At 40.7% G+C, this 288,358-nt stretch overlaps 5 protein-coding genes across 8 annotated transcripts; 1 reads left to right on the top strand and 4 right to left on the bottom strand.

The window, feature by feature from the left end:
- Positions 1-73,170: 73,170 nt before the first annotated feature.
- LOC119746242 (zinc finger protein Pegasus-like) lies at positions 73,171-80,590 on the bottom strand. The gene is made up of 4 exons (XM_038223076.1): positions 80,031-80,590; positions 79,135-79,337; positions 77,496-77,583; positions 73,171-76,253 (listed from the first exon to the last, which is right to left on the bottom strand). Exons 1-4 carry the CDS (start codon positions 80,034-80,036, stop codon positions 74,829-74,831), a joined length of 1,722 nt encoding a protein of 573 aa, XP_038079004.1. The 5' UTR covers positions 80,037-80,590; the 3' UTR covers positions 73,171-74,828.
- Positions 80,591-80,672: 82 nt separating this feature from the next.
- Positions 80,673-124,300, top strand: LOC119746224 (flocculation protein FLO11-like). Of its 3 annotated transcripts, none has more exons than XM_038223055.1 (7): positions 80,673-81,340; positions 107,599-107,845; positions 112,876-113,013; positions 117,695-118,342; positions 119,235-121,034; positions 121,442-123,281; positions 123,548-124,300. In XM_038223055.1, exons 1-6 carry the CDS (start codon positions 81,234-81,236, stop codon positions 123,254-123,256), a joined length of 4,755 nt encoding a protein of 1,584 aa, XP_038078983.1. In that variant the 5' UTR covers positions 80,673-81,233; the 3' UTR covers positions 123,257-123,281; positions 123,548-124,300. The 3 variants fall into 3 exon arrangements, with proteins under 3 accessions (XP_038078983.1, XP_038078974.1, XP_038078992.1); XM_038223046.1 differs by having other exon boundaries at positions 123,540-124,300; XM_038223064.1 differs by lacking the exon at positions 80,673-81,340 and adding an exon at positions 98,393-98,593 and having other exon boundaries at positions 123,540-124,300.
- Positions 124,301-137,537: 13,237 nt separating this feature from the next.
- LOC119746215 (epidermal growth factor receptor-like) lies at positions 137,538-182,093 on the bottom strand. Its single transcript, XM_038223035.1, has 28 exons — positions 181,835-182,093; positions 181,294-181,422; positions 180,438-180,503; positions 178,903-179,021; positions 178,674-178,815; positions 178,090-178,203; positions 176,601-176,712; positions 175,307-175,471; positions 173,194-173,408; positions 163,508-163,640; positions 163,237-163,321; positions 162,509-162,642; positions 162,165-162,249; positions 156,206-156,298; positions 154,950-155,192; positions 153,931-154,220; positions 153,693-153,819; positions 153,023-153,061; positions 152,174-152,386; positions 150,656-150,841; positions 149,909-150,064; positions 149,341-149,416; positions 148,287-148,433; positions 146,828-146,925; positions 146,454-146,642; positions 145,076-145,250; positions 143,687-143,773; positions 137,538-142,399 (listed from the first exon to the last, which is right to left on the bottom strand). The coding sequence occupies exons 1-28, from the start codon at positions 181,971-181,973 to the stop codon at positions 141,927-141,929; spliced, it is 4,230 nt and encodes a 1,409-aa protein (XP_038078963.1). The 5' UTR covers positions 181,974-182,093; the 3' UTR covers positions 137,538-141,926.
- A 92,861-nt stretch (positions 182,094-274,954) lies between these two features.
- LOC119746202 (40S ribosomal protein S26-like) lies at positions 274,955-278,687 on the bottom strand. 2 transcript variants are annotated; one of them, XM_038223022.1, is made up of 4 exons: positions 278,666-278,687; positions 277,494-277,671; positions 276,127-276,260; positions 274,955-275,234 (listed from the first exon to the last, which is right to left on the bottom strand). In XM_038223022.1, the coding sequence occupies exons 1-4, from the start codon at positions 278,666-278,668 to the stop codon at positions 275,190-275,192; spliced, it is 360 nt and encodes a 119-aa protein (XP_038078950.1). In that variant the 5' UTR covers positions 278,669-278,687; the 3' UTR covers positions 274,955-275,189. The 2 variants fall into 2 exon arrangements, with proteins under 2 accessions (XP_038078950.1, XP_038078942.1); XM_038223014.1 differs by lacking the exon at positions 278,666-278,687 and having other exon boundaries at positions 277,494-277,713.
- Positions 278,688-282,348: 3,661 nt separating this feature from the next.
- On the bottom strand, positions 282,349-287,513 carry LOC119743845 (monocarboxylate transporter 13-like). Its single transcript, XM_038220061.1, has 4 exons — positions 287,300-287,513; positions 285,899-286,042; positions 284,503-285,354; positions 282,349-282,479 (listed from the first exon to the last, which is right to left on the bottom strand). The coding sequence occupies exons 1-4, from the start codon at positions 287,511-287,513 to the stop codon at positions 282,349-282,351; spliced, it is 1,341 nt and encodes a 446-aa protein (XP_038075989.1).
- Positions 287,514-288,358: the final 845 nt, after the last annotated feature.

Here is a 288,358-nt window from a genome sequence, read left to right as displayed (position 1 = left end):
ATCGAGTCTCGACCGCGCAACGCCCCGAGCGACTCTTGGGTAATACAAGCCGATTGCCCCGTCGCAGCTCCGCCGTGTCTCCCAGCACCCTCCCGCCGGATTTGTCGAAATAATCGCCGAACCAACAGTAGGAGAAAAAAAATAACCCTACTTCTTGATCACAAAAAAAAGCACTAGTCCCCAAAAAGACTCAAATGAAAAAAAATCTCAAATTTTACAAACAAACAATAAAGCTCAGCAGTGCAGAAAACCCATGGTCCCCCCACCTTCTTTCGCTTTCTCTTTTCGTGAGTGGCAATCGCGCTGCTCTGCCACTTGCAAGAGACACATTCGCAAGAATAGACGAGAAAAAAAGGGCCCGCGGGCATGATTCGAATAAAAATTGTAACTATACAGAAAAACCCCGTGCGGCATTGGCGGAGCTATTGGAACAGAAACAGGGCCCTAATACACAACCACGATGTGTTCCTCCAATACTTGCCAGGTTTTTTTTGTATGTATCTGCCATTGATGTGCGGTGTGTGGGGGTGTTTGTGACAATGCACCGGCGGGCCGCAACTTGCAGCCTGCGTGTGGAGGGGGAAGTTGCGCCCGGAGCAAAAGTCGCATCGACAGAAGAGACGGAGACAGACGTAGAAGTACAATCCTAGGAACGGGAGACTGAAAATGGAAGCACGGGTGGAAAAAGCCAAGAAACACACACGGGGTCTTTGACCAGTCGGGGCCCCCGTGCATCGCGCCCGCTAATGAAGATAACCCATTGCTACGGGATTCATTTCCAAATGTTCGTCATATTGCTGTCATCCTCCTTCGCGGGTTACGGGGACCGGGGAGTGATTCGCCTCCTAATTGCGCCGCACAGCATTATTGCAAACAAAATACAACGTGTGACCAGTTCACTGCTGTATCATTACAAAGCTGGACAAAAAAAGCCACGGCAACATATGGGGACTTTTCCATCACCCATTATGACTTCACTGACTATTGCACTCACACTGAAAATCGAATTCCCTTTATAATTATACGGTATAGTCATCGGACCACGTGTTATCTGACAATCAACTTGAAGGTGCAATATTCATTACTTATTCTTTGCCGAAAACGTACGTCTTCAAAATTCAATACCGTTATCTGCAAACGACAAACTTTCCTACCTAAAAGATTAATTAATCCAACATTTAAAACATTCAAAAGAGTGTGGATTGATGAGATAAACCACTGTGTCGTACATGGTTTGGTTAGTCATAAGCTTTAAACGTTAACGATTAGCGCTTGATACCACAGTCTGTGTTCAAAAAATCATCGACATTGGAGACCAAAATTGGAGACATTTTAACCCAAATCCGCAAGTTTCCGCTTTTCTAGTGGTGATATTCAAATTACCAACACATAAAGGCACACCAACACTGATCGAAACAATCATCCAAAAGAAGTTGCACACTGACTGCCTAACACGTTTTTGTTGTTGAAAATTGGCATCACATAATTCAAACTCTCTAGAGACTTTGTGGAAATCAGAACAGATTCACAAACTAATTCACAAATAACCATTACAAACGTTTTCAAAATAACCTACATCATTTTATTTATAGCGATGCAAAAAGAGGAGTTTGCTTTCACTAAACTTGTGCACGAACTGTTCGCAATCATAAGAGCGCGGTCTTTCTGAAACAAAATACCTTTCAGAAAAAAAGCTCCTATGAAGTGAGCGAACTCAAGACAAAGAAGAACAACAACAAATCGTTGATGAAATCGTGAACTTTTTTTCTTCTTCTTTTAAATGCGAAATAAAAATGTTATATAAGTGATATGAGGGGGAAATATATAGTATACCTGCTGTGATGCCGATCATGTGTAGAATGAGTAATACGCGAGGCAGGATCCGAACCCACTCTTGTGACTTGTATGTAAGCCGACACCGACCGAGCATAAGGCGCCTCCAATTCCAAACACGCCGCGCTAAAACACCCAACCTCCTCTCAAGACTAAGGGTTCATAAAGTGTGAGGATTGGAGGCCCTTAATTTCAGCTCTGCCCTCCTCCCCCTTCAAGGCTGTGTTAGAGGGGTTTGTGATTCATTGTGTTGGGATCAATAAAAGCCCCGTCTATTGTGCTTCATTACGACCCGTCACTCATTCGGCACGGCCCATACAAGGCCCCACATCTATGCAAATTCCAATTTGATATATATTTATTATCGCCCGTGCAAGACCCGCAGATATACTGCGTGTGTGTGTTTAAATATAAGAAAAGACAATCATCAGTTTCCCACAATGCCTTTGGAGAGGTGGTTATAGGGAGAGGAGGAAACAAGTCCAGTAATGTACGAGGTCGGAATTATTGCCGCGCCCATTGGCGGCTTTGTGCCCTATGGTGCTGCTGTTTGCCGCAATCGGCGGGTTCCGATTTTACCAACGAGTCATCGCAGACGGCCTTTTGTCATTGCTCACGAAATCACACACAAAAAAGTGGGGAATTATGTAAATTATGCAAGTATGTCTCCGGCAGGTTGGACTCATCCCAAGGTCTTTTCCTGTGACTAGGTTTCTCCTGGCCATTGACCCTAACGATCAGGCCGCCGACTGCTTGCTGAGCCGGCCCCTCAGTCTGTCATTTCTCTCTCTCATTCTCTCTTCTATTCTTTTATTCAGGCGTTGGGTATTATTACGCTATAGCTGTACCGGCTAAAGCGCTCAACCTTGGGAGTTTGGTTGCATCGGAGTGGAAAAAAAGTGCAGCGGGTTCTCCCGTCCGACAATCGATACGGCAACCTTGGCGCGCCGGCTCTGGTCCGGCCTGCCGGCCAGTCAGCGCTGCGGACCGGCCCGTACTGTCCACACACGCACGCCCCCGCGTGCGGCCGGCCCCGTATATCCTGAACGGATTTTTTTGTCTCTTGTTTTGTATAGGCCTATACGGTTAACCACAATCTCTAAATTGGTGGAAATGATTACGGGAATGAGAAGTGTCCACAAATAAATCAGATTGAGTTGTGATGTCTGTAAGGCCAAACCCCAGTTTATTTTATTGATGAATGTTATGAATGATTAAAAAAGACACTGGCTAAAAAAAAAAATTCCGATGGGAAAAAAAAACATGATTGTGATTTGCCGTTCAGTCAAAACGCTCTAGACTACAGATATGACTGTCGTTCATATCCCTATAAATCAATTAACGATACAAATTTCAATTTAGAAAAGTGGACGAGCAGAAAAAAAGGTAATAAAATATCTCAAACAAGAAGCAAATGATACACTAGTGAATGTGTACATGCCTTAAGGCAACATGGGCAACATTTTGTCTTCTCGCACATGAATTTCTCTTTCGCCTTTTCATCGGGTAATATATTCATTTCGGGGGAAAGTTGTCTCTAACTTTGTCTTCACAGTTAAATTTACAACAAAAAGAACTTCCTTGAGAGTGATTGACAGTTGAAGATGCGGCACTTGTCCCGATTTGAGGACAAGGGTATTTTGACTGGCCGGAGAATTGTCAGAGATACTTGATGGACACCTCTCCGTACCAACACAACTCGGCAGACCGCACAATGGGGTGTGGTTTTATAACGGAACTTAAGGACCCACTGACCAAGGCTTAGTGGTCAACGAAGTGAAGAAAGAGAGAGAAGAGAAGACAGTCCGTGACAAGTCAAGAAAACAGTCAATACTGATGATGACTGAAGATACAGAAGTGGGCCTGGTGGGGGCTGGCAGGGCACCGCGGGGTGCGATCAGGGGGGAAGTTTGGGGGGACATGGTCTAGGGCTTGCTATAGACACGGACAAAAGAAATAGTCTTGTTGGACAATACTTGAAAACGTCATCATCGAAGGATTATCACATTTGATTCGATCGTTTTCCTCTTTTCCCCCTTTTTTTTGGAAATCTAATACAAAATGTTAATTGTTGATGCCGTCCATCAACAACAAAAATGACAAGTTTATCATCATTTTGATTGACAAATGTTAAATGGTGGGGGGTTTTTTGTTGGTATTTCTGTAAATTATTCTCAGATAACAAAAATGGACGTCGTGGAAAAAGTGAACAACGCGGTTAGATGTGTATAATGCCAAATGTTAGCACCGTATACAAAAAAAAGAAAATGGCGGACACAACATATTCCACACGGAGAGATTAACTAGTCAGCGGCACCGTCACAAAAATGCATGATGTATGAAAAAGATGTTGACTGTCTGTTTTCTTGATATGGGAAGGCTATATAGAGTTAATCGGGAAAGCGACGCGCGAAGGCGGGAGGCGGGTTTACCGCGGTTATTGGCACAAATTTCATGACCTATCAGAATTATTACGAGGCCGGGACGAAAATAGCGCTGAAACTAAAACCATATGTCGGTGTGCACTGCCCTCACCACCCCACAATATTAGCAGACCAGAAGACCTATTTATACATATACTGGGAGTTTGTTATTTGGGATGCAGAGGATGGAAGGGGATACGGAGGGGGGAAATATGCATGACAAGTCGGCATGATTGTATGATTCATTCGAGGAACGTTATGTCAGGGGTACAGACTACTCCTAGTTGGGCCGCGTTGCATTGGGCGGATAACGGCCCAGACTTAAATACCGCTGTTTCAATATACAGGGTGAGTAAAAACAAAATGGCGCCCAATTAATAAGCTTTCTTTTAGTGAAAGAATCATTCAAATCGCTTAAGTACTTTTCCAGTCATGGCATTTTGAACACAAACACCGTTTTTTCAACCTTGTCCACGGATCACATTTTAGGTACTTGATATTTAAGTAAAAAAGCAAAACATGTCGTTTCCTGAAAATGATATCAGAATAATCCAATAAGTCTTCGGGGTAGCCAAGTAGAAGGCAAGGCAAGACTATAAACTCTTGACATTATAAAGCATGTTATTTAAACATTGGAAGCAGCAGGTTTTTCAATAAATGTTATGATACGTGCCAGTTATCATGGTTACTGTTCTGATGTGTTTTTTGGATATGTAAATAGTTTTTCGTTTTGCTGAAATATCACCTACCTTCATTGTGATCCGTGGACAAGGTTAAAAAACGGTGTTTGTGTTCAAAATTCCATAACTGGAAATTAAAGTACGTGAGCGATTTGAATGATTCTTGTACTAAAAGAAGCTTATTAATCGGGCTTTCATACCGTAGATCAGGAAAGCGCTACATGCGGAACTTCTTTGAATAAATGGGGGCACAATTTTGGTTTCCTTTTTTTTCTCAAAAAAAAATGCATTTTCACAGTTTTCTCAAAAAGTATATCTACTAGGCTAATATTTCGACAGGTTCGTTTATAATAACCTGATTGAGATTTATTGTCTTGTTTTCCTTTAAAAAAAAACCGCTTTTTTGTTGCAAACGATGTCCATTAAAATAAACGAAAGCGAAACCTGGGCGTCGAAAACACATTAATGCGGTCGCTCGGGCTGCGGTGGCAAAACCTAGTTATTCCCCAGGTTCAACTTTTGCGTTAAAGTGTGATGAAAAGGGATCATTCCCGCACATCAACTATGAATAAATTAAACTTAATAAGATAAGTTGAAAAGGTTGCTCTCTGTTAGCACATTCCGAATTTTAATAGGACGATAAAGGGATTCTTCTCTCTCATAGTGACTTTTCGTATTAAACATATAAAAAAGTATAAAAAAGCATTTGGTTTTGGGTATACAAAAACCTACGTCACTGTCCTGAACTGTCATGAACTTGACATAATGTTCAAGTATATTTGGTTTTTGTTTTCCATAGTCTTTTTACCATGGAATTTGTTTCCAACTTGGGTCGGGCCTCCCTTTAAAAATTTTGAATTTTAAAGTGCCGCTTGAGGGCGACCTGTCCATCGACATCATTAACAAAACATACATCGTTCACAAAAGTGCGTAATACACGTCCGGTAATAAAAACAAAACAAAAATCATCACATATATAGACGGTCCTGGATGCCGGGGGAAGAAAGACCAAAATAAACACCTTCATTTGTCAAGCCAGGCACGGAGAAATTAACGCTTCCCCCTCCGTCCTTAGAACGTTTGAGTCACCGCTATATGTTTTGGTACGCCGGCAGAAGATACAAAACGCCGATGTTGTTTTTCGGCATCTTTCCGATGAAGCGAGCGGCACATCAACAAACTGAAGAGGACAAATTGAGAAGGTGACTCGATCAAGGCCGCGCCTTTGAACGTCCTCCTTAGAATTGTCCTCCTTCAAGTCGAGGAGGAGGATGCGGCATGGAGCTATAGCTTTCCCCGAGGGGGTCAAGATGATGAATAACAAACATCATCATCATCATCTTAATCATCATGTGCCTCGTCACCAGCGTCATGTTTTCGCCGGATGGAAAGTATAATGACCACCATTGTATAATGGGACAGTGTTTTGATACCACGCCGGCAGTTCAAAACGCTTCTATCTCGCCTTAATTCAATCCATTCATGAGTTGGACCCTTCTGTCAAATTGCTGCTATTGTTTATGTACGATGACGATTTGAAACTAGTCATTCAAATATGGCAAATGGAGTCGGTATCGTTAGAATGAAAGCGTTTTTATATTTTGCATGGATAGATTAAAGTCTATGGGGTTTTTTTTTACATGTAATCCAGTGGATTCCTTAATGCGTATTCTAACTTTTGAAATGGATGTCGTCAACCTATCTTCAGGAAAACATATCTTCAATAGTGGAAATACTTTTTATAAAAATCAATTAAATATATATATAATTTCAATCAAATATTAATTGGCGAAATTTGAGTATTTTTCTTGGTACTAAGTTAAATGAAGCTGACCACGTGATTGGGAAGAGAGTTCGTGCAGGTAGAGTTGGTGAAGAAACGAGGTGCTAAAAATGCATCCGACTAAGCGGCCTGATATCGTCAACTCATGTTGATATTACATGCGAGAAGCTGCGAACCCAGACCCCTTATATCACCTTCCCACACGTGCACACGCTATCAGCGCAAGACATGGTTATCACATAACCAACGGATATTGCCGCTTACTGAAGGTCAAACTCTTGCCACCTTGCCGAGTAGTGAGACCGGAGAAAGAGAGATTCTCGCCGACACACAGACAGAAAGAGAAATGTCAAGGTTGATGATGATAATTGGAGGACTTTCAAACACTGTCAGTGAGATGACGAGGTTCGCACCGTTCGGGACTCGGGGAGACAACATCAATAAAGGTAGCGGCGGAAGAGAGCTAGTGTTGAGCAAACAAGCTCCGCGAAAGGGGCTCAAACCTCGCCGCCCGATGGCTTGAAAAGATGAGGACAAATAAAAAAAGAAGAAAAACACCGCCTTCCATACGGGTTTGAAAACCCTTTCCCCGGCGTGGGTGCTGCAGAGAGCAGGCGGACACGCAAAAAAGGGCCCCGGTCCAATTCAGTTCTGTAGCCGCTTTCCGAGGACAATAGGATGCAGGTGAAAGACTAGCCAGGCACCGGGTGGTCGGGCGGCACTTCACGAGACCAGAGGATTCACGCCTGGCCAATGGCGGTATCCGGCGTCTGAGGGCATCTACATCCTCCTCCCCTCGTCTCTAATTACTGGTATCTTGCCTCGTTACTTCAGCAGTCACACCTTTCGGATCGCATCAACCTGGGAGTCTGAATGTCTGCCCGAGTTTGCTGGGGCCTGCTGCCTAAAGAGTTCGACTTTCAACACGTCATTCTGCGCCGTATAATGGAAAGCAATTATGTATGTTTCCATGCACACCAGACATGACTTACTTCAATACTTTGCATTTAAAAGTACTTTTTGTAATGACTTTTTAAGACCATCCGTTGGAGGAAATAATATCATGGGTTAAAAGATTGGCCCACGTCTACACATGCACTGGCATTTTTTTTTCAGAAAACATTCGCGATGAATCTTGCTTAATTTTCAAATTGTCATAACAACAAGATTGAACAAGCCTAATGCAGCTAAACCCAGACAAAATAATGTGGTCCAACGAGGCTTAAGTCAAATGTACCTTAACGTATCTTACCCTTGTTTGTCCTCATCTTGACCATGCTACGGCATCTTGACTATGCTACGGCGGAATGATACCTAACACTTCCAAGAACATAAAGATCTGGAACAAGTCTAGAAGAGAGCGGCAAGGTTCATTTCAAACACCAATGGACGTGACACTAGCATATCTGTTATCATGAAAGATCTTGATTGGACACACTTGGAAGTAAGAAGAAAACAGTAACGCACCTTTTGCTTTTTACAAATCCTGAATGTAGCCTACTACAATGAACATTGACCATACCAAATACATCACCCCAAAAACTGGAAGATCACGACGAGCACACAATAGACAGTTCCAACTCCACCAGGCCAGGCCCGACACATCCGACACATATGCTTCCTTATTTTTTCCCACGAACACTGAAAAATTGGAATGGCCTCCCGGACTCAACAGTGGCGCTTACCAACCAAGACTCCTGTAAGGATGCCCTTTGTGACAAAACCTAAGTTTCGACCACTCTCAACAAACCTCCAGATTAAATTCCCCAGATGGAATGTTGTGGAGGACACCCAACCAAGTACCAAGTATAAACCAGTTATGCTGAGGTGACCATGAGTCAGTCTTGGAGTCAGTCACTCAGTGAAGAAGCTAGGCTAGCCCTCTGGGACCAGCAAATCGAAGATCAGAAACACAACTTCTTGGGAAGCTCGAGGAATCTCATATATACCTCAGTTTATGCGTATCGCAGCCATGCTATATATGACGCTGCATCCGCAAACCTCCTTTTTTCTGAATCAAGAGATATCTCATGTTCCTGAAAATATGTCACTGACCCGCTATGAGTGGGCCATTTATCTAAATATTTATCTACTCCGAATGTCATCACAGTTCAATTGCATGTGTTTCGTGAGAATTTTTTTTATATCGCCTGGTCGAGCCATTAAAAAACCCCGGGACAAAAATTCTCAACATTCGCCGACCGGGCGAACAACCCCTAGACCCGCCGCCCAATGATGCCATACATGGCATGATTGATGCGATATGTATTTATGATAAATGCATTTCAGGGGTTTTAAATCCAAGTGTGATGGAGTGGAATGTGATTTACAAATATCGGAGGGATGCATCTTCTCGCAGATTGGGATCTGTGCATTAACCCAAATTTCACGTGAGGAGGGTGATGGAAGGCCTCTTCTCTTTGATTCATTTATTTTGAAGTGTATCACAGACCAAAATTAGTCAGCAATGATGGAAAACTCAGTCTTAAGGTAATAGCGGGGCAGATAGGGGAACTATTTAGGGAATTGTGCCTTTGATGATACAAACATGGCATTTGGCACACAGTCAAAGTATGTCTTAAGAAAGCTGTTTGGCTATCGGGCCATCGCAGATTTGTCCTTTGAACAAAATATAGGTAGAATAACAAGCAATGGCAGCCGTTTGGAAAATTTTGAAAATTGTTTGTTAATATTCTACCTATTTTATTCAAAGGACAAATCTTTAAAGAACAAGCATGTTCTTCCACTCATCTGAAAAGATAAAAAAAAATACTGACATTGATCCAGGGTATTTTTTTATATGCACATTTTACTTAAAGAATCTAATTGTATAGCTGTCCATGGAATATCACGGAGCTATTGAGTAGAGTGAGAATTACAGGCATTCAAAATACAAATGAGATTTTCATCATATAATTGAGTCCAGACTGAAACATTATTTTCTCTGTCAGATTTAGTGGTTTGAATACGAGGAACAAGTCAACTCTTTTTTTCCTGAAATATTGATACGATTTTTTGTCTGTTTTCCTTTGCAAATTTTCGTTCACCCATGAAGGTGGGAAAACGTCCGTGTTTCATTGCATTTTACTTGTATTCATCAGCTTTGTATTCGTGCAGAACGGCAAATGATCATTCGGACAGCTGTATTCTGTGATTTTTTTTTATTAAAATAGGCATAACTTGAGAATAGAGTATGCAAATTACGTGACTTTTCTAGTCAAGAACATATACTTTATCGCTATGTTACTTTTATGAAATGTAGTGAGACACGTATTTTTTAAAATATATTTTTGTAATTCGGTAACTTTCCTTTTGACTCGCTCTGTATATAGTCCACTGAAGTTGGTTAACTTATATTCTCAGAGTATCGTATTTGTTGATATGACATTTAAACAGGTGACTTTTAAAACACCCAGAGCTCTGCTCTTGAGTATTCTAAGAGAAGAAAAATACATGAAATGCGAGAAGTCTGAATCAGATTTAACGTATTATCTTTAGGTATTGTTTTGACTGAGGTGACTTTTCAGCAGGTTCAGTTTAATCCAAGTTGAATCTTACGTTAAAAGCGTATTTCCATGGAATTTGAAAACAAAAAGTTTGAATCAACTTGTTTTCTCAAAAAGCCGTCTCTGCTGCGTTCAATTTTCCCCTTGTTACTTAAAAAAGTGCCTCAATATAGATTCTTCTCACCCTACAAATTTGAGAAATAAAGTCTAATTTAATTCAGGCTTAAAGCTCACCAAAATGCCCACATCAAGATGTACCGATATGTTCTGGCTGGCACATAACATTCTTTAAACAGAGGTCATATTTTGAAAAAAAAACAACTATAAAGCCAAATTTCAGAAGGTATATATGCAGTCAGTCGGGTGCAACCGAAAATCAGTCAAAACTTTATTTCTTTAGTCTGGTTTACTGACTGGAAAACCTACGGTGAATTGAAGGAAACCGAAGACGACCGACTGGTGGTTTCTGATTCTCAGTCGGTTCTCAAAAGATAAACAAACCAGTCACACTTTTTGAGCATGTCTCAAAAGCGAAACACGGAATCGACTCTGTTTATTAGTTTTTGACAATTTTGGCAAGATGAATCAAACACACAAGCGACTCCTCTGTCCATAACAAATCTGAGGTTTCCTCGCCTTTCAAACTTTTGAGACAACAAAGCAATGGTCTCTTATATGAGCACCCTGTCTGCAGACATTTCAAATAAGAACAGATTATTATTTTTCTTTTATCGGCCCGGTAACAGGGCCTGTGCCAATAATCAACCTCGTTTGTTGTCCACACAATCATCACCCTCCAATCGCACCGCATTGACGTGGAGCCGTGGGGGAGGGAATGAGCCACGGCTTGAGAATGTCATTGGTTGTAATCAAGGACTGGATAATACTTCTTTGTTTCCGATCCCCTCACTTGTCAGAAGCAATAAAGTCCGGCCCATCACTCTCCCGATTGCAACGGAACAGGCACAGTCCAATTACCAGACTTCCCCGCAGTGCCGGAGACAGGGGCGAGTGAGGGACTAGGACGGCACCCGGGTGCTGAGGTCGTTTCACCCGGGCACTGCAGACGGTCCCCGCTCCGCTCACCCAACAACAAAAAAACACGGGCCAAAGACCGCTCTGCTCGCTCATCCAGACAATAATTCACCGAGAATTATAAAAAAGAAATGAGAAAGAAAAAATCCAAGCCCGTTTGGGCTGAATGGGGCTTTACATATATATAAAAAGAGATATGGCGAGGGGGTGACAATAGGAGGGGCCGCCAACCCTATAAACCAACAACTTCTCAAATAATCGCACAAAAGCCAGGCAATTTCAAAAAGCTGGCCCGGCCTCTATGATTTTTTTCAAGTAATTGCGACACTCATTTTCAGCCTGAGCAGGCGCGGGGTCTGACATAACCGACAACTAACTATAACACACAGCGGGCATGGGTGCCGCTTCCACCGCAAGACTAAAGCCCCAAGATTACTTCCTTTTCAATGACTTTCCCCCGTGTTCCCTTCCACCATGAAACATGAACTTCGGGCAATCGTCCTGGTCTTTTATTTTCTTCTTCTTCTTCACAAGAGGAAACCTGTTCAGATTTTGCTGGTGGAGCCAGGGTGGAATGACACCAAGTAACCCCAATGGGACGCGTGCAGAATGTTACAATGCCATCTATTTGTATTATGGGAATAATGAAGGACTGGGGCTACACAAAAATATTTTAAGCTGCATAAAATTCCCAGCGGGGAGGTTGAGCAGGGTGGGGCGAGGACCTCTGACGTCATTTCTCAATACCAAACCTCTCGCTGTACGCCATACCCACACAAAAGCCTCTTTTGCGAACAAACAAGTAACGTAAGTGTAGTTTTCAACAACAACAAAAAGATAAAAACCGGCAGAAAAACCAAACTAAAACCAGCAGGAAAACCAAAATAATCAAACAAATAAAACCCCTCAACCTATATACCTAAATTAGAGCAAACTTATATCATGTTGTAATCACATTAAAAACTCTTACGCAACTTCAACTTGTCTTATCATTATTCTAAGGATAGGCCTACAGTGTTAAGAATTAGTCAATAGAAGGTAGAACTGTCTAATTTATCAACAGCTTTGCAATGCAGCAGCAGGAACGCCGTTTAATAGCAGCCGCCATTTTAGAATCAATCAATCAGGAACCACCTGCTTGGTGCGAAGTATTTTGTCCGGTGGTCGATACCGGCGGGAATCGATTCCACTTCACGGATTTTCAGAGTCAGCATAATCAGCAGGTAGTATTCGATTATTCTAGGGGTATCGTACAGGCCTTTTTGTATCGGTGTAGCATGAATTTAGGTTTTATGAAATACGGACTCATTGGTGGTATTGCGCATGCTCATGCATAGATAATTTGAAGAGGGACCGGTCACGTGAGAGGGTTTAACCAATAAAGGGAAAAGAGTCCGATTTTGATAGAGTCCGATTTTCATATGACATTGGCTCATTATTTTTGTTTGCAACGGATACAGCATTGTCTTCACATTATCTAATGGAAGAATGGGGTATATCCTTGTTTGTAAGCAGATCGAAGGCCACTGTTTGAAAAGCTTCCCTTAAACTTTCCTTTGACTTTTTAAACAAAAATGTAGTTTTTAAAAAGGGCACATTTTTGTCCACTGAAGAGTGTAATCATATACGCGACTCACTGATATCCACAGAAAATGTAAGCCTTTAAATTCAGTTTTAAACACAGTATGGCTTGTATTTCAGAAAAACCATTAGCACTCAAAAATTAGCGCAAAATTGTCGATGCTTGTACTGAAGCGAGAGTGACGATACTGTGCGAGAGTCCACGAGACCATGCGAGAGTTCACGAGACCACGCCAACGATGGGAGGCAACACTGGTATCGGTTGTAAAAAAAAAAATCTGCAATGATGTAACGTGGGGTCAGGGTTCCAGACCGCGGGGATATTTGCTAAAAGCATCGCTTTTTTGTGGAATATAGATGTTGAAAGTGTCGTCATAATGTTAGTATAGCGGTTGCACAGATAATGTCTTAATCGGTCACTTCATTTTTATTGTTCCTCCGTACGATTCACATAACCAATCCCAAAAGTGATGGATAATAATACTAATGAAAAAAGATATGCCTTTGACACCATATATAGACGTATTACACCCGTAATGAACCGGCTACAAGCCGGCATCTGTTGTGTCAAAGGGACGGCACACCATGTCCAACACCAACAAACCTGCTAAGAAAAGAAAACATGTTACAAGGCGAACCCTATCGCTTTATTGCGTGTGTGTACACGAACGGTGTTCCGAGTGAGCATAAGGTGACAGAGTCAGCCCTTCAATAGTCGACGGCGATATTATTTTTTGTTGTCCTTTTCTCTTTTTTTCCGTCGGGCTTGTAGCGGCCAACGAGCTAGCGGTCATGCACCTCTGAGTTTATCCGGGCCCCCGGTCCTATCCCCGGCTGTCGGTCAACGCCATCTTTCTATGTAACGACCACTCATTGAGATAGCACGGGAACAAGAGAGAAAGAAAGAAAAGGTAGACCGGGGCCCTCGTGCACTTGGCCCGATTCTTCATTCTGATCGGGCCGGGGCTGGCGGGCGCTGCGCAGTCGTCTCTCCGTCTTTTCTCCCCACAATTTCCCCTCGAGCGATTCTCATTGTACACCTCCAACGTTATGGGATATTATTTCTTCCCCCCCTGTCTCCCCAGCTCCCTCTCTGTTTTTTTTCTGTCCACATTGGTCGTCGATTTTTTTTAATACACATTTTTTTTTTCGAGAAAGTGAGAGCCGTGTGTTTTTTGCTTGGAGTTGTAGGCCTATATTTACGCAATCATTGTAGCGGACTTGCCGTGATATATCGCCTGGGTTATCGTGGGTCCAGCCCTTGGAGCAACCATGCGTTTGACACCCCCGTGTGGCATGGCCGGTGTTGATGGTCAAACCCAACGGCCCTTCGACAGCCCGGAACGGTATCGCTCCCCTTCGTCCCCTCTCCCTCTCCCCTCTAGTCGGTGATTACCACAGCAACGAAATTATCCACCCTCGGTAACAAATAGCCACCATTTAAGGAATTGCCATCCCCCCGGGTCACTATTCATCTGTTTTAATCAGGAGAAGGTTCAGAAATGAACCGGATCGGTCCGTTGATCTGCGCGGCTGAACGCGGGACATGGTCATTCATGGGTTATATTTCACTTACAAATTAAAATACAGATAATGCGTGCCATGAAATGAGTTACACGCGGTTTTTTTTAATCTGCTATATGAGTTTTCTGTTTACATATTAGGCCTATCGAATGTATTAGTGCACGTTTAAAGATTGACACCACGCAATATTTTGAATCCCACATGTTCATTTTTTTTCGGAAAGTACACCGTGCTTGTGAAATTATGTCGGTACAGCCTACAGGCCAAAACAAAATATTTTAATGTCACTAAACTAATTCAGTTACCGATTCTTCGATACAACAAACCTCATAACCGATCGAGCCACAGAAAGACATGTATCGCTTGTAAGTCCTCCTGATAACATGGAAACACTAACTTGGACTGTTCGCTCTAGAAGATATTAAACAATGGAATTATGAAGAACGGAAAATCCCTATAAAGCAAAGCAATGAACGTAGCACGGAAGCAATAGGAAAATCTGCTATTCGTTTTTCTTCTTTTTTTTAACAGTGGGTGTGATTTAAAAGTGGGCGTGATTTAAATTACAGAGGGCGTGATTTAAAAGTGGGCGTGATTTAAAATTGTATGTCTTCCCCTTTGTTACACTGAAAAAAGGCGTTAATGAGGCATTACAAAGCATGTACAAGGGAGCATTCCTATTGCACGTGTTTTATTCTGTTAATAAGTCTGCTCCATATACTTCTAAACCAAGTGCATGCCAAACCATGCGAAGCTTAAATCGAATATCTGAGTGCATTGTGGAAATACCCGACTTCGCTCCGAAGATCACTGATGGTAGCCGAGGCTTTCCGAGTTCAACAACATCTAACCACCCGAGTGTCGCGATGACGTGACGGCATACACGGTGGGTCAATCCCCCGTAACAAACAATTAGCGGTAGTGCCAGCCCCAAGACTACAAATGCCCACAACAATTCATGAAATTGCCTGATGGAATAAGAAAAATAAAATAAAACCCACACGAGCCGCTCAATACAAAAGCGGCCCAAATAAGCTTGATCGGCGCCAAGATGTGCCTTGGGGCCTTTGGGGCTTGACTTGGCAGACGAGGAGGCTGCAGGAGGAACGGCCCATTTGTGCTGAGCTGGTGCGAGGAAAACGCGCATTACTTCCGCCGATTGTTGACCTTGGCAATGACTCCTACAACCAATGAAAGATCAACTCCTGCAGCTGCAGGTCAAAAGTCGGAGGTTACAGCTTCACTATGATGTGCCTCAATGTCTATTCTGATGGGATGCAGATTATGATCTCGCATGCATGTATGTATAAGATAAAACGACCTTTAATACAAAGCCAAGTCGAATGCCTATAGACCTTTATCATGCTTCCACCATTTTAGTCATGTTCCCTGTGTCCCATAAAAGTACTGAATGATAATGCTTTCTGTGCAAAAAGGAACCAGACTATTTTTCCTTCCAGCCTCACTTTGGTTACGTGGATTTGAATGGGGAAAAATCAAGATGGCCGCAATATGATAATGGTCTATTACTGTCGTCTTTGTCTTCAGTGGCACCTTTACCATCTTATACTTGCCTTCTATATCACGTTCATCATCCTTGTTGTTGCGATAAAGACAAAATCAAAAACTACCAAAACTGCTACATAAGTCATGTAGTCGGGGCAAATTTTAATAGGAATTTTAGCACTAACGAGACGGAGGACACTTAACAATCCAAATGGTGGCAGTGCGTGACAACAGGATACCAATTAGGAAAGATGCAGCATCTCCAGCATCTTGTTCCTCTTATTAACAGTGAGTAATTCTCGGTGAAGACCAACTCGGGAAAAGTCCACTGATACCACTTTGGAGCTAACCGCGTCTCCTCTATCTACTAAAGGTTTATCCAACAAACCTATCTGGGCGTGCTAATAGACCCACTCCCACTTGCGCTGATACAATCGATCCTAGAAGCACTGTGAACCGGCCTGCCAGCTCAGGCCATCGAACCCTTATTCCTCCCCCCCCCCCCCCCTCTTTCCAATCGGCCCCTCAAATGGGAAGGTTTTGTTGTCTGTACGCGTCGGCGGTATCCTAACCACAGAAGGCATGAGACCCATTGTCAAGCGGCTTGTTTAGAGAAGGGGGGTGCCAGTATTTCCACACTTGGGCATTCATCGTTAACGCCCTCCTGATATCGACCTGGGCAGCGAGACACAATGGGGGTGTACGGGAGTAAACCCGGCTCGTAGACGGGGTCCTATCAAGGTGCATTAACCCGCCCATGTATGTGTGGTTCACTGCCTACTCTGTTACTTGGTTGGTTGGTTCTGACGCTACTAGCAATGCTTCACGGCTCTTTAGAAAGCCAGACAGTTATTTTTAAATGGCTTTTTTTTTACAATAAAATGTATACAGTGTTAGATGATTTACGGTATGAAGAATGTGTAATGCAGGTGCTATACGGCTAACACGTTCCGGGTGATAATCGGAGGACAGACACACCCTCTTCTCAAAATTCTGTTTCATTCTGATATGATGAGTCAAAATGTCCAGTATGTGAGACATAAAATATTAATCAGGTAGTAACAGTGATCGCGAGTGTTGAGATGGCGGCCTTGGTGACGAAAGTGACAATTATAAGAAGGAAAATGATAGTGAACATTTACGACGACAATGATGATAAATGTACCAAGACAATAATGACAATACAGACATGATGCTTGAGTGACAATGACGACGAAACGGCATTGCCGACGACGGCGATGTCCAAAGTGACAAAGACAACAGACGACAACAATATTGACAAAAAGTCAAATGGCAATGATGAAGAATATGACAATGATAGACTGGGACAGTGACAGACAACAAAATGACGACAGTGACACATGACGACGAAAATGATGACAAATGACGGTGACAACGACAGACGACGACAACGATGACGATATTATTAATTAGGGATTGTGACAATAAAAAAGACGGTAATTATTTACTGATTGTCGATGATTTCCATAATGATAAAATGATGGAAAATAGGAGGTAATTGATTGACAGGTGGTCAGATAAACAAAAAAAGATTTATGTCGGTTGGTTAGGAAAAGACGTTGACTATTATTATAGGGATTAACATTATGTACAAAAATTCAGCAGAGTAATTGCGACTCAATAATAGATAGATCATACTCACCCAAATGAAAACTTGCTTAAATACATCTGTTAAACTGCTGTTCGAGTTTGATTCAAGGTTGGGGATTCAATGGCCGATCCAGAAACACATTTAGCGGACTACTGTGTACCACGAGTTACGCTTGGTATCTTTGCCTAATGAGTCGGTCACATCCACCAAGAAGTGTGAAGGAAAGACTGATGGAAATTTGGCGAGCATAGGGTTGAGACTTTTGCTCCTCGTCCTAATCTTCTCTGGGCGCAATGTGCCGTGGCTGATCAGTCTGAGTACCACACGGTATCACGAGCTAATCATGCGAGCGATTCCCCTCAAGGTATGCCTGCGCCGAGCTCGATCGCTCCCTTCGCCGAGTCACGGTCAACACGGTTCTCGCCGGGCTCTCCGCCGTCCGTACAGACACAAGTGGAATGCTCTATCTCTCTCGGATGAATGACTGATTCGTTTGAAATCACAGCAACAGACTGCCGCCTTTTACTTTCTTTTAACTATCAGCAGGGTTGGAGCGAACAGTAACCGTACGACGCGCGCGCGATGCCGTACGGCCCACTACGCCGGGTCCCAAAAGACAGTTCTTTATTATTATTTTTTCGGCCTGGCTACGTTTGCGCGCATTCCCGCGAGGGTGTGGCCTGTTTAAGGGGCTCATGATGTCGATCGATCGCATCTTGGGGGTCATCGCCGGGCGAGAAGTGGGGGACGGTACAGGAGAGACAGCAGCTCGGCTGGGGCAAGGTTTCATAGACTGCCTCGCCTCATTGATTCCAGATCGTTATTTGTCAATTTAGATGCGGCCGAGTCTTGGCTAAACACGGGATCGGGTGCAGTCGGTAGTATCATGTGATTAGTGTATGTTGCACGATAGCTATGACTCGTCGTAAATCAAACACAGTGCATGGTAGGATTTATCTCAATCGAGCGTTACAAATGTATCGTATGCAACGTCTTACGTCTCCAATAATTGTCTGAAGATGAGAGGATGCACTCGTACACATGTTTGAGCATTACACACCCAACCGGCCAAAAACTGGCATCATCCACCTTATATACAATATAATACATGCATATCGATGCAGTATATCAATTCTGGCCTTGGACCTTCAATATACAGGTTGGTCAATAAAGAAAAGACAAATTAATGAAGACATATGCTGAATGTCTAGATATGCTACGCTTTACAAGTCAGCACACCCCTCCCGTCTGGAACCGCCCCTTTATCATCATCCCTAATAATATCATTGCCATCAAAGTCACCTTCGTCACCACAGTCTACAGACCATCACCATCTCGACCTTCATCTTCTTCACCATACCACCAGGAGACCAACATCATCGCCAGCATCACCTTCATAATATGCTAATCACATGCCAGTGACGTCACTGAGCTACCTAAAGACGTCGGTGGCGTTCCCTCCGGCGTGTGGGCGGAGGAAACTTGTCCTCAAAATGCATAATTCACTGAAGGAAAGTGGGGACAAGAGCATACTAACCTAACCTATAGGAAAATGTCAATAGAGACCACCCTCCTTTTATGGTGGTACATCTTATTAGTAGGAATCCCATTGAGTTAACCCTAAAAGATAGTTTGTTACATTCTCGCATGCACTAGGGCGCATCCAAACCCCGAACTCGTCACTCGCATCTCACCCGTAAAATGTCTACTGTTATTGCAATTTGGTACAACCATCCGTGCTCAGTTCAACTTAACAGGTTTAGCCCAATCAGACAAAGCATTTTGTACGTGGGTCCGCCTTATTATCTGTCAAACAAAACCTAAATATTGCCCAATTGCAGAATAAGGTGTATGCAATTTGCTGGCGCAGGGCCAAAGCACATGCATCAAAATAGTACCATTATTCTACGCACAAACACATGTAAAAGACCAGTATGCATTTTATATATAATCAAATGCAATCGTTTGGTGCTTCATACTTTAAGGGTACTCAAGATTTAAAATCCTTCAAACGTTCTTTACTCAAGGATGCAAAGAGTTGGCCAACTTCTTAATTACAGTGGCCGCTACTATTCAGAATTGGGACAGCCCGACCACAAGAGATCATGCCATTCCACGGATCAAGTCAAAGAAAGATCAGTCGTTCTCAGATGTCGGCCGGCATGAGTCACCCTGAGAAAGCATCACCGGGACATCTTGAACTGCCGACCTGGCCCTAACACGCTCCCAAACTCTCCCAGTATATCACTCCAAAGAAACTCAGTAGCCTATAATCGCAGTAGATCCCCTCCACTGATGACCATTTCTTGAGAACTGATGCATTTTCTCTCACGAAATTACTGTCTTTCGCCCTTTCTTTCTTTTTATGGTAAGAGGTAAGGTGATCCCACCCCGCCACGGAGTGAGTTCTTACCGTGAGGCTCCGACCCCAGACATCCAGGCGCTGCAAGGGCGAGGACCGTAGAAAGCAGACACCAGCACGGACCGAAGCCATCTTACCGAGGGCTTAAGCCGAGCAACATGGGGACCTTTACCTTTTTCTGCGACTAATTTTGGTATGGGGGAAATATCGAGCAAATTAAAGCGGTACGAACAAGATCAAAAAGGTTGGATTTGACTGATCTCAACCGCTGTACCAGGGCGCCGTGTTTAAAGTCGATAGGAACAGGTGGTATAATGGAAGGGTAAGGGTGATGAACGATCCAGGTTAGATTTCACCTAGACCCTCGTTCACCAATCGAAACATTCGGGGTTTTATCCAATGAGCAGTTTTACCCAAAATAAAGGCATGACATGAACCTTCTTTAACTGCAGTAAATTGCTCATTTGTAACTTTTTCTATCCAGTGTCTTTCTCGTTACAAACCGTCCAAAGATGATCCGAGGGGACGATCAAGGACCTCAAAAACCTACTCTCTTTAAGGCAAGAAGACGGCAATTGCTACAATCCCACACAGTTATATCGAATGCTGGTTGACCAGTTTAGGTGTTCATTCTGGCCCCAATGATAAACCAGGTCGTGGGAGTATAAATTTGGCCAAAATACCTTAGCTCATAACTTGAATCACAGTGGCACCACATAGTTGCGTCCGTATAGAGAATATATATATTTTTTTTTTATATATCGTCATTGATATCATGATATTACTGACGCCAAACCTAATTATTCGCCCCTCGTTTTACCTATATTCACTCTCGATTATCGGTATCGCATGCTAACAAACAATTTGTTTAAAGCGATTTCATACTGAGTTTGTTTGATTCTATAGCTACATGAAGACATTGAAACTCCAAAAAGCGATTATCAAACAATGAGCGTATTATCCTCCAAAGGAAAATGTTTTTTTGCTTCCTAGGAGCGATTTTGACGAAGGTAGATTTTAGCGTGTTTTTTTTTTTTTCGATTCAGACGTTCGTCACTTTGACGCTGTTAATCCCATTTGCCCAATGACATTTCTCCACTTCATGAGACTGAGTTTTGGACCTCTCTTCCTTGGATTCCAGGGTTAACTAAGTGTTAATGAAATCTCAACACGAGCGCCAGCTCTTGATATCCGCCACGCTATACATTGATTTCCAATCCGGTCTGAAGCGAGATCTGAATAGATCTCTAATACATTCGCGCTGCTCGCACACGAGGAGCTAGCTGGGCGTATGTCGCGCAGAATGGATTTGCCTGTGCTGAATTTGTCCACCAGGTGAAACACGCATGCGCGGTTTGGAACTGATTAATCCAGAAACACAATCCTTCTGCACATTCTGAGATTACATATATAACTCAACCGCACAATAACTCAACCGCATATGCGCATTAACTACTGAGGTAAAAAAATGGTTGATGTATTTTGACAGCCTTAAACGGGTTGAAAGTGTCAGCTCGAACGTAACAAAAACATTAATGAATAGCAAAAGACAAAATAGCAAAAGACAATACTACGAGTAAGTGACATGTAGACAAATTCCTGGTGCTGCTAAGCATATAGAAATAGATTACTAAGCATGAAAATATTGCTGAGTGATATCTGCGATGTTACTTTGCGATTGGTTTTCGGCAGGTTGTTGCTATTTCCCATGCACGACACCAAACGCAACATAATTGTTGGTTCTTCAATTCACAATTGTACTTTATGTAAAAGCACCCAAGTATAGGTTTTTTTCCGTATAAAATATTGAGCATCAGGGCGGATCTATAGCTTCCAGAGAAGGGGGGGGGGTGATTAAAGGGGGAGGGGCCCGGGGTTAAAAGCGTGCCGAATACACGCCCTGCTATGGGGATCCAGGGGGTGTGTCCCCCGTAATGATTTTCCTGCATTCTATGGCAATTCAAGAACAAATTTGGGATCTTTAGCATTCCATCCATTATTTTTGGCCCAATTTACTAGTCAGCGACTGAATGGGGAGGAGGTTGTAAGCCCCCCATCCCCTCTAGATCCGCTACTGGGCATGCTCTCTTACTTCCAAAAAAGTGAATATTTAATCTGTTCGAGTGACACATTATTTATTCCCACCGTCTGGAACTTAGGAACAGACGTTATATAGAGTAAAATTCATTCCATCGAATAGATCGAATTTTCACTCGAGTTTCCACTGTAGGCCTATTGATTGTTCTTCAGAGTATTTCAATCTTAAATTGGACTGATTTTCAATATAAATCGTTTAGTAGCTAGTTTCACTCTTTAGAATTTAGAGAGTATATAGTCATTGCCATAGTTACGTCAACTTCCAGTAATTACCGTGCTTCGGTGTGAAGAGGGATTTGCAAGACAAACTTGGGATTCGAGAAGTGTATTGAATTACAGCATGGCCAGATTCGCGATCCCCAAATCGAAAGCCCCCCGATTCCCCCATCTCCCACTCTTTCTCTATTTATGGCTCCTGTTTCTCGTGTTGTTTCCAACAGTTTGTGGCATTGGATGTGAGCAGTTGCTTGAGCTGCTCCATCCACGCATTGAGCCAGGGCCCGTTCCTACCCCCGGGCCGCACACAAAAAAAACCACCCTTCCTCATCAACACACCGAAGCTTTGCAACAGGAATCGTGGGGTTGGAAACGCAAAACCGCGGATGAGCCTCCCGCCTCTTCTCACAGATTTCGGAAACGCCGCGCGGATGCGTCAAACGAACACAACCTTGAGGGTCCTGCTGCTTTTTTTTAACACCCCCCCCCCTCTCTTTTTCTAGTTCCCGTGTTTCTGTCTCAGAGTTTGGCAGTGTGTGTGTCTGTGTGTTGGGAGCTGACGGATTGTGAAGGGGAGCGTATTAGAAGTTCTGTACCGTGCTAATCCCGCCAATCCTTATGCCCCGGGATGATGGTTATGGATGGTATACGGAGCCAGAGGGGATAATTCCGCCTGCTGTGTACGAGATAGAGGAGGCATCGACCGCGAGCTAGCTCTATACCAGCCGAACAACACAACTACTGCTGATGTTCAAAATGCCACATACTGGATTCTCCACTTTCAATTACTGACCAACAATATCGGTGGTATAGAGTTTTACCTTATATAGATCAGCGAAGGTGTTTATATAACACTAGCCATGTTACGAGTTTGCATTCTTTCTGGTGTTGAAATCGTGGTAGTGATTTAATACTTAGGCCTAACTCTTAAATCAGATGGGTTTGGCACCCGAGATTATACAGGTTACTACTATTAAGAAGAAAAAAAAGCCTGTTGTTCCATGCATTTTTGCAATGTAAAAGAATGGTCTAATGAGTTGAACTGTGTAGCAATTTAATGGCCTGAGTAAATGAGGACCAATTAAACTTGAGCAGTTACCCTTATCGCCATAATGGTTATTCAAAACAAAATTGTTCCTAGGAAGCCCTCTCGTGTCCAGTTACCGGTCTTCCCATTTATCATCGAAATGCAAACCCATTTCGTATATGTTTGCGTATACCAGTTACAATCAGCGCAACGATATATACCGGTATGCACAAATACCCAGGTTCTCTAACGTACTTGAAATATTAAAGTGAAAACTGCTTTTTAATTTCCATTGTCAACAATAACAAAATTCCCGATTAGCAAAATCTCATTGCAAATCTACAAGTTCACGTCCTCATGATGTAAAATCTTTATTTTTAGAACCATCCTTTTGCATCAGAGATCGTTTTCAAAGCGCATGTCGTACAAATATTCTAGTTTCGGCTTTATTCTTTTTTTTTCAAAAACTACTCGACATAGTTTTCTCTACAATTGTCCCTTTCCTTCCTAAAAATAGCAGTCCCTGTCTCTCAGTAATTATTCCTGGGAGGTGAGGGTTTACAACCCTTCCCGCGGCGCCCCCGCAAGAAACCCAGAAAAGGTTCCCAGTCGGAAGTTCTCCTGGGAAAAAAAACTTAGCAGACTTGATCTACGGAAGACAATTTGTTGTCACGGTGGTGAAAACACTGCCAGGAGTGCATCCTGAAGACTTTTCCAGAAAAACCGATCGCAATGAGGAGTTGCCCCTTCCGAGCTAAATGGTCCCGACCTCGGGGGAACAATCTCTCCCCGAAAACGAATATACGGAGAAAGTGCCAAGATAAGGGGGGGGGGATTGCACCGCCTCAGACAAACAAGGGAAATTTCTACCCCAGCTACGGGGGGCAAGATGGCAAGTTGATTTGCATACAGATGAGCAGACGACATCCATTTAACCCGCTTTAGCTTTTGGCGGGTTATATGAAGAGCGGGGAAAAAGGCCAGTGCAAAACAAGATGGTGGACTTAATTTAAACTGAAATCAATCACGTTTCTTTGTGTGTTCTTTGAGGGAAAACAACTTTTAAAAAGTAAACTCAGTAAGCCTAGTGATTACATTAAATGTTTGCTTTCTCAGTAAACCTGAATGAAGCGAACACTTGAATGTTAATTCCTTCTCGGAACTTAAATTTTTCATTTCAAGTTTGCTCCCAAACGAAGGACTTTTTCCCTGCAATTTGACAGAAGTACAAAAGGAAACGAAACGCGCCAAACGACTGTAATGACCGTAATGATAATTCGCATTAAGCTGGTGTGTGAAAAACATCCGTGATGTTGCACATTTACACAGTGGTGAAACTGTCCAATCGTATCCATAATTATGGACTGCCTCGCGCCGAGGCACACTGTAAACACTCACAATGGAGGGCTTTTAATTTTTCACTTCTTGTAACAATATCAATCCGTTCTGACCGACTGACTGTCGGGTCGGGTACACGTAGCCCAAGTTATGCAAAACTTCCGTCATCATTTGCCTCGTGCGCCATCAGCGAGGCCGTCGGGGCTCTCCCGGTCGTTCACCCCGGCACGCCATGAATTATTCATGAGCCATCTTTGCATTGATGAGCCTTTTAACGCCGCTTGCCTTTCTGGCCGGACCCCCAAAGTTAAACGACATGAAAAATGATCGATTGTATAATGTTATGCCGTATATCTCTGTTTTGCTTTGCCCTCAGCAGTCGGGGCCGCGTGTAATGTTATTGCAATGACTAATCCGAATAAAACAGGGCTTTCGCCAAAAAAAAAAAAAAATCATCAAAAGTCTGCACGACCGAAATGAGTTGCCATGGGCACGCAGCAGCCAAACTAACCCTCCCAACAAATCGGCTGCAAAATCCCGCCAAAAAAAAAAGGCAAAAACGCTAAAATATGCATGAGAAGTACAGTATATGCGGGAAAGGTCCTTTTAATCAAAATCACATCGATATTCCAGAAATGATGGGTCTTGGATCCAGACCCAGATCCGGATCACTTCCAAAATCTTACCGATTTGTACTTGTACCAAGGACCAACCCCTACAAAAAAATGACATGAACATCCGTCCATAACATTCTGAGTAAACAGACAAACCAACCAACCAAACATGAAACAAACAAACTAACTAAATCCGATGAAACTATAACCTTCTGGGCGAAGGTAATAAGGCTGATAGTAGTCAGGATCACTCTCATTTTGCAGTACATGTTCATGGCCATCATGATGTCCATAAGTGATAAATGTTCTATTCTTAGATTCAGACTTTGTGTCAATGTTATTTTTTTTCAGTTTTTCATATGCTCATCACCTATACTACGCCCATTAAAAACACTCTGTCACAGCAAAAACGATATCTTAAATCACACTGAAATCATCTTTTTTATATTTTCAAGTTTCTTATGAGAATAAAGGCAAGCGCGAGCTTCGTACTCGCTCATATCGCTCAAACCAGCTTTTTATAAATCCACCCCAATCGCTAAATTAACTCCCATCAAATTAAAACAGGCACCTCTGGCAAAAAAAAGTCCTGTAAGGAATGGTGGTTCCGGGGAAATGTAATAATCTTGGATTAGTGGCTCGGGTTTGATGGGAGGCCGGCCCGTGCCTAGCCCCAGCCAACGCCCGCTTCCTTGCTCGGGGTACGATACGGCGTCGTTACTGAAATCACTGAAGTCAGATGCAACTACAGTTTGCTATAACCTAGCGAGTTTAAAAGTCTATGGATTTGATTTATTTGTATGAAGTGTTTTCATATAACTGACCAGTTTGCTAAGATCTAACTCCACCTCAATTGGCAAAATAAAAAAAAAGAAATAATGTACATCGACAGAAAAGTTGTACACGTATACTTATCAAATTTAAGCACGTAAAATTATTCATCATTCAACTTAATGATACAAATAATGAACTGGATCCTCTGTCATCATATTATTTACATGACTGTTCACATCTTTTTAGCGAACATATGACTATGCAAACGTTTGTTTCTAAATTAATTGACTCTTTAACATGCAGGTCAACTTGAGAGAATGATGCACCGACTAATCCCTTAATACATGTCTACGTAAGCTTGAACGGGTTTGAAATCTAGTGTCGTATGAAAAATTAGACCCGGGGTAAAACGGACCCATGACCGTAATGCGCATGTCTCTATAACACAAAACAACAAGGGAATACGTGTATAAGTCTGACGTCGCGGCAAAAGTCACAATGTGAACGGATTTCCATTTTGCTGTAAAGAAAGAGTCCAAAAAATACCATAAGACGCCGGTCTCATGATGTAAGTCTTTCACGCGCCGAGAGCTAGCGAGGCAGGTGCCGCAGGATCGTGAGCACATTGTGCGTTTAATCAACACAGCTCTCACTGGTGTCATAATAGCCATTCATCTCACGCTATTTGTAGCTGAAATGGAATTAAATAAATTACAGTTAATTCGATCTAGCCAGTGCAGCGCGTTTAATGGTGGCGATATCGGGCACGTTAGCGCTGGCGCGAACACTACAAGCTGCCGGGTTGCGGAAACACACAGGCAGCGTGCTTAAGTTGTGCATCATGAATGACGCCTCACGCGCGGAGTCGTGAAAGCGTCATTAATTTCAACCGTAATTATATTACGGGGCAAAGTCAAATAAAGCACTCCGGTCCTATCCCGTATCAATTGCACTCAAACATACTAATAAAACAAAATCAACAACACGGGTTTGGGGCTGGTTATAAAAAGCCTTCCTTGTTGCCACAACAACAAAAACGTCGGGGTAGGGTGAAAAACGGATATTAATTGGATCTTATAAAGCTACGCCTTACCGGGACTCCTCAAAACCAATAAAGACAGGCCTATAATTTGCTCCATGTCCGATGGTTGGTACCAACACAGATCCTGCTTTAATTGGCAACCGAATGGACTTTAATCACTGAAATTACGGACCAAGCGTGAAGTGAAGCTTGTATTTCGGACGGGAAGGTTTTTTTTCTTCTTCTTTTATTACGAGCTGAAGTGCCGCTTTAATAAAGAGAGCTTCTTTCCGAGAAGGGATTAAGAAGTCAGTGTACTTTGCCAATCACAGAAACAAACACGAGTTGACGAGATAGTGGCCAAAAGGATTAAAGTAAAATAAATGTGTGTACTGCGCTAATTGGATAAGTAGTGCCGTCAAACAGTATTAGAATGGACCGGTCAGTAGAAACGCAAATAGATAATGGCAAATAAATACGGACTGACACCGGGAAGCGTCCAGCCGTCAATCTAGACAAAATACTTCCGGATTTTTTTTGCGGTCAGTTAATCCGACCGCTATTGTCCTGGATTCCGCCAACTATATCTCGCAGTATATACGCCTCGCAAACCGGTCATTTATTTTGACAAAAACCTCAATCATGATTAGATTATTGACAAAAGCACACATTCCTACCAATTGGAAAAAATTGAAACAAAACAAAAAACCAAAACAACCAAAACAACACAAACAAACAAAAAGTTCATATGGGAGAATCGAACTAAACGTTTACTTATGTACAAGGTGGTTATGTCCATTCCTGAAAGATTTTTCCTGTCTTAACAGATAATTTCTTTTAAATGGGTTCCATCTTTGGAATTGGATGAGTTACGGCCTTTCCAATGAGACAATATGTAATGGGTTGTTTTCCAATTTGAAACTTTGAAGGCGGCCCTCATGTGCATGAATTTACGCTCCGAAGGACCGACAAGTACAAAAGACCTTAGACTAATAAAAAGAAAAGACAAGGTTATAACAATCAGAGATTAGATGTCTGGGAGTTTCAAGGATGCTTCTTTCAAAAAGAAACCGAGTATGATATACACGCACTGTTTTTCAATCAAACCAAGCATTTTCACATTAGGTCAATAGGTGGCGCTATTGTCATTTCACTGGAAACATATCGACAGCAAGAGAGTTAGAAATGAAATTGCAGTATTGAACCGCCGACTATAGAAAAGAACAGCCGGAATTCTCTGTTACAAATTATTGCAGGTTTCCCTCGTTCATATCAGAGGTTTTGACAAGCCGCAGCACTTGAGTAAACACCCTGATCTAACGGTGCAGGGCATTTGTCAAGATGTGAGAGCAGGCGAGAGTGTTAGTCTGTCATGAGCCTTCCCGATGCTCAACGTTTTAGATCCAGCCTCCGTTCTCTCTCTTTTTTGCCCGGTGTGTATACAGGCGACTTACGGCCTTCGGCTTGCGACTGGTAAATCCTATTGTTCCGTAACCATCTTTGTTGATCTAGCTCTGCGTCCCATATTCTCCCTCCAGTTCTGTCTTCCCTGTGTCCCCCCCCCCCCCCCCCCCCCCCTCAATTCTTGCTTCGTCTCCCACGGGTGCAATCTGCGATAACTATCAAATGAAATCCTCGGGTTTAAACGTATATACGTACGTGCACCGGGAAAGCAAACTGCAGGGAAACACCGAGAGAGCTCTGGCACACGGGGTCGACGCTCTACCGGGACAAGCTCGGGATACGACCGTAGGGTTGACGGGGGCCGGGTCCCGCGGATTTGGGGTAACCGTGGCACCGTTTTGGCGTGACCTCAAAGTTTACCCTCTCATGTTGATTTTTCCGCGATGACAAAATAGAAGGGGGATTTGTCGCAGTACCGACCCCAGGGGCAGTCGATGTACAGTACACTGTAGGGTTGTTTTTTAACTCCGCAGACGAGGTTTAAGGACGCGGCCATGAGTGATAGAAACAGCCATAATTTTTTTTTTCTCCAGTCAAGTTGGTTGTTGTTTGGAGATCAGTGCAATAATCGCGTGAAGGTTAAAGTGATGTTTTTCTGCGATTCATGACGTCATTATGTGCGAAATACAATCCAATTCCAAGGATGGTTGAACATAGTTCATTTTAAAATGGTATCTCTCTTAATATTTTCAAAAATAATTTTGTTGAAAATATTTGGCTGAAGGAACCATGCACGAATCTGTAATGAGCCGAACTTTGACACGATTTCGACAACATCGAAATTATAAAAACAAAAGTGTCAAAAACGTGTCAATCAGGTTTTTTTTTTTTTTTTTTTTTTTTACAGTTTTGGAGTTGACCTAGCCACTAATTAATAATTACTCCAACAGAGCAAAGTGATTCCTACCAAAACCAAACAAACTAACAAACCACGAATCCGCGCGCCACTAACACCAAGCACAGTAAAAGGTCTCTGAAGAACACCACAGCACCACATGCACTGTTTTGAAAGATTCAAGTCTTATATCATTGCAAATACCGCGGTTTTCAATTATCAATTTATCTAATGAAACATGCGGTGTTCATTAATAACACGATTTGTACAGTGAATGAAAAGCAGACAGACGCAAAATGAATAGGCTGACTGTTTTCCTTTCATTGTACAGATTTACAATTCAGAAGACAAGAACTAAGACATTAAAACAATTGCACCCTTGGCACTTGATTCATGTCGGACGTGATGACGCGAGTTGGGGATCAATTTTAATGGCGTGTAGACACTAAACGCTGGATTCCATGGGGATGAGACATGATGACCCAACCATGGTTCAGGAAGTAAGATTCTCATGACGTCATGCATGTTTACAGCGAAAGCGCCCTCGTTTGACTCCAAACAAAACTACTTCTTTTTTTTGTGCGATGTGGGAAAAATGATGAAGTAAAACTTGTCGAAACATCAATACATATGTCAAATCACAAGTTGGGCCTCAATGGTGTATAGGCCCACACAGACTGTCACACGCAGGGCTCTAACTAGGAGGGACTCAGGCTAAATAGTGGATTCATATTCGTTCTGCTTAAGGAATATCAAATGATATAATCTAGGGTCGCATGCAGTTGAACATAATCCATTTTGGTTAGGATCTCGAGGGTGATGACGGAGCCGAATCCAAAGACAAATTCATAGTTTCTGAAATATCCAAATGAAAAAAAAAAGTGTATTCCAAATATCAATGGAGGGTTCACTTCTGATGTTCGTTGCCCATCAGTGCACTGCCTAATGATACCCAGCACCTCCTGACGTCAACAATGCACACTCAACTGCCCAACTGTCACACGGCCGACGTATAGGTTGACACGATCAATAATTGGGTAGACTTGTCGGTTCGTATTACTCTCGCTTACAGAGGGAGGGTAATGCCGAACGCCCTTCATTGTAATCAACCACTCTGGGCCCAATTTCCTTGAGCTCCTAAGCACAGAAATTGGCGAAGCACAGATAGTGAGCATTTTTATAAATGGCGCGATTGAATATTCATGAAGCAGCAGCCAATCGGAAACCAGGTTTGATAGAGATCGGTTGCTACTGCACCGTGACCTCTGACACGCGTGACACATTCAGGTGCCACATCATAAAACATGATCTTATGTCTAATGATAAAAAGACACTAACACTTGACTATGGGGAAATGTAAATAGGGTGAACTGTGCACCATGCGTAATATGAGTTAGGTTAACTTGCAGTATAGTAAGTGCATAATTTATCAATGACAGGATAATAATAGGATGATTGTTTGAGTGTGGGGGGGGGGGGAAGTTGCGTCTTGATTTCGTGATAATTACGCAGCATTTTGTGCTATATTTTCCGATAAGCGTCACAATAATTATTTTATATCCTTTTAGTAAGGTTATATAGTTGGAGATAAGACTTATGACGTAATTATGTAAATATAATGCATAGAAAAGGCCGGCATTTTTACCTTCCATTTCAACATTTTCACTGATTTCATATCTAGGCCTACTTCTCCAGATAGATATTTTATATTAGAGCTCTTTTATCCCATGGAAAAGGCAGTAGAGGTGGGCGATACATTTAGGGGCTGGTACTTATTGCTTTCACTTCTTGTTTTGTTTATTACAAGAAAAAGTCTAAAGTGTGGTCAAAAGATTTTGTCGGAGGAACAACCAAAAAGGGCTTGATTGTTTTTGATTGGTAGGGTAAGATTGTTAGAGGTTAACGACTCCATGCGGATCGGTGCCAACGGCCTTGCTGCTAGACGCGACTTCCATTTCTGTTGATCAGAATGATGGTGATTATGATGATGTCACTGCCGTATCACCATCTCCAAGGAAAACCCATCTCATTGACTCCCAAATGCGTTCATATGACACCCATACCTGCCCGCTCCAGTCCCCAACCAAAACACATTCTCGAGAGCCGATAGGACTCTTAATTTCCCCGATTAGCATAAAAAACTCAACCACTTCCATGCCGAGGTTTTAAAAAAAAAAGTGGGGGAGCTGACAGTAGGTAGACGGTTTAAGCACAGGAAAACATTCAGGCCGAGTGCTCGGTGCCGCAGACTCGAGTCCCGTCCCGGTCTCTAACGGCTTGTGTGCGTGTGTGTTGTGTGGCGTGTGAGGGGAGTGATTATTTCAGGATTGGCTAGTCAGTTTGATGGCCGAAGCTGATCAATTTGAGCGAGGCAGCGTAGTTATAATGATGCCTAAGGCGTTATCGTTGGTCCATACAAGTAGTTCTCGGCCATTTTTTTCCTCTCCAATCGACGGGATTTTTTTTCTTCTTCTTCTATTTCTCCGGTAGGCTAGGACAGGCGATTCACGGCGACACTAGCGTTGTGGACGGGGGAGACACAAGCCCGGGTTCAGTGAACGACTGGTCACGACAGGCTCGGTGTGGGTGTATTTCAAGCAGGGCCAGCGGCCTCATTACAAACGATGCTGGGGAGCGGGCCTGGCGCCCCTCGTCAATGCTCGCCTACAGTCACTTCGCCCTGGAGTACCAAGCAAAATTACGCAGACAGAGGGGGAAAAGCAGCTATACTACTGGTGCCTTTATTTAATATGTTTACAAGACGAAAGGCCTTGCAGGGGTGTTGGGGGACCCGCAATAAAGACTTATTTTTCCACCCCTCTTTTTTTTTTCTTCCTGCAATTTATGGGAAAAAAATCGGCAGATCGGGTGCCCTTGAGGCAGTAATGTAAACGATCACATGACCTGTTCCTCATGCTATAAGTAAGAGGTGCACCATTGGGCAAAAACAAATGGCACATTTGGACCTCAGGCCTAACGAATGATTCGGGTTGGAAATATCTTGTCTCTAATTCCCATTAGTTTGCTTTCTTAACTATAGTTTCGATAGATTGTTTGTTTTTAAATAAAGAAGAAATGGAAAATGCAATTCAGATGCTCTATAACCATGTAGATCATCGCATGGTGTTGATTACAACATGTGAGCAATTATCATTTGTCTGTCTGACTGTGATGATGTACACTGCTCCGGATCCTGCACCTTCTTTCATTCAGTGAATGCTCTATTCCACATAATCTATTCCAGCTTGCGGCGAATATTATGCTACGTGTGCAAGGAAAAGCGCATACAGCATCGCATGCGTGCATATAGATTATTCATGTCACAAACATAACTCCATCAGCAGCAGGTTGAATGACACGCGACCTGGTCAAGTTGTCTATCCCCCTTTTTTCTCTGTCAGGCGCCCAAAATTATGAAAGCATCGGTTATTTTGGGCATGGTGGAGAGATTAAAGTCCTCAACAAACAAAACCAAAGCGGCATTACACATCGAGATGGGATTGTGTATGCAGGGTTTGTAAAAATGACACCAGCCTACATCACACGCGGGCAGATCATAATCAGTGATACGGTCTTCTGTCAAAAAAAAAGCCCCTCAACAAAAACGGTTTACGGATTCTGCCCGCGTTTTTTCTCCTCGTCGCCGATCGAAAATCCGTCTCCTCCGGTCGTCGGATTTATTTGCTCAGGAAAGAATGATGTCACCTCTAATGGTCCGCGCGGCCTTTTGGGACGCAACAGGCAGGGTGTGAAGTATTGACGAGAAATGGGGGAGAAAACTCGGCGAGTAAAAAAAAAAAAGAGGGAGACAGAAACACCAGCCCCGTCCCACCGCCACCAACTTGTCCCCGACTACCTCTCCATTAAAATTGACTGATTAGAGGCCAAGTGTTGATTTTGTAATCTACAGCTGTTTATATACTGCCGAGTGTGCTTTTGTAATTAAATCATTGTCGACAAGAGGGTTTTTTTCTTTTTAAGCGAAATTGTGCACACAGATAATAAGACCCGTGTTGCGAGGAGGAGTAGTGAGGGGATACCGTGTCTGTGCCGTACCACCGGGGCCTCGCACGCGCCTGCAGACGGGCCAGGATCAATATTGGCCTGGTATTGATATGGCGCACTCCAACCACTCACTACTGTCTGGCGGAGTGTCGATGGGCTATACAAGATCAGCCAACGTGGGGGGAGAGCCACCATATTCCCCGTCAAGTGTTTTATCTACGACTACTCCTCTCTTGCGTTTAACAATGAGTGTCCACATCACAAGAAAGCCCCCACTTTACCCCCCTTTTCAACATCGGTGGGATGATAACACAGAGACGACAACTGTGCAAACACTGCAACAACACAGTTGTCATTTTATTCTTCGTGACAACTTTTTTTTTCTTTGGGCAAGAGGGAGTTGACGCGTGCATGCATCGAGCGTTATCACGATCAAAAATTGAGGCTCAGAGATGAGGAGGACTTGGCTAGGGTACTGACGGACCGAGTTTAGCCCGGTATAGAATTATGAGCAGGGGGTTGGGTTGTAATGAACAGGACAGGGATCCCAACTTAGCTGCGAATGGCAACACTTGGGCACAAGTTAGCGGGCGGCTCTCACTGATCGCCAGCCATTCAATCGCGATCGCCGGCGTTTATCCCGATCAAGTCAGGCATAAACAGGGGGACTGATTGGGTCCTTTGATGGGGGTGAGGGGCGAAGAATGGGACCCGAAACAAAAACACACACACACACACGTCTGCACGTCAGAAGGTCCTTAACCTATCACCAATAACAAAACAAGAGAGAGAGATACATCACTCAGAGCCAGACGACATCGACAGAAAGAAGTCTCCCAATCCTTCTTTCATTTCCGCGTGACTGCTCGCGTAAAAGCATCATCCTCGCTGCCAACAAAGCACAATGAGTGTTCTAACCTCCCCCTGTGGACCACAAAAAACATGCCGTGATACGCCGCTCTGTCCCCCGTTACTCACGCCTGTTCATCACGGCAAGAAAAGCCTAAAGAAAAAAATCGGGTCTCCCTCCTCCAAATCCTTATTGAGCAAGAAGAGAACCAAAACTCTTCACGCTTTGAGTGGCACTTCAGGACAGTAATCCAACAGCAGCACCGCCTTAGTCCCGAGTAAGACAACGGATAGACGGGAAGCTGGGACAAAAAAAAACCGCCCCTGTCTGACATGCAGACAAAACCATCCCGCGGAGATGCATTGCCTCATGCTCATACGAGGGGGGAAATCACACGGGTCACAGACGGACATAAACCCCCGGATCAAAACGGGAGTAACCATGTAGGGGCTAAACATAACTCGGTCGCGTGTTCGCTGCAGCAGAACAAATGCTATTGTCAGCTGGTCTGAGGTTTTAAACTAGACATGACTGGGGATTATGGGCTGCTTCTGCGCCGTCTCGGTAAATGTTAATATGTTGACCCCGATATGAAACTGTGTTTTAAGCACAAAATCGTTTGACGAGGACGACAGATAAAGAAACTGGGTGTCTGGCACAAGAGTGCACAGACCGACACAAAAAGAAAGGGACGAGTAGTCCCAAGTATATGCATGGCATGAATTATCCATTATAAAATCGGAAAATAATTCTATCCATTCAATGTCTCCAAGCCTCCACACCCATATGTCCATTTCACACGTCAATTCACTCAACTCAGAGAACGCTTCCTGAATCCTGGGGATTAAATTAATCATCATTCTGTATGTGTACGGGCGTCAGTCAGGGTTTTTTTTTAGCTTAAACGTTTTGAATTGAATTAAATCTGTCTTTTCTCCGGCATCCTTGTGAATTTTATGAAATTCACAAGTCACATTGACATATACATAAAAAATGATCTATATCATTCTTCCGCGGTTTTTCCAAATACATGCATGTGACTCACACCCCCACATTTTTTTTCTATTTAGTAACAAGAAAATTTAAGTCGGTCGGGTTCAGAATGTTTGAAATATTGCTTTAAAAACCCAACACTGACTCGATTCAAGGTCACTTTCTCATTTTGAATAAAAACGCCTTCCTTGTAGAATTTAGGTTGGAATTCTGTCTATGAATCATACACCTTTTTTTTTCAAAGTTAAAGGCAAAATTACATTTATTGATCGACTGTTAATTTTTAAGCCTAATCTTTCCAAGTCATTAAGCTGGTTTCCCTTCGTTGCATTATTTGGTTATTTTTTATTTTTTATTTTATTCAAGTGTTTATATCACCCTTTTTGTATTTTTAATTCGGTGATAAAAAGACGCCTGAAAAACAGTCTAGATATTAGCCTGGTTTCATCTTGTTGTACTGAGATTATGCATGAAGTCTTTGGTCTGAAACTTGTCTTGAGGTATCAAAACAAACTGTGTAGTCTTGTTTCTAATGTGCAGAAGAAACTTTAACTGATCAATAGCTGTGAGAAAAGTGCTACATTAACGGCGTATTATTATAAGCCGCGTTTATTTCAACTAGTGATTTCACACGTTCTGCTTTGTTCACACGTGAATGTTTTATATCCCTCGTATCCTAACCCAACCAAAAAGGTCACACGTGCCTTCATTAATGAGTTATGCAATTGCTGGTGATGGGATAGTATTAAAACACAGTCAATCTGCATTGCCATTCCTCCGGCTGTGCTGTAGTGTTTTAGATCTCACGATTTAGCTGTGTTTCATTTCAAACAAAATGATCTGAATTTCATTTCCAAACCCAAGATCGCACTGTATGAATGAAAACTAAGGAAACATAAATTGTTCTAATCATATTTGTCCAAAAATCCCAACAAAAGTGGACAACGATGAACAAAACATTTGTCGAAAAGGGTGGTGATTAACAGATAGGGGAAATATTTGGGGGGGGGAGGTGTTCACTTTGATGATACAAGCATGGCATTTGGCACACAGTCAGAGTATGTCATGAGAAAGATATTTGGCTATAGGGCCATCGCAGATTTGTAATTTGAAAAAAAATATAGGTAGAATAACAAGCAATTTTCAAACTTTTAAAAATGGCTGCCATTGCTTGTTATTCTACCTATAGTTTTTCAAAGGACAAATCCGCGATGGCCCTATAGCCAAATATCTTTTTCATAGTCATGTACTCTGACTGTGTGCCAAATTCCATGCTTTTATCATCAAATGAACAATCCCATCACCAATCTGCTTTACTATCGGGGTTATTTAAGCACAAGAATCGATTCCGATTGTCAATTAATAATCGCTTTTCACGTGTTCATGTTTTGCTAAGACTAAGTTCCATGATGATAATTCACAGAGCGACTAGACACCACAGTGCATGCACCCTAAGAGTTTGCCCTTTGTTCGGTCCACAACTCGTAAACCTTCTTCTCATAGCTTAATATTTTGAAAGATGATGTCTTCCACCGCTTATAAGACCATTTTCCTTCTGTAAAAAAAATATCGTTCTTACATCAACAAGCACCAACATCTGAAATTCATATTCAGACCAAAAATCGTATCCGTATGGATCAGTATACGTCTTCAGACGAAAAAAACACAGGCAAGTTCAAGGAGGAAAGCTATCATGGCCGCCGGCTTGCCAGCAAGTGCTTGTACGAGGTGTGTCGGACATCACGCGCAAGGGGTTATGACACAGCCGAGAATACACAGGCGAGTTCGGCGTAATATTGGCGCCTAAATCCGGAACCGACAACTTGTGCGTAATGAAATACGGCCAACTTGGCAATCTTGAATCTATAGCTGCAGCTTTTTTTATTCACCGTGCTAAATCAATAACAGAGAGTAAAGGTGACATGAAAGTTTTATGTGTTACCGACAGGGATTTAAATTATTAGGAATTAAGACGGAAAATTTCAGTCACTGGATAATGTAAACTAATTCGCTGAATCCTTTTGGCACTGTTTTGGTTGCCTCCACAAGAACGAAAGCAATACTTACAATACGTGGTTGATTACAACAAAATCCGAATAGGCCTACACATTTGCTAAATCATCAGAGTATTTTATCAATTTTTTTCAGTAAAGGAATATGAAGTTCAGGGAAGATTGGAAAATTGACATATCTTTAAAATGTCCTTCAAAGTTTTGGTCCCATTCTTTAGCAAATCCAGTCGCTCTACACATCACGTCTTATCCAATAATAATCGAGATTCGATTTCTCCGATTTGAAATATCGATTTTCAAAGCAACAAAAATGAAACAGCCACAACTAATAATAGCCGAGACGCGTATGATTCGTTTTTTCTCGGAGACGTTCCACCCAGATCGAGATTGTCGGGTCAATCCCCACCTGCTCAAAATGTCTTCACATGCCTAAAATATATATACGGTACGTGAGGAGAATACTGCCCGAGGTTTTTTACCATCTTTTGACAGAAGTCTCGTATATACGTTGCTGGGCTGTCCAACGGCCCCAAAATCTAAAACCGTTCATTACAAACATAAATGTTACAGTTTTGTCGCAATGAATGTTCCCCAGACGATGAAATATTTTCATGTCCGTATATAGGCCTAGTAGATGAGGCCATTGCGTGCAGACAGCAGTAGATCTGGCACGTTCTGTTTTTGGAATCAAAATAAATCCGGGCAGACTTGGTCCTAGAGTCAGTTTTACACAAAGAGCACTTGTTTTTTCTTTTAAAAGGGAGTCTTATGGATATAGATTTCCGATAAAAGGTTTCGTAGTTTTTGTATTCGATGCTTGCCTGTTCTCGGGGAGAATGTCGCTTTGTAGGCCTATACACCTAAATACCACACCACGATAATAAGACTTTCATATGCAGATAATGTTGGGCATACTACACGTCTTTCCGCATTATTTTTCTTCGAGGAGTTATTTTCTCAACGGTCTTCAATTGACCAAGAAATACTTTGCGAGCTTTTAAAACACAAACAACTGCGAAAGTTTTGTTATTCCTTGAGTGAGTTGATCGGCTTTTCGGAGGACTTGGCGAGGCTGTGCTGACGTTCACCATGCAGTTTGGCCAGAAGAACAATGTAATCCTTGTTAAATAAGTGGCTAGCAAGAAGTCGGCAAGTTATGACATGTTCTCTAGCCCTATTAATACCGCTATCCCAACAATAATGACAAGTGCCTCCATATCTCTATAGCCCTATTTGATATTTTGCCAAGGCCCGATCCAGCACAGACAAGGGGTACAGACCCAGGGTGTTAGGGCGGGGAGACCGTGGCCAAATGTCGGTTGCAATAGTTCTCAAAAATTGGCGAGGGGGTTGAAGAAGACTTGTTAGACATGCTTAATGTAATTAGAATAGACACACGTCTGGCTATGAGTGTCGACTTTGATAGTGGCCAGCGTAGATCAAGGATCCTGATTCGGGTATAACATCGAGTTTTCTGGAGGGTTATTTTACCAAGTGTCCCGATTTGTTACTGATTTTTTAGTTAACCTCAACAAACTGCTTCAAAATGCTCAGTGAAAAAATTGACGATCTAGCATCATGCGAATTTGACGTTAGGGGCGGTGTTTTTCAACATCAAGGCATTTGGGGAAATATTTACAGAGGATTGACCAGATTAATCCAATTTCTTTAATTACGGATCGTGATATGATAGAATTGAATGAATTCCGCGTTTGTTTCAGTGTTCCACGCCGCAGGGTTGATTCTCTTTGAAGCCGCCGCGGGGAAAATAATTTGATTTTCGAAAAACATGTCTGTAACAAGTTCACCTTCTGTGTATCCTACAAAACAAAGCCACGGTAAACAAAGAGTGAAAATGGAATCGAAATTTATGGGCTGTTCAAATTATGAAGAACATCTCGACAACATCTGTTTAAGAGCTTCAAAGCGGAATATCAAAACTGCCGCGCGAGTTCAATGTGTTGGTTCATGGCCGGCGTGGAGGCGGCTGTGCCGCCGTGGAACGCGGCGCGGAGACGGTTGCCTTGCCTGGCTGTCACCGCTCCAAATTGACATCAAAGACGACGAGTCGGTGCAAGCGGCTGCTTGGTTTAGGTAGCGTGCGATCTCAACCTTGTGATCAAGGCTACCGAATAAATCGGAATCGCGTATGAATTCAGCATTTCCCTTCTCCTTTTCAATATGGGGAAAATTGAACCTGTGATGGAACCGAATCTCAGGGCAAAAAAAAACTGCTGGAAAAAGAAAAAAACGGGTTGCAACAGTGTGAAAAGTATTGCGCCCGTAGCGTGCGAAGAGACACCCGAAATGTACGCGCGTCTACCGGCTTATAGCATGGTTCGCGCCCCCGGCTATGCTCGGTGAAAATACGCTTGAAGACGGTGGGCAGGGATGCCCATTCGCCGTGTTAAATCGGGCGAAAAGTTAGCCACAATGCGGAACGCCTGAATTGAAAAATTGAAATATAGATGAGCAAATATAATGGACTTACCCCAAACAGAGAAGAGGTCATGTCCAGGAGAAACAAATCAAGATTGTCTCCGAAGCAGTCTCCAAGATTGTCCCTTGTCTCACGATGAGATTTTGACCTTCGTCTATTGTTAGGTCTGCGGTAGTAGTAAGTGTCCGATATGGCACAGAAAAATAGGCTAATGTGTCGCTGCCTGAAGTGTGCAGGCTGATGGAGGCGTGAAGAAGAGACGGTGCACTGGTGTGGTACATGTACACGGTGGAAACAGCGTGCTCAGCGTAAACGGTGAAGTAAACAGTGCACCCTCACTGGGCAGGCTAGCGAGAGGGTCCTCGTGCCTACCGACCGACACACGAACGGGACGATGGGCTAAACCCGCAACGGAACACCGCCGGAGCCAGGAGGCAGTCTACCGTGACAGCAAGCGTCAATGGACGGGTGCACCTTTACCGCCTACCTTGGCTCACCTACAAACCCCGAGAAAAAGTAGTCAAGCACCTGGCAAGAAATAAATTCACCGGGTGATTGCTGGGAGCGGAGACATTGGAATGACTAGCTCCTCCCACTAGTGCGTATAATTACAGTCCTTTGTGCTTTGAAACGCCGCTCAACGGCAGATCTATCAACGGGCTCACCACCCTCCGGTAAACCCGGTCTAAAAAAAAAAATCTTTGACAAGTCGCAGATCGTGAAAAGCCCAGACCGAGGCAACTATGAAGACACATTCCCCACACAAATATAGGTCCGGTGAATAATATCTGGACATGTTTATTGCACCGGGGAAAAAAATACAGCTCAATGTATTGAACCCATAGCTATAAGACTACACCTCGAGATCACAGACAAGAGAAAAAAATGAGTCAGTACTTCTCACAAGCTTCCAGATGATTCTATGTGTTTTGTAACAGTAAAATCTAAAGGTGTGTTTATTGCAATAACGCCAGGAGATGATAATACCTTGAAAGATTTGAGGTCGTTTCTAAAGTATGCCAATGTGGAATCTATCCATCCCTTGGTTTCTGAGCTGAGCATAAAAAATACGCCAGCACGAGAGGGCGGGCTTTAACAATTGCGTGGTTAAAATCGGAATTCTAGTTGATGAAACCTCAGCGCAGGGAGCTCTGACATATGGGGTTGAATTCTTAACAACGAAACGTTTTCCTCGCAGGTATCAGTCTTGTTGAAAGTCGTCTATTTCTTTAATTGCACATTGAATTTACAGGTGAACATTTATCGATTTTCGTTGTGAAAAAAAACTGTACAGAAATCGAATTGAAAACGTAAATTAGCTGCTTACAAATATTGCAGGTAATGTACCAGTGATACAAACGTGACTACACGTATGTGATTTTATGACTGTATCACAAAACACTATGTTGAAAAGTTATAATCCATTCCCTTACAAGCAATTTACATGGTCTTTAAATGGTTGTTATTATACATTTAGTTTCAGACAAAAATAATTACCCGTTTCACATTTAATTGCATATCGTTTTTAGTAAGAGTGGTTGTTTTTTTTGGTAAAAATGCTGGTACCTTTTGGCGGGCGTGAGTCGATTGAATTATGGGGCTGAGGAGAAGGTTAATTGTGCGTGCATGTAATTCGCTTTTCAAGGCCAGGGTGGATTGTACCACGCGCAACCGGCAACTGCAACATCTGAAAAGTAGGTCAGTTCCCTATACCACGCCCCCTCACCGATCGCTCCATGCCCCGCCCCCAACCGATCCATAATTCCCCTTTTGGTCAACCTAACCGACAAACAAGCACGGTATAATTTTTGATGGATGTATGGCCTACTCCCGTTTGGCCTTAACTTCAATTTGGGACAGACCTGTTTAGATTGAAACTGATGATGTTTTTTCTTCCAAACTACGTACATACTCTATCAACAACAAAATTAATCGTCCGTTTGGGACCCGTTTGATACCCCGACCACTTTGATGTGTAAACCCGACGCGCCCTTGGAAACACCGACTAATGATCACACTCCTGGACCACAATAATCGGGGCTCCACAATTATACCAAGTCCAATAACAATTCTAACACATTTTCTACCAGCAAAATGTCACTCAGACCGAATGTATAAGCAACAAATTGTAAGAATATCAGACAATACACTGACATTTCCGGGGCGAAATTGGCTTAATTTTAGCACACAGCGATGGATATTTCTTTTGCTAATTACTGCCTTTCTTTTTACCAACCATGTACCAGCAACTCGCAAACTTTTTGCTGCCGTTAAAGGCACGTAGGATCAGGAGTATTGGTAGGCCCTAATTTACCCAGAAAACGAACCCACCGATTTGAGGAAAATCGCTGCTTGATGTAGGGATGATTCCAAATATCGAATATGCCTGAAAGAATATCCTTTCAGTTTAGTTCAGTTCATTTATTTTCCACTTATTCGGTTCACATTTGACACAAAAATACATTACCAAAGTCTTATATAATAAGTGGTGTAGATTTCCAATAATCAACCAGTGAACTCCATAACTTGTGTTCGTTGGTCATTCCATAAATGAGGGGTCCAAAGTGTGACATTGTTATGCATGTCTGGATCCAAAAATATTATCTTTAATCTTTGCAGTTTAAATTTGTAGGACTGGTTGATCTTAGTACTTTAAACATATATTTTTCATTTTCCGACTTACATGACGAAAAACATGGTTTCGCGTGTAACATGAACACTGTTCATGTTACGCGTGAAACTGGTGACTTATTTGTGCCATATTTCTGTTGGTTTTCATCGAAAATGTATAAAATTCATATGAATTAGTAAAGATACTTGTGTCTGTTATGAACATTCGCATTTTCAATGACAGGCTTAAGAAATATAGCGCAAATAAGTTGCTAGTTTCACGTGTAGAGGACATCATGGTGTCCCCCAAATGTCCGTTACAGAGTGAAGCGAAACTATCTGTTCTATGTGCCATAATATCTGTTAGCTTTCTTTGAAAATTTCTGAATTCTATAAATTTCATAAGCTGATAAAATGACACTTATTATTCTATAAAATTCAGACATTTTCAGATTGATATATTGCAGTAAATAATGATTAATTCCATGTTTAGAGGTGGTTGTCCCCATCACACGTGAAACCAGTGATTTTTATGCACCATTCATTCATTCAAAACATCTCAATTTCTTTTAGTATGTAATCATACCAATTACTTTATGAAATAAATGATTTTCAAACCTTTTTAGTGTAATCATGCAGATATTTATGACCAAAATGACAGTGATTTCACGTGTTGTCCCCGTTACACGTGAAACAATGTTTTTCATGTATGAAGAAGATAAATTTGAATTGTACGATTCATGTTTTGAGTGACAAGGACAAAACATATACCACATACTGAAACTGTAAAAAGTGCAGAAAAAAAACATTATGCACAAAGTTATGCATAAAAATGTGCATTGGCACCCTTATTTATAGAAACAGTAAACAAGGGCGGATCCAGAACACAAATTTTTTTTGGGGGGGGGGGCCAAAAAATTTTGGTCCCCACAAAGTGTGGCCCAAAAAATTACGACGTGGGATTCGGGGCCTGCTTAAGGGCCCCGACATTTTTTGGATTCTAGATGCTCTGTGGTGCGATCTGAGGCAATTTCTGATCACTTTTACCAATGTTATTTTTGGAAAAGATGGTGGTGTACTCATTGCCTGCCTTTATTGCGAAGTCACTAAAAAAAAAAAAAAAAAAGAATTGGCTTCGGTGGGGTTTTTTTTTTGGGGGGGGGGGCATGGCCCCCTTTGGCCCCCCGGATCCGCCCTTGGGAAACATCTGCACGTACACATATTGAAACTACTTTTACAGATGCACAGGCGATTTATCGTACACAGTTTAGATTAATATAAATTAAGCGTTACACACAGAGGGACATCGGACAAACACAAGACGACACGAAGAGGCTGACAGTACGACAATAAGAAATGAAAAGGGTGATTACAAATGTATACAAAATTAATTATTTACCAAAATGTATAAATCAATCTTGACAACATTTTCAAACATTCTTGACAACTTTGAAAACAATCATTATTTGAAGGTGGTGTAAATGTACAGATTTTAAGCAATGTTGTTGCTTCAAGCGAAAAGTGCACAAAAACAATTGATCAAACGTACCTTAAAAGTAAACCACAGTATAATAAAGTTTTTTTAATTGTTGTTTTGCATACAACTGATACATTGTATACAATCAAAACAACACTCCCAAGTATTAAATGAAGACGTCTCCTTCGCATGTTATACTGAGGGTGTCAATGTGCCATTTAGGGCAAACTCTATCGCAATCATACGGTTGAAATTAATGCAACTGATGGCCGCCAATACAAATACAAAATGGCGTCCAATGTTAATGAACTAGGAAAGGTTACGGAAATCGCCATTTTAATCACAAGACTTTTGGCGTGCAAGAGACAGCACAGCTTCATATTTTGTTCATTGGTCTTTTTCTTTATTCAGTTTTGTTTAGTTTTTTCTGTCCATCACCAAGAAATTGGGATCGTGGGTTAATTTCATGCATAAAAATACTTAACACGGAAGATATATATCCCAGCAAATGCAGCTTACCAGCGAAAATATCACGTGTTTGTATATTGCTCGTGACTGGTCCCCATCTCATCGTTGCTTGGCTCATTAATAACGTCCATTGTCAATATTTTCCGCTGGGTCCAGGATTTTCTTTCAATTCGAATGTGTTTCACACTCGTTAAGGTTAGTTGATCGTAAAAGTATCGCCGAAAAATAGACATGAACCCTTTTGCAAAATAAATATGGGATGATTCTTGTGTATATAGATAGATAGTCTCGTTCCACAGATTGCAAGAGATAAAATGTACAGTGCTGCTCTTGTTTTAGACCCAAAGGCTTTTCATTGTGAAAAACTCCTCTCATTGCATGCAGAATCAATTTCTGTTTCAATTAAAAAACAATTAACCTAGAGCCGGTGAAGAAAAAGAAGATTTTTCGAAGTTTGAAGAAAACGAAGATTAGGCCTAGTTGTTGTTTTTTCAGATAGTTCTCGAGTTACAATATTTTCCCTTCAACTTCAGCAAGGTATGTATACTAGTCGGTGCTGAATGTGTTACTTTAATTAATAGTGTCACTCTAATTAATATTTTTATGAATAAGTTGCCCATAAAAAATGCCACTGAATAAAAATAGTTACAAGAATCCGTATTTACGAGCATAAATAAGGAATATGCACACTCAAAAAATTCATGCCTGCAAGTTTGTTCTTTGCCCTGCACTTTCTTCCGTTAAAAATTATTGAGGGGGAACCCTGTTCCATTTAATTAACATTTAAGATTCACATAGATCAAACATCGGAAATAATTTCTCCATAGTTACGTAATAGGCCTATGGGTTGTTAACAATTTCAATTCGTTTTATAACACTTAAAATCTTAAACGTATGAAACTTTGAGAGCGTGCGAAGCTTATTATGGATACCGTCTGTTTTGTAAGGCCTAGAATGACTTATACAAGATTTGTTTACATTTTTTATAATTATACAAGAACCCAAAGGACATGAATGATTTTAATTTGCAAATAAAATATGTATGCAAAAGGGAAAAAAGCCATTTAACTAAACTTTGATGGTGCCATGTGAATACAAGTTTTATTATTATGAGAGTTATTATACAAAAAGCGCAAAAAAAAAACCATTTCAAACTGAAAGGTCAATGCAGATGAACCGCATTGCCGTATAGGGTTGCCAATACAAGGGGAAAAATACGGCAAATGTCACGCAGAACCGTGTTTTCTTTCCCGTTCAAAAATCTTATACTTCATGGAGTTATCACGAAATTATTGTATATATTTTACAAAGGTAAATAACTTATCAGCATTACTCCTTAAAAATGGGGATTACAGGCTGATTCGCTTTCTATGAACTAAAAAAAAAAAGATTTCTTTTCATGTTATGTGATAAGGAAGAAACCACTTTAGGCCTACATGATGAAGAAAAAAACCCAATATCGATCTTCAATCAGGAAACACGATTGGATTTTTACTTGCCAGGAATCTTTCCCCTCGTTGTGTAGCAAATTGTGTCTTTCTTTTGAGTTGGGGTTGAATAACCTCCGCGTCGGAAAACGCCTCGGGCGGAATCCCAAGACTCAGGCCCGCCGGCCAGACGTGGTTTCAACCCCCACAAACCCAACACCCGACAATACGGTGGGTCTCGAGTATCGCCGGTATAACAGTCGGGCACCATGGAGAACACGACCGGCTATCCATTGAACGAACGAGGTTTATGTATTTTGTACCGCGAAGAGAGAACGTGGAGGGATTAGAGGAATAATGTATGATTTCTGGGGTTGGAAGTGAGTGGGTTTTCCCCGTCAAAAATCTGTGTAATACTGATTGACAGACGGTATACGCGGGGATCAAAAAAATAATTCTGCGTTCGTCTTCTGACACTCAAAATCACAGCTCTAATCGCTGACAAATATATATTCTTTGAGATTAATGAATATTTCAACAATGAGTGGTTGGACATGAGAATAAGACACGAAGCAAGTCATGCCGATATTGATAAAAACTCAGAGCGGGAGATACGGCAAGAATTAAGTCCACGTTCGTTAATCCCAAGACACTTTTAAAGGCTGATCATACTGATCATTTGCATTTATCCCAAAAGTGTAACCCACCGAATTATTATGAAAAGAAACTTACTTGAATTAACGATTGTACTGGTATATACTAAACACCCCGTGAAATTAGTCCGTCTGGCTTGCTGTCATTTATTAGAAGAAATCAAGAAATGTAGGTGATTTCCAACGATTAGTCAATCGACTGATTTGTGGAAATCAAGAGTGCTATAGACAAAATCGTGCTTCATGATCAAAGGCATGCGAATGATTTTTCACTGTTTTCTCGAAAAGTGTAATAAATACTGCCTGAAACTTCAACAGGTTTGATTTTAAACGGTCTCCTTTGAGTTAGATTTATTATTGGAAACGAACAAAATGTATGAAATGCAAAAATCCCCCCTTTAATATTCGAGCGTGTAACTTCGAAATGACTGATCGTTGGAAATCACCTATCCTTGATTTCTCCTAAATGACGTCAAGCCAGACGGAATAATTTACGATTTGTAATCCTAGTGAGCTTTTTTTGATAATAATACGGAATGTTACTTTTGGGATAAATGCAAATGATCCCATATACCTTCAAATTTGCTCTCCCTGAGCTATTTTCGAGTTTCCGAAAAAAAAACGATTTTGTTTTTTAAATTGCTATTTTTCTAGCAACCCATAATGTATTCACATTTGAATGAAACAACGAACAAAACAATCCGCCCAAATTTAATTATGGAATTTAGTTACAAATTTCGATCTTTTCTTTCTTCCCAATCAATAGTTCAGGAGAATCTTTTTGTTCGTTTCGGGCACATAAGCAATTCAAGCTAAAACGTCAAAATAGACCCCAAAACATATCCTTTTCCGTTTAAAATTAAATATACAACTTTAAATTTCGTTCGGAGACAACAAAAAATCGAATAAGTCCAAGAGCTCGGCTGAGCAACTTGAAGCTATGATCAACGTGGCGAGATCCGAACTGGTGTTTTGGTAATTTGAAAACAAGGTATAGGCCTACAATGAACGAAGCACTCGTGCACTGAAGAGAAGTCCCGGTATATCATTTGAACTCTATACACACAGTGCAACAAGATCCCGTAGGTCTATAGTCCTGATGGCATGTCCATCATTGACAATTTAGGCGTTACATTTGTCTCTTGTTCGACATGCGACATGAGAGAGTCTGACTTGTTTTGTGAATTACGCTCCATACACTTGAAGACGAAACGACGCACAAGGGATCCACGTTTTTACAGCGCGTGATAACGGGACGGGTGGGCCTGGAGCGACGGGGACTGCCCGATCATGTAACACCCATCGGAGGCAACCTACTGTATCAGTTTACCCGCCTATCTCTCTATATATCTGCACGAAACCCTACGTTTCAAAATTACTCATAATCATCGTTTGTCTCAATTTTCAGATACGATTTGACCAGTAACCCAGCCATACGTTTCGATGGCTGATTCGTGCACACGTGGCTTTGCGAGTGTGTCGGTTTTGCGTAGAGAAAATGGCGTATTACTAGGCTAAATAATGGTTGTTTTCACCTAGTTATTTATGATGCCTATTCCTGGAAAATTCATATCAGACAAACTGAAGAAAAGCACATAACAATTTCCACGATTCCGAGTCTCTGGAATAATTTTGACAGTCATTAATTATAACACAATGTCAAGTTCTGATGTAAAATTACGCATAATCTTTCAAATCGATTAGTCAGAAGAGTACGTATACATAACCCGTTTTGTTCACCTAGAAATAATACAAAAATATGATTATATCATTGAAAAAATGTGTATACGCCACAAGTTCCTGCTGAATTTGGACACATTCTTCATTCACTTGATTTATACAAACGAAACTTCAACAACGAGCACCAAAAAAAGTCTCAAACGACCAAAATTATTACACGAAAAACGCTGGAGATAACCAAAAAAAATGTTTAAATTGTCCGGACGCAAACGTATTCATCTGGAAAACAGTGACAGGAATTCTACCAAATTATACGGCTTTTCACTCCAGCATTTCACGGTCCGCTGCGGTTGCATCAGCATGATCCATGCGCACCCGTTCCTGCCGAGACATAGACCATTACTATACCCCTACGGGTAAACCTGTTGCAATCCTCGGAAGAAGAAGACAACATTATGAATGAATTGATCTTCATCTAATCAAAAGCTCTAAACTGTTCTAGAATTTATCTAAACTGTTCTACAAAGCAACTGTTTTACTGACGCATAAATATCTAAATGGCAAACAACACCATCATGAAATAGGATGAAACATAACTGACACCTCTACTGGACTAGAGACCTGTATCTCTGCGCGTCAGCAATTTAAGTACGGGTTTGGGAATTCGTGTCAGGCATATCAGGGACGGTGTTGCACAATATAATGCTTTTGTGCCGTTTTGCAAAGTTTCAAAGTGGTTATATAAAATAACTACAACTAAACATGTATTTTGGTGACTCGTACCACTGTTTTGGTCGATATTCGTTTCTCCCCTTATAAGGAGGATGCTGGATTCAACAAACAACTTACGTTTAATACATCCAGTTGATCTTGCACAGTATTATGTCTCTTCAAAAACGACTGAGGCAATTATTTAATTTTGTGAAAGAAATGGAAAAGAATTCGAGGGAGCAACACTCAAACAGAACAAACAGTAAGGCCTATATGCAGACGAACGATTGTCTGTGAAATTTTTAATTAGCGATGTGACTTTCTATGCATGATTTGAAATTGACAACCGTGTCCTTGGACATGTGTAACTTTACGCTTCATTGCAGATTGCATGCCGTTAACATCAGGAAAGCAGACGGGTTATTAGATGGGTATTGCGACACAGATTGGCTGTGAAAAGCTTCGTTCGTCGCTGATTAGTCAGCCATGCATCTCCAAGTCGCTATTACCAATCCAATGTTTTATGCTCCGGAGGATTAACACGGAAGGAATAAATACGAGAATTACATTTGTATAGATATTATATTTATCGCAAAATTTGATTATTAAAAATCAAGAAAGCGAAGGTATAGAACAAACCAACGCGTGGAGTATAGTTCATTAAGCATTGAAACATGGACGACGGCGCATTTCTGATCAATATTGCTTTAATCTTAAAATCACACCGTTTTACCAGTCTATAATGACATCATGAATCGAAATGTCTGTCACACGCATCCATTCACCTGAACCACCTTCATCCCTGTTCCCAAACGTCGAGATTTTAACACAAGGCGGTGTCGGAATGAAATAGGTCTTGCAAAAATTGACAACAAAATCCCTCATCATCCTTAACTGACAGATGCACATCTTCACTCACTTATGACAAATCTCGGATTTGTTTCTCAATAATCCACTCCTAATTCAGAGATGGTGTCGAATTAACACGCAATCCCCCTGACTCTACCCATCACAGACGTCTATACGATGATCGGCCGCGAAAGGGAGCAGTCGATTTGAATTTTTAATGGCACTTCTGGCGACATGCTCTAAAAAGGCGCCTCAAACCCAGCAACAAATTTATCACAGTGAAGTCTGTATAAAGGCAAAGAATATCTCAATCACAGGACGAATTTTTCTTAAATTTAAAACCAATCAAGTTACAGTTTTAAAACTCCCTCTTAACTTTCCAAAAGTCTTCGAGAAAAAAATATCCCTGTAGAGATTTTGTTACCCTTCCGAAGTTCCGAAGGTCTAGGGCAAGATCATGGCGCACGTATCCGCGGTACAACGGGGCAAGAGACGCGTCGGCCCCCATCGGAGTCCTGGGGCATGTCGCACGGGCTATCCACCCTTCGGCGAACCGAAGATTTCCAGTCAACATTATGGTTTTGTTCTCACAGTTGACATGCTTTCATTGCTTTGCTAGTATATTCAATACTTTTAAGTGGATAGAGAATGCTGTATTTTATGCTTTCGAGTTTGTGTGAAGATTCCCACGTAAACATAATTGCTATTTATGTTTGGGATTTCGAGTATTTGTTTACCAAAAAAGTCGCATTTTTGTCATGGCGCTTTTTACCGGAATAGAGCGAATGCAAAGGTGTAAACAAAAGGGTAAGTCTTAGAAAAGGTCCCAATTTGTGTTCCTTGCGGGTATTCTCCTTGCAGATGCCCAACAGTAGAATAAAATACACCGAAATCCATGAATATCTTCAAAAACGTTAAACTTTCTTTACGTATGGGACATAGCGTGCACGAATTCTTCGACTTTGCCCAAAACAAAATACATGTACAACACATGTAAACACTGTTTCCAAACATTTCAAGTGTTTTCAATTACCATCAAATGCAAATCACATGACTGATATTTTTCAGTCATCATCATGTCAGTCAAATATGTATACGCATAAAACCCATCAATCATATCATCTAAATCTAGGAGGAATGAGGAATTTATGAATTTGCCATCTAGTTATTGGCCATAAGTGCACTCGACAGTTTTCAGCGCATAACTTTTTTTATTCATACCATGGCTGGATTGCGGAACAAAATTGCTCGAATATTACCTCTGGGAAAAAGCTTGAGATGGCAAACACTTGGTTATTTTCCCGGCACTGGGGCTGAATGTAGGATTAAGGCGATGATCAGATAGCATTCTAAATACATATCAACATGCGGTTCTTGGAAACAGTACAATTCTATAATCAGACTGCGAAGCAAAAGAGGTTTGAAGTGTCACCAATAATGCCGAATTTCGTTGTTACCAACTGACGCGTCAGAGTCTAGCATTGTCGATCAAGAACCAACCACAGTCAATAAACCTTCGACATCACTAGAGAATTGAGGAGAAAATATGTCAACAAATTTGAAATTTGTCAAATGATTTCAACTTTAGGAAAAAAGTTTGCATATTCCCATGCAATATGTACAAATTATTGACTACAAGAATCTGGTCGCTGCGGGAATTTTGCACCGATTATGCCAACATTCGATTGCGTTGCGATTCTTTAGTCAATCGCCCTCACTAAAATTATTTGCGTGATGATCGGTTGCACCTGATGACCCGTAAATTCAAAAACAAGTTTGACTGATCTCCGATCAAATCTTGTTGCATTTCACCAAGAGTTCACACAAAATTTTACTCGCTAAATTGCTCATCTCTGTTTAAAAAAAAAAAAATTAAAAAAAGAATGGCTGTACATCACACTTATTGACTAGTTTTCCTGAATTGTTGGTATGATTGTTTCAGTAACTCTTGAACACATTCTCTGAAACGTAAAGTATACATTGTTTATACTCAATAGTATTGAATATACTATTCTCATAGCAAATAAAAATGTCGTATTTTTTGGCAAACAGCCAGGCCTTTGAAAAAAGATACACTTTCATCATTTCTTTAAGTCAGAGTTCAATAATAATTCCGAGAAATTATGTGGCAAAAGTTTGACCGTTACTCTCACACATTTCAAATTGTTGGACAAACATAAGCCTCGTTTGGTAATGCCGGTATCGCATTTTGTGCAGAATGTACTATACATGAAAGCATGTTTATGGCTCGTAAAGTTCACGGGAGGTTAATAAATGTACAGTTTTTCGTTGGCGTAACAGACAAAGTAGTATAAAAGAACTATAGGGCCTATACCTCCACTCCAGACGCTCAACTCTTAACCCTCGACTTTATGCTCATATGGCACGAACGATTCCATGCAGTCTTGACACAACGTGGTCAAAATATTGACTTGTTTCTTTAGTTCTTGCAAACCCCTTGCAAACTAACTTGAAATCAAGTTGGGCTCGGAAAACACGCTTATTTTATCTTCGTCTAGATTTCCATTCACGTAAATTTTCTGTTCAACCATCCCGACTTAAGATATTTTTTACCGAATTCGGCAGTATACCAAGATGACTCTAAAAAATGTCTTGTCTAGTTGGAATGGTTTCTATGTCAGGCTATGAATAAACAATATTAATCCAATATCCAGGTTATTACACAAATATTGACAATTTCTTTGCAGTATAATGAACCGACTGGGTTTTATTGTTTTAGTTATTTTTACGCATGATTTGTAGTTTATACGGTTGAATGAATTGACATCATTCCCGCGAAGCTGTTCCGAAATGTACGCAGAGACCATATCCGTCTTTTGGCCACATTTCGATTTCTCCACAGACTTTGGTTTACGAAAAAAGTGTTTATAAAGATATTGATATGCCTCCATAAAGTTATAATTATATTCCAAAGACGTGTTGGTATTAATACTCAAAGCGTTGATGTTAAGCGTTGAAAATTCTCTTGCGAATTGTCATTTTTCCTCTACAAATGATTATGTCCTTGACGTTGAACGAAATATGCATAAACGTTCTAAGCTCACACTGAGAAACCGTATATAGTCTTTTTGCGGCCAATAGCGATTGGAAAAGGATACTTAGATACATATAATAAAAACTTCAACAAAAATTGGCCCAGCAAGAACGTTAATTAAAAAAAAACAATTGTCGATTTCAGAATTTTAAACGCGACTGCATTCGGGTGGATTTGATTAGTTAAACTATAAAATACATTATACCTGGCATGTACTTTTCAAATGAGCTTTTCGAGGCTCAAGTTCAATGTATAAGGTCAAGTGGAAAGAATATATACCTGCCTTTTTTCGACCATGCAAATATTTTTTTTTCATGAGAGTTTGCCGCAGGGTATATAGAGACATTTAATATTGTTGCCTTGCTTCTCTGTAAATTAATTATTTTCTTTCTCTTGAGGGGATTGCTTCGGCTTCATGAATCGAGACGATTTGTGAAAAGGGATTAAAATAGGGATCATCCTGTCAAGGGGGATTAATTGTCCTTTATCCCGATAAACCGATCTGGGAGACATAAGTACTTGCTTGGCAGTCACAGAATGATCACTTTTTGACCAAAATCCTCGCGTTTTTGGTGTTTTTTTTTTGTCTGTTGAAATGTTATCATACAGGGATTATCTGGATGGGAATGCAAGCAATCTTCCATTGTCCTCGAAGAAAGAAAGACATCTATGACTTCTTAAGGCTCTTAGATGTTCGAGGCAAAAATGTCCTCAATCCAAGAGATGAAAGATAAAAATGCGAAGACAAGAATTATGTGTTTCGACGTTACGCTAAAACTTCACAGTGATTCCTTGAACATATTGTGAACACACCTAATTCTTCGCACACAAACTCCTTATACAGCTTCTCTACAGTCAACATAGGCGTAGGCCCCCTATGCGATTTTTTTTTTCTTCTCTTATCACGATTTCCCAATGAATATGTTTTGTTTAACGGGAAAGTACTTTTTTTTCATTTAAGACGTGTTCAAGCCTCAGAAAATATGCTTTTATTTAGGGTTCCTTTTGCGCACAACTCACAAAAGGACACGCCTGACTTTTTGGCGGGCCGGGCCGCAAATAATTCGAAAGTTGTATAATATTCCATAGCAAAAACGTGAGTGGAGCTTTAGTTCTATGTCTCATTCAAAAGTGGATAACTTTTGTATTGCTAGAGAAATAGCAATTTAAAACCAGAATCTATTTTTCGGGGTGAAACTCAAACATGGCAAATGGAGTGCATTTTTAAGGCTTGTTTCAGCACCATCCGTGGGAAATTAAAAAAGTACATTTACTGTTCTAATAAGTTGATTCTAACATAAACATTAGCTTGTACCGTTGGGTTGCGATTGATAAAACGCCACATCGAAATTTTGCGGGCAAACTCGAGGCGTGTTGCTTATACTTAAAAATTCGCGTCAGATGCCCGAATTTCCAATTTCATATTGAAGTTTATATAAATTGTTTGAAACTGTTTTACATTATTTAGTTACATTGAGCCTGACAAGACTGTTGGAAGAATTTAGAAAGTTGATGGATGATGAACAACATTTGGACGAAAAACTCGTGCGTTCAAGTGTTCAAAACTTTCGTTTATTTTTAAGGTTTACTTTGATTTCTCCCCACCTCAGCACTACTATTCTCCACGTTTCTGTCTCTGATCTTTTACTTTCACCAGCTCACTTGGACATGCTGAGTGTTTCATTATTGTCAATGTATGAGCTGTTAAATTTATTAATGTATAATGCAACACGTTGAAGCTAGCATGCATGGACCCTTTTGAAACTATCGGATAGAAACCAGCCACTCACCTGCCCCGCTCACTCTAGCTTCTCTCTCTCGTCCCGCGATGCCGAGCTGATTACCACCAAGATGTCCCCCGTGGATCTTCAGTCTTCCACGGCCAACTTTAAAGACATCCCCTCGGTGTTATCTCCACCGTTTAGTGGTCCGTGCCAGGCAGCTCCCGCGGGTGGAGGGGGAAAAAAGAGGAAACGGTCCACGGTGAGTTTTTCTGCCCCTCTGTGCCAATTACCAGCGTGCATTGATATGATAATTACGGGCTGGGGATGTGTGGGCACACTAGCGTATCTTGCCCCGCTTGCCCCCTGTCTTTTCCCCCCTCTCCGCTACTTGCTGGTGGTTGGGGGATGCCTTGTATCCTCGGGGGCGTATTCAGCTCCGTAGAGGCACCGTGTGGCTGATGCCTCGAAGGAAAGAATAACACAGACTCTGATGGATACATCCACGGAGGACAAAAGCCACAACATCAACCACCCACATGGGCCCGGGGCCGTTACGTCGCCATCCTGTAGAACCCCCCGGTTTTGTGTACGTAACACCAAGCATTGCCGGGGTCTTCAACTTGAATTCAAAAGATACAGCTACTCGCGCTAGTGGCCCCCCATCCTTATAGCTAAACGATCAAAGCGCGCATATAACCTCCAGTTCGTTCACCTTCTTCATGTTTTCATTTTCGACGTTAGACTAAACAAGGAAAGGGGGAGTACAGAAAAAAATATAAGTCTCGTTTCTTGTGTGATTTGTTCTCTCTGCTTGGGTTTAGGTTCTGAGCGAGCGTTCACTCACATCACATCGAACGAACGCAGCGCGGTCAGTGACTTTGCAACGGTTACACGGGGCCGTGGCGCGGGGGCCGGGCCGGCGCAGAGTTGACCGTGGGGCTCGGTGAGCGAGCTGGACGGGGGAGAAAGAGCGCTCGCCACGCGCAAGAATAGCCGGCTTTTTATCGCGCCTGGGGCAGCTCCACCAAGTTGAATTGCAACAGTTTATACCTCGGTCGCATGTCTCCGATCGTAGAAAGGGAGGAAAGAAAAGGCCGTGGCTGGCCCTCCGGTAGAGGAGGGAAGGATGTTTTGTTGGTTTGGGTCTGTCCCCTTCCTTTGATGGAGGGTAGTAGAGAGTGCGGAGGAACAGGTTGCACCGGGGACTGTACATTACAGACGACTGCATGGAATGGTTGGCGCCGATCCACAGGTCCCTTGGGGCAGACACCAAAAATACATCAGAGTAACATTCGATAATCACATTGACACAACATACTGCAAAGTTCACTGTTCCCTATCAGGACAGGAAGTAGCATTTTCAAGTGCGAGAGAGGAGAATAACACTATAAAGTTTTGCACTAAACGTAGCCTCTATAGTTCTGTACATTTAGGTTTGGGGTTTCGAAAAAGTGGTAATGTTTATAAGCGTATCGGCACGACCACACCCCTTCAAACATGAAAGTCCTCAACTTGAAATAACACGCATATATAGGCACGCATATAAGTACTGTCTATATTAAGTTGCTGATTTTAAAGGAATATATGACCATTTGCGTTTCATGCATTGTATTCAATTCCAATAATAACACCATTCAAAATCCAAAAGGAGAATGTTCAGAACCTAACCTGTTGAAATTTCAGCTCAGTGGATATTACACTTTTCGAGAAAACATGGGCAGTGAAAGATCATGCACAACTTTTTTTACAACGAAACACGATTTTGTTTAGGCCTATAGGCCTATGACTCTTTATTTCCAGAAAAATCAGTCAATTGACTGATCGTTGGAAATCACCTACATGTCTTGATTTCTTCGAAAATGACAGCAAGCCAGACAGAATAATTTCACGGGATGTTTAGTACCATTTCGATCTTCAATCCAAGTAAGCATTTGGATAATAATTCGGTAGGTTACTTTTGGGATAAATGCAAGTGATCCTGTATATATGCCTTTAAACTTTCAGACATGTCAAACACCATACGATTACAATTTCTGAATATTAATACCTTGTCTGTTTGCGTTTGATTCCATCTGTCCGTTTGTGCTTGTTTCGCCACAGTGACAGTTTTTGTTATGACGTATTAGGATAATCCTAATTTCAAAGTTTTATCACGACGACAATTTTGATATTCGATCGGCCGTTTCTTTGAACCACTTTGCTTTGCACTTATACCAATAATTAGTAAAAACACACAATTTGTGTCTTTTGTATGAGGTCATCATTTTATGCTTATTCAACTCGCAAACAATTAGGGTTTTAAAGTTGTTTTCCCATGCTCTTTAACAAATTTGATTTTGTTTTACCCTTGATTAATGTTCAGCTTGTGTGTTTTATTCCAACCTTAATTTCTTTTCTGTCCCTTGCATATTTTGGGCGTCTGTTACCCTCCGAAAAGGTGTTTTCATTTTTGGGCACACAGATCCACCTTGCGAGCAGACTGGCAAACTGATTGTGGGGCGGGTACCAGCCTGCCCCACGAAACCGGATTTATTGCCAGGACCGTAAGTAATTCGAAATTCGAAAGGTAATACATGTGTATTACCCAATATGTGTATTATTCAATAATTACTAAACGTCTCATTCAAACGTGAAGAACTTTTGTATTGCTAGGAATAATAACAAGTTAACAGGAATCTATTTTTCGGGATGAAATTCGAAAAAAGCACGGGAATTCAACTTTAATATCAATAGAAAAGCCAGTGTATTATGATCTGTATCACCTACACGACGTCCACAGTATAATAAGCCTGGTTGTGTCGTTTTCTATTTACCAGTACAAAATGTTCATGAATAAAAAAAGTTTTCTCAAAATTTCTTGAAAATCGGTTATAGGCAGAGACCAGGGGAACGTGTAGTGGCAGAAAGCTCATACGTTCCACAAGCGGGTTTGCATTGACAGTCAATGTAAAGAAAAGAACACTTGATTTAGCATGTGTCCTTTACAGTTTAAGCCCAAGGTTTTAACAAGCGCTAATCCAATACAATGAGATGATTGATGAAGGATCAAGTGATCCCGTACCGCTGATCCATTCCATCTTCACTAATCCCACGAGTCAGTTAGTTACCTTGGATGATGAAGAAGAAGTCAAAAAGAAAGAAAGAAAAAGGCATCTTATCAAGTGACAGTTCTCCGCGGCGGGACATCCTTGGTTGCTTTAATTGGGAGCTGTAAAGAGTTAATGAGGACGGTTATTCTGTTCCCCTTTTTAAACCGGTCAAAGGACCGTTTGGCTTGCGCCGTTGTGCCGGCGCAAGGAAATCAGCGGACTTTGGGTCAATTATGAGGACACCAAATCGTCCATTGTTGGAGGAGGATACCTTGGGGGCGTTTACTTCCCGCCCTCGTAATGCCGGGTGTGTGTGGGTTTTTTTCCAGCGATCTAATGCCACTCTTTCTCTGAGCATTGTTGTTGGGTTTGTTTAGGTCTATAATAAGGACGTTTTTAGCATGCGGGATATAGTGTGGCCATGGCGGAAATCGACCCCGCTTGTTCTTCCATTGTCCAAATCGCGGTGTTAGTTTTTGCCCCTGTAATTAAGTGTTTTGTGCCTCTGAGTGAGATTTTGAAAGAAGGTCCGTGGAGAGAGGCACTTTATTTCTTAACTATCATGTTAATTTAGAAACTCATGAGATCAAACGCGGAAAAACCGAATGATTGGACCACGCGTTAACTCAACCACCCCTCCCCTCATATCACTCAAACACCCCCCCCCCCCCTTCATATCACACTCCCATCCCCCTTCCCCGTTTCCAGAAAGCTAGATCCGCCCCTGGAAGGCAATAAACATCATGGTTCAACGACACCGAGGAATGGAATGGACTGGTTTGCTTTGCAGCCATATCAGACAGAAAAACGTGACAAAAATCAACTAGTGCCAAGTTTCTACGAGAAATAAAGCCCTATAGGCCTACAATCCCGGCCAAAACGGTTGGGACACTTGGAAATAACCTTAGCCTCCAACAGTTACAAACTCCCCCGCTCCCCCTGTCAATGTTGTTCTCTTCAGGGGATGAAGCACACACCGCGCAATGAGAGACAACATTGACCGGGGGCTGGGGGGTTGGGGGCCCAACGAGATTTGGCCAGGATTGTAGATCGAGCTGCCGACTTGAACGACATTCGGCTTTAGTGTGTTACTGAAAACTTCAACTCTCAGCCTCCCAATCCGTATACCCTGATATTCAGAACAAAAATGTGGGAGGCGTCAGTGGCGCACCGAGGATTTGGCTAGGGGGCTCACTTTTTTTTTTTTCTTTTTTTTTTAGAATTTAAATTTTTTTTTCAAAAAATGATGCCCAAATTGTTTGGCCGCAGAAAAAAAAAGGTTTTTTGGGGGGTAAAGAAATGTAATAAAAATCCCAAATAAATAAACTAAATCCCAAACTTTACCGAATTCCCATATTTTCAACAGGTATCGTCAGAGATAATGCGCTGTTACATTCTTTGGTAAATTAATGAGGTGGTTATTAACTTGGTTTAGGCATTTTGGGCCTTTGGGAAGAGGAAGATGATTTCATCCTCCCCCCCCCCCCCCATCTTCAATAACGCACAGAAACAACGTTTAATTTTCTAACTAAATCCTTTCTTTTGTTCGCCCAATTTCGCAGCTTTAATTACAGAAACTTTGTCCAGTTTAATTTAATCAACCCAAGAGTTCATTCATTTCCAAGACTCTCTGATCCGCGCCCTGAGGGCGCCGATTCCTTTAATCCTTTTTTAAAACTAATGTTTGGGAACCACTTGAATCTCAGAGCAAGAAGAAACAGAATCACCGCATCTTCGACTCCCAATAATGTCTGAAACCGATATAATACACCGTCTCCAATCCTCTGAGGAATCCAGGCAAGACAGGAATCTTCTTAAGCGAGAGGCTGGACTCCTTTGTCAAAAAGTCAAAAGAGGGGAATAGATTGCCGATACGGAGCTTTGCGCCCTGATGTCCGAGTGAAAAGAAAAATCGAAGACCGCTCCATTCAGGCGATTCAGCCATGCGGACAGCGCTGGGCGGACCGGCCCAATTTGCAATACACAACAGCCTCCAGATCGCCTAAATTGCCTTCCTCCGATGACGACGGGGATAATGGCGGGCTTAAAGTGACACAAACGAATTGGTTTCTGTTCACCACAACAAAAGTGATTTCATTTACAAGGATATATCAGCGATACTGTCACGTTAACCGCCTCCTTTTGTGTGGTTTGTTTGAGTGTCCCGTTTTTTTAACAAGCCACGCTGTCGTAAAACGGTGTCCATTTAAGCTGTCACCGATTTTCTGACGGTTATTTCTTCCTATACAAGCAAACCCCGTCTTCCTTATGGAAACCATTTTTTTTTTAAGTTTCAACAGACAATATTTAGGAGAATGGTAAAATATAAATGTTACAACCAACACCATGTAAATCATAGAACGCTACAACTACGTCGAGACTCCTACAATGCTATCGCTATGGTTGCTTTGGCGGTTTATCAAACCTCGGCACCGTCTCCAGGTTAGGCTTCGCCGCATACTTCGTAATCAGAACCGTGATCCGAACTTCGTATTCTGCTCCAGGAACATTCGAGATGAAGCCGAAGCCGAGACGATGCCGCGATTCGTGAAACCCTGTCTTATCGATACTTCCTACAGTGAAACAACAACGATTCCCCCAAATCAATAGTTGCCTTTCGTTCTAATATCTTGATCCACTTTTTTAACCCACACACCATTTGCACTTATGCGGTTCATTATCCGTTTGTCACGGTCCAATAAAGTCTGATGACGGATACCACTCCTTACCCCGTCAGACAATTTACAAAACGAGGAAATTGCCTGCAGTACTTGAAAAAGACACTACCCACTTCAAACCAAGGTCAGACCAAACCAGTTGGACTGGGGACGTGTTTAACCATAGGTTTAACAACGGTCTCACCCACCCTCAACTTTACAAAGCTAATTACGCCGGGCACAACTCCTACAGTATGAAGAGGGGGACACGTGTAGCGAGTGTTAAGAAAAATACCGGTAGGGACCTTCCAATACAGGTACCGGTCTCCGATCGCAAAGGAGAACCAAGGACGAAAAAATAATTGGAATAAGACTTAAGCACACCCATTAACTCTGCTTATAATTTGATTTTCCAGCTGGTATTTTTGTTCAAGGCATAGAGTTCTGTCAATCACGTTCAGTTTTGTTTAATGGTATATTTTGTCACAAGTCAATTTCCTTTTGTTATTCGGGATCTTTGTAACGGGTAATTAGCCCACGTTTATCGTGCGTGCGGGTATGGGCTGGGGACTAGCATCGTCCCAAAACACAACATTTTAAAAGCAGGAGATTACACCCAAAACAAGTCGTAAGAACTATACAAAGCAAAATTATCCCTGTTCGTACTTTCACGTTCTTACATCTTTTTTATATTTTATTTTTTTTGATGTGGGACTAACATCATGTATTGAAAGGTCAGGCCCAGAGTGTGCATGTCTCATCTTATAAAGTGCATGCAATGTTGAAGATTTGATTTTAATTAAGGGATAACCATGATGTATTTTACATTCACTTTTATAATGGGACTACCTTCATGTATTGATAGTCAAGCACAGAGTGAGCCTGTTTCATCTTGTGCATTTTTTTGGTATTTTTTTTAATAATTTAATGTCTTGATTCTTATGCAAAGTTGCTAATTTTTACTTTTTTTAATGTAAATTAATCAATTAATCCATCCGTCTTTGGCGCTTGCGCTGTAGGATGATGTATGATAAATAAATAAATAAAATAAATTTGATAACATTTCCGTTTTAATGCATGTCTAGATCAAAAAGCAATGTAGACCTAATAATTGCCGCTTCTGGAATCCTGCTAAAATTCTGTGTCCATCTTAAACTTGTGGATGTCGTTATTTTGTTTATTTGTACGGTGCAACTGCGTAAAATACCAAAATACCAGCAAGCGATTCTTGAAGTGCGAACCTCCAGAAAGCTTTCACATTGGAAAATCCCGTGTTTCCAAGCAAGCATTTAGGACAATTTTCACTTCATAATCCAGAAGATGGCCTATCGCTTTTTTCGAACACGACTCTCAACATGGTTTAATGGGACTGAAGTGAAGCTGACGATAATGAGGCATAGAGCTGCCGTACAATGCCTTGTGGGGTTTGTTGTAACGGAGGTTCGACCGTGCATTAAAGCAGAGTCGGACTCTTAAAAGCTCTCTAGCCTAACACACCCTAAATTCGAGGATGGACGGAGCACTTTCCATCCACTATCTCCCCCCCCCCCCCCGAAGGTGAAACCGATTACCATCATCTTGCTGGCGTCCCCCCCCCCCCCCCCCCCTCCCCATACACCGAACATGACACCGTGGACGGAAGATCCCGGTCTTTGAAAAAGTTGCAACCTTCGCCGTGGCTAATGTCCGGAAATTGGCCCGGTTATAAAACGTCGTTTACGGGGGGAAGGGAAGTAAGGCTTCCTCCGTGGTTGGTTCGGGCCGTCGAGGCGTGAGAGTGGGCCGTGGGTTTAGCGCCAAGCGCTCACGGGCAGATAATAGACGCGCGAGAGCCGCGGACGCGCTGGCAATTTGGGCGCGAACGATCGTTTCAGCAACCTTCAAAATGAAGAGAAAGCTGTAGGTGGGAGTTTGAGTGAAAAATCTACTTTATATACCACTCAATTACCGCGAAAGACGAGGTGAAGATGTATTAAAACGCTGCTTGAATAGCTTTTAAGTTAAATTGTGGTTGGAGGCAAAAGCAGCATCAATGGGAGAAGTATCTTCTAGGCTTAGAAGTCGACAGAAAAATATATCTTACAGTCGTCGGACAAAGACAGAACTTCAAGTCTCTTTCTGTTAAATTTAGCCTGAGCGCGTGGCCTTTTTAGCAGAACTATTTTAACTAATTTCGATCAGCTCTCACGCGCTCTAAATGAGCTGTATTTAGGGTTATTTTAAAATTCACCTATCAAAGGCCCCTCTTCCGAAACTCACTGAAAAGTAGCGTGCATAATTTTGTTCTGTTTATTGCTTTCAATTCAAAATTGACATTGACGAAAAAACTTACAGGCCATGAAGCAAAATTACCAAGAGATCACCACCTAGTACAAACACAGAAGCAGATCTGTGTGTGTAGGGGATGTCTGCTACAGCTCCGTTCAGCCGCTGACCAATGTTATAAAACTATATGCTGAAAATGGGCCTAAAACAACAAATGGAATGCTAAAGTTCCTAAATTTATTCTTGAATTGCCTAGAATGCAGGAGAAATCACCGTAGATTTAAAAAAAAAAACCGTGGGGCATGCCTCGGACCTCCCTAGCAGGGCGTGCCTTCGGCTCGCCTGAGACTCAACCTCCCCTCCTTTATATCAACTCCCCACCCCGGTTTCACGAAAGTTAGATCCGCCCCTGAAGCCATGAGCTTTTTATCATGGTGTCAATTTCGAGAAGCTTCTACTCAGAAATATTAATAAAAAGCACATTGCTAAAAAGGGTTACATTGGTTTTTGGTTTCTTCATATCAGCATTTTCTAAAAATTACCATTATTGATATATTAAGATGTATGATGATGATATTTGAGCGTTAAACCAACGAAACGCATAGCACAGAAAGTGATATCAGGTCGGGGTTTGTAATTCTAATTTGCCTGAACACCTCACAACCATCATGTGCCCATCACAAGACTCGTCAGAGCCCTCCGTAACAGTGAAATCGACTTACAACCGGCGGCCATCCCCCCCTTCCGCCCCCCCCCCCAAGAAAAAATCAAGCCCCGTCCTGTGACGAAAATCAAAATGGATGTTTCGATGATTCTAAACTTTCCCGTGGCATTAGAGATCACACACACACACACACCCACCCATACTTGTTTCACATGACTAGTGTGGACTTTCCATTGCTTTCGTGTAGTTAAGAAAAACCAGTGAAAAAACTCATTTTTCTCAAACTGTGAAAACTCTTTCAACCCAATTTTTTTTCTATGATTCCCTTTAGTGTTTCTCTTCATTCTGCTACAGATAAACCTAACCCAAAAATGCCTCTAAACCTGTTTTCCAGAAATGGGGAAACACTGTGTGGACGTGGGGTAAGTCCACACAACGTCGGTGCTACCTACATTATGTGGACGTCTTTTGTTCGGAAGTCCACACTGCGTATGTAAGACAAACTCAGACGAGTCGGTAATTACAACTGGCACGAGATGTCGACAAATAGAAGGCGCGCCTGAAGGGAAAAATTCAATGAGAAGATTTCTTTTAAAAGGAGGAGTGCTTTTTACACCTTTTATTAATATCGTGGTGCAAGTCGGTGTTAGGCCTAATGGTAAAAGGGTTTTGGTTGGAAGTCTTGAAAATCGCTCGGCCCCGACATTTTCAGGCTATACTCGTTGAGGCATCGCGATCACTATTTTTTAAATGGATTTGGTTCAAACCTTAATGTTTGCCCTGTCTTCGATGTCAAGTTAACTCATTTGGATTGCATTTACTTGTATGAAGTGTACTTCTCTTTGCCAAAAGAGGGCCGCACTATATTATGTTTATGACAAGCGGCGTTAATTTATTACGAATACACTCAAGTTTAAAGGGAATATACAACATTTGCAAACATCAAAAAACAAAACTACCAAAATGTCACGAAATACTGGACTGTTAGTGAATGACAGTCTAAATCATCCTGTACAATCATGGCACCTGGTGTGCTGACATTTTCAAGACAAGTGGTATTTTTTGTAGCGCTGGTCGGCCCACCAGCGTTGAAAAAAAACTGGCTTTTGTACTGCTCCCAATTTATCATATTTAGTTAGTCCGCATATTGTTCACAATCGATTACACGCCTATGAACGTGTACAAGCCAGCTAGACTGATTCCCTGAACTTACAATTCCCGAAGTCTATAAATTGATATGTTTCATCTGAAGTGGGGTTAGGGAACCAGACTACAAGAACAGCATTGTTTTTTTGGTTTTTCGAACAACTAAGCCCCCAAATCCATCAATTTCTGAAACTTACAGAAAAAGCAAATGTTGTATCTTCTCTTTAAGCATACTAAAATAAAGTAATCAATTTGCAAGGAAATAATAACAATAACGGAACTATTTGTGTTCTGGATTTGTCTGCATCAGGAAGATTAAACAAAATTGGTGCGTGGATTTTGGTTGTGTGGGATCAAATCACAGCTAAGTATAATCGCGCAACCATTCAAATGGCACTGAATGCTTTGTACAGTTACGTGCGTATAAAAAGGATGAAACCAAAATCATACAGAACATACAATAAATTATTCGTGATACTTTGTGGTTGAGACAAGCGTTCAAACATGATTGATGTTTTGCGGAGAACGGGCGAGCGAAGAGTCAAAATATACGGGTTACAAAGGGGTGATTTTAGCCCCCAAAAGAGAAGCTTTCCCGCAAACTGTACTGATCGAATAACTCGTGATTTTTGAATAGCAGCTTCGTCAGCGATGTATACGTAATTATGTATGATAGATTTGGACATGAAAATTCAGGCATTGTTTTTATGACGCGCCTGTGAATGTTTTTGTTTCAGATTAAATTTGCCTTATAAGTTCTCTGCTTTATTATCATTTCATTAGCATCGTTGTTGTTCTTCGCAATATTCACCCTTGCTATGCTTAACATCACAGCCGCTATTCGCACACTGTATGGAGGACATTTCACAGCGACTATCGGGTAATTAGCGCGTGGTGGATGCGCGTTGTTTGTATTGCATTGCAAATTGCGCACATAAGGGCATGCAGGTTGCTCGTGTATTTTTCTTATATTAAAGGGAGAAAGTCGTCGATTGTGGTGACATTTTAACTAACGGCAAAATATAATTAACTGGCAATAAAAGTAAAGGGACTATAATGATCAACGTTGTCCTGGGGGAGCAATAATTATATTGACGATGCACATGTTAGTTACCGAAGATGTGGAAAAATCTGTTCTGAAAACGTCTTGAATGATGCAAGGGTACTACTCAAGCAGCAGGAAACATTATTTAACGCAAGGAGTCAGAGAAATGCATTCGATGATGCTCTTTGAGATAAAACCTTAAATCAAGCTAGGCGAAAAAAAAATTGTTATATAGCCCCTTTTCAAAGACATCTTCAAGGAAAATTTTAAGGAAAGGGAAGAGGTTGCAATGAGTGAAGACGTGCCGAAGGAACGCCCAGCAGGGGGGGGGGGCAGGGGAATGTCTCTTAAGATAATGAAATCTAAGTTCTCCTTCATTCTAAGACAATTTGAGAATGAATTTAGGAACTTTATCATTCCATTTATTACTGTTTACCCCATTTTACTAGTATTATAGTCAGCGGCTGAACGAGGGCAACCCCACCCCACCCACCCCCACCCCGCCATATAGACCCAACACTGGTTTTATGGAGAAACATGCACTTTGTACATTTTAATTTTACATGAAGGAGACACTTGTCATTAGTGTGGGGAGGCATTAGTGTCTCCCTATTCAAATGCTTTTACTACCATTTCTTGACCGAATTTTCTTGTCGCAAAATGCTTAAAACGATTTCGTAGGATTAGCAGAAATTAAACAGAGAGTTTTTTTCATATTGGGTTATGGGAGGGTTATTGTTGTCTTTTTTCTTTGTGTACAAGTCTTGGTTATTTATGATACTCCCTATAAAAAGCCGAAACTGACTTATGAAGCATTTCCAGTTGAAGAAAACCGTGAAGAGGTGCAAAAGTACCCTGTGAGCAAGAATCATTCCCACGGACATTAACAAAGAAGAGAGACAGGAACAAACAACTAAATCTTGCATCTTCCAAGGATCCTTAATTGCCGTGTAAAATCCCCTCTAAAATAATTTATCAGTTTTTTTGTTTTTTAGCTGTGCGCGGCAAGACCACTCGACGTGACATCAATTACAATATATAGTGAGACAATTCTGCCGCGCTATATACTATAGGCTAGTGTTTTGTAAATCGTAATCACGCGGCATGAGCCTTGATGAACCGACGTACAATCACATCCATGAAAGAAAGAAAAAAAGAAAAGAATCATTTTTTAAGTGTGGCCAATTATCAAATCTACCACTCTTGCTGGAGTTATACAGGCTCAGGTTCGCAGGCTCAAACACTTTTGCTTCCTCCATTTATTACTTTAATTCAAACCTCGCTGCAATTATGGCTTAACAAATTGCCGGCAATTTAGCTCAAACGCGCGGCGGGGGTCAGTTTTTGTTAACCTGCAAGGTTTAAAATGAAAGGAAAAAAGCTGGGATGCGGCTCAAAATTATTGTACAGGTAATGATGTATTACAAGCGCGCGGAAGAGAAAGATAATCCTTCAGTCGGAACCATTTCCGCTAATTTCGTGAGAGGCCGAGGCGCTAAAATGATTTCGAACAATTCATAAGTCGATACCAAGTTTCAAAATGGATTTAGACCTTTAATTGCACTCTTGAATCCAAGAGCAATTTTGTTTTGTTATTCCGATTTTCATTATGCAATACGGAGATTGAAGATTTCTGTCGAGTTTCAAGATGCTGCGATGGAAAACAAGCGTGCTCTTATACGGTGTGCGTGCATTTCAAGCGGTGGGTTAACTCAGATCCAATTGTATGCAGCAGTGGCGCACCCAAGGGGGGGGGGGGGCTCCCCCAAGAGGTTGTCAATTTTCTTTTTTAGTCCCACGATTTGACCATGGTGATATGTAATGTGTGGCCTATTTTCGAGTGGTATAATAGGGGTGTAATAGGGTTTTATAATAAATGGCGCCACCAACGTCAAAATAGTCCGTCCCCCCCCCCCCCAAAAAAAAAAAACCACCAATTTTTTTCTGCGGCCAAAAGTTTTGGGTAAACATTTTTTGAAAAAAAATATGTTAAGCCCCCTCCCCAAGCCAAATCCTGGGTGCGCCACTGGTATGCAGAGAGGAGCTTGTGGTTTCTGGTGAGCCATCAATAGGTTTGATCATTTAAAAATATATACAAAGTGCTATGATTGCTATTGGTAAGTTCGCCATGATCTGAGAGGAAGGGACCCCCAGCTGCCCCCTCGTCCGTGCCCCTCCCTAATATACCACGACTTCCAGGGGTGGATCTAGCTTTCAGAAAAACAAGGGGGGGGGGTTGAATCTAAGGCGTGCGTGCTAGGGGGGTCCGGAGGTACCTTGCTAGGGGCCCGGAGGTATGCCCCCAGAAAATGTTATAAATCCACCGATAATTTCTCTTGCCTTCTAAGGTAATTCCAGAATAAGTTTAGGAACTTAAGCATTCCGTGTATTATTGTTAGCCCCTTTTTTTAGTATAACATTAGTCAGCGACTGAACGGGTGGGGGCGCTCCCCTCTAGATCCGCTTCTGATTTCAAGCATTTATCAGTGCCATGAGTTCTAAACGACAGAGTCACGCTATAATGGCCCAAACATCGGAAACGTCATCATTGCTACCCCCGCTAGCAGCGATAGAATATAGGATTTTGCTGGGGGGGGGGGGGGGAGGTAGCAAGAATGTTTCGTTGTCAGCTTGCCGTTGCCAAATCGAAAAGGGGGGGGGGTAGAGGGAGCCGTCTGACTATTAGAGGCGCTGTTCAAAGTAGACGATATTTGACACAATCGGATAATAGGTGGCAGTCTTTGTTGCAGCAAGTAAGCAAACGTGACATGTGGAATACCATGACAATACTCCTCCGCGGGGAACATTGCGGAAGACAAACAACCGAACAGGCAAATGTTACAATCTGGCCCGCCAACATGCAGTATCACATTTCATATTAATATGAGCAAACTGGAAAGGAAAGAAGTATTTTTGAGAAGGCGTGGACGTTATAATTACAATAATCGTGAAAACACGTAATGCACGTTGGAAATAACAACACCAACTGCACGATATAAATCCATTACCAGCAAATTGCGGTATCGAATCAGGAAGAAAGTTTGCTATGAGGGCTTACTATTGGAAACGAGGTTGGAAATAAGTAAGCACTGGGGACGAGGTTGCTTAAGTCCTGACCAAGCTTGTAATTGTTCGTAAAAAAGCAGTCTGACGAAAACACCTCGTAATCATTGTGAAGGGGATTACAGATTGTAATAAAGCAAGGCAAGCGGGCATTTAAAAAAAAAATCAAGATTAAGGACAAAAGAGGGCGCCAGAACCTAATAAGGATGCTGGTGATGATGACCTCTTTCCTTTCTTAGAGACATACATTTCGTTGAAAATAACAATAGGTGATCCTGAGTTCTTCTGCTTTGCGAGCATGGACCAGAATACTCGCGTTGCCCCAACAAAATATGTGATGGTACGAGCACAGGCATTGCTAGCGCTAGAGGATGTGTGGGAGGTCACGCCGCCTCCCAAATGAATCGTTTTTGTCGGCAAAATCGTCGTCCTGTCGGCAAACGTTTCGCCAGGAATAGCGCCATTTATTGTCCTCTAGTGTCCAAGATCGCGCGCTTTGTTCGTCCTTTTTTTTTACAGGAGAAAATATTTGGGAGATCGGTGCGTATTTGTAATCATGAACAGCGCTTAATGCGGCGAATGACGCTTCTTTTTTTTTTAAGGAATAGTTTGCAGCCTACCGAAAAACAACAACAGGGGAATCTTTGCCCCACCCACTAACTTTGTCTTGGCCCTTTATATACCCCTCCCCCACCCACCTAAACCCGTTGATTCCGCGGTATACCCACACTGCTGCCTGCATATTTGAGCACCCAGCATTCCGTTCTTACCACAGTTGATAAAAATAGCCCGAAAAAAGACCAATTTTTTGGTTGGAAGTTATAGATTTAATCCCGGTTTACCCAATTATTATGTTTATGACTTCGCTCCACGTACCGCGCGCTGTTGGTTTGACTGAACTCGAATCCTTACTGCGTCAAACTGGACTAGCATTTTTTGCAATAGCGCCCTCTCTTTTGACATATTGTGTTTGCTTCAAGGATTATTAGAAACTAATCTGAATATTTTCACCTTTCAACGAGACAAATCAGACTTGCTTTGACGTGTAAGGTAGCCCATTCTCTGCTGAAAAAAATCACCTGAAATACTTCTCGTCATATCAGGCGGTGCAAGTTATCGACACGGAAACTATTTGTTTGCGTTTCCTGGAATCAGTCATAAAATCAAGGACATATTTCAAGGATACCTTTTCTTTCTACTTTCAGTGGAAAAACAATTATCGTTTCCGATGTCGGCCAACATCCTGAATCCGGCCAGATGACCGGGGATGAATTCTTCCGTGTCCGTCTTCGCATTTACTACAGTCCTAATATCCTAGTCATACCCCCCCCCCCCCCATAAACTGCCGAAAATCTCTGTTGTCTCGTCAGGAAGCCAACGAGTTTCAAAACATTTTCTTGAAATTAGCAGTTTGCATCTCACCCCTCCTCAAAGAAGTAGTACAATTTCCATAATTTCCCAAAAGTTGAAAGTTCAAAAGATCTCTTTGTACCCCAAATCTTTCCAAAAGAAAATCCAGACTATTATTACGGAGCAAAAAAAATGTCAGCAGTGAGGGCGCTCTTTACACAACAAAGGGTGTCTTTTATTTATAGAATTTTTATCAGCCCAGGCTTTCTAAATTCCGGGGGAAGGGGAGTGAACCTAACTCTACAGGTTCATACACCACCTTTTTTTAAGAGAACAAACTCAAAAAACAGCTTTAAAATTTCAGGTAATCTTTTTTTTTTTTGGTAAAAAATACTGGAACATGCAAACATGTCTAGTAAGTAAAATATGCAAACATTTCTACACTCGACTCACTTAGTTTATCAAGATTTTAAAAGTGGCATGCAAAAGACTCACAATCCTGCCGCCATTGACACTCACATACAAAATGTTATGTTAAAATATACAAAATGTAGGATAACTAAATGTAGAATGTAGATTAAGTATGGAAAAGTGCACAGCTTGTTGGTTACTCACGCATTCATACCCTTTTTCAATGTGCTTACATATTCCCTTAAAGGTACAGTCCATCATTTGTAAGCTGTGAATTTTGTTCGTTTGAAGCAACAAATGTGCTCACAATCTAAAGCAGGGTGCTGAACAACTAACCTGATGAAATTTCAGCTCGGCTTCAGCTGTATATTTCGAGAAAAACAACATTCCAGGATCTCGATTTCAAATAGTCGATTGCAGCTATGCAATGTCGAGCACTGAACCAACGAATTAAAACAACCGTGCATGCGTGTGCGTCGTGTCAACGCTTGCGCGCTTCGCCGAATAAAAAAAATACGAATTTGTAACCGAAATTTTCAACGGTGCGTCTATAGACACACCGTTGGAAAGGATTTCTTTCGTTGATTCCTTCAAAATGACAGCATGCCAGAAAGAATAATTTCACAGGGAGTTTAGCCCCCTTACTATCTTTCAACAAGTATGTTTTTCAACAATAATTACGTCAGATACTTTTTGGATAGCTGCAAATGATGGACTGTAACTTTAAATCTCACGGAAATAACAGAACTTTCGCTCAACACACATCATGCACTTATGGCCATAAGAATGCAGATCTAAGCACTGTTTGTGCATCACTGGAAATAATGAGACACTAATACTGTCAGTTCACAAATTATGTACATGTATACTAGACAAAAAAATATATGAGAACACACTGCATGGAATACAATAAATATGGGGTCCACTTTTGTCCCTGTCCCTGTTACATCCGACATGTATTTTGAACGAGTACAAGCCAGCTAGACTGGTTCCCTGACCCTATAGTCCGACGTCTATAAATTGCTGTTTCATCTTAAGTGAGTTCAGGGAACCAGACTACAGGAACTTGATAGTTTTTCTTAGTTTTTTCCAGCATCTACGAACACAGAACTTCAAACAAGTCAGTGACACTATATTTGCTATAAAATACTAACCCCCAAATCCATCCTTTTTCTGAAAATTACAGCAAAAGCAAATGTTGTATATTCCCTTTAATGATACCTAAAAAGTGCAAATTACAAAGCTCAGAGGTACATGTAAGTGTAACAGAGACAGGAAAATGTCAGAATTTGGATCCTAAATTTCTAGAATGACCCATTTACAAGTTACATCTGTCCAATAAGTTACATCCATTGAGGCGAGAATTTTGGCACATACTGAAACATTTTATGCCTTCTGGTTCATAAAGAAAAACAACACAACAACACAACAAGAAACCACAAAGGAGGTCTACGGGCAATTCCACGGTTACTCACGTTACATTTTTGATGTACTTTTGAGTTTCCTTGGGCTGTAATTACCTTACTGAAAAGGTTTAATAACTGTTATCCCCATGGTAGAAAGAGTAGACCTAAACCTTGGTCTTTTATTCATTTGAAAGAAATTTCCACAGGTTGCCTGTATGAGGACACTTTTTGATCAAAGCATGTTTGCTTTTTATGCACGTCCGAAAATGTAACGTGAGTAACCGATTTTGTGCGTCTTGTTTATCATACATAACACATTTTTCTGGATGTCATCTTTGGTGCTTAGGTAGGTCTAGGTCTACTCTATCTACCATGGGGATAACAGTTATTAAACCTTTTCAGTAAGGTGATTGCAGCCCAAGGAAACTCAAAAGTACATATACATCAAAAATGTAACGTGAGTAACCGTGGAATCGCCCCTACGGTTTAGACACTCTAATCCTTGTTCTGATGATTTTGGTAAATAAACCAAAACAGTTCAATCAACAATGGTACTCGGAAACACAAATTTAACTGTACTGTCTTAAAGTTCAGGTTGAAGCAAATAACGGAACAACAACTTCGGAGAAGTTCATGAATAATAAACATGTTAATTGAAACCAACTCTAAACGATTTCCGAAAAACAGTCAGAGGTATTCACTTGACATTTTGGTCCGTTTGTTCTGGGATTATCGGGGGAAACCAGTAAAATAAACGTTTCGCTAATATGAAATTAATTCATACAAACCAAACAAACAACCTGGCAAGCTGCTGACATTTACTAACGAAAGTTTTGTGGTTTGGCAATTGCGACCAATTTGTTAATTTGCATTTCATGGTTTTTAAAATGATTCAAAGAACAGGTTTTTTTTATAACAGGAAGTTATAAATGCTTATCTGTAGAGGATACGTTGGTAGATTATAGATACTGTGTTTTCCTAGAAAACAAATCTGTAAACTCCCACATGGATAATTTCTACCCGTGTTCAGTGCTGGACCACATTTAGTTTCACATTCATACAACGGAGGAGTCACACGTCAAAGTCAGGTTGCCGCAGGGAGTCAGGTTCGTGCAGTAGTTTCTTTCCTCGCCTTCCACCTCTATGGCCCAGGTTCGATTCCTGCCCTGGGCCACATGTGGATTGGGTTTTCAGTCCCTGCCTGATTCTGTAGGGTTCCGCCCAGAATATTCTTCTGGGGTTTTCCTCCCACCTCTAAAACTGTCATTTCTTTTCATTTTCTTCACTTTACGGGTTTTTTTTCAGGCCTGTGAGCTACAGTGCATAGGGCGCTTTCGAGGAATCTTTGGTTTCATTACCAGAAAATAATTTACAATAATTATATAACTGTGGTCCCAGTTTAAATTTGGTGTATCTGAAGGAGGACAAAGTTGAGTTTGTCTTCTAGAGACTGTCAAAATACACGTACAGGGTTGTGCAAGAAGATGGAAACCCACTTTTGACCCTACTTACTTAACTCATTTGAACTAATTTCCTTTTATAATGCAGTGAAGTATAGCTCTTCAAACGTGGTGAAAAAAAAAAACTGTGAAAAAAAAATCTTCAAAAAATCTATTTAATCGCAAGAATAGCATTATTATGCTAATTTGAATACAAGTCACCAAAATCACTGTTGTCCACGTGTAAGTCTAGTATAGTGTTTTTTGTCTTCAAATCAAGCTCCGGAGCTCAGTCAAGTGGATGGAATAAAGCCGTCCGTGGACAAACAGGTTTGGAACATGAAATTTTTAAACTACCATATCTCAGAGACAAAATATGCATTTACAATCAGTTTTTCGTCACTTATGTTTAAAGATCAATATTTTAATACCATTAAAAAATTAAATTTTGAAATATGCCCAACAAGAAGGTGAAAATTGCTGTCAAAAGTGGGTTCCCTTCCTTTTGCACCACCTTGTACTTGGAGTACAATATTTAAAATTCCTATATTTACTGTTTTCTGTTTTATGACAATTATTCTTAAAAGCTTTTGCTAGCCATGCACAGAGTCATGCACAGAAAAGAATGCAATTTAAAAATCTCCACACAATACCTATAGATCACATCTTACTGTATGTATCTCAGCATATGACAAAGGTTATGTTATAAAGCTAAAAAAAAGAGTTGTCATGTTTCAATCCAACAATTTGTAAAGCAGCCTGATTTAAAAAAAGTCTTATTTTACATTTGTACAATGTACACGTTGTGCTTTACGGAATTGATATTGTCAATGAAAATGAGCATACTTCGGTGCACTTCTCATCAAGAGGTTTGCGTATTTCATGATGCACAAGGGTACATGGCAAGCTTGTTCACCTGCATGTAAAAATTATTCACAGAATTGATAAGCTGTGTACATGTACATCTATGTGTATGTGTACATTTTTTGTGTGACTGCTACACCTGGGCGAGTAACTTGATTACCCGAGTACTCGTGAGTAGTTTATGCTTCTCATTGTTCTACTAGTGGTTTTTCATATCTACTCCAGTACTTGCCTTACATGAGTAGAAGCAGGTACTTGCAAGTAGCAATTTAGGGTTGAGGGTTCAAGGCTTAATACATCCCCTGCAAACAGGGAATCACTCCCTCCACCGCTCTCTCCCTAGGATTCCATTCGTCAAAACAAAAATTCAAGTAAATGACTCAAAACGACACACAGTAAGGATATTTTAGTGCTGAAGGATGTGGGGTGAATTGCACGCTATTTGCTTGAACAATGTAGTTACTTCCCGTCATATCATTTTTCTGCTTTTATGGAAGTTCAGTTAACTACTCACGAGTACTCGACTACTCACGAGTAATTTCTTCGCGAGTACTCGTGTAGAAAAATCCACTACTCGCCCAGGCCTAGTGCCTGCACATGCACTCCCTGTGTATAAACACTGGGGGACATCCCAAGTCCACCAAAATCCATCACTCTTGAGTTGTGCATAGAAATGCTTCAGTACCAAATCCCTTCAAATCAATCAAAATCATCCCTGAACAAAACGTTTAAGTACCAAATCGGCCAAAATCAACCAGTGACAGCGCTGCCAGATATTGATGGAGGATCAGGTAGAGCAAGGGTACAGCCATTTTGTTTTCAGCAAATGAAAGTGCTGCAACAACTTTCTGGGTACTAGCCCCAACCCCTTGAGTGATTTACTAGGATCCTTCCTCACGCTTGCAAAATCTAATACCCTACGGTAACTCAACAGCCAAACTGTTGGACTCTCTGATTATAGTGGTATGCCTACATGACCCCATGTAAAGCATAATCAGTTTACTAGTGCAGTTCTCACTCAAACAGATTCCAACAAAATATGCAGTTGGCTTTTGAAGGGTTGGGGTGGCTGGGTTATGGAAGCAATTTCGCAGCTTTACTTCAATCTTCACATTGAAGATTCTATTAAAAGTGAATTTTTTTAATTGGAAGCAACATGTTAACCTGCATCAACTGTTACCCCGAAAAAATGAAGTTGTTGCACACATTTGCTCACAGATACAATGTATGTCCCTTTTGGTACATCAAGAGCAGTTTTGCAGATGGGATGCAAATTCATGCTTGTTGGCACAATCCTTGCCACAGAAGTTGCATTCGAAAGGAGAATGGAACCCATGGGCCCCTCTGTGAATGGTGAAGAGCACATTATCGGGAAAGATGATGTTGCAATGAACACAGCAATATTTGGTCTGGTTTACATTGGCGCCACCCCTCTCTGTTGAGGATGGAACAGTCTGGGTTGACACCGTGACCCTATTGCTATGTGTGGTTGTGGGCGATGGCATACTGAGCAGAGGGGTGCCCTCCCTTGCCGACACTGGCTGGCTGAAGTTGCTGTCATGACTTGATCTACTTGCGCTCCTCTGGATCTGAACGTTAACAAAGGCACTCTCAGGAAGTGTCTCCGAGCTGTGCCTTTCTCTGCGGTGCATCCCGGCATCACTCGCAACCTTGTCATCCACGGAAGACCAAATTTCCTGGCCAACTTGGGAACTTGCTCCATCTTCTTGCTTCACGACGGGTGGTACCACAAAGTCATCCTGTGAAATGGATACAGGCGTGGGGGACATCTCCATCGCTGAAGATTGGTTTGCGGGAAAGAACACGAAACTGCTGGAACTCGTAATGCTGTCTTGGTGTGTGACATCTTGTTGGTGTGGGCTCTCCTCTGCCGTTTCGCAGTGTTGGAGAGTCGTGGTATCAGGGTGGACACTCAAGACGTGGCTCAAAAGGCTATCCTCGTCAGGGAATGTCGAGAGGCAGTGGTTGCAAACATAGATGCCGCTACTGCTTTGCATCTCCTGCTGTGCGGTCACGCCACCCTCATCCTCATTTTCAATGATTTCTATGACCTCGGGGCCATCATCCAGTGGTGCAATCAGGGAGCTGCTAGCCAGCAGACTGTGCTCTGACAGGTCATTCAGGCTGGCCTGTCGCGTAGTTTGCTGCTGTCGCCGATACTGAGCCCCGGCTGAACTTCTCCTGCCCGTTGCCCACATGCTGGCACTTGGCACGTTGGACTTCGTTGCCTCCTGGACGTGGAATGACTGTGACATCCTTGGTGACACTGTGGGGACGACAGCACTGCTGCTGGAGAAACTGTTGGCGGGGGCTCTGAGGAGCTTACAAGGCGTCGGATTAATCTGCAGCACAGCCTTCTGCGGCGCTGAGCTGTACCGTCGGTTCTGGCGTAGCTTGGCCTGTGAGGGTCGCTGCGGGACCGTGCTATTGCCGACAGCCATTCTCCCGTCGTCAGCCGGCTTTGGGTTCATTTCGCCCATGCTGGGCAGGTAATCCGGAAGGTAATTGGGGTTGAGGTACGGGGAGATCTCCGCGACGGTGGTCTTCTGGTGGACTTTGAGGAGATGATACATGAGTTGGCTTTCCCGCTGGCAGTGGAAGTTGCGACACTGGAAACAACGGTACTGACATCGGTCCCTGTGTTTTATCTGTGATATACAAACAATAGAATGGAACAGAGGAAATTCATCGTAATTTAATCAGTGAATTTTTTCCCCCACATGTTCTCTTCACTGGATGTTAAATTAAAATGAGGTCTTTCAGAGAAGCACAAGTTTAAATAAGTTTTGTTGCCATTGTTTTATTCTCCCCACATTTGACAGCGGAATTTTACACCTACTTGTAACAGTAATCTAAAATGTCCATCTCCGACACTTTGTTCGTGTCATACAAAGTTTGTCTTCGAGAGGAGGTCACAGAACATAACAATGCAATTAATATCCTCACAAGAGACCGTGTTATGGATGGATACCGCCCTCTTTGTGATCACGTGGTGATCTCGGGGGGCATTTCATTGAAAAATACGCTCCATCATGCTCAGAATGCAATGGCACGACGGGACACATTTTCAATGAAATTCGCTTTTAAGATTACCAAAGATTGTGGTATCCGTGAAACAGTTACTGTATGAGTGTTAAAGTCACTAAGATAGCTACTTCAAATGTCTGGATCTAATGGTTAACACTATAAAGTTACACACTACAATTCAATTCAACCTTAACCCCCCTCAATCCTCCAAAATCCTCAAAGCATTTTTTTGAGGATTTTGGAGGATTGAGGCTGACTGGCAAAAAAGGGTCGGTTGATTATGGAGGATGCATTGTGTCGAGTTCGTAGGCTGTACTCTGCATTGTTTATGTTCAGCCATGCATCATTGAGCCCTGCATTATGCTCGATATCATCCACACTGCTTCTGAATGTCATCGGCACTGCCTCGACCCACTAATAGTGATTGTTGGAGGATTTTGAAGGATAAGGCAATGGTCACCAATCCACTAAAGAAAGTCAAGAAACAACGGATGATTTTGGAGGATTGAAGCTGAATCCAATTTTTTACATGGTGGCAATTGGAGGATTTTTGCAAGATTGAGGATGGTTCCTAGCCGAGAGGGCCTAGGGGGTTAGGGTTAACGCCCAAGGAATTCCCGCAAGGAACGTACCTTCCTACTAAAGCCTCCAAAATCATCCACTGTGCATGAACCATGACACAATCCCTGTACAAAGGGAATCAAGTCATATGTACAGTAATCATTGCTGGGCTCCTCAATCCCACAAAAGCCCACAAAAGCCTAGATAACAGATCTGGGTGGGCTAGGATTGTTATGGCTCCTTGTCTGTTTCAGTGCCTTCTTCCTTGTTGCCAAGTTCATGCCAGATGAACGAGGTCTCACCTGTATATGCTGTCGAAGCGTCGTGCTCTGAACGCAGGAGTATGTGCAGTAGTGGCACTTGTGGGGTCTTTGGAGTGTGTGCATACGCCTGTAATTTTAAATAACAACAAAATATAACTGAAAGATAAGGTTGGTGTCAATAAGCCAGTTTGTTATTTCAACTGCACAATAACCCTTACTCTCTGAGGGTAGTTTACTGCATGTCAGTTGGTTATGCCAATGCCCTCCAGCTGAAGTTAATTGGAGGATAAACTATCTTGACTGTGAAGGCTCCAATTGGCAGGAGTTGGAGGCCCTGGAGGGTGCCTGATACTGACCAGCTGGGGGCACTCACTTTGTTATCAGAGGACTCTCATTGTTCTCTGTGGCATGTATTGGAGTGCCTGTCCAGTTACCCTTGAAATGACATGGCAGATATTGGAGGGCAAAAAACATAGGAGATTTTCTTGAGGCACATATTGGCATGCGTTGGAGGGTCTAGTAGGGTAAGGGTTAATATGGGTCACGGGTGGCAGTTCCTGTAACGTGTAGCAATTTTATCCCAAATGACATGTGACCTGGACTACTTCATCGAGATACTGAACTGGCTTATTATGTTACTGCTCCTTTAAAAATGAACCCTTTAAAGACTATTCGCTCCTGGCTCATTTTCCAAGTCCCATTTTTGTATCCAGCTCCAGATTTATCTCAAACACACAAAAATGATTTAAAGGAACAGTTTTGAGAGAAAGTGTCCATTTTGGCTCGAAAACACATTTATCAAAATGAAGATAGTTGGAAAGGTTGTAAACCTTAAGAAGGATGATGGGGTTGTGTTCTTGGGCATGACACTAAGCAACAGTTGCACTCTCTCCATCTAGGGGACTAAACAGGTACTAGTACCCTCAAAGGTATCCACTTGCACTCCTGGGCGGAGACTACACGTAGGTAGCACTGATCGTGAACTGCTGCATTAAACGCGATTTCATGGCCAGATGATCAGGGGTAATAATTAGGACTATTCACAAGATGGAATATACGTCAGGGTAATGTAAATCAATATCAGGCTTTGCCCTTCACCGACGTGTAAACACTGTATACTCAGTGTGTTACCTCCCCAGTGAAAGTTGGAAAAAATCACTCGGGTGGGACTCGAATCCACGACCTCCTGCTTTCTAGTGCAGACGTCTTACCACTCGACCACCGAGCTTGCGTGATCGGTTGGCTGGTACGAATCTGATGTACATGTAGCAGCCAACCGATCCCGCAAGCTCGGTGGTCGAGTGGTAAGACGTCTGCACTAGAAAGCAGGTCATGGGTTCGAGTCCCACCCGAGTGACTTTTCCCAACTTTCACTCGGTGAAGGGCAAAGCCGAATATTGAATAATTAGGACATCTGTAATAAGTGCTAAAATGAGCACCATATGATTATTAGTATGGACCCTTCCTGACTGTCAATCAGAAAGTGTTTACTGACCAATAAAATCACGACTTTTGATCATGCGACCAAGGAGCCTTAGTCAGACTTCGTCACAAGCACAGTGAGAAGTGTACACAAACCAAAGGTGGGTGGGGCTTGTGGGTGGGGTTTATGGGTGGGGCTTATGGGCGGGGCTTATAGCCACACCCAGAACGGTCTACTACTGTCAGATATACATACTGCTCATGGACTTTGCAGTTGCTGCGCGACTCGGAGCTGTAGCTGCAGTAGTGGCACTTGAATGGTTTCTCTTGGTTGTGGTTTCTCACGTGGTTCTTGAGCAGGGCCAGGCGCTTGGCCGTGAAGGAGCAGTTGGGCCAGCTGCACCTGAACTTGGGAAATGCGGTCGGCGTGCTGGAACTGGGCCTGTTTCTGAACTTGGTCTGCAAGAAAACAATCAATGGACAAGTTGGTAACAAGATCAAGGATCAAATAACAATGGCAATTAGGAAGCAAAAACAGGGGCACATGTAATAATTTCTTTTTAAGACAACAGGGTACAGGGTGAATTTACAATTTCATAACCAATTGAAGGTGGCTAAGAAAGAAACCTACATTGTGTACATTGTACATGTATCTTTTCAACATGAAAGACCTCCACTTGTTATGTAGTGGCTGATCAGACGTGCCAGTGCTATGTTTACAGAAGTCGACCACTGCTCACATGTATCCCTTGTCAACCAATGGTTCTTGGACTTCAAAATCCTCAACAGCCGTGACTCAGAAAGATTCAAGAAGGATTTTATTTAATTTACAATGATAAAAGTTAGAAAATATATTTTAACAAACTGAAAAAATACTTGTCATCGAGAATGGGCAATCCAACATACATGTACATCCTAAAATGATTGCGCAAGTTGCGGACTTACGCACTATCCGACTTAGGTGAAATGTGTCATAAGTATAATGTTGCGCAGGGTGAAATGTTGCGCACCTTACGCAATAAATTTTTGAGCAAGCATTGTTGCGCCATTGCGTAAGGTTTCGTGAAATCGGCTGCAGATGATTAGGCATGCAATCATGTAACGGGACTGGCTTGGTACAAAACAACTAAGAAAATACCAAATCAAACATACTGCCATGATTTTGGCCCGGATAGATCCTAGCTGCACATGGTGAAATTTGCACAATTAAGCCCACAGGCACAGCCTGTCATGTCACTGGTCACTTGTTCCTGTAGCCACTACTGCTTGTTGTTAATGTTATGATCATGGAGGAAGGAATTCCTCCATGTTGTGATGATCCTAGACAAAGGAACGTCTGGTGTCAAATTGCACTGCCGTCTCGATGAAGTTGCACTGTAGTTTTCACGACAAAGACAAAGTTGCGAACATGCTTGCAAGCAGAATTAGAACCAGCAAAACAACACGAGACTAAGGGAAATTGCGGAAAAGAGCCAGACTAGACTAGCTCAGTAGGCCGAGCGTAATTACACCGTGTTTGTTTATGCGCCGCGGCATGCGCGCACTCAGCTTTTCAATGTTGTGGCTAAAAGCGCCCAATCAGGCTTCAATCACGCCCAATGTGCAACGACCTGGCAAGTCTAATGGTACCAAAATCATCTTGTAGTGATGTCAAGGTTTATTCTCTTCCATGAAATAGATCTCGAAGAAACGAATATAACTCATTATTACACAGCTTGGGTTTGATAGGTCAAAACAAGTGAACGATTCTTTGCCAAAATCATGTTGTGTGTGAGGAACATGCAACTTTCAATGAGCTATGAGAGACTTGTGGCAAATCTACTAACAAGAAAGGCTGCGACCTTTTGCCTTGACCTCGGCCTAAATAATTAGTATTGGTACCCGGCAGTACGTCATCGCGTACTAACGTATACAAAGTCGCTGTTGGAGACCCGTGTCGTGCATGGCAATGCTTCAATGTTGCAATCTTAGTCTAGAAGTCGCTCAATTTCTTCTCGTTTCCGGCCTGTTTTGCTCACACTAACCATGACTGTGGGTCAGATTTCCGACTGATTACGGTGCACCGGGTTATCCAGAAATAGCCGCCCAGTGGAGCTGTATTTTCCGGGAAGAGATTCTGGCTGTACATAGAGCTGTTTGGAGTGGTCGGTGAATCACCGTGAATCGGCGACGTGGGCAACCGACGGCTAGCCGCGGCGCACTGCTGTTTTTTTTGCGTCCAATTGATCCATCAAAATTGAAGGGTAGATGCCCGAGAACTAGGCCTAGCGGCACTAGTAATACAATTTTTGCCTCGGTCTAACTCCCAAATGGCATCCCTTGCGACGTTTGCTAACACTGAACTTGTGATGGAAAATGGCTGCTGCCGAAAGGGTGTTTCTTAAGCAATCCGATTCGAGAGAACAAGCGGAGGAACGGACAGATTATATGAGTGCAGACGAAATAGAGAGAAAAGCATTGTGGTAAGTTCATCTGTTGAGTGTTGGGAGTCTAACGTTAGTCATGAACAAATTTACTTCGGATTTTTCCCCAACAATGCAAGGCAACCAGCCGTGCAAGACAAAGCCTGTCTGTGGTTTGTTTTTCAAAGTTAGTGTATTAATTTGTTTGATACAATATTGTTTTTGTTTTAAAGTTTTTAACCATGTTATTCACTTGTTTATTACTTAACATGATTAAGTTATAGGGCCTAGACTTGTAATTACATGTAGTTATTCAGTCAATCATGTCAATACAAACCTTGACATGTTTGAAGTGTGTTATGTTGGGTACCTATCAAGTTTCAAAGAAAGAAAGAAGGTTACTTGAAAACATTGCAGAATATGAACAGTGAAAGGTATTCACATACTTCACATTAACAATAACATGCTTTCCAAAACACTTTAGAACTGTTTTGGACCAAATTGTCATTGTAAACTTGAACCGAAGGGGGCTTTTGAAACAAGAACATCCCTGCAACTCTTGTACACGTAATTGTGTTCATTTTTTGTTACTCAGAATTAAAACCACACACAAACACAAGTTTCTAAATAAGTTACACAAACATGTATGCTAGCAGGAGTGTACGAGCTTGGCATACCAAGCTTGGCAATCGAAGATCCAATGGCCATTTGATTTACTCCATTGTTTAATCATAGTCAATGAAAGGAACATGTTCAGGCTTTCCAAGGGTACTATGAAAGCCAGATTACATGTTTTTTCCCAAAGTGGAAATGCCTTAAGCAGCCCTCAAGTCGATCTTGTGACGAAACAGAAGACTCAGCGACTGACTTTCCAGAAACTTTGAACAACTTCTGCGCTGCGATGGAATGTGTTGTGTTTCCAACAGGCAGGAATCAATCGCAGTTGACCTGTGTGAAGTTACAACATCGTGCTCGCATCCGGATCATCTGATTTTATTGTGTAGCCAATCAGGGTGTGGAAGAGTTATGTAAGTCAACCATGTGCGCGGCCATTTTGAACAAGTCACGTGATCACATCTATGCCGTGGAATTGTCGTCGGGTCGTGCGCGACATGATAATGGTTGTCGTTATTCTGTGTTGAGATGTCACTTGTACCACGATAATCACACAATTTCTCAGCTTTGTGACCTGAGCATGGCTTTTCCTCTTGATGCCGATGGTTCCATTACGGCGCAAGCAAATCGCAGGGCCACCTGAGGATGGCCTTATGGAGATTATCACTGAAAATCTTGTGGAATTGACTTTCATAGAACTAGAAGTTTGGTAACTCATGAGAGTTAGAATTTAGAAATCAATTGTATTCTGTTGCTGAGTTTATTTGAAAAAAAAATAAACACAAGATATTTTTTTTCAAATAAAACCTGTTTCTTTACATGGCTGCATTTCTTTAGGCAAAAACTAAGAAACTTGCACCAAAAATTCATATTATGTAAGTGACAGTGCATTATATTTGGTACTGAGCTTGTTTCAGACTACAGGTTGGGACCCTAGCTCATACATGTACAATGTACACGTTTGAACTTTGAAGCAATTTTTTAAAAGAAAAACAAAGTTGTGACACAGGAAGTACATTGTTTAGGCAGCTGGATTTTTGAGGATCAATATTTTGAAACCCGAAATTCACAATTACACGGAAACAGTAAGTTTTCAGGTACCGGTATACATGTGTGAATGTTTATATTCTACTGTTATTTTAAGCAAACTTTCCAAACATTATCATTGTGAGAGAAATGCATTTAAGAGCCCAAAAGGGTGCATATCATCAGGCAAAAGTGTCCCTTTAATTAACCCAACCTTCCCAAATCCTCCAAAATCTTCTTTCCATTGAGTGCCAGATTTCTAGGGATTCAAGCTGTATGGCCAAAAATGTGTCAGTTGATTTTGGAGGACGCATTGCATCAAGGTCTCAGGCTGCACCTTGTTAGACCCATGAACGAAAGTGGGCTTGGATGATGAAATCATCCACATTGCTTCTGGATATCATCGGTACTGCCTGGCAGTGCGTGAAATTACAGTCGGACATCGGACATTTTCCGACCACTTTCATGGTTTGTCCGACCAAATGCAGATGTGCTCGGACAAAATGTCCGAGCGATTTACCTCTATTTATTATATTGGTTTTTGGAGGTTTTTGGAGGTTTTTGAAGGATTGAGGCAGTGGTCATCCCCTCTGGTGAAGAAATTCAAGAACCAACCCTCCTAGTCCTACTATTTGAGAGGTCACCAATGGTCAAAATGTTTGTATCACACCTCCTGGCATACTGTGTACAAACCAATGGGGGTCTTGACCAATATTGACCCAAGTAATAACCAGGCTGTCAATGCATGCTTCCATAAAAGGATTCTAATGGATGCTTTTGGAGGACATACACCGCGTTCCCACTTGAATTGAAAAAAGGTGGATCAAGATCCGGCATTTTGGTGTGATCGTTATCTTACCGCAACGAAACCGCAAGTCGCGTTCCCACTTATGCTTGATCCACCTTTTCGTACGGAAATGTTGGGTCCGAAAGGTCACTGAGTTCGGGATTACGCGCGCTCTGTGGGAGTGCCATTGTTGCATGGTTGCATGCTAGGCCAGGATGGGTCAGTTTTCAAACAGCACTATCAGAATTCACCGACAAAAATTACCCGAATTCACCAACATAAATCACGGATCCGTAGAGGATCCGTGCGTGCATAAATTAACAGGTGAAATCCAACACAGCCGCTCATTGTGTGACATCACGGCAGAAACCAATGCATCGATAAGGGATTCCCTGGTTCTGAAGCTTCTCATTGGTTAGAAACGGTCACATGATGTACTACGACATCATTTTCCAATTTTCTATAATCAATACTTCAGATTTGTCACCTCCGTACGTACCGCGTTATCGGCACTATTCTCATCGCATACTCGTAAGCTTTTCCATGATTCTGTGCCAAAGTGAAGTCTTTTGGTGAGTGCGGACTCAGAGTCATTTATGGATGGAAAAATAAGTAAAATTTCAGGAATGAAAAAGGTTTAGTAATGGACGAACACGCAACAAAAATAAGGCCTATATAGTGTAGTTTTAGGATACCACGTGCGCTTTTGCATGCGCGGTGCTAGCCCGTAGTTCAGCGGTTGTTTATTGTGCATGTTGTATACGCTGGAAATGTTCACATGAGCTACACGCCTGAAAACGTGTTTCTTCGTTCATGAGACCGCAACATTTTCGCGCCACTCGTGCACCGGGCGGATGTTAACAGGTCAAATTGCCGGATCAGATCCACCTTTTGCGTTCCCATCTGATCGTGATCCGGCAATTGCCGGATCTGATCCACCAATTGGGGGATCTCTATCCTGGTCCAGAGGTGGATCAGAAAAGGTGGATCTGATCCTGATCCACCTTATAACGGTTAGCGTTCCCACTACACACAATTGCCGGATCTGATCCACCAATTGGGGGATCTGATCCGGCAATTTGGCAAAAGGTGGATCAGATCCCCCAATTGGTGGATCAAGTGGGAACGGGGTCTGAGGCTCAGGTATCTAATTTTAACATTGCAGCAGTTGGAGGATATTTCAGGGTTGAGGACGTATCCTAGCAAAAAGACGTACAACTGCATCAAATGTCACAGCATGCAAACTGCATGAACATGTAATCGTCATGGGTACAAATGTACATGTACGATATAAGTCACCCTAAATCAGTTGAGCTATCATATTCCTGAACAAGATGGATGGATGAGATGATGATGAAGAGAAGTTGTGGGGAGGAGCCCCCCAGGATTGGAGCGGAAATTAGTTCAGGCAGACTAGCCTATAAATGTTTTAGCATTTTGTGCACGTCCATGGCCGAAACTCAATTAACGATACAAGTGTCTCCGTTCAGCATTTACAGTATCTACAGTATCTACAGTATTTACGGTATGCGGTAAACTCTACGGTAATGTTACTATTTCATAGCAAATGCCTATTTCCTGTTTTTGAAGATCTCTGTAAAGTCTGCTTCCTGGCTTTGTATTTGGCCCAGTTTCGCTGTGTGCCGGCCCCCAAATCTTGTTTAAGCCCTTTCTGTGTACCAGTTGACCCGTGCACCAGTGTACCATCAGTAAGTTTTAGGTGGGTGCTTTTAAACCATATACATGTACATTTGTACATTGTATCGGTATGTCTTGGATACCGTTATTTTCTTGATCATAGATACATGTATGTCAGGTGTCGATTTTTGAAAATGTGCACAAAATGTAATACAGCGTATTTACTGTACAACTGAATGTCACACTTTTCAATGTGACCTTCGTACACGTATGATAGCAGGAGGATTAGTACTGCATTTGTTGATACACATGAACACATTTCCATTGATTGGTTTCTCGCCATGATTTCTATACCAAGCCCCATTTTAAAACTGCCAATTTTGCTGGGATTCTTGATAGTGAACTGGGGATGTAATGTTTTGCGCCCTCTGTTGATGTAAATGTGACAGTGGCAGGATGGAACTGTAGCAGGCATACATTCATGTGTACATGTAGTTGCTGTAAACTGAGACTTGGCTTGGATGCCAGCTTGTCTTTGGCGAGGCCAGTAGCAACAGAAATTTGTCTTGAGTCATTCTTTAAGTAATGACTGCAAGTTGCAACAATCAACGTTATGATGCATTATTCTCCTTACTGTTTCAGGACTACAATGTACCTGTACGTGTAACTGTTCCAAACATTTAACTTTTCGTGAAACTTAAGATCTCAGAAATGGGTATTTCCACACTAACGGGGTACATTTGACTGCAAATTTGGGATTTGAGAGGGGGACACTGGCGGGTACAGCAAAGCAAGATAATTTCCTTGAAATTGGTTGAGTTTGTTTTCGACATGCCTGAATTTGAACAAGTATGTTCTCTTTTAAATATCAAACCAATACTCACCAGGGATAAAGTTCAGATTCCAAGCTTTAAAATGGTATAAAAGTAATGCCGGTACGTGTTTCCGTGCCGACGCTAGAGCCTCGCAAACAAAACGTTGTGGGTATTTGGGACGCGCCGTACATGTGTACATGTACATGTACAATATGCTGGTACATGTACAGTACAGTGTGCATAACATGTACAGGTACATGTACATGTACCCGGTAATGTACGAGTGATAAACGTGACATGTTGTACCTCTTGCAATACATTCAAAGTGAAGATGTAAGATTGTAATTTCCAAATTCCAAGAAGTAACAAGACATGACAAGCATCAAGTATCTTGTCCATTCCTTATAAATACTTGTAGGCCATATCCTTTTCTATCTTTTTTCTTCCACGCCCGACTGAGAAATTGAAACGAATTCCCAGCGGCGGGTTGGCGGATTGTTTGTGGGCCAGTTGCTGATGACGTGCCAGGCTTGCATGTATGACGTCTATGGAGCCCTGTGACTGGCTTCCTGTTTTGCCACTGTGACCCTAATGTCCCACTGGGATCGCATACATCTACACACACTGATATATCGTCAGTGCATGGCACTTGGTATTACTGGTGTGCTAATAGTGCACGGCTGTGCTGTGAGATCCATTAACTTTTAGCAAATTGAACTGAATTGTTTGTCTGTAGACACAACAAATTGCTGTGATTCCTCGACCATACTTCACTGACATCATGTATTAGATGAGGGCATCCTAATGTACACAGTGACATTTGTAAACATACCGGTACAAATGTATTTTGTGTACAGTAATGAAATAGAAATTGCACTTACCGGTACACTGTACATGTACGTATCCATACATTTATTGTGTACACGAAAACAGTGTACATTGTACATAAAAGTACATACTTGCATGAAAGGTTTTAGTAAACAGAATCTTCAATGTACACATGTACATGTACAGTGTATGTAAAATTATGTACTTTTATTGGAGTGCATACGTACAATGTACATACTTGTACATCATGTGTATGTATACATCATGTAGATTCCCACAAAATTTCATGTAAATACGGGTACATGTAATGTACATGTGCAAGGTACATGTACGTATACATGTACGTAGTGAAACATGTACAGTGTGTATGCTGTAAAAACTACATACATTTTGTAATCAATGTGGTTCATTTGTGTGCATGTGTACACTGAAACATTCCTAAATCTGTACCATTAAATTATGAATGCTTTAATACAAATGTACAATATACATGTATACACACATTACATACATGTACAGTAGGTACATGTATGTATACATTTGTAGTACAAGTACATGTTTACACATGGGGAGGAATTAGAACCCCATATGCTGCCTGTGCTTTAAATAGCCGTTTCTAAGAATTCTGTCTGATATATGGACTGTATTGACCTGCTGTCATACATGACATTTGCCTTGTAATAAAAAGCTTCAATGCAAACAGTCCATGCGGCACTGTTTCTGTTGGTTGAAATGGCATAAAAGCGCCTCATAAAGATTTGTAGGTCTTTTCATAAATTCAGTTTGAGCCCAAGATATTTGAACCGTAACAAAATAAACATGTACCGGTACAGGTAGGCGGGTCAGTCCATTGGTGTGGGGTCCAAAAGAGTGACATTTTGAACCCCTGTTAAACCGGACCTGTGTAACTTCCCATGCAAATGGTACCTGAATTCATCAAAATCCACACCCCTTGTTTCGGGGCATTTCGGCGGATTCAGGATACCTCCGTATTGCACAAACTGGGGGATTTTGATGGATTCAGGATTGTAAGCCTAGCGGAACTGCAGGATTTTGATGGATTCAGGATACTTCTATAACCCTAACTCCCTAGGGGGTGTGCAAAAAATATTGAGCTGTTGGAGGACTTTTGCAGATTCAGGATCTCAACAGATTTTCTCCTGGCTAACTGGTGGATTCTGATAGACTCACTGGCCACCAACATTTTTTTGCATGGCAAAATTGATGGAGTTTGGCGGATTCAGGATACGTTCTAGTAAAAGAGCCCAAAGGGATAGGGTTGAAATTGACTTCTACATGTAACTACGGCATTTTTATTGGTTTGTCAGGTACGGTACTTTGCTTTACATAATCAGTCTTGGAGATACGGGTAGAAGGCATTAACTATAAATACATGTATCAGATGTTTATACATGGACACAAAACCATGTACATGTACATGTACTGTACATGTAATTTTCAGAAGCCCCAGGTGAATATTGCTGAGTGCCGACATGGTAGAAATGAATACAACATTTTACTTATAGGCAGTACCATGGTTGCTCAAGTACATTTTGGAGTTATTTTCCTTCTTCTAACAATTAGAAAAGTTTCCACATCACTATTTCCACTATTTCTATGTAACTTAGAATTGCAATGAAGAAAGGCATTATTATGGAGGTACGAAAAAATGTCATGTTTTTGGATTGTTTACTTATCCTATTTAAATTAAGGTCTGGTTGAAAGGAAACAAACCATTCCCCAAAAAAGACGAAAAACCTGGTTGTTTACATCGGAAGCGACAGACATTTTGTGACATACCCATACGTATTTTAAATCGTGTCTATAGATTCAATACAACGTACACGTTGTGTGTTTGGTACATAATACACACATTACCAATATTTATGTTGTTTTTGTATGTATGTATGTACATCTGTAGTTGCGAACCACTGTACGGTAGGATTCACAACTAGCACTCACAGCTTGATTTTTCGGGGACAAAATTGTGATCCCCGAAATTTGTTCTCGCATGGTTCTTGCAAGAATAACCCCAAAATGCCCAGTTTTAAAGGATGGTTGTGTGGACGATTATATTCTACGTTTAAATGCTCTTTCTATTTGATGTCATTTTCATTTAAACGCTTTTTGCAGCCCAATTAGTAGCTGTAATGTCCCTTTAACCCTTACTCCCTGTACTGTCTTTTACTAAGTACTGGTCCAAGTCCGCCAAAATCCATTAATCCACCTTACTCCATCAATATTTAGTCAAACCAGGCCTGCTGGACCAAGTCCCCTAAAATCCTCCAAAATTTGGGGATGGATTTTGATGGAGTTGGGAGGTTAGGGTTAAGTTACAACTGTAATTGAGAAATGCCTCGACAGAAAGTAAACAAAAATGTCGTACTTTAACTAAAACGTAAAGACAGACTACCAGTCAGACAAACATGAGTATCGTATATCACACAAGTGATGAATCTAGAACATGGGTGGATTAATTAATTGAAAGAGAAATACATTGTACCATTTACATGTACAATGTATTATTATTATTTTTATGGGACAAAATAATGGGAGTTTTTTCGGCATTGCAAAACTGCCATGTTTATCCCAAAATTCTGCTTTCAGGAGTTTGTTGTCAAGGAAGCATGTTCTTTTTTTTCCCTCCCCTACATGTGGTCATAAGCGGATCTATCTTTTCCCCTTTATTATATCCGAACGGACTGAATTACAGATTTCCTAAGAACTCTTTTACGGCCCAATAAAAATAGAAGCCTATCATTTTTCAGCGCCGGTATGAATCTGTCCAAGCCCCGGCCCCAAGACGGGGGTTTTGACAATAGAAATTCCCTGGGAAGATAGTGCCTTGCACACTTGTACTTTGACTCCCTATCTGATTGTGCAGGTCCCGGATAACTGTGTTGCAAGTGTGCTTTCTGAGAACTGCACCGGGACAGTGGAACAGCTGAATAGTGTTGCACAATTGATGTAGCATTTACGCACAGGAACAGGAAATTGTGTGTGTCGTAAACCGTCTCGTCAGCGTCAGACTCAGTTGACTTTGGATTGTTCTGGGTGCTTTTTGTAAAACCTCAACGGGTTTCAATTTTTCTTTTGCTGCAATTTTTTTTTTTTTTTTTCTAGATAAAAGGATTTTTTTTCCACCCCTCGCTTTCAACGAAAAGAGCTTACGTGAGTGTGTGCACGTAAGGGGAACTCCAGCTTTATTTTAGGTTCAGTGTGCATTTGAGCTGTTTGCCTTGAATGCAGTACGTATATTTTGTGGGTTTGGAACATGTCGTACATGTGTGTACATTAGCTCGCTGCAACACATGCATTGGTCAGCAGACTGCTTTGTGCTCGGAAGTTTCTCTAAGAGGGCTAGGCTAGTCCTCTGTTGGCAGAATAAGACTTCAGAAAACGCTTCACTTGAGCTCTTGTGGCTGAAGGTATGTTCTTTGTATGCATGAAACCTTACAAAAGTACATGTGCATGTTGGTACCTTGTTTTTTATGTAGAAATGCGTGCATTCTCAGTATTGCAGGTAAAGGTTATTTGAAAATGTTCTCTTGTGCTTTATGAATGGATTTCATATTCGAAAGAACCTTTTACACATGTATACAAGCTTTTATGAAATCCGGGTTATTGAAAAATTGGTATGGTGGATCACTGGATGCAGTCCAATGTGTGTACATGTACATGTACATGTACACGTATACATGTACATGTTCTAAAGAAAGACCTTTTTGTGCCCTATCGAGCGACTTACCATTGCGAGGGAGTTAATTTTGGACACAAGGCCGCCTCTTTTAAATAAGCCGGTCACTAATCCATTTCATCAATGCATTCTAGTCATGTGACCCGGCCCCTATTGACTTCTCGGAACAAAGTGGCCGGGATGTTTTTAAAAGCAGTTTCTGTATATAAGCCGAATGTCTGTGGATGCGAGAGTGAGACAATACTGGCTGCACGGGGCTATTTATGTTATTTCCCCCTACTTGTATTGTGTTTTCGAGGACGTGGATTGGCCCAGTTTATCCTTCCTTGTCCTTTGGTTTGTTTATCGGCGGTGCAGTGTGCTGGCTTGCCGATGTTCGTACCGGTAGCTGCCATTGTTGTAGAAAGTGGCCGGTGTTTGAGGATTACTAATACTGTGCTTTGGCAGGCCGTTACGGGTGATCTGCAAGTTCTGGTAAACTGACTGATACTGTGAATGGATTGCATCATAGGAATATAACTGACTGGACTGATGCTGTGTGTATGTCTAAAACTCTGATGTTTTCACACTTCGCAGGTAAAGTCTTCACGGTTTGTTTAACAACGAACTGCTTCATTTTGTTTTAATGCGAATGCACTGTCAATCCACCTCAGAAAATTCAGTTGCAGAGCAGGCTACTTGATTTTCATGGAGTACTTCAAGTACATGAATAGAAATTTCAGCTAAATGCCAGGTCAATGCGCTGTACATGTACGTGAATGCGTACCGGTACCTGTATATTTAGGGCCAAGTCATTCGGCGATTCGCTCTTCACAGTTAATTGAATGTGTGTAATTGCAAGCAAGAGGAATCCTCATGTACATTGTACACGTATATTAAAAAAAAAAAAAATCATTTTTTTTTCGTGGAGTTTGTAAAAAACAAAAGTTTGCCTGTTGGTTTTTTTTTTTTAGATTGCCCTGAATTGGTCACGTGTATACAATCTTGCAATCAAGCAATGGCTCCATAACCCCCTAGTAGTTCCACAGGACTACCCTTAAAATCCAACAGAGTCCCACACAACCCAACTTGCCAAGTTGTTGACTGGCATGCTCAATCCAACAAAATCCAACAAAATCCAACTGTGCCCTATTTTTCTGTTGTCTGCTGGATCCAGCAGAGTCCAACTTGGCGTAGTTTACCAGTATCCAACAGAATCAGACTCTTGAGTGTTTTCAGTTGCCTGCTGAATCCAACAGATTCTAACAGGAATATACAAGGGGGTGTACTGCTCAATCCAACAGGACCCAGCGGGTTGTAAAATAGTTGGATCCTGTTGGATTGAGCAGGGTTAGGGTTCAATTTAATTAAAATGCCTCCCAGTTATAAAGTAGTTCTACAACAAATTGTAAGCAGGTTGTCCAGAACTGTAACTTGGCATCAGAGAATGGATATTTCAGTTTTGTACAATGTTACAAACAAGCTTTGGATGAGTCATGCTTGTGTGGCCAGGACTGAGGATGTATTTTGTGGTCTGTCCAGTTCTTGTGTTGGACCATTTCTAAGACGTACAAAATACCACAGAGTGTACATGTATAGTACATGTGTGTATGTATTATTTAGTGGGATTTTTGTGTCTAGACTGCACACCCACACACCGCGCACTGCACCACAATCAGGTAGAATTAAAGATGGATGTGTTGAGGTGCTGTTTCGTCCTTAATCAGAGATGCTTTTGTGATATCTCTCCCATGGTTACACGGCTGCCATTGTCCATTGCTGCCATTGCCTGGAGGATATATGGCAAGGGTCTTGAACTGTTGGAGTTTTGACATTTTGAAATGACACTGTGTACCGTGTGTTAATATTTTGTACAATAAATACATGTGTACTGTACTGTACAATACATGTTATTATTAGCCTAAAAGCTAAGCAAGCACTGATATCAGTACATGAAATTATACCTGAGGCATTTCAATTTGTTTTCTCGATGTAATGAAGTCCTTGAAGTAGAATTCAGGTACATGTATAAGGACCTGATTTATTTATTCTTTTTTTTGAAATACCAGATAGAGAGGAAAAACTAACAAAATCTCATCCTGGATGAAAAATATATAATCAGATTGTTTGGAAAAGGTTTTATCTTGAAATAAATTATCTGTTCAAGCTAAAATCTGAGCGAGGAGTTTTCAGTGGAAAATCACTTGATTGATGTCATTACTTTTTGCATTGAATAAAAAGATTTTATGTTAAAGACTGCGTTTACAATGACATTCAGGTTGAGTATTCTAAGGCATTTTAAACTAAAGCCAAATGAATTTAGTTAATTTCTTTCTATAGATGTCTTTGATGATTGATGTTATTCTGCATGTTGAATCATATATCATGATGATACTGTGTGTGCACGCGCTGCACGGAACGCACTGCGAAAGGCGTCTTGGAACTAAGACTACAATTTGCATTTTGACACGAACTCAGCTGGTTCCCAATGATGTACATGTACAAGTCCCTGCAGTACTGCCGTGGTACCAGTGATGCTGATGATGCAGCACGTTGTGCATTATGCTCATGCGTGCATTTGGTAATTGGCCCGCCATTGATCACTTCACTATCCAGTACGGTACGATGCGCACACATTGTGTATTTGGTAAGAAAGAAATGAAGAGGACACTACTAAAAACTTTTTATTTAATAGGTTCATATTCAAGTTTTCATGCATCTTCTTGGTAGTTAATATGGAATTCCATGTTTATTTTCCGTGAAATTCCATCTGTTTTCCGTATCGCGGAGGACTTCGGACTTGACCCATGACCTGTGCTTAAAATGTACGGTACTTCAACAAGATACCAAACTGGCTTATTACATGACTGTGTGTTTAAGTGATATAGTAGTTGTTCAATTTTAAACAAAAATGTAATTTAACCCTCCAACACAAAACCAGTCACTTGGACCATGTTTTGAAAAATGAGATTGTGGGCTCATTGGAAAGAACTTGAATAGGTTTTCCAGATAGAGAATGGGAATTGGACAAAATCTGACAGAGTTTATGTATCATAGGTATTTTCAATTGCCAATTTTCGGGAACTTTAAAAAAAAATTGAGAAATTTGTCATTAAAGTTTCCCAAATGATATCCTTAGAAACTTTACAAATTAACTTCACTGAAAGTGAAATATATTCATTGTTCAACGCCTACGTCTGAATTTTGATAAATTTTGCCTGTACAGTGTATTTTACACTGTATCTCAAAATACGTGTGACTTAGCCTGGTTTTGTACCGGAGGCTCACAAAAAATTGTAACATGCAAATTTTATAGTAAAAAAACCTGAGCTGACAAACCGAGGGGTCTTAATTTGCCATATTATTAATTGTACATGTACATTTCCTTGTCTGTTTCAGTTGTACATTCAAATCTTTCTGGGATATCTCCTGGGATTGGAGTTAGCGTTTCACTTCAGTACCTTCCTGTTTGTGTGGTTTTTTCCCCCCAGATTTTCCCATCAACTTTCTTACATTTCTGATGTTTCCTTCCTTGTTTGCAGTTCTCTTGGCAGAACCGTGGCAGTCGTGCAATTTGGCATTGTGCCACCATTTGCACGAAATAGTTTATCAAAGGACCAAAAATAGTTACTTTTTAAAGATGCATCTAGGATCATTTGTTTTTTGTGCATTTCTTTTGATTTTGTTTGTTTGAAGCAATAAAATTGCTCACAATCGTACGGTACAACATTTGGTGTACGGTACAACATTTGCTTTTGCTGTAATTTTCAAAAAATGGATGGATTTGGGGATTACCAGTAATATTTTGTAGCAAATATTGTAATAACAAAGTAACTTCTTGAAGTTTCAGCTCAGTGGGTACTATTCATTTTGAGAAAACGGAGAAAAGATGTGCACAACTTTGGGGTCTCGTCAGCTGGATTCCATTGCTAATGCAGGAAAAAAATTACTGTGCCCATGGACACACTATCTTAAAGCACCTTCAATGATTTCCTTTTTTGTGTGTGGAATGATACCATTTCAGGCAGAATAGTTTCACAAGGTACAATATTTGGTATCAGTCTTACCAGTACATGTACGGCACATGATGTATTTTCACTTTGAGCAAGGATTTTCTCGTTATAAAAGGGAATACACTGGTACAACAGTTGCTTTTTCTGTAATTTTTAGAAATGGATGGATTTGGGGATTACCAATAGTATTTTGTAGCAAATATTGTTACACTGACTTGTTTGAAGTTTTGGGTTGGCACATGTACATGTAGATGCTGGAAAAACCAAGAAAAACCAGTTATGTTCTTGTAGTCTGGTTCCCTGACCCCACTTCAAATGAAACGGAGCAATTTATGGACGTCGAGGATCAGGGAATCAGTCTACCGGTAGCTGGCTTGTACCTGTTCATAGGCGTGTAATCGATTGCAAACAAAATGCGGACTAACTAAATATGATAAATTGGAAGCAGTATAAAAAGCCGCTGGTCGGACGACCAGCATTGACATTTTGAAATGACACTGTATACCGTGTGTGAATATTTTGTACAATAAATGTGATGTGACCAAGCTACATGAGTCGTTTGTCGACCCTGGTCAAGAAAAATTGTTATAACAGATTTGAAAAGAGTGCCACTATAAGACATTGCCACGAAGAGTTCATTTTTTCCAGTGCATTGTTGGAGATGGTCGACAAATTCACAGCGCGGGACATTTGAAATTGTTCGTTTTTCCAGTCAGTAGTTTCGTAAAGGTATGCTTTGAGTATCTGTTTGCCCTTTTGTTTTCTTTTTATCAATGTGGTGTTTTTTGTGAGGCGGCAGAACGCTATGCCCCAATCTATAACAAGTTAGTTCAAGTTGTCTACTGACACTCATTCAAATGGGCCATGTTTTGTCGACCGTAAACTAGAAAAAAAATGGACTCTCCATGGCAAACTCTTGGTGGCGCACTTATTGTGAATTGCCCGAATTGTAAACATGCCGTTTAAGGATGTTAGTTTGTAATAACAATATTTTACCATAGAGAAAGGACACATTCTACTGTCATTTTTTTGGTAAAGGTTAGTTTTTGTTTTTTATCCACCTTGATTCTGAGCCAATTTGAGGACGTACAAAGTGCTGTGTCAGAGACCCTATCATTAGTCATGACCTTTTGTTAGCATTGGGGTTTCCCAATGTAGACCAAGAAAAGTACCATGGAAAATCCCTACATTTACTAATTACCTGTATGACGCATGGAAGTAAACAAGCGTATTTCCGAGCATTGGTTACTTGATCGGAGCAACAAATGTTTACACAAGACTTAAAAAGGGGAATTTCTGAAATATAAGAGTGATGACTTTACAAACTATTGACACCGAATGTAATCATGTGAGTACTGCAGTAAGAACTGTGCCTATTTTTAGGCATAGCGTTGCAATCTAAACAACGTACAGCCTCATCTAGTTTTGTTACTAATTCGAATTCAGAAAGTGATCGGTAAATGTAGCCGTTTCCAGTTTCAATATCCACCACATGAAGCTGACCAATATTTTTAAAACCGTTCGGGTGACTGAGACAGAATTTTAGGATTTCAAAAAGTAGAAACGAAAACTCACATGTTTGCATGAACTGAGGTTCACAGCGTACATGTTTGATGCTGGATCTACATGTACAGTGCAGCTTATGCATACTAAAGAAAACACACAAATTTCAAAATTTTCAACTCTTTTTATTTAAACAGTTACCAAGCAGGAGATGTTGTCAGACATTGAAAAAATAATAAGAATGGGCCAAAAGTGTATTGAGGACATACCTATGATGTATGCCTTTACCTAATTTTTGTATCTAGCCTGGAATCTGACTGGGACCTTGAATTGAATGCAGAAAAACATGCAAAACAAATTCAGGCCAACTTACTCACTCTTTAGCCGACAAAATTCTCCAAAAGTTTTTAATGACGCAAAGACAAGGTCCTCAGTATTTCGCCAGCCAAGTTTGAAGTCTCAATTCAATTTTTAAAGGAGTCTCTTCTTCAATATTTTGCACCTGAGAGTGAAGCCAAGTGATTTCAGTTTGAAGCCTAAGACTAGACTGGTACCGGTACATTATTTAAAAAGACTGACCTCCTCATTACCATAGTCTGGTGGCAGGCTGTGGAGAGGTAGAAATAGAGACCAGTACCAGATGGTTGCAGACCAGTAAATCGGTCCGAAATTGCCTACGCCGGCCAAATCATGATTTGCATGCCCTCAAAATCTTCAGTATTTGAGCATGCTGTGGGCCATGAACTTGAGGGTTTGTAAAAAAATATGGGTGGAAGCCGTGCACAGGACTGTGAGCTTGTAGTTCCGTTCAAGTTGGATGAAATTGGGGCCCTTAAAGCGCTCTATTTTGCAATGGAGTGTAGGCATCGTTTTTCAAAATGGCGATGGGCTTCAGGACTATTTTCAGGGGTGATCATCTTCGGATGGAAATTTCTCCTAAAAGTCATCAGTTGACCCCCCAAAAATTGAAAAGAAAATGAAAGATGATGAAATAAGCTTTAATTTGATGTGTGTCTCGAACACCTTGGAGAGTTGTGAGTATTTTTCCCGAATTTCAGAAGTGGGAGCATTTACCATTGGGGTCTCTGGAAGTTTATTTAGTAATTTACTGGTCTGCAACCAGATGTTTCTTTTGACACAGTTGATTGATCAGTGCAGTACTATAAAGGAATATTGGACAGGTTGTTTCATGTGCCAGTCTATTTTGCTGTGTTGCGTGTAAACTTTCAATACCGTAAGTTTTGGGACTCTCATCCGCAGTATTAATTGAGAGTCCCAAATTTTTGGACTAGCCTGGAATATACCGTATCACATGTGTCATGCAAGTCCTCCTGACATGCCTGAATAATTCACAGTAAACATTAACCAAAGTTGAAATGTGATCCACTATCACTGTACTATTGACGTCATAAACTTGCTTCTTACGTCATGTACAGTATACGATATGTACTATGTATGCACATTCATGTGACGCATGACTGTGGACTGTTTCCATGTGAAATTCAGACTTGTACGAAACAATCATTCTTTTAAGTCAAAGAGCAGTATTCAAATAATTTCAATATTTCTGATTTTGTTTTTTAATTAATCAACAGTATGGTTGTATTGTAATACAGTGTATCTCTTGTTTAAACACTGTACACTATGTACAAATGTTTTGTTTCTACATGTACGTGGATAGTCCATTTTGAAAATTATTCATGTCACAAAAAGCAAACCAAAACATTCTTGCCGATGCCAAAGGGGCATTGTGAATGTGGCACATTATTCCAGTTACATGCCGTTCATAAGGTATTAAATTCCATGTTAATGATTTGTTATTCTGCATCTGCTGTTTCAGCCACATGTGTTCAAGCAATGCCCACAATGTTCACTCTTGCAATGTTGTATGCATGCATGGCTCAAGAGTAGAGAGTTCCTTTTTAAAAGTGTAATTGTACAAGCAAGCATGTATTTGTATACTGAAGAACAGTTTCAAAAACTATTTTAAACAATTTTTTTTTTTTTAATGTGCCCGATGCCAACACATTCATTTCTTTAAAAAAAAAACACTAAGGAGACCAATTCATGCAGTTAGCAGACATGTTTCTCCTTGGAAGCTCAGATAACAGCCCTGGTAAACCACACTGAAGTGGGACAATAATACCAGGAAACGCAGATAAGCAGTTGGCTCGCTGCCAAAGGGACTTGGCCTGTGAAGTAGGAACATGTACGTACATTGGCTGTACAGTGCCTTGGCCTTTTTCCTCCCCCTGGGCGAGCGGCTGAATACCAGGAAATTGTCCCAGTTGGAATGCAGTCTGCAGCCCTTGATGGTCGTACCGGGCTTGTGTCTCTGTGTTGCCGAGGATGACACATGTACAGGCACATCAGCATGCAGAGCTACACAGCACAGTTCATGGCCGTACACTTGTAAGGCAGTATGGTTTGATGATTAAGATGATTATATGGCAAGCAATGTCAAGTAAGAATTGGATCAGCATTCAGTTGTAGACCTTCAACAACAAAAAAGTCTACGGCTAAATCCAGATGCTCTGAGGAATGTTTTAAAGCTTAAATTGAGATTTTTTTTTTCTGTCTGGATTTCTGTAAAGGTCAGGGTGAGAATTGGAAAGCTGCTTTACATATTTACATGTACACTGTTAGTTATCCCGCGAGCACGAGTAGAACACGGAATAATGTAGTGCGTCTGTGTCCCACATGCCACGAGGCTGAAGGCCGAGTGGTATGTGGTACGCACTACATTTTCCGTGTTCCACAAGCACGAGCGAGATAACAAATTTATCGTCAAGCAAACTTGATGCACAGTAAAGTTGGAACAAGCACGCTTTACACAAACCTTTAGTTTTAGCAGTTATGCGCGCATGCAGCTGGAATGGTGCTCACATCTTGGAATAGCGCGATATGCGGAGTGCGATATGGACCGTGGTATTAGGTATAATATAGCACGGTATGTTGCTATGGATCGACCAATCAGAATCGAGGATTGAATTTAGCTTGAAGATAAATGTAATTGTTATACCTCTGTCTTGAATACTGTATTTTGATTGGCATAGAACGATCACGTGTATTGACTGTCCGAATTATTTGCCTGAAGTAGTGCTATTTATAGAAACTTGTGTGTATTTATTGCGCCAGCATTGTTCGATCTTGTATTACATGTATGTCATATTTAGGAGGATAAACTTGGATGCAAATGTCCTTGAATTGTTGAGGCTGTGTCATTTTGAAGAGGAATTTTGTATCAAAATAACAATGGTTAGGACCTGCATCGTAACTATCACTGACATCGCTGAGAACAAACGGTTTTCTTAAATACTATATTCTCAAATGCTATTGACTACATGTACATGCGTATGCTCGGGTATGCTAGGTAGTTATACATGTATAACTTTCCCACGTAAGAGCAGGCACTCCCTGTGACCTATGGGTTCTAAGCACGACAGATTCCGCGAGTTGTACTTTGACGGTTGAAAATGATTGGCCTTTTTTGTGTGTTTTTCCAGCACCAATGGACACAAAACATTGAACAGCTCAGTGGTGGAACGATGTCTGCTGTAAACTTTCTTAATTCGGGCCATTTCATGAAAATATGACAAACGAACACCTCCTTGTTCCATAGTTGTGGGGACTACACACGAGTGGAACTGAGGGGAACGAAGACGCTGTGGGGACAGCAGAAAGTCCCCACAACTCGGTACAAATTTGCCTAACAATAAAAAACTTCACCATAACACGGTGACGGCCCGCCCAAATGATCCTACATACGCAAATGTACCTTTAGCATTATAACGGTCTACTCTTTTCTCAAAATCTCACTGGTCTACTCTTTTCTCAAAATCTCACTTTTCCATGTTGACACTAAAAATGAGGAAGTGAATGGACAAGGACAATCGTTGTACAGCTGTTGTAATTCAAGACACACAAGGACATTGTTTCTTTTTTCTTTACATATTTTCTAGGGGTTGCTGTTCTGCAAATCCGTATACGTAAACCATTCCGAGTTTCCTTCCTCATTTATATTGTATGACATTTTACCAGGAAGTGCCATTGCTACATGTAATTGCATGTGCTTGCGTGCATCCTGTTTTTCCTCTGTTCGAGGTTTTTTTAAGTTCTTAACTTTCTGTGATTTGGGGAGGGGTTTTTTTTTGGGGGGGGGGGGAGTGGTGAGGTGTCTTGGTTTTGACCTCTGACCTGTGATTGACGTTTTAACTATAGTTTGACGCGTTTACTACCAGTATGTAGTTTTGTGTTGTCCACAGGAGCGGCAGTTTCTTGTCAACGTTGGGGAGGGGAATTGGGGACCAACAGCTTTAGACGTTCAAAAGGGAGGGGGGCTGGACACCACCCAGCTCTAGAGGGCGCTGTTCAAACATGTACATGTATGTATGATGCGTACATGTGTACAAATATGTACACAATTTACATACACCCTGAGGACAGACAGACAGAGGGAGAATTCTTTGTTCTCCTTGAGAGTTCATCTTCTGTTGAAAATGATCCTCATTTGTGAGTTATGGGAGAGTGTTATATTAACTCTAACTGCCCCAACTCCATCAAAGTCCATCCCACCCATTTTGGGGGACTTGGTCCAGAAGGCCTGGTGTGACTAAATATTGATGGAGTATGATGGACTTGGGCCTAATGGCCTGAAACAGTGCTTGAGGTCTCCGATTGATTTTGCCTAGCTTCCTGTACTGCTATTGTGATAAAAGCCATGTGTAGCAAGTCCACGAATGTCAACCAGTGTGTCAGTGGTGGATTCCATTATGCCATGTGCAGTTTTGTATTGGACGCACAGTGATTGATGGATTTTGATGGAATTGGTCCAGTTCCAAGTAAAAGACGCTAGGGACAAAGGGAAAGACAATGCTTTGTCCTTGAAGTTACACCACTGTGTCTGCATTTTATGGGAATGGTGTGTCATTGTCCATTAGTGGGTTATCTGTTTGCAGAATCTACCGGTACACATGCATGTGTCAGAGTAGTGATGCACTAAATGTATCCATTTGATGCATTTAGCAATAACAGATTCATTGTGACTTGAAGCAGCCCTGTGTCGCAGCCATGAAGAACATGACGCACTCTTGACGCACCTGGTGGGGGGGGGGGGGGGCATGTCATGGGTGCATTAGGGTGAACTTCATCTCTGTTTTTGCTTCTGCTAGTGTGATTAAAACTGCGGAAGCCCTTGCCAAGAAAAGTTGATTACAAGTGACGTTTGTTAATGTCAAGTTAGAAGGTAGGGAAACTGACTTGGTTTGCAATCAGTCAATCAAAAACCTGGCTGGGCTGGGATTTGAACCTGTGACCTCTTCATGATTGTACTAGTGCTCTACCAACTGAAGCTATCGAACCCCACACATGTACCCGGTATGTAAGATGTAGCTGAAAGGTATAAGGGTACTGGTAGTGGACCATTTGAAGCTATCCAAAAAGTAACTGACCAAATTATTGGTTTTAAGATAGTAATCACACTAAACTCCCTGTGATATCATTCCTTCTGGCATGCTGTCATTTTGAAGAAAACAATAATAGGTCATTTCCAAGGATGTGTCAAATGACACATTTTTGGAAATTTCCATTTGTACGTGTATTTGGTTTTGTAATGTGGTGAATCCTTGAATGGATGCAAGCGTTGACAAGGCGCAAGCATGCACGTGGTGAGACATCACGCAGCTACATGTACAATTGGCTGAATGAGAATCATGTCACAAGAGGGAAAAATTCAAAATATGACTCTGCAACTTTTAAACTGAAATCAAGATTCAGAATATTGTTGGGTTTTCCCTAAGTGTAGGTCTACAGCATTTACGGAGCTAAAACTTCATCAGGTTTTGAGGTACCCATCTGTACATTTTGATCACTTACGTTGCTCTAAAACAAAAAACTGCACACAAAAAACCAAATTGTACCTTTAATCTGTTTACTCATGAAAACCACAGTTTAGTGTCAGCTTTTCCCATCCTGTTGCTGCTGTCAAATGGGTTTTATGTGTTTAGGAAATGAGCTTGTCAAAGTATAAACTTTGTAAGGTAAACACGGTGTGCTACACACCGTTTTATGAGTGTTATGGTTTGGCCATGTGTAAATTTTTATGTGTACATGTGGTGTCATGTTAGTCGTCTTCTGTGAATCGTCCTCTGTTCAAAATTCCTCGAAGCCTGTCGCAACTACCGGTATACTTGACATTGTTGACTGTTGTAACAAAGGGGGTGGCTAACCCTCTTTTTTACCCACAATCGCGTGAAGTATTTTCCTCAGAAATCCGTTTGTGTGGTAGGCCACAGAAATCAAATGTGTTTGATTAAATACATTCAAAAGACACAATAGATGTGTAGTGAATGGAAAGGAATGCCAGTAGCGTGGCTGAAGTCCTACATGTACATATTGTGATCCTGTACATGTACATGTGTACATTTGTGCTGTCAAGTTCACAGAAGTGTGACATCCGTGTACCGGTACATGTCCATGTATGAAAACTAGTTTGTACATGTTGGAGTTTGGTACTTAAAGGGAATGTACAACGTTTGCTTTTGCTGCAATTTTCAGAAATACATGGATTTGGATGATTAGTACATGTATGTTACAGCAAATATTGTTAAAATGACTTGATTCATGATTTGGGCTTGTGGATGCTGAAAACAACAACAAAACTAATCATGTTCTTGTAGTCTGGTTCCCTGACCCACTTACAAATGTAAAATGAAACGGAGCAATTTATAGACTTTGGGGAATTGTAAGGTCCGAGGGTCAGTCTAGCAGGCTTGTACCCCTTCACAGGTGTATATAATCAATTGCAAAGAAAACGCAGAATAACTAATTATGAAAAATTAGGAGCAGTTTTTGAAAAAAAGCCAGTTTTCTCCAACACTAGTCAGCCGACCAGCGTTGGAAAAATACAATTTTTCTTGAAAATGACAGCACACCAGTAGCCACGATTTTACAGGATGCTTTGAGACTGTCATTCCCTAACAGTCCAGTAAGGTATTTCGTGATAATTTGATCATTTTGTTTTGTGATGTTTGCAAATGTTGTATCTTCCCTTTAATCCTTGTTACTTGTCATCTAAGTACATTGTACATGTACACGCTCCAAGCATCCATGCATTTGCATTGTACATGTATGTAGCGGTATGTATACTGCAAATGAGCCCAATGAATATCATTTAATCAGCAAATGGACAGTTGTTAAAAACATTTTAAAATAAGTTAAAAGAACAGAACATAGGCTTAGCCCTCCACACTGTTTACTGAGTATCGTACGTCGGTGAAGGGCAAAACCTAATATTGAATAATTGACATCACCCCGACGCAAATTCCATCTTGTGAATATTTTATATTTTGTCAAAATGTCCAGACTGACTACTTCGTATGTGACATTGAATAGCTGACGTTGAATAACTGAAAATTTAAATTACATTTTTATAATGTAGAACAAATCATGCTCGCTTCATTACGTATTCACATCAACAACCTGTAACACGGCCCCCGTTGGGAATTCCGAACAAAAAAAACAACTTTGGGAGTTTGGGGGGGAGTTCAAACAAGTAGGACACTATCATCATTGCCGGAGTGCAGGGGAGATGTTTCATTATTGTCCCAGACTCGGCCTGGCCTGGGAAATCTATCCCCTAGCTCACTGAACCCCCCTGATGAGAACGCGAACGTCAGGATATTAGCGGACTTGTTTGTCTGCCGTCCGGTGTGCTAAAAATGGCTCCTGGGTTTCCACGAAGCTGCAGAGTGTAATCGGATCGCTAGGGGCTTGTTGCTTGTCTGCTCCCAGCCCTAGGGACTTATAGGGCACTCGTGACACATGGGAGGGGACAGCGTAAGACTAAGAATGAGCTACATGTACATGCAGGACGGGGTTGAAGAGAACAGAACCTGTTGAGGCCCATCTGCTGCAGGACCTGAATGCGTTATTGGGTAAGCAGGCAACTGAAGTATCACGTGAATGCCCAATTGTGGTAAACATGTACTTTGGAGGATTTGGGTTTAGCACATGTGTGTGTAGAGTTTGCCGTCTTAATCCAGGAGTGAAATTTGACATAAAAACTGCTTGGGTCAAAACGGACCAGCTCAATCAATTTTGAGCTGTCACGCAAAAAAAAAGTCAAATTCTTTCACTTCCTTGAAATGCGTTTACGGTGCAAAATTTGACTGAGCACATCTTAAGGATTTTACAATGCACGTTCCAGAAAAATGCACTTTCGTGATCTAGGTGGATGGTTTGGCGCAAGATGTCGGAACGTTATTGTTCCCTTATACACACCTGTGAATTGGCGCAAGATTTTTTTTTTAAATGAATGTTCTGCGTGCATTGCATTCATCGGAAGCAATGCTGTTATTTTGATGTGAATTATGACCAGTGAGGACAGGATTCAGTTTAAGAAGAAAAACCAAACGGTTATCGTTTCTGAGCTCTACATATTGCAAGTTTATAACTACAGTACAAATTGCAATTGAAAGTTAACACTGCGAATGGGAATGGGAAATTTTGTGAAAAAAAATTCGCATTCGGATTTCCCATTTCGTGAAAATGTTTAACCACTTGTGTGAAATCAGTTAGGTTTTGCCCTTCACCGACGTATAAACACTATGTACATGTACTCAGTGTGTTGCCTTCCGAGTGAAAGTTGGAAAAATTACTTGGGTGGGACTCGAACCCATGACCTCGTGCTTTCTAGTGCAGACGTCTTACCACTCGACCACCAAGCTTGCGAGTTCGGTTGGCTGGTTCGAATCTAATTTAGTGTGAAAAGGCGTGAAATGTTTTCCCACTTGTGTGAAAAGGCGTGAAAATGTCTTCCCACTTGTGTGAAAAGGTGTGAAAATGTTTTCCCATTTGTGTGAAAAGGCATGAAAATGTTTTCCCACTTGTACGAAAAGGTGTGAAAATGTTTTCCCATGTGGGAAAAGTTTTTTGCACTTTGTGAAATGAAAATGAATTCCTTGGGAAGAGAAAAAGTGTGAAGAGAAATTCCCAGGTTAACTTTCAATTGCAATGTACACTGTATGGTTGTAAAACATCACTTTATAGCAGTGTGCATTTCTCCAATGTGCTTGTCTAGATGCATGATAAGCACACATGAATGTTCATCGTGCCCGATGTGTTTAGTCAGAGAGATTCATCTTGTTGTTCCAGCCCCATTAGCGTAAAGGCTGGCCTATGATTAGACGCGAGTGTTTGTCGGCTTGCTAGGAGCTGAGTTCCAGGAAGTGAGACTGTAAGACGATCGGCTTGTTTTCCGTTTTCTCCCCAGGGATCTGCCAGTGCTCTTTGATCAGAATCCCAGAATACCTGTGGAAGTTGCCGTAGATCGACATTCACGTACATCTTGATACGTGCATTGATCCTGTTTTTAAGGGGGGTGGGGTTGGAAAAAGTGTTGTCATATTAGCTTTTGAGATAATCTGTATTCGGCGTGTTTGCCTCCATTAGAACGGTGTCAAGGCTACGAACCTGTTTCACATTTCATGTGTGTGCCATGCAGTGTATAGTATGCAATTAGGAAATGGCATGTGCTGGTACACAATGTACACATACCGACCTACGTACACTCTTGTACCTTCACTTGTCAAGAACAATAATAAGAATGTAATGTTTTTCCTGATTGAAAAAAAAAAACATTGGCTTTTTTCTGTGTTCAATGTACATGTACATGTACATGTAGCTGGCGAGGAATTATTTAGTTGGCTATAAAATTCGCTTAACGACATTGTAATGTTTATTCTAACCTCTGTATTTTATTGATGTGAATTTTAATCCTTAATCGTCAACCTTTTTTAAATCTTTGTGTAAATCATGTAATATACCCTGTGGGCTGCGACATTAATTTTATTTCTTAAAACAAAAATTGTTGGCCAAAATTTAGAAGAAATCCATCACTAGTCTCTGATGCACATGTATTCACTGACCAACTTCAACATGCTTCAGTTAGTACATGTACTATTAATGTGAATTGATCGTGCATGTACGGTGTCTTGCTACATGTACCGGTAGTTTATAAAACATGTGCATATGTATGAGTTGTAGCGTGTACATGTATGTGTATCAAGTTGAACAACCTTTTTCGATAAACCCATAACTGGCCATAAGGCCAGGTGGTCTGTGCTCGAGTTGAGTGACTACCAGGCAGATGTCACAAATGAGTGATTGTATTTTGTGCCTGAGGACAATGAGAAATTGTAACGATATTAAAGGAGAGAGGCCTGTAATTAACACCCCCACAGAATGGCAGGTCGATATTGACAGCATATTCTGTTGAAAATACACTGTAACGTGCATATATTGAACAATTTCTTTCAACAGACAGGATTTCAGATCTATCAAACGGTAAACACAGTAGGCCTATACATGTATAAATTATACACCAAAGTCCCAGAGTGCTGCCGGTACATAGGGTAGTGAACGTACCGGTACATTTACATGTTCATGTACATCTTAATGTACTGTACAATGTACATTTACATGTACATGTACATGTAGTTCCATGCGTAGACTTTGAATGTGTAAGACGCACATCAATCACTTTCCTTCTGAATGTACGTTTCATGGTCACGTAATTCTCACCATGGGCAATTTGTGCATGCACCGCCCACACACGTGTGATTCAGAGACATTCTTGGAGCATGAATGGCTTGTTTAAAGTACACATGTGACATACGGTACATGGTACATACATTGTATGTGTACCGGGTACTTGTGTTATTTACAAGAAATCTCAGTCACACCTCATACGTGTATACTGTATGTTTACAGTTGTCAGTGTTCTGAGGACTCCAACTTAAGGAGCTGGCGTTTTGTAGCACTCACTAAAAAATGGTTGTGTGATCTTGAGGAATCAGTTTGGTACTTGACTATTCTTTCCAAATACATACACATTTTTCAATGCCAGCTGTTAAATTGTGTATGTTTGTTATGTCGCACTGGCTGGGTAAAGACACTTCTGATCTTACAAATTAATGTCAGTAGTCTGAAGTTGACTCTCTGAACACATGTTCATTTACACACTGAGTATATACAGTGTTTATACGTCAACAAACGGCAAAACCTAGTATTGATTCTTATCACCCCGACGCAATTTCCACCTTATGAATAGTTTCATTGCGGTATCAGCTGCTACATCAGATTCGAACCAGCCAACCGATCCTGTAAGCTCGATGGTCGAGTGGTAAGACGTCTGCACTAGAAAGCAGGAGGTCGTGGGTTCGAGTCCCACCCGACAGATTTTTTCCAACTTTCACTCAGGGGTAACACACTGAGTATACAGTGTAAATACGTCAGTGAAGGGCAAAACCTAATATTGATTTTACATCACCCCGATGCAAATTAAATGAATACGTTCATTTCACTTATAAAAAGACAGAGAAATAATTGTCAAAATGGTGTTTGTTCTCTACCACCAGGCTCAAGACTAAGCTAAAAGAAGGTCCCATTGATGGCCCATCCAGCTTGAAGACCTACCGTGAGGACATTCGTCAGATCCTCTTCAAGGAATTCAACAGCCCCATCAGCGACTTGGAGATTGGCGTGGTGCTGCGTAGGGCCTTCCCCAAGCACAGCCGCAAGGGCAAGTACTTCTTGGGGATCGGGTCTTGCGGCGTCAAGAATGCCGATGAGAGTAGCCGGAAGATTACAACAGACAACCCAAAGGTGTGTGTAAAGAAGTACAGTGGCGCCCTCTCTTGAATCAAAGGAGGAGTGGCAGGCAAATTGAACAGGATATTCAGTGACGTCAATGTGCTGGCGGAGAACAAATTAAAGCAAGTCAGCATTCAAAGACTTGTCAAACTGAAACAAAGAAGTGCTATATACTGCAATAGATTTCTTGCCTGCCGCCCTCACGTGCGCATCAAGAGAGGGCTTTCTTTGAGTTAATTTCCCTGGTTGAGAACAGGCTGAATCCCAATTTTTCTCAGTTAACACATTTTTTTTCCAGTGCCAAGGTTCAAGAAGCTCCCAGTCAGATCTCATCTAGATAGTGCCATCCATTTAATAAATTCATTAATTGTGAGGATGCAAATGCTCACATTGACTGCTTTTCAAACAAGGTATTTTTTAAAAATTTTGTAACATTGAAAAGTTTGGCCATTCGTCATCTGTTTTTGTCCCTTTGTGCCTCAAGGAAGGCCTGGGCATGGTTTAGTTTCATGTGTGTGGGCGTTTTTTCATTGACCCTGACTCCCAGGTCATTCTATATAATGTTTTTGCTTAGTGGATCAAGATATGAAATACCTTGAATATCCATCATTCTACATGCAAGTACTCCAAGCACAAAAACCAAACAACAAGTTATCAACAACAAAAAACTTGCGTCGCAAATGCTTCTCATATGACTTCAAATTGAAAGAAAAAACAACATCTGAGAATGCAAATTTATACATGCATCTAAATTATCACCCTGGTCACCACGTTTACTCCTTTATTACCCGTGCTTTTCAGGCCTAGGGTCTCTTTGAACAATTACCCCCTCAACGGTAAGGAAGTGCAAGTTGGGGGAGACCACTTGGAGTGACATTCGAACGCATTGACGATGATGCTGACACTCACGCAAAGACACTAAGCTTTGTGCAAGTTCAAGATTGTCGTGTGTACTTTCTGCGATACGCGCGCGAAATCAGTACGCGCACCCAGTGTACCCCGTCCACCGGGCTCCCGAAAGTGGTAAAAAAAGCGCCCTCTATGTACCTCATAGACCATCTCAGCTTCCAACTCAAAAGTCATTTCCAAAAGTACATATTTATGACTGCTTGAAAATATCGGTCTCGTTCAAATGACGTCATTTCCTACAGACCATCCACACGTGCATTGGCATTTTGAGCGTCAACCTGCAAAACGCACATCGGCTGTGTCGTATCTCGAACACATTTCAAGCAACAAGCGTGTGTATATGGAACATTTTCAACACTGCGCAATGCGTGCTTGATTGCGTAAAATACGCAGTTGCAGTTCTCCTACAGAGATGGCCGTCATTGTTACATCGTACAATCCCCTTCGTTTTCTCAATTTCGATAGATTCAGTGAGGTTTCTGGCAATAAGCCTCTGTACTGATGACGTCACACTTTGTTTACATGTGTGCTTTCTTATGGGAGCCTGGTGGGGATGATGGTTTCGTAGCCCCATAGAAAAGCGCATGAGTAACTAAAGCATGACGTCATCAGTTCAGAGGGTTATTAAAAAAGTTACATTCATGTACATTTACGTACATGTGTATAATGTGCCATCGTATACAGGTGTATCTCGTGCACATAACTTCCCAGAAAAGAATTCACAGGGTGACTGACATCCAGAATGCAAATTTCTTCTGATGAAAGCTCTCTGTCATGTCTCCCAATTCGAGATACATACCCGGTACATTGCATATTGCTGAATCAGAAGTGATTTCTGACCGAGCGAGCATTCCTGATTAATTGCTGATGAATTCCACAGCCAACTTCAATACGAGGATGAAAGGTTGATTTGAGAAAAAAATCCCTGTGCTTGCCAGTTGAAATTGAACTGGAGGCCAGTGTGTCCAGTGGTAGTCTGGCATCCTGACTGCAGTCATGTAAAATAAATCCATGAGCATGGTTCCAGTGTTTCCTTTTATAGCTAAACGTGAGGACCTGTAATCTTATAAATTCAAATTTACATGTATACGGTACATGTATTTTCAAAGTTGTAGTAAATGATTTATAACTAAACACATTTAATATACAATTATATGTACCGGTACATTTAGTTGTGTTTTACTATACTCTCGAGGACAATGCTTTGTGTTTTCTTTGTCCCTGTAGTATAACACTCTCCCATAGCCTAAGCACATAACGATACAATAGAGGACCATTTTCAACAAAAGACCAAACGCCCGAGGACTGAAAGGATCTGTTGTTCTCCTTTTGTGTGTCGGTCCTCAGGGTTATGTAGAACACATACACGCGTGCTATTAAAAAAAAAAGGTAATTTCGAAAAATTCAGAGGATTGTACAGTGATAGTACATGTTCTATCGTTAGTATGCGAATACAGTTTGACTTTGATGTCACAACAGACCTTTTGCAGTGCAGGTTTCTCATAGTGACAATGAATGCACGAAAGGTTAACCCATGCCTACCCTTGTGATGCAAAGCCATTGCCCCCTGACTCCACCTTAACGTAATAGCTCTATACTTTCATGACAACATTTGCTGCGAAAATTTGATAGTTTTATTTTTACGTTTCTACATCCAGGGCAGCCTTTAATCAGTGCGCTAATACAGGTTTGAAGGATGGTCAAACTGTAGAACTTGAGAAGGGACAAGGAAGGAAGTGTTATTTATAAATGTGCATGTGTAGAAGGGAAAAACCCACCGGAGAATACGGTACATGTGACTACCTGGGGAAAACCCACAGAATCCGACAAAAAGTTACATTATTGCACTTGTACATTGATGAGGATCAAACCAGGAACACATGAGTTGTATTTCTGCTTCCGATTACATGGCATTTGAAAATGGGGTAGGTGGGTAGGGAATTTTTTTTGGGGGGGGGGTTCAATTATTTGTGTGTACGTTCATATGGAGGCGTCTGCATGTAGTCAAGGGTAAAAGGTAGAAATTGATGGTTTTGGGTGTTTTTTCCCTCATTTTTCCCATAAAAAAATTAGGGTGGGGCTGTCAGAATAGGGTAGGTAGGGAAACCGGAAGCAGAACTATTTTATTTTTGGCCTAGTCATCTCATTAGTCAAAGACAATTGAGAGTCAAAGCTAGATTTATCAAGTCAAGTCCAATGCTTGTAAGATGTCGTGGCCAAATCGCTTTCACCCTAACCCTCCAAAATCTACCACGTTTTGCAGGATTTTATTGGATTGAGAAAGGCTACTTGGGGTTTTATGCCCCTTAAAAAGTAAAAGCACAAAGGAATGTGCTGTTTTCTACACACTCGTGAATTTTTTGAGGATTCAGGCAGATACCTTTTAAACTATGCATTCAGCGTTAGGGCCGAGTTGGGAAACAAATAATTACAGACCATCGATATTGGCTGTTAATATCAAGGTTTTCCTTCCATGGATGTAGTCAAGTCCATCTCAAGTTCATCCACAAGTAAATCACAAGTCCAGTCACAAGTCACAAGATGAACAATAACAAAGGCATTATGCTTTTGTCAAAGTTCATTTGAATAGCTTGTGAGTTGAATTGGGACTGGAGGACTTGTGATGGACTTGCAGGGACTTGTGATGGACTCGTGATGGTTTCGACTACATCCCTTTTTGCCTTTCCCCATTTTTCCCCCCACTTCTCTTCATTAGTGAAACAAGAAAGTGAATGTGATGACATGAAAGTGAGCACATTGCTGCCACTTGTGTAAAAAAACCACCAACTGGAGGGTAGACAAGGAAGGAAGTTTCAGTTATTTTTTAGATGTGTGTGTAGGAGGGATAACCCTGGATTCTTGGGTCTCGGGGAAACCCACGCTCTCCAGAAAAAAAAGAAGTAAAAACTTAAAAATTGGTCTGCAACACATGGCAAAGATTAGAAAGCTGCATCTCACCTTGACATCTAATCATGCCATTGAATCTTGGCTATAATGCACAGTACGCTGGTTGGAACAGCTGCTTGGGAACTTGGAAGTTCTGAGAAGAAACTTGGGTCATGAAACTTTTGGTTATCAATTTTGTGTTCTCCGATTTTAGCTATTCAGAGAGTAAATTGTTTAGGCCAAAAAAAATAAGTTTCCAGTTTCTGGTATGCGCGCGCGTCGCCGTAGCCATGCGCGTCGGCAAAATGAAGCAGTTTTTTTTTTCAATGAAAGATGATGTCTCAAAACTGCCAAACTCACTGGTTTGACTGGAATCCTGCTGCTGCACAATTTTAACGTTTTTTTAGATGGGGATATGATCGAGAATAAGCTTTATGTGGCCTCTCTGGACTCCCATATATTTTCACTATTTACACTCCAGTGCACACCTCGGAGGTGTTTTGTTGATCGTTATCGTTGAAAATTGATAAATTTTGACTTGTTCTGACTTTTGGACCGAATGTTCAGATTTTTTTTTACCGTAAAGATGTTTATGAATGGGAATATATATGTGTTTGGTCTGTATAAAACACTGTGTTTGACCGGTTGGAGTTGGATGCTGACCCGCTCGGGTAATTATCAATATCCAGACTCCAGCTGGGCCCAATTTCATAGCACTGCTTAACAGCCAACTTTGTGCTTACCGAGCCTCCATCTATTTCATAGGGACCGTTAAGCAGTAAGCACAGTAAAAACACGCTTAACCCCAGAAGAAAACTTTGCTTCAATCAGTGACATAACAATAGAAATCACCATGCGCGTGCAACCGTTAGCATGAAATAGTGCTTAAGCAGCAGCATGATTTTCTGCTATAGTAAGCACAACTTTTCTGCTTACTGTTAAGCAGTGCTATGAAATTGGGCCCTGGTCTTAAACAGAGTGTTTAACACCTCCCAAGCACACATTTATTCCATTAGTAATTATTTTAGTAATTTGACAGTTGTATCAAGTCATGTGTTTGCTGTTGATGATGTTTTAAATTCAATCCGAAACTACGGATTCAGAAGATGTGAATAAGTCACTTTGAGGTTGCTTCTCGAGTATCCCTGCCAAGAACATAAGTAGAGAAGCACCTGTAAACATCGTAACTAACCTTTGGTGATTTTTTTCTTCTCTTTTTTTTCTCGTGTCTGTGTCTGTCCATGCAGTCATTGATGACCGTACAATCAGACGGCGATAGTAGAGAGCCCTCCCCAGTGATGCTGAAACCAGTCAAGAAACGGGCCATCCAGGAATGGAGGGAGACGGAGAACGGGCAAGCGTTCGCCGCTGACCAGGTCAAAAATGTAAGTGTCAGAGACAGCGGAAGATTGCTTGGGACCTTGTGCCAATTGTAACGAGTTGTAACGAGTGGAGTGTCATGGCCTAGCGGTTAAGAACACCGGACTCATGTTCTGGTGTTTCAGAGGCAACAGTGACGTGGGTTCGAGCCCGGGTGCGGACACTTGTGCCCTTAAGCAAGGCACTTAACCATTATTGCTTGGTCCTTGGGATGGGACGTGAAGCCGTAGGTCCCGTGTGTTGTATAATGTCTAATGCACGTTAAAGAACCCAGTACACTTATCGCTAAGAGAAGGGGTTCGCCCCGGTGTTTCTGGCAGTGCGATTATCTTCAGCCATGAAGTCTGCACTTGTAAGGAAGAAGAGTCACTGATTTTTGTGACTCGAGTCGAGTCGAGCCATTTTAAAGAAGTGACTCGAGTTGAGTGGAGTCATTAGGTCAAGAAGGTCGAGTCGAGTCACAGTGTGTAGTCGAGTCGAGTCATAGTGTGTAGTTGAGTCGAGTCGAGTCAAGTATTTAGCTCGAGTCAATTCGAGTCACAAATATTTCAACACTATACAATAAATAAACACAAGAGAGAAAGTCATTTTTTAGCTTTTGTAATTTTACATTCAGGCTACTACATGTAGTGACACCACATTTTGACTCTTAATCAAACTAAAAAGGGGGTGCCAGCTGATCGCCGTTCAACTAATGGGGACACTGATTAAACCACGTATGTACCGGTATATGTACATTATTCACAAACATTCTAACGTGACGTAAACAAAAACTGGCACCGGCGTAAGTCATTGCAAATATTTTTCGCAAAGTTTTGCTTTTATTTTTGGGACTCAAGTCTTATTAGCCTTTCTCGAGTCGAGTCGCATCATTCTGATGAGGGACTCAACTCGCGTCGAGTCATTTGCTTGCAGTGACTCGAGTCGAGTCGAGTCATTTGCCCCTTTTTTTTTACACTTTGTTTTCCTTCAAATGTCGGCTGATGACTGCAAATGGTGCCCGACTTAATTTAGTGCAAATACTTGATCATAACCCCTCTAAAAACACGTTAAAATTGTGCAGCAGCAGGATTCCAGTCAAACCAGTGAGTTTGGCAGTTTTGAAACATCATCTTACATTGAAAAAAAAACTTTTTAATTTTGCTGACGCACATGGCTAGGGCGACGTGCGCGCATACTAGAAACCGGGGCCTTTTTTTTTTGGCCTAATGGACACTCTGACGTAAATTTAGTTGATTTCTCTCATGTAAATCATGTGTGTCCATAGTTTCACTTTAATGTGTTAGACTTTTGAAAACTTGAAACCATCCTAAATGTCAGGAAACATAAAGATCTTTATCTGCAAAGATTAGGTGTAATGACACGTACTTTCGAAATGTATGCATGACTAAAATACAAACTGCAACTGTCTGGTACAAGATAAAATTTCCCATTTTGTTTGGTCTCAGTCAATCTTGGCGTACCGCTGAACAGAGGTTTGAGTAAAGTCAACATAACTTTTGGACCTACTTGTGATGGAGAGATCTATTTATATATATTTCTCCAAATCATGATTTACTGAATGCCAAGCACGTACAGTACTGCGTTAATGTACATTTCAGTACTGCAGCATAGCACTTTAGAAACTTTGGAGCGCTGGTTGTTTGTGGACAAATTTTGGCGTTGAGAGGAAAGTTCTGCGAAAAGAGAACAAAGCCGAATGGGATCGGTTGGTTGGAGTTATTGACAGCTTGGGTCTGTATTGGACTTGGATTTCTAAGAAAACACAATGGATGGATTGATGAGGCTGGCTCGAATGCATCAGGTTTGTGTGGAAATAGGAACACTGTTTTTTGTGAAAAAGTCGTTTGGGTCCAAAGTGTGCATTGTTACATTGTAGTATGAATGGGCTTTATGTACAACCATACCGTTGCGTGTACATTTGTACAGCACACAGAAGACTCAGCATCAAATTATTATGATAATGTCTGCACATGATTGTGATTGATTTAGCGCCGTAATAGAAACTTAGGAACATACTTTAATGCAACTTTCTACTCTTCTTTAATAACCCTAACCACCCCAACTCCATCAAAATCCACCCCCTCCCCCCCCCCCCCCCCCCCTATTTTAGTGGATTTTGGGGAACTTGGTCCAGGAGGCCTGGCGTGACTAAATATTGATGGAGCATGATGGACTTGGGCCTAATGGCCTGAAGCAGTGCTGGGGGTATTCGGTTGGTTTTGCCTAGCTTCCTGTACTGCTATTGTGATAAAAGCCATGTGTAGCAAGTCCATGAATGTCAACCAGTACGTCAGTGGTGGATTCCATTATGTCATGTTCAGTTTTGTATTGGAGGCACAGTGATTGATGGATTTTGATGGACTTGGTCCAGTTCCTAATAAAAGACGCTAGGGAGTTAATGTTAATGTATGAAAATGATTTGACATCTCTTTTTGGTTAATATTTATTGAAATGTGTACCTTTTTAATTATTTAAAAATGTTCGTGCTTTTCCTGGAAAAAAAAAGGGCCCTGTTGCTGTGATGTCTCTCCAGGAAGACGCTAGGTTCAGTTTAGGACTTGTCTGTTCAAGTTGTGAACCCCAAATTTGCTCACTGAAAACAGTTGTGAGAAAGCTTTGCTCACTGGCTTACCGGTACTGTCATCTACTGAAACATCATCGCATCGCCAAAGAAAAGAACATTTACAACAGCAGAATATCCAAAATTCTGGCTTTTTTTAGGCTTGCTGAAACAGCTGTAACATTGAGGTTTCTGTCTGAAATGACATCACACTTTTGCTTATGAATATGGAAACTAAAATGCCCTAAAGAAAAATGGCAAAATGAAAATTGAAACTAAAGTTAAATTGGACAGAAAGGTGCATTTTTCAAGGATTGCATTAAAAATAAATTACATTACATGTACTGTATATGAGCCCTTTAATAAACATGTGTACATGTACTTGTTCAAAACCAGCCAAGCACATTTTTATTTCTATTCCAAAAAGGGGAAGAAACACAGTGGGGGAAATATAAATCAAAACTAGGCCACTTTATTCAGTTATTTTTAAACCATTATTTTCTTCATTGATTAGAACATGTCCTTTTCAATCGTGATTTCAACAAAGGTACAAAATTTACACATAATATGAAAATGGACAAGTGTATGACTAGTGGCATACAACTGTTTGTCTGATGATGTGTCCCGAACCAGTCCCAAATCAAATCCCAATTTGCAGGAAATGAGATTAGTCGCACCGCCCACGGATGAATTTCCCTCCAAGCTGAGACATTCATCAACTTTTGTGCTCCGCGAAGCTATACAGCAGAATACACGTCACAATTTATGAACAACGGGTATCGTCTTGTGCCTACGTGTGCATATGCACATTATACAGTTTACCTAAACCTGATATATTTTGTAAAAAATGATACATATAATACCAATATTTTACATACATCATGAGCCGGATGTAAATCACTCCTGATTTTTCCAAACCATGTACACTGTAGGCCTACCGTACATGTATCGGTACACTGTTTATGACCTTTTGTCAATTTGGTTGGATTTTTACTTTATGAACAATCTGAGAAAGTTGACCTTCCTTTTCTTTAAACTTTTTTCTCTGCCCAATATTTTTATTGTTACAACTAATCCTGTGTGGATGACGGTCTGAATATATATTTTGGGTGTATAAATCAACCTGGACAATCTCGTTTCATCACACTACTACCGGGAGTACTACCAAATCTGTGCAGTTTTATGGCACTCCATTAAAAAAAAAAGAATTTGTTTTGACCATGGAACTTTATGTACCTTATAGCAGAATTTGCCAAAAACTATGGAAGCAGGGATGGAGATTCTAGCACTGGTCAGCAGCATTCAGGCTGTGAATGTGCTTCCGATTAACACAAGTTGTGTGTTGTGCAACTTGAAATCAGCCTCAACATATTGTGAAAATGTTGTGGCGTAAATCCGTGTCAGAGAATGGGGGGATTGGGTTGATCGGGATGATAATACATTAATTAAAAAGTAAATTTAACCTGGCCGTGAAAATTCAAAAGGGGAAATTTAACACCTACCGGTAGACACCATGTGACACTAGGAGGGAGGGAGGGAGGGAGGGGGGGGGGGTGTTCATGATTTGTGTAATGCAAACTTCCCTGGTTACATCCTATAACCTTACCTAAAAACAGTGCAGTGAAAGCTTTTCTACTGTTTGTTCTCCGTGTTTAAAAACTATTTAATAAATTTGGACTGTTGGAAAGTTACAATGTATAAGGTAGCCTCAACATTGGCATTTTTTGTTTGTTTCTCACCACAAAAATCGATGCAGATTGTCCAATGACCCATCCGCCCTGGTCAAAAAGTGTGGGAGATATATCCTCCCCGTCCCCTGGGGATTTAGTCCCATGTGTCATTGTCAGTGATCACTACAGTGTCCACACTGTAAAGGCAGGTACATGTATGTACCGGTATACTTGGCAGGAATGCAAACACAAATGCAAATTGATGACGTCATGGCAAGTATTTGCGCTGCCAAGTTGCAAAAGTTGAACACATTTCAACTCCAGCAAATATCGAAGTGAATGTTTCTTGATGCTACATTCACTTCCCATCCACATTCACATGAAGAATGAACCAGCCTTTCTTGTTTCTCCATTTTCACTTTTTAACGTTCTATCCTTCTCTTTTTTCAACAGCTCATCCGTGATGCCAACAACCAAGCGTCAGCACCTGTTGTGTCCGTTGCCCCTAGCGATGGCCTGGTGGCACCCCGCTGGCGGCCAATGCTTGTGCTTCCTCACCACCTCCCGATGCCCCCGCGGGGCATGCTGTTCCCTGCCGGCGGCCTGCCGGGGACGATCCCCATGCCTCATCCCATCATGGCTACCAGTGAACCCAACAACAATATCAACCGCAGTCTGGCACAGTCCAGGCCGCGCAAGCGGCACAACGTCGACCTTGGCGGGTTCCCGAAAATGCGATACGGGGCTGAGAGAGCCAACAAGAAGCCGCGAAAGGAAGGTGCTATGATTGAGCTGTCCTCCCCGCACAATGGACTCGTATCCGAATGGAAGAACCTAGCCACCATGCAGCCCATCATATTGGACTTTGAGGTTCCACCGCCTAAACTACCTCTACGGGTTCCCTCACCCGCCAGCTCCAGTCCGTCGCAGGACAGGCCCAGTGCAGACGAGACGTCAACAGCAAAGGAGCGAGTCAAATCTGAAGAGATAACCAACCATGCTGACGGCAAATCAGAGAGGGTGCCGGTAAGCCCACGTGCTGGGGAAAGTGCTGAAAATTCTCCATCCAGACAGGAAGAGTCTACAAACAAAACTCTACAGGTACATACAAATGTAGGACAAATGATGGGTCACTCTCAAGTGCCTCTCTTTTCAGTGATGAGATGAAATATCGGCTCAAAATGGCCCCCACTTTGAGGAAATTTCAATTCTGTTTGCTAAATTCTGTCTCATTAATTCCGCATTCAAAGAGTTAAAAAGCAATGTACATTTCTTGAAATGTTCTGCCCATTTTATCCACTGATTTAAGAGTGAAGTTGACAATGTGACTTTAAATTTCAATTGTTGAATTGACCAATTAAAACATTTGATTGGATATTCAGAGTTATGTCTTATTGCCTCAAATCCTACAACCAATATATCACGACGCACTTATACAAATATATGAAATACCTTACTGGACTGTTAGTCAAGTCAGTCGCAAACATCCTGTAAAATCATGGCACCTGGTGTGCTGTCATTTTCGAGAAAATTTGTATTTTTGTATCAATTTCCAATGCTGGTCGGCCGACTGGCGTTTTTCAAATACTGCCCCAATTTACAATATTTAGTTAGTCCGCATTTTGTTTGCAATCGATTACACACCCATGAATGGGTACAAGCCAGCTAGACTGGTTCCCTGACCTTACAATTTCTGACGTCTACAAATTGCTCCGTTTCATCTTAAGTGGGGTCAGGGAACCAGACTGCAGGAACACGACTGTTTTCCTTGGTTTTTCCAGTATCTACGAACACAAAGCTTCAAACAAGACAGTGTAACGATATTTGCTATAAAATAGTAATCCCCAAAATCCAATCATTTCTGTAAATTACAGCAAAAGCCAATGTTGTCAGGAAGCCTTTGTTTTAAGGAAGCCTTTCAGTACAGTCTTTAGCTTACGGTATTTAGTCATGGTCCTTTGAAATTCTCCTTCTTTTGTCCATTTCATTAAAGGTACCTTCAGGTGATCAAGGAAACTCTCCGGATAGTAAGAGATGCCAAGATAATAAGAGTCCTCATCCATTCAAGAAACCGGACATTGACAATTACAGGAACAATGTCTCGGCCGGACGCTGCTTCATGTGTCAAAATCCGATTCCACCTAATACCGGCAAAGATGCATCTCCGCAAGAAAGTGCAATATTCTCCATTTGTATAAAGTGTAAGAAAGTGGCCATGTCCGGTGCCAAGTCACTGAAGCCTGTACCAAAGTTCCCTTATGCCTGCAACCCGAAGCTTGCACCCAGAACTGTCTATGTTCCCCCACCGCGGAGACAGTATCGCCCGAGGCCACCTCCTCCCACGGGTCCCGCGAAGGCAGTAGGGATACGACTTTATCCGCCCAGGTCACGTTCTAAGTCCTCTACTTCACAGCGATCCACCATGGTTCAGTCACCTTTGGTACCCCCAAGTTCTCCAGGTCAGATGTCGATGCCGGGCTCACCCGCACCTAGTCTACCTCTTGGGAGTCCTCAACCAATGTCACCAGCCATTGTGATGCACAGTGCTCCACCAAGTCCCAGGCACTCATCAGACTCTGGGATCAAGATGAGTCGATCTTTGCCTCCTAGTCCGTCCAGGATCTATCAGCATCCCTTGTCTCCAGCTGGCCCTGATTCCGGGGAGCCTGATGTTCCAAAGAGAATACCCTCTGCGTCTCTTCAAGTCCCTAGCCCCTACAGTTCCAATCCCTCAACTCCTGGTGGCAGGGATTCCACTTCATCAGAGAGATTATCCCTGCCACCAGGACGAGAGCAAGATGACGCAACCATCAAAGCATTGCTTCAGTTAGGTAGGGGTGGTGTGGAGAGGACTCCCTCAGAGCATAGCACTGAGAATACTCCTGTTCCTTCTCCAACAAGTCGACCTCCTGACAGGGACTCTGTACTGACGCCCAATCCCACCAGCAGTATTCCCATACCTCACTCTCCAAACAATATACCTCAGGTTGCAGTGTCTAGCAGCCTGCCACTCCTTGGAGGGCCGGTGCCTATGATCCCATCCAATGCAGGCGTGGTGATGGGTCCCGGAGGCCAGCTTTTACCCATTGTTCCAAGCTGGCCTCTGCCAGGAGGCTACCCGCCTGTGTCCTTACTTATTCAGCAACCTCTGGCCCGAGAGTCATCCAGCCCCACTGTATCATTAGCAACCTCAGATTCGCTCCCTTCAGGCATCAGGTCTCGCTCTCTGCTGGAACCAGCAAAGACAACCGCTGGACCTGTTGACAGCTACTCCTACGACCTATCCACACTCAAGTATCGTAAGGGCTTAAAGAGATCTCGTCTAGTAGATAGGACAACTGACTCCCCGATTGCGGACCCAGTGCATGAAGAGAAGTCCAAACAGCCCATTGTGGTAGTTGGGACAAACTGCGCAGGATCCACTTCAGTTAAACTCAAGAACAACCCTAAGGAGCCCATGTATCACCAGGAGCAGGGTTCCCGAGATGTGCCAGACTTTTACGGGAAGCCGTTCACCGCATTCTGCTGTCGCTGCTCTGGACGTGATATCATGTTGCTGCAGTGCCCAGACTGTGACTTTGTCTGCAATAGCATGTATTGGATGGAGCAGCACATTGCCTCCCAGCGTCATTCTGAGAGTCACAACAACAGTGGAGTGCTGGAGGTCACGACCCGACATGCAAAGGAGGCTGATGATAGGGACGAGATTGCATCTCAGTCATCAGTTGAGACGCAGTCGGCAGATACTGACACTGATGCTGCATCACCACCTCCAACAAGGGTACCCCAGGAGGTAGGAAGAAAATACATGCATTCTGTACAAGACGATCACTTTTATTTTCAAACTTCACGTTTTATTTCAATTTATCTTAGTGTCCTGGAAGTGTCACAGAAATTGGCCAGTCATATTTGAGGTGATCAGAGAAGAAAACAACACTTATCATTACTAGGAGGGATGGTAAATGATTTGAATGAAAACAGAATTCCCCCACCCCCCTCTCCAATGTCAATCACAGAGATTTCAGTGTTGAGTGAATTTAAAGTATTTGGCTAAGGGTCAGCAAAAAAGGTTAGATACAGGAATGATGTTCTACCTCGCATTTCGATAAGGCCCCCCCCCCCCCCCTGAACAAAAACAAACAAACAAACACTGAAAACCATGTATAATTTAGTCAATTTTTCCTTATTATTTTATAACAGTTACCTTGGTCAAGAGTCTCAGATCCTACAAGTCGGCTACCTCTTCCCCTATGGCAGGATAACATCTTACGTGTCATGCCAGAACGCAGCATTCCAACAGAGACCCTCCCACCAAGACCTAGCCAGGCCAAATTTGTGGTCTCCTCCAGTTTTGGCAGCTTCGGAACTGTAACTGAAAACACAGTACCTTTGGATCTCAGTGGGAGGGCCTTCCACCAAACTCCTTATTTTCCGTTTGAGTTGAGGGAGCCCAGGAAGGATGGCTCCACGGAGGAATCAAGCCCACTGGATCTGTCTGGATACAGCCGATCATCCTCATCCATCATGTCTGCTGAGGGCAGCGGTAGCGTGCATCCATTTCTGACCACCAGGAAGCTTGGACCTCAGCCCAGCTTCAAGGTCAAAAAGACTCCATTGGACTTGATATCTAGTCAGCATCCATTAAATGCGCCCAGTCATGCTTCAGTGACCACAAGCACTAAGACATCTTCACAGCCTCCAGTACCACATACCTTCTTTGATCTGATGCGACTTCACGGCATCCCAGTCCCCACAACAGCCATGACGTCAACCACGAATACCTCCAAGAGTCTTCAATCCCAAACTTCCTCAAAGTTCCCCCCAGTTCAAAAGTCCACGACAGACCCCTCCATGTTATCAGCGGTCAGGACTCACTCAGACAACCCCTCCAGCCCTAAATCTAGTCCCATTGTTCCAAGCATAATTTTATCCAGCAGCACCTCAACGTCTTCTAATCTACCAAGGGGATCTTCCTACCCAACCACTGAACTAACACGCCCACCTCCAGGAGTAATAAACTCTCTGGTAACAACAAAACCCCAGTCTCTAAACTTCCAAGGAGGCACAATATCCATAAATAGGCCTGCCATTCCAGTACCTCAAATGCATGTGTCATCCAAGACTGTTCCGGTGCTTTCACCCTTCCCTCTTCAAGGTTCAGGTTATTATGCATCCGCGTCAGAGATGAGAAATTCTCCTAGGTGGGAATTCCCGCAAATGGATTTACTTAATGTCAATGTTGGCTCTCCTAATTTCAATGTAGGATCTCCCAGCAGAAGTTCTCCGAACGTTCGAGAGTCACCCAAAGCAAGACACAGGTACATGCACAGTGCTCAGGAGTCTCCAAGAGAATTTTCCAGTCAGAAGGATCACTCTCCTGTAAGGTCTCCTCAGCAAGTTCACATCAAGATTGAACCTCCAGACTCTGCCCAGCAGGTGGAATATCGCGGGAGAGAGCAGAATGATCACGAGCAGCTATGGCGCAATGAGGCTGAGGCACAGGCGCGACTCCTTGAAGCTAGCCTGACTACGCCAGTCCCAAGAGGCAGTAGGGGGTTAATAGGTCAAGGAGGGATCGGTAGGACATTATGGGGAATCTCATCCAGGAGCTTACAAATCAGGGACAATGTGTACGTGGACACAACGGCGAGCTTTCCCACATCGCCACGGACAGTCTCAGTCAGGTCGCCGTCAGGGACCAGTCGAAGACACGATTCACACAATGGTGCTAGTGATTCCTCAGGGAGTCAGAGAACTTATGCTTCAGTCAGGGAAACCTCAGAAGCACCTGCCACCAGTCCCAGAGTAGAATACTATCCAGAGCTATCAAGAGACACTACTCATAATGACGAAGCCCACAGCCCATCCAGCCACCCTGCCACTGTGAACAGCAGCTTCAGTAAGACTCTGAAAGGGAAAACTGGTTTAGATTACAGTGGAAATAGACGTGCTGTGGCAGATCTAGTGACAGAACCTGTTAGTCCAACTGGCTTGCAAATCAAAGAAGAAAACTGAGGGGTTGAACTGGTCACAGTCAGTGGTGAGTTGAACAACTTCCTTTATTTTGGGGGCTGGAGGGGGGGAGAGATCCTGCCTAATTCAACAGAATCCAACAAAGGAAAGTACAAGTCATTTGAATGTTACAGAATTCAAAAGCTAAGATGGCTCAAATAAAAAAACGCTGCCCTCTTTGAAATTTGGATTCACTCGGGATCAAGGTTCACATTTGTAAATGTTTGACTTGTCATTGTTACAATATTGATAATGTAATTTGTGAAACTTATCTTTTTTTTTTTAGCCATGAAGTGGAATTCTAGATTGTATGACAACTCAGCACGTCGGTTTGTTACGTGAAGACCAGAACAGATGTCTGGACTCCAGACTGCAGAACCAGAAACAGAATGGAGTGATGAACCGTTCATGGGGTCCATGCTCATCCAAGGATGCAGTCCCAGATTATCGGAGAATGAGAATTCAATCGAGAACAGAATGGCACGCTGCTTCATTGGAATTCAAGACCGAGGCGTCAGGAAGGTGGTTTTTTGGGGTACTTTTCGTCACCCTCTGGGTTATCTTGGTGCTGCAATAGGTTGTTGACATGTATATGAAAACCTGATAGTAATTTTCTCCAGACCCGACCTGCTTTCCGGCACTACTCTCTTGTTGCCTGCTCTGCTGATTTCTGTCCTCCCACTTGTTTTTATCATTGGCAAGAAGGCTTGTAAAATTCAGGGCTTCCAAACATACCTGCCCCCAAAAAAGGGCTGGCATGTTCTGGTTACAGTCTTCAAATGTGAGAATAACATTCTTGCTATGAAGCTCGTGTATCTGTTACATTTCATGACTATCCCATGATACCCCGTCATGTTTTCCATACCAGGTATTCATCAGTTATTACTTTCTTGATCTGTCTGTGAGTTTACTCTCTTTTGCTTCAGCCGATTTAGAAATTAAAATTGAAAACCTTTTGAACAGAGAAATTGACTGGAGCGGGGTTGAACCTGTGACTTCCTGATTACCGTTCCGGTGCTTTACCAACTGAGCTATCCAGCCCTATGTTGGCAGTTCCCCATTTCGTCCATGTCTTTGTTTCAAACCATGCATTTGTGGATGAGCACCGATATCCTTTTCTCATTTCTTATTTTGCATTTGTACCTCCCGGACACAGTGCATCTTTCCTTTTCACGCTCTAAAGATGCAGGCAGCGCTTATGATCAGAGGTTGTTATAATGTCCGGGGTCAATATACAAATATAACATGGTGTGAGGATGGATAGTCGATATTAGCTCCCAGAGGCATTGGAAGTTTCACCGAGGGATCTAGTTCGTCAACTTCCAACACCCAGGGAGCTGATATCGACTGTCAACTGCAAATAAAGGTGTGACGTTGTTGTTAATGATATCTTTCGTGTACTGAGCATGTGTATTTGCTCAGCGACATTTTCTGCTTGGTCCGAGAAAATGAATCTTTAAAGGTATAGTCCATCATTTGTAACTAGTGCATTTTGTTCGTTTGAAGCAACAAAAGTGTTCAAAATCTAATGAAGGATACTGAGCAACTAACCTGATGAAGTTTCAGCTAAGCTTCAGCTGTATATTCCGAGAAAAACAGCATTCTAAGATCTCAATTTCAATTCAAAAGTTACTGAATCATGTTTTGAATTGTTTTGAATTGCAGCTATACGCGGCGTCGCGCACTGATCCGACGAATTATAACAACCGCGCGCGCGTGTGCGTCGTTCCAATGCTTGCGCGCGCTGCGCCGAATAACAAAACAAACTACTAATTTAAATTTTCCTACGGTGCTTCTTAAGAATCACCGTTGGAAATGCCTTCTTTCGTTGATTTCTTCAAAACGACAGCTTCCCAGAAAGAATAATTTCACAGGGAGTTTAGTTCCCTTACTATCTTTCAACCAAGTGTGTTTTTCAACAGTAATTACGCCAGTTACTTTTCGGATGGCTGCAAATGATGGACTATACCTTTAAGTGAGTCTCCTGTATAAAAGGTATTTGTCTTTTTCTTCGTGAGCCATGAAATTTGGGAAAACCGCCAATTGCAATTATTAGCATGAAATGAAAAAAAAAACCTGCTGAATATTAAGTTAGACTAGTACACAGCTACTGGTCTTACAGGCTGAGAAACCAACCCCCTCAGACCAGTCCAACCCAAAATAAGCCCAAACCATCTTTGAAAATTTTCAGAGCTTTCCAAGAGTTTTAAAGTGTACGATAAAAGAAATGTAAGATATTATATATCTCCTAGGGTACTGTTTAATTCCCAAATGATGTAAATATTCCAAATAAAAATGTACATATATGTAAATTGAAGTTTAATTACAAGCCATCACGTCAAAGATTGAGAGTTTTATTTTGGTTTAAAATTCTTCCCGCATCATGACTGAAAGTGCCTGCAGGGGTCAAGTCACAGGAAAAGGGAATAACAAACAAAATACTGACCCAATATTATGTATAGTTAAAGTACACAAATATATGCTAGTATACTAACACGATAGTAATATTAGTAATATACTTTTACTATCCCTAACATGTAGCTTATCAGCACAGTCATAAGGGGTATATTTGAATGATGTGTTTATGTTCTTTGCTTTTACTGTCAAAACAGTAAACTTAATATTTTATGGTTGACGTACCATTTTAAACATCAAATACACCTCTGTTACATTTCTGAATACCGGTACTTAAATGTCCAAAATACCAGATACTATACTGAACTGTACCCTGAGATCTTCTGTACTGTTTGTTGCCCGACTTAACAAAATCTAGAATGTCCGGTGTCGATCAAGATTATGGTAGACTTTGATTTCTTACATTCATTGTTGGCCATGCTTTGCAATATTTGTGCACCAACTGAGTTCAGACTTTGCCTCTTTTGCTTCCAAAAATATATCAACCGTTCTAGACAAATATTGGCCGATCTCGGAGGTACCTTAATATCCTGTCCAGAAAACAGGCCAATAATCTACGACTTTTCATCTGAAGTACCTATTTCAGTGTGGGTTTGTTTTCTTTCCTTTCTTTTCTTTTTCTTCGCGTTGCTAAACAAAACAAAAATTAAACTCAAATACAGAGCAGATTCTATCACCTCGCCAAGTGTAATGCAATCATTTTTCTTTTAATAACTTGTTTCGCTGCATTATTTTGCTGCTGTATAATACAGAATCTCGTAATCTTTGTTCAGGTCAGTTGAGTATAATAATAACTATTTCTGAAATATAGTTGCCAATCTATTTTTTTTTAAAGCTTGACCATGACTTAGGGCAATTGTAAATAATCCAACAACCCAAACTACCTTTTACGTTCAGAGCTGCTGCTTTTACGTTTTAGTGATTGTGTTTTTATAGAAAATTATGAGACAGAGTTTTTAGAAAAAGTAGATACCTTTTACCGCTTTGTATTGTTTCCTATTTTTTTATGAAACCATGTGGACGGTTTTAATTTTTTTTAAACCATTAGCAATGGTTGTTTGACTTTGTTAAAAAAAAATATGCTGAAACAGACAACAGAGGCCACACTGAATACCAGAAAAAAATGTAATAATTGTGAAAGTATTGGAATGAATTTTATGCATGAATAGACAGAAATTCTTGACGTCACAGTGAGACTGAGCTCAGGCCATGCCTGCACCCCAGATGGGTCATTTTTAGCCCCATAAATGTGGCCAATTTACTGGACTACCTTCGTAAATAAAGGCCACACTTGCACCATGTACTAAAACATGTAGAACTTTGTCAAATCTAGATTTTCACATTTAGGCTTAGTTTGTAGTTGTTTTTTTTTTTCTTTAGAAGCATACTCACCCTCTTAATAGGGTAATCAGAAAGTGCTTCCTTTTTCAGATGTCTATTTTTCGTGAAATTTCCAGATTCAGTTTGCACACGTCTGGGTATCAAAATTTCAACATGAAATTTCACGAAAATTGGACATCTGAAAAAGGCAGCACTTTCTGATTAGCCTATAAAGAGGGTGAGTATGCTTCTAAAGCAAAAATAAACTACAAACTAAGCCTAAATGTGAAAAATCAAAATTTGACAAAGTTCGACATGTTTCTGTACATGGTGCAAGTGTTGCCTATATTTACGGAGGTAATCCAGTAAATTGGCCACAATTATGGGGCTAAGTCATTCTGTACATTTAGGGTCCAAAGTGCGGCATTTTTCCTGTCCCTGTCACCTTGGTACTTAGTAATTTGCCATTCAGGTATCACTAAGAATGACATTGTTGTTTCACTTGTTGGGTAGGTGCATGTAGTTCGCTATCCATAATCATTCTTGGAGACGACTGCATTAAATAAGTGCATCAGAATTTGTAAAATCATAGATGTCAGATGAAGCAGGGACAGGAAAGACTCGGTGGTTATGTCGTCGTAAAAAAATCCCGTCCGTAAACATGAATGGATTGGTGATTGTTTAGTAAGTCGTCATGGTAACAGTTACAAGATCACTCCAGTGTTGACAAGGAACACCTCTATTTGAGGGCAAAGAAGCAGCTGTATTTATAGTAATGGGTAAAAATAAGTTTTTAAATTATTTAAAACAAAATCAAGGTGGTTTTGTAAACATTGCATCAAGGCGTATCGCTTTGTTGAAACATTTTGCATCAGTGAATGCCAACTCAGTTATTCCTAAGTCCTCACAATACCTAATAGAAAAGGTTTCAACACCTTACCAGACTGGGTAAAAGAATTGCAAATCGCCTCGCTGAAAATCCAAGACCTTCAACAACACGTTTGGGTTTTTTTCTTACTTTGTGGGATATGTCCAGAATTGCACAATTCGCAAATGACGACTTGGCATTTTACTGATGTCTGTTTCTAAAAGATCCCAACAGCGTGGCTCTATAAGATGAATATTGATTGCGAATGACTGGTTATGCACGGGACTGTAGATAATTCTGTGTAATATTTATTTTTTTGTCCTTGCTTCAATCGACTAACCTTTTCGCACTAATTCCAAAGTTACAGTCAATTGTATAAAATACCATAAAGTACATTTTTAAACTAACCGTCAAAAAAAAAAATCTGCCAGATCATGTATAATCTGATGTTTATTTGTAAAGAAATGCTTCCTTTTTAATTGTACCCATATCTCACTAACAAATGACGTAGTCCTTGCTAATATTTAGTAGTCGTGACTATAACAAAAATTGTACATATGAGTTGAATTATTGTACATACCCTACACACACTTTGAAAGCCTGTGGAAAGATATATATATACTTGTAAAAAAATGTTTTAATTATCATCGGAAGAAAAGAGCGGGCATTACTTTTCTGAAAGCTGCTTTTTGTATTAAACAAAAAAAAGTCTGATAAAATCCAGGAAAAAAAGTGAAAATTATTTTTTATGATTATTTTGACCTATTCATGAATTGCATGTTGTGTATGTTCGGTATTAATTGGACAGAGCCACAGGTACAGTAAATGTTTTAAACTAAAAGACAAAGATTTGTGTATATATTTAAAGTGAAATTAAAAACAAATGCAGGCATTGATCAACACAGAAAAAAAATATTTTTATTGAAAAATAGAAGTAAAAAAAAAAAAAAAAAAATTGCTGCAAGAAATAGTAAAATGCTTTAGAGCTTTAAACCCAAAGCCTCAAAAAGTCAGCCAGTGATTTTGTCAATGTCATGTTTTGGCTTACAATGTACCATGTAACTTTTCACCAATATTTATATTTTTTAGGACAGATTGTTCGCATCAGTGCCCCGCCCTCTTTAGGGCAAAATAGAGGATTGTACTGAAAGGGTTGTTATACAGGTTGAATATCAATAATCCAAGTCCATGGTGCTGCTGACTAGCGAATTTGTGCCTGGTCGCTTAGCAGGAAAGAATTTGGCAGAAACCGTAAGCTAATTTCAAAGCATAGTTATTAGCTTGACGTAAGCAAGTTTTGAAATAAGCATGGGTATCTAATGCGCTTACTGCTTATATCTGTAAAACATACAGAGGCTCTGTCGGCAGAAGAGCCTTCGGGCTTAGCAGTGCCATGGAACTTGGCCCAAGTTCCTTTTTAATTTTAATTTCAACCCCCCTTCCTTGAAAAACATTAAGCAGCTGCCATTTCACCAAGCCACATACAATCTAGAAGTCAAATCATGATTCTGAGTTTTGTTTGGGTATGTAAAACTATTAAAAAGCTTTTGCAACACCACTTGTAATATAAACAACCAAGAGTTAACGTTGCCAATCATGTCTATATCAAATGCTGCTCAGTAAAAGGTGCAGACTTGCCTGCAAAGGGGCCATCTTGGTCTAGTTCCCTGTTTGTGTTATCCAACGGATGCCTTGATGCGGGATGCTATAGAGGCACCAGTCTGGGTGTGATGTGTTTTTTTATATATATTATGATGTGTATAAAAGTCCACGGTCTTTTGACAGGGAGAATTCTTAAAGAATATTTTTCTGGAGTAAAGTAGTTAATGTAGTCGAGGCAAATATTTTGAAGAGAACAAATTACAAATCGCTGGTGTTATTGATGTTTTTTTAGCCTTGCCTGTAGTTGCTTCCAGTAGTTATTTTCCCAAGTCCTAGGCTGTTGCTTTATATAACATTATTCAATCCAAGCCTAGCTGTGTGGGGTCAATATCCCAGCATCATATTTTTTATTATATGTGCCTTCGTTGTATGAATAAATATGCAACACTCAAAAAAGTGGACAAAAATTGACATACTGAGTGATGTTTCATTTTCTTCAAAGCTGAATGTGCTTTTATTGGACATTTTTTAATTTATGGGCTAAAGTTTACAGAATTTACAAAGATTCCACTGAATTCCAAATTGAAACAAAAGGAAGGCTTACCCCCTTTTTTCCAATTAGGCTGAAAAATGGCATTTCTTGAAACTTGATGGGAAGATGGCACAGGGTCCCTGGAACACATTTCCACTCCTACATTGGACAGAAATCCTATTCAAAGGAAATATTATGTTGACAATTTGAGGTAAAATAGGTCAAATATATGAATTTTACCCAATAATGTCACAATTTGGGCCAAAATCTGACAAATTTTGCTGGTCTGAACATTAAGTCATGGTCCACAAGAATCGATTTGTATTTCTGAGTAATTTGGAGAAAATTCATTTTTTGGCCAATATTGAAAAAAAGTAAGGAAAGGGGTCCTCCAACACATTCCAACTCGTTTTAGGGACAGATATATCAATAAACAGAAATTCATATTTGGCAAAATTTCATCAAAAATGTAAGGCTATAACCCCCTTGCAATTTTTGTCAATTTTGGTCAAAAAATGAAATTGTTTCAAACTTCCTGGAAAGACTCCTAAGGGGTCCTCGAACATATTCCCACTCGTTTTAGGGACAGATATATCAATATAAAGAAATTCATATTTTGCCAAAATTTCATCAAAAATGTAAGGCTAACCCCTTCAATTTTTGTCAAGTTTGGTCAAAAAAATGAAATTGCTCTAAACTTCCTGGAAAGACTCCTAAAGGGTCCTTGAACATATTTCCACTCGATTGAAGGACATATATATCAATAAAAAGAAATTCATATTTTGGCCAAATTTCATCAAAAATGTAAGGCTAACCCCTTGCAATTTTTATCAATTTTGACCAAAAAATGAAATTGCTCCAAACTTCCTGGAAAGACTCCTAAGGGGTCCTCCAACACATTCCAACTCGTTTTATGGACGGATATATCAATAAAAAGAAATTCATATTTTGACAAATTTTTATCGAAAATGTAAGGCTAACCCATTGCAATTTTTGTCACTTTTGGTCAAAAAATAAAAATTGCTCCAAACTTCCTGGAGTCATAAATGATCCTCGAACATATTCCAACTCGATTTAGGGACAGATATATTAATGAAAAGAAATTCATATTTTGGCAAAATTTCATCAAAAATGGAAGGCTATAACCCCCTTGCAATTTTTGTCAATTTTGGTCAAAAAATGAAATTGTTCCAAACTTCCTGGAAAGACTCCTAAGGGGTCCTCGAACATATTCCCACTCGTTTTAGGGACAGATATATCAATAAAAAGAAATTCATATTTTGCCAAAATTTCATCAAAAATGTAAGGCTAACCCCTTCAATTTTTGTCAATTTTGGTCAAAAAATGGAATTGCTCTAAACTTCCTGGAAAGACTCCTAAAGGGTCCTTGAACATATTTCAACTCGATTTAGGGACATATATATCAATAAAAAGAAATTCATATTTTGGCCAAATTTCATAAAAAATGTAAGGCTAACCCCTTGCAATTTTTATCAATTTTGACCAAAAAATGAAATTGCTCCAAACTTCCTGGAAAGACTCCTAAGGGGTCCTCCAACACATTCCAACTCGTTTTATGGACGGATATAGCAATAAAAAGAAATTCATATTTTGACAAATTTTTATCGAAAATGTAAGGCTAACCCATTGCAATTTTTGTCACTTTTGGTCAAAAAATAAAAATTGCTCCAAACTTCCTGGAGTCATAAATGATCCTCGAACATATTCCAACTTGATTTAGGGAAAGATATATTAATGAAAAGAAATTCATATTTTGGCAAAATTTCATCAAAAATGGAAGGCTATAACCCCCTTGCAATTTTTGTCAATTTTGGTCAAAAAATGAAATTGTTCCAAACTTCCTGGAAAGACTCCCAAGGGGTCCTCGAACATATTCCCACTCGTTTTAGGGACAGATATATCAATAAAAAGAAATTCATATTTTGCCAAAATTTCATCAAAAATGTAAGGCTAACCCCTTGCAATTTTTGTCAATTTTGGTCAAAAAATGAAATTGTTCCAAACTTCCTGGAAAGACTCCTAAGGGGTCCACGAACACATTGCAACTCGTTTTAGGGACAGATATATCAATGAAAAGAGTTCATATTTTGGCCAAATTTCATCAAAAATGTAAGGCTAACCCCTTGCAATTTTTATCAATTTTGACCAAAAAATGAAATTGCTCCAAACTTCCTGGAAAGACTCCTAAGGGGTCCTCCAACACATTCCCACTCGTTTTAGGGACAGATATATCAATAAAAAGAAATTCATATTTTGGCCAAAATTCATCAAAAATGTAATTTTTATCAATTTTGACCAAAAAATGAAATTGCTCCAAACTTCCTGGAAAGACTCCTAAGGGGTCCTCCAACACATTCCAACTCGTTTTATGGACGGATATATCAATAAAAAGAAATTCATATTTTGACAAATTTTTATCGAAAATGTAAGGCTAACCCATTGCAATTTTTGTCACTTTTGGTCAAAAAATAAAAATTGCTCCACCTTTCCTGGAGTCATAAATGATCCTCGATCATATTCCAACTCGATTTAGGGACAGATATATTAATGAAAAGAAATTCATATTTTGGCAAAATTTCATCAAAAATGGAAGGCTATAACCCCCTTGCAATTTTTATCAATTTTGGTCAAAAAATGAAATTGCTCTAAACTTCCTGGAAAGACTCCTAAGGGGTCCTCCAACACATTCCAACTCGTTTTATGGACGGATATATCAATAAAAAGAAATTCATATTTTGACAATTTTTTTATCGAAAATGTAAGGCTAACCCATTGCAATTTTTGTCACTTTTGGTCAAAAAATAAAAATTGCTCCAAACTTCCTGGAGTCATAAATGATCCTCGAACATATTCCAACTCGATTTAGGGACAGATATATTAATGAAAAGAAATTCATATTTTGGCAAAATTTCATCAAAAATGGAAGGCTATAACCCCCTTGCAATTTTTGTCAATTTTGGTCAAAAAATGAAATTGTTCCAAACTTCCTGGAAAGACTCCTAAGGGGTCCTCGAACATATTCTCACTCGTTTTAGGGACAGATATATCAATAAAAAGAAATTCATATTTTGCCAAAATTTCATCAAAAATGTAAGGCTAACCCCCTTGCAATTTTTGTCAATTTTGGTCAAAAAATGGAATTGCTCTAAACTTCCTGGAAAGACTCCTAAAGGGTCCTTGAACATATTTCAACTCGATTTAGGGACATATATATCAATAAAAAGAAATTCATATTTTGGCCAAATTTCATCAAAAATGTAAGGCTAACCCCTTGCAATTTTTATCAATTTTGACCAAAAAATGAAATTGCTCCAAACTTCCTGGAAAGACTCCTAAGGGGTCCTCCAACACATTCCAACTCGTTTTATGGACGGATATAGCAATAAAAAGAAATTCATATTTTGACAAATTTTTATCGAAAATGTAAGGCTAACCCATTGCAATTTTTGTCACTTTTGGTCAAAAAATAAAAATGCTCCAAACTTCCTGGAGTCATAAATGATCCTCGAACATATTCCAACTCGATTTAGGGACGGATATATTAATGAAAAGAAATTCATATTTTGGCAAAATTTCATCAAAAATGGAAGGCTATAACCCCCTTGCAATTTTTGTCAATTTTGGTCAAAAAATGAAATTGTTCCAAACTTCCTGGAAAGACTCCTAAGGGGTCCTCGAACATATTCCCACTCGTTTTAGGGACAGATATATCAATAAAAAGAAATTCATATTTTGACAAATTTTTATCGAAAATGTAAGGCTAACCCATTGCAATTTTTGTCACTTTTGGTCAAAAAATAAAAATTGTTCCAAACTTCCTGGAGTCATAAATGATCCTCGAACATATTCCAACTCGATTTAGGGACAGATATATTAATGAAAAGAAATTCATATTTTGGCCAAATTTCATCAAAAATGTAAGGCTTACCCTTTGCAATTTTTGGCAATTTTGGTCAAAAAATGAAATTGCTCTAAACTTCCTAGAACGACTCATAAGGGGTCCTCGAACATATTCCCACTCGGTTTAGGGACATATATATCAATAACAAGAAATTCATATTTTGCCAAAATTTCATCAAAAATGTAAGGTTTTTGGCAATTTTGGTCAAAAAATGAAATTGCTCTAAACTTCCTGAAAAGACTCCTAAGGGGTCCTCGAACATATTTCCACTCGATTAAGGGACATACATATCAATAAGAAGAAATTCATATTTTGGCAAAATTTCATCAAAAATGTAAGGCTATAACCCCCTTGCAATTTTTGTCAATTTTGGTAAAAAAATGAAATTGCTCCAAACTTCCTGGAAAGACTCCTAAGGGGTCCACGAACACATTGCAACTCGTTTTAGGGACAGATATATCAATGAAAAGAGTTCATATTTTGGCCAAATTTCATCAAAAATGTAAGGCTAACCCCTTGCAATTTTTGTCACTTTTGGTCAAAAAATGAAATTGCTCTAAATTTCCTGGAAAGACTCCTAAGGGGTCCACGAACACATTCCAACTCGTTTTAGGGACAGATATATCAATGAAAAGAGTTCATATTTTGGCCAAATTTCATCAAAAATGTAAGGCTAACCCCTTGCAATTTTTGTCACTTTTGGTCAAAAAATGAAATTGCTCTAAATTTCCTGGAGAGAGTCCTAAGGGGTCCTCGAACACACTCCAATTCGTTTTAGGGGCAGATATATCAATGAAAAGAAGTTCATATTTTGGCCAAATTTCATCAAAAATGTAAGGCTTACCCTTTGCAATTTTTGGCAATTTTGGTCAAAAAATGAAATTGCTCTAAACTTCCTAGAACGACTCCTAAGGGGTCCTCGAACATATTCCCACTCGGTTTAGGGACATATATATCAATAACAAGAAATTCATATTTTGCCAAAATTTCATCAAAAATGTAAGTATACCCCTTGCAATTTTTGGCAATTTTGGTCAAAAAATGAAATTGCTCTAAACTTCCTGAAAAGACTCCTAAGGGGTCCTCGAACATATTTCCACTCGATTAAGGGACATACATATAAATGAAAAGAAATTCATATTTTGGCCAAATTTCATCAAAAATGTAAGGCTAACCCCTTGCAATTTTTGTCAATTTTGGTCAAAAAATGAAATTGCTCCAAACTTCCTGGAAAGAGTCGTAAGGGGTCCTCGAACACACTCCAATTCGTTTTAGGGGCAGATATATCAATGAAAAGAAGTTCATATTTTGGCCAAATTTCATCAAAAATGTAAGGCTTACCCTTTGCAATTTTTGGCAATTTTGGTCAAAAAAGGAAATTGCTCTAAACTTCCTAGAACGACTCCTAAGGGGTCCTCGAACATATTCCCACTCGGTTTAGGGACATATATATCAATAACAAGAAATTCATATTTTGCCAAAATTTCATCAAAAATGTAAGTATACCCCTTGCAATTTTTGGCAATTTTGGTCAAAAAATGAAATTGCTCTAAACTTCCTGAAAAGACTCCTAAGGGGTCCTCGAACATATTTCCACTCGATTAAGGGACATACATATCAATAAAAAGAAATTCATATTTTGGCAAAATTTCATCAAAAATGTAAGGCTATAACCCCCTAGCAATTTTTGTCAATTTTGGTCCAAAAATGAAATTGCTCCAAACTTCCTGGAAAGACTCCTAAAGGGTCCACGAACACATTGCAACTCGTTTTAGGGACAGATATATCAATGAAAAGAGTTCATATTTTGGCCAAATTTCATCAAAAATGTAAGGCTAACCCCTTGCAATTTGTGTCACTTTTGGTCAAAAAATGAAATTGCTCTAAATTTCCTGGAAAGAGTCCTAAGGGGTCCTCGAACACACTCCAATTCGTTTAAGGGACAGATATATCAATGAAAAGAAGTTCATATTTTGCCAAAATTTCATCAAAGATATAAGGCTAACCCCTTGCAATTTTTGTCAATTTAGGTCAAAAAATGAAATTGCTCTAAATTTCCTGGAAAGAGTCCTAAGGGGTCCTCGAACACACTCCAATTCGTTTTAGGGACAAATATATCAATGAAAAGAAGTTCATATTTTGGCCAAATTTCATCAAAAATGTAAGGCTTACCCTTTGCAATTTTTGGCAATTTTGGTCAAAAAATGAAATTGCTCTAAACTTCCTAGAAAGAGTCCTAAGGGGTCCTCGAACACACTCCAATTCGTTTAAGGGACAGATATATCAATGAAAAGAAGTTCATATTTTGCCAAAATTTCATCAAAGATATAAGGCTAACCCCTTGCAATTTTTGTCAATTTAGGTCAAAAAATGAAATTGCTCTAAATTTCCTGGAAAGAGTCCTAAGGGGTCCTCGAACACACTCCAATTCGTTTTAGGGACAAATATATCAATGAAAAGAAGTTCATATTTTGGCCAAATTTCATCAAAAATGTGAGGCTAACCCCTTGCACTTTTTATCAATTTTGGCCAAAAAATGAAATTGCTCCAATTTTTTTTGGAAAGACTCCTAAGGGGTCCTCGAACACATTGCAACTCAATTTAGGGACATATATATCAATAAAAAGAACTTCACATTTTGACCAATTTTTATCGAAATTTGTAAGGCTAACCCCTTGCAATTTTTGTCAATTTTGGTCAAAAAAATGAAATTGCTCTAAATTTCCTTGAAGAAGTCGTAAGGGGTCCTCGAACACACTCCAATTCCTTTTAGGGACAGATATATCAATTAAAAGAAGTTCATATTTTGGCCAAATTTCATCAAAAATGTAAGGCTTACCCTTTGCAATTTTTGGCAATTTTGGTCAAAAAATGAAATTGCTCTAAACTTCCTGGAAAGACTCCTAAGGGGTCCTCGAACACATTGCAACTCGATTTACCGACATATATATCAATAACAAGAAATTCATATTTTAGCAATTTTTTTTCGAAAATGTAAGGCTAACCCCTTGCAATTTCAAAAATGAAATTGCTCTAAATTTCCTGGAAAGAGTCTTAAGGGGTCCTCGAACACACTCCGATTCGTTTTAGGGACAGATATATCAATGAAAAGAAGTTCATATTTTGCCAAAATTTCATCAAAAATGTAAGGCTTACCCCTTGCAATTTTTGTCACTTTTGGTCAAATAATTAAATTGCTCGAAACTTCCTGGAAAGAGACCTAAGGGGTCCTCGAACACACTCCAATTCGTTTTAGGGACAGATACATCAATGAAAAGAAGTTCATATTTTGACCAATTTTTATCGAAAATGTAAGGTTTACCCTTTGCAATTTTTGGCAATTTTGGTCAAAAAATGAAATTGCTCTAAACTTCCTTGAAAAACTCCTAAGGGGGTCCTCGAACATATTTCCACTCGATTAAGGAACAGATAAATCAATAAAAATAAAATTCATATTTTGGCCAAATTTCATCAAAAATGTAAGGCTAACCCATTGCAATTTTTGTCAATTTTGGTCAAAAAAAATGATGGAAAGATTAGAATGTTATTGGAAGCTGTAACTTTGACGAGTCAACACAAATCTCAAAAGGACAACTCAAAGGATAAGCACGAAACATAACGTGGATGTGTTTGAAATAATATTTACAAGGAGCAGTAGCTTTATTTCACGGTTAAGAAGTTTTCCCAAGCTCAGAAAATTTGATTACACGATAACATATTAATGCAACAAAGAAAACAATAATGAACTGATCAATAATATGCATGTACATACAGAGTCTTGTTTACTTCAGAATCAACTGAAAATCAAATTAATTATGATTAGTACACCAATATATTGGTTGTTTTTTTTAATCCTGGCAGTGTTTAGCATATACTCGCCATCGTGCATTATTAAATATACAAAACAAAATATATCACTTTCGCTTCTCTTGCATTTTACACTTAACTCCAAAAAGTACTTTTGACTTTAATATGTATTTTGTATACGTCATAAATATAACTGGTCAACTTGAGTACACAGAGCTTGTATTAATGTTCAGAACAACAATCTTGTAAGTAAAGTTTGACGCTGAAAACGTCAAAACAAATTGACATGTTACAATTTCTGGCAGCATTTTACAAAAAAAAAGAACAATTTTGAAGACACTTATTTCTAATAAGGATATGGACCAGTGGTATTAAAAAAAAAAAACATGACAGTTGCAATAAGCAAACGATAGAAGCTTGACCAGCAATGCACTTCTCATTGTGAAGGCATTTCCACAACTGAACACAGAGTATTTTGGCATTTCCTTTTTTTTTTGTCAAGGGGGAAGCATGTTAAAGCATTTTTTTATTGCAGAATTTACATCACAAAAGAGATGGACACCGAAAAAGTAAGCTGACGTGTTTTACATCATACAGGATTTTCATGGTACTTTCTACATGGCAAATGTGCAAAAGAAACAAAGGCCATGTGCACAAATGATATGCTTCCCCCTCCCCCTTTCCCCACCACTTTTAGAGAGAAAAAAATTCAGAAAATTGTTAATATTTTGAGATTAAATATTACCAGGGGAACTTCTTCAAGAAAGACAAAATGTTCTCTACGATAATGAATTCAAGTGGATAAGGATAAGTACTGGGTATCATTTTCTTCCCTGCAGGTATGCTTTCATCCAAAAAGATTTGAACACAGCTCTAACTTTTTTCTTAGTTCTGCGATGCCCTAACAGCAAGCAAATAGTACTTTCAAAAATCATTCCTTAATATACACTTAATTAATACTGCTCAGGCCTTTAAGACCAATTAAAGCGAAACACAAAAACAGTTCTGATTCAAGCAAATACAATTAAACGCTCATTAAGACATGAAATAAATTACAAAAGGAAATATACAACAAACAAACAAAAAAATATGTATATCGATGCTTCAAAATTTGCATATCCTGAGCTTATTACACTTTCCTGTGACTTCTTGAACTGTTTTCCCAAATCTGCAACTGATCAAAAATTCTTTAGAAAAAAATCTGTTTGTGGCTTTGTACGTTTGATGATATATCTCCATTCATCGAAATGTTTAATTCCAAGAAAACAATATCCAGTTGTTTCTTTCTGATGTTTCCTTCCTTGGAAAAAAAAAATCTTTATTAAAACATATTTTCAGCTAAACATTAAAACACTAGCCATTATCATTAGCTATAAGGCTGAAATGCCCTTTTCATAATCAAAATATGTAGTGAAGACATCTGCCACTGCACATTAAGTAAAAGTTACTCGATTCAGAAAAAAAAAAACAAGTTTTGTTTTTTACCCTAAAACACTGATAAGCATTGCGCTTTACTAAAACAAAACAAAAATAACCACTTGGATATGTAATAATGCACAGTTTCTGATAAAAAAATATGGTGGCATACCACATAAACACAAAGATTAGAGTTTATGCACACATGAATCCACATATTATTGAATTTAAAAAAAATATTAAAACATTCACAAATAATTTGTGCTTTGAAGACAACACATTTCTACTTTAATGGTGTGCATTACATGGCATGCGTTGCCCAATTCTAGATATGTCATTGATATTAAAGGTCACATGATTATGGATAATTTGGCAGGTTTTTTTTTCCAGTTTTTATGTTTTTACCAAGATAGAAATGGATCAGGCTTTCACTTGATTTGTGTACTTTTCCTGTGTTTCTCTCTGATATGTTAAGCGTATAATGCTGCCTCATGCTTCAAAACATGAATCAATGCAACTTCAGCTAAACACTGCACCATCAGATAACGAATTGGGCTCAACTTGGCTGCCGACAAATTTAAACAGACTGCAATTTCTCACGAAACCATACACCTAAAAAATATACTTGTATCTAATGAAGCAAGTCCACAAATATCATAGAGATTCCTGCAACTAGTCTGGTGCCAACAACCCATGCATTAGCAACCCACCTGTGGGCACTGGGCACTATTCCAAGATGGCTGTAGCTTAGTCAATAACAATTTAGGTTTTTTCCCTTTTGTTTTCCGTCCCTGGAGATCCTGCTTTATTGTGGTAACCTTTCCAGACAAAGTCCTATACACAGCTGTGCAGTTTTTGAAAAGCGAACTTATATGAATGCACTCTACACTTCCAAAATTTTTATGCTTGCTAATTACATGCCTAAATATTCCAATTACATACAGATTAAAAAAACTTTAAAATATACATACATAGGTTATAAAGGAAGCATTATATTCAAAAATATTTTAAAACAAAAATGACCTTTTCTACACACAAGTATTTTGCTAAGTAAAACGATTCAGCAAAAACTAAATGAAATTGCTTCGTTTTTTTTCCATGACTCGCTCATCATTTTGCCAAAAAAGAAAAAGCAAATTGACAAAATCATATTGCAACAAATTTCACATTGTCGTTTTTCATGAATTATGCAGAACACGTTTTAAAAATAAATCCAGCCCTTGCACAGACCATGCTTCTCCAAGTGTTTCAAAGAAAAGTTGAGTTGATCAAAAAGGTTTCTTTACTTTGCCCTTGTTGAAAAAATTACAAAAAGTCATGCATTAAGAGTTGTTCTGTACATAATCACAGTAAAATTTAAGCATCTAATATTTTGGCCAGCATATAAACTTAAATTCAACACAGCCCAACCCCTTTAGATAAAAAAAGAATTCCATATTCTCTAATAATAGTACCATAAAAAGTTGGTCAACTTCTCGGGAAAAAAAGACACTTCTGTGTCTTGTCAAATATACTACAACACTGCACACAGAATTTGTTTAATGTTTCACGATATCTAAAACATAAAAATTGCAATGGACAATATATATACATATGTGGCACAAATATTGCACCAGTTAAAAAAAGAACCACTAAAAGGTACGCACTCTGGCCAATAAGCCAGTGCGGTATTTGAACTGCGCATGCATGCAATGATACGAGTCAAGCTCAGCGAAGGCGCATGAACGCGCAAGGAAACGGTCACACAACGCAAAATGGGCGTTGACGTAACATCGCGGTTACAAGACGCTTCCATTTTATCCCGAATTACCTTTGACTTCGACTACTACGTCGAGATACCAAACTGGCTTATTTTTGGGGAAAAAAACCTGCTTGAAAAAAAAAAAAAAAAAAAACCTGCTTCAGGTCCATTTTTATATATTTTTAGCCAGTATCATGGGTGCAGTGTTTTCGGGGGAATGAACGGTAATTTTCTCCTCGGTAGCTTAATATAAACCAACTCATGAGATATTTTGTGAAGGATCAATTTCACAGTCTAATCTAACAAACAACTTGTTTTATAACGTCATTTTTAAATGCAAATAAAAAATTTAAGTTATTGGTGAAAATCAGCACAGTGTTCATGTTTACAAATACTCTGTAAAACCGATCACTTTTCAACTTACATACTACACTTTACCTGCGGACACTGGGACCATTTTAAATCACCACTCTGGTATTTTACAACATAAAAAAACTGGATTACTTCAAAACATTCGTAAAAATCTGCCTGGATAAATGGCGAACTCAATTTGCAATATTAAAACGTTACGCAGCTTTGTTTGCTTTGACCATCTTGGTCTGGAAACCTTGACTCCCGGCAAGGCAACTCAGTGCGATTTGATTTGGAAGCTGGTCAACTCGTAAAGTCCAACCTGACCTGACTGCCTGGCATATCGTCCCTTGCCGCACATCTGTTAATCCGCGTACTGACGGCAGTTCATATGTCCTGCATATAGGCACTGAGAAGAAGTCAGTGTTTGGCAGTTTCAATCTTCCAAAGCGTTTTGTACAGCATTTACAGAAACCCTCCTGGGTTTTCAAGCGACATATCCACAGTCACTGTGTCCGCGCCACCCTCTATTTAAAATATAGTCTCTCCTCTAGCGCCCATAAAAAAAATACAAGCTTTCAGTACTGTTTTTTTCCTCGGTTCGGCTGCCATAAGCAGTACTGCATTGCATATAAGAGTACATTCATCCTTTGAAAAATATAAACACGACTCCTGCACTATCGCGGTTCTAAGTAAGTCTTAGATACTGGTCTCGCCTCGGACACCTGGTACTTCACTATTGATGTAATCATGCTCCACTTCGTTGTCGCTGGCGGCACCAGACAGCCTGACGCCCACGCTGCTGCTACCGTTGCTGCGTAGGGAGCTTCCAGGGCGACTGCTGGAGTGACTTGGCGAGTACAGAGGTCTGGGCTGCTCGCCAGCCAGCAGAGGCTGATTGTGGCCCATCTGCTCCTCGTTCATGTACCTGGGGTCTTCCTCCTGGCCCTGGGTCTTCCAGGGGTTGCCTGGAATGACCGGAGGGGAGGCGGGGTTTAGCAAGGCATGGTACTCCAAGTTGTCCACGCCCACGCCAGTGGGCGGAGGTGACGTAGTGGGGGGAGGGGGAGGTCCCGACGTGCTGGTGTTCAGGGGAAGGTAGCTGTTGTCCTCGGCCAGTGGTGGGCTGTTGAACTTGGGATCGTTCTGGTACTGAGGCTCCTCAAAGAGTGCTGAGGGTGAAGCACACATAAACAGTACTCAAACAACAAGGAATCTCAGCCAATCATCTTGTCAAATGCCTTCTTATCACCGCTATGCCCATGAAAACTCGCCCATGAAAACGGGCGACTTGCCTGCAATTCAGGTGACAGGTGATGTAGTGGGCGACGCAAAGCCTTGAAATTTAACATTTATTATTACACCAAAGCTGATGAGCCGTTTGTAATTAGTGCTTGTATTTGTTACTAATTTCTGGCTTTTATTTTTGAATTTCATTGAGCTCAACCTCTGCAAGATAGTTTTGAAGCAATAAACCATGAACCATTATCTGTTTGTTGTTGCTTTATAAACCGCAGTGTTTTCAATAACAACCCACAATCAATTTAAAATGAAAACACTATTGAATATTCTATTCAATCACAAAAACCTTTGCTCTACTGGGACTCGTCCCAACATTTTTTTTCACAAGGGGAAATTAAAACCTTTCAGGAGAGGGATATCAATTTTACACTTTTCGAATTTGTTAAACGTTTTGAAAAACTCAATGCTCGTTTCTTTTTTATTCTTGGACTTATTTTTTTTTTGGGGGGGGGGGGAGGGGGAGAATGAACAATTGTTTTCTTTCATGTCAATCAATGATGTTGATCAGAAAACACCTCTCATTATTTTGCTTCCCTTTTCTAAAATTTCATAACATAACTATTATGGAACTACCTTTATCTACACTATTTAAAGGGAATATACAACATTTGCAAACATCGAAAAATAAAACTACCAAGTTTTTACGAAATACCTTACTAGGATGTTGGTAAATGACAGTCTAAAACATCCTGTAAAATTATTGCACCTGGTGTGAAGTCATTTCCAAGAAAATGGTATTTTTGCATACATTTCCAACAATGGTCGGCCGACCACCGTTGGAAAAACCTAACTATTTTTCAACTACTGCTCCAAATTTACAATTTTTTTCAGTCCAAATATTGTTTGCTATTGGTTACATATCCATGAACGGGTGCAGGCCAGCTACAACTGGTTCCCTTACCTTACAATTTTCCGGCATCTATAAATTGATCCATTTCATCTTTAGTGGAGTCAGGGAACCAGACTACTAGAACATTTGTTTTTCTTGGTTTTTCCAGCATTTTCGAACACCAAACATTAAACATGACAGTGTAACAATATTTGATCTATTATACTAACCCCTCAAATAGTTAATTTCTGAAAATTACAGCAAAAGCCAAGGATGTACATTAAATACAATGACTGAATAAGAATCATGGTAGGCTTGGCTAGCTTACGCTTGTCTTTGGTGAGATCGTGGTAGTCAGCTTTGATGCTTGGCGTCAGGTAATCCTCGTCGTCAATCTGGACAGCTGTAGCGCCATCTATCCAGAATATGGAGATCAAATCAATAAATCATTACCATCAATTAGTGAATAACATTCAACCAAATAATGAAATGTGGCCCTCAGTACAAAGCCAGGCATAAGTCGTCCGACAAATCTATCACTCTGCATCTCAAAATACGGCCTGTAATACATTGTCACGGCAAAAAATTTTCCAAATTTAGATTTAGCCCTTAGAAGCTAGAAGAATGAATATATTTCACTTCCTAGGAAGTTAATTTGTAAATTTCCTATTGAAGGAGATCATCTGGGAAACATTAATACTAAACTTTCTGAAGCCCAAAAATGGGGAACTGAAATGCCTATAACCTCGGTCAGATTTTGTCCGATTTCCATATTCCATGAATCACTGGAAAGAAAATTGGTCCAAGTGACTAGTTTTGCACGGGAGGGTCACATAGATGATAGAGAGACACGACAAACCCAAGAGCAATATTATACTCAAAAAGAATATCTTGTTAAGGCCAACAAAAAAAAAGTCTCCGGTTTCTGGTATGGAGCTTCCCCAAAAAGTGGTGCGGCGACGCGGCTTTTTTTTTTTTTTTACCTGTCCTTTTTGCTTCAAATGTCGGCTGATGACTGCACATGGTGCCCGACTAAACTTAGTGCCAATATATGGGAGTGCGGAGAGGCCACATAAAGCTTATTCTCGATCATAACCCCATCTAAAAACACGTTGAAATTGTGCAGCAGCAGAATTCCAGTCAAACCAGTGAGTTTGGCGGTTTTGAGACATCATCTTTTATTGAAAAAAAAACTTTTTCATTTTGTCGACGCGCATGGCTACGGCGACGCGCGCGCATACCAGAAACCGGAGACTTTTTTTTTGGCCTAAGGGCTTGAGTTTTGAATTTCAAAAAAGTAAATGTGAGTCTGTTGGCTACGGCGTCTCCGGCACAAAATCTGGGTCCAAGACAGGTTAAAGTTTTTGTCTCATCCGTCAAATTGCCTGTCCATTTTATATCGAGTCTTATGAGTTAAAGGAAAAATAAATCTCTTCTTCAGTCAGATATAAGGCCACTTCTATGAAGCTGCAAGTCGAAGAAGTTTTCTAAGCACAGAAAAGCAGATGTTTGGCAAAAACCGGTTACCGTCCAAACTGTCATGCAATAATTCACTCTCTATGACTGGTTCCCTGCTCATTTTTGCTAGACACATAAATTTGCTAAGCGAAATTTTTCTGCTTCAAATTTGTCAAATTTTCTGCTACACAATTACAAATGTAGCTGAGTGATTTTTTCTGATTAACAGCTCCACAACGTTGCGCTCAAAATGTCTTACCGTTGCTGTTGTTGCTTCGTTGTCTCTCCAGCTGCATGGCATGGACAGGATCCGGAGCGTACCGCATGGAACTGTCCTTGCGGGCCGGGCTAGCCTTGGCTGGCGGGGAGCTGAGGGAGTACGGGAAGGTCGGGGACATGACAGGGTTACCGGCAACGAAGTCCGCTCCGCTCGTCTGTATGAAGTGAAGCAAACAGATAGACTATTTACGTGATGGAACATGGCTTGGGGAAATGTTGGTCTGGGGATTGGGAGTATTATCTTCAAAGCAACTTGTATATCTTTGATCCTAATTGGTCGATCCACGGCAACAACAAAGTGTGATATTTAACAATTGTTGTCTGCTGTGATGTGCCGACCCCAGGGGTTTCAAAACGGCATATTCCACATCACAGCAGTCAACGATTGTGAGAAACAGATTGCGATGTAACCTTTGATTACTGAAGGTTTTGACGTCCTGCCAGACATGAGACTGAGCGGTTGGCGCTGCAGTTCTCATTGCGCGAAGCTAGCGCTTTGGAAGGTTCCACACGCGCACTATGACTTGGCTGCTCTAGACCAATGAAAATACAGTATCCAAGCACACGAAATATCAATTCCCATATAATATACCACAGTCCATATTGCATTTGGAATATCACACTATTCTAAGATGCGGACGCTATTCCTGCCACACACACGTGTACTGGATGACCACTGAAAAGTTCCAACAGTGTGCGCGTTCCATCTTTGCTGTGCATCTAGAATGCGTGAAGATTCTTTATCCCACTCTTGCTCATGGAACAGCTCGTGGGTTTATATTCCATATACCACTCAGCCTTCAGCCTTCAGCCTGCGTGGCATATGGGACGCACACCCTCTACCTTGTTTCCGTGTTCCGCTCGCGCTCGTGGGGTAACTAATATTACCTATCCCTAATTTCAGCTCTGTGTTTGGAAAGGGGAACTGATAACATTAATTTTGAGTGGCAGCGTGGATTGCACGTCATGCAAAAATCTTCCACATGATTAAACAAAAAAAATTGGGAAACCCCCCCCCCCCCATAAAAAGGGGGGGGGGGGGGGTAGGCCATCAGCCTTGGGATTTGGCCAGTATCAAATCAGGGCATAAATGATTATAGTGCGCATGCGCAAGGTATACCGCCCCTAGAGTGGTAACAAGCATTTTGATGGACATTTGGGAAAAAAAGGATGATAACACCTAAAAAGCTGCCACCGCTGCAATGCTATCACATATTTTCCAACTCTGGAGGTGTATACCTTGCCAAAAATCGCTATGACGATTATTCCCCTGATTTGATACCGGTGGCAAAAATGTTGGACCGAGGCTGATGGGCGGGGGGGATAACCCCAAGATAAAAAAAGCTCTGTTAACAGACCCTGGGGAAGAATTCATTCGGAGGCTGTCTGTGCTCCTTGTTGTTCAGGCTCATGGGTTGCAGATACTCGTCGGCGTCCATGAAGAGATCGGTGTTCTTGGAACCGTCTATCTCATCGTTGATCAAGGATTTGTAGAAGTCGCTGGGGACGGGGCTGGGCAGGCCGGCCAGGGTGCCGTCCCCATCATTCTGTAAACAAAAGTGGACAATAACAGTGAATGATGGTTCCGATTTTAAGTATGGTTTAAACAGAACAAGCCCATGCCATTTCCCACCACTCTTCCTCCCGACAAACACAAAACATTATGTACTTGAGGGAAATAACTTGACAGTTGTCACAACTCTTCACCTCACAGTCTGCAGTTAACACTTACCTGCAGGACCAGATACCGTTTTGGATCCTTGGCCATCCGGCCCAGCTCATCAGACATCTGCTTGAAAGAAGGCCGGCTTTCTTCATCCAACATCCAACCTTCAATCAAACACAAGCAGACAAAAAAAGGGTTTCCATCATCACTAATATATACCAAACAAAATAATATACAAAAATGGAACGTACCAAGCAGCAGTAGGGTGACCCTCACCACCCAATATTCAAGCACGTCCTAGCACCAAAGAGGTTAAAATCTAAAAATAGCTTCCGTATGCAGCTCAACCCCTGGATGACAACCCCCGCAGCTGTAGCATAGACGCTTGGAAGACACAACTTCAATCAAAATCCCACACACTGGCACTAGACCCTGTGGAGACTTTTCTAGTGGGAGCGAAAGAGACATAGCCTGTTTGGCTCTGCCTCAACCGCCTCAGAACAGGGGTTGGACGGTGCAAAGCCCTCATGCAGAAGTGGGGGTACAACCACGATGGATTAACCGATTGTGACTGCGGGGAGGCACCCCAAACTATGGAGCACGTCCTAAACTACCCCCTCCTACCAGAGCCCTGCAAACCAGAGGATCTCAAGGACTTCAATCTGTATGCCAGAGCCTGTGTTATGCAGTGGCTAGGAAAAGTGTAGCGACACGACGACAACAACCAAATATCAAGCATCACCAACCGTCTGCATGTGTCACCATTTGATCTTGTTAATTTCAATAAAACATGTTTAAACAAAGCCTGCGTCATCAAGCCTCTCACAATGGCAAAGGAATGTCCTAGTCACAGAGTACTACAACTGCATGACGATAATAACTGCATGACTTGTGATGACCTGTGATAGCTTGTGATTACTTATGATGGCTTGTGATGGCTTGTGATGACTAGTGATGACTTGTGATGGCATGAAATAACTTGTCTTTACTTGATTACAAATCTCCAAAAAGCAATGAACCCAATGGTTGGATATGTCATCAACAGACTTTGTGCATTGGTACCCCAATAACGGTTACAAAGGGAAAGCTGGGGGGGGGGGGCAGTTGGAAGGACTCGTGAGCACTAAGCCGACGGCGCCTCACATCCACATGAAGAAGACACGCATAACCCCCGAGGACCGACACACAAAGGGAAAACAACAGATCTGTTCAGTACTCGGGCGTTGGGTCTTTTGTTCAAAACAGTCCTCTGTAGTAGGTCTGTGTGCTTAGTCTATGGGAGAGTGTCATATAACAGGGACAAAGGGAAACACAAAGCATTGTCCTCGGAAGTATAGTAAAACAAGAGTGTGTGAACATTCAGAATAAAATCAGTCATCTGTATTTTGTGCACAATGCACGTGAACAAGTGCACACTTGCTATGTGTTCCTCAACAAGGACTTGATTCTCCTGAGCGATAATGAGGCGGCATCTATGATTCATGCACAGATTCAATTAGGGTTGATCTTTGACACTGTGACTCACATTTGACCATGAGCATGTAGACGTCGATGGTGGAGATCTGGGGCTGGGGCAGTCTCTCGCCTTTCTCCAGGAGGTCCGGCACGTCTTTGGCTCGGACGCCGTCGTAAGGCTTACTGCCGAAGGTCATCAATTCCCACATCGTGACACCTGCAAAGAACAGAAGAACAGGCATTGATCAAAACAGATTGCCGTGGTTAACAAGGGTTACAGTGTTGACTCATGTGAGGTGGTATGTAGGTTCAAATCTTGATGGCAACATGGTGGTTGTGTTCTCGGGGAGGATACTTTACTTCAATAGCCTCTCTCCCCCAGGATTATTAAAGAGTACTTGTGAGGATAGAAAACAGATTAAGGATCTTGAAATACTGTAAGTTTTTTTGTTTGTTTTGTTTTGTGTTGTTTTGCAACTGCATTATGCGCTATTCCACATTTTTAGTAGTATTATTACTGAATGATGAAGAAAGGGTTGTTCCATAGAGCTATATTAAATTACTAGAGTGCTAACTCGCCATTCTGCACGCGGAGACGCTTTGAAGCTGTCCTGGGCGCAGACATTTTGAATTCATATGCGTGTTTGTAGAACATAATGAAATTAGATGGATTGAATTTTGAAAGTGTACTCTACATTGATCTCCATTAAATGGAGATGAATGGTACTCTACATGCAATGCGCAAGTAGAACGTACGCAAACAACTAAAGCGCGTCATTGACGGTTCAAACAAACGTGACGGCAAAAAGCATCTGCAGCGAATACGCGCACGCGTTGCGCTGTTTGCGTAGAGCAAAATGACACACTAATTTGCTGATCGTGCGTTTCGGTTTTGGGCATATTGGCTTCGATAACGCACTGGTCATGCTGGTATGGAATACAAACGCAGATATGCAAATAGCCGTACAAAATGTCTAGGTCTCCATAGGTTTGTGCACAAACATGGATGCGCCTAGCAGGCATTACTTTGTACACGAAGTTAGCGCTCTAGTAATTTAATATAGCTCTATGGGTTGTTCTTAGCTCTGTGATACTGATAAGTCAATCCATATAAAAGTCTTTACCAAAACTCCAGACGTCGCTCTTGTGGGAGAAGCGTCTGTACTGAATGCACTCCAAGGCCAACCACTTGATAGGCATCTGTAGGGTAAACCATTAAACATTTATCCGTCCATCATTAGTTATTCTAACAACAGCTCAGAAACCTGGACTGTTTCAAAATGTAACCTAAAAGTCATTTACGTTTACCACTGGTAAACGTATCGTTCCACAGCGGGTAGACAAAGTGAAAAACATTGCGTCAACCGGTATAAAGGCTCAAAATGTTATGTGGACCTCCCAAAGTTGTGCTCCCCTGCCAAAGTTTTGCTGTTCCATCAAATTCTCACATCACCTGCTTCACATTTTAGTAAACAAAAAACTTCTTTAAAGCGTCCCTAAAATATTCTGAAAGAGTGCCATCTGTCTGCTTGTGTATAGTGCAACGAATGGAGTACGCTCGCGTTTTGGTTCATGGGCTGAATCACGCGCTAATGTCTTTACACACATGGTGTGCGCGTGATGTATTCACTTCGGTACCCTATTTCGTGACTGTAAATTTTCACTAAATGAAGTCGGTGGGGGAACACACACCTTGCCTCCCTGCGCCTGGAATTCATTCTCGTCCACATCAAGGAACTTGGCCAGTCCGAAGTCAGTGATCTTGACTTGCTGCGCGGTCTGCACCAGGACGTTACGCGCCGCCAGGTCACGGTGAATCAGGTGCTTCTCCTCCAAGTACACCATACCCTGTATAAAATAGGCAAGGTTGAGAAGGGAACCATACTCTTTGCTGCGGCCATTTTGGATTTCTGTATGTACAACTTCAAACTATAGGCCGAGCTGCAAAACAGTCTGGTGCCGATGATGTAATGAACAAATTCTGTTGTGATTGAAGGGCGTTTCAGAAAACAGCCATTGCTGTCTATGCTAAATATGACTATTTACTGTAGTACGACCACTGGCAAAACCCGAAGCCACAGCTACCAATAAAAACAGAGTGCGCCATGGCCCCTGGCCTCATTGTTGCTTTCAGGGGATCTGACAATGGCAAAATACTTAAACAGCTATACCATTCACAACTGGTCAAACAGTAAATTCTCAATGGCTTAATATCTGAAAATGTCCCACTAGTATAAAAAAAAAGCTGTCTCTTCGACCTTTTACCTCAATTTCTAATTTTTAACTGCAAATTTTGAGCACAATTGAAGCCAACACTCAACGGCTCTGTTGGAAGAGAATTTGTCAAGTAGGTCAAAACTGAGTTGGGTGGTTTTAGAATGGACATGTATGGACCAACACCACATGGTCAGTTTTTCCATGGTCAGTTTTTCCACGCACCTGAGCTATTTGGTAGCACCAGTTGAGGAGATGGTGTGACCCGATCCGATCCTTGTGTTCACGGACGTAGTCCAGCAGAGCACCCAGCGGCATGAGCTGCGTGATGAGCGATATCTCCTGAGCCATGCAGACGCAGGCCAGGCGCAGTAGGTAGGGATGGTCCACTGAGGCCATCACCTTGGCTTCCTGTAGTGAGGGAGAGAATTTAGCCAAGGAGAAAGACAGGAGACTGAATATGGGATGCAAAACAACGTGGAAAATACGATAAAGGTCTATTCAATTCAACATTGGGTTTTGCCCTTCACGGACGTATTTTTCCCCCCATAAACATTGTATACTGGAGTGCTGTGGCCTCGTGGTTAAGAGCACTGGATTCGTGGTCTGTGGGTAAAGCTGCGGATTGTGGGTTCGAGTCCAGCCTGGGTCATGGTGCGTGTGCCCTTGAGCAAGGCACTTTGTCACTAATTGCTTCTCTCCACACAGGAGTAAATGGGTACCTGTGAGGGCAGAGATGGTTATTGTGATTGAATAAGCTTGCTTGCGCCTAACAGGCAGCATCCAGCTGTATACTCCCCAGGGAGCTGAGATGGTATTTGGAATGTTTCATTGGCCCAATGATCAGGGGTAATAATAATACTGTAAGTGCTGTGATTTAGTTTACTAATAAGAGCGTTCTTAAATGCCGATTATTATTATTAGTATACTCAGTGCAGCCCCGAGTGCCGATGAGAAAATAATCACTCAGGTGGGAGTCGAACCCACAACCTCCTGCTTACTAGTGCAGACGTCTTACCACTCGACCACCGAGCCTGCCGAGGTCAGCCGGCTGGCTCGAATAAAAGTCTAAGTATCCTTGTCAGAATTTCAGGGTTGGATTTGTGGCTTTTTTGTCTCATTTCACTGGCAACATTTGCATCCGGAATCAACCATGGGGAGAGGAAAAGTGGTGAGGTAGGTTGACAAAAGGGTCTCTTAATGGGGGAACTTGGTCTAGGGAATTTGGGAGAAGAGATCTTAGTGAAAGAGATTAGGAGTTCTTGGAAGATGCAGATCATGGATGGGATTGCTCAGAAATGGAGATCTGGGCTTGGGGATCTCGGAAGTGTTTCTTCAGGAAAGAAGATCTTGGTGAGAGAGAATGGGGGATTTTGACGGAAACAGATAGTGATTAGTGCCGGTGAAAAGTAATCACCTCAGCGGGAGTGAAATCTTAGAAGAGCTCTGGGGGAGACTGAGTGGAATCTGGCTACAGTTTCTTCCAAGGAAGAAATCTTGGTGAAAGAAAATTAAGGGATTTTGACAGATTGCAATTGTCACTGATTATTTTGAGGGGAGGAAATCAAGAAAAGAGAATTTGGAACAGGTGCTTGTGAGCTTGAGACATGGTTTGGAGTTTGGAGGATCTTGACAGACTGCAATGTTCAGGAAAGGCACCTGATTGTTTAAATCACAGAATGGTTTTAGGAATTTCAGGGATTCCTTTCTTTGGGAAAAGTGAACCTAGTGCTCTTGTCTTACCTCAAGGAGCTCTTCAGATGCTGACGGAGACACTTCCCGCAGCACCTTGATGGCCACAGGGATCCTGATCTTGGTCTCACCCTCCGGGATCCACAGGCCCCGGTACACCGTGCCGAAGGCTCCTGAGCCCAAGATGCTTCCCCGCTTCAGCTCCGTCTCCTTGATGATCTTGAGCTGGGCCTGGTTGGGCGCTGCGCCGCTTGGGGTCAGAGGCTGCAAGAGAGGAAAGATGACGTAACAATCTGTGAATATCTGTTATTAAACACATCTCCATCGATGACAGAACTCTCATTTGGCCACTCCCTTCCTGACAATCAAACTGAGCGCACTGACCAATAAGATCCCTTATGTGTGGTCAGGTGACCAAGGTAGCTTGGTCAAGCTCAGTCACAAGCACTTTGAGACATTTACACAAATCAAAGGTGGGCAGGGCCTAATTTTATGGTGCTGCTAAGCACACACTTTTGCTAACAGAGCCTCTGTCTATTTCATGGAGACTGTAAGCAGTAAGCACAGCAAAAGGCATGTTTACCTCAGAGGAATACTTTGCTTTACTTAGTGACATCCATGCTGTGAAACAGTGCTTTAAGGTTAGCACAACTGTTCTATATAGTAAGCACAACTTTTCTGCTAACTGTTAATCAGCACCATGAAATTTGGCCCAAAACTCATGCCCAAATCAGTGAAGGTCAATTTCCTGTATCTCTTGATGTCGAAATCTCAGGCAGATCACACTAGGTCTGAAATATACAAAAGCTGACAAAAATGTTGCCAAAAATGCATTTACTCTTTTTTGTGTGCATGTTTTCCTGACAAAAACTACCAAGTCAAAACTCTACCCATACTCACCCCATTGCCATAACTAGCGCCTTGAAGGTCCTTCAAAGCCTGCAAACAAGCAACCAAAAAAAAAAATGTAAACCATCTAGAGCAACTTGACGTAAACCATCTAGAGCAACTTGTCGACACCTCTACATACGTCTGTCAAGTTGACGTGATGTGTCCATTAGACATTAGTTTGTGAACAGAACAATGCAGACACATGTACAGATAAATCTGCAGATAATTCAAGGCACATAGGATTTATTCCAAAAGTAACACACTGAATTATTTTCAAAAGCTTACTTTGATTAAAGATCGTACTGGTACTAAACACCCTGTGAAATTATTCCAGCTGATTTGCTCTTATTCAGAAGAAATCAAGAACCATAGGTGATTTCCCACCATCAGGCAATTGATTGATTTTCAGAATAAAGAGTGTGATTGACAAAATCGTGTTTCGAGATCACAAAGTTTGGCATGCTTTTTTCCTGTTTTTTCAAAAAGTGTATGAGCTGAAACTTCAGAAGGTCAGGCTTTGAACACTCTTCTGTGGATTTTGAGTTGGTGGTATTGTTGGGAAAAAAACAAAATGCATGAAAAGCAACTGATTCAATATGCCTTTCAGGACAGATTGCATGCTTGGATTTAGAAATGAAATAATTCACAACTTGCATTTTTCATTATTTTATTTACTCACCAGTGCAGGTGGAATGTAGCCGCTCTTTGTCATTTTTTGGTAAACGAAGTAAGCAATAATAACGAGGACGAGAATGGCAATCACTGAGACAGTGACACCCACTATGGTGCCGATGGGAACCTGATCTCTGAAACGAGAAAATGAAACGGTGACCAATTATCAAGAGGTAGATGTTTCACAACCACTTCAAAACAATATTTTTTTCTTACCCCCTCCTAGTCTTCAACACTTCACTTACTTTTGTGGTTTTGTGTTGGGTATGAGGGCTGGATCTCGCATGCAAACGCCACTGCTGTTTGTGTAGTCTTTGGGACACTCCTCTAAACACTCGCTGTCGTACTTGACGTTCAGGCACTGGAAGCAGGAACTCCGGCGGTCGTCGTAGCAACCGCCCAGGCACTGCTGGTGGCAGGCCATGCACTGGTTTTTTTCCGTGTTGGCAAACTCGCCCTCCGAGCAGTTGGCCACACAGTGGGAGTTGCGATCGTCGTAGGGGTAGGCGGGCGGGCACTCTTTGGCGCAAAAGGTCTGTGACAAGTCCAATAACCAAATTAAAGCTATTGTCAAATCTCTGGGAAATGTCAATGGGCCGATACGTATGAACAAATGTACTGATCTATGGAAATCCGGAGATGACTAACACAAAGCTGGATAGCTCAGGTGGTAGAGAGCCTGTACAGTTTTGTGAAGGTTACAGGTTCACGTCTCACTCCAGTCCATTTCTCTGTTCAATTTAACATTAACTTAAAGTGAACCAATGCAGTTTTTCTTTCTGGTTTACTTGATGACTTTCACATTTCAAAATTTTCTTTCAAAAGCATGTATTAAAGTTTTAAGTTGAACAAAGAAATTGACTGGAGTGGGGATTGAACCTGTGACCTCCGGATTACCGCTCCGGTGCTCTACCAACTGAGCTATCCAGCCCTATGTTGGCGGCTCCCCAATGTGTCAATGTCATTGTACAAGGAGCGCTAGCCAGAAGCCATAAACACGTATATACCGGTATGCCATGTAGCCAGAGATCACGCCCAAAGTCACAATGCTAACAAAATTAGCAATGCCGCAAACCTGGAAATAGCAAACTTGGACATGGATAAGGCTTTTCATTACCTATTTTCAAATAAACCACAAAAAACCTGACTAGGCGCATTACAACAATTTTCAAATTTAAAATAATGCGAGTACACAAATATGCTTCAAACACTGCAGTTGAGAATTTGAACCACAAATGAATTTTTTAATAAAAATGATGCATACCACATTGTCGCTCTCCAGAACCTCAAAGTTTTGACAGCCGGCGCAATCATAGGGGGAGCTCCCCCCGGAGCATTCTCTGCACTGCCGGTCACAGTCCCGGCAGCTGTTATCCTCGTCAGGGAACTGGTTGGCGCCACACTCTTTCACGCACTCCAGACCTCGCTTGTACTTCATGCACTTCTTGCATTTGGAGGGACCGGCACCGAAACAGCCCAGGCAGTTGCTGTCACACTCCTGGCAGAGCTGCAGTTTGAAAGAATGCTTTATCAGATAAAGTTTCTTGTTCTTTTGTACTGATTTAAAGCTATAGTCCATCATTTGCAGCCATCCGAAAAGTAACTGGCGTAATTATTGTTGAAAAACATACTTGGTTGAAAGATAGTAAGGGTACTAAACTCCCTGTGAAATTATTCTTTCTGGGAAGCTGTCATTTTGAAGTAATCAACGAAAGAAGGCCTTTCCAATGGTGCATCTTAAGACGCACCGTAGGAAAATTTAAATTAGTAGTTCGTTTTGTTATTCGGCGAAGCGCGCGCAAGCATTGGCACGACACACACGCGCGCGCGGTTGCTATAATTCGTCGGATCAGTGCGCGACGTCGCGTATAGCTGCAATTCAAAACAATTCAAAACATGATTCAGTAACTTTTGATTTGAAATTGAGATCCTAGAATGCTGTTTTTCTCGGAATATACAGCTGAAGCTTAGCTGAAACTTCATCAGGTTAGTTGTTCAGTATCCTTCATTAGATTTTGAACACTTTTGTTGCTTCAAACGAACAAAATGCACAAATTACAAATGATGGACTATATCTTTAAGGTTTAAGGTCGTAACTCCATTCTGCAACAAGGTTGTATCTGGCGCGAATACGCTCCGTGAAACAAGGGCGTATTTCGCGTATCACGATGTCCATTGACTTTGTGTTTACCCCTGGGTTATTTTTAGCGAAATACGTCCTTTTAACATTGAGAACTCGCGTTTCACGTACATGACGTCACACGCCATTTTAGGAATTTCTGTACTGATCAGTCATAATTTGAGCAAGATGTGCCCAGTCGTTTTGGAGTTAGACAAAAAAAGTATAAAGGGGGGACTTTCTTTTTTGGTTGAGTGTATTAGGCTATGGGCGTGGTACTTGTCATCACAGCCATACTTAGTACAGTTTTCTTTACTCCTCCTTCCCAAAAATGGGTTCAAGAAACCACTGATCCTGCTGCCCTGAATGAACAATATCTGTCTCTATCAGCCCATACTCACCGAGTAGCCCCTGAGAGGCAGTTTGCTTGATAATGCAATGTGGAATGAGAAGGAGTTGTTGCTACACGGCTCACCATCTGTCATACACTCCAACTGACCGACAAGAAAGACAAAAGAAACAACTGCTCTTTAGAAATTCATTCAAAACCAAAAACAATTTGATGTCCTCACACGTCAAACAAAACACAAGGACGTATCGTTTCCTCGTGTTGTGTGTTTCCTGGGATTTGATTTTGTTGACTGTGCATTGAGCTATTGGTTTTGTTCATCACTGAGGCTGTGTCGGATTGAGCCTACTTGGCTGCGACTGGAAATTACACACAGCCACTTCCCATAGACCCGTGTGTTATTTCCAGCCGTAGCCAAGTAATTCGGACGTGGCTTGGTGTCAGAATTACTTGGCTATGGCTGGAAATAACACATGTGTCTATGGGAAATGGCTGTAGCCACTTCCATAGGCGCTTCCATAGGCCAATATCCTGCCATAGCCAAGCAATTCGGACGTACGGCTTAGGCTGTGTCAGAATTACTTGGCTATGGCTGGAAATAACACACAGGTCTATGGGAAGTGGCTGTAGGAATAGGAAGCTGTAGGAAGTGGGAATAGGCCAATATCTAGCCATAGCCAAGCAGTTCGGACGTACGGCTTAGGCTGAGTCAGAATTACTTGGCTATGGCTGGAAATAACACACAGGTCTATGGGAAGTGGCTGTAGCCGCTTCCATAGGCACTTCCATAAGCCAATATCCAGCCATAGCCAAGCAATTCGGACACGGCTTAGGCTGAGTCAGAATTACTTGGCAATGGCTGGAAATAACACACAGGTCTATGGGAAATGGCTATAGCCACTTCCATAGGCGCTTCCATAGGCCAATATCCAGCCATAGCCAAGCAATTCGGACACGGCTTAGGCTGTACCAGAATTACTTGGCTATGGCTGGAAATAACACATGTGTCTATGGGAAGTGGCTGTAGCCGCTTCCATAGACGCTTCCATAGGCCAATATCCAGCCATAGCCAAGCAATTCGGACACAGCTTAGACTGAGTCAGAATTACTTGCCAATGGCTGGAAATAACACACAGGTCTATGGGAAATGGCTATAGCCACTTCCATAGGCGCTTCCATAGGCCAATATCCAGCCATAGCCAAGCAATTCGGACACGGCTTAGGCTGTATCAGAATTACTTGGCTATGGCTAGAAATAACACATGTGTCTATGGGAAGTGGCTGTAGCCGCTTCCATAGACGCTTCCATAGGCCAATATCCAGCCATAGCCAAGCAATTCGGACACGGCTTAGGCTGAGTCAGAATTACTTGCCAATGGCTGGAAATAACACACAGGTCTATGGGAAGTGGCTACAGCACGTGTTTAATTGTAAGTCGTAGCCACGTAAATCAGACACTGCCTAAGTATACCTTGATCTGTGACATTTGACCAATATCCATGTACAAATTTAACCAGCATGCAACTTGGAGCAAGTTTCCATGTCTAACTTCAGGGCCCAATTTCACGGCGCTGCTAAGCGGCACACGGTTTTATGCTAACAGAGCTATTTCATGGATACCGTAAGCATAAGCACAGCAAAAGGCACGCTTACCTCGGGAAAAAATTTGCTTAACGTAGTGACGTAACAATAGAAATCTCCATGCACCCACGACCGTTAGCACACACACGCCGTGAAATAGTGCTTAAGGTAAGCAAATTTTTCTGCTATGCTAAGCACAATTTTTCTGCTAACTGTTAAGCAGCACCGTGAAATTGGGCCCAGATGACTACTGCTTTACATGTAACTCTAGAATCATGGGATGGAGTGGCACATGTGTACATGTATATGTGCATAAAGGAACAATTCTGGCTGGACAAGTTGCGGTGGGGAAGTTTATGAATACTCATTTTTTTAAGTTGGAAAAGTTTCATATTGAGAAACAAAATTTCACACTTCCACAATAACTTTTTGTTTGAAGTAAAAAGCAATAGTTTTTTGACATTTTCAATTAATTTTTTTTTTTTTATTATCATTTTGTTCTTTATAATATGTTTTTATTTAAACTTAAATTAAAAAAAAAAAAAATTGGGGGCAATCTATAAATTAAAGTTCACATAGTCTGACACTGAAACTTGCTCTTTAGCAAAAACATTAGAAAAATTGTCCACACAATTATGTGTTAGTACATGTATACTTTGGAATACAACTAGAAATGTTTTTAGTTTCGTAGTATTCCAGCCAATTCTGTCATAGTTATAGCTAAATGAATAATGATATAGATTAAGGAATACTGGATATATGAGGGATGTACGAAAACGCAGGCATTCTGTTGATAAAACACTACAAACAGGCATCATGGCACATTTCAATGTGTTTCAATCATCCATTTTCAGGTGGTCTTGGGGGATCGGCACATGCTTCCTCATGCAACGCTAATACCATTTCACATTCTCCAAAATGCATCTTGGTCTGAACCAACTATCATCGTAAAATTTCCTTCAATGTTTACAAAAAAAATTGACCATTTTACCAATGCCTTCTGGGGCATTCTATAAACTGAGGTTCCAAAGTGCGATATTTTTCCTGCCCCCGTTATCTCTGAACTTGTTAATTTTCCAAATTTTATTTATTTTGTCGAGTATCGGTACATGTATTTCATGCTATTCAGAATCACTCTTCGAGGACGACTGAATAAAGGAGTTTTATCCACAATTAAATCAAAGATGTTAAATGTAACGGGGACTGGGAAAAGCGGGTGTTCGAAGTCCAGTACACTCTTCTTCAATCTACTACTTCTTAAGAAACACTCTCCTGGCTGACAAAAGCTTGCCATCAACGATTAGTCGGTTATTTCTAACTTAATTGAACACAAAAAAGAATCAATGTGGACCACTGTGACCATGCCATATTTTTTAAGACAATTGGGTAACATTTTACTTTGCAATAAGGGGAAGGGGTGACATGGGAAAGGAAGGGAATTTTGAATTTTTTGAACGTAGTTTGCCGACTGTAGTATGCAAATTGCATTTGGTATTGATGTGGTCTACTTCTGCCTGAAGCCACATGCACAGAAACTCGATTTGTTGCACTGTTCTTTTGCCTCTAAACGTCACTGCTTAGGGACTGTGACCATTCAGCCCTGGTATGAAAAGGGCCCCCCGGTACCCTGTCCGGTCCAAAGCCAGTCCGGTCTTCAGCCCAGTCTCGTCCGGTACATGGTCCTGTCTGACCAGAAGTTTTGAAGTCAGTCAGGCGCATTAATTAATTGCCCTTCAGAGAACGTCCAGAGCAGAACAATAGCAGACTTACCGGATTAAAGATAAAATCCTTCCATAACGCCTAGGTAATTTACGGTCCCATTGTGCGCGAAACGCCATGGCAGGGGTTTTGATCTGTGCCGACAAAAATGTTCTATTGTTTCTTCTGGGATATATTACATGTGTCAATACTTGCAAACAATAGACCCCAGGATAGAGGAGTTCCTGATTAGCAACCGGACCAGCTCCTAGGCCGGTAGCTGGGACGGTATGAGAGGACTTCTTGGAAGGGGACGAGCTTACCGGGGGGCCCTTTTCTTACCGGGGCTGAATGGTCACGGGCCCTTACTTGCCACTCACAATGTTCACAACCAAACCACTATGAATGTTGAAGGACCCACACTGTCACTGCCGGTTCTGTCATGACCAATGCATCAGTGCTTTCCAAACCAAACCAATATTAATATTGAAGGACCCACACTACAATATCGGTTCTGTCATGCCAATGTTTCAGTGCATTCCATATGCACCAATGGGCTACAATTTTGAGTATGTACGTTCGTTTGGAACGTATTAGTCATGAACGCTGGTGCAGCACATGCACGCACGTACACGTTTGTTTATGGCGTAAATCGAGGATTTTCTACGTTCCTCTTCCCTTTTACTTTGTTTACACTCTAACTTTTTTGCAACAGCTCCCATTGGTTTTGTACACGTTTTCTAATCGAGGTCGTCCTTGATTTGGTTCCTGTTCTCAATTCACCAATGATGTTGCACGTGTGTGTCCTCAATTTACACCATAAACCTACTCGAACCAGTCATGGCCTTTTTCTTTTGCTCACTTAGTGTGTCCTTCATTGGTTCTCGTACACCAAACAGCACCACCTACAATTTCTGCACGAAATATGTGAACCAGCTACAGAAACAGATGCATGGCCCTGTACCGTTTTTAGTAGCAATATAGATATACTATGTTGCAGACCAAAGACTTTACAATGGTAAAAACTGCTTCTACATGTGTTAAAAACAGGCATGGAAAAGGGAGGGGGATGCTCTGTCAAACTCCAGACTAGCTGTGTTATCAAGACATGGTTTCATTATCACGGGCACAAGCATTTGGCACAGGGTATTGCAGTCAAATGTCATTCCACAGGGATTCTGTTCAGACAGGGTTCTGGCGACTGGGCTAAAAAAAACCTGTCATCCCCAAACTGGTCTGGTTTAACTTGATGAACGACTATTAGGTTTCATGATGTACCACAAATGCCATCATTCAGTCTCAACTGATTTAAATCACATGGCAAAGTACCACTGGAACTTCAAAATAATTAAAGAAAAGAACAATGCAGTCTATCAGATCAAAAAGGCCTACAGAGCTTGGCTCATACTCGTTGCAAATGCGAATTTGCGACGTCCGGCAAATATTCGCACTGCGAATTCGCAAAAGTTTAACACATTTCTAGGTCAGATTCAATTGGCTGACATCAAATTTACAGAGACCATATAAGAGGTCGTAAAGCTGGCTCACACTGTTGCGAAGTCGGGCTAATATTCGCACTGCCAACGCGCAAACAGTTGAACACATTTCACTGACGATAGATTTCGCTTGGCATTTGCATTCACGTGTAGAATGAAACGGCCTTAATTCCTTCAATTTATCTTAAAGCAATTTCATCTGAATGAAACAGCCTGTTAAGCTTCTTCTTTTTTTGGAAATCAATTTCTACCTATAAGATTTGAGGCTTTGCATGGTCGAGTATCGGTATCGTTTCGGTTTGCGGTAACAGTCAAATCAGACTAGTTTTTGGTTCACAGCTTGGGGGCCCTGCCTGAACACAACCCACGAAGCTAGTACATGGTGTTACCGCAAACCGAAACGATAATTTCTACCTAGTCAAAAATATTGACATTTTATGGAGTATTTGATAAGGAAGGTCAGTTTCTTTTTGTCCAGTTTAGTTTTCAGTACGAGTTTTCTGAGAACGAGTGCGCCATTTGGCGTCCAAATCTGAAACCGCTCGGACTTCAAGTCAAATCAAAACAGTTTTTGGTTCACAGCTTGGGGCCCCTGCCTGAACACAACCCAAGAAGCTAGTACCTACCGAGTCTGGTGTAAGGTCTTTCTAAGATTAGCATGATGGAAAATGAGTATGATAGGACACAAGAAAGCTGGTTAATACTGGGGCTGGAAAAATTCCATTACTGAGAGGATACAACTCTCTTAACTACAGGCAAAAATAAATGCTCATCACAGATGTCATCGAGAACTGATACAGCTGACATTAGTGCATTTTATATATTTAAAAGCCAAACAAATTATTTCCGTAAAAAAAAAAAATTGTACCCGACAGATGATTTTTTTTTTGCCAACTCTGAAGTGCCAATTTAATTGAAAGCAAACCACTTGACATTCTTCAATATTTGAATACTTTCCCAGTTTTAATAATCAAGTTGCATTTCTTCTGATCTTTTGTTCTGTTTCAATGATTTTTTGTTTCTGGGCAATTAATCCCTGAATCAATTAATCAATTAATAAGAAAATCGCTATTATTAGAGTTGCTTAAGTCTTTTTCTTTTTGCAATATACAAAATAGACGGTAAGTAAGATTTCCCTAAAACCCAGAAAACAAGCCCCATTGAAGCACAACTATACATGAAAGTCTCTTTTTCTTCTTCTTTCTTTCCTAAAAATATGAATCGACCTCAACTTACAACTGTAACGCCGTCTTGCTCGACCAGGGCCTGATGACAAGCCACACAGCCCCCCTCTCCCACTTTATTTTCTGGCCCAGTACACCTGCAGACAATGTAAAAATAATAAATCCATCACATTTGTTGATAAAACAGTCCAACAACTTTGAGGAAATGACAACAAAATTGAGAACAAAAACATTCAATAATCTGTTATCTGCTATGTACCTCGATCTTTGGGCCCCCTTTTTCATTAGGCGCGAAATCACATAAATCTGCATGCTTTGACATATCAGACGTTATACAGGAGACTTGGCTCTGAGGATAACAGGTGATACTCAGACTAGAAGTACAGTGGCACTCACCCCTTTTCCTTGACACAGTTACTGTGGCACGGTTGGCATAATCCGTTCTCGTCTGGGTACTTGGAGACCGGGCAAGCAGCCCGACAGAACGGACCATCTTGCACGTGTAGGCACTCGGTACAGTTTTGAGGGCCCTAATAGCGTAACAAAGAAACAAGCAGTCAGGTTATAGAATGAATGTCTAAGCAAGGACGAGTAAGGACGTCACCACAAGTAATACTAAGTCAATCATGCATCATCCAGCTGCAAATCCAATGAATTGTGACAAAGCGATTCCTTTGTTATTGTTCATTCCCCAAATTATCTGTGACCTGACCCGTGAACTGACTTGTGATTGACTTATGACCGATTTTTAAAACTTACTTGCGATTGTCTTGTGATTGACTTGTGAATGACTTGTGATTGACTTGTGATTGTCTTGTGATTGACTTGTGATTGTCTTGTGATCGACTTGTGATCGACTTGTGATGGTCTTGTGATGGTCTTGTGATGGTCTTGTGATGGTCTTGTGATGGTCTTGTGATGGTCTTGTGATTGTCTTGTGATTGTCTTGTGATTGTCTTGTGATTGTCTTGTGATTGTCTAGTGATTGTCTTGTGATTGTCTTGTGATGGTCTTGTGATTGTCTTGTGATTGACTTGTGATTGTCTTGTGATTGACTTGTGATTGTCTTGTGATTGACTTGAGATTAGCTGTTACTGTCTTGTGACTGACTACATATGACCTACCGGCCCACGACACCTTCCCTTGCATTCAGGGTCACAACGGGCACAGATGGTGGGTTTTTCGCTAGTGCCTTGTGCCACTACGTACCTGTAAACAGAACAAGCCAAGAATATCAATTATGATTAGAAAATCCAGATAACAAATACAGAAACTCAACCTAAACAGAAACGCAAAATTGTTCAAACCAAAATTTTAAATTAAAGGAAAAAGGCCACAGAATTGAAAAAAAAAAAAAAAAAAATTATTTTTAAAAATCAGGATCATTTGACTTACTGTGACAATCCGTCACATTGCAATATGCACATGTCGTCTAATTGAGCGTTTTTACATCGGGCACACTGCTTGGGACCTGCCCCCCAACAGCCAATGGGGGCGCATTGCGGGTCACACACAAGATTTGCCGCAGCTATTAACGGGGAGAGAAATTCCACGAAAAAATTTCATTAGTTTACATTCACAATGCACGTGGAATAGACAACATATTAAAATGATTACGATTAAGATATACGAATGAGCTCGTGTTTGAGATAATGTACAGTTAGCCTTGTCCATATTTGTATGAAAAAGTAATTCTATTCAGAAATTTACAATGATGGATGAAAAATTGAGTTTTTGGTTTTTTTGGCTTTTCTTAAATGTGTGTGTTTGCATTTGTCTGGTTTTGATTGAACTTTGGAACTTTGACGGAAAATCAGATGCCATGTATAATTAAAATGTACAAAAGTCCACAGCTTCACTCCAAAGAGTACAAATAAAGTTCATCTGTTAACAACCTACATGTACACTATACATCTAAATAGGAAATAATGTCTGTTATCTTTGAAAAGAAATGTTAGTCACTATCAAGAGAGGAAAAAGTCTCCATTACAAAATTTTTTTAATTCTTTGACTTTCCTAATTGTTTCATGGACATATTTGCACATTGAAAAGTTCTCCGTACTAATCTTTTTTTTTTTTTTTTTGAGAGGCTGTATGCGAAAATGATAACTGCTATTTTTGTGTGAAATTTGAGCCCAAATCTTCTCTTAAGTCATGTTTTATCACTAAAAAAAAAGTTTTGAGCTTTTAGAAACATTTGACTTTAAAAATCACAGAAACGAAAGATGAACAATGAGAGGAAAATACACCACACCCCCCAAAAAAAAAGGAAAATGTTTTTTGTAAGCCCCTTGCTAAGCCTGAAAGTCCAATGCCTGTTAACAAGGCAACACATATCCCATTTCTGTAGCTTTTGGATCAAGGAAAAAGGAATGGGAAAAATGTTAAGGCTGGGTTGAAGATCAAAAACAAAATTGATGAAACTTTGTAATGACTACCCAAGAACTTTTTATTCTAATTAACCAGTTCTCGCAGCGAGCGAGGCCGGAAATATGAATGTGCCGAAATATGAATGTGCCGGGTGATGGCTTTAACCCGCCTGGCTCGAGATCGAGTGAAAATTAATCCTGCGCCTCGTTCCGTTCTTGTCAAAATAATCCCGGCACGAACTGGTTAAAGACCAAAAATGAAGCCAAAAAAAGTAGCTTATTCTAATGATACCAAAATGGAATAGAACAGTAAATGGAAGAGCCAGAAATCCCACACATTTGCTGCTCAAAGCGGGTTAAGAAGCGTGAAGGACAGCGAGAACGAAAAAGTTGACGCTAAAAAAGCGTGTAACAGCAGGACAGGAACAAGAAAAAATGCAAACAACCTAGCTTTTATTCCCTTGATTCCCAGCAGGCCTTGACAGCTTTGTTAAATATTTTGTTATATTTTTTCTATGCAAAGGAACTGTCCCTCAGAACTCTTTCTATGTTGACAAGGTTGTTACAAAAAATAAATAACAGAACAGAGTGGGATTTTTGTGTGGTTGAGTCTCAGCATTGTATAAGAGTTCTAGTTCGCCTCAACTTTCTTTTGAAGCATTTGGCCCATTTTATGTTTCACAGAAAATCTTGTCAAAGAAAGAGTCTTTTGTCAGAACGAAAAATCCTTCGCACCATAGTGAACCGCAAATCACTGCACATGAATCATACGAAAACAGACCTTTGTCACACAAAAGTTACGTGTCTAGTTCCTTGAATACAAGACAATGCCAAATCAATCATTCTGACAGTGGATACCAGCCTTGAATTTCCAGTAACCCAGATCACTGCCCTTTTTGACAAAACGAAGGAAAAAAATTCAATCATTTGGTGTCCAGCTGCAAAGAATGTTTGAGATTGGAGCTTCATTCAGCCTACCTTTTCCCCAATTTTCATATTTTGACATTTATTAAAAACCCAATTTTCTAGCATTACAGTGGATTTGGGATTGCAAAAAGCCAACTTTCTCAAATTCAACTCAAATTTGGCTGGACGTCCAAAGTTTTTGAAGTACATGGAATAATTGAACTAGTTGAAATTTCTGCAAAATCAGTGTCTTTTGGATGAAAGGAATACAGGCGCAGCAACAATGTGACAAATGCCTATACCAAGCAGGAAAAAATGTACTATCTAATATGTATCAATACACACATGCGTCATACTTTAATCTGTACTGGTGCTCCATTATGCCATAATGGCTTGTCGCACAGCGTGGCACGTGACATTTACCGTCACGCAAAGTAAAAGACATTATCAGTTTTAAACAGTCCAACCTTCATAGATAACTGTCGCCATTCCGAGGACGTCAGGACAGTACAGACGCAAGTATTTCAACCATGACAACAAACCAACAGTGCATGTCGCCTCTCGACATTAAAATGCTTGCGAGATCCATTTCTGATTTGCACTTATGTTTGGATATGTCTCAAAGTAAGTTAATGTTGAGGGTGGGTAGACCAAAAAAAAAATGTCCCTAAAACCAGTTCCTCCTTGACCAAGATTCACCAATACAGCATAAAGCATGACCTTTCTCAACACACTAAACGTACAAACAATATATAACAAATGTACAAATAATGGCGCATCAATGAAATCCCCAATTTGCCCCGCTCGGCACCGATACAAGTTGATAGCGTTTGGCAGGCTCGTCAAGTGTTTTTTTTATTAAGGCAGCAGGAAGGCAGTTTAGCGTGGGAACTAGAAGGCGTCGGCAGGAGTCGGTGCTGAAGAAGAGGCGCTTGTCCAGGAAACTGAGAGTACCTGTGGGGAAAGAAGTAGGGCTTGCCACAGCTTGGGGGGGGGGGGGGGGGGTTCAACCTTTTTCCAATAATGTCTTCAACCATTTATTTCTCTCTTTTAACTCTTACAGATTTAGGAAAGGAATATTTTACCAGAACATATATCATCAAATGTCAAAACGTTTTGGAGCCGAATAAAAGAGATTCAAAATTAATCTCACCGTGAAAGAAAAAACAAATTGTGATCGACTTGTTCTCATGGCTAGGGCCACATTTCTGGAACTGCGAAGTTCAGGGAAAAACCCCAGAATATTGCTTAGCCAAACTGGGGTGCAAGGCACAATTTCATGCAGTGACAATTACCAGTGATTGGTTCCCAGTTGAATTATGCTTTCATGTGTAGCCCCATAAATTGAGCTGAGCAAGATTTTCTGCTGAAAAAAATGTGGAAAACTGGTAAAGGTACGTCATGTTTTGGCTATTACTTTTCCCGTGGGTAGGGGAGAACTGTGGCAAACCCTGTGGAATGGGAAGGGTGGAGATTGGGGTTGGACTTGGAGGTGCATGATGTTATGAGAGGCCAGCCAGCCCTGTTGATTAAAGGTTTCACTCTGGTAGTAGTCTCAGGCACCGTGCATCTTTAGAGGGGGGTTACACGGGGGCAAGATGCGTTCTGACGCATGCATAAGCATCAGGCATATCAGTACTCAACGGTCAGTCTTGTCAGGCACTGGAGGGGTACAGATAAGGGGGGCGGTTAGGGGGGTAAGAGCTTCCAAACTGGCTTGAATTTGTGAATTGAAATTTGTGTTTATTTTCCAAACCAAAATTGCTTTGCAGTTTTCCTTTTTGTCAAATTTGTGTTTTTAATCATCAGAAAGATGTATCAACTTCTGATCAACATATTCTTTCATAAATATTGCCCATTTCAAACACTGTATAAGTACAACAATATCAGTGCTTTCCGACCTGTTTACAAAATGCAGGCTGTGTTTGAACAAATATCCGCAGGCACAAATTTGGTTCAATTCTTATTTGTTTCCACCTGCTACACTTGAGTTTGTCAGGGGTGTGAGCGACTACTGATAAAAATAGCTGAAAACAGCTGAAAAAGGTGTACAAAAGGTGAACTTTGGAAATCTCCTATACTTTTGTACACAGCAAACGAGGGGAAAAAGCTGAAATCCAAAACAAAACAAGCTGAAATCAGCTTTAAAGCTGAGATTTCACACCACAAGCTCAGCTGGAAACTCTTACTTTTTTTTCTCTTTGGTTAACAATGATTATTAAGTTAGGCATTACACAAGCAATCAGGCACTACATGTAGTATTCATTAATGTTACACATTCCATTGGGACAATTTCATTGGCTATAAATAACCATCTGAAGATGTATCTTCAGATGGCTTTATATATATGAATAAGTATACATACAACGTTAACTGCGGGAAAATCTCCTGTAGCGACTAACTGAATGGACACAATTGTCTTTTACATGTAATCTTTCGAACAGATTTTACTTTATGAGCAGTTACCGAAAGAAAACAATGTTATTTTTTGATATTCAGTCCCACTTTTTGGATTGAGGTTCTTGTAGATATGAAAGGCGAATTGGGGAAACACTCGTTCTTCATGTTTTGCAGGAAAAAAGTAAACACCTTAAAACTTGTTATCACTACAAGAGATTTACAACACACAGAAAAGCAAGGCTGTTATCTTGACACTATGGCCCGCAACTTTTTTCTTACTAATATATTAAAATTTAGGGGAAAAGAGGTATTCTTAGCTTTTAACTCTGACTTTTTGTTCAGAAAGGAATGTCTACCTCTATTTTTCCAAATGGGTTAGACATTTTCTGACAATTTCTGCTCAAAAACCTCCAGTTCATTTTTTGTTCTTCACTGACTTTAAACCACATGCAGCTTTGTTTCACGCTTCAATAGGTTTGTATAATGAAACCCTTCCCAGAAATGGATCGTCATCATTATTAAGTGGGGAGAGTTGTCAGCAAGTGTGCCAAGGTTGCAGTCTTTTTCAACCATATGAGTATGTGCACGACGTGTGTGTGACATTCTGCAAGTATTACCCACAGGGATGTTCCCAATGCGCGAGGGAAGCATCTTCAAATTTGTCAAGAATGTCCAGGATCATAAACACACACAGAGAGACAATTTTTGGATCAGTGAGAGTTAAGTCTGCAGTTCCACCATGTTGACAAGAAATCTCTTTCGTGAGTTTGTGTTGTTCTGAAACTGGTGGCACCCTCAACATTTTTGACATGTTTGGATAATTTGAAAATTCTGGTCAAACCGCAAAATTGCGCATAACTTCAAAATTCTTGTGCAAATTGATTTAACAAATGTCTTTTTTTGTCAAAAAACAAAAGACAAAAATTTTAAAAAGATTTAAGTGTCCATTTTTCTTTCAGAATGTCTGCATCCATCCTTTACATAATGAAGGCCACGTTTGAATTACTTTGCTGTGGCTTGAGATTACACACGCACCTATGGAATCCACTTCCATAGACCTGTATGTTATATCCAGCCTGATTCGGACGCGACGTGTAACTCTCCACACAACACCAACCACTCCCTAGCTTTCTTTAGTGCGGCAAACAAAAGGAATGTTAAGGCAGATTTCAAGGATGATTATCGAAACAGCTCACAGAGATACATGAACAAAATGTAGGGACACTACATCGATGTTGACATCGTACACAACACTTTGTGAATTACAAAGGTTTAATCAAGATGGAGATCTCAAAGGGTGGGGTTTTGAGACACCAGGGTTATGGGTTGGTGGTGCGTCGGGATTATAGTCTGGTACATGTACATGGAACATACGCCTAGCACATCGTATTGTAACCTAATCTTGTGATACAGGCTTTGTCAACAACAAGTTTATAAATGCTTCAGACTTATTTTTTTTTTTTTATATTTGGTAAAAAAAAAGCAGAGACAACCATTAGGTCAAACATGACTTTTTTACAAAAGGGTTTTTCACTTTGCCACATATGTCTTTCAACTGAAGGTTATATATAATTTCCAAACTTTTAGCAACAAAGCCTGCAACACCGTTACTTACAAACATATGTGAACCCAATCTAACAAAATATGTTTTGTGGCAACTTTAAAAATGTTTGAACTTTTTGTTGGCATTAGATATGTGTTTTCCCACTCAATTCCAAATAAGGAAAACAAACATGTACGTTTGAACATTTACCACTGCTTTTTTTGATTGTCACTGAATATTATTAAAAAATCTTGTGTGGCATAATTTCAAATTTTGTTGGATTGGGTCACATATTATCAAATACTGACAAAATGCTCGTTGAGGAAAATTACTAAAGGATTATTGAAGATGCATACATGTACATTCGAATATTATCTCATTATTGATGTATGTTTTCATTCCCATGCATCTAAGCATTCACATTATTTAGACTCTAGTGGTTATTCTATGCTTGCACAGGCAAAAATGCAATCTAATCGACTTAATCTGCAGTCTACAAGATTTCGAGAATTTGTGTTTCTGTATTCATTCATGTTGAATGTCTAGCTGTTTTGCATGATAAAAAGTTGTGTGTTCATGTCTTGGAATGATCTCTATGTGTGACGTCTTGAGGGATATTTGCTATGTAGGGTTGGCCTACAGTGTATGGCATGTATTTGTAAATGTTTCATTTTGAAAAAAACAAATTATATAAAACATGAATATTACAACTAATGGACAATTGGGAAGGGCAAATAAAAAGAAACTCAACTTTGTTTTGAAAATTGTGATAAAGTAAAGATCAACAGAACTGACACAAAATGAACCCAAAACTGATTGAACTGGAAAGTGGAAAGGGGGGGGGGGGAAACAGGTGTCTTTTACAAAAATGTGATGAAAACAATTGTGACCAAAAGGTGCGAGTTTATATTCAAAGTTCTCATGACAAATCATGAATTATTCATGAAATGACGTTTCAAGAGGCAAGATATAAAAGTTGATTGGTGGAGAGACAGTGAATTTAATTTATAAGTTGAATATTCATAGATTTTCAATTCACAATTTTTATTACTGACAGTGCATATTGGTGCCTTTTAAGTTATTTTTTCGGGGCAAAATTTCATTAAAATAGAAAAACATGAATTTTTTTTTAAAGTTGCGAGATTTAACTTAAGCTCAGTGTTTTTATGTCATGAAATGGTAATTTTTTTCTTAAAACTTGATGGTTATCATTAACTGATTTCTGCAAACCAAGATGCACAAAAACAAAACATGCGTGCAAACCACATGCAAACAAAATGCAAATCAACTCATGCAGATGCCTGGCTGCAAGCGCAGAACAGATTAATTGTTTTGGGCAAATCTCAACACCCTTGATTCTCTGTTAACTGCAAATCACAACCAGGCATATTAATACTAGGTGGTCTGGGATCCTGACTGTCCTATAACACAGACAGTGAAGTTACGATTGTGGGGTCCAAACCTTGGTTTTATTTTTTCAGGCAACAGCTTCATTTCTCGCTATAGAAGTATTAAGAAGCCGTCAATGACAAATCCAAAATGAAGATACTCTCAAATTTGGCCTTATTTTAAAGGATATGAAGTTCGTAAAGCAGAACACGGACCTATATTGATCTGGAGTATATCTTAAATCATGGGCCTATGCTCCTGAAGACGGACAAGAAGTCAGATTTGGAAAGCCCAATGATACGGCAGTTACTGAACAGTCTCAAAATGCACCGATCAGACAATGGACCTATTTGCTTTGCACAGATCATCTGGATCTGTGATCCGTCGGCTTGTCTTGCTCCGATCTTAATTAGGATCACAGATCTCAGGGATGTACAAGATCTCAGCGCGAGATTCAAAATGGCGACATGCGAAATGGTGTTCAACGTTAACCGTCTCCATGTTTGCTTTTGGCTTGTCAGGTGACTTAAGATCCAGATCAGGTGCAGTTTTGTTTGTTACAGCACAGTCTTCATTCCATGGCTTCGGATTTGGATCCATATTGAACCAAACGCACAAACGGATGCCAATGCTTGGATTACAGACCACCTATGGACATGTGATTTTCACTACGCAGTCAGGCTGACTGAGAGCTCATGGCTATGTTCTCTCTGATGAGCAACGTTGGAAAGGAATCAGAAGGGTTTTTTCCTATTTGCCCCAGAGGAAGCTGCTGGACAGTTTTGAGAACTTTCTTATCATGCAACAGGAAAAGGAGAAAAGTTAAAGTTCTTGTCGACCGGAAAGGGTAGATATTTAGCAGCTGAATAATTATGCTGTTCTACTAGAGGTACCAGGGTATTGCTACATGTAGCTATTTCGAATTGAGGGGAAGGATTTGCAAACTGCAGAGCACCCGACTTAGCTCATAGCAGCAAGTTTAGTAGCTGCACGAAAGTGAAGATCAAGCTCCAGGAATTAGAAGTTATGTCAAGTTTAGGAACTTTTTTTGGGGGGGGGGGGGGCAGGGGAGGATTAGAAGTTTCCTGTGAAAAATCCTCTACAGTGAATGCATGGATCAGAATTACAGATTGCTTGGAGGAAATGTCAAGAACACTGCGACAAAAAAAATGTGAGTTGGCTCTGCGAGATATCGCAAGAGAGAGTGAGAGAGCTCCGCGATCAGCCTGGCAGTGAAGTGACGTCAAACATAAAGAGTGTGTAGGGGTTTCAGTTATTGAAACATGCAAAAGTGGTGGTTATGTTAGATGGTTAATGGTATTATGTGGCATCGGGGAGACTGTTTCAAAGCAACCACTTTGGTGCATAGATTTATTCCCATATTTACAAGTGTCAACAAATACACTTTGAAAAATTTTTTGAGTTTGACCGCATCGCACTGGAATTCTCAAAATGCTAGTTTCTTCAATTTTTTTTTTTCGACAACTGTGCCCAATGTTCAGCATTACTGATCAGCGTGACAGATCATCATGCTCATTGTATGAATCTCTTTTCCTTCATCGGAATAAGTCCTATCAAGAATTGTCACCAGTTTCATGACGTTCCACCAGCATTTCTTGACAAAATCTGGCACTGCACCACACTTGGTCTTCTGTGTTATTGTTGGACTGTATAGTTTTTTTTTTAAAAACCTTGAGGTTGTAACAAACAGTCTCCCTTCAACCGCAAATGGAGCTGGCCTGGGGGTGGGGTGTTTGACAACACCAAAGCATGCACGAGGGGTTTGGGAATGGGCAGTGGGGGTGGGGGTTGTCCATACTTACCACAGTCAGCCTCCTCCTCGTTGCTTACAACCGTGACTTCCCCATCCTCGTGGATTATATCCTGGAACATTTCTGCCTTGGCATAGCACAGCCTCGGGTTTAACTTGATATTGACGCTACCAAACTCAATGGATTGCAAACTGACGAGATTGAGAGACCGCACAGTCGAGGACATGACCGACAAGGAGTGTTTGCTATCGGAACGACAATGCATTCATGCGGCCAACGGGGGTAACGTTCGGGAAAACAAAGACATTCAAGGGTTAGTAATACATCATTCAACATGCAATCTTTCTTGTAATCCACTGGCAACCTCTGCTGTATCACGATTCCTGCAACATTCCCCACTGAGGTGCAAACATGCTTCAAGTAATAACTGCCGAGTTGGGACATTATAAAAAAGTAAAACTGTTCCTGAATCACAGTGTGTGATTTCTAGATCAGCTTCAGTTTCTGATGATTTTATGGTATTACAGTTTTTTATGCTTTTTATAAATGGCATCTCTTTCTCCCGATTAAGAATTGTTCTGTACTTCAGAAATGAACGTTGCAAGAATCTTGATACAATCCAGGAATTTCAACCGACCAACTCCCCCGAGGTGCCAGGAAGATGCCATGCCAGTGGTGCATGCGAAGAGGGGGAGTACTTACTGCACTCTTGCCGAGGTTTATTGGCATAAAACTCCACACTTTGACGTCCGGGCTGTTTCACAATACTTTCCCACATGCCTTCGGCGGCATAGCACAACGCGGGGTTCTCATAAAAGAGAACGTTCCCCTTGTTGATGCGCTCCAGGGACGTCATACCCAGCGACTCGATAGAGTCGCTGTTAATGAACAGCGAATACTGCTTGGGTCCATCGATGCTGGAAAAGTGTGGAGGTGGTAGGGTGGGTACAAAATGATCAGACATATTGCTGTAAGGAATCAGGGTGATACTGCATTTGTCATTCCGATTATTATACCTGTAATTCTGTCCATATAGTTTTCCGTAACTTTTTTTTTTCTCTCCAAATGATGTATACATTTCTCATCCATCTTAATCTCCATTTCCACAGTCACTCCTATCCACACCCTTAACCCTGAACTCCCAGTTTCATCTTTGCTACAAACCTCCTGATTCCTACGAAATCCACAACTTAGAGAATCCAATGGAAGGTTATCTTCAAGCAAACTTGAATCCTCGTTCATGATTGGTCGATCCATGGCAACAACAGTGTGGTGTAATCCTAAATACCATGGTGCGTATCGCACCCTGTGTATCGTGCTACATGTATTCTAAGATACTGTATGCACACCATTCCTGCTATATATATGCTTCATGCATGTGTAATAGATAACCGCTGCTAAATTTGTGAGTGCGCCAATTCGGGCGATTCACAATGCAGTGCGCCACCAAGAGTTTGCCATGGAGAGTCCATTTTTCCAGTTTACAGTCGACAAAACATGGCCCATTTGGGTGAGTGTCAGTAGACAACTTGAATTAATTTGTTATAGATTGGGGCATAGTGTTCTGCCGCCTCACAAAAAAAAAACACATTGATAAGAAAACAAAAGAGCAAACAGATACTCAGAGCATACCTTTACCAAACTACGGACTGGTAAAACTAACAATTTCAAATGTCCCGCGCTGTGAATTTGTTGACCATCTCCCACAATGCACTGGGAAAAATGAACTCTTCGTGGCAAACTCTTGGTGGTGCACTGCATTGTGAATCGCCCGAATTTCACTTGAAGATAAATTTGTTATCCAGCTCGTGGAACATGGAAAATGTAGTGCGTCTGTGTTCCCTATGCCACTTGGCCTTTTGCGTCATGGCATAAGTGGTGTGCATCTACGAGTAGTTTTGCAGCCGGGTACTCTACTGAAGTATAACACAGACACCTGGGTATCCATAAAAGTAGCCCCACCCCAAATGTTGTATCCCGGAAGTTGCTCTTCAAATTGTTGATAAAGGTGAGCCACAAAAACGGTACCACATCGGTGCATCAATCAACAAGATACTGGTACAAGTGTGTACAATTTGGGCTGAAGGAGATGTAATTTTAAAATGCCCAGAAACATGAAAATCATTTTGGGGTCTTGTTTTTATTCTTAAATAAGTCCCCACAAATGGCATTCAGAACCTTTCTTTTTCATTGTCTGAGAAATTACCAAGTAATTTGGAAACTTCGTTACGGGTACCCGATCCCATGATCTGGAACCGGTTCCTGACATCAGCGGTCGGGAACTCTGGTGCCCGGTTCCGATGAATGCCCCCCAAGTGGATTTTTTTAGGATCTAATTGGAGGGCGAGGGTTAAGGTACAACGTAAACCCAACTTTGCATCTTCCCAAATGCATATTACCGCTAACTCAGTCCACTGCTTGCCTAGCATTAATTTGTAAACCTCAATTTCTTGAGTCAATTTTGGCAGGTAAGTTATTTTTTTACCATGCCATTTTTTTCTAGTCCTATACCAATTTTTCTGAGAAGCAGTTCTACGGGAATCCGTTTCCAACTATCTGCTTTCTCACATGATGTCACTCATTAAATTTATGTGGAATTGTCTGGAAAGTTCTTCACCAAAAAAAAAAATTGTTCATCACAAAATACTACCTTGGCATCCTCGCATTCTCATATTTTTGGAATTCGTGACAATCGCATCTCATGCACTCTCTCTTAACGTTCAGAAACGTATTCAACACAAATACAATATTTTGTTAACATTAAAGTTGCCAGCTCTCATTTCTTTGCCTCCACAAAACTGTGGCTTGTCCTTACCCATACAACTTCCGCCCGTAGATCTTCTTGACGTTGCGCAGGAAGGTGAGGTTATTGAAGTGGTCGTGATGGCCCTGCACGGTCACGAAGCCTTTAATCTCCTGCACTGTGCTCAGCCGCTCCAGCAAATCCAGGGTTATGCCTTGCTTCCCCAAAAATATATCCCTGCAGAAATATCCGATGAGACGTTTTTTTCTCAGATCAGAGATAAGCCCCAGTCACACATTTTATGGTTTGGAGCTACGAATAATCCACGGTTTACCAAGAATCAATCGATCATGATGAACCGTCAAGATTCGTGGAGAACTCAACATTCTAAGAATGCACTGCAGTTTCAGGACGGATAGCCACGACTGTCCTACAGTTTCTGTATGAATACATCACGGTTTGTCAAGAATATGGACGGATCGGTGAAGAATATCGACGGTATTACGTTAACGCCACGGTTGTCTCGATTGGGCCAAGGATGACCAAGGTTCTCCGTAGCGAATTTGTAGAGATTTCTACCACGAATGAGCTACGAATCTCCAAGAATATGTATGAATAGCCACGAATGGAGTACCGAAGTGAATACGTCACGCGCACAAAATGTGTGTAAAAGACATTAGCAAGTGATTCAGCCCGCGAACCAACACGCGCGCGTACTCCATTCGTTTGCACTACACTTTCTGGTTCTAAATGACGTCACACTTCGGTACTCCATAACACTACCAATCAGTACGGTTGTCCTACCAATGTCTCACGGTTGCACTACGGATTGATTTTCATGACGTCTCAACACGGAAGTTTTGAACAGTTTAAAACACGAATACGCAAGGAAGATGACGGATAACCACGGAGGTACATTTGTACTAAGGATGAATACGGTATTCCCACGGTTTATCAAGAATTTCAAACCGTGGAGATCTGTAGCTCCAAACCGTAAATGTGTGACTGGGATTTAGCTAACACCGCTTTAGACTTGAATGCCCTCCTGCAGTGCTGTAGTCGAGTCCGTCACAAGTCCATCACCAGTCTGGTCAAAAGTAAATCACAAAATCTTCTCAAAATTTCAGTCCCCAAGAACCGTGGAATTCTTTTTTCACATTTTGTTTGAATAGCTTGTGATTTGACGCTGGAGGGACTGGTGACGGATTCCACTACAACACTGCCTTCGCAGTCTTTCAACTTTTGGTTTCTATTTTGCCTGATCGAGAAAACCAATCATGTTTTAGTTGGTCAACTTTCAGGAGGGATCATGAAATCAGATGCAGAACATTGAAGGAAGAGGTTTCTACGAATGTCCAAAAATTACCCTTCAAATGAAGCGGTGCCAATGAAGATGTTATTCCTGATGATGGTACAGTTGGATAGCGATCCGTTGTTAAAATCTTCCTTGAATATTGCTTCTTCTGGGCCATCACAGACTGCAGGATCAAAAAGGAACATTTTGACGAATAAATGAATTCTTGAAAAATCACAATGCAAAATAATATTATTGACCTTTGTAATGCTCTCACCACACGCCCTGACGACTCATAAATTGACACAGCTAGGCCAGAGGCAGGGGTGATGTATAGTCAAAGGTGTGTGAAACCCCTTAAAGGTATAGTCCATCATTTGTAATTTGTGCATTTTGTTCGTTTGAAGCAACAAAAGTGCCCGAGATCTAAAGAAGGGTGCCGAACAACTAACCTGATGAAGTTTCAGCTCAGCTTTAGCTGTATATTTCGAGAAAAACAACATTCTAGGGTCTCGATTTCAAATCAGAAGTTGCTGAATCATGTTTTGAATTGGGCCTGAATTCAGCGTCCAAGACACGTTCTCACTGAGCCGAATGCAGCTCTACGCGATGTCGCGCACTGATCCGACGAATTATAGCAACCACGCGCGCATGTGCGTCGTGCCAATGCTTGCGCGTGCTTTGCCGAATAACAAAACGAACAACTAATTTAAATTTTCCTACGGTGCTTCTTAAGAAGCACCGTTGGAAATGCCTTCTTTCGTTGATTTCTTCAAAATGCCAGCTTGCCAGAAAGAATAATTTCACAGGGAGTTTAGTCCCCTTACTATCTTTCAACCAAGTATGTTTTTCAACAATAATTTAACAGTTACTTTTTGGATAGCTGCAAATGATGGACTCTGGCTTTAAGTTCCTAGCGCATGACATACCACCTGACTATTACATTACCACACATCATCTTGCCTCAGTGTAAAAAAGATCCATAAACCAACTCCACAAATTGCAATTTTTTGTCAAGTATTTAATGTATTTGGTTTGCTTTTATTGGACAGTTACAATTTGGTACTTACAGTTTTATGGGTGAGTTAGGGGGTTCGGGGGTTTTTTTTGGGGGGGGGGGGGGGGCACGAACCGACCAACTCACCCGAGTGACTTGTAGAGGCTCCATTGCCAGAGCTTACAAATATTCAAGCGAAGCGAATATCCCCCGTCACTGAATTATGGATTTTTTTTAAGAACAAGAAAAACAGAAAACTGCCCCTTTCTGCACTCTATTGCGCTGAACAAAATATTACGTGCAAACGTACAGAGTGATACAATACAATATTATTTAGGTGTAAATTAAGAGAAGGATGATCTTACATGAAAATCTGAAACGAAATTTGCTGCTTGCTGTTGGCACCGTTTTTAGTGCAACATCACCGGAAAAATTGTAATATAATGCTAATAAAATAAAAGCAAAAGATTTTCAGAGTCTCACAGCAAAACTTTACGGATATACCGGTACATGTGCCATGAACCCAAACTAGTAACGTTTAAATCGTGGGTCATCCTAACATACCTTTGGGGCACGGACCATCACATGGAACACATTTGTTGTCGCCCGGTACGCTGCTTTCAATCATTCCTGTACCGCACTCATTGATACAGTTGTCACCTTCGCGTAGGACATTATCTGCTCAAATTTAAACAAAACAAAAAAATTAACAAATTTCCCTTTCTCGTTTTTTATATCCATTGTTAGATACATTAACTATGGGCTCCGTGGGGGGGGGGGGGGGTGTGGCCTAGTGGTTAGGGTTTGTGACTCATGATCAAAGGGTCAGGGGTTCAAATCCAGCTGCTAGTCATATGTTGTGTCCTTGGGCAAGCCACTTCATCCCCACTTACCTCTCTCCACCCAGGAGTATAAATGGGTAGCGGCATTAGCTGGGGAGCAACCTGCGATGGACTAGCATCCCATCATGGGGAATATTCTCAGTCGTTTCATGGCACTTAAACCGTGGATAAACGCCAGCCTGATTGGGCCACATTGTCTCATGACAGTTACTTTACTTATGGGCTCCATGTGACATATGGATCATCAGACACTATCGTCGAACGCCTTGACTAACGCTAGGATATTATATGAGATGACCCCTGTACCTGGGCATTGGAGCAAACACCTAGAGCCATAGGCGTATCTGAAGTCTGGATTGGGTTCATTCTGGTACGTCTCGGGGTTGTATAAGGTGCTGGGTGGGCAGGCTTCCACGCACTGGTCATCCATGGTGAACTTCAGACAAGCCTGAAATCAACGGAATACACAGTCAGGGTTAGAACCCACTACCTCCCGATCTCAAGTCAAGTAGCCTAACCGGTACACGATACTTACCAGGCATTCTTTGTTGCTCGGCCCAGTACAGCCACTAGCACAGCTTCTGTGGCAGCAGTCGGCCTGCGTTGGTCCCCGGCAGCGATAGTCACAGGTCCCACTGCAATTCTTGCGAGTCACTGGCAAGAAAAACGCATATTATAAAGAATCCTAATGTCCTGATCAAAAGAAAATGTGTAAGAGTTGATACCTTCTCCAAAAACAGCAATTGTCTCTTGCAGTTTTTCTGTAAAGGGTATCGATATGGGCTCCTTGCACCAACAAAACAGGGCGCGTTTTTACCATTTGAGAGCTCCGTGGACAGGACACACAGCATGCGCGCGTACTGTACTACTGGTTCGCGGGCCAAGTACGCACAACTTCCTGAATGTGCAAAAGCTGTAGCCTCCGCGTCTTCGCGTGAGCATCAGGAGTTGTCAGAGCGCGAATACATTCAAATTCAACTGGCAATGGTCTCCGAAACTATTACTGCCTCCAAAAACTTTGGATACATTCGAAATACGCAGTGGATGGATCGGGAACCAGTCTAGGTCACCCCCAACTCTCCTGATACTGGTGCACAGAGCCCATACACACCGAAAACTCAATTTCATCATATTAAAGCTAGAGTCCATCATTTGCAGCCATCCGAAAAGTAACTGGCGTAATTAATGTTGAAAAACAAACTTGGTTGAAAGATAGTAAGGGAAATAAATTCCCTGTGAAATTATTCTTTCTGGGAAGCTGTCATTTTGAAGTAATCAAGGAAAGAAGGCATTTCCAACGGTGATTCTTAAGAAGCACCGTAGGAAAATTTAAATTAGTAGTTCGTTTTGTTATTCAGCGCAGCGCGCACAAGTATTGGAACGACGCACATGCGCACGCGGTTGTTGTAATTCGTCAGATCACTGCGCGACGTCGCATATAGCTGCAATTCAAAACAATTCAAAACATGATTCAGTAACTTTTGATTTGAAATTGAGATCTTAGAATGCTGTTTTTCTCGGAATGTACAGCTGAAGCTTAGCTGAAACTTCATCAGGTTAGTTGCTCAGTATCCTTCATTAGATTTTGAACTCTTTTGTTGCTTCAAACGAACAAAATGCACAAATTACAAATGATGGACTGTAGCTTTAAACCTCGTAAAAAAAAAGTGGCAATCCGTGTCGCAAATAAAATAAAATAGTAACAGTAAAAAACTAAAGATTGGCATTACAGAAAAGGATTTGGACAACTATAATCAGCTCTGTGTACATGTACCGATACATCTCAATCAAATGTGAATCCACTACCTGGGCCCAGTTTCATAGAGCTGCTTAAGCAAAAAATTTGCTTAAGTACGAAAAAACATTGCTTAGTAAAACTAGGTTACCTGCCAAAACTCCATGTGATGTACATTGCTTGTGACCGGTATTTAGCTGTTGTTTACTTAGCATAACAATCGCATGGAGTTTTGGCCAGTAACCTGATGTTATTAAGCAAGACGTTTTTGTGCTTAAGCAAATTTTGTGCTTAGTAAGCAGCTCTATGAAATTGGCCCCAGATTGTCTACTTACATTCTTGGCACATATCAGGTCCAGGACCCCAGCATCCTCCAGGGCAATTGGGTGCACAAACATGCTCTGTCAGGACGGTAATCAAAAAAAGCTTGAGAATTTCATCTTTGCAATGTTATTTTACTACTTAATACTTAAAACAGCCAATAATTAGAAATTGTTAAGTAAAAATTCAATAACTTAAAGGGAAAATACAACATTTGCAAACATCAAAAAATAAAACTACCAAATCGTTTTGGAATACATTGCTGGACTGTTAGTGAATGACAGTGTAAAGCGTCCTGTAAAATCATGGCACCTGGTATATTGTCATTTTCAAGAAAAGTGGTATTTTTGTATCAATTTCCAACGCTGATCGGCCGATCAGCGTTGGAAAAACTGGCTTTTTTTTCAAATACTGGCCCCAATTGACCATCGCACTTGTTTGCAATCGATTACAAACCTATGAACGGTTACGAGCCAGCTAGACTGGTTCCCCGACCTTACAATTCCCCAATGTATGTAAACTGCTCTGTTTCTTCTTATATGGAGTCAGGGAACCAGACTACAGGAAAATGATTGTTTTTCTTGGTTTTTATAGCATTTTCGAACCCAAAACCTCAAAAAAGTCAGTGTAACTATATTGGCTATATATTTCCAACCCCCCAATTCCATCCATTTCTGAAAATTACAGCAAAAGCAAATGATGTATATTCCCTTTAACATGGGGTGATGTTTTTTTCTTCAGGTGATGTTTCATTCAAAAGTGAATAACTTTTGCATTGATAGAAACACTCTGGCTGAAATTCAAGAAATAGCACGGGAATGCTTACACATGTTATTTCTGTTAGAAATTGGCTTCAAACTTTAAACTTACCCTCTGTGCAGGAGCCGCCATGATCTGAAAACCAGGGAACAAGATCCTCACGTATGTCGCTCCAGTCGATAGTACGAACGTAACACAGGTCACGATTATCCTCAAACTTGACATCCCCTTTTATGATCTCTGCGACAGAGAATGAGAACACTACCAACACTTAAACCTATGTTTCCCGAATCAATACTACATGTATGAGGTCTTTTGAATCATGTCGATGTAAGAATAGTAATAAAAACAACTAATTTGGCCCTACCTACTAGCCAGTAGAATATGTGGTCTGTGATGTCGTGACGTCACGCTGACAGACAACCGTGGGGCAACCCAAACTAAAGCATCTTACAAAAAAACGAAACCCAAATATGCATATATGGGCCCCCACAATCCCACTGACTTTATACACCGAATCCCACATGTCAGCAAATGAGCAACGCATGTCAACAAGCAGACTTTGAGTGCTCTTCACACTCACCCCTCCTTGCAGATCAGCCTCACAGCGAACTCTACAGTTTGAAATGGAGGTCATACCACTTGTACTCACCATGCAGCATTGGCATCTGCAACTGCCGCAGTCCAACCGTGGGCAGCCTGTTGTGGTAGGTGGTGGCCACGTAGAGCGCCAGGTTTCCCTCGTACAGCTCCGTGCCACGGATCACGCGAAGGTTAGGCAAGGAGATCATCTCAGAGTAGATCAGGATAATCAAGACGTAACCCGTCACCTCCTTGATTTCGCTGAGAAAGGACAAGTCATAGTGTGTCTGGCGCAGGAACTTCACCTCTAAGTTCCCGTCCACATATGTGCAACCTGTCAACGCAGAGAGACAGAGAGAAGTTAGAAAACAATGCCCTGTGCATAGCCAGTGTTGTAGATAGAGACCATCACATGGCCTAAGTTACGCACTGTTTCATGAAATCAGCTGCTGACCTCATTTTAAATATTCTGGGATGCAAAAAGGTAGAGGGGATGGGAGGACAAAATTCCTGATTTTTTTAAAATAGAAGGGCAAATAACCTCTTCTGTCACCAATATTTTCTTAGTTTTATAACAAAACGTTCCTACTGCCATTTACGAATGTTAACATTAGCGTACCTTCAAACCGTTCCTTCAGGGACTGGTAGATCAAATCGTCATTCTCAAACTCGGTGTTACTGGATACCCCGTTGCCATTTCCAGTGCACACTGCACAAAGATAAAAAGAAACGAGAGAGGGAAATTAGTTTCACACTTTTACACACACTGGTAACAAAAATGTCAAAACCCTTTTCAACATTTATTCATCCATAACCGTCACACTGTATTACACTAGAGATTCAACATTTGGGATTTGTCTTCATCAATGAAATTTCACTCATAAATACTGAGACAGTTTATCCATTCCTATTGGTTGAGAGCCTGTCACATGGGTGGTGTAAACTGCCGGTAAAACACCGGTCGGTGTTTAAACAGCGATGTTTAAAACTGGTTGCCAGCACCCACACTGCGCGCCACATGCGCGCAGTAAGTGCCGCGCGCTCCGCCGGCTCGAGAGCACTGATATGATCTCCATATAAGGAGAGATATCCTCACGCGCCACGGGAACCCTAGAAAAGTCCCGGACACGGAGTAAAATGGTAGATTACATGTAACACAACTTGTCAGAAATTGGTCAACTTTTCAACTTTTTTATGGTCTTGTAACCAAAAACGGTAAATGGGGATAATATTGTGATGTCTTCAATTGGTTAGGGGCCTTGTCGCCAATATTAACCCTCGTCTTCGTCTCAGGCCTTTATCGTCGACCACGCCCCTACAGGTTTTAAACCACACGTTTATAACTGCCCCAGTACGCTATTTATCCCCTTATTTTACATAACAGATGATGAATCATCACATGACGCCAAGCCGTAAGAAATCAACGCTCGTCCACAAATACTGTGAACATCTGAAGTTCTGCAATGGGTTCAGGGGCATGTTGGACTCATGTCCCACATACCAGATGTTATCACTGAATCATCAACTTCAGACGTCCGTGTGCATGAGTTAACTTCTTCGGGGAGGAGTGTTGAATGGAGGTCAAGCAGTACAGGGTGGATGACCTCCATGTTAACAGGAGATGCACATCACTGAGTATAACTACCGGTTTGTAACACACACTTCAATGCACATGAGGGGGACATTTGCCATATCAATTATCTCATAATTCATCAAACTCCATAATGACTTCACGGATGCCTAGACATGAGGTACTGCTTTCCAACAATACACTTTCACTTGCACTGAATTAACGGCTGGCAAATTTGGCTCTGGAGAGAATGTTGCATTCTGACGCCACTTTTGTCATCATATACAGTACATGTACATACAGGGTGTCATCTATTAAAATGGAGGTCAGTCATTGCAAAAATGTTGAAAAGACATGAATCTGGGACTGAGAAACATTTCTAATTTTGTCAGAAAATAATCTAAAAATGCACTCAAACTCTCCATAGACTTTGTACACAACAACAGAAGAGGAATCTGGCTTAGTACTGCATTCTTTCAGAGTTTTCCGTAAGGTTCAAAACCATGAAGACGGGGAATAGAATAAGAATATGCAGACCAAATGACCTACAGTTTGTGCTGCAACAACACTCAGAAAGCACTTTACAATCCATTACAAAATACATTTGTGTAAATATTGTAAATGGTCAGGGATTGTCCAGCCTGGATCCAAGGTTTCAGCCTGTAAAATGATGTAAGTTGCAAGACGTGTCGTCAACTAAATTGAAAACGTATGAAATGTCTTCACTGTAACGCACTACAAACTGTATCTATTGCACAAAATCCAAATCTTTTGCCTGCATCTTCTCAATATGAAACAACAGAGGGCGCCCCAGTAGATCCATTCAAGTCAATACACACACACAAAAAGTTATGAAATGATGACCTCGCTCTGAGGCGGGGAATTATTAAAGGACAATATTTATTGGCAAAACAATTTCTCCAGCGAGTGTTTAAACAAACCCATCTGGTCTCAACGGAGCGCGCACGAGGACTTTAGCCTGGCGTTTCCCCCATATGTGGGTTTGATTATAAATATAAATTGCAATTACAATTTATCAAGCAAGGCTGATTTTCAAGACGAAAAAAAATTGTTAACGTGTGCAGGAAGTGTACTCTTCAGCAGCCTTTAGCGAAGATAAATCAACCTCATGTGCATACGCTGGTGTTTGTGTGGAGCCTGTGCATTTTCCCAGGGGTGTTGTCCAAAATGTACAATTCATTGGTTTAAAATTGTATTGCGACTTCTTTTTTTTATCATGCCTGGAGTAAACTCAATACGTGTACAGATGTAGCAGTCCTGTAACTCGCTCCGTCTTACATGTATATATTTATTTAATTGGAATTAAAGATTCTGCTTTAGATTTGTGTTTGGTAGGTTGCAGGTTCATATTTCTGGGTGTTTTTATTTTCCCCTCCACCCAAATGTACCTTAGGCCAAAAAAAAAAAGTCTCCGGTTTCTGGTATGGAGCTTGCCCAAAAAGTGGTACGGCGACGCAGCTTCTTTATTTTTATCTGATTTTTTTGCTTCAAATGTCGGCTGATGACTGCAAATAGTGCCCGACTAAACTTAGTGCAAATATATGGGAGTCCAGAGAGGCCACATAAAGCTTATTCTCGACCATAACCCAATCTAAAAACACGTTAAAATTGTGCAGCAGCAGGATTCCAGTCAAACCAGTGACTTTGGCAGTTTTGAGACATCATCAATAATGAGACATTCATTGAAAAAAAAACTTTTTCATTTTGCCGACGCGCATGGCTACGGCGATGCGCGCGCATACCAGAAACCGGAGACTTTTTTTTTTGGCCTTACGTTGACTACAAATGTTACTACTACGCATGTAGTTATTTTCCCTTTGAGATTTTTTGTTATTTAAAGCTACAGTCCATCATTTGCAGCTATCCAAAAGGTAACTGACATAATTAGTGTTGAAAAACATACTTGGTTGAACGATAGTAAAGGGGACTAAACTCCCTGTGAAATTGCTCTTTCTGGCAAGCTGTCATTTTGAAGAAATCAACGAAAGAAGGCCTTTCAAACGGTGCTTCTTAAGACGCACCGTTGGAGTTTCCGTTAGTACATGTAGTTTGTTTTTTTATTCGGCGAAGTGCGCGCAAGCATTGGCACCACGCATGGGCGAGCAGTTGCCATAATTCGTCGAATCAGTGCGCCACATCACGTAGCTGCAATCGGCTCAATGAGGACGCGTCTCGGACGCTGAATTCAGGCCCAATTCAAATTTCAAAACATGATTCAGCAACTTTTGATTTGAAATCGCGATCCTAGAATGCTGTTTTTCTCGGAATGTACAGCTGAAGCTGAGCTGAAACTTCATCAGGTTAGTTGTTCAGCACCCTTCTTTAGATTTTGAGCAAGTTTGTTGCTTCAAACGAACAAAATGCACAAATTACAAATGATGGACTATATAACTTTAACTATTATAACTCATTAAATTGTAATGGCTACACTTTGTACATGTAGCAACGTTGAACGATCCCCTCAACTTCCATTAATCTGATTCTGAAATATCAAAAAGGCTCAAGTGCATGTACTTCAAACAAATTGAACAGCCAAAAATTGTTTCAGTTGTACAATGTATTTGAGAAAGAAAACAGGCGTGCTTTCTATAAAATATGACTAATCTTTATTACCGAATAAAACAAAACAAAACAAGACATGTGTATAGTTTCAAGTAGTTGGAGTAGGGCACTTGACGTGTACACCACATCAAGATACAAGTTTGTCATGAGAATTCTTTATGATCAACCATTACAAAAAATGCTTGGCATACTGCAAAAACAATCTGCCCAGTTAAGATTACGAACTGTGATAGCTGAACGCCACTAGATTCAATTGGCTGTAGTCAATGAACAGCAGTTCAAAAGTTAGTCTCTGCTTCACGCAGCACGTAATCAAATTTCCAACGGTGTGGCCAACCTGTCCCCGATTTCGCAGATATTTTTGGAAATCCCGCTGGGCGATCTCTAAGAACTTCACAGCTTTGCTGCTGAAGATCAAGCCACTCCGCACAAATTTCAACCCCGACAAATCTAGGTAATCAATCTTCACAAATCCAAATCTCAGCAGGATCTATTAAAAAAAACAATTTACAAACCATCAATGACGGAAAACGGTAAACTTTCACCACACACTGGGCTTCCAAGAGAACAACAATTACATTACTAGTCAGCAATACAAGGTTTCTCCATACAAAGCAGCCATTCACAGTGCTCCATAATGGCCGAATTAGCGAAATCACTTGAAGCCAATTCATATTTGAATTGGAGCATTTACCCATTGACATATTAGACGTTTGAAAACTGTGACTTCCATTTTAGGGGAAATGCGGAAGAACCCGCTGTGAGAATTGACTTAAGTGGCTTTGGAGCAACAAGAACCCAGCATGATAGTTGTAGCTTGGTGTTGCATGTACGCACTTACATCCTCCACACGTGTACAAATATACAGGGAGCATGGACTTTTTACTTTTTACATTGACCCACTGTAACAGCTACAAATTGCATTCCTTGAAGACAAGAAACTGATTAGCTTGACCGATTACGTTAACTACTTAATGTTCTAATTTTGCCTAATCAAAGAAATTAATTTCAAAGTCCTTTGAAGTGTACAGTAAGATTTTTTTTTTTTTGTAAAGTGCCCCCAAATAAGAAAATGTTTTCTTTGCAAATTCATGAATTCTGCTAGATACCGGTACATGTACACATACATGTACGAGTGAGATGTAATAATGGTTTTTCGTAACTTGTCAACTTCCAAGAAAACTCGGCCAACATGTAAAGTTTCCTGGGGAATTTCTGAGCTTTGTTATAGGTGTCCCACGTTAGGCAACCCTTCATCCGGTTTAGTACCCAATTCCTGGACGTTAACTTTTTTCTACTTTTTGGAGCAAATTTTTTGACACTAAAATGTTTTACAAGGCTCCCATAGCAAAATTTACAAGGGCCACACAAGTAATACCAATAATCACCTGAATGAATTTGAAGCTCATCAACAGTGAAGTTTGGCAACACTAAACGAAAGAGTAGGGGGGGGGCAGAGGGGAATCAAAGTACGTCAGATTATGGAACTCCACCATACATCAAGAACTATGTACATTTTTATTAACTCCTAAAACTCTGAGTCTGAGCTCTACATGTACTACATATGTACAATGTGCATGTCATGAGATTTTCATTAAAAATCACTTGACTCCATCTTCTGATTAATGATAAGTACAAGTACACACAGACGTCAGGCCCTCAATGGATGATCACCTGTTCCAGGTTCATTAAGCCGCTCGCTCAAGACAAAAAAAAATAATAATTTGAACAAAAGATTGACAGTTAATTAACTGAAGTCATTAGTCAGTGAAAAGATAAGACAGCACAATCTGTTCAAACAAGCCAACAGGAGAGATGCATCTAGAGTGAGTACATGAGTGTTCTCGTACCGTGCGCTTCATTTCACATGAGTTCCAAATATCACAGAAACCTTTTCCTTTCCCCCCCCCCCCTTTTTCCCTGTCAAATGGGTAATCATTTGCGTACATGTATAGTAAGAGCACATGGTGCCTTTCATTTATTTGACATTTTTTTTCTCTGGAACAAAATGATTTTATGACATTTTCTTCTTCGCGGGGAAAAAAAAAATTAGAATTACTTAAAGGTCTAGAGCACATCACTTGCAGCTATCCAAAAAGTAACTGTCGAAAATATTGTTGAAAAGCATACTAGGCTTAAAGATATAATGACACTTAACTCCCTGTGAAATTATTCTTTCTGGCATACTGTCATTTTGAAGAAAACAACAAGAAGGTCATTTCCAAAGATGCGTCTAAAGGCGAATTTTTGGAAATTTCCGTTAGTAGTTTGTTTTTAATTTGAATAAGTGCACGCAAGCATTGACAAAACGCACACACGTGCGCGGTTGCTATAATTATTTGTCACTTCAGCGCGTGACATCACGTAACAGCAATCAGCAGAACGAGAACGTGTCCTGTACGCTGATTTCGGGCGCAATTCAAAACATGACTTGGCAACTTTTGAACTGAAATTAAGATTCTAGAATATTGTTTTCTCGGAATATACATCACTGAGCTATAACTTCATCAGGTTAGTTAAACACACCCTTCTTTAGATTTTGAGCACTTTTGTGGCTTCAAACGAAAAAAAAATGCACAACCGACAAATGATGTACTCTACCCTTTAAAAGATGATACATCTTTGATGCCTCTTGGTACAGAAGCTAAAATGCAACACAGACTTGAACAATCACAACATACATGTAGCAACCATGAAAGACATTACTGCCATTGTGGCAACTAGAATGGTAGACAGATGGGAGCAAACTGCAACATGGAAGTGTAGAATTACTGATTGCCACATTTTTTAATTTCACCATAAAGAAGCAACTATCAGACAGACAATTTCTGTGACAACATGTCTGGTGTACATGTAAGTATATCATTACATGTACCGTGTCTCTTCTTTCCAAATATTTCTAAGGGTGAGATAGCCCCTGATTTGTAACACTAGCTGGGATCGGCCAGGTTTGTGAGCTGCAGGTATTCTGTTTTACAGTAACATATCCACGATAGCCTATACATGCAACCGCCCATTTCATGCTTATTTTTATGTCACTGTCAAGGCGGATACTGTTACAGGAATGGTGTGTGAGCAGTGTGTGGGATTGGGCGTGGGGGGGGGGGTGTAGGACTGTATGTGAAGTGTACAAGGAAAAGAAACACAAAGGCAGATTAAAAGCCTCGCCTACGACACGCTCAGTAGAGTGACCATGCATAACAAGTCATAGCTTCACCACCTCATTTTGGTGGGTTTTTTTTGGGGGGGGTGCTTATTTGGCGGTTGGGGGTATATCATGTTTTTACATTAAGCTGTTGAACCTCTGTCAACCAAGTTAATTTTCAAACACCATGTTTCCGATAAGGGACCACTATAATAAGAGATTAAATAATTCTGATTTCTATTAATTAGGAATGTTACACTTTAAAATCAAACAGTATTAATTGTAACTTTGGTATACATGTCTATCATTGCACGCATTAAACATACAGGGACACAATGACAGTAGACATCAGGTTTACCCCCTTCCTTCCTCTGAGACTGCACTTAGCTGATGTATGTATATCGGTGCGGGGCAAAATTTGCAATAAAAACTTACATGTCCCGACGCCAAACTCCAATTTTTCTCGGACCAAATAGACCAAATACCGGCAGACAGCTCCATTTTGTTAAAAAAAAATGTTTTAAATAATTTGTCAGCAGGGAGAAATTTATTCAAAGGGAATTCGATCTATATCCATTTTTTTTTTGGGGGGGGGGGTCTTTTTTCGTCTTCTTGTTCGCAGGCTCGCAGCACCTGAGCACCAAGAATGTGACCAACTGACGCCCCACAGGACAGCCGACACCCGACCTGGCCTTGCTGGGCCCTGCAGTAATTCGCAAAATGATATTTCCCCGCTGATAAGAGGCAGAAAATTGCCGGAGACGCTTATCAGAAGCAACTTATCCTTGGGAAATTTCTAGCAACTGGAGAGGCCGAGAGGCTGGACAGCACCTTGGCCTGCGGTTGTTGACGATTTGATCGTTGACGAGGAGGTTGCATTTCAGGGCCAATATGACGAGACGACAGTGACTAATCCACGGATAATGACGTCTTTTGTTCTTTAAAAATTTTTATCTGATAAATTTGACCATTCAGGGTAAAGCGGGATTTTGAAATTATATTTTGTTTATACATACCCCAAATAAAATGATTTACGGCTTGCTCAACAGATTCCCTGAACAGAATTTAAAAACAAAACCAGCCTACGCACTATTAACAATGTACAGTAGTTAATTTGTGTACATCTTTTCAGCTCTCTACTGTTAATTTTTTTTTCCACCGCGGACTACCGATCCCCTTAATGCAAAGATGCACCATTAAAAAAAAAAAAAAGCACTGGTAGGCCTCCCATTTGTTATGATTAAGACCAAAATGGATTTATAATGGCAAAAAAAATGTGTGACTGTACTATGATGTAGCCACTCACAGGCCTCTCGGCAACCGCAGGAGGTATACTCGGCTTTGCTCATGGGGAAACGGGCCATAGATCAACGGGCTATTCATATCTCGAGAGGAATCAATTAAGGTTGCTGGATGCAGTGCAGAGCCGGGATGCCTAGCTCCAGCTAAGAAAGAGAACTTGATTTGATTCAAGTGCACTGGAGCAACATCAAAATACGGGCTCAGACAAATTATAGCCTCAAATCAAGGACTTCAACAAAATCTCTTCCCCCAATCAAACAAACTATTCCAATGGGATGGGATTTACAGAGTTAACTTAAATTTACATCAGAGTGAAAAGGCCCTTGACAATCTGCTGCACTGATTTCACTAACTGTGTAAATCGCATTGGAATGGGTTAAAAACCCTGCATCTCTGGTTTTCATGAACGAATTTTCATGACATTTTCACTGATTAAATATACAAGTAAGTACGCTCCATCAAGATGAAATACTCATGTTCAGTAGTTTTTGAGAAATGAAATGATTTATCTGCTTGCACAACTTTTTTGGGGAACACCCTGTTGGGGGGGGGGGATTTTTCACATAAGCCATGTTTTTACAATGGCCCTACATGTTCATTCTTGCCATATCCACATGAACACAAAAAAACAAGTGTGAATCGGCATTGAGGCTTTAAATGAAGTGAATCAGCATGCAGGCTTTAAATGGAGCAAAACCATGCAGCATTTTTTATTTTTTTTGTTCGTTTCGTGTCCCCCCCCTCCTTACCCCCACCCCTTTTTTTTGGAGGGGGGGATGATCAGTGTTTATTCCTGTTGACCCCAGGACACAAATTGTACATCCATTTTTGAATCTTGGGTTTCACTCTAGGATAAACAATACCCAGAAACTGAACAAATGACTAACACAAGTAACAGATAATCAAAAGCTCAGCTGAAGCCCAACCCCGATTTCCCATAAATCCCCAACCCATCCCCCTAACCACTAAATGTTGGGTAACCCAATTATGAGTCATTACCAAACAAAAAAAACCACTAGCTTTAAATTACACTGGTATAAATATTATATAGTGCGGCTCTTAGATTGGATAAGCAGATGCAGAGTTTGGAAGTCTTGTGGTTTTAATAAGTGGCCTTCCCAGAATGCCACACTACACTGCGTGTGCAGGAGGCCTGTAACGGACAAACCACATGCCTGGCCCTGGATCATTCACTGCCTCATATTAAACTTTTATTACTCTTTTTAACACTGATGGGCATTTTCTAATTTTGATCAAATAAAAAAGTCACACAATGGTGATAGGTTTCAGGAATACACAAATTCACTGCACAAATGCAAGTAACAGACAACTTGCACAATGTACTGTATAAAAGTCATGTTCACATGTACCATGTACGGTACCAAATGTACGCATTAAAGGTGGATTAAAAAAATTTGTTTCTCATCCGGGCTTTCTGAAAAAAATTAAGGAGGCGGGCACTTCTTTATTATTTCTTTCTTTCTTTTTTTCCCAAGATGGCAGATTTTCCAAGATGACAGGTGGAGTCTTCCATTTTCTCGACTTTTTTATTACGATACAAAATTGTGTACGGTACAAAGGAGCAATACTGTAGGTCCCTAACCCCTTACATTTTTTGGAATGTAATATAAATTGGAAATTTGGAGTATAATATTACTATGCATGCCTTGGTGTTTAAGATGTAGAAAAGTTTGGTGTAAATTTTGGCAGATCAAATACAATGTACTTACAGTAGTCCCAACGACCTCTGTACACATATAGAAACCAATTAATTCAATGATTAGTAATGACCAAAATTACAATCATCAATTTCAAGAATTTTTTTTCAAAAAGGAATAAATGGCAGAGCTCCTAATGCCAAGACAATCCACTCGACATGTACCTTGCCTTGATCATAACTAATCACATGTAATCTCACCCTGCGGTAGGTCCATTAATCTACTCTCAAAAGGAGCGTCCCTAGCAGGCTTGCCAGCTTTAAACACAAACATGACGACAGATTTAAATACGACGATCCATCACTAACTGAAGACAGCATACGCGTGCCAGTGTGTGTACTGAAGAGAGTGGTTTCACAGTAGCTCCAAAAAGTTTGCTTGCTTACCGTCTTAACAACAGAGAAGTCTACGGCCGTTTTGTGTGTGTGTGGGGGGGGGGGGGTGTTTCAAAAGAAGAAGGCCTAATTTACCGTACATGTACCGGCAGATGATGAATTGACATCATCTACATGATGTCAATTTACGGTATTGTAAATTCTACAATAACTTCTATCATTAACAGCCTGAACTTTTTATCTTTCGTTTATAAAACAATTACAGCACTTAACAACTTGTGAAAAGATTTTCACTGAAGATCAAATTGAACAAAATATGTTTTTCTTGAAAAGGACAGAATTGAGTACCCCATACAATATGAAAAGAGGTACTGGTATTCCTCAGCCATCTACATGTAAGCTGTTTGCTTGTCAAAAACAATCATTACACATATTTTGTTTGTTTGCTTTTTTAAAAGGTCTTCAGGACTCATGATTCCCCAAATAGATCACTTGTACATACAGGTACATGTACATGTACCAGTAGTGTTGGTTTATAGTACTTACATGCAGTTTCGTAAGCTGCATTAACAAATTCAATGAGACTAATTGACAGAGCACCAGTTAATTGATGGAGCACCAGTTAATTGACGGACTACAGGTACAGTGCCATAGCAGTCATCAATTACCTGAGCATTATTAGAATCGTTTGTCATCCAACGGAGTAAAATTTTTAGGATTGTTTCAGATGTGCCGTTTTGCACACTCACAGTGCCCACAGATACTTGATGCAATGGAGATGGTGCATTCGAAACATGAAACAGCTGTAGAGCCCACAGAGGCACTGTGCATGAAACAGTCACCTGGTCACAGGAAGCACTGTCTCTGATTAATGAGCAAGGATTTAATGAGAGAGCTTATTGCCTGGCTCTTTCTTTTGGATTGATGAATCTTAAGTCATCAGTTGTAGTGAAAAAAAAACAAGGTCCCTCGACTCAGTCTTAGAAGAGGGACCATGGTAAACACATGGGCACGTTGGAAATGAAGATGGGATACAAGACTGGAATGGCTGAAGTATTGAGTTCACTAATGCCTTTACTAATAAAAGAACTCAGTAGGAATCATTAACCCAGAACCCCTGAGCACTTTCCCAAGAAAGTATCCTGAATCCGCCAAAATCCATCAATTTTGTCATGCAAAAAAATGTTGGTGTCCTGAGTCCATCAGAATCCACTGGTCAGTGAGTCCATCAGAATCCACCAGTGTAGTACATACATGTACCGGTACATGTACCTCATACACATACGCAGCTTCAGAACTCCAAAAAAGGGGTGTGGACAGACCAGCAAAAACGTACAGAGACTACTGCACTCGATGGACTAAATGATGTAAATAGCTGGATGTAATCTGCATAACAATGTTATTTGATACATGTGTACCATTATTATTATTATTATCATTGATGGAGTCAGGTACTGAACACATACGTTAGGCTTAAACTAAAATGCATTTCAGCAATTAGGGAGTATACATCAATTCAGACTGTATGTACATGCACAAATGTTTGCACACTAATCTTATGCAACATGCTCACAATCTAAAAACATGATATGATGAATGAGCCAAGATGCACTATTCTCCAGTACATTCACTAACCTATCCGTATAACATTGTCCATTATAAAACTGTTCATAATATACCCAAGTGTGTTTACATATCCTTCACGCTTTCATTTTAAAATACATTTACTGATAAGGACAGTGTTTAGTTTGAAGTCATAGTTTCATCGCTGCCTTGTCTTGAGACTCTGACCACAAGAGCGCAGGTTAATGGGCCGGCTATTTACTTTAGGAGAAAAAGACTTTCCGGCTTTGACAGGAGCTCCATTGTGCCGTCAGAAATCCCAAAATGTCACTGTCAGATTGTGATTGGTCAATTAAGTGTTGAAGATCCAAGAAAGTAATAGGCAGAGACAGCTCCGCATTCGCTGACATTTAGAGGGAAACGGGTGAAAAAAAAAAAAAACCGTTATGATTTTGGTAATGAACAAGTCCGGCACTAATTGAGTCGCCGCGTATGACAAGGCTTCCGGGGATTTCCGCATTAACCTTGGCGGCCGGGCGAAGGATTCAACAAACAAACACGCAGCAACAGGCCTGCAAGGCTCGGATCCCTGTAATAATCTGGCGTCCATTAAGGCCCAGCAGGAAGCCATTATCGATTCCCTGAAATATTAAAGTCAATTTACATAGTCTAGCACATTTGGCCTACATGTACAGTAGATGTACCAGTGGGCTGTGGCACGAGGCGGATTGGAAATTTGGAGAAGGGCAGAGTTTAATTAGAACTGGCTCTGACAGGCAGGATATCGCACGATTGTTACAAATGTGGCACCAGTGTATGAGATGGGTAACGACATGTACCTTTCGTTAATCACAGCTTTAATCATACCGGGAGCCTTCCCAAGTCTACCGGGTATCACACTCTGAGTTGTGCATATGTTTCAGCACCAAATCGGCCAAAATCCACCAGTGCCAGTGATGGCCGATATTGATGGATTCAGTACTAATGGCATATATATGAAAACTGAAAACTAATGAAAACTAATGGCTATATACTGTACCGTATTCGCCTATGGGATGGCTCTAGAGGGCTAATCTACCAGTAGGAGTTGATTGGATAGAGGATATGATAGAGTTGACCTACCCTGTACCGTACATGTACACGTATGTACTTCAGCCAAAAACTTCAACATCACAAGTAGTACATTATATATGTACATGTACACACGTTTATTTATCGTGAAAATCAAGGATTTCCTGCTGTTCCTCATTATCGATCTTTTGTTCATACCATATCTTTTTTTGCAACAGCTCCCATTGGTTTTGTACACATTTTCTAATCGAGGACGTCCTCAATTTGACTCCTGTCCGCAATTACGCAAGGATGTTTCGCATGTGTGTCCTCGATTTTACACAATAAACAAAACCATAAATCATGAATATGTACCTGTTATATGACATTCGAGTAAACCAATGTTACCCAAAGAAAATATAAGACCTAACAAATTATTCCCCTTAAAAGTACTTAAAACAAGGGCAGGGGTTTGCTTACAAATTGTTCAAAATGGCGTAAATGAAATGGCGTCATAAACGCGCACATTAGGGTAATTTCTACGCCTCCTAAGGAGCTGTTAACAACACGAGGAGTCAGGGCAGTGCTTCACCTTACAACTCATCAACTAAACACTCAGTGCCCTTTACCCCTCTTTTTCCACTTTGATTGCAAGCGGCGCTTTTGACAGTCGATATGGATTTTTCCAACTGCACACGATCAATACAGGAAGTGGTCCTGTCAGAAAGCCAGACCGAAAGAAATCATACAGTCCCAGGAAAGAGTGGTGCTAATGCAGCAGCAGGTGAGGGAGGGGGAATCTGGGGCAAGGGAGGGGAAGGAATTCTTTGAAATTGCATTTCAGGAGGCAGAAGACTTAAAAGGGAAGATGCAACATTTGCAAACATTAAAAAAAACGAAAAAAATCAAATTATTACGAAATACCTTACTGGATTGTTAGGGAATGACAGTTTAAAGCATCATGTAAAGTTGTGGCTCCCAGTGCGCTGACATTTTCAAGAAAAACTGTATTTTTCCAACGCTGATCGGCCGACCAGCGTTGGAGAAAACTGGCTTTTTTTCAAAACGTGCTCCTAATTTTTATATTTTTTTGTTCGTCTGCATTTTTTTGCAATTGATTACACACCTGTGAAGACTACAAGCCTGCTAGACTGATTCTCTGAACTTACAATTCCCCAAAGTCTATAAATTGCTCCGTTTCATCTTGAGTGGGGTCAGGGAACCAGACTACAAGAATATGATTGGTTTTCTTGGTTTTTTTTCCAGCATCTACGAACCCAAAACGTGAAACAAGTCAGTGTAACAATATTTGCTATAACATACTAATCTCCAAATTCATTTATTTCTGAAAACTGCAGCAAAAGCAAATGTTGTTCATTCCCTTCAACTGACAAATACTTTTTTTTCTTTTCAACCCAAATGGCACACTTGCAATTCAGAGAAGGGAGACATTAATGAATTTTTTTTATTTTAAATAAAATAGCTGTGCTCGGCAATGGCATTTTATACTCTTTGGCATTTTCGTGTACATTTGCAGCAAATTGTTTAAGACACTAGATTTCACAATGCACACAAGCCGCTAGCCGTAAGAGCTTTGTTTACAATGTATGCGTGCCACTCGTGCACACACGTGCCGTCACAGCACACTCATCGCAACCCCCCCCCCTTTTTTTTTCTTTTCATAAAGTCACGTATGATGACAGGAATCTTGTGCCTAGATCGACCGAAAAAAATACACTGTACATGTATGGCCTTAACTTGTTCACCCTGTGTGCACACACACAGAGGCGAGCTGTTCAAATCCCCGATTACCCAAAATTGATTCCCTTCCAACAATGACTCTGTGATATTCAATCTACTTGGGCAAATACAGGGCCAGCTGCAGGAATGGCAGGCACGGCGCAGTTGCCAGACCGAAATGCAGACTCCCTCTCCCATTTTTATTTTCAGTTTTAGCTCCAAAAGATAAGGCATGAACAGTGCCTTTATACAAACCCCCAGAAATCACAAACCTGGAGAGCACCTTAGCCAACAAACTCATGCGAAATCCTAATGAAATGACCATCTAGAAACAGAAATCTGAAAGTAACTTAAACTTTTTGTAAGGAATTCTTTCATACTTTTTGCATGACCTGAAGGTTTAGCCTAAAGAACTCCGGCTGACTGACCACAGTGGACTGAATGCCTGACTGAGTCATTGAGTGTAATTATTATTAATACCGTATCCTCACCTGAGATTTTTAAGTCCTCCATCCTCTTCAACAAGTTCAATTTTTTTTTTCTATTAATACATTTTAAACAAACTTACGCTTAATCCATCTAAGTATAAAACTATGCAATTTCACTTTGGGAAAAATCCCCCCGACCCACCTTCTTTAAAGATTGGTGATAACATAGTTGATGTTGTAGCACAAACAAAGTTGTTAGGAGTTTGGATTCAGAGTGACCTTAAATGGAGCACCCAGGTCCAAGAAATGATCTCTAAAAGTAGTAGACGCCTCCACATCCTTAGCCGTTTAAAAAGGTTTGGTGTTCCCAGAAACGATCTTGTAACAATATTTACTACTTATGTTCGTCCTGTCTTAGAATACGCTGCCCCTGTGTGGCACTCTGGTCTTACATCAAATCAAACATCATATATTGAAGCAATCCAAAAACGGGCATTTAAGATAATCTTAGATCAGGATCACTCCACTTATGATCATGCATTGTCTAGATTTAGTATGAAAACCTTGGCTAACAGGAGGGAAGATCTTTGTTTACAATTTGCCAAATCTTGTGTTGCTTCTGATCGTTTTAAGAGTTGGTTCCCCCTAAACAGTAGAGTTCATGCCATGGAACTACTTTTAGACAAAGACGACAGTTCATTGAACCTAAAATAAAGGTGGAAAGGTACTCCAAAAGTACTGTCCCGTACCTTACAAAACTACTAAACGCATGTATGCGCACTTGATTGTCAACAGTTTTATAATAATCACATTACCTAAACAAACACACAAAAAAAATAAAAAATAAAAAAAAAAAAAATCCCAAAAATTAACAAATTATATTAAAAAAAAACTCTCCAGGATATATACCACCCCTAAATTTCAACTGCCGGTTGGATTTTGAAAAAGGCTGGACCATTTTTTTTTTTTATTATTGTATAGTGCCGTTTGTTTTTTTCCTTTCTTTTTCTTGTTTTCACAATCTGAAAATGTTAATGTGATTTTAATGTTAAGTATGCTTTTAAATGTATTGTTCATCTTTTTGGTCAAAATTTGTGTGTGTGTAATTTTAATTAATAATGTTTTAATGGTGTTTTTATATAAGTGATAACTTTTAATCTTTGTACACTGAACCGCAATTCGGTCTTTTGACCGCGAGAGTTCGATAAAAAATAAATGAAATGAAATGAAATGAAACAAGTTTCTATGTTTTATTCCAATCCAAAAACCTCTTTTTTTCTTTACTTAGATGTCTGCAACCCTATGAACAAAAGTTTTTTGTTTTGGGCACAAGGCAGATCTCCGCTTTGCCAGACTTGCTCCAGATATGGACTATGGACTGGGAATCAGCATATCTCGCGAAAACGAAATTACTGTGTGGCAGACAATAATTCTAAATTGTAAAGTTATAATTCAATAACTAAACACTGGCTGATTTTTCCGGGTCTATGTCTCATGAAAAAAGTGAATAACTGTTGTATTGCAATTTAGAAAAGCAATCTATTTTTCAGGAAACTCGAAAATAGCACAGGGAATTCAACTTTTTTCCCCCCTATTCCAGGACCTACCGGGTAAGAAATACATATATAAATGTGCTTCAGTCTTTCAATGCAAAATTACTTGTAATTGCCTTTATTAAAGACGGACTTTAAAACAATGCGTTTTGACATCTGAGCTAAATGTATCCGCTTGACATGTCCAGTGGATGCTTAAATAATTTCCAAAGGCAACAAGTTGATTTTCAAATAATCTGTCATCAATTGTTTATTCAGACTGGCCTTCTATACTGTATTATTTTTCCCCTTGGAAATTTGACCCCGTTCCCACTTGATCCACCAATTGGGGGATCTGATCCACCTTTTGCCAAATTGCCGGATCAGATCCCCCAATTGGTGGATCAGATCCGGCAATTGTGTGTAGTGGGAACGCTAACCGTTATAAGGTGGATCAGGATCAGATCCACCTTTTCTGATCCACCTCTGGACCAGGATACAGATCCCCCAATTGGTGGATCAGATCCGGCAATTGCCGGATCACGATCAGATGGGAACGCAAAAGGTGGATCTGATCCGGCAATTTGACCTGTTAACATCCGCCCGGTGCACGAGTGGCGCGAAAATGTTGCGGTCTCATGAATGAAGAAACACGTTTTCAGGCGTGTAGCTCATGTGAACATTTCCAGCGTTTACAACATGCACAATAAACAACCGCTGAACTACGGGCTAGCACCGGCACCGCGCATGCAAAAGCGCACGTGGTATCCCAAAAATACACTATAGGCCTTATTTTTGTTGCGTGTTCGTCCATTACTAAACCTTTTTCATTCCTGAAATTTCACTTATTTTTCCATCCATAAATGACTCTGAGTCCGCACTCACCAAAAGACTTCACTTTGGCACAGAATCATTGAAAAGCTTACGAGTATGCGATGAGAATAGTGCCGATAGCGCGGTACGTACGGAGATGACAAATCTGAAGTATTGATTATAGAAAATTGGAAAATTATGTCGTAGTACATCATGTGACCGTTTCTAACCAATGAGAAGCTTCAGAACCAGGGAATCCCTTATCGATGCATTGGTTTCTGTCGTGATGTCACACAATGAGCGGCTCTGTTGGATTTCACCTTTTAATGTATGCACGCACGGATCCTCTACGGATCCGTGATTTATGTTGGTGAATTCGCGTAATTTTTGTCTGTGAATTCTGATAGTGCTGTTTGAAAACTGACCCATCCTGGCCTAGCATGCAACCATGCAACAATGGCACTCCCACAGAGCGCGCGTAATTCCGAACTCAGTGACCTTTCGGACCCAACATTTCCGTACGAAAAGGTGGATCAAGCATAAGTGGGAACGCGACTTGCGGTTTCGTTGCGGTAAGATAACGATCACACCAAAATGCTGGATCTTGATCCACCTTTTTCCAAATCAAGTGGGAACGCGGTGTTAGTTTCTACTTTTTTCCTTTCCTTGACCTTTTTGTTTGCATTGCATGGCTAACAGACATGCCGAAATTTACATGTATTTTAATGAAGTGAGCAAATCAATATATATGCCTCAACTGATTTCCTCACTATCAAAACAGAGGAAGTGTGAAGATTTTAATTTTTTTTTGATGATCAACATTCCCGTCATACCCACCAGGGATTTTCCCCACCCGTCATTTTGATACATCTACCTGCTGACAAAGGGGAAACCCAAATGCACCTGCTGTGCTTCCTGTTCTATTCAGAGAGTTGTTTGTTGTCACAGCAACCCCCCACGCCAAAATTGATTGCAATACAGCAATAAATGAGAATGATCAAGTACAGCACGTGTCTGTGTAAAGGACACCCTGTTTTGGGGGAAATCTTCCATGCGTACAGGATGCGTCTATTTCTTGCAAAATTAACCAACAAATCTGTGTGCACAATTAGTTCCAAATCTGGCCAATCCTTGTGTATTGTCGCACAGGTTACACACTTATGTTCCGACACCCTAAGTTCCGACACCCCTATGTTCCGACTGCACATATTCCTATCTCTAACCCTAACCCTAACCCTAACCGGGAGTAACACAATCTTATGTGTGGGCCGTCGGCACATACATGTAGGGGTGTCAGAACATACATGTAGGGGTGTCGGAACATAGGGGTGTTGGAACATTTAGAGCAGTCACCGTCGTACAGACATTTAAAGATGCAGCAAACACAGTCCCTGTTTCACTCCAAACTGCCCTGCTTGTTACTCTTTTACTGCCCCAAACCACCGCAGCACTGGTTTCATGGATTTATTCAGGAGTGAATACAAAGTAATGCAGCAAATTACGTGTGCTGATGGGTTAATTGTTTCTATGTCGGCCAAATCAGCCTGATGAAATTTTTCCTGCAATTTGTCAACTCAGCTTTTCCTGGAACCAAGAAGTGTGCAAAGTTTAATAACTGAAACAAGTTTCCAAATGAACTCTCTTCCAAATGAAGTCATTCCGTAATCCTCGAGCAATCTGGAATGGGACCGCTTACCAACGTCATTTGGGACCTACCAAAAGATTGTGTTTTTTTGCAAACGCCAATTTGTTTTCTTCAAGGAATCCTTTAAGAAGGTGGCAGATGAACCACGCTTGATGAGATCCGGAGACATAAGCGACGGGGAAATGTGATGTAATCCTTTTACGGCTCCAGGGAAATCAGTCCCACTCCTGCAAATTGGAGGTCTCCCCCTTGCCCGAAGATTGTAATTTGTAATTGTATTTTGAAGGCGGACGGAATCTGTCGGCTTTTACGTACCGTAGGTGAAGGAGGGATTATTGTGAAGTGGACCAATTCAATTTATAAACCCAAATGAGCTCACAAACAGACTGCAGGTCCTCCAGCCCAGGAGCTCTTGCAAAAACACCTGGCTCCCAAGATGGTTTGGTTCTTCTCATTATTCACTATTCGCCTTCTCTTTCCAGCTTTGGAATCGAGCACAAGCAACCAGTCATCAGAACTTTTCTATGCTGACAAACATACGAGCATGTACATGTACGGTAGTTCTGTACTTGGGATCATCCCTAAAACCTTTCATTTTTAATGAAGCCTTGAGGCCGTTAAGTACTTCACGCGAATGAATTCACATACCATTCGCGCAAAAATTGCCGAATGTTGAACTGTATTCAAGGTTTACAAATTTGCAGCGGGAAGAATTGCCGTGACATTAATTTGCGTTCGCATTTGCTTTTGCTTTTGAGCAAAGTATGACCCGGCTCTCAGAATGTACCGGTACATGTACCAGTATGTAAGCACAAGCACAGGCACCTAGACAAACCATCCGGAGATTATTATGGAGTCATCACAGGTCATCACAATTCAATCACCAGTCAATTCAAAGTAATTCAGTCTCACTCTAGTCAAGTGTCAAACTTTTCAAGTGAACTGTGACCAAAGTAATTTCTTTCGTCATTGTTTCTCCTCTGTTTATACTTGTGCGCGGACTTGTGCTTTGACTTGTGATTCACATACCGTAACAGCTCTGAATCAGTCTCTTACACTGTAATTTTTGCCAAAACCCAAACCGTCCCACGATTATATTTGAATATCCTTTGTTTCTAAAACTTCCTTCCTTCAATCTCCCCAAAACAATCACGGTTTTCAACAACAGTATCCAAATACTATTAACACGGAGACCTATATCACACCTTTATCTTAGACCACATGAGACTTCTCTGTAAACATTTGAAACAAGTTAGACTCAACAAAATGTTCAATTAAGCAACCGACTTGGATACCCTAGTTCTACCGGTATGTTTGAAGTGTATCTGTTTTCATGTACAGATGATACATGTATGTGTACAGGTGCAGTCGTGTATACCCTTGTCTTCGAGTTTCTTTTTCATGGGTCAATTTCAGGAAGCACGGCAATCTGCCAAGCACAGAACAACCAGCCAAATGGTCTCTTCACTGCTTGTTTGTGACTCAGCTGGGTTTTTTCCCAACATGTTACACGTACAATTAACTTTTGCAAAAAATTCTTTTAAAGTTTTAGGTCGATGAAATTGCTCTCTAAATTCCAAAGAGTAAAAATTTACTCCATTCAAGTGGAAAAGCACTCCATCAGACTGAAACTAGTAACCAGACGTTTTAAAGTGAAATTCATTTAATCGAAAAAAACAAGTTTTCACTCGAGCTTTGACTGAAGTGATTCATTTTTCAGAGTATTTCAATCTGAACTAAATCTAGTTCCCAAAACTAGGAACTGATTTCCATGATACTACATGTACTGTGTTCGGCCAGGCCTTCAGAAAGCCCAGCTTTATTGATCTGCATTCCTTGTCTCCTTCACCATAAGACTCTATCCCATGTGTTAAATCCCATTTAGTAAACAAATCACCTCCAACAAAGGTCCTGAGATAATGAGCTACGCTTGGATGGGCTGGGGCTTGGCCAGGACAGCCAGATGCCCAGCTTTAATGATTGTCAGGCTACCTTTTGTTGGATGATTTAGACACACAAAGGGAGGATTAGGTGGCCAAAAGGCGGCAGCCAAGCTCGGCATTTCAAAGGCTTTCCTGTGCCAGGGTATTCGTCGTGCTCCCTAAAATGAGAGTGATTCACTACTTAATCTTCTGGTCCCTATAGTTTCACTCTTTGGGATTTAGAGAGTGAGTCCTATATCTCATTAACAAACAAAAACATTGTAGTGAAACCATTTTTATGAAGGAGTGCTGGATGTGGAAACACCAAAGTGACCACAATCCTCAATTACTGTGAAGTGTCTTACATAAACAAGCCTGTCAAAGGTGTGGCCCTTTGATTTAAGCCTACAAAAGGCTTGGTGTTGTCACTTATAAGTTCCCAACAAGCCATGCTTCTGTGATACTAATAGGATAAGTGGCACTTTACGAGTCCCTGTTGGGCTTTGCTTCTTGCTCCCAACTGAAGACTGTTTATGATTGCCCATCCCCTCTACTCTTGATTGTGTTATGATCAAGTTCCCTGAACCTTGCTGACCACAAGACTCTCAAGAAATGTTGGGTGTGTCTACCATTAACCCAGCGGCTGACCAAGTGCTCTACATGTAATTTAGTATTTTAACCAAAAAGTTTTCTTTTTGTTCTGCACTATTTTGGGCATTAAACTTGTTGAAATTTCAACTCTGTGGCTAAATACATTTTGAGAAAACATATGCACAATTTGTGGGGTCTAATAAATGGATTCCATTGCTAACACACATAAAAAAAAAAACTGTGCCCGCGGGAACACTTTCTGAAAACACCTTCGTTCAATGATTGTTTTCTTCCGAATGACACCATTACAGGCGGACTAATTTCACGGGGTATTTGGTACTAGGCCTATCTCCACTTTGAGCAAAGGTTTTCTCATTAAATCGGATAGTACCGGTACCTTTCTGTGTTATTGCAAATGTCCCCACGTGCCTTTGAGAATCAAAAACATCTCATTTTTGTCTTTAACTATATACATGTATGGCTTTTACCCCTGCCCCAGTTACACTATTTCCAAAGGAATCTACTGAACGCAATCAGTATTCAATAGGGGGTCCGCTCATAAGTCCGACGCCTCATAGGTCCGACGCCTCATTAGTCTGACAAAACCACATCCCCCAACCAAATAAAGGCTCATACATTGTAAGTCCGACGCCTCATACGTCCGACGCCTCATACCGGTAGCTCCCACGCCTCATAGCTCCAATGCCTCATAGCTCCGATGCCTCATACATGTAGCTCTGACGCCTTGTTCGCTTCGTTTTTCCGACGTCGGACTTCCATGTATGAGGTGCAAAATATATTGTATTCCTCATAAGTCTATGAGGTGTCGGACTCATGATGTGGCCCCTTCAATAGCAACTGTACCATTCCAATGGCTGGAGCCTGCTGACTCCAACAGGATCTAACCACTACCGGTAGCAGGACAATAGCTGATTTGCCACTCAGCTCCAGAAAATCAACAGATTTATTTTTCTGTTGGAACTTGTTGGATTGACATGATTAAGCTTACGTAAATGTAAAGAAGGATATTGTAAATAACAAGTTTGTTTCCACAACGGGATAAATGCCATTTTTGTTATATTGTTCCTTTTAGAATCCAGCCCTCTCCCGGTTACCCAATTTTTTTTAAAGTCAGTGTCGATGGCTGTTATATAATTAAATACAATTTCAGATTACAATCAAATGTAGTCAAGAAACAGCTGTTTTACTGTGTATGGTCCATTAGTTTTTGTTATCATGCTATTTCTTCCACTTTTATTTTCGAATGGCTATTTTTGGAAATAAACCCTTCCAATCAGTTTTTATTTAGTTCGTGACATTTTCAACCTCCAATGAATTTTGCAGTCCTTCGTGTGCTTAATCTCACACTTTTTTTCTGACACAATCTTCCTTAAACCGCATCCAAGCTCCCCCCCCCTTTCAATATTTCAGTGCCCCATCTTCTTCAAATGTCATTTGGGATAATTCCAAGCCACAAAAACACACTCTGTCTTTCCGATCAAGGGGGGGGGGGGAGGGAACACCCAGTCTCCCTCCCTAGACAATCTGCTATTAAGTTTTATGAGTGTCTTGTAAATTTACTGGCCGGCATCGCATCGGATCATTGGTTATGAGCAAATGCCAAGGAGGTAAAGATGCCATAAACATTTACGGTTGGTCTGCTGGCTCACTGAGATGCACATGCTCATGTACACATGCAGGTCACAGTGAGTTTATCATGTGAGTGCATCGTAAAGGTGTTGGTAATCAGACCCCAGTGTTTTTGAATTGCAAGCTTCGTGATTAGTATACCAGATTTTGTTCAGTAATATACTTGCATCATAGTCAGCTCGCTAGCAATCTTGTACTGTTAGCTCATCAGTTTAATGTTCATGTATGCATGCCAATTTTGTGTGCCAAGTTTGTGTGCAAATTTTGTGTTCTATACCCTACCAAATTTGTGGGTGTATGTTTTATTTGTTTCACTGACTTATTCCTTCTTGAGACTCCGAATTACTTGTTCAGTTGTTTCATTCTAAAATGTCAATATTTTGCCTAATTCCAAAACCAGGCCGCACCAGGAATCAGCAAAATTGCATTTGTAAAAACCTTGCAAATTTGTGGTGTTTTAATTTTTAGCTTTAATCAAAGGGGCCCTTCACGCTATCCAACATGTCGGTGATGGGTCCTTTTCACACCAGCAGGATCCAACAAGGCTTCTACTCTGGTTCAGCACTCTACACAGTTAAAAATCCAACCCAGGGTTGAGAAGCTCTACCCGGGACAGAAAATAAGAAAGCTACTAACAACATGTAAGCCTTGCATACCATACCCGTAATCAATGGGACTCAACCAAGGGCCTAAACTTACTCTACAACGTTCAGACTAATAGGTGAAGGAAAAACAATTTTATTTAAAGGGAATGTACAACATTTGCTTTTACTGCAATTTTCAGAAATAAATGGATTTGGAGGAATAGTATGTTATAGCAAATATTGTTACACTGACTTGATGTTTCATGTTTTGGGTTCGCAGATGTTGGAAAAACCAAGAAAACCAGTCATTTTCTTGTAGTCTGGTTCTCTAACCCCACTTAAGATGAAACGGAGCAATTTATAGACTTTGGGGAATTGTAAGATCAGAGAATCAGTCTAGCAGGGTTGTAGCCTTCACAGGTGTGTAATCAATTGCAAAGAAAATGTAGATGAACTAAATATAAAAAAGGAAGGAGCACTATTTGAAAAAAGCCAGTTTTCTCCAACGCTGGCCGACCAGCGTTGGAAAAATACAGTTTTTCTTGAAAATGTCAGCACACCAGGAGCCACAACTTTACAGGATGCTTTAGACTGTCATTCCCAACCAATCCAGTAAGATATTTCAAGACAGTTTGATCATTTCGTTTTTTGATGTTTGCAAATGTTGTATCTTCCCCTTAAGCCGAATGCCTAATTTAGGCATAGGATGTCACACTGTTACATTCCCGTTTGATTGATGGTTTATAAGCCAGCTTGACATTCAAGGGGGAAAATAATAACCTGTTCAAAACCTGACCTGTGTGACCTCAGATGACCTGCGGCGACCCCACACAAGGGCAACTCAGGCCAATGTTTACCCAACCTGTCCAGACCCCACTGGGGCCTTGATGGTCCCATACCATCACACCTATGGAATGGCCTGCTGAAAGATTCATGGGGCCAGTAACACTGTGTGTTTGGGTTGTAAGGGTCCAGTTCCATTACCATAAACAACTGGGGCATGGCAAGCTGGATGGGATATATTGGAATAATATTGTATCAAGGAATTGATCGGGGTTGTGTCAAGGGGGTAATATGCTGTGGGTGGGCCAGCCCACTGGAGGGAGAGTAAATCTATCATCGGATTCGTATCTGTCTTGTTAAACAAGGGGGAGAAGTTGCTTGATGTTGTATAAAGTCAATTATTACAAGGTGTTAATGCAGCAGTTGGGCAACCTCTTGACGGTTTTAGTCAATGAAGGGTGTTACAACATTGGTTGTGATTGAGAAGCTGTGAGATATTAATGAGGCAATGAGGTTAAACAACTGTTTCATGTCCAGTCCGCTGCTGAAATTGCATTTATTGTGGATGCTGGGATAGGAAATTCTTAGAGTCAATTGATGTCAAATTCAGGTGCTATTACAATAATACAATTTAGAGTAAAAAGACAAATTCTGATCCACGTTCCACGTTTCAATCAATGCACATGTATACATAGAATACAAGTCGGTACGACTACTAGGCATAGAACTAGGACACTAGGGGAAAAAAGAGGAAATTCCAAGCTTTACAAGACCTAAGCTTATACAGCAGTTTTAATTTTCTAATGGCATAAGTGTGAACTCAAAAACGAGGAAATCAGCTGGTCCAAGGAAAAGCTGCGTGCCTGTGGTACAAGTTGGACAACCATTGCTTGTGTTTAAGAATCAAAAACGCATCCACTGTGAAATGGAAAGCAGAACTACAGTTTTGCATTCCTGGCTGCTCGTGCATCGCTAGGTGAGACTCTCCCCCCCCCCCCCTCCCTCCCTAATCGATTTTTGTTGGCAAAATTGTGTGTCCATCGGCCAAATGTGTTGTTACACACTCTCTCCCCCTCCCCAGCTCCCCCTCCCCAGCCCCCCCCCCCTTCCACTCCTGCCTGGCTGCTACAGGTTGTTAAAGATAAATTCTACAACATTGGAAGAGTCTTCCAAGGAATGTTGTTAATTGCCAAAGTGTAAGATATAACAGATATTTTGTCAGTGGATTTGCAGCGAGCATACCCGACTGCTTTAACTGACAGCTGTCCCCTCCCAACCATTCTTTGCCTGCCCCTGCAGTCCCTCACCATGGCTCGTGAGTAATCTGGTTACGATATTTGCCTCGTGTTCAGCACCCCCCGGGGGGAGACTACTACAACACGCGCCAGTAACTTTTCCCTCCAAAAAAAACACCGCCAGGAGCGCAAAACATGTGCTACAAAACGACACATATTGTCGAGGGGGGGGGGGGGGATTGAGGTTGGGAAAGGGGAGAGAGCCGCCAAATCGCCCTTGGTGAATCTGATGCGATAAATGATGAGCTCTGCACACACACACAAAACACGGCGTTAAGCCGGATAAGGGTAGCAGACCAAGAGAACGAAATGCCCAGCAGCGCATGATGGCATTCAACCAACAGAGACTATCGGGCGAAATCCAGAAAATGAACTTTAGATCAGCTTCCTCCGAGCGAGAATCGGTCTTGGAGAGTATAGGGAAACAATTTTGCATCTCAAATGAAGCGACAAATGCCATGGTACAGGCTTACATCTAATCAATTAAATCACCCAACCCAAGAGTTCAATGCCATTTCTAAGAAGCTTCCCATGAAAGAAATGTAAGGGAGATTTGTTTTATTAATTATCCAACAAATTCCTCGCCGTTTCTTTACTATGTATCTAATCACAGATCTCCGACTTGGATAGGCATTTTGAACAGAGGCCAACTGAAGTTATGCAACAAAAGGGTCTTGCAAAGGCTACACTCTGTGTTTGTATTTTTTTTTTTCTACAATTACTGCTGGTGCAGATCGCATCAATTCCAGCTGATCTATTTTTCACTTATTCACCGTCTTGCACAATCGATGTGACAAGGCTGGGCACCAAAAGTACAGTTTCTCGGCAGTGCAGCTAATCTGGATAAGTATTGCATGTGCCTTGGTGAAGAAAATTAATAATGAAGCAGACACCCTCATATTTACCACTGATGCATGCGCATCAACCAACATTCAATAATGAAATTAAATCTGAAATCATGGTATGCGCATGTACATGTACCAGTACCGTGTAAATGTAACGTATGTACATATGTACATCGATCATAACATATCAGTCATTTTGCGTAACAAATTGGTTTAGGAATTCCCCATTCATTTGAAAAAAAATTTGTCATTGACATTTTTTACATTATTTTTTTTTTAATTTAAAAGAGAAAGCTAAAATCAACTCAATCATCAAACTAAAAAATCTGAGATATTACTTGGAGTGTTAACAGGGGTACAGAATTGTTCAAGTGAAAGTTCAATTCAAACTATTAGAAGCCTTGAGTGGAAAAAACAATATGACCCTGTAACGCTGGCATGAATAAAACAAAGCTCTATTGTTTGGGTGATAGATTATCTTTTTATTTCCAAAAAACACAAATTAAGTTTATTTTTGCTGGCACCATGCAGCAAGGCAGATATCAGTGTGGACTCTTGAACCCAAACACAAGTCAAATCACAAGCTCCAAAAACGCACTCGTGAAGATGCTCATCTTCTGTCTTTAAACCTCATTCCTACCATTCTTGTTTGGAAGAATGGCGGACTCTGGAAGTCTGGAACGGAGGGGTTGATTCGCAGCTTGGTCACGTACTGACCTCATCCAATAATACCCCGGTCCCCACTGTAATCATTGGTTCCCCGCATACACGCGACCCGCCGGGGACCAACCACGGGGATCACACCGGGACGTTTCAAACCGAAATGTCGGAGCCAATCAGAGTTGCCAGGCCGTTTGACGGGTAACTGTCAGGTGAAGCAGGCACAGGACAGTCGGTCCCTCTGCGCGAGCGATATGACGTCCCATCTATCGGGATGGGCTGTTTAACAAGTCGGGGTGAAAATGTCACATTCTTGGGATTGATAATCAGGCGTGGAGTTGTCCTGTCTGTTATGCCGTGACTCCTGTATAAACATACAATGTATTGTGCACATTACAGAAATGCACTCCACACACGAATCAACCAAATACTTTCCCATCCCAACCTCTAGGTAGTCTTACATGTAGGTACCGGTACATGTACATCTACACTACATGCCCGGTCGTTAACTAGTTATAATTACAATGTACTCGAATAATAGTCAAATAGCAGCATCTCCGGAATCCGAAACATCCACACCAATACTGAAGCATAAGAAACTCAGATAGGGTTCACAATGCTACATGTATACGTGTAGGTACAAAAACGATGCCCGATCCTTAACTTGTTATAATTACAATGTATCCGAATAATAGTCAAATAGCAGCATCTCCGGAATCCGAAACATCCACACCAATACTGAAGCATAAGAAACTCAGATAGGGTTCACAATGCTACATGTATACGTGCAGGTACAAAAACGATGCCCGATCCTTAACTTGTTATAATTACAATGTATCCGAATAATAGTCAAATAGTAGCATCTCCGGAATCCGAAACATCCACACCAACACTGAAGCATAAGAAACTCAGATAGGGTTCACAATGCTACATGTATACGTGTAGGTACAAAAACGATGCCCGATCCTTAACTTGTTATATATAATTACAATGTATCCGAATAATAGTCTAATAGCAGCATCTCCGGAATCCGAAACATCCACACCAACACTGAAGCATAAGAAACTCAGATAGGGTGGACAATGCTACGTGTACATGTGTAGGCATACAAAAATGTACATGTATGTAGTGAGGTTAAAAAATACAGCCAAGCACAATATCAGTTGACGAGGTCTGAAACACCATCTCGCTATCCTTCCTAATTGATGCCAAAATCAGTGGGTAGAGTTCCCACTAATAACATCAGCAGAGAATCCAAGCGCAATGACTTCTGTTGACATGTCAAATAAATCTAGCAAATGGGGAAGGAAGACCGGAAGATTTATCCTTTTCAGAGAGCACCAGCAGGGTCGGCAGTCGATATCTGATCAATACCGCATTTGACAAGTCGGTGTGACAAAGCTTTTCGCGGTGAAGAATCTTATTGCTAATGTAGGGAACTAAAAACCATTATCGTAAATGGCTTCGCAAGTCATCAATACATACACGTACATTTTGTACACGTGTACACACGTTCTTGCTCCGTATCGTTGTGGGGACTACACATGAGTTGTCCCATGGTACTATGGGGACCGAAGACGCTGTGGGGACAGCAGAAAGTCCCCACAACTCGGTTCTTATTAGGCCTACCCTAACAATGGAAAACTTCCCCATAACGCAATGACGGCCCGCCCACTCGTTCTTGTTCCATAACTGTGGGGACTACATAGTACACAATTATTGTCCCATGCACAATGGTACAATGAGGACAGCAGAAAGTCCACATAGCGCGGTGACTATGCGCCCACTATAACCCAAAGGTAACACTGCAGAAAAAGATGGAGTGACAGGTTTAGAACAGTAATAGTATACAATAAGATTTTTTTTCTGAACGCACAATGAGGTTTTAAGGAACATTGCATTTGATGTTAATATTTCTCAGAAATTGATCTTCTGGCATTTTTAAAGCATTCTCAACATCTTCCATAAAATGTTATTTTTTAGCATCAAGATTTTGCAGACTACCATTATGGAGGGTCATTCTGTTTACTCCTTTTACCCTTTAAAGGTCAGACTCATCAGATAATTGTCAGGGAAATGTTACTCGTACGCTCTGGTGACTGCAAAAGGCTAGGAAATGGAGTCTGGAGCACAGCAGCGTGACCAATTTGACAGGTGCCAGAAGGAGGTGGCCTTTTGTGTAGTCTCACATTTTTTGTCTAGTCCCCAAATTTCTAGAATGACCCACATACCGTACCAAGTATTTCAAAGACAAATCGAGCTGGGGACAAAGATTCCTTTTGAGGGGATCGTCAAGTTAATACATGTAGGAGGCAGCACAAATGTAGCAGAGGTGGGCTAATTTAAGGAGATATTATGCAACCCAGTGGAAATTGAACACAAAATTTGATTGATTCCCTCAAGAAAATGAAATCAACCACTCATCTGATTCAGTGAATTTAGTACTAGAATACAGGTTCTCTGAACTCATTAAAACTGCTTCCTGTTCATCTGGAATACCAGATAACATGATAGAAAAAGGCCATTTAAACGTGTCAAGTCTCAAATTGGGTTTCTATGATGGTATTGTAATAATTTCCATTCCATTTCCATTTAGATCCATGTAGAGATGAAGTTTGCACAATATGAAAACTTTAAAGTTGCTTTCCACGTACTCTTCAACAAATTCCATCAACTTGTATGCTCAAATTTTCAACTCGCATGCTTTATTCAAACCAGAATCCCCCCCCCCCCCCCCCGCCCCCTGGAAAGGGCATCTGCAACCCTCTCAAAAAGTTCTGAATGGGCAACAAACTATCTGCCTTGCCAGCAGACTGGCTTCTGGTCCTTACATTATCGATTCAATACTGATTGTTTGGGTAGGAACCAGCCTACCCACAGATGAAATTACTGTTTTGCTACTAGCTATTCAAAACTTGACAGTAATAATTCAATAACTACACGTGGGCCAATTTTTTTGGCCATGTCTCATTAAAAAAAAAAAGAATACATTTTGTATTACTAGAAAATAGCAATTTAGAAAAAGGTATCAATTTTTTGGTGATAAAACTCAAAATACGCACGGGGAAGCAACTTTAACAGTAAAAGGGCAGCACTAACGTCAGTAATTTGCTTTTCATCTTACGTAGTTTCGAAACGACCATTTCAACACGTCTATTTCACGCTCGAGCTGTAAAAAACAACTGCGCCTCCCTCACCCCGTCACATTTTCAACACATCCAAAATTGGCTTTTTAATGATAAATGAGACGGTGATAGATCAGGTCTGAGCGGCGTTCAAATCAAGAAAGCCCATCTTGCTATGCTGTGTTACAATATACTAAGCCTAATGATTACAGCAAGGGAACGATTATTCAAACCAGAACCGCAAGCACAGTTACATTAGCCATCAACGCAGGCCCAATGTGTACGCGCGACGCCGCTGCATAGTGCTGATAAATGAATGGACAAATTATGAATCTAGTCTTTGCAAATGCAACGGTCCACATCTAAAAAGAAAAATGCCGCGGGGATCTTTTAGTAGAGTGGCCGTGACGTCAAAAAAAAAGAAAACACCGTCACCCAAAGCACTTATCAAGTTTTGTGATATAAATTTATGCGGTTTGCGGTCTCGGGAGGGTGATTGAATTCAATTCAGTGTTTCTGGAATATATTTATTTCCCATTCTGACTCTCTAAAGTAAAGGAGAATGCGCTGAAAAGTCAGAGATTTGTAAAAAAAAACCTTCAAGGCAGGATTTAAAGTCTACCTCTAAAATCATTCCGTGACTGCGACAATCGCGCAGATTGTAAATTAATTGATGAACGTCTGTGTACCTGCCTCCTGCATTGGGCATTAAGCATGTTTGATGTTGAAACACCTGCCTGATGACACAATACCAGTCAACAATTCAGAGCTCTGAAAGCTTGTTTTTTTCTTTCTTCAACTTCTATAGAGTGAGTGGTTTGAGTGTTATTGAAAAACAACATCCAAATAGTGGACACAGCACTATTCTGTGAGCTGTCAAGGTGAAGTGGACCCGTGTCAGTTTACAAAGCCACCAAAACCGCCACGCTTTCTTCATGGGTTTGGCTGAATGAACTAACATAAGTATCACCTAATCTCTTTCTCTGTGTTTCCATCCCACATTGTTTTGTTGGCTTATATTCCGAAAATTGTGGTAACTGTTTGACAAAGAAATGTTATTCTGATTACTCAACCCTGACTCAGAGTAAAAAACACGCCAAACAATGTACCTCTGGTTGTTGTTGTTTTTTAAAGTGTTTATGCCTAGATTTACATTGAATTCTTTTTGGGAATGAATATAGTTTTGCAGGATTTCACAAGAATCAGACATTAGAGGAAGATTTGCTGTTAGAAAAAAACTGCTTTAACACAATTTTTTTTTTTAAATCAAAAAAACTTCACAATCCCTCCAAAAAATATGCTGCATTTTTTGGGGTAGCATACAGTTCAAGTAACAGAGGGCTAGGCACAAGGTACACACACACGTGTGTAATTTGACTCCCATTCTGAATAAAAAAAAAAAAAAATTTTGGGGGGGGGGGGTAATTTGTTTAATTATTAAACACTGATAAGTGCCTTACGGAAACAACATAAAGCCTAGCCGGACAATAACCTTCCATTAATCCTGCACACAATCCAACACCATCCCCCAAAATCCCTCGACTGCAGAAGACTACAAATCACAAGCATTAATACAATTTATAACTACTATGGCACAGCTGGACAGTTTTGGAAAATGATCTCAGGAACAGATGGTATCACAGCTACAGACCTTGATTTATTTGATTATTAATCAAATAATTGGGGACAACATACGGGCAGTGTTGATACCGTGGACAGCTTTGATACCGTGGACAGCTTTGATACCGTGGACTGGCTAAGGAGTGGGCAGGGTATTGATCAAAAGGCATTGATTTTTTTTTTTTTTTTACCTTACGGTAGAAACAGATTGGTTTTTAAATTGTTTTGATAATTCAAACAGAAGCTAACTTTTTGACGGTTTGGGGATGTAGCTTTTTCAATTTGGCATTCATTAATGATCAACTTTTTTCAACAATCAATCTCCGACTAGGATGTTTGCCAAACTCTTTATGTAAGCTGTATATGAATAGTGGAATGAATAATACTATAAGTGCTAACCTAAATTAGGGTAAACAATTACCCTAATTTGTTTTAAGTAAGAGGGGAAAAAGTTGAGGCGATCTGATCCTTTCAAAGAACAGGCATGAGAATAAATTTCAATAAAAAAAAAAACCAGGAAACTTGTGCAAAAACAGGAACAAATATGTGAAATCTGGTTTTAAAAAGCCCCAAAACAGGCTCAAAATTAACAAAAACACAGAAATTTGGGCCAAACCCCCCAGGAATTCCTATTTAAAAAAGAAGATTCTCATGCCTGAAAGAAAAACTATCCCTTTCTGAACATAATTTATACTTTTCAGGGCAAAAACGTTTTCACTTCCCACTACTTTCCACAGCAATTGGCCACCTGGATTACTACATGTAAAAGAACAAATTGTTATAAGGTGATATGTTTTGCTAGCTAACTCAATTTTAGGTTGTTTAATCGCAGGATCTGTAGTGCGGCCCAAGATTATTTCGTCGAGTATCGCTGACAATAACTCCGGGCGAAATAAGCAGCACGCCAATTAGGTTATGGCTGGGCACAGCGGGAGGGGCAAAGGGAGCAGTAGACTTACGGTAATCACACCGACGCCGGTCAAGAACAAAGACCAACTATTATGGGGGAAGGGAGAACGAACTGAACGACGACAAATACGTACCACTGGTGAAAAAGAGCCAGATCTCCTGAACCGAATTGGAAGAAAATTTTCTTAATAAAATAACAATCATTTTGAAAGTATCAGTGTCGGTAAATTGAAGTCGACAAGGTGCAGTCTACAGGGGAAAGAACTGGGGCGGATTGCAATAACCGGTCTTAAAGCTGGCTATGCGCATTAGACAGTCTAAAAGGTCTGGCTGTCAGTCAGTCTATAAGTTAGACCATTGCTATAACACAGTTTAAGTAGTAAGACAGTCTTAAAATAATTAGCCTGGGTTGGGCTGGCTTAAAATGGTCTATAGTTGGGATTTTTGGAATTCACTGGTGTGTTGAATTATTCTTTCCCAAAATATTTTTTTTTACAGTTGATGAGTGTTTGATAATTAAATCTTAAAATAGCAGAACACTGCTTGGAGGGAAAATTCTCTGGGATAGAAGGGATCTTCTGGGAAAATGTAATGACACTGAGTTGTACTGCAAATACAATTTTCTGAACCTAAAATTTCGGAATTGACATTTGACTTTGCATGATATGAATCACACAAACCTAAAAAAAAAAATATTGTGCAGTCTCTCCAGTATTCGCCCGTAACCATGGAATGTTTGTTTGTGAATCATTACTCTAAGCGGGCTTAGTAAAGACCAGCTTATTGCAATGGGCTAAGTTTGGTGTCTTAACCAAGACCGTCTAAGAACAATAGCCGGCTAAAATTGGACAGGTTTAGCCAGCCGACTAAGACCGCATTATTGCAATCCGCCCCAGGAGTCTGTTAAAAAGATTATTGGGCAATCTGAAAAAAAATATATATATTGACTTCTGCTGGTACTCTAATTAATAATTTAAGTTTGCTTTGCAATTGCAGTGCAATAGAGACAGGTACCAGTACTCGTTACTTCAAATTTGATGATTGATAATATTTTTTTATGGTAGGCAATAACGATAAATCTGATGTATCTTTGATAATATTTTTTTATGGTAGGCAATAAAGATAAATCTGATGTATCTTTTACTGACTGATGTCACTAATCTCAGAGCATAAAAAAAATTAAATTGCTGGTACTGTTTATTATGAGGTACATTTGTAGACTGTACATGTACATGAAGTACAATTCATGCACTTGAACTGTACTTGACAAATCTGATTATCTGATACAAGAAAAATAAAACATTCACTTCAAGATCAAAAACAACTTTTACTTTCCAGTGTTTAACTGTTCTAAGTCTTTCCACTTTTCCAATATTTTTTTTGTGAAGACTACTGTACATTTATCCTCTCCACAACACCTCCCCAAACCGAAAAAAATGATTGAATCATGCACATTTAGTAAACAAATTAAAGCTGCGTTCCCAATCCTCTTCTGCAAATTTGAAATTTTGTTTATTCCAAATGAAAAACCTGCATGATTTCCTTTTCTTTGGCCGTCTGCAACCCTCCAATAAAAAAGGGGTTTTTTTTCCACTTTAAAGGGAATATACATCATTTGCTTTTGCTGTAATTTTCAGAAATGAATGGAATTGGGGGGTTGGAAATATATAGCAAATATAGTTACACTGACTTTTTTAAGGTTTTAGGTTCGAAAATGCTGTAAAAACCAAGAAAAACAATCATTTTCCTGTAGTCTGGTTCCCTGACTCCATATAAGAAGAAACAGAGCAGTTTACATACATTGGGGAACTGTAAGGTCAGGGAACCAGTCTAGCTGGCTTGTACCCGTTCATAGGTGTGTAATCGATTGCAAACAAGTGCGATGGTTAATTGGGGCCAGTATTTGAAAAAAAAGCCAGTTTTTTGCAACACTGGTCGGCCAACCAGCGTTGGAAATTGATACAATATACCACTTTTCTTGAAAATGACAGTATACCAGGTGCTATGATTTTACAGGATGCTTTACACTGTCATTCACTAACAGTCCAGCAAGGTATTTTAAAATGATTTGGTAGTTTTATTTTTTGATGTTTGCAAATGTTGTATTTTCCCTTTAAAGGCAGACTGGCTCCAAGTCCATATATTATAGTTACTGATTGTATGGGGCCGGAACCAGCCTACCATGCGTGAACAGAATTAATGTCTGGCAGCCAATAATTCAAAAGTGTGATGTAATAATTCAATAACTAGTCTTTTATTTTTTTAATCAGTCCATGTCTCATTCAAAATTGAGTAATTTTTTCATTGCTAGAAAAATACTAATTTAGAAAAGGAATATATTTTCAGGATGAAACTCAAAAATATAGGTATGGGGAATACATCTTACTGGTAGCTTAAGTGAGGTTCAGTGGAATAAAGAATAAAGTCAAAGTATTCTTCGGCATTCAGGCCATGCTCTAAAGCTGAATGTTCAGCTAAATGATTAATTAGTCTTTTCCCAGAGACGGCTGACACGCAGACAGGGTTTATTACGGTTTATGTTGGACGACGAGTACTTGGACAGGTACGTGCTTGACTGTTTCTTGGCAATATTGGCTTCATATTCTGGTGATGAGCTGATAGTGAAAACGAAACAGACGGATGTTCAAACACCAGAGATGTTGTAAAAGAGCTTACGCAGGACGGCCTAATCTTTTTCACAAGCAATTTATCAGTTTTTAATCCTGCTACAAGTTTCATTTTGTCGAGGCTTCACTGTGGCTTCATTCTGGCTTCACTTACTCCATTTGAATTAAACTCCAAAGGTTGATTAAATGTGAGCATAGTCACTTCCCTCTTTGTTGACTTTTTAATTCAAGACCTACATGTATATTTAGAGTGCTTCTGAAGATCGTATCCCTAGCCTCCCCAACTCAATCAAAATCCATCCCTCCATTTTGGTGGATTTTGGGGGACTTGGTCCTGCAGGTCTGGTGTGACTAAATACTGATGGAGTATGATGGACTTGGGCCTGGAGGCCTAAAGCAAAGCATGCATTGGAAGCAGTGTGATTGATGGATTTTTGGCAGACTTGGTCCAGTACTTAGTCAAAGACAGGAGGAAATTAGACTCAACCCACAAATTTCTCAGAAGTACATTGGGGGCCTGCACATGCAGCCGACATCCAGACTCCATTTCACACTTCCATCACTACACCAAGACATATTTCACGCTGCATGTATCAACATTCAGAATTTACATGTATATTAAAATTTACAATTGTAATGGAATACAAACTAACCCCTCTGCGCCCAAAGACCCTGCCCAGAAATACGAGCTGCTCCTAGTATTCTCAGCTTTTTGCCTCCGAGCTGTTTCCCGCCTATTGTGTTACCCGGCCTTGACTCACAGGTGAAAGGATATCGTTGAGCGCGCTTCATATTTATTTGTGGAACAAAATTCAACCTTTCTTCATTTCCAGAAATGAAGAACACTTTCTATCCATCAAGTCATTTTGCCTTGAAATCTAACTTTTAAGTTCGACGTTTGCGTAGTTCAAGCCAGAAAGAGGTACATGACTACATGTACTTCCCTTGAATTAAAATTCTAAAAAGGACTCTTTTGAACACTTTAAGACTGAATTACATTGCACTTGCAGTCAAGTCTTCCAACACAGACATGTGAGGGATCCTGTATACCACCAGATCTGCAAACTTAATATACAGTACATGCAAAGTAATATACAGTACATTTGCAAACATCCAAAAACATTATTATGAAATACTTTATTTAACTGTAATTGAACAATAGTCTCAAGCATCCTGTAAAATCATGGCACCTGGTGTGCTGTCATTTTCAATATAATTTTTATATACATTTTCAACGATGGTTGGCTGACCATCGTTAAAAAAAAAACTGACTTTTTTCAAATACTGCTCCATATTTACCCAATTTACCCAATTATATGAAATTTCTGTATGCACAGACTAAACACTTAAAGAGAGGCTAATAAGAAAGTGATGTTTTTGCAAACCTGAATTCCAGGGGGAAAAATGTGGACTTTGGGGGAAATTTCTATCAATTTTGTTTTTCAAATTGGAGGCTTATTTTAGAAATTCTTTATCATTTTGAGATGACGTGCTGATTTCACGAAATATCAAAAAGCTGTACCCTGCCAACGGCACACCTGCATACGTGATTAAAAATTCAGCTTGTACAAGTACTGATCTGATTTTTACGTTTTTTGACTGAAGATGAATCAGCCACGTTTTGAAGCTTTGCTGGAAGGCAGAACGGGTACAAACCGAGCAATCATTAACCTCATTGATCAGGTGATGACAGAGCAATAAGTGCAGAGATTTTTTATTGATTGACTAAATTGCGAGCAAATCAATAAACGACCGCCAGCAATGCGTGATGTAACACTGAGTACTGTCAACATAATGTACATGTACACCACAGTGATGTAACCACTGCATGGCATCACAAAATGAAAAAAAAAAGTCAATCAGAATTACATCTGCGTCTAATGACATGCACAATAATGTACATGTCGGAAGCTTCCAAATTCAAAATTTGAAACTTATCAAATCTGTTTCTTGTCACACGCCAGTTTATAGCAAAGTTTCATTGGAAGCTCATAATTAATCTAATGTTCCTGGTGGCACACCCAGAATGCATGGACAAGAATTGACAATTTTCAAACCTTTTGCATAAATCTCTTTAAAAAGAAGCTATCTTTGACTCTAAAGGACTCCTGTCTTTAGAAGAAGAAAAACCAATAAAGCCATCCAATCGAATTGTCATTTATCCTCCTTTCAAATTAATGCTTGCGCCCGTTTCTTTCTCAAACTGACATAAGAACAGGCCCTAAATGTCAATCATATTCTGTTCTGCAGCTGTGGTACATGCAAGTGTATCATTATATTTTTTCTCCTCCTCATTTTTTCTTTATGGCAATGTCACAGCCATTTCTGGAAAACGTGCCAAACTGGAGAATCCTTGCCAGTGCGTACAAGACGAGAAGATGTGCATGGAAATGTTGTATAGAATGACAGATCTAGGGTGTCAACCACTGAATAATGTCTATGATGGAGTCAAGGTGCTTGGAATTACCTTTGCATAGTCCCTGGAGGAACATATGGCAAACAGTATCACAGTGGGATCAACGTATATTATTATACAGATCATTCTTTGCCAAGTTGTCCAAGTTGTCCAAATCAATATAAGCGACTGTTTTCAACAGTTAAGAGCTCCCAGCCTACCGGTACATAGAGCGGGATTGACTGGCTGTGATGGTTTATGCAACTTGATACAGCTATATCAGAAAATACCATCCCTTCAAACATGAATATTTTCTTGCGATGACATTTGATGCAATAAAACGATGGAAGAGCCTGAACATTGGGAATGAAATCGAAACGAAAATTACTACCAAAATGAAGGGGAAAAAAAAGAATCTCCAAAACTCACCCCCAAATTCATCTGCACTGCCTGTCAGTCCCAGATTGGAACCCGACCTCTGACACAGAACTGTCAGGACGGCCAGGAAAAGCGCTACGTCCACAGAGCAACACATTGGGCCGAGATGGGTACAAGACCTGACGCCAACGACGACTTGAACATAACCAGACAAGAATATACTGGTTTCCTCCTCCGAGGTTCTGGTCAATCACCTGTACATGCTTTGGCTGTGATAACACTCCAGAGACACATTCAATATTGCCGGGAGTTCTCAACTTCAGTTCAATTGCTGTGGTTTTGTGGGTTTACGAGGGAGGGCAAAAAAAAGCTTTTAGACGTTGGACAAACTCGTTGAAGAGCAGCAGTTTCCTCCTTCTCAACCGAAGGCGTGCATACAGATGAGTGATTCGAATCTCAAAATCTCGGCGGAAATGGAGACATCGATCTCAAAAGTCAGGTTATTTCCTTTTTCGTCGATTAGAAGAACAAAAATAAATCCCCTTTCATCATAGCAGAAAATGCGATCTTAACGAGAAAAATCCGCAAGTCGTCCCCGTTTGTCTTGGCATCGGATGAATTTTAAATTAAAGAAGGGATCAAGTATCGGAGGAGCAACTTGGCCCTTGTCCAGAAGAGAAAAAGAAATCGTTTGCTGGTCAATCAGAATGGATCAGTTGAAACATACACCGGTCATTGTGTTTTTAATATATGGTCGTGCAAGTACGCATGGTGTTTACAGGCATCGATAGTCCATGAAAGGTACAGATTTGCTGATTGGTATTGCTACACTACTGGCTACTATGCATCTGGCAATGTGAGTTCTACCAGGTCTGTGGCATCTTGGGTGCACGGATCCGGTCCAGGCAAGTCACTGCGCGGAGGCGCAACGGGGGGAGACCAGGCACACACGACAGGACTTCTTGCTGTGATCTGTCCTCCACCAAACGGTTCAATTCCAGTCACAGCTTAAGTCAACAGAGTTCCGCACGGCTCGCTCCGTAGGAAAAAATCCAGCTTACTGAGCCACGGAGAGTCCCTCTCCCATCCAGCGACCAATGGAGAAGGTTCTGGCAATGCCCCTTAATCAGCTGTTGGGTTTTGATTTCAAAACAGAAAGAAGAGCAGCGCTGAGGCTAAGGGAAGCCGGCCAATCCAATCCCAACTGTCAGACTTGCACTGTCTCAAGTTTCAGCGTTCTTTCCCATCCAACATTCTCAAAAGGTGTTACAGTCGCTGAGCAAGTCTTCTACTGAATGTGGTTCTTATCAGTATGACCTTTACGCTAAGTCTCCGGGATATAAGGTATTCATAAATAATACACACACCTTACTCTCCCCAGAAAAAAAAAAAATTCGCATTAAAGTGGTCACTAAAACAAGAACCAAATTCATGGAAGGAAGATGTTATTATGAAATGTCGTTCATCGCTCTCCTGGCACTAATAAATGCAGTTGCGTCATAAATACGGAAGAGCTGCTCAAATTGTCGTGGCCGATGCGTCTTAATGCACGTAGCGATCCAAGGTTAATACAATCCCCGTTTGGGCCCGAGATGCGTTTTCAATTTCCTCCGAACCAGCGTACATGATCTATTGACCAACATCAACGCCGGTCCCGGAGTGATAGCGAAAAGTCAATGCGAGCTGCGGCGTTATCAATCACTAAACAGGGAATCAGGAAACTGGCAGATAGGACCATTAAACAACGACTGGCAGTGCTCTGGTATTAGTCCCTTGGTCTTATCACCCACGTGCATCTGACAGCCAGTGTTTGCATACATCAAGGGGGCGGCCGGGCGTAGCCGCGCTTAGCCATCACGGTCCTACTCGTGTTGTTCAATTGTAATGAGGTACTGTGTTGATGTTACACTAATGCAGGCATTGTGATGCACTGGTGGCGGCTCAGTAAGTGGTGTCTCCTGCCGGCGAGTCACTCTACTCCCTGGCTGCCAGCCAATCCAATCCACCGCTAATGATAAACTATTCATCATGCATTAAAGTCATCAGCCCCGGCCTTCTCCCTGTACGCAAGCCGTGGTGGTGGTGTCGGGGCACAGCGTGCCGAACACGTGGGCTTTTATGCTGGTTACAGTAATTAGCGCAGCTGAACAGCAAGCGGCGGTAGATGTGCATCACTCGTTGCTTGGAGTATCACTGTTTGTTGTCCATGGACATCGCATCAGTATCAATGCACAGCGATAACAGCGCTTCATTTAGCAACCTTTCATTCATTGTGTACAAAGACCACCAATTGACAAATAGGTCAATGGTAATAAAATATAGTGAACCGACTTTGCTACAGTGGTCTTTTGAGTTTGACAAGACTTTTTCAATACATCAAGCGTGCACATAATTTGGGACATCTGGGTCTGCAATAAAACCACCTTGCATGCAGGGCTGACCCTATGGGTGGCAGCAAGTTCAGCCCCACGTTTAAAGCATTCTGTAAGCTCATCAGAAATTTGCCAAGGAAATTAATTTATAAATTGCAGGAAAGACAGGAATCACTCATGTGCTGCAATGTACACTGCATGTTACACCGCACACAAGATTTGATGCAGCAAAATTGTCCATACATGTAAAGTTCTGTTCCTTTAGATTTATTTTCAGAAATAAAATATAAACTCAAACCAAACACTACTGGTACATTGTTTTCAACAAACTGCTCCTTCAGCTAACATAAAAGTTTATTGCCAATGATTTATAAATGGCTGTTTTCATTTTCTGTACCAAACGTTCTGTAACCGTCCTTGGCCTTCAAAAAAGTTGTTAAACTTAAAGGAAATCAAGCGTTTCTGTTTAAATGCCAATTAAACACAGTCTTCTAATGGAAATGTAAACTGGTGGAGAAAAAAAGAAACTATAATTTCAGGCCCCCTGCTTTGAATTCTCAAAGGCTCAGTGTCTGTTTGTTACACACAAACACCAATGTTCTGGTTCATCAAAAGGACTTGAACTTTGAACTGTTTGTAGCTGTGGGATAGAGGTATATCTCTTTGTTTGAAACTTTCTTTGTGTGTGTAGATCTATCTTTATACTCCTTTGTGCCATTGTTCTTTTCCCAAAAATCAAACGTAAATATTTTGGGGAGTCACTCAGATGTAAGCCAATGGGAATACTGAACAAAGAAATTGGCTGACTTCAGAAGGTTTGGGCCTTAAACCATAATCTTACCTGTCTCGGATCATCTTTTGTCAGATAATTTATGTTACTGACCCACTGAAATATTAGTAGGGCCGCATCTTTATACCTAAAATTTTTACAAATTCCCCATTTAGTATATATCAATTACACACGTACATGTACACTGGAATTGAATGAAATATAAGACACTAGCCAGGGTCTATTTGCAAATTTCACAACCGGTTTACAGAACAGTTGGTAATTTAATAAAGCCACAGTCAAAATTGCATTACACGGGAGCGAAAACGGGAAAGCTTTACGACTACAGAATGAAGGCACCGGTCACTAACCCTCCAGACTAGGCCCGGAGGTTCAAAGAGAAACCCAAGGAGTGAGAAACTAGACCTACACCTTGACTCAAGAGATCCGACCTCCGATTGACCTCAATGGGAACCTTTGACCCTTACCTGGGGAGAAAAGGGGGTCCCTGGGAGAAATTTGAGGAGGAGGATGTTGGGGGGTCTGGGTGCGGAGAGGGAGACAGATGTCTGACACACTTTGTTTTGACGTCCCCATCCCGAGGGACGAACTGGGGCCTGCTGACAGAGACGTGGTCAGATCTAACTGGATAGTGTGGCCCGAGCAATTTCATGCAATGCAACAACACGATGAAAGGTTTTAAACACATGTGCACCTCCTCTTGCCAAAAAAAAAAATTGTTAACAAAACTGCGGAGAAAAAAAAAATGAGCCAAATGTTCCACGAAATGCAACAAACACATTCTACTCTGATTTATACAGTTAAACTGCCACTTCTGCACTTTTATTTTACTGTGAGTTTATGAAATGTCATCTTTGTTTAGCCAAAAGCAAACTGCCTCATTATTTCTATAACAAGATCACGCCTCCCGCAAGTTGTCAAGAAGTTGAGAATTTGCTTGCCGCAAAATTTATTTCCTCCTACTCATACACTGTACTTATGAATTGTATCACAGTTTGGATGACAGCGTTTGTACCTATGTTTATCCTTGCTGCCCCGTTCATTTTTACTATTTCTCGTTTTTGTTGAATAACATGTACCTTACGACGTAAAATAATTGAGAAATAATTTCTCCAACTTATAAAATGCCTGAAATCAAATGACTGTCTCCTTTTATTTTTTTATTTTTTTTTCGGGGGGGGGGGGGGAGGTTGGGGGGTGCTTCCCTTAGACTTTCCATTTTGCAAACGGTACATGCCCAATAATTCCACCAGGTTTTTTTCATTAGAAAACCACTAAGGGAACATGTTTACATCATCCATCACAGGCAGTTTTATGGAGTGTTTCATGGTGATCACCAAGTCCAGTGATGCTCAACACTGGGCTATCATGTTATAAACATCTCGCCTGTAATAAAACGCCGACAGTACAGTATATATCACCGGATATCAAAGCTGCATCTTGCTAGTTTGACTAAGAGCAGTAAATTTTAGAACTTTGTCTTTTTCATAACATGCAAGTCTAAGACAAAAAATTGTCCTTCAACCTTATTATTAAAACTGCTCATTATGCAGCCTTTTGCGGGAGAGTTATTTAAGTGTATAGAGAGCTGTTGTGTATTAAAACAGAGGGCACATACATTACTTCATACTGGAGCAATTGAAAGATATCTCATAATTCCTACATTCGTTGGAACAAACACCCCCCCCCCCTCCCTCCACCGCAAAAAATAGCTGGTTCACATCCGTAAGGGAATAGGACAAAACCGAAGAGCAAAAATGTTTTTGTAAAAGATTCTGAAGATCTAGTTCTCAAAATTAAGGAAAACGACAGGGCTCAGACATACCGGTACTAACACAAGAACAAAAAGTTGTTAATTATTTTTTAATCCCAAATCGCATAAACAGGCCAGCTCTAGCTTTCGCATGCCTGAATCTGCCCTGTCGAAAAAGAAGTGTGACAGGCTTAACTCGAGATATATAACAATTTTACCGAAACTGGAAATATGTTTGCTTCGTGTCCGGATTGACTATGGATTCCTACAGTGGACTTTGCTGAGTGTGGCCCGCTAAAGCCTACTGAGGTTTGGAAAAAGCACTGGGCTAGCATGTCCTTTCTATGAATTAAACAGGATGGTGGACAATGTACCAATTCATTGGAAAATCTGCCATCGCCACAAATACATGTAAAACCGGCCCCGGCCTTCCTTGAAATTCTCAAGCCCCATCTGGTTGTGTCGGTTGATTTCTCGGTCGGCATCAAAGTTCAGTTCCGTTGGGCAAGTTGCAATGCGTATAGTGGATGTTTTATCGTGCTTTTTCGCTTGCTCTGTACCAAGAAGTGTAATATAATTGTATAACTACAAATGTAATACGATAGTTAATTTGTAAATTGACACTATTTCCCTCATGGAAACAGCATGAGGCTTAGAAAACGTCGAGGGAAAGCAGGTTATTCGTGCAACTTTCAAACATTCGCGGGGCACACACGACAGTCACGTAAACATCGGCAATAAGTATAGGACTGTTTTCCTGTTTAGTAATGACATTGCTACCAGTATCTGTAGCCTATAAAATCTGTCACGTTCATTTTTGGCTCAAAATCCCAACAGCTGTCTGATGTCTAGAAAATTATGACCCGAAATACCCTTTTCAATATTTTAGGGGCGGACAATATCATTACAAATACACACGACCCCACTTTTCAGAATTTAGGGGGACATACAAAATCATCATTAGAAATGCACGCAACCCCCCCTTTCTGAATTAAGGGGGTCGGACAATTTTATCAATAATAATAAAGGCGACCCCCTTTTCTGAATTAAGGGGGATGGACAATTTTATCATTAGAAATACAGGCGATCTCCTCCCCCCCCCCCCCTTTCTGGATTTAGGAGGTTGGAAAATCGGAATACGTTAACCCTAAAAACATAGTGGGTTTAGATATCTCATTTACAATTGGACAAATGGCCTATTGATCAAAAAGTTAAAATCATATTAAATAGCATGCACACAAATTGCACATTGGCAACACAGATTTTTTTTTTAAATGAGGCCTTACCCTCCCTCTCTGGCTGGCAATTTCAACAAGGCCAGCCCAGCAGTGAAAATAAATCAAGTGACTGTTTTTAACAGTTGAATGCTCCCTGCCTTCACAAAGCAGGATTGACTGGCCCTGATTGTTATGAAACCTGATGTACATGTAGCTATGCTTTGACTGTAGGAGATTGATAAGCCAGCTGTGCCTAGCAGTCACCTGCTTTTGTCTGTTGATGGAATTTGATGTCACGGTGCCTACAAGAAGTGATCTGACTGTTGGTGACTAGCCTTAGTAAAAGGTATAGCAGGGGAACATGATTGAAGTTTTGACCGCCTACGACTGATCAAACAAAAGGAGGGTTAAGCAACTTAAACTTATCATACAAAACTCAAAGAATTGATGAAATATTTACAATGAAATTTCCACAGTGTTACTTTAATTCCCTGCCACCTATATTTTTGCTCTTCTTGTTCTGGTATTCGGAAGTGATACAAATTCATGTAAGCTATTGCTATTTTTTCCCAGTTAGTTTCTGTTTGGAATGTCACCAACTTGGACTCTTTCAGTTCTCAATTATCACGATTACTTCCTTTATAAATTGGTCTCCGTAACTATTTATATGACTGGGCCCCCAAGGCCTGAACTGAGGTTCGTGTGGACAAAACTGCAGTGGACGAATGAAACCTCCAGACTGGTATCGGTCCAGAGGCAGTTTCTGTTTCAGTCGACAATCCAATTTGTGTAAAAGGAGGGGGAAAATTGAAAATCCATTTCAGGCTGTTACTGAAAACTGTTTACTTTAAAATGCAGCCTGGTTCTGGGGCATTCTGATCTTGCTTGATACAATAATGATGGTACCCTCAGAGGCGTAGCACAGTCATTTTTATTGGGAAGGGGGGGGGTTTAACAATTTCTTGAAAAGGGCACTTGCACATCCGTGCTGAAATGCAGACACGTTTTTTTGTTGTCTCCGGACACTTGGTCTCCGTAAAATCAAATAGTTGGAGGGGGGGGGGGCTGCTACCAGTTGGAGCGCTGTTCAAAAGCGACGATTGTGCACACTAATGGAAAATACATGGCGCTTTTCAGGGCGATACATGCGCAAAATTTATTTTTAAAAAGGCACCCGGAACGGTGGATGGGACAAAAAAGGGCACTTTTAAAAAAAACAGGCACTCTTTACAAAATATTGGGGGGGGGGGGGTAAAGCACTGGTGAAAAAAAGACATGTCTTTAGTATAAAATTTTTCCATGAATGGAAAAGGGCAGTCTTTACAAAATATTGGGGGGGGGTTGAATACTCCCTACCATTTTGGTACCATTAAATTGATTTTTTTTTAAAATATGTTGAACAAGTAGGTGAAAATTGCTGCCAAAAGTGGGTTTCCTTCTTTTTGCACCACCCTGCAGTATACAACTGCTTGTAACTCCTGTGATGGTACTGCATCCTTATCCCCTTCATTCCATGTGCTAGAGTATGCATGTTTGTGAGTGCATTAAAAAAAAAATACTTAGCGCTTGGTACACACAAATAACGAGCTTGTTAGTCTCCAGTTCTGACGCAAACACCACTAGTGATCAGATTGGGAACGGAAGGGCCAAACCTTTTAGTGCCGATCTCATTTGGCCAATTTACAGGGGAAGAAAAAAATGCCATTAGGCTTGGCTGTGCCCGGAGGGCAGGGATCAAAACAGGGGAATTAAATTTAAAAAAAAAAAGAAGCTTGTTTTCTTCCTTATAAACTGAATTTTTAGGAAAATAAAATGCCTTGACCTACTGGTAGTTCGTCTAAATGCAGATTAAAATTGTAAAACCTGTTCCGTGAAAAAGTGCTTAACAGAAACATAACATCAACAAAACAAAGCAATGTCTCTCGAAATCAAAATGCTTTATCAGCGAAACCTGTCACATTTTGTCGGGTATAAGAAAAAATCAGATTTCGGATGTTAAATTATAAATGAATACAAAGTTTAAAATTTAAAATAAATTGGACTTTTCCATGACTTTTTGTCATTTTTACGAATTTCTGTGGCTTTCAGTGATAACTACATCATCACTCCATGTGAATGTATTAATGGAAACCACAATCAACAAGGCAGACAAACCTGCAACTTTCAATTATTCAGATTAACACAGATAAATAAAAGCAACTTAATTCAGAGTTTGCAGGAACAAACTCATTTCCAGTAGGCGAGCGGATATGCACACAGTGGCATGGATGTACGGACGTAACACACACAAAAACTGCACAGTATACTTTTTCAGATTAATTAACAACTCTCTCATTGGCTTTAAGTTCCTCAGCTTTCCAAAAGCAAGCAATCCATTATCTGCGGAAACGTCTCGGGCAATTTTAAAAGGCCGAAGGGCATCTACTGTCATTTCATTAGTGCTGTTTGCGCATCGTCCTTTAATGCAACAAAAGAAGACCTGTCAGTCGGTGTGCCTTTTTCTCCTCAGATGAAATGTCATTGTTTCCGGCAGCGGGATGCGACGAAGTTAGGCTTGGATTTGTACAGTAATTAACCGAACAGCGAGGGGGATAAAGTCAGTGAGAATCGTTTGTGCGATTTGTTTACCGCAGCCACATGTCTGAACTAATTGACGGGTAAATTTGCTAGTGACTGATTGGTTACTTTCACCGGGGAAGTTAGGACACAGGTGGATATGTGTTTATAAGGCATCATCTGCAGGTACCAATACACAACGAGTGCAATATAAAACGCTCCTTTACAGACTACAAAATAGTAATGATTCTTCCTGCAAAGAGTAATGCTAATGTAAATACATAGGACAACAGTCAAGTTTAAGAGTAACCACAGTACTTTTCAGAGTAGCCACAATGTTGGCGTATAGGACAGCTGGATATTTCAAGAGTAGTAACATGCCTCAAAATCCTAATAATTAGGTTGGCATCTCTGCTTTCTACCGTCACAGCAGTCCAAATCAATCAAGTGACTGTTTTTTAACAGTTACGAATTCCCTTCTTAATTTCATACAGCCATGCTTTGACTGGAGGTGACTGTTATGCCAGCTATACCTTCCAGTTGTAACTTTTTTTACTGTTGATGGAATGTGGCTAGTCACCGTGCTTACACGAATGTGATCCAACTGTTTCTTACTATGCAGACAAATCCATACAAATCCATACAAATGCATACAAATTCATGGCAGAGAAAGTGGGGAAGACATTGACTGTCTGTGACTGATCAAACAAGTTTGTAGGTAATACAGGTACAATGTTTGCACACATATGCATGGTACATGTACCAAAATGTAATTTACATTTGAAAAAGCCTAAAATCAGGTAAATGCAGTCTTGAGGATTGTGATAACAAACCAAAAACCCAAATTAAAAAAAACTAAAACAAAAACTGAAGATGAAGGGAAAAATGCGGACAAGCAAAAATGCATAGCAATGCAGGTTTTTAAACCGTTTAAACAGTTTGAACCATTCATTACACAGTGTTTATTTGGGCTTGATTGTCGACACAAGTATAAAATATTCCCATTAAAAAAAAGGTAAAGGCCACAATATATCGACAATGAATATTTTAATATCAGTGAAATCCCAGCTGTTACAGACGTTTTAAATTAACGAGTGTTTGTGTCTCTGGGGTTGCGTTCAGCTGTGCACTGGGCTGTGAAGACAGCCCCGCAAAAGACAACAAGGGCATATTATTACCTGCGCAATAATCGTGGGCTCTGGTTTCGCCTGTTGGGAGTTCAATAAGTCATGCCTAAAGGCAGAAATGATACAGCATGACTGAGGCGATGGAAGGAGGAGGAATAGATATCAAGGAGTAGTTGAGGAGTGTGTGTGCTTCGGGCCTCTCAACTGAAAATGATTATTAAACGCAAGACTCAGTCTAGCATTTAGCAAAACATTTATATAATATTGGATGTCTTTGAGGTGGATACAAGAAAATATTGCACGAGCTATGACAATATTGCACGAGTCGAAGACGAGTGCAATATTGTCATAGCGAGTGCAATATATTCTTGTATCCACCGAAAACAAGCCATTCAATATTATTATTATTATTTATATCAGGCTGACTTGATCCGCAAGAAGCACAATTCAAGACACTGTCTTCATTACATCTTTTTCGTTCACATCAAACGTTTTGAAGCTGCCACTGTAATTGTTAACAACAGTGCGCGTATACCTGGCCTTCTGCGCACTGCATGCGCGCGGCGTGTTCCGTGTTCGACGGTGCGCGCGCACTACGCTCTGTTGAGTGGTTGATAACTGTGACTTCCTATGCTCTTGATCGAGCGGGAACCTGCGAAAATGCCTGGATTGACTGCAATAACAATGTTATTGCAGTCAACTTTTTATGAAAGCATACAATATGCTGATTGATTTTTACCGCCGGAAGCCTGATATAAATAATGATGATAAATATTCATTCTAATGTGACTTCAAACGTGATTTTAAATGATTATCATTGTTTTCATTATCTTCACATTGAGCAAAGATTTTCTCGTTAAGTTGGTCGGTACAAACCCGAGTATAATTGCAAATGTTGCCTATGTGCTTAAGTCTTAACACGTCTGAAAATATCAGTGAGAAAGATCTCTAAGGGAAAAAAAGGGGAAAGATTAAATGTCAAATTGCTCTTTTTGAATGCACTTTTACGGTACACGTGCACCCAAAAAGCTTACAAATTTTCAAAAGTTCAAAACAGAATACGATTATAGAATCAGGGAGCAAGGTCTATCGGCAAGATGAATAGTCTTTATACTGAGGTAGAGGCAAATTTAATTAAGGATCAAGTACCCATTTCCTGATACGCACACGGCCTGATGATGGACCCAGAGTTCTGAGATGTGGCGTGCAAGCAGATTTCCAAGAACTCTTAAATCTAACAGGACATTGATTTACAGTCAAAGCTTTTTATACTATCGTCTTCCCTATACCTGTGTTGAAATCAACACAGGTACACTGTAAGCGAAACCTGGTCCATTCGAAAACAGGTAGGCAAGGCCTACCATTTAAGCAATGGTGTGGACACAGGTGGGCTGTATCGATTTTGGATTTTCTACCCGGGAAGAACCTTATCCACCTAGATTCTTGCTGGTACGAAACGGGGAACCAACACAGAGATTTTGGACAGTGCGAAGGGGCCTCAAGGGGCTGGCTGAACAAAGAAACAGACTGGAGTGTGATTTAAAAGTGAAACTGCCCAAACACTTCTCGGCAGTGTTCTAGAGTTCTGAAGCCCGCCGACACCTTTCCGGTATTTACTGGTTCACCGGATCAACAGATCACGGGTTACTTTTTTGTCACCGTTGCGGAGTCCGCAACGTTACCCGCACACATGACCGATTCCATTTCTATGATCAGTCACATGATGACCAGTCACATGATGACAAAATGGCAGCAGTCAATTTCAAATCATGTGACTTCCTTTGTGAATCTGATTGGTTAAAAAAAAAATCGCGTCCGGTGAAATCGGAGTGCTGCCCACACACCTTTCCGGTGACAATGCGTCCGGTGAAATCAGATGCGAAAAAATCAAACATGTTTGATTTCATCCGGTCAAACGGTGTGCGGTGTTAAATCTGTCCGATTTTTCAGCAAGGTGAACCGGTAAAAAGGTGAGTGGCAGCTTAAGGTTCAAATCCTACTCCAGTAGATTCCTTTGTTCAACCTCAGAATGAGCTGAAGTGAACCCCATAATCCCTTTTCACACTAGACAAATCCCGGGGTTGACGCAGGGTTGACGCAGGGTGGAAAACATGCAGCGTTTCACACTTAAAGAATTTCAACCCTGCATCAACCCTGCGTCAACCCCGAGATTGATTTCGCCCCGGGTTGAACACAACCCTGCTCCAGACCAGGGTTGAGATTTTCAACCCGGGTTGAAAAACCTGCCAGGGTTCAAAACAGTAGTAACTGAGCATGATAAGTTTGAATTATAAGTGTGAAACAATGCGGGGTTGAATGCAGGGTTGAAAAATCAAAAACTCAACCCGGGGCGGCACTGGGTTCGCCTGCGGTTGAGTTCAACCCGGGTTGAGAGGCTCTAGTGTGAAAAGGGCTTTAGATTGCCCTTCATGGTTTATTGGGGTTTGCCACAGCCCATCAACACACCCTTCCCTTTGGTTTCAAATCCCTATCAAGTCTCTACATACAACACATATGGCAGAGAACAGAGGCAGTAAGCCAACTGAACAACAAAGGGGGAAACAGTGTAAGTAAGCCAACTGAACAACAAATGAAACAGTGCAGTGTCCCCCACAACACCTCCTTAAATCCTCTGATTCATAACAGTGCCATGGAGCTATCTCTTCAGGATAAGCCTTATCAATTAAAGTCACAGCCTCTTTTGTGATGTGCATGTAACTGTACCACATTACCACTACTTTATCCACAACATCCTCTGTCATCAATGTACAGTTACTTTGTAATCTTGTTTTCAAATTATCACCTACCAGACTTAGAGGGATTAAGGTTTGAGTCAGGTTTGTGTTCTCCTTTCTTTACAATGGTGTTCAGATTTATAAACAGGCACAGTACTTTCTTAACAGTAGGGCAATTCCACACCAAAGTGGACATGACACCAAAAAATTCAAATACATGTGACTTAAACAAATTTGGCATCAAATGAAAGCTAAAAGTCTATATTTTCAAGATTTGAAGTCGGAATTTTATTTTTTATACATTTCGGTACCAAAAACTAGGATTATGTAATAATCCTGTTTTAATCCTAAAAATGTGATTAATAGTGATATGAAAGTATTCTACCAATAGACACACAAAAATATGTACTAATGCCATCAGTTTCTGTCATGAGAAAGTATTGGTCTTGAAAAACCGACTAAAACTTGTTTTTAACATTTTGCGTAATTTGTTTCGCTTCAGTGACTTCTAATATTTCAGCCTTCGAAAATGTCCTTCCGTTACCGAAAAAATACATATTTTTAATTTATTTTTAAAACTTGCAGTATGAATGCATTGAAAGTTATTGTGCAAAGCCAGTTTAGGTCGGCCTTCAATATGACATTATAACTGACACTGCTGTACTTCTCGTTTTTTAATTACAATTAATTAAATCACGTCCTTCCGTTACCAAATTGGTAACGGAAGGACGGTAACGGAAGGACAAATCAAATTTTTATCAAATGTTACGACATTTGCGCTCATGTTTGAAAAATGAAAATCACTGCAAATACATGCATGTATAATGAGCATTGAAAGGACATTCATGTGACCCACCTTCACAAAAGCGGGATAAGCAGGGCAAGGTGTTTATTACAAAGGAAGGCACAGGCATGTACAACATGTACAATGTACATGTACATATATGCCAATGTACATGTACATGTATGCCGATGTACCAGTACTTGTACATGTATGGAGTTGTTGCAGAAAATCAAATCATAAAGTTGCTGCCATCAGCATTCATGGACAATAGAGAAAGATACGAATTCTGTGAAGCCATTCCAGAAGCAAATTAAGTCAAAAATAAGATGGCAGAAAGTACCGGTACTTTGGGGCACTTTCATTCAATTTACATGTGTAAGACATGTGAGGTGCAGTCTTTGACAAATTATGCCCAAGTTAACAACTTCAGTTTGGATGTTTATAAATTAATTGTTACTACTCTAAATCATTGTAATTTGATTTCAAACATTGATTTTAGAGTTCAATTAAAAGCAACACCTAACTGAAGCCATCAGTTCTACCGGTAGATGTTTTTACCTTAAATGTACTTAGGCTGGTCGCCCCCCCCCCCCCCCCCCCACCCTTTAGGTAAACCTTTGAACCTACTGGTATTATTATTAAAAGTTGTTGGTGAACATGTAACCAATATACTCAAGTGTTCAAATACTGCGTATTTAAACTTTTAAGGATTGAGGTGATGGGTTTGAAGTCTATTTCTGTAGTAGTCCTGTGTTCGTGAATTATGTGTTTTGGGTTGTTTTCGTTTTTCTTTTGTTATCATTAATTAGCAGGCTTCTATCTTTATCACAATAGTTTCTTGGGTATAATTATTTATGCCAGGTCTGCATATTGTTGATTTCACATTCAGTTACACATTTAAGCAATTTGTTTCACTTGTATAATTAGTGTAAATTCACATTTTGTTCATGCTATAATTGAGTAAACCTTTTGTCCTTCCGTTACCGTCCTTCCGTTACCAAATTATAATCTGCTTAAAACGTTGTAATTATATAACCGAAACACTTTAAGTCAAATGAAAGGTGGTATAGTATAGATAAAGCTTCAGGGATTCCATTTCCTACCTTTAAAATATAATTGCCCCATAAAATTCACAGAGTTTTTGCAAAATGCGAGTAAGTTGGAAAACCCTTGTCCGTTTTACCGTCCTTCCGTTACCGACCTCATTAATATTCATAATTCATAAACGGGAGGCATTCATGCCCCCCAAAAGTGTGGAAAATGAAAGTAGCATTATAGCAATACAAATGTGACATTTGTTTGCTGTAACTATGAACAGTGTCTGTGATACACACATTTGAAATTTTGTTTAATGAGTGAAAACGTCCTTCCGTTACCGTGGAATTGCCCAGTACTTAAAACAAGCTTTGTTTTTGGGGTTTTTTTTTCTTTGGAGGAGAGGGTTTCAAGGAGAAAGAAAGAAAATGTTGGGAGGGGTCAGATCCTCCTTGAGGAAAAGCAAGAGAGTGCCTTGCCACGTGACTTAAGCTATGTTCACAACCCTCCTGCTATTTTAAAGGTCACAAACAGTCAAAATTTCCTTCCACTCCCTGGTATACTTTGAACAAACCAATCGGGATCTTGACCAATATTGACCCAAGTAATAGCACGGCTCAGAATGCATGTTTTCAGAGGAGGGTTTTTTAAACTCCTTTTTTAAAAAGATTTTACTGAGATGCTGACTTGGACTTTTGACTCGGCAAAATTCTCTGAAGCCCAATCCGGACACAACCTAAATTTCCGGTAACTGGAAAAGATTAAAAAAGGAGCAAGTAGGTGTATGATTAATTGGACCACTTAATATCATGGCAAGAAACAATCCGGGGGACGGTGGCTGCAAAAATGAAATTAAAAAAAAAATATGGAATGCTGCTGATCTTTGCTGTCAACTATCTGTTATTTATCCAACATCAATTAATTTTTGTTAAGCACTAGAAAATGAATCCACTTTCCCAGAAATGCTTGTTTGCGTAGAACTGCAGAGTGCTTGCACAATGCAAACAAAAACCAAGGGATAGCGCGCAAACAACCAGATGGTGTTCGACTATTACTTCAATCCACGAGGACCAATTACTAACCGGTACCCTGCCCACTCTTTCACTCGTACTCATACACGTGGGAGAGCACTTTGTGTGCCCATGCCGCGAAATCAAACTACCATAAATACCTCTTTGTTTCATTGCTGGTAGATGCATACGTGGATACACATACACTCAGTCAGTATACATGTAATTGATGTTAATTTACTAAATTGTCAATTTTTATTATTTTTTGGAAATCAATTAGATTCTATAAGACCGTTTTCTGAATTCTGATACTATCCAACTTTTGAAAAAACAAAATCTGTAGGAGTTGTAGACCAGAAACAGATCATACAAACCATTAAACCCCCCCCCCCAAAAAAAAAAACTTTTTCTAGTGTTTATTAGTTTGTTGCTCGGGTCGTTGGGGTTGTTGGGGTGTTGGGGTGTTTGTTTCTTTGTTTGAGGCTTGTTGTGTTTCTTTAAGGGGGAGGTTTTTTTGTTGGTTTTAAATTAGATTCCCCCCCCCCCCCTTGTTTCTTCTTGAGCTTGGTTCTACCCTAAAATTAAGAAAAGTGGCTGCTGAAAAAGTTCACCAATAGTTGAGGACCAGAATTTATCTGATGTTCCAGGATATTTCAAAATAATTTGGCTACAAATTTGGGAAATCTCTGATTAATTGTCCACAAAGAAATACAGGAATTTGTTCTTAAGGTTGAAGACTTCATGTCGACAGCTAAGGGGGAGGGGAGGCAGAGGGGGAGGGGGAGGGGGAAGCAACCCAATATTTTCTTTCAGATGGCACAGCATCTATAATGGGAAATTCCCCCACCAATCATCCTGATATTAGCTCTAGACCTTCCATTGTCTATACACATTCACGTGCCTGGCGGTTGTACTTGACGAGCCTATGTTGATCACTCCACAGATTGCAATTACAAGGGGGCACCTGTCTTCAATACATCCCCAGACACGGCTGGCAGCTTGCCATTTGGAGTCTCTTCAGGCCTATATTGGGCTGTAAACTGAACAACTTCAAAGGTATACGTGCTACGTCCATATGTGCAGACTAAAAATTGTAGGCCTACTCATGAGTTTTTGAAGACAAATTCCATTTCGTCAAGAATTTCTAAGGGAAGTCACTATGGAAGAATAACCACAACATTTTTTTTTTTGTAATCAGGGGTGTGAGTGACCACTGATAAAAATAGCTGAAAACAGCTGAAAAGGGTGTAAAAAAGCTGAACTTTGGAAATCTCCTATACTTTTGTACACAGCAAGTGAGGGAAAAAAGCTGAAATCCAACATAAAACAAGCTGAAATCAGCTTTAAAGCTGAGGTTTCACACCCCTGTTTAATGTCCATGTCCATATGTCCAGACTAAAAACTGTAGGCCTATACTCATGAGTTTTGAAGACAAATTTCCAACTTCGTCAAGTATTTCTATTAAGGGAAGTCACTGTGGAAGAATAACCACAAGATTTTTGAAAGAAAATGTTCATGTACATATGTCCAGACTAAAAACTGTAGGCCTATACTCATGAGTTTTTGAAGCCAAATTCCAACTTCGTCTAGAATTTCCAAGGGATGTCACTTTGGAAGAATAACCACAAGATTTTTGAAAAGAATGTCCATGTCCATATGTCAACAGACTAAAAACTGTGGGCCTATTTTCATGAGTTTTTGAAGCCAAATTCCAACTTCGTCAAATCTGTCTAAGGGAAGTCACTGTGATAGAATAACCACAAGATTTTTGAAAGAAAATGTCCATGTCCATATGTCCAGACTAAAAACTGTAGGCCTACTCATGAGTATTCGAAGACGAATTCCAACTTCGTCAAGTATTTCTATGGAAAGTCACTGTGGAAGAATAACCACAGCATTTTTGAAAGAAAATGTCCATGTCCATATGTCCAGACTAAAAACTGTAGGCCTATACTCATGAGTTTTTGAAGCCAAATTCGAACTTCGTCAAATCTTTGTAAGGGATGTCACTTTGGAAGAATAACCACAAGATTTTTGAAACAGTTAAATAAACATGTAGGCTACATGTACATGTATTTGTGAATTCGTGTAATATCGTGAATTAAAAAAAAAACATTGCTTGTATTTTACAAGTACATTATAATGTATGTATACATTTGTAAATTGCCTACATTTATCACAAAATCTGCCGACCCCAATCCAAAAACAAGTCTTCATATCCGACGTCGTATTAATGGGCTATGATAATTCCTAATGATACAACTATTGCACAACCAATCCCATCTCAAGAACAATAAACACATGGTCACTGAGACACAATCAAATTATTGCCACTCATGATGATGATACGGATACAGACAGATGATACATGTTTACGTGGGGGAGATACGCTCCACTGCACATTTTTCATTAAGAGCCAGCCTGACCATTTGCCATAGAGCTCCACAGAACGCTGTTTTAACTCGGGCTCTGGGAATCATATCAAAATGTTAGAGATCTGACTGTTAGTATACTGTGAGCAGTGAGGGGTACTACGTGTCCGTGAATGTGGGCAATTCAAGCATTATTAATGTCCGTGACTGAATAAACCTATAAAAGGTACATGTATTTTTTATTCTTATTAATCCATCATCTAGTAATCCATCATCTCGTAATGGTCAAGGAGATTGCAGACTAGGAGCTCGTGGATCGTTTCTCTGAATCGTTAATTAGATATCATGGTTAATTGGCCCTGTCATGGACATTACACTTCAAATAACGCTCAAATGGAAAAAGTAGCACGTCAATGACTAAGGCGAAGTAAAAAAAAAAAACAAGTTTCTCGTCCCCGCCCGCTTCCTTTTTGGAGGCCGCCTGGATTTTTTTATTATTTTATATTTTTGAAAAATGTAGTAGAAAAACACCGAAAAAGTCTACAAATTCATCGAAAAATAAATACCAATACCAATACAACTCTAAATGCCACGGAAAATATGTTCAGTTCTCTTGTCCAACTTGTCTTTTATCTTTAAAAGTGTCCTTGAACAGTGGAACAGCAACGGTTGCAGGAAATTTTGAAAAGGCGGTCATCTTGAAAAAAATAAAAAATAAAAAATAAAAAGCCCCGCTTCCTCCCTTTTTTCAAAAACCCCAGACGAGAAACTATTTCTTTTTTTTACTCGGCCTAACTAGAGTGAAAGTGTGCATAAGCTTTTGTACACGTAGCTACATGTACAACTATTTCATCGGATGCAATTCATAGCGCTGGAATTACCCATGTATGTCCAGGCCTTTTCGAACTGTCCAATTTCTCGAATTACACTTTACGTCCACCTCACGTTTTTTTTTACAACGGGGTCGGATTTCATTACTTTACACCTGTGAGTCCTATTCTGTGCAAAGAGAGCCAGCATATATTCTGTGCTAACCCTAATAACACAGGATAGACCACATGCGTAGCGGCCATCTTACGGGGCAATGTTTTTTTTGTATCACTTGGCTAGCTAGGAGTAGACCTCTTGTGCTTTTTTTTTTTATTACTTAAACAAAAAAGAACATCCTTTCAGATGGCTGTTTAGCAGAAGAATCTACCCTAAGTTACAAAATGGACAATGATACCGGTTTATCTGCATACAAGCCAACATGCATTCTCTGCTAAAACATGACATACGCTTGAAGCTAGGGCCAAGTTCGCGCAAGGACTATAGTTGACCAATGGTTAACTAACGTTTGCCCGAACTCTGTCTAGTTGACGATGGTTGACTACGCTAGTCGACTATTTGGAACCAGCCTACTGAGGTTGGTTGCTTCGCTGGTAACCAATAGCCGCGCGCATTCATAACGCTAGCAGAGAGCCAGGATCCAGAAGTTTTGCGATGACATTTTGACCAGCGTTTGACTAGAGACGTTCGCACGTTGCTACCAGTGCGCAGGCGTAAGGTACGTCACAAATCAACCACTAGTCAACTAATGGTCCTTGCCCGAACTTGGCCTATAGTGCAGAATGGTAAACAGAGTCATACAAATTGGGCCCTGATCTTGTTAATGTTCTCATTGGCACGTTGACCTGGAATCCAACTACACTTACCAATACATAAATGTACAAGTAGGTCAGCTGTATGTAATAACTAAGTTAAAATTCAAGGGTACTACATGTAAATCGTTTCACGAATTGGAATTATATTACAAGTCCCCATGCCTAAATGGAATACCGAGTTCTAAATTTCCCTAAATGACATTTGCCCTCAAATGGCATTATGTAACAAAGTCCACAATTGCTTCAAATTATAGAAGTGAAAGAGGTACATGTGTGGGCCTACTACAAGTACACGAAACTCGCAGAGCGCAATCATGCAAATGCTGCTTTCTTAACTACCCCTCCCTCCCCTCCCCCCCCCCCCCCCCCCCCTCCAAAAAAGAAATTAAACTCTAACTGAACCGCGAATTCAACCGAACTTGACAATGACACAGGCAGTGCGTGTACAAATGCACACGTTCTCGTGAGCAGTGTTGGCCCAGCAGCGCACTGAACCTTTGCAAAGTGGGTCGTCTCCGATCCGGTCGGTAATAAACCGATGTCAAAACAACAGACTGTTTTCTCATCGTCTTCCCTGACTTTCTCCAGGCCATGCTGTTCCGTGAACCCTGCGTAATTCACCCAGCACCACCTGGCTGGATTGCATCGCAAGTGTCTTTATGCAACTGCAAGCCAGATGAGGCTGGCAAAGATTTCACGATTGCTGTCAAAACTCAGGCCGAGAGAACAATTGTGTATCAATGGTAACACCTTCAAAATTATCCCGGTAGGAAGGAAAATTATCTTATTTTCTAATTTTTTTTAATGTTCGTTTGTTGATCTTTTTTAATTACTTGTGTTTACTTTAGGGTAACTTTAACATTATTCTGTTTGACTGACCTGTTTCAGAGAAGACTTTATTATTTTTAAAAATAAACCTTCTTTTAAATTTTTGCCCTAATGTGCATGGCAAAAAGTTTTAAAATCGGCAATTTGGCCCCCGACAAAACAGGTAGGTTGGGTTACTGAAAACACACCATTTTCTTTTTATTTTGGGGGTTTTTTTTGTTGAAAAAAACTTAATGTTTTTAAAATTTCTAGTCAATTAAAAAGAAAACAGGCATCTGATGTCATTCTGGGTAACATGATTTTAAAAAAATTGAAGTTATTGAATGAAACACATATCACATTCAAATAAACTACAGTACCAGTAAATTAGGCAATATCTATTCCTTCCTAATAACAACAATGATACATCAGTACATGTACCGGTATGTGCATTAAAATTCAAGTCTTGAAGTTGCTTGGCTCTGTTGCAATTTTTATTGATCAACAGAGGGCAGGCTTCACTTGAAATAGACCATTGAGCAACTGTACACGCCTGATTGCCTGATTGCAAAGGGCGAAGGTACACAGCACAAGGCCTCCACACATATATCTGCCTCACAGTCACAGGCAGTGTCAATGGCGCCCTCTTTTGTTACAGGAGGGTCAGGCAGTTGCTTTGCATAAAAGAGTGGTGGCGATGATTGAACACCCAAACTTTTAGAAGATAAAAGCTATAATTGGTGGCTTCCAAAACCAAGTAGAGATGAATGAGAAAAAATAAGAAAACTTCTTTTGATTAAAATAATCGGATCTTCTGCAACATAAAGATTTTTTTGCTGATCTACAGCATCATTAGAAAAATGTGTGTGTACATACATGTACATGTGTAGCACAGAGTTTCTGCATAACCAACTGATCAAATAAAAATTGTTACAATGTACCGATTTGTATTCCTTATTACAATGTAACTGCAGATTGTTACATTTTGGCTTCTGGTCATGTATACATGTACATTTCATGACTACATGTATTAAAGCAATCTGTCAAAAAAATACTGATGCATTTACATACATGTAGATTGGTTGGGTTTTTTATCTTCCATTTTTTTTATTATGAAGTGATAATTTGCAGCGAGTGTAGTGCACTTTGTAAAGTCAACACAGCGAAATATCACTTTAATTTGTTTACGTGAAAAGGCGGGTTGCGATGAGTGAATCCATGCCGGACTGGACAGCATTATTGATTCACATGTTAGATTTTGCACATTGGAATACCGCCAACTCATTTTTATAAAGAAAACTTCCCCTTTCCGAGTTTGCTTTTTCACTGTGATTGTTCAGATATACTTTGTGCAAGAGCTGTATTTAATCTCTGTATCCCCAGGCGTTTGCAAAGAAAATGTTCATTCATCCCCTCCCCCCGAAAAAATTCTTTGAATGCATTATCACATGTTCTGCGTACTTCACAGATCTATGGAAGCATTTCGGATTCATATTCATTCATAGTGGTTGATTGTGTTGTGTTTTTTTGTGATTTCAAAGAAACATTCACTCCTCAAACTCCTACACTTTGTATTGATAAAATGAGGTTTTTTATTATCAGTTACTGATAATATTCAAAAAGTGAGATCAAATGCGGAAAAAAGAGCTCAATAGTTCATAGGACACTGCTTGGACTTGTTCAAACAGTAACACCACTTAAACACGCAAGGTGCTCAATTATGATATTGTATCGGTATGTTTAACAAAGAAATGTTGTTGTCTTTGTCGTATGTAGCTGAAATGTGAATTTTCCAACTCGCAAACCACTGTCTGCACTTCTTGTTCATGACAAGAGTCGTCGTTCGTGTTTGAACAGCTGAGATATCGGCACAAGAATCCAAGACCATACAGCTACATCAACCAAGCTCTAGACTGGGACTGGCAATGTCACTCAAACATCCAAGAATCCATCCTCTTGGGTCTTCCTAACCCTCTGGAATGTTTCAGCATATAATTTTTCTTTAGAATTCTTTAGACCAAATGTAATGGAAAAATCAAAGGAGGGCCCCCACGAGAAAAAAAAGAGGGAATGATGCTATCTGTTGCATGTCCTGCAGAGCAAAAGCATGAAAATGTCAAGACCTTTTTGTTTTTAATATTTTTTTGGGGGGGGGAAGTTAGATGTAACAAATTACCAAACATAACCTAAGCATGAGAAAACAAAAGCGAACAATTGTAAGCAATAGAGTTCTGTGTACATCTTTTTTTCAGTTGTTTTATTTGAATACAAACTCTCCCATGTGGGTTTTCTTGGTAAGCGATTATTATTAGTGTTGCGCAAATAGATCTGCTGGTGGTATCTTAGATACCCCTTCTCTAGGCGCCTTTGGTGAGATGCAATGTCTGGCCCGTGTGTGTACCTTAAAGCTTACCCACCTGATGGCAGTGAGTTTGGATGGGACTGGGACCACACTGGTTTGCTTGTGGTCCAGCATCCTGTGTGCATGGGATGATACTTCGAGGTAAACACACACAAAAACAGCCGCTGTGGTCCCAGCTACAAGTGCATAGCACCAGTGCCTGAGTAACCAGGAACACAAACTGGGCTACCGACCAGCTACCAAAGTGCAGATACACAGGAAATAATAATATGCGAAGGATGTGTGGAAGTCTGTCAACGCTAATGGAAAGTACAGCCATTGATTTATGTGCCAATGACTTGAATTCATTGAGGAAAGCTTGAGATTTTTCTTTCAGCGCTTAACAATAATTTATTGAGAGGTCCTGAACTTGGAATTCCAAACTTGAGTCTGAAAAAGTCTAGCACACTTACACACATGTATGGGTTGTTTTTGACAATCTGCCCCATAAATATTTTAAATGCGGTCTAATGAGATCATGGCCCCTCAATCTGATACACAGTAACAATTATTAAAGTTACACGATGATCCCTAGTTTAAAATCTACCTCACGGCGATGAGCTTTTCTAGCAAAACCGAACCCTGTCTATTTGTACGCGTACAACTGCAGCACTGCAAAAGTTAACTGAATCCTCAGAAATTTCACAATCAGAACGAAAGAGGAACCGAGTTTAAAGGCCTACAAATTTGTATGAAAATGACACAAACAGGTGCCTATTATTGATGCCACACTTCACAACACCTGAAGTACTGCAAAAACTCACAAAAGTCTTTACAAAACTCTGTCCCTTTCATAGCCTGCTGAGCACCCACAAAAACCAGAGCTTTTTCCTGCTACCTTCCCATTTCCAATCAAGCGAAGCGTAACACAATTCACAGATATCTGGAAGGCCAACCAAACTACAAATGCTTTGACATGGAAAGTGTCAAGGCTTAATCAACGCCCATGTTCCATTGAACAAGCAACAGTTGTCACACTTTAGGGGGAAAAGGAGGGGGGGAAATGTTTTCTTGAGTATTTTTCTTCCCAGCTTTGAGCACCAGGGGGTGTCAATTTTCAAGAGCCCAGCAGAGAAACGACCAGACAATATCACAGCTTGTGTGCTAGCGGTGGTCCCCAGTTGGCTTAAAGAGATGCTGCATCCTGGAAGTGAACAGCCCAACTGGGCTATGAAAAGGCGCTTTGAACGAAATGATGTTTATCGGAAAGAACAATTAAAAGTACATAAATAGGATATAAACATGTACACAAGCAGCCTTTAAAAACCTGGGCGTTTTTGCGTTATTCCTGTATTATTTTTTGTATGCGTGCAAGAACGACTTTCGGGGTCCACTTTTGCGACCCCAAAAAGTCGAGCTGTTTGGGTGCTAGTTATGATTTCATCCGGAAATTGTTCCCCTTTTGCGGATGTCGAAGAAACCACATTTTGTATTGATGATTGCACGGTGCTGTATACGTTATAATAGACACACACAACGTATCGTACACATATCATACTTCAAAATGACAGGAGAAACGTATTCGTACTCATTGTAAACAACCGTTTTTTTGTTTTTTCCTTTTCTCGGAAACGGTAAGAGATTAGGTTGGTTTCCTTTCAACCATGTGTTTGAAATAGGATAAGTAAACAATCCAAAACATGACATTTTCGGGGATTTCAGGACCTAGTGCCCCTTTAAATTTTGCTTCAATTCTGTTTGCCTTCATCCGTAGTAAAATGCTATTATTATTTACATACGTGTTCAGGTCTAGTGGTCTTTGTAATAATGTATAGTACCCGCAGTACTTACTATAAAGCAGACTACCTAAAAAAAAAAACTTAACACGATCCATTCAAATGGTTTTGAATGCACCTTGACACCTGGAAAACGTACATTAATTTCTGAAAATTGTTTTCATGTTTTAAGAGACCAGCTATGTCAGTTTCCAAGAGAAGTGCACACATGCCAGCAAATATTATGACCTGTGCTCCATTAATTATTGCAGCCTGGTTGGGCCCTAGAAAGCAATTATTTCACAAGCAAATTTACAGGACACTCACTACACGAATGCAATCTAATCAATAAACTACTACATTTTTGAAAGGTAATATAATTTTGAAAACTAAGAGTCTAACTAAGAAAACCTGTTTTCCAGAAATACTTTTTTTCTGGTTTCAAATTCAAGCAACATGGGGTTTCAATTTCCAAGAGCAGGCATGAATTGTGAATTTAGAGAAAACGAGGAAACTCCAAACCACACAAGAGTTTGTACTTTCTGTATTTTTCAATTTGTAATGGCATCCATGAGAAGTAAAAGACGAGGAAGACAGTGGATCCGAGGAGGAAAAGTTGCATGACTGCAAGAGTCACCGTTTGTAATTGCTTCCAAGTTGATCCCTGAGCTGAAACTTACAAATTTGATCAGTTTTAGATTTCATTTCAATTTTGGATGACATTTGGTGTTTTGGGAATATCTGAAATAAACTGCTTTATTAAGTAAGGGATTTTATTGATGTTAAGGTTTTCATGAGAAGTAATTGTGCCTTAATTGCAATGTAGAATACCGATCTTTTTCTGCTCATCAAAATTACGATCACTATTGAACTGAAGCGCCCTCATGCCAATCATGATAAGAGTCCCTGAATCAGTTTCACTTAATTTAATGGCATGGAGTCATTTCACTCTTGCTGCGTGACGTCCCTGCACGACCAGCAAACAACTCGTTGGAGCTAAGGTCATCATCATCTGGTGGAAATCCATCTGTTCTGACAACTACAGAACACCTCTTCACGCACAGCCTGTGATGGGAGACACTTTCATACATGTATCATCTCCGCAGACAATTAAAAGCAGATGGGCAACAACTTCTCCCGTATCCTCAATGGTTGATCTTTGGCCTCATTACTGCGGCGTAGTGTTAGGGCGTTTCAGTAGCGTCACGCTCATGGTACAATGTATATTCAACGCAAGGCGTGGTGTCGAATTTGCCTCTTCAGAATGTTGTCCTGGTTCTGTCCTTTGTGCTCCCGAAACTGGCCAATTAAGCACAGGTTTTGATTGTATGAATTCTTCAGTGACTAATTACAACCTAATTAAAAACAAATTATGACAGGTGCAAAAGCATTGAAGTACATGTACATCCATACTAAGTATTTAAAAACATCATTCGGACCATCCAGCCAAATCAAGCAACTGAAGCGAAAATTCTTTTTGAGGTCAGAACCTTCGCGGCATCTTTTGATAAAAATCCTTCACTGTCCAAAAAAAAAAAACACGACAGACTTGATGAGTTCATGATTCAAGTCACCGCGGCCATCTGAACATTTCTGAGGGTTTGGCATTTTTTACGACCATCTCCTGCCAGGGGAAGTGAAGAGACAGGACAAGGTTGGACTCTTGCTAAAAGATTTCCAATACAGAGGGTCATCCCTGTCAGGCTATTAATCACAAGAGGCATTCCGAGACCAGACATATCTTGATCTTAAAAGATGCCACCCTCAATGTCAACGAGGAGAGAAGCTCGCCTTCTCCTGCCATGGCAACCCACTAAGAGAAAAGTGAAATGCAGTGTTATAATCTGTCCAAATCTCAGGGGAACGATGAAGGACTGATTCTTGAATGCCTGACATTGCAATGAAAATAAACTGCCGGCTGCAGGTGATATTCTGAAGATTGAGGTCTTGCATGCATATCATAAGAAGCTTATATTCTGTCATTAATGCACTTGTGTGGGGTGACTTGAAATCTTATCAAATGTTCAAGATCTAATCTGTTCTTGATTACAAATGAAAATCATAACTAAATTTGGTAAGAACAAACTAAGAACCATATACCATAAATGCATTCCACTAAACAATCACTGAAACAAAAAGAAGCATGTACATTGTAAGATCTGTCTATAACTTTAAGGCAGTACTCTACACATACCATACATGTATATAGTCATGAGGACTTCATGGGAAAACTACAAGTAAAAACTGTACACCAAAACAAATCCCAACTTTTCAACTGTTGCACCGGTACCACACAACATTAACGCACGATACATTGTACATGTTACATTTTACTGCAAAATTTATCAGTGAACAAAAATCAGTGATTTAATCTTTGGTGCCAGTAGGGGAACCCGTGCATGGCAGACCAATGAATTCCTGCCACTGGCCAAGATGCCCAGCATGAACACTTCCAGTATCACTACCAGGCACCTGGAGAAGGTCAAGGGGTTAACAAGGTACCTAAAAGTGTGTCCCACATATGTACAAGTACACTACCGGGACACTACCTCTGAACTTGAATGCAACGCAGCTCAATGAACAGGCTAATAGTTATACCAGAGTTCATCAACGTACTACCCTACATGTATGTATCAGATACTTGTACTTATGTACATGAACTGCTATCTAATGTTAATTTTACCAGATGTCTTTAACAAATTAACTTTTTTTTTCATTTCTGGGCAATTCCGTATTCCGATACATAATACCGGTATATCAGACACTGCTGCTTTTAAAAAATTGATTGTGATACATCACTAATATGTGACATATAAATATCGTGAGCAGAAAACAATTACAGACCAAACTAAGGTACCACTGCCTTAACGACCTTGTTCATCATGGGTCGGATGTAAGCAGAGAATTGGATTTTACGGAATTGGCCTTCAAAGACCAGGTCAACTTGGATGAGTCTACCCCAAAAGAAAGATCCTCTCGCTGTCATAACAAACCCACATGCCAGTGCTCCAGGAAGACCCCTGGTGAACTTTCCGTGTTAACATGTCTTTAAGTCCCAAGAATGCCATATGTTTATGACATGAGGGATCATCTTCACATATATTTACATACAATGTTCATAACATGTATGTGTAATATAAGATTTGAGACTTTGCATGGTGGGGTATCGGTATCGTTTCGGTTTGCGGTAACTAAGTAGTTTTTGTTTTGTTACAGTATGTGTAACACTAATTTGTGATGAGTAACATTATGTTTGTGCTGACAACCCATTCACTCTTCTTACAATGTAACCCCTAGTTCCTCAGGACTACCCTGCTAAATCCAACAGAGTCCAACCGGAGTTTCCTGCTCAATCCACTGTGCCTTATTTTCAGTTGTTTGCTGAATCCAATGGAGTCCAACTTGGTGTTATAATGCGGTTCAGTTGCCTGCTGAATCCAACATTTTGCATCAGGAATGTACACAAGGGGTTAACTGCTCAATCCAACGGGCTCCATGGGGTATATGATGTACATGTATACATGTAGTTGGATCCTGTTGGATTCAGCAGGGTTAGGATTAAGATACACGCACACATACTTAAGTGGATTCTGCCATAATTTGAATTTATTTGAAGCTGATACTTTAGGCTAGTGGAAAAAATCCTTCAAACTTTAGACCAATCAAGGGATAGCATACCGTACATTGGACAGCATGTTCACATGCACTTAATCGTTTCTCTGACAAATTCCGGTGTGGTCACCTTTCTTTCATTATAGGTGTGGCACAGCAACAGAAAACATATATAATTGTGCCAAGGTTTTGAAATTGTACCATGAGGCATCGCAATTCAATCAACCAAACCGAATGACACAAGCACATGTACCCTCAATATTGGCATGCTAGGGACTGCACGGTGATCGTCAGCTCTGCAAGCTCGATGTGGCAGGTTTTGCATTACATACTGCAAGTTCAATTTACTTTTACGCTTGGCACCATTTCACAGGGGCTCACGAGTAAAGACAGTTCTGTAACGGATGGGTACATGTACTCTGCAGCAGCTGTGATGATACTGAATAGCTGACACTGCAAGATCAGCATCACAGTACAACACGAACAAGAAGACAATTTAAACACTGTAGATTTTATCCAATACCTGCACATCAGGTTCACGATAAACATGTACCGTTCAATGCAAATATATGAAACTACTCAAGCAGCTATAGAACCCAGCAAATTTGACAGTGTGTGTGTCCAGTCAACAACCGGCCGTTTGAGTATTGCTTTGAATAACCAGATTGACATGTGTTCTCTTACCACTTATCTTGAAAATGAAACAACATCCATGCCACAGCACTGCTGCTTTCCAAGCTTGCATACTTTTCTTTCCCTTCAAAAGATGCAATTTTGTTTTATTCCTTCCAAGTAGTAGTAGAATGGCATGATTTTGATCTGGGACCTTCAGACTTTGGAGGGACAGGTTTCCACATACAAAAAAAAACCTGAAAGCATTGTTACAGTTTGTTATTGCAGTGTTCAGGCTCCCAGGTCAACATGTCAGCAGGGCTCAACACCCCAATGCACTGGGGGAACAACAGCCTTTAGGTTCCAATGCTTCGGTTACCAAACTCTGTGGGCCCTCTTATAAAACTTCGGATTTGGTGTGTACACAGGAGAGTACAGTAACTGAAAACCAAACTGGCACATTGCAGGGTACAAATTCCAAACGAAAACAGCAAAGCTCACAAATTTAGCTTGTGGGAAAAGGGACAATGTGCGGCCAGCAGACTAGGATTTGAGGGTTTCAAACAAGCATTTCAAAAACGAACAAGTTTGTCAACAGTCGCTGAAACTGACTAAGTAGGTTTCTCAGTTTTCCACTTATGGTACCTGTACTGGTACCAAGAACATGTACACAATGGAATTGTATACCAAATTCTTATTTCAAAGAAACATTCAAAAAGCAACCCAGACATCATCTGGAAAACAGTCAAACCTATGTAGTCTGACTACCTCCACCATTATAGCTCTCTCTAATGACCCGTGCCTAATGTACATTGCGATGTCTTCATGGCTTGCTGTCTGGTGCTGTGTTTACATCATCATTGCAACTTCGTAATTCAGGAGATGCATCAGACCTAATGCAACCTGGGACTTCAATTGATCAGAAAAGTTTAAGCTTGATAAAAGATAGCCCAGGATCAAAGAGAAAATCCACCGGGAATTTTTTTTTGAAAAGCAAGTGAACAACTGTAGTACCTATGGGCTATAGATTGCATTAAATGATGTTCTATAAAGCCAGTGCGATTTTCAGTGAGAAATCTGACATTTTCCAGTTAGCAAATTTGCTAACATGATATATTGTACTGTTTGAGGATACCGCGGTCTGACGTTATAGTGACTAGTTAGGCATGAGTCGTTATAAAGGAGAGCTATACATGTATAACAGCAGAGGCTGTCGGACTAAGTAAAACTCTGTTCAACCCTGACTTCCAATCTTCCAATAGGTTTGTTGTGTTGTTTTTTTCATGGAAACTTTCTGAAACCTCCAGAAACGCCAACTGTGCACAATTAACTTCACATTGAATTTCAAGGGGATTCAAATCCCAATAGAAGTTTATCCCACGTACGCAACGTACGGTTTGAAGGCTCTGGCACGTCTAAAAAGGTAATTACATGTGATGTACAGCTTGCAGCACTGCTTGGGAGTGCCACACAGCGCCCTTCCCTTACTGCGAATTTACATATTTACCATAACAAACTGCCTTAAGGTGAGATTATAGTTATAGAGAAAAACCACTATTTGTACAGCTTTAATAAAAAATTTGGGTGCAAATTGTATACAAGAACCCTTCTAGTTCATGCTGCACAATCGAAGTTCCATTGTCAGTTTGTTGTGGAAGTGTGTAGGTCCGTAGAGAACTGGTGCACTTGAGTTTCAATTCTTACTGAGCTATTTTTCTTCCTCATTGTACACACCTCAATGTGCTTACATGTACCTGGATCCTGCCACGGTTCACTTGACATTATAACAATCCAACTGAAAATAAACTATAAACTCTTGACAATGGACTGTTTTGGCGGGACGGTCCCTGTCTTTATGTTCTGGTACCTGCAGTGCTCATTTTGTGCCGCATTTCCCTCTCAATTTGTTGAAAGTCCTGACGTTTTCAGTTTCCTCCATTGTCAGGGTAGTAAACTGAAAATGCATGTACCTTTTTTGAACATGTTTGTTTTTATAGCCATTATTTTGTTTGCAAAAAAAAAGCTATTTTCATTCATGTTGTGATTTGCGGTGCAGGAAGTGACTAGTGCTTAAAGTTTTGTAAGGTTGGGGCCGCCCGGCCCTGATTTTAAGTTTACTATGAAAATGACTCCACGTTTTCTCCAGATATCATTAGGCCTACATACATTAAAATAAATCAGCAATAAATCAAATGTCAAGCTATAGATCCCAGCTAGAGCAGTTATTTGAATTTACGAAGAGCAAAGTTAATTTATGATTTGCATGTTTTATGATTTGCATTTACTACGAAAATGATCCCACGGTTTCTCCAGATATCATTACATACATTAAAATAAATCAACGATGAATCAAATGTCAAGCTACAGATCCCAGCTAAAGCAGTTATTTGAATTTACGAAGAGCAAAGTTAATTTATGATTTGCATTTGAACATTTTGTGCAAACAAAATACCTCCAGATCAAACAAATCATAAATTCTTGGACTATTTTGACCTCGCTTTGCAGTTCTGACCTCTTCTTTCATTTACTAGAAAACTGGATAGTTGTATATAGCCACCTCTTTAACTGCAGGGATGAAAACAATCTGACTTGATAGGAATGCCCATGTAAATAATAACAGTCTGGAGCTGATATACAATGCTTGCGGGCCTTGGGAGGTGAATGCAGACCTTGTATGGGAATATGTGGACAGAATTTTTGCCTTGCTGTTTATTGCTCCACAGTTTTATGAAGTTTGTAAGCGGTGATATTTTTCGATCGTGAAGACTATTTTTGCGGCAATGGGCCCCTTGCACGAACAATGAGACGGCACTTTTTTACCACTTTTGAGAGCCCGTTTGGGTGGGGCACATCGCTTGCCTCAGTACTGGTTCACGCATGTACATGTACATGACGTGAGTGTCAGGGGTCGTCGGCAAGGCGTTCGCATACATGTCTCTCTCAGTGGTCTCCCCCAACTCTCCCTTTCTTACCGTTGAGGGGGTACTTCTGTTAATACCACTTTGGGCAAGCTTCTTGAAAATTTCAAGGTTGATGTACAATCGCATACTTGCTTGAGAATGTATGTTGGTTTACAGGATTAAAATTTACATGTACTTACATGAATGACTAAAGGCTGAGACTTTGTTAAGCCAATGCTATTGCTTTTGGGGTTTTCCCTTCAAATTGTTAGTGTGTTAATTGTCTTATGAATCACATGGGTCAAAATAAGGACATGACAGTGGGACTTTAAATGCTTCCTTTCACTGGAATTTGTTGATGTAGTGAGAAAGAAATTACAGTTTGTGGAAAGCAAACATGAAGTCAAAGCAGCACTGCCACCAGCCAGCGGGGTTCCCCCAGGGATAACTCATCCCAACCCAACCCACAAGGTCATCCAGACAGCTGCTTGAGGGATCCTGGAGAGTCTTATAATGGAGGGAGGCCTTCACTAGTTCGCCAGGGATAAACACTTTGTTGCATGTATTGTGGTGCTGTTCTTCTGTTGGTTTGACTTTTTGTTCTGTACAGCATACTGGTACATTCACTACATGTATGGTACATACCGGTATGTAGATGCTGCCAAGGATAAATTGTGTCAGCATATAAACGCAATAACATTCCCAGATTCACAGACATTTTTTCTGAACTTAACTACTATTTAATCCCCACAATCCATGAGGAAAAAAAAACAAGAACAGCAAGTTTTGACGTTTTCTGATGGTTTCTACCTTGATAAGTTCCAATTATGTTTTAAGCAGAAAGAATTTAAGACAAGATAAGTTTGCGGTAGCACCATGTGAAAAAAATCTCTTTTGTGAGTATGTGCGGTGAATGGCATACTCTCTAACTATTTTGATTTAAATGAAAATCGGATTTTAAATATGAAACATGATAAAATTGTAATTAGACAGAATTCTTTTTGAATGTCAAGGCAAACACCTACCGCGGTATAACATTATCATGTGTACCCCAATTGAGCAAGACTAACATTGAAAAATCTTTCAGTGGAAGGATTAAAACTGAAGCCTTACAGTTCCAATCTAATCCCTAGCAAAAACATCATTTGCAGCTGTGGTAAAGGAACCGAACAAAACCAGTTTTGCAACTGAGATTTTCTATGACTTTACGTTTAGATATAAAGTGCTTTTAACGAAGCCATACAACGGGTCCAACCAAGTGGCAATGACTTCTATAGTTTAGCAATCCAAACAAAAATGGTCAGGAAACCTCAATGGCCTTTGTTTCGGTTTCAGGGAATCCCCCAAAAAGAGAGAAACCAGAGCAACGCCCAATGTCTGTAGCCACTCGAAAGTATAAAAAGGTTTTGTATAACATTCAAGGACTAAATCGGGCCAGATTTTTTTTTACGAACAAACAAACAAGTTTGATATATGTGCCATTCGACACTGACCGTTTCGTTGTTATAGTACTGTTTCAAAACAAGTATCAATTTGGGACACAAATCAATAGGCCTTGCATTTGAAGGGAATCTAGCATTCCATTTAGCTTGAAGTGATTTTTGTCTCCAGTTTCCAAAGTTGACAAATGGATGTCTTTCTTTAAAGATCAACAAACAAAACCAGCAAGCCATATCATGACCACATTAATCAACCACCGTTGTTGACATAGACTTCTTTTGTTTTACACTGACATACCCGCACTCCCTATATTTGCTTTTGAGAAAACTTGCAGAGGGAAAGAAATTCACTTAAGGGTGAAATGCACAAAATAAACATTCTTGACCTGAAAGTTACCCCCACAGGACTCTGTAATTACTGTATATTCTAGCTCTTTTGTCACCTCGGCTTCAACTCAATCTCCTCTGGGACCACTTGAGGATTACATAGTCCCCTTGCAACTTCGGAATGGAAATCTTTCAAGTTAAAGCCTTTTGCAGTCAGTCACCAAGACATATACAGAGGAACTTTCCTTGCAAAATGTTCCCACCACCATCCCTTAATATACGCCAGTTATGGTGCTCCAAGGCGTCATGGGACTATTTGGCTATAGGTTTTCTTTTCCAATATAGTGCTCGGAGGTGTCAAGAGACTATAAAATTACAGGAATTAAAGTGTGGGCATTTTTTAAGATACAGACAGCCAGTAACTTAACTCCTCATATTTAAAACCAGTTAAATCCCTTGTTTTTCCCTTATTTTTGTTAGACAAATACGATAAAATTGATATCAATGAAAGTGACATCAATGAAAGTGAAAGGAAATTCACATGCTCAAAAACTGCTCAGAATGAATGTGTTACATATATGTGTACCAAAAATATACATTGTACCATAAGAGTGACATTCCTGTAGACTTGTGCACAATTTCTTTCCTGACCACTAACCCCAATTTTACCTTAGCCTACCCCCACAAATTTTGGTATTTTTGGCTTACTATTTTTACTAACAGCAATCAATCTAGCCTACACGTACACATATTTGCGACTGTAAAATTTGCCTCTTAATAGGAGCTGAGGCAATAAGGAGGCACTGAAATGCCTCCCTTTTTCCACATGTCTCCCAAAGGTATAACTTCTGACAGTTAAGTTTCTCCCAAATGATATACTTTAGGAAAGTAATAATTTGGGAGGCTAATCATCCTTGCTCGCAGCTAAGAAGCTGAATTGCGAAGGACGCGGCTACAATGTCACGGTCGAGTTGCAAGCATGTAAAGGCGCCTTTGGCATCCAGCCATACGACCCATTACATGTACCGTTATATGACCACGGAGCACAGCCTGAGATCGAAAGTGTTTGATTTTTGTTCAGAGGGAGGAAAACCGGAGGGCCTGGAGAAAAACCCTCGGGGCACAGGGGAGAACCAACTTACAATGTACAACTCCACTCACATATGGCTCTAACCGGGAATGAACCAAGGCCACAGTGGTGAGAGGTGAGCGCTTTACACACTAGCCACCCATGCCACCCATAAGGGTGGCCTCAGGTCGACCTGGGATTCGCTTGTGCCACGACAGAACTGTCGGCATCAAGCAGAAAAGTAATGTTCCGGTCATAAAACTGAGAGATCATGTGATTCTGGCGAAACAAGCAGCGTTTCGACACAAAATAATCGCAACCGTGCTCACGCCGGTGACGACACCACCACGATTCCTCAACATAGACATGATCATGTGACAATTTCAAAAATGGCAGTGCGCGTGTTGATAACAATCAAATGATCTTCCACGGCCACGTCTGTTCATTCGATCATTTTTGCGGCGCGCTGATTGGCTTCACAAGGAAATTAGAATAACCAGATCGGCGCATGACCTCGCAACTTCACACCGCCTGTCAAGAATACGTTCTGTCGCGGCGCTGAAGTTGAAATATTTTTACTCATGCAACCGTCAATTTGTTTTTTAAGCACTAACTGATAATGCCAATGTCTTAATATCGCCACAGTTACACTCAGATCCCCCAAGAAATGGCGACTGATATGTTCCCAAAATCAATTTTGAGTTTCCACAGACACTGGCAGAATGTCATCTATTTTTGTTCAGAATAAAGGTTTGCAAATGTCTGTCTAGCCGCAAGTATAAATTCATGTTTACTTTGTACCATGTACATGAACCATAAACTTTACCTTCAACATGATAAGCAAACACATGTAAGTTTGTGGAGAAAACAAATACTTGCATGATTCACATTTTGCCTTTGTTCTGCTAACCCAAATGCCCCCCCCCCTCCCCCACTTTGTGAGTGTGGAAACCTTGTCTTTTGTGCCAGTTCTGGGTATCTGGGTTTTCGTCACACCCACTGGTTTTTGTTATATTGTTGAGCTGTCATTTTTAGCTTTGACAAACAAGATGAATGGCCTACAATGTATATACGGTACTATGAAAGGTTTTTATTATTCATCGAGCTAAGAGGCTTGTTATTGTGTTTTTTTTAACTTTTTTTAATAAAGTTTTGTTGCAATGGTGGTTGGCACTACATGTACCACTGTTCAAACTATTGCTTTACGTATTTCGCAACATGTACATGTAGTACAAGTCGGACATGGAGGATAAGGTGATCAATGGGTTTTAATGTGCCGGATCTGAGAATATATTTGTTTGAATGAAGTCAACGTAAATAAACAAAGTGTCCGTCAAATGATCAACGCAGAGACCATAAATGACAACCGGATATAGGGTGTCTGCACGTCGTCCCTTTGTGCATATTTCACAAGATCTCAAAGTTCGCAAAATTTCCCTTTTTTGCATTCGTAAATAGCATCAGGGATATCGGACACGAAATAAAGGGGTGGTATTTTGTTTATCAATTGGCATGGGCCTTTACTTCATGAGTCACTGGAAAATGAAACAACTATTTTTTTTTTCCAATGATCTAACGCCGGAAGTTGATAAGTCTGTCATTCCCCTGGACTGACTGTGTCTGCCTTGCGCAACTACGGTAGTGCTTCAGAGTGAGTGGTAATGCATATTTGCCTGGCAACTAAGTTGTTACACAGTGTTCAACAGATCTCAGATTGTTGCTATGTCATCATGTGTGTACTATTTACTGCAAATCTCTGTCCTAAATCAAATTGAAAAACTTATCAATTTATCAACGGCATTACATTTTTACAAAATAGATGCTTGCAAGATGTACTTTTTTTAAAGTGAATTTTGATTCAGACTACCTTCAAATCTGTTGAGAAGTTCTTTCATTATTTTCTGCGCTAAAAGGTAATCATTTTTGCATAAAAATGTATATAATTTCTGGACTATACATGTATGTACCTTTTTTTTTAAAAGATTTTAACAGTAAATGTTAGAAAGTACAGTACCTGTACATGTAAATTATATTACAATGTAATAAAACAACCTTCAGAATATAGTGATGTCTGTAAAGTGCATAAAAGGGTTTAAAAGCATGCATGTAAAATAACTACAAACTGACACTGCAGCTGTCCTTCTATAATGGGTTTGGTTTCAGTTCTTTATTTTATTGATGAAATAACCACAGACCGATCTGAATCAATCTATTTGCCGTACATATCTAGTAGCATTTGGATAGATTCTTGGCTATGGAGTTCAAAGTCTACAATGTTTTAAACATCAAAACAAGTGTGAGTGCACAATAAGCTCTGGCTGTCTTCCATGGAGATTGTAAATGTATGTATGCAAGCCCGGGCCACGCATCTCATGCACAGTCCCACACACCCTCACATGCGAAAATCACGCTGCGCTAATATGTCCACCCTAAATAAGCCCCTTATGTCTGCCATACAAGAGTTTGCCACGGAGAGTTCATTTTTCCCAGTGCATTGTGGGATATGTTCGACAAATGTTCGACAAAAGGGCGGGACATGATTGTTAGTTTTTCCCATCAGTAGTTTCATAAGTGCATGATTCGAGTAAATGTTTGCCCTTTTCTTTTATTTTTATCAATATGTACCGGTATGGTATTTTTGTAAGGCGGCAGAACGCTACTACATGCCCTATCTATAAAGAATTAGCTGAAGTTGTTTACTGCCGAATCCAGCCGCTGGTCATATATTGTGTCCTTGGGCAAGGCACTTCACCCCCACTTGCCCCTCTCCACCCAGGAGTATAAATGGGTACCGGCATTAGCTGGGGAGTAACCTGCGATGGACTAGCATCCCATCCAGAGGGAGTAGAAATATTCTCAGTCGTTTCATGCTACTGAAACCGGAGATAAACGCCGGCCTGATGAGCCACATTGGCTCGGGACAGACTTGACTTGACTTGAAGTTGTTTACTGACACTCATTCAAATGGGCTGTGTTTTGTCGACCCTAAACTTGAAAAACAAACTCTCCGTGGCAAACTCTTGGTGGCACATGGCATTGTGAATCGCCCGAAGTAGAAGTTGGTTTGCGATGTTAAATAACAGAAAACCACTTTTCGTCACGCAATCACCGGTCCAGAATTTGTCTACAAGACCTACAGCCGACCTGTTAATATCAACACTCTGGTCTGCAGACAGGAAACAAATTGGATTGAAATTGGTTGTCTGCTTTTATCGGCACGCTCTACGCATTCACGCCCGACTCTCGGAAACTAGACAATTTAATTTGCATGGAGATTGGTCTTGGACTATTTAGCTGTGCGAGGAGTCTGACAGGAGACTGATGTGTTTCATAATCTTACACTGCTGCCTCAACCATTTCAATGTGGTTTCTCTTGATGAAACCAAAAAAAAAACAGATCAACATCTGCCGATGTTGGTGCCCACACTCTGCGACGCAACAGTGCGAAGCGGAATTTGCCAGCGAGCTACGGGTCGTTTTCTGCTTAAACTTATTGCATCTCTGTTAAATGTGCAACGTTCCCAAAACTAAAGCAATTTCATTCTAGGTAAAGGTTTACTTTTGCTTACTTTTTTTTTTTTTTTTTGGAAGCTGGATGCCTCACTTGATGCAACAAGATTTGGTTGTCTGGCTTCAGGGATTATTTAAATTTAAAAAAACAACGAAACTATGGATTCTGAAAGGTGTCTGCACTGTCATATTAGTCTTCAGCCAAAGCTGATTTTTAGATTACTTCCGACTGAATGAACTGCAGGTCAGGACATTTTAGTTCAGGGCCAGGAGACTCATTAAAAACAGATCATGCTAGAGCCACAGTGAAATGAAAAGGCTTGGCAGCTCTTGAAAGTGGATTTGGGGGTTACTGTTTCTAATCTTGTTTTCAGACCATTAAAATGAGAAGGGAGCGAAATGAGGTTTTTTTCAACGAAGTACCGGTAGTGACGTTACTTGGTACATGTACATTGTACACTGTACATGTACCGTTCCCAGGCACTGGGCTCCGCGCACAAGTACCCCCTCAACGGCAAGAAAGGGTCGGAGAGTTGGGGGAGACCATCAGGGGAGACATTCGAACGCATCTCTGACGATGCTTTATGTACAGTCACAATAAAATAAATCGTAAGTCCTTCGCACTTTACGTGCACATTCCAGTACGCACACGCGGTGTGCGCACAGGGCTCTCAAAACTGGTACAAAACGCCCTCTCTTGCACGGAGCCCATAATGGCACCGTGGGGTGCTCTGTAAATATTGTATTATACGGTATGCCAATAAAATGGGGATCGAGGGCCATAAATTAAGGACGACATTCATTTCAAACTGTCTTACTGGTACTTCTGTATTGCACATACATGTACCAGTACATCCACCTCCACTTGAACCTAGTTTCTGAGAATGTTTAACCTTCTGATTGCACTTGGGTTCTACAATTACAGTTTGATTAGCAAACATTGTCTCCAACACAAACTTTTGCAAGTACATGTAGAACTCTGCAAACTGTGAGAAAAACCCGTGTCAAATTCAAGTTTTCAACTTTGAACACTGAGCCCCATGCTAGTAAACTACTCCACGTACGGTGACGTACCTAAGGGAAGAAAGCAGCCTGCATAGTGCTTCACATCCTTTCTTGAATTGATGGGAATCATGCTACAATTTTTCATGTCCTTTTGTTTATAATTTGGCAGTGCTTTTGGCAGAGAGCACAAACCCCCACTATGCTGAGGACGACACCCAGGGGGAATGGGGATGGTTGCATAGTGGAAAGTTGCAAAGGACATTCTTGACAAATAAGAAATAAAACTTTAAAAGGCTTAGGCCCTATACAAGTAATAAATGTATGGATTGCGCATTGCAAAGTGACAGGATTTCACAAGAAAGTCACTTCCTGAACTTTCGTTTTTGAACTACTGAGTAATTTGTTTTGATGGCATTTTGCGCTATAATGCGAGATGCATAAATGCGATAAACACAAGGGTTTGTTAGTATGAAAAATGAAGTTCCTCTCTCTCTGTGCCATTTTCAAGTAGTGAAAATAGATTAGATCTTTACATGTAAGCCTGCTGCCCCTCCCCACCCCCCCCCCCCCTCCCCGCAACACAAAGTACAAACCCTCGAAGTAATGATAACGATCTTCCGTGGCGGCCTAGAATATGCGCTGGAATCTGAACCAATCACAGTGCTCTCACAGAATTCGCTAGCGATTCAAAATACTATAGTGGGGCACTGTGGTCCAGTGGTTACGGTGTTCGACTCGTGTGCGGTGGTGCATGGGTTCGAATCCTGACCGTGGGAACATGGTGCTTGTGCTCTTGAGCAAGGCACTTTACCATTATTGCTTCGTCCTTCGGATGGGACGTAAAGCCGTAGGTCCCGTGTGTTGTGTAATGCACGTTAAAGAACCCAGTTACACTTATCGCTAAGAGAAGGGGTTTGCCCCGGTGTTTCTGGCAGTGGCTGCAATGTGCACCACAGCACCTCGTAAACCATAAGGTGCTACATAATGGGTCTCATATTTCTCATAAACTTTATTTACCTTTCTTTAATAATTGACATAATTTCCAGCGCCTTGAGTACCTAATTGTTGTTAGATACCGGTACGTGCGCTATATAAGACTCCGTTATTATTAGCTGTTTCGGTGACACACCGAAACAGCTCTTGTTTTCGTTAAGATTTTTTTTTTCTTTTTTTAGCTGTTTCGGTGTACACACCGAAACAGCTCTTGTTTTCGTTAAGATTTTTTTTAGCTGTTTCGGTGTACACACCGAAACAGCTCTTGTTTCTGTTATTTTTTTTTTTCTCTTTTATTTTTCAGACTTTTTTCTCATAGGATAACACGTGTTTTCGTTCTACAAGTCACTTTTGGCTTTTTTTCAAATCCGATCGACTTCAAACCTGGCACACACTTAGACCACCATCTGAAGATGTGTCCCGAAACTTTTCGTCATGCTGACGTCATCACGTGATTTATTATAGAATTTTGAATATTTAATTTTTCCCATAGACTTTGTACACAGAAATTAAAAAAAAAATGTCAATTTTCAGAGGGCATTTTCGACTCTTTGCCAGTAATTCATTTACACCAATCTTTGTCCAAGCAAAGACTCTAATTCAAACAACATTGTGTAATGATGACGTCATGATGACGTCATCCGGTGTTTATTTATAGGCAATTAAATTGTGACAATTTTAATATTTAAGAATGCATAAGAAATCAACCGTACGCGTCCGCAGCATTCTGTTGCCAGCAAGTGGTAGAGTAGGTTGAGGTCTTTATTTCATTCAGTGTGCGTAAAATCACGTGACCCTTGCTTCCGGTCGAAAAAGGCCAAAACCGGAAGTGGCTTATTATTTAAAAGTGGTAATAGATATGAACTTGCTTTTAACTGTGTTAGTCTCTTGGCTAATAGTGTTCTTCAAATCATCTACCGATGACGTCATGCAATCTTCGAGCGCCCTCTAGCGACAGGTTGAAAATTTTCAAAAATGTATTTTGAATAGATGTCTGTGGCGAAGTTTGTCGGAATCGCCTAAATATTGGTGTATATGATGACCTTGACCCATTTAAGATGTGTGCGAAGTTTAAGGTGTATGACGTCATCAGACCGGAAGTTATAATGAAAAAACCCTTTTTCCTTAAAAAAATCCTGAAAAATCAACCATGGCAGTTTTTATATTAGTTTTTACTATAATTGTCTATTTAAGGGTAGGTCTAAAATATTTCAAAGCTTCGAGGCAATAAGCAAACTCGGACATGCCCTGCGCACGCTTAAAACTTCAGGTTGACAATAACTCTGCTTTAAAACATGCACAGTCCACAATGTACATGTACATGCACGTACGTTGTACATATCGTATGTCAGTCAGCCCGCGCGCAGCGCACGTGTTGCTGAGGTCAAATCCTGTCCACAGTGACAGTTTCAGCCGATTTCCGGCTAACTTTTTCATGCATAGTCAGGGACGTAGGATAGACACTTTTTGTATAGAATACGCATGTACATGTTCATTCGACCTGGATGAAACTCCTTTTACGGCAGTCATTAATAAAACGGTCGAAACAGCTCAGTGTTTGTCCACAAACACATTTCTAGTTTTTCTTTTTTTTTCTTCTCCTTTTTCAGACTTTTTCTCCATAGGTTTAACACACGTTTCTTCTACCAATCCACTTTGCCACTTTTTAAAATCCGATTGATTTCAGACTTGATACATACTTAGACCACCACCCACAGATGGTCCTAGAAGAAATTTGTGATCGTGACGTCATCAGGTGTCGGGTTACGTCACATTAAAGATGCATTTTTCCCCATATGTTTTGTACACGTTTTAAAACACTCCAGTTTGGCATCTTCGTAAATCCGATCGACTTTAAACTTAATTCATACTTGGACCACCACCCACAGATGGTCCTAGATGAAATTCGTGATCGTGACGTCATCAAGTGTCAGGTTACGTCACTTTAAAGATGTATTTTTCCCCATAGGGTTTGTACACGTGTTAAAACGCTCCATTTCGGCACTTTCGTAAATCCGATCGACGTTACACTTGGTTCACACCTATACCATCACCCACAGATGGTCGTTGAAGAAATTCGTGATCGTGACGTCATCAGGTGTCGCGTTACTTCACATTAAAGATGCACATTTTCCCCATAGGTTTTGTACACGTTTTAAAACGCTCCACTTTGGCACTTTCGTAAATTTGATCGACTTTATACTTGGCACACACTTAGAACACTACCCACAGATGGTCTTAAAAGAAATTCGCCATCATGGCATTATGAGGTGTCAGGTTACGTAACATTAAAGATGCATTTTTACTCCATAGGTTTTGTACACGTTTTCCTTCAATCAGTACATTTTGGCACTTTCATAGATCTGATTGACTTCAGACTTGGCAGACACGCATATCACCAACCGCAGATGGTCCTTTAAGGTTTTCGTCATGTTGACGTCATCAGGTGTCATGTGAGGGCGCCCTAACTTTGCATTTGTTGCAGCCCTGTAACTTTGCAAGTATAGGTCCGATTGCGTTGAAACTTTGCATGCCCTCACATTGGGGTGTGTTTCGTGTGGCAATATAGGTGACGTCATCGCGACGTCATTAGCTGTCATGTGAGGGCACCCTAACTTTGCATAATTTCCATATCCCCACGAGTATGCATCCGATTTGGTTGAAGCTTTGCATTCACACAAACTTGAATCCGTTATACACCAGAATATAGGTTAAGTCAAGGTGACGTCATCGGTCGTCATGTGAGGGCGCCCTAACATAGCATCGTTTGCAGCCCTATATCTTTGTAAGCATGGGTCCCATTGCGTTGAAACTTTGAATGCCCTCATATTGGGAAGTGTTAATGTGAAAATATCGGCGGCGACAGTATCACTTCTGTGGTCGTCATGTGAGGGCGCCCTAACCTTGCATCTTTTAAAGCCCTTTATCTCCGCAACTATTCGTCCGATTCGGTTGAAACTTTGCATGCACAAATAGTCATAATCTCATGTCCTTGTCAAATAATGTAACAGTCGAAACAGCTTGTGTTTGTCCACAAACACATTTCTAGTTTTTTTCTTTTTCTCTTTCAGACTCTTCTTCATAGGGTTTGTACTTGTTTTTTCTTCAGCAAGGGCACTTTGGCACTTTCTTAAATTGCATCAACCTCAGACTTGGCACCCACTTAGACCACCATCCACAGATGGTCCTAGAAGAAATTCGTAATCACGACGTCATCAAGTGTTAAGTTACGTAACATTAAAGGTGCATTTTTTGTCCATAGGGTTTGTACACGTTCTTTTCTCCATAGGGTTTGTACACGTTCTTTTCTCCATAGGTTTTGTACACGTTCTTTTCTCCATAGAGTTTGTACACGTTCTTTTCTCCATAGAGTTTGTACACGTTCTTTTCTCCATAGAGTTTGTACACGTTCTTTTCTCCTTAGGGTTTGTACACGTTCTTTTCTCCATAGGCATTGTGCACGTTGTTTTCTCCATAGGCTTTGTACCCATGGGGTCGGACAACTCGACCGTTATCCAACTTGACATTTTGACAGCGTGCGCGTGCATGCCTAGCCGCCCTACAGCTGGCCAGGTCCCCGCGCACTCTACGCGGTACAGTCATGATGCCACAGATTTATGCGGCTTACGTAAATGTGACAAACTTGAAGTTGGGTATGTGAGTTGGGATAATCATGATTTATCAGAGATTAACAACTTTAAAGAATTTCTTAAATGTTAATGTGGGATTTTTGGGGATTTGTTCAAGTGCGCCACGTTAGGACCACTGGAAAGAATTCCATATAAGCCTCCACCTCTATGGGCCATGACAGGAAAAGTATTTTTAAAGAAAATCTTGATTTTTTCCCCTCCTAAATTTCCGTTTCTTCGTCAGATTTACAACTTTTGGTACTGTTCAAGTCATATCTAGGAAAATAACTGGAGTCCGTATATGGAATTCTTTCCAAGACGTCATTAAATTTAATTCCTTTCTCGTCTGCTCAGTACTATTGGTATGTTCACTCCCAACATGAATCATGTTACTGTTAAAGTTGTTTGCTGCCCTCTAGTGTTTCCTGTGACGAAATGCCCAAAAATGTTCGTGACGTGCAACTGCATTGGTCCGGCACTCATGGCCATAGCCAGGACAATACATGTAAGGCCAAAATCACAGATCGACACAAGCAAAATGACACGCAGGCCAAATTTCATGACAGGCCACTCCGTGTTGGAGGTTAGCCATGGCTTTTAGGGGGCTGGATACAAACAGGATTACATGTTTTCTTCAGCTAATAATTATATTTTGGCAGTTTGCTAAAGCTGATCGCATTAGATTTAACAACACCACACACTGATGGCTCAAAAACAATTTTCGCCACAATGACGTACGTACCATTGTACAGTATCACCTGACGGCTATAGTTCTCAAGATTCTCTATCTCTAGGACGTACCAGTCCGATTGGGTTCAAAGCTGGTACGCAAGTATTCCAGGGTGTGTTATGAGTACAAAACCACATTATACGTCATGATCACACCATGATGATGCCTTCATGACGTCATCGCATACCATGTGACCAAACATTCAAGTTATAGTATTTATTATATTTCACACCATTTATCTCTGAAAGTGCTAGTTCCATTGGCTTCGAACTTGGATTTGCTTCAAACGTTATCACGTCATGTGCCGTCATTAAAGGAATAATTGTCAGGGCCTATATTGTATGGTATTTGTATAAGTAGAGATTCCATTCGCATGTAACTAATGTACGTATCAAATATCTATGAAATTTGAGGTGATGTCGTCATGTCATCAACACACGTCACAGCCGAAACAGCTTGCGTTTGTCCACAAACGCATACCTCTAGTTTTCTTTTTTTTTTTCTCCTTTTTCAGACTTTTTCTCCATAGGTTTAACACACGTTTCTTCTACCAATCCACTTTGCCACTTTTTTAAATCCGATTGATTTCAGACTTGGTACATACTTAGACCACCACCCACAGATGGTCCTAGAAGAAATTTGTGATCGTGACGTCATCAGGTGTCAGGTTACGTCACATTAAAGATGCATTTTTGCCCATATGTTTTGTACACGTTTTAAAACACTCCAGTTTGGCATTTTCGTAAATCCGATCGACGTTACACTTGGTACACACTTAGACCATCACCCACAGATGGTCCTTGAAGAAATTCGTGATCGTGACGTCATCAGGTGTCACGTTACTTCACATTAAAGATGCACATTTTCCCCATAGGTTTTGTACACGTTTTTCTTCAAACCATACACTTTGGCACTTTCGTAAACTTGATCGACTTTATACTTGATACACACTTAGACCACTACCCATAGATGGTCCTAGAAGAAATTCGTCATCGTGGCGTCATGAGGTGTCAGGTTACATCACATTAAAGATGTATTGTTTCCATATTGGTTTTGTACACGTTTTTCTTCAAACTGAACTTCGGAAGTACAAGTCTGATTGGGTTAAAACTTGGTATGCATATTCACATGGATGTGTTATAGATGGAAATTGAAGTGGCATCCTCATCAAATGTCATGTGAAGTCCCTTAAAGGGGCATTTTATTCTTTTATAGGTCTATATCTACAGAACTAAAATGTTCGATTTGGTTGTAACTTGACATGTACATATTATTATGTGCTGTTATAGATGACATTTATAGTGACGTCACTGATTGTTCATCCCGTGCTCAAAGTATTTCAAATATCCGAAACAGCTTGTGTTTGTCCACAAACACATTTCTAGTTATTATTATTTATGTTGTGTGCAAAATTGAAAATGTATTCGCCAAGTTGGTATTTAACATTCAATAGTCAGCACCGTTTGGTCTGGGAAACAGACTTCGCACATTGCAGCGATATTTTGCGTGCGTGGAGCCAGTAACCGGTACCGTATACGCAAAACAATTACCAAGTCTAGTTAGGGCTGAATGCACAGTGTAACTCAGCAGCTAAGAATCCACGGTTAAAGTTCTCATTCTTTGAGTCACAGGGAAGACGTGTATCAAATGCCAGATGTGATTCCATGAACTGGCAAAATACTGTTTGGGGAGCATTCCTTGCCCGGTCACCCTGAATATCATATTTCTGCGACCATGGACCAGCAAGTTGAACAGCCGTCCAACATATGACTCACTCCCTCGAGCAGGATACCGGTATCCCGCGGAGTTGTCATAAAGAAGTTATTAGACAAAATAAAGATACGGAGATGAAGGTAATTGATGTTCAGATGAATACACATCGTGATGGCGTGTATGAGATGGCATTTAGTGGCTTTGCACAGATGAAGGTGAGGGACGAAGATAATGATGATGATGACAAAGTTCAAACAGCTGCTGTATTACTGCCAAAAAAATGTTACATACAAGAAAACAAATTGGCATAAATGTACTCATGGCAGGGATACAATTTTCACATTCAATTTCCAAAGAATGATTATGAAATCTATAGATAATTTAAAAATTACAAGAGTAAATCAATAATTAAAACAACTTCCATTGTGAAATCCACGCTTTCCTAATGAAAGATTTTGGGGGTGTTAAAGCAGTGATTTTTGAAATTCTTGGAAAATGCTTTCCTCATTCTTAAAACATTAATTTGAGCTTGTACAAAAATGCAGAAAAACTTCTAAATTTCAGATCTGACTGTTCTACAAATGTATGAGATGGAAAATCAAATTTGTAGAGAGGTTTTTACCATCAAAGCCAAACTTTTCTTTACTTAAAAAAAAACCAGAAAATTATCTTTTAAAACACAACACATGTACTTTTTATTAAAAAAAATGTTCAAGATGGCCAAAACAAGTTGTGGTGATGTTGAATCTATCTTGAATACAATTCTTGAAAACAAATACTTGAAAAAATTATCTCGACCTTAAATTAGTTTTCAAGCACAAGGCCACCGTGCCTTGACAGAGTTTGACGTCAGATCAAACCTATTACATATTAACCCATTAAAAACTGTTAATCTACATGTACACGAATAAATGCATGCACTACGCTAATACATGTAGTTTGTACTCTGCTTTCTTGTTGCTTGAAATCCAAAACGTACATTATGGGGACAACAAGCTTAAAAATTGCTATCATTCTACTACATTGTACAGCAGTCTCCCCGTGTATTGTCTTTAGATCCTAACATAAAGTCAAAATATTTCTAAGGGTATGTACCGGTATGTTTTTGTTTGAACTGATCAGTGAACATTGCAAATTATAACTTATTTTCTGAATAGCTCAACTTCCTATCATAGAGGAGGAATGTTTGCGTAAGGTGCAAAGGCCACTTTTTATCTGATAGCAATGCTTAAAAAAGGCCAGAATTCCCCAAACCGCCTTGTTTCCCCAAACCGCCTTGTTCTACTTTGAACTGATGGTATAGGCCTAAATGTACATACATACATCACAGGCTTCTGTGTTTCACAGGAATGCATTCAAAGGAAATGACAAATACAGTTGGGCGCTTCGAAAGAGAGGGTTTTTCCAATTAACAGAGATTGTAAATGAGGCCACAGGGAATGCAAATGTCTTGCAACGGGGGAATTTCCAGTAAATGTGTTTACATTCCATCTTATAAATGTTGTTTACCGACCAAGATGTGCCAAACATATATCTTCGACCTTTCGGGGCAGAAATGTGTTGTTTTGCAATGCGATTGTCGTGTGTCATGAGCACTACATGTTCAATCCAGAAATGAGGCCCGATTTGTAGGGGAGGCGGCTTCGCGGGCGATAATGCGCTTTGCGCAATCAATTTGTGAACAACTCATGAACACACACACGCACACCCTTTGCATTTTATAGCGATGTACACATTTATAACACGCAGAATGTAGTTGCATGTTACACATCAACAAAGTTTGGTGTTGGAATTTTTACAACTAAATTACCATTTCATGACTATTATTGGACTGACTTTAAAATACTCTTAAAGGGAATATACAACATTTGCCAACATCGAAAAATAAAACTACCAAGTTTCTACGAAATACCTTACCAGGATGTTGCTAAATGACAGTCTAAAGCATCCTGTAAAATTATGGCACCTGCATGGTGTGAAGTCATTTTCAAGAAAATGGTATTTTTGTAAACATTTCCAACGGTGGTCAGCCGACCACTGTTGGAAATACCTAACTATTTTTCAACTACTGCTCCAAATTTACCGTTTTGTTCATCCCAAATTTTGTTTGCTAAATGGTTACATGTTCATGAACGGGTGCAGGCCAGCTAGACTGGTTCCCTTACCTTACAAATTTCCGGCATCTGTAAATTGATCCATTTTATATTTAGTGGAGTCAGGGAACCAGATTACTTGAACATTTTTTGGTTTTTTTGGTTTTTCCAGCATTTTCGAACGTAAAACTTCAAACATGTCAGTGTAACAGTACTTGATCTATTATACTAACCCCTCAAATAGTTCATTTCTGAAAATTACAGCAAAAGCCAATGATGTACATTCCCTTTAAGACAGACTGTATCCTTTGATCTCCATTTTTAAGTCGACTGATTGATTGAGATGACACCTTCTGAGAGGCAATTTCATTAGTGCAAATTAAATACAGCCATGGCCTATGATGCAGTTAAGTTACATGTAAGGTCACTGATTATTAAAAAAAAAAAAGGAATGTCAAGTGTGATTATTGCGCTTGGTGAGTAAATAAAGATCACATTCTCCCAATGAAGTTTAATTTGCACACGTCCCTGGCACATCAAACTGGGTCGGTCGCTCGGATAGTTGGATAATTCCAATCATTTCAACATTTTGAACTACATGTACACTGTACCGGTGCCTACATGTATGGCAAAGAAAAATACAGTTTGTCCCTAAACAGTGCTTAAAGGGAAAATACAACATTTGCAAACATCAAAAAATAAAACTACCAAATCATTTTGAAATACCTTGATGGACTGTAAGTGAATGACAGTGTAAAGCATCCTGTAAAATCATGGCACCTGGTATACTGTCATTTTCAAGAAAAGTGGTATTTTTGTATCAATTTCCAACGCTGGTCGGCCGACCAGCGTTGGAAAAAACTGGCTTTTTTTCAAATACTGGCCCCAATTGACCATCGCACTTGTTTGCAATCGATTACACACATATGAACGGGTACAAGCCAGCTAGACTGGTTCCCTGACCTTACAATTCCCCAATGTATGTAAACTGCCCTGTTTCTTCTTGTATGGAGTCAGGGAACCAGCCTACAGGAAAATGATTGTTTTTCTTGGTTTTTATAGCATTTTCGAACCCAAAAACTCAAAAAGTCAGTGTTACTATATTTGCTATATTTCCAACCCCCCAATTCCACCCATTTCTGAAAATAACAGCAAAAGCAAATGATGTATATTCCCTTTAAAACTAAAAGGTCATTGCTTTTGCTGTAATTTTCAGAAAGGGACAGATTTGGGGGTTCATATTTTTAAGCAAATATCATCCGGCCGAGTGGTTTTAAAGTTTTGTGTTCATGGGGAAAAATGCCGTGCTTGTAGTCTGGTTCCCTGACCCTACGCTTCAGAGTTCAGTCGAATTTATAGATGTCAGGGAACTATCAGCTCAGGGAACCAGACTAGCCATTCACTGGTTGGTTACTGATTGTAAACAAAATGTAAATTAACTAAATTCGGTAAAATGAGGGTAGTGTTGGAAACAATATTCCACTTTCCTTGAAAAGACGTCATACAAGCACAATTTACACAAGTCTGAAACCGCAAATTTTGTACAAATTTAAACCACAGACATCCTATGGAGGAAGGAAACGCTGGGGTGTCAACAGATTAAACTCTGCGGATGCCTCCTACAAGTACAAAACCAGCACACCAACAGCTTTTTTATATTCTGGTATCGCATCAGGAAACCAACTTGATTCTACCGGTACTGTTACCAAGGAAGTCTGACCAATACGGAGGTTTTACTTCCACATATGCCAGACAACACCTCCACTGAAATTTGTTTGCATCATAACATAACAAGGATCTAACATTAGTAACAATCCAAAAAAAGATAGAACACTGGTATCAATTTTCAGTCGGAACAAAAAATTATTCCGAGGTCTAGACGTAATTTGATCTAAAGTCAATGAACTCCTTGATTTGGGGAAAAAAATGTTTATGTTTAGTTCGATCTACCGGTAGATGGTTATTTCAAATTGGTAAATAGGTAGAATTAGTTATGATGTACCAACATTTTAAATGACTGTATGAATTTAATTGTAATAAAAAGTACACGGAGGGGACTGCAGGTTTTTAATTCCGTTGGAGCACAGCTTTCTACTGTACAACTCAGACATTTAATTAAATGCTTTCTTCAACAGACATGCAACTGAGAATTTAGAAAAATATGAGGACATTCCAAACCACACAATACTTTGTACAGTGTTTTTCAATTTGTAATGGCATGAAGTAAAAAACAAGGAAGTCAACAGATCCGAAGAAAAGTTGCACGCCTGCTTCAAATATCTTAGCTGCAACACTTAAATGGCAAAGAGCACACCTCTTAAGCACAACTGTGCCTTCCAATAACATGTCCCAGAAATCCAAACTTTTCAGTGGACAAGGGGGGTTTACCAAAGCCTTCTGTTGTTATCTCATTACCCATTGACCGAATATGCGTAGTTTTTACAATGCTGTATTTAACCACTGACCCTATGTCACTCCAGCATTTACTACTGGTGTGGACTGATGAATGGAGCTTGTTATTCAAGGGGCTGTTCCACCAGCCATGCACTATTTCACCGCTGCTTTTAACACAAACCCTGCCCTGACCACAAGCTATAAAACCACAAGTCTGTCATACATCCATATACGGTTTCCTGTCAGAGCAATCGTACTTAATTGACTAATAGAATGTAAACTGGAATTTTTCTACTTTCGAAATAAACAATTCTCTTCTCAGTTCTTGAACAGCAAGGATTAATTTTGTTAATTTCATCAAACGTCTGATTATTAACAAACTTTCCTGAGAACTTTTGCAGGGAAGGAATGTTACTCACAGAGGTAAAATAAAAGCAAGATAACTCTTTTCACTTATTAAAATCCAGCATAATAAGATTTTGCAACATTATATCTAAAAATAATGTTAAATATTAAAAAAAAAAATTTAAAAAAAAAAACCGAATATACTTTTATGCCATTTTCTGTTGAATCAATATCCGTGAGGTACAGTGAACTTAGTTACAAGATTTGAAATATTTCTCAGACTTTGTGTTTTTCTCTTGTAAAATGCAATGACAGGCTATCAAACCATTTTTTTGTATGTATATAATATGTGTACGCAGAAACAGGATATTAAAAAACGATGTGTAGGCAAATACGTTTGTTTAGGTTATTTAAAACAAATGTGAAATTTCTAAATAAAGGTATTTTGAAATCAAAGAATATAGTTTTTAAGTGAAGAAGACCTACATTTTATTTAAAATATCAAAATACCGGTAGTTAAAATACAACATTCTCAACTGAAAATTTTTAAAAACGCAGGCTTACCAAAATTCTATCATAAATAAGAAATGTCTTAAATTTCTCAAAATTTAATTTTCACCATCAACATCAAAAAAAAAAATTAAAGAAAAACAAAATACAACAAATATAAACTGAAACTTCAGAACTTTCCAAACTCAACAAGCGCAATCGAAGATAGGGAAAATAAGAATGTTGGTACATACTGTGTACCAGTATCTCTGTTCATAAATCATAACCCCTGCCCTCTTTGCAAAAAACTAAATATATTCAACATGCTTCTTAGCGAAAAAGTATTGGATGATTCCCAAAAACATTAGGCAACTTTTCCTGCTTGTATCATAGCCAAATGTTTAGGTAATAAGTCCCAAAACATAAAAGTGTCTTTTCGTTCTCTAGTCTTATGGAACGGGGTCCTATTAAACCACACGATTACCAGAATGTTGACGATTATTCGAAACGAAACCAATCACTCAATCCCAATTCCCAAAATTATGCATGGGAGACTTGCGTAACGAAAAAGATTCCGCTTCCGGGGCCACTTACCTTTTTCGTTATTTACTCCAACTCCATCTGCCTGCATTTCAACTGCTCTCAAACTTAATCCACACAGAAGCAAGAATATGAAAGAGTACTTCGTCGTCATTTTGTCGGCCTCGGTGTTGCCAAAGAGAGGTGGAAAAGAGTTGTTCAAAACTTGCAGATTTCAGTGACAAAAATCGGTTCTCCGTACGTAGATTGCTATACCGGAATTAATACTGCATGGGCATGTGTCGTGTGTACGCAAAGTTCATGAAGTTTGTTTGACAAGCTGTCGATGATGCATGATTCAGCGGTGACTAGTTGGTACCCGCTCGCAATTGTCATGGTTGAGTAATCATTAGACGGCAGGGCATCAGTCATCAACTTCCAAGAAACTCCCCCCACTTACCCAAAAAAGAGGGCGGGCTGTAACTTCTGCGTGAGATACCAAACTTAAAAGTTCCCCGAGCGCACTAGACCGCTAATAATAGAATTTTCATTTTTCTTGATTCATAACAATCCTCTGAAGACGTATTATTACAACTAGGCCTGTGTTGGGAAATGTTTGTTTAAAAAAAACATTTCCCTACATGAGCTGCCTAAAGAGAGGCAAGTGGCGGTTCTACCGGGGGGGGGAGCTTTGGCCCCCGCAAAATTTGTCTAGCTCCCCCCCCAAAAAAAAAAAAAATCCATAAAAAAAAATTGCACTAGCAAAATGTAAGAATGTGACGTACATGCGAACGGTCTCCCCCTAAATAAATAGTCGTGAGAAGGGTGCATTTGTACACTTTTAGTTAATAAAGTGTGCCTGATTGTAGGATTTTATCAGCGCTCCCCATTGAAAATATGGCACATTCATGTATCATTATCGAGTTTCGAGGTATTCTGAGCTATACATGTAGAATCAAATGTAGGCTACATGTTTACTTGCCGCCATTTTTATTGCCGCCAATGCGATATCGATAACAGCCAATGCAAACGTTCATTAGTCACCAGAAACCAAGCACGATAGGGACAGGACATAGGCCTACAACTTGTAAGTTTCTGGATTATTTTATTTTCATTTATTTACTATAAGGCCTAGTTTGTTTTTTTAGCGTGAGAAATCCCGTGTGGACGTGACCCGAAATGCGCGAGTCTCATGCATGCTCGATGCGTGAGAGGTAGCAATATCCAACTGAAAGACTGCAGTGAAAGAGCCCTAATGTTGCATCTTTTGATGTGATGATGTCTACAATAAAGGGCAAGTTAAAAAAGAAAAAAAGAAAAAGAAAAAAAAGGAGAAACCCAAAATGGCAGGACCATTTTCTAATTTTTTTTTTTTTAAGTTCTGCACGTAGCGCTTTCAAAATATAGGATATAAAAGCTCAATTAATAAGCGTTCTTTTAGTATAAGTATCATTTAAATCACTCCTGTACTTTTCAAGTTACGGATTTTTAAATACAACCACTGTTTTAAAGTTCTGTCCACGAATCACACACAAAAAGCGTTCTTTCGTCAAAACAAAAACAATTCACACACGTCCCTATGTGAATTGTTTTCGTTTTACTGGAAGAACACTTACACTCGCAGTGCGCTCTTTCCGTCCGAGTTTTGCGTTGTTTCTAATAAGCGCAAATTAGTGCAGTAGAACCACCGAGATCCCAGCACCCGCCCGTTAACCCTAACCGCCCTGAATCCTTCAAAATCCTCCTTGCCAAAGTGGACGAATTTGGAGGAATCGAGGTAACATGGCAAAAGTGCGTAACTGATTTCGTAGGATGCACTTTGTCAAGGTCTAGGGCCGGACCTCGTGTTGTTTTTTGCTCACCCATGCATAAATACAGGCCTGGATTATGCTTGAAATCCTCCATACTGCTCCAGGATGTCACTGGCCAAGCCTCAACATATTGAGTCACTGCCGCAGGATTTTGCAGGATTCAGGCAGTGGTCGCCCCTCCATGGACCGTATTAAAGAAATATTGGAATAACTTGTAGATTGAGGCTATATGCTATTTTTCCATGAGGCCAATTGGAGGATTTTGCAGGATTGAGGCTACATCCCAGCAAAAAGGCCTAGGGAGTTAGGGTTAAGGAACATCCACTATGCAAAGATGAAAGGACACAGAGATAACAATTGTGAGGAATGTCTTTGGAGGTAGACAAAAATAGAATATAAAATTTGACTCGGCAAACCAAATGAAAAGTGGAAAAATAAGACGGTTTATAGAAAACGTTATCTAAATATTTAAAAAACAATAGGCTTGTGACATTCTACAACCAAAGGTAGACCGAGGAACTAATAACATTGATCCTTGAATAAATATGATGCGTCAGGCTAAATGAGTCGTTTGTCTGGAATTTTCATTTGGGGATTCAAGCCATAATGGGACCACTTCATCACATCATTTCATCACATTTCTTAGTGTTCCGACTTTCCATAATTTTTGAACTAAAGATGGTACCAGCATGCGGTTTTCACAGTAGTAATGCTGAGATTGTGCTCTTTTCAAATCTGTCAAAAAAAATTTGACCATGGTCGACAAACGACTCATTTAGCGTGATCGCATCACAAATGTCCTTGAACACAATCTGTACAAATCAAACGAGATAATATTCAATACAGCCAGACAGAAACACACTAGAAGCAGTCAGTTAAACTGAGCCATTAAGCCACTTTTCATATGGCAATTTATTCATCAAAGCCTTTGCGATGAGCCTGTCGTGTAGACATTTTTGAGAATTGATTTGAAAGTTTTACATTGAACAGTCAAATCTTGTGTTGGGAAAAAGTAACGGTGTCGTTGCGCCAGGGATGGTTCCTGTTGACGTGGTGTTGCCATGGGGTTGCCAGGGTGATGGATTCCAAATTTGACTATTCGGAGAAAAATTAACGCCCACCTGCACCGCCTGGTCTTGCCTGCTGTCCAGAAGCCTGGGAAATAGAAAGAAAAAAAACGTTCAAATTTTTTTTTAAATGTATTAGTTTTTCATAAAATTACAAATCAACAAGTCAGAGCTATTTTTATTACCCCAAAAAAAGGACTAGACAAGGCATCTACACAAAAAACTTTCACAAGACAAACCAGAGACCACAAAGACCACCTCCGTAATAACCAAAAGTGTGCCTGAGCCATAGAGCTATATTAAATTACTAGAGCACTGACTCATGTACAAAGTGATGCCTGCTGGGCGCATCCATGTTTGTGCACAAACCTATGGAGACCCAGAAAATGTGTACGGCTTTTGTAGGTCTATTTGCATATCTGCCTTTGTATTCCATACCTGTGCGTTATCGAAGCCGATACGCCTAAAAATGAAACACACGATCAGCAAATGAGTGTGTCATTTTGCTCTACGCAAACAGTGCAATGCATGCGCGTATCCGCTGCAGATGCTTTTTTGCTGTGACGTTTTTTGAACCGTCATGACGCGCTTAAGTTGCGTATGTTCTACTTGCGCGTTGCATTTAGAGTATACTTTAAAATTCAATCCATATAATTTCATTGTGTTCTACAAACACACACGTGTTCAAAATGTCTGCGCCCAGAGGAACTTCAAAGCGTCTCCACGTACACGAATGAGAAGTTAGCACTCTAGTAATTTAATATAGCTCTATGGCCTGAGCTTGTTTAGGATGCCTGTTTTAAATTTTGAACAAACGAATTGATTTGCTGTTAACATAGTCAAAAGCATCTTCTTTTTTCACGTTTTACCAGAGTAGAAACCCTACTCAGCTCCCAGCCAAGACCCACAACATGAACAACTGGCAAAGACAGCAGGCCAAGAGCGGCCAATCAGAAAGAGAACCCGAGCAAGAATCTTACCATTCCTGGGCGGAAGCGGGGAGGGGGTGTCCTGTCCTTCCGAGCCTCCTTGGACCTGTTACGCACCACCTTGGAGTGAATGGCACAGCTCACGCAGTAGTGAAGCTTTGCATACAGCTTGGGCAAAGCGTACACTGTTCAGTAAAAAGAGAACCAAAAAACGTTGTCAATTTTCCTTTGTGGTTTTGTTATAAAAAATAACGAGAGAGATATCTGAAGAAAAAAGTGATAACGGAGGATAAGCCAAAAAAAAAAGTCTCCGGTTTCAGGTATGGAGCTTGCCCCCAAAGTGGTGCGACGATGCTTTTTTTTCCCCTGCTTTTTTCTTTTCTTCAATATTGGTTGCAGATGACGCTTCGTTCCCCTAAAAAAACTCAAAAATATCTTTCAGAGGGGACCTTCTGGTGACCTCAGTAAGGCCATAAGGCTTGAGAATTCTGCACCCACTAACGATCTCGACTGACACAAACATTCTTCAGAAAATTTGGATAGTCAACACAAAAATCTGAAAAAAAACGGTAACGTCAGACCACACAGCGCCATCAACATCGTGCATGTTCTGCCAGGCTGGTCATTAGTCCGCTCCCTTACATATTGCCGCTTATTGCGCTAATTAAAAAGCGTTTACAGGTTCCACATACACGACCATCACTCCCTCAGTCTGGCTACCAGACGAACAATTACAAAATTACAACACAGTCTGTAAAAGGTGCCCGACTAAATTTAGCGCAAAATATATGGGAGCCCAGAGAGGCCACATAAAGCTTATACTCGATCGTAACCCCATCTAAAAACACGTTAAAATTGTGCAGCAGCAGGATTCCAGTCAAACCAGTGAGTTTGGCGGTTTTGAGACATCATCTTACATTGAAAAAAGAAATGTTTCATTTTGCGGACACCCATGGCTACGGCGATGTGCGCGCATACCAGAAACCAGAGATTTCTTTGGGGGGGGGGGGGCCTAATGAGAGGAAGTGATAACGGAGGTAAAGAGTTCAACCTCATATTGTTGCATTATGAATGCTATGTGCATGGTTCTTGTCCAACAGTACTACATTTATTCTAACAATGAGGGACTACATGATATGGGCTATAGGCTTCGATGTGCAGTAGACTAATCTATTTCAGACCCATCCCATGATGTTTTGACTTTATCACAGCTACCGTTAATGGTTGAAAACAGTTTGATGTGTGTGCACTTTCACTGTAATGTGTGTAGCTGAACACGATAGATATGCATTACTAAAACATGTAGTGTGGCACTGGAAAAGTGCACATGCGTTGTGGGTTACTCTTGAGGCATCAGTCTATCCACGGACTGAAAAGAAAACCAACTGAAAGCACACGCATGTGGAAAGGTGTCATACCCTCATAAACGCTGGCATCCTGGATATCACGGACAGCCGCAGCCTCCACAATGTTCCTGATGACAAACTTCTTGATGGCCTTGTCCTTGGGCACACAGCGGGCGCAGTTGGTGCAGCGCACAGGGCGTACGTGCCCGCGACCCTTCTTGTTGCGTCCGTTGTTTCGTCGCTTGGCCGTCTGTATGGGACAAATGTCAACAAAGTACATGCAATCAGGTCATGCAAAATGCTTCCAATATTGATAACATTGGTCCAGCTAGTCTAATGCTCATTGGCAATTACACAATTTCAGCTGGTTCGAGATTTATGTGAAAGAATGTAGCATCCAGATGCCACTTCGCGCTTAATAATCAAGGACTGTTTCGCCTACTGACATGTACCCTGCGCCAAAAACCCATACTGTCAGACGGCGCATGGCTCATATGACTACATGAAACAGTCTTTGATTAGGCGCGACTTGTTTTTCTTCAATAGTGACGTCACACATGCGCTTGATCGATATTATCAGTGAAATGCTGTAAAAGTCATCCGAATTCAACTCGAAATTACAAGATAACTAGACCTCTGAAGGTGCAGAATTTAACGTTTTGTTGATATTAAACAGTTGTAGACGGCATTGGGCGAGTATAAAGTGACAAAATAATTGTGATTTCGAATGGATTTTCGGCTCCCTTAGCAACAGACCCTCCGTCCAAATACCATATCTGGATCTGTGACGTTTAATAAGGAGGTAGTCCAGTATTAACGTCACATTAATGGGACTAGGTTTGTACACAGGGTATCAAATGGTGTACGTAGGCCCTATATGAAATTATTTCCTAGAAAGGTAATGGAAAGGTGCCTTAAAGTTAAGTAGTGGGTTAGTGGAACACTAATTAGGCCCTCCCCTATGGCATAAGTTATGGCGCCCTCAACCAAGTGTCGGAAATATATTCCAATTCGCTGGCCGTGCTCCACGTGAATGGCGAAGCGAGTTCGCGATTTTAACTGTCATGACCGTTTAAAATTAGTTGCAAAAAATGTGGATTCTATCGTACACTAAAAGAAACAACTTCATCAAACACAATGATAAATCATTGAATAAGAACTTATTGGGTTTCCAAGGGGGAGAATCTACATTTAAAGTGAGAAATTAATCAGCTAAAATATCAACTCCTGCTCACAAGTCATACCATGTTTTCGGGTGGTGAATAAAAGAGGGTGCGTAACTGGTTCACGTCAGCTGTATTACGTTTGTGTCATATAATCGCAAAGTACCAGTTAAAAGCCGATCGTGCGGTACCCCCTCTAGCGACGGCCCTGACAGCGGGACTCATCAGTTCGCTCGTACCCCCGCCCTGCGGCGGGGTGTACGAGCGAAGACTCATCAACCACTCGATTCGAAAGAATCATGCATGACCTTTAAAAATGGTTTGTCTTCTCTGAATCATACTGACACCTGCTTTTGTAATTTGAAAAAGTTTGTCAATGTGGAAAATGCGATTTTATTACGCGCGCTATGTTTTGGCTAGTCTGAGAATCACCCGTTCCCCGGCCCGCCAGGGCCAGGGTCTCTACATAGACTACCGAGTTGGCTTGGCCAAAACAAACCTAACCCCTATCCTGCCACTAGGTGCATTGCCTATAGCGGGGTATGGGCAATCTTGTATTTTTTGTCCTGAACCCCAGATTTCCCTACCCAAAAAACTTGTAGTCTGTTGATACAACTTGGCTGCTTGTCCTCAATGAGGCACAACAAACAACTGACAAGTAGATTGTGTTCATCATACCCGGGAAAAGTGTCTTAAACTTCACAAAAGAACAAAAACAAAGACTTTTCCACAACTAAGCGGAAAAGCCAATTATAAACCTACACAAAAACATATATACTTGTTCCGTAGTTGTGGGACTAGTCCCATGGTACTATGGGGACCGCGAAGACGCTGTGGAGTCTGCAGAAAGTCCCCTTGAACTCGGTCCTCAGTAATTTGCCCATAACAATAAAAACCTTCCCTACCCATAACGCGGTGACGGCCCGCCCCAAGTACCGTTATAATTTGCAACCTTCCTCACGAGTTCATGGGAAGTGCTGTACATGTCAGCTAGTTTTGTTGGAAGATAACGTCCAGTATGTCTACATATAGACTTAACATGCGTAGCTAAAGTGTCATCCTCAATGTTCAACCTAATAATTATGCCTACACCATCAGCACTGCCCAACAAACGGTTTTTATGTTCTCAATTAACGTTCTTATGTGATGTAGGCTACAGAAACATGAGGGGTCCTGCATTGACCATTCAGTAACTGTTATCCAGAGGTATTCAACACTTTCAACTTTGCCGTGTTGTTTATCTATACACACTTTATCCTTTTCCGTGAAACTATTATCATGTCCCTCTCGGCACGTGTGCCACTGACAACTTAAAAAAAAACACAACCACATCAGCAGAACAAAAACAACAACAAAACAAACAAACAAACAAACAAACAAACATTAATAAAACGCTATAGAAAATATAACAAATGGCGAACTTCATTTTTCCCCAAAAGTAGGGAACTGTTTTAATTATTGTCATCTTAATATACATGAACATGTAACAGCAATCTTCGTTGGTGAATCCAGGGGGGTGGGGAGCAACAGGGGCCACCCCCACGATGTTTTTTTTATCGGAGAAGTGAAGACACCTTTTTGTCTTAAATCTTCAGGAAACTTGTAAAATAAAATATTGCGTATCTCTCTCGCAAGCCATCAGCTAAACAAAGCTTTTAGTTTTAATATTATTTACAATGTGGAATTATCGCATAGGCATGATACTAATCTCCTTTCCCTTGTTAAAAAAAGTACTCCAGCCCTCTTGCGCCCTCCCCCCCCCCGAAAACTTGGCTCTGGATCCGCCCTGGCAATCTTTACACACCAGCCACATGCGCCCACACACATGCTAACTCCACAACCTCGGTCCCATGGTGTCGAGCAGTACGTTTCCACTACCTGCTCTCCCACCCTGGTATTGGATCAAATGCATGTTCAAAAATCTTGCACGTGCAAATTAGGTGCGGAACACTCTGGCGCATGTCTATGCTTTGGTTTTGTAGGCGGTGTTTGGTCCATACAGACGGGTTCAATTCGTCAGCGTGGCGTGAGATCCGAAAACACAATTTTTCAAAGTTATTATGTTAAAATCTCTACGAATCCAATAGTACACATTTACGCTACATTATTATTACAAACAAAATGGAAAAGTGAGGTGTAAGTGAGGAAAAGTGGACGTTACAGTTCAAAATAAACGTTAAACACGCAACATACCATGGAAATAAAATCGCTGAGTACAGTGAAATCTCGACGAGTCAAACCTCAAGGGAACGGGTTCAAAATTTGACTGAAATAGAGTTGTGAGTTACAGGTAAAGGGAATGGATTCTTTGTTTGACATAGTTGTTTTGAGTTATCAGAGTTTCATCGAGATTTCACTGTATTACAAGATATAAATCGATTACATGCTATTGCGGTATCGAATCAGGACACAGGAAGCACGTTTCAAATCCAGGGGTACCATTGGACACGAAGTTGAAAATAAAGTAAGCCATAGGGAAGAGGTTGCTACCTCTAGGTCATTGGGTGATACAAACTGTATCCAATGAGAGGCAACCTCGTTCCCATGGGTACCAGATCTTGCTGCGCCATGTTGTTTCCCATCATGCCTTGCGCGAGGAACGCGCACGCGCCCATGGAGTCGAGGCTGAATGAGAGGGAAAGAAATGCAAGGTAACTGGTGCCCTTGGATAGTGCGACAGGGACGAGCGAACACGTACAGGTTCTAGCCTACCAAATTATTCTGCGCAATATACAGGGTGACCCAAAAAATGCAAACTTAAAACGTTTGTCTTAAAAGAGACAAGCAGGGTTGTGTATCATCGTTATATATCTTGTATAATACAGTGAAACAAACATGACAAAGAAATTGAACAATAATTGCCCAATATAATAGATATACAGTAAAATGTTTCACTGTGTAGCCTATACAGGATGAAATATGACTACTTTTACATAATTTGCATTTTTAGGCTACCCAAATTGCTATTTCCATGATTTTTTTCATTATTTGAAAGAGAAAGCACTCAGCTTTAACCTGAGACCCAAAACATAAAAATCCACCGATCCCTTACAATATACATTTGCAAACATCGAAAAATAAAACTACCAAGTTTTTACGAAATATCTTACTAGGATGTTGGTAAATGACAGTTTAAAGCATCCTGTAAAATTATGGCACCTGGTGTAAAGTCATTTTCAAGAAAATGGTATTTATATTTACATTTCCAACGGTGGTCGGCCGACCACCGTTGGAAAATTCTAAGTATTTTTCAACGACTGCTCCAAATTTACAATATTTTTCAGTCCAAATTTTGTTTGCTATTGGTAACATGTTCATGAACGGGTGCAGGCCAGCTAGACTGGTTCCCTTACCTTACAATTTTCCGACATCTATATATTGATCCATTTTATCTTTAGTGGAGTCAGGGAACCAGACTACTTAAACAATTTTGTTTTTCTTGGGTTTTTTTTTTCAAGCATTTTCGAACACAAAACTTCAAACATGTCAGTTAAACAATATTTGATCTGTTATACTAACCCCTCAAATTGTTCATTTCTGAAAATTACAGCAAAAGCCAATGATGTACATTCCCTTTAACGGCAAGTGTTTTAGGTTTGCATTTTTGGGGGGTCATGTACAGAGCTGGATTCTAAAGAAGTGCTCGCTGTGCAGATGCGGCAAAATTTGCCGATTTCAAAGCTGATTTAGAAATGGTGCAAAGTGGATGTAGTTTCTACGTAGGCGCAGCTTAGTTCAGTTGTTTCAATCCGTCGCTAGGTACCTCACTGGTCCTCCGTCCGCTTAGTGTATAGCATACGCCACCACACGACAAAGAAAGGGATCGATAACAGCGTGATTCCACCACACACGCAGTAGGCTATGATGAAACTCCCGGTCCACTCGTATATCCATCCTTTGAAAATATCACAACAATTAAATGTAAAGGGTTAAATTATAGGCCCATCTAAGTCGTTGATGTCAACCGATGTTTCGCGTCGGGGTGCAAAACGTTGGCAATAAATGAACATTGGTACCTGAAAATCAAACTCCCGATTTATTGAGAAAATGGGGTGGTGTGATCCGATGGTTACGGTGTTCGACTCATGTGCCGTGGTACATTGGTTGGAATCCTGACCGTGGGAACATGGTGCTTGTGCTCTTGAGCAAGGCACTTTACCATCATTGCTTCGTCCTTCGGATGGGACGTAAAGCCGTAGGTCCCGTGTGTTGTGTAATGCACACCAAGAACCCAGGAACACTTATCGCTATAAGAGCCAGAGAAGGGGTTTGCCCCGGTGTTTCTGGCAGTGGCTTCAATATACGCCGCAGCACCTTGTAAACCCTTATAAGGTGATACATAATGGGTATCATATTTCTCATAAACTTCAATTACCTGTCTTTAATAACAGACATAATATCCAGCCCCTTGAGTACCTAATTGTTGGTATAGATACGTGTGCTATAGACTGATCCTGTATTATTATTTAAAGCCAATTGCTCAAAGTGGTATAGTAAAAAGGTCCGGTACCATACCCTGATAAATTATTCCGCATTATTGTACCGTTCAGATATGAAAACAATCAGCGGTTTTCCTGCGGGCGCACTTTGGTTTTTTCTTTCTTTAATATAGAAATTTAGAGGATTCGTTACCATTCTGGACATCATTTGCTAACATCCAAAAAAGGAAACTGTCAAAATATCCTGAGATAATCCTCTACTTGACTGTAAGAAAATAATAGGATCAAATATCCCGTGAATTTTTTGCGCCTATAGAATGCTGTCATTTTCGAGAAATTTTGTTTAAGGGCAAACCGTGGCGCTTTCAACGGAAACAGGTAATGCTTTGCGTCGAGAAAATGAAGACCAGTCCAGCATTTTCACAGTTTTCACATAAAGTATATCTAGGCCTATGCTGAGTTGAATTTCGGGTCTGTTTTTTGAAAACTGCTTCGGATTTATTGTATTGTTGTTCCTTGAAAAGGCAAACCATTTTGTTCAGGGGCGGGGGAGGAGGGGGGGGGAATGGTGAAATTCCATCTTATAATTGATTAATAAGGATTAGGCCCAAAAAAAATCTCCGGTTTCTGGTATGCGCGCGCGTTGCCGTAGCCATGCGCGTCGGCAAAATGAAATTTTTTTTTTTTTCAATGAAAGATGATGTCTCAAAACCGCCAAACTCACTGGTTTGACTGGAATCCTGCTGTTGCACAATAACGTGTTTTTAGATTGGGTTATGATCGAGAATAAGCTTAATGTGGCCTCTCTGGACTCCCATATATTTGCACTAAGTTTAGTCGGGCACCATTTGCAGTCATCAGCCGACATTTGAAGCAAACAAAATCAGGTAAAAAAAAAAAAAAGCCGCGTCGCCGCACCACTTTTTGGGCAAGCTCCATACCAGAAACCGGATACTTTTTTTTCGGCCTTATGCATCTACTATAGGACCGCCGACAATACACGCAATAACCGGCACTCGGAGTGAGAATCGTGTTCGTAGTGCTGACATAGGGACTTTTCACAAGAGGGTGCAAATTAAACGTGAAACGACAAACTTATGAATCGGAGGCGCCATCAACGGAGTCCAATTACAAAACCGCTGAATAAAATTGTGCATCAAAGTATTCACCGGTGTGAAACCTCAACTTCTTAGTTTATTTTTCAATCTACTTCAATTACAAGTATAGAATACTTTTGTTGCACAGAAAGCAAATCACCCTATGTACTTTTTTTTCTCTCTCTCTCTTTGGGTGATGCACATCACACTTTGTACAATTTAATATACGACATGCATTTTAGCAAAGCAACCCGGAAACATCATGCCAACTGTTGCAAGTATCGCGCATGAACATCTATTTTTATAATAACGTCGTAATGTTGTCGGAATACTTGGAGAAACATATGTACAACAATTTCAAATGGAAAAAAAATGCACCGACCTGATATTAAACCGCCAACAAGCCCCGCGATGCTTTTGAAAACGCCGAGCCAGCCCATCCGACTAACCAACCGGCCATCCCTCGGGAAGCTGGAGATGGACCACACCATGACGTCAGTCGCTTGACTCGCCATACCAACACCTATCCCAATCACGACCATCACGGCAAGCTGTCCCACGAAAGGTCTGATGAAGGCCTCCACGAAGAGCGCGCCCATGAGTGCCGACCCGATGCACGCCCAAAGCACCGCGGGAGGCTTGGTGCCGAGTTGCTGCAGACAGGGCGCAACCATCCTGCCCGCCACGATGCCGATGCCCAACGCCGTTGGCAGAATCGACGCCTGCAATTTGCTCAGCCCTTGGAACTGGCCGTGCGACACCATGTATGCCATAAGGCTGCTGTAAGCGAAACTGATCGTGCACCGCCCACACGTCAGCAGAATGAACCTCGCATCGGCCAACACCGCGACATCGACTGCATCCTTAAAACGCCTCGCCCACTCCCCACCTCTGCCCAGTTTTGAAACTAAGCCCTGTCTGTCTCCCGAGGTATCATTTCTGTCACTGCTGTCTGCCTCATCCGTATTCGAAATCTCTTGGTACTGTTCACGACGTGATGACTGCCGTTGCCCCAACATTCCACACGGCACAAGATGAAAGGAAATACCTCCCAACAACAGTACCGTTCCTCGCCAACCATAGGTGTCTAGAAGAACTTGGGTCATCGGTCCGTATGCCATGAGACCAAGAGGCATCCCCATCATCGCTATTCCAATCGCTAGCGGATATTTCTCCGTGAAGTAGGAAGCTACCACGACATAGATGTTGAAAAAAATAAATGCGGATCCCAAACCTGCGAAAAATAATTTTGAAAGACATGGGATTAAGAATTGTTTCGTTCTCCAGTTACTTAACCACCGCTCTCCAGAAAATATGCTAGAAACAGAGCGCCATCAAGCAGCGCCGTGTCAGTTTGGGGGAGGTGGGGCAGGGTGGACCATAGTCCTTTCGCTATTGTTGGACCATGTAAAACTTTCGTCTTTTTCTAATCAGCTTCATCCCTGGTTCCAGAATTATTTTGAAGACTCATCACACGCAGATGACAGCCACATCAGGAGACGAAGCCGATGTTTTAAAAATGACCACTGGGTATAAACCATGGTCCATGTACCAGGAATAATTATCGAGGCCATTTACTAAGTCTCGGTTTCAGGTCTGGTTCGGCTTTAAATTTTATTCACGTCTCCGTATTCCGTTTTGATACACTGTACTGCAGCATGCAGCAATTCCGTCAATTTCGGTTCGGGACCAAGCCAGAGTTCGTGAGACCAAGCCCAGGTTCGTGAAGCGGCCCCGTGATTGTAGATTGCATCGCCAAATAGGAGCACTATTATTACCTGATAATCCGACAATGAAAATGCTCATGACTGCAACGTTGGGTGACACTGACGTCAAGATGAAGCCGAGGGTGCTGAAAAGACCGCCACACACTATCATAAGCCGGGTACTAAACATGCGGGAAAGAGCTCCAATAATAGGCCCTGGTGGAACACACAATAAAAAGGTCATCAACTCCAACAGTCTAAAACAGAGACGATGAAAGCCAAGAGTTACAGAATACTGAGAGTGGGGTTTGCACAGGCAATTGCCTTTTAATTAATTAGAATAAGCAAGTATGAATCCAAAACGGTTCTTCACGGAACCGTCAAAACTCACAAAAGAGATTAATGCCACATTACGTTTCCGCAAACTCACCTTGCCATTATACTTTGAGGATTAATTTTGGACTCGACTGTCAGAATATTCGTGTTTGAATAAAACAGTTAACTCCAGCTCGTTTGTAGAATGCTGAAGTTGCTGAACTTGGAATTTTTGGTGTAATTTATAACTGTCCATTAATAAAAGTTACAGGTTATGGACACCTTTTGCAAACATTCCAAAATGAAACGGTCAAAATTATAATGAAATATCCTACTTGGTACCAGAGTTGTAACGAGTCACTGATTTTTGTGACTCGAGTCGAGTCGATTCATTTTAAAGAAGTGACTCGAGTCGAGTCGAGTCATTAGGACAAGAAGGTCGAGTCGAGTCGAGTCGAGTCGAGTCGAGTCACGGTGTGTAGTCGAGTCGAGTCGAGTCAAGTATTTAGCTCGAGTCAGTTCGAGTCACAAATATTTGAACACTATTCATAAACACAAGAGAGAAGTCACTTTTTTGGGTTTTTTAAATTTACATTCGGGCTATACTACATGTGGTGACAAAACATTTGGATATTAATGCAAATAAAAAGGGGGTGCCAGCTGATCGCCATTCAACTAATGGGGACACTGATCAAACCACGTATGTACAACATTATTCGCGAACATTCTAACGTAACATGAACAAAAACCGGCACCGGCGTAAGTCATTACAAATATTTTTTTCGCAAAGTTTTGCTTTCATTTTTTGGGACTCGAGTCTTATAAGCCTTCCTCGAGTCGAGTCGAGTCATTCTGATGAGGGCCTCGAGTCGAGTCGAGTCATTTGCTTGCAGAGACTCGAGTCGAGTCGAGTCATTTGCCCTTATAGGGACTCGAGTCGCGTTGAGTCACCAAAAATTGTGACTCGAGTCGGACTCGAGTCGAGTCATTGACTCGAGTCATTACAACTCTGCTTGGTACTATCAAGCATCCTGTGAAATCATTGCGCCTGTCAAATGAGGAATTTCCTTCATTTCTATGCGATGTTAGGACAAAACCTTGCGCTTCCAACGGAAAACTTTCCAAAAAGAAACATATAGGCCTACTTCAAATACCGACCTGTACAATCTTTTGACACGTTGTACCAGACCACAAGCCAGCCTACAAGCCAGAGTTCACTGTCCAAGTCGCTCGTCATGGGAATGAGAAGAACACCCAGGGCCTTGAGGTTGCCGCAGATGACAAAAGAGCAGATAAATGATGCAAATACCACCAACCAGCCCTTCCTATCAGTGTGTTCGTAACGAACGGGAGCAGTGGCAGGTGAGGCCATATCGAGAAATTACGGATAAAGCCAGGGAAACGATGTTGCTAAAATTCCAGTAGTGGAAAACCGCCAAAAAGTATACCGGCATCTATCGCACACTGCATTTGCATCCCTTTTGTTCAGTACTCAATTACAATTCCATAAAGATTTTCATATCCATCCGGTCACGGACTGCAGTTCCAGCGTGGAAAAAAAAAACCACTGATCCGACGTGATACATATTTATTTTCAAAATAGAGACCCGAAGTTGTAGCCCATTAAACCCACCATTAAGCCGGCTGTCAACCTGAATGCGTACGGTCTTGAACGACGGCGACACTCAGACTATTTGATTTAAATTTATACAAAAGCTATAAAACACTCAGTATACTTTTTGCTGTACAAAACCAACTCAGATCCGACCTTCATTGGTGTCCGTATATAATCGAGCCTTGCTCGTTTGAATAAATGGCAAATCAGTATAATCTTTTGAATTTGCTTTCCTGGATACTGTCGGATATTAATGCAAATACATATGCAAATACATGTTCGTTTGAATAAATGGCCAGTCAGTATAATCTTTGAATTTGCTTTCCTGGATATTGTCGGATATTAATGTAAATACATGTACAAATACAAGTTCGTGAGCACGTGTGGTCTAGCGGTACAACACAGGATTCATGATCGTGAGGTCGTGGGTTCAAGCCCGCCGTGGCCATGCGTGTTGTGCCCCTTGAGTAAGGCGCTTTACCTCAATTACTCCTCTCAACCCAGGTGTTAAATGGGTACAGGCATTATTCAATGCTGGGAAGGTAACAGACTCGCTGTGGAGGTGGTGTGGCGATCCCCCCCCCCCCCCCCCCCCCACTGCA

Source organism: Patiria miniata, unplaced genomic scaffold (assembly GCF_015706575.1).
Source record: "Patiria miniata isolate m_02_andy unplaced genomic scaffold, ASM1570657v1 HiC_scaffold_12, whole genome shotgun sequence".
Lineage (NCBI taxonomy): Eukaryota > Metazoa > Echinodermata > Asteroidea > Valvatida > Asterinidae > Patiria > Patiria miniata.
This window is presented reverse-complemented; position numbering and strand designations above follow the sequence as displayed.

What these genes read in the sequence shown, in the direction of transcription:
- LOC119746242 (XM_038223076.1), bottom strand. An exon ending in AACTGCAAAGTCCATGAGCA is followed by an intron (nt 77,584 to 79,134) that starts GTATGTATATCT and finishes TTAAAATTACAG; the next exon opens with GCGTATGCACACACTCCAAA. An exon ending in CGCTTCGACAGCATATACAG is followed by an intron (nt 76,254 to 77,495) that starts GTGAGACCTCGT and finishes TGTATATCACAG; the next exon opens with ATAAAACACAGGGACCGATG.
- LOC119746224 (XM_038223055.1), top strand. Translation starts at nt 81,234, where the DNA reads ATGGCTGCTGCCGAAAGGGTGTTTCTTAAGCAATCCGATTCGAGAGAA. An exon ending in ATAGAGAGAAAAGCATTGTG is followed by an intron (nt 81,341 to 107,598) that starts GTAAGTTCATCT and finishes CTCTACCACCAG; the next exon opens with GCTCAAGACTAAGCTAAAAG. An exon ending in CAACAAGGGTACCCCAGGAG is followed by an intron (nt 121,035 to 121,441) that starts GTAGGAAGAAAA and finishes ATTTTATAACAG; the next exon opens with TTACCTTGGTCAAGAGTCTC.
- LOC119746215 (XM_038223035.1), bottom strand. Translation starts at nt 181,973, where the DNA reads ATGATCTCCTTGCCTAACCTTCGCGTGATCCGTGGCACGGAGCTGTAC. An exon ending in TAAACCTCGGCAAGAGTGCA is followed by an intron (nt 163,641 to 173,193) that starts GTAAGTACTCCC and finishes CCCCGTTAATAG; the next exon opens with CTGCGGCAAATCTTGTGTGT. An exon ending in GCTACATTCCACCTGCACTG is followed by an intron (nt 153,062 to 153,692) that starts GTGAGTAAATAA and finishes GCTTGTTTGCAG; the next exon opens with GCTTTGAAGGACCTTCAAGG.
- LOC119746202 (XM_038223014.1), bottom strand. Translation starts at nt 277,701, where the DNA reads ATGTACTTTGTTGACATTTGTCCCATACAGACGGCCAAGCGACGAAAC. An exon ending in GGATGCCAGCGTTTATGAGG is followed by an intron (nt 276,261 to 277,493) that starts GTATGACACCTT and finishes TTTACTGAACAG; the next exon opens with TGTACGCTTTGCCCAAGCTG. An exon ending in CCCGCTTCCGCCCAGGAATG is followed by an intron (nt 275,235 to 276,126) that starts GTAAGATTCTTG and finishes TCTATTTCCCAG; the next exon opens with GCTTCTGGACAGCAGGCAAG.
- LOC119743845 (XM_038220061.1), bottom strand. Translation starts at nt 287,513, where the DNA reads ATGGCCTCACCTGCCACTGCTCCCGTTCGTTACGAACACACTGATAGG. An exon ending in CGTGTCAAAAGATTGTACAG is followed by an intron (nt 286,043 to 287,299) that starts GTCGGTATTTGA and finishes GTGTTCCACCAG; the next exon opens with GGCCTATTATTGGAGCTCTT. An exon ending in TTTCATTGTCGGATTATCAG is followed by an intron (nt 285,355 to 285,898) that starts GTAATAATAGTG and finishes TATTTTTCGCAG; the next exon opens with GTTTGGGATCCGCATTTATT.